Below are 256,485 nucleotides of genomic sequence, written 5' to 3'. Positions count from 1 at the left end.
ACAGGAGAAAAACAACATTCAAATTTCTGTTTTAGACCGCCTTTTTTGTGATGTAGGTGTGATGTATCTGGGGGTGGTCTTAGGTTACACCCCTTCTGTGATGTATGTATGATGTTTCTGGGGGTGGTCTTGACCTACAGGGTGGCAATTTCAAAAGTCTTTATAAGGACTTGCACGCCATTGTTCTGGGTTCCTCCTCCTTTCCTGCGGGTGAGGGGAGCACCCTGTTGCAACAGATCAATAAAGATGAGGCTTACTAGCTGCTTTGCTTCTCAATATTCTCTGGTTGGCCTCTGTTATTTTCTCCTACCAATAGGGAACCTATGTAAGGACTCTATATGGGCTCTTGGATACCCCATAAGGGAAAAGGGCACGGGAGCAGCACAGACTCACACAAGATCACACCCTTCTTTTCCACGAGGAGAGAAATCGCCAGAAGCGACCCCTTTTTTTGGAGACTTTCCAGTTTCCCAGCTGGAGAGCCTCATTGGGTTCCACAAGGCTCCTCCTTGCATGCCAGCCTGTGATAATACCCTCCTATTTGAGGCCTAGGGAAGATGTACAACATTTCCAAGAACATGGAGTCCTCCTGTGGTCAGGAAGAGGCAGTAAATAATAGAACAGATCAGCTGCCTTTTGGGTCTCTTATCTGTAGCTCTGGCCCAATCACCACCAACGGCAAGGGCACAGAATGCAGCCTATAGATAGATTCTTGGAAGCCTGGATTTGCCAATGTTGTGAGAGGGGGAGGTATGGAAGAGACTGAAAAGGGGGTGGAAAAGGAGTGGGTGGTGGTATGAATTAATGAGAACAGAATACAGTCATACTTCAGGTTACACACACTGCAGCTTGTACGTTTTCAGGTTGTGGACCGTGCCGAACTCGGAAGTACCGGAATGGGTTACTTCTGGGTTTCGGTGCATGCGCAGAAGCACAAAGTGGTGGCCCGCGCATGCGCAGATGCGGCGCTTCAGTCTGCGAACGCTGCAGGTTGCAAACGTGCCTCCCACACGGATCACGTTCGCAACCCCAGGTACGACTGTATTACAAATATTTAGCACTTATAAAACAAAATTCCAGGGTTCAAAACACTTATGCAGTGCATGGTTTTGCTTTTAGCATTTGCCCTGAAAAACATGGACCCGTCTTACATATTTCTCTGCTTGGCAACTGAACTTGTCAGACTGGGCTCTGCTGAGAGTATTGCCTGCCCCAGATGTCTATTTAGTTTGTACTAGAAATCTGGCCTTTAGTGTTGCAGCTCCAGCCCTCTGGAATGAGATGCCAGTTTTTGTTCAAGTCTATCCCCGAAGTGTGACCCAGTCATTTATGGAATGTTAACTGAACAAATGTTCAGAAATGGTTGCATTGTTTTTATAGTCTCCATCTTTTATTAAATTTTATCTCTTGTCAACTTCTGGTACACCACTTCAGTGGCTTCTGGTTACAAAGCAGTTCATAAATCTGTTGTTGTTATTATTATTATTATTAATTATTTCTATCCCGCCCATCTGGCTGGGTTTCCGTAACCACTCTGGGTGGCTCCCAACAGAATTAAAAGCACAATAAAACACCAGACATTAAAAGCTTCCCTAAACATTACAAGAACCCTGAGAGACAGATATAATCCCCATGCTTTAAATGGGGCACTGGGGTTGACAGGATAGCTTTCATTTCTTTCCCCATCAAATAACCAAACCAAACAAAAAAAAAAAGAGCATGCATTATAGATTTTTTTTGGCTGCTATGATTGTGTACGGTAATCAATGTTACCAGACAACTGGAAGTATGACATTGTGAGATTCATGTCTCTGGGGGTGGAAGGGTGGGATCCTGCTGCATAATGTGTTTTTTAAATGCATCTTAAGGTCAAGTGGTGCGGGAGGTGACACAAGACTGCTGTTTTTGCTGCAAGGCACTGACAAGGCTTCCCCAATAGTGATTTAATGGCTGAGGTCACACAGCCATTATGCAACATTTTTGTTTACACAAGCCTATGTAGGATGCCGACATGTGTCTAAGTCTGGTTTCAAGCTTACCGTTGATTTCAATTATTATTTAGGAAAGTTTTAAACAGTTGCTTTTAATTGTATGGTATGCCTGTCTCCCTCATTATTGATTTTCAGGAGGAATTTTAAAACATTCCTGTTTACCTTTTTGAGTCCACGGCTCTCTTGACCAACTGCGGCACCCCTGTGGGGCTCAGGAGCCCAGTTATGTCACCCCTTGCCCGCAGAGGTGGCAGCCCCTCACCCTTTTTCGAACACCCTCCCTTGTGGAGTGTTCCCTCGAACCCAAAGGGTGCTCATCAATGGTTCCTCTTCATCCTGGAGAAGAGTGACTATTGGGGTGCCACAGGGTTCTGTCTTGGGCCTGGTCTTATTCAACATCTTTATCAACGACTTGGATGATGGACTCAAGGGCATCCTGATCAAATTTGCAGATGACACCAAACTGGGAGGGGTGGCTAACACCCCAGAGGACAGGATCACACTTCAAAACGACCTTGACAGATTAGAAAACTGGGCCAAAACAAACAAGATGAACTCTAACAGGGAGAAATGTAAAGTATTGCACTTGGGCAAAAAAAACGAGAGGCACAAATACAAGATGGGTGACACCTGGCTTGAGAGCAGTACATGTGAAAAGGATCTAGGAGTCTTGGTTGACCACAAACTTGACATGAGCCAACAGTGTGACGCGGCAGCTAAAAAAGCCAATGCAATTCTGGGCTGCATCAAAAAGGGACGCGGGTGGCGCTGTGGGTAAAAGCCTCAGCGCCTAGGGCTTGCCGATCGAAAGGTCGGCGGTTCGAATCCCCGCGGCGGGGTGCGCTCCCGCTGCTCGGTCCCAGCGCCTGCCAACCTAGCAGTTCGAAAGCACCCCTGGGTGCAAGTAGATAAATAGGTACCGCTTACCAGCGGGAAGGTAAACGGCGTTCCGTGTGCTGCGCTGGCTCGCCAGATGCAGCTTTGTCACGCTGGCCACGTGACCCGGAAGTGTCTCCGGACAGCGCTGGCCCACGGCCTATAGAGTGAGATGGGCGCACAAACCCCAGAGTCTGTCAAGACTGGCCCGTAACGGGCAGGGGTACCTTTACCTTTACCTTTAGCATCTAGATCAAGGGAAGTAATAGTGCCACTGTATTCTGCTCTGGTCTGACCTCACATGAAGTACTGTGTCCAGTTCTGGGCACCACAATTCAAGAAGGACACTGACAAACTGGAACGTGTCCAGTGGAGGGCAACCAAAATGGTCAAAGTCCTGGAAATAATGAGGAACGGCTAAGGGAGCTGGGCATGTTTAGCCTGGAGAAGAGGAGGTTAAGGGGTGAGATGATAGCCATGTTCAAATATATAAAAGGATGTCACATAGAGGAGGGAGAAAGGTTGTTTTCTGCTGCTCCAGAGAAGCGGACACGGAGCAATGGATCCAAACTACAAGAAAGAAGATTCCACCTAAACATTAGGAAGAACTTCCTGACAGTAAGAGCTGTTCGACAGTGGAATTGGCTGCCAAGGAGTGTGGTGGAGTCTCCTACTTTGGAGGTCTTTAAGCAGAGGCTTGACAACCATGTCAGGAGTGCTCTGATGGTGTTTCCTGCTTGGCAGGGGGTTGGACTCAATGGCCCTTGTGGTCTCTTCCAACTCTATGATTCTATGATTCCTCTCCTCTCTCCTCTCCTTGGGAATCCTCCGGGCAGCCACTGTTGCCGCTCCGGTTTCTGAGCTGCCCCCTGCCCCACAGAGAGGTGCTTCCTCACACTGCCCCACAGGTGCCTGGCAAGAGGATGTCTCCAGCCTTTGTGGCCCAAAGGAGACCGGCCAAAGGTGAGGCCAGCACCTTTCCTTAGGAAGCAGCGGTGGCAGCAGCAGGCACTGCCAGGCCTACATGGCAGAAAGGCTCTCTGTTAAATAGTGGGTGAACATATCAGACGACACAGTGATTCTTCAAAGCAGCTCTTTATTTGTAAGCTGGAACAGAACTGAACAGCAAACAGCTCAGCCGGCCTGCTTTTATAGGCAGCCGGCGGTCAACATTGTAGCAACAACAACCCAGAGTTTCCCGCCTAAACTAACTGACGTGGACCTGAGTGAAAACTATATACACAATACCCCTGGTGGCCAGGGTGAGAACTTCAATACATAACACCCCTCCCCACCGAGATAAGGCGTTAGTTACAATCATAGCGGTTCCATTACATATAGCAATACCCGTATTGGTTTCAGTAAGGCACATAAGCATATTAATTGACCCTATTCACCATACAGCTTTACATGTGCAGTTTGTCCAGTGAACATAGTCTCTTAAATACGCCGGGCGCTTGGAAACCCTGCTGGATTGCCAAGGGCCAGTACCAGAGTCCGAGTGGCCTTGCGGATTTCCTGGGCGGAGCGTTCTGCAGCTTCTGAGGCCGCGGCCTCCTCAATGGCTTTCTGCAGGTCTGGCTTGGCGAGGAGACACCATTGCAGACGGATGTCCCGGACCCCGCAGACAATTCGATCCATCAGGGCATCGTCTAAGTCTCGGAACTCACAGTGTATTGCAGCCTGTCGGAGGGCGGTGGTGTAGTTGTTAATTGACTCCCCCTCTGCCTGGTTCCGGTGGTAGAACGCATGGCGGGCAGCGATCTTGGACGGCTTTGGCGCCTAGTGGCTGAGAGACATTGTTCCTGGCAAAACCTTGAGATCCCTGGCTGGGAAAAGGGTTTAAAAAAATATTTTCAGAATATTTTAGCAGAAACTGAGTGATATTTGTAAAAAAAAGATAACAGGAATGTATACAAAGCAGAAAGAAATGATATTATCCAATGCAAACCTGTGTAAAAAAGAATGTTATATCAAACAGTATAATGAGAAGGATGGGAAAGATTGTGCGGATGAGTTCGTTTACTATGTTAATAACTGTCTTTTTTAAAAATTTGATTTCTTTGTTTCTTATTTTTGTTACTTCCTTATTTCTTTTTCCTTTGTAAATTTTCTGTTTTATATAATTTTCTCTTTTTTAAAAACCTGTTAAGAGATAGTACATAATGTTTGTATAGACATGCAAATCTTTTAATCAATAAAGAATTGATAGTAAATAAATTCAGAATGCTTTTTAAAAAGAAAAGTTTTATTATTGATGTGTTTGCCACACTGGGCTCCTTCGGGAGGAAGGGTGTGATATACCGTATTTTTCGCCCCATAGGACGCACCTAGTTTTTTTGGGGGGAAATAAAGGGGAAAAAATTCCCTTTATTTCCCCCCCCCCCCAAAGCAGGTCGGGGAAACAGAACCAGGTCGAGGAACAGCGGGATGGCGGCGCTGCGCCTCCCTGCTGTCCCCCGAGCTTGTGGGGCTGGCCGATGTCTGCCCCGCGCGAGGGGCGCTCTGCATCAGGGCGCCCCCCCTGCGGGGCCGGCAGGCTGCTATCCGCAGCGTGGGGAGCCTTGCCGGGAACTCCGGCAAGGCTCCCCATGCTGCGGATGTCTGCCTGGCGAGGGGGGCGCTCTGCTTCAGGGCGCCCCGCCCGCCGGGCGGCAGGCTGCTATCCGCAGCGTGGGGAGCCTTGCCGGGAAGTCCGGCAAGGCTCCCCACGTTGCAGATGTCTGCCCGGCGAGGGGGGCGCTCTGCTTCAGGGCGCCCTGCCCGCCGGGCGGCAGGCTGCTATCCGCAGCCTAGACATCCCTGCCGGACCTCCCGTAGGGCTGCCTAGGCTGCGGATGTGTTCCTGAAGCCTGGAGAGCGAGAGGGGTCGGTGCGCACCGACCCCTCTCGCTCTCCAAGCTTCAGCAAAAGCCTGCATTCGCCCCATAGGACGCACCCAGATTTCCCCTTCATTTTTGGAGGGGAAAAAGTGCGTCCTATAGGGCGAAAAATACGGTAAATCGAAAAGACGATCGCAATAATAATTCATACTTTGCTTGTTTGCACTGTATCCCACCAGACCGTTCACTAGGTGAGTTCTTAGTTGGTGGGTATGAAAGAGTATCACCCACATCTTGACAGCTGTGTGCTTTCCTGCTTACACAAGCAACCAGCTAGGCAGTGGCCCTGGATAAAGATGCCCTGAAAGAAGCAAACAAACCGGGTGTGTGGAAATTCTCCATACAATGATAAGCTTCCTTGTATAATCACAAGATAGTGCTGTGTAAGCTAGGAAGGGCTGATGACCTTTTTTTGTTTAATGCAAAATCTAGATTAAATGCTCTCGGGTTGACAACAAGTGGAAGGAAGCAATTCTCTCCCCTCATCCACAAAGCATGTGTCATCGTGATATCCTTTGCCAGCAGGTGATGTGATGTCCAGTAACATAAGCTGCGGAAGTCGCTTTCTCAAGAGGAACTCGCTTCCTGTCTTATTTCTAGGTATTTGCCCCTTCCATCCTGCCTATATCACCTCCCTCCCCATTTCCTCTTCTGCTTTTGAACGAGTCATATCTGCACATACTTTCTCCTCCTCAACTAGACTTCTCCTTTTCTTCCAGTGCCGGCCCACTCAGGAGGCAACGTGAGGCAACTGCCTCAGGTGGCAGGATACACAGGGGTAGCAGATCCAGCCTCCACTGCTATGGCCACTACTGCAGTGTGCTCCTTCAAGGCCAGATATGCAACCTCCTTGGCAGCCCCCCATGCCACCTTGCTGCTGGTCTCCCCCCACCCTTGTTACTGATGTTGATCTTTATTCCCCCTCCCTTATTCCTGATGGAGATCTTCACTCGTCCATTCTTCCATGGCAGACGGGAGGTGCCATTTTGTGGTTTGCCTCAGGTGCTAGAATATCTTGCGCTGGCCTACTAGTCCTTGGTAGTTGGACGATATATTATACAGTTGCCTAGGGAACTGCAATGCCCCCCTGTTGAAGCCTGGCCTACGAAGAGTGCAGAGAGTGCAGAGCTACAGTTCCCAGCACCTTGAATTTATTGCAGTCCCCAGGATTGTTCAGGGGGATGACATAGCTGCATACACACCATGGCGTGCCTCTGAGTCTTGTTCTACCCCCTAGGACAGTGTTTCCCAACCTTTTTTGGGCAAAGGCACACTTGTTTGATGAAAAAAATCTCGAGGCACACCACCATTACAGCCCCGTGACGTCAGCGCGCAGCGTCACGCCGGGAGGGACGCACGAAAGTGTAAGTTTCACCATTTTTTTCCCTCCCCCTTGCCGGGGAACCTCCAAGCTTTGGGGTGGGGGGGGGGAGGAGGCAGCAAAGTGAGGCAGGAAGGAGAGCGCGGCTTGGCTGGGTGAGCTTTGGCAGGGGCAGGGAATGAGAGCCGCGAGGCGGGCGCTGCGGACGGAGGCGCTGCCCGCCGAGCTCGCAGGCAGCCAGGCAGGCAGACGGCGAGAGCCCCGCGCTGGGCGGCCTCTCCTCGCCGCCGCCGCCCCGCCTCTCGCCGCCCGACTCGCCCGCCTCCCTCCAGGCAACATCTCGCGGCACACCAGGCAACATCTCGCGGCACACTAGTGTGCCGCGGAACAGTGGTTGGGAAACACTGCCCTAGGACCCTCGTACCTTCGGGACCCCCTCTCCTGGTATGCCCCATGGAGGATCTTAAGGTCCATAAAACCTAGAGGTCCTGGGCCCTAAGGAAGTCAGATTAGCCTCAACTAGAGCCAGGGCCTTCTCAGCACTGGCTCTGGCCTGGTGGAACGCTCTGCCTCATGAGACCAGGGCCCTGCGGGATCTGATTTCTTTCCGCAGGGCCTGTAAGACAGAGTTGTTCCACCTGGCCTTTGGCTTGGAATCAACTTGATCCCCTCCCACTCTTTTCTTTCTCCTTTTTTCTTTTTGTGATGAAACTCCTAGTTGGGGACTTCCCTGGCTTTTTTCTGGCCCACGTAGGACCAGTCTGGATAGTTGGCCTTGGGGAAGATTTGACGTTTTCACCCCCAAAAAGTTTTTGATTTGAGTTTCTATTGAAACGAGGCTGCATTTTAATGTTGTATTTTAACCTTGTTTTTAAGTTGTATCTTAATCAACTTCTGGTGTTCTGGCGTTCTACCAAGATCTTAATCAATATCTGGTGTTAGCCGCCCTGAGCCCGGTCTTGGCTGGGGAGGGTGGCGTATAAATATTTCTTATTATTATTATTATTATTATTATTATTATTATTATTATTATTATTTAGACCTGCTGAAATTAATGGACATGACTAGGTTTATTCATTTTGGTGAGTCTACTTACAGCTCAACACACTTGAAGCGCCATGGCCTTCTTCCAGATTGTGGGAACTGCAGCTTGTTATTTATTTTGGGAATTGTAGCACTGGGAGGGATAAACCACAGACGCCAGGATTCAGCTGGGGGTGTGCTTTAAATGTATGGGGTTGTTTCCAATGTGAGTCCTGTTCAGAGTAGACCTATTAAGGTTAGTAGACCTGACCAACTTAGGCTAATTAATTTCCTCAGTTCGACTCTTGGTACAACTTGGTTGAAAACAGCCGATGGTGTGCTTTGCCCGTGGCTGTTAAAAGTGGTATAACAGTGCTTTAAAGTGGTATCATAGTGTGGATATGACATCATCCGATGTTCAAAACGTCGCCCATTTCCCTTCTACTTTTGCACCCTTTTTTCATTTCCTCTGTTCTGCACAGACTCATCTCCTAGCGTCCCCTTTGGCTTCCTTCTCTGGTTCCTTCCTTCCTGTTTTGCACCATGTGGTTTCTCTTAAGGGTTTACTGGGCGGTAAGGGTGCCCTGGGACAAAAAAATGTGACAGTATTAACAAATAGAGAGTAAGAGAAGGGGCAGAACCGTGTACATAAACCATCACAGGCAGACAGCTCACAGTTAACAAGCCTTTCACGAATCATAATTTCCCATGACTTTCCTTTCATTGAACATATTTTACAGGAGGGCTGCTTAAGAACATAAGCACATAAGAACCCTCCAAGTGTCCCTATTTTCCAGGGACAGTCCCAGATTTACAGAAGCCATCCTGGTTTCTGATTTGATCCCAGAATGTCCCACTTTTCCATAGGACGTCCCTATATTCGCCTGATAAATATTGGAGGGCATGGAAGGACGTCCCTATTTTCATCGGAGAAATGTTGGAGGGTATGGAGTTATGCACACACACACCCCGAGTCAAGGAGATGAGTAACTAACTATACAACCTTTGGAAAATGTCTTAAGGCAGCCCTGTATAGGGAAGTGTTTTTTTAAAAAATGTTTAATGTTTTATTATGTTTTTATATATCTTAGAAATCGCCCCGAGTGGCTGGGACAGCCCAGTCAGATGGCAAAATAATAATAATAATAATAATAATAATAATAATAATAATAGAGCAGGACATCCCTATTTTCATCAGAGAAATGTAGCTGGTAGCCATTGATAACATTGCCAATTTCCCATATTGATACTTGCACGTCTCTAATCTGAGAGAGATGCAACATTCTCACCAAACGTCCCATGGGAAGAAATAAATCACCACTTTCTCACAACCTTCAAGTAGAAACCGCATATGCATTCCATAAAAGAGGTGTCTTAAGAGTTTCAGTGGGTTGGATGACTTAATTTGATGTCTCTTGTGCAAGCGTCCCTAATGAGATTATTTTGGTGGGAATCTTGTTGTTTCTTTGGAAGAAGCTCCAAGGTGTTTAGTAAAATAAGGCTGTGAGTGCAAGGCCAAAAGCACCCAGCTCACGCTTAGAAATATCTGTTCCACAGGTATTGCCCCCCCCCCCACCTCCTGTTACCTCATCAGATTCAGAAAACAACAAAGATGGCCGAATGGCGAACAGGGAATGGCTGGCCAAGGTGAGGGAACATTTACCTCAGGGGTGCGATACCTGAGTTCTCAAGAAGTGATATGAAATGTTTACGAAGGCAACTGGAAGACGTCCAACAAGTTCAGCTTGCAATCAAGCAGAGTTTAGGGCTTGGCGTTGGGAAATCAAAAGCTTCCTTGGCTGCCTGTCACAATTCCGTGAGAGTGATTTAGTCACATTAGGTTTATGCAACAAAGGCAGGTTAAATGTGATGTAACAAACCCACTCTTCAAAAAAAAAAGGATCAGACTTTTTGCAGCAAGGAAAGTACAGCACCCCTTTACCTAAAGTTCAGGGTGATTATCGATTGACGGGAAGTCGTGCAACCTCCCTGCAAACAGATCCGGATGACTGCTGTCAATTTACAGATTTGAAAATAAGGGACCAGCAGCCTTGAAAATAAGGGATCAGCAGCCAAAATAAGGGATCAACAATTACTTTGATAAAATACATATTTTGTTGCATGCAAATAGCTTTAGATCCCTATTAGGTCCATAAATTACCATATAGCATATATTCAGCACCAAAAAAACCAGCAACAATTTGTTGTTGACAAAGCACAGCTGGACATAGAAAGGGCCCCATTACCTTCAGTAGCTTATTTAAGGGACATCATCAATAAGGGACAGCAGCGGGACATGGCGCTGGGATAAGGGGCTGTCCCGCCAAATCAGGGACGCTTGACAGCTATGTGACTGCTCAGTGAATAGTGGGTGTTGTACGACGTCCACATGAGCTTTGTGAAAACAAATCTGGATGGATGCTCAACAAACAGGCCATCTGGAAGCTGCTAGGCACAACGGTTATGCTCTCTGCTTCTACAGTCAAATAGGCAGCAACGCTTCTGAATGCCAGACCCTGGAAATGGCAGGAGAGGAATTGTGTTCAATATTTGATACTGCTTTAAATGTATGGTGGCGATGGGGCTTGTGTGTTGCAAGAGAGAGGAGCCCATAATATCTGGTGTGGCAACATGCTTTCCTTTCACCCACACGTTTGCCACAGAAATGTGGTGAGGAAATCCAAGGCTGAGGACAGCTTTTGAAATCCAAATTAAACGCATGTCACAGGGCAGCTTCACGCTTGGTTTTGTTGCAGGTTCGCCACAATAACACGCTGGTCTCAGGTCACTGCACACACACAAAAGGCAGGGTGATCGCACATCGTGTCACTTTGTCGGTCCCAGGCGAGAAATGGGCCGACGTTTGTCAAAGGGCTTTGAATGGGGCTGCCATTGTGAGACAACTGGAAACCTCATCACAAATTAGAATGAAGTACAAAATGAACTGTCATTTTTGTTTCCAGATTGCATATCTGCTCCTGATTATTATTATTTGCCGCTACCACCAAACCTCAAATATGCCTTTTCCTTCCCTTCCTTTGCCTCCCACCGAAGCCTCAAGGAGGAACTTAACATTCTTCCTCTTTTCCCCTCAAAATGGTGGGGCTATGACGTGTCCCTTGCATCTGACAGGATTTGCAAAGCCTGATAACTCCTCATCTTTTTTTTTTAAAGGGAATTTCCGCACTGCAGTTCATTTGTGCTCTTGGTGCTTCTCCTGCCTGCACTTCCCCCCGTAACATCTACACAGCGTCATCCTCACCAAAATATCACCCTATTTTGTTTCCTCGTTTAATCCAGATGATTAATCACCAAGGGGGGATTAGGATTTGTTTGGCTTGCCTTTTCAAGTTCAGGTGGAGTACCAATGGGGCTGTCAACCACCAAGGCTTCTTTCCTGCTGGTTTCATATATATTTTACCTTGGGGAGGGGGTCAGCGTCAAATAAAACCATAAGAAGAGGCTAAAGATCCATCCAGTCTGGTGTCTTGTTGTCATAGTGGCCTCTTTCAAAACCATCCTAGTTGTCTTGGAAGATGTTTAGTAGGGCCAATTCTGGGGTGATATCTAATACTTGCTTAGTTATTTTACATATTTCTCGTATGGCTGTTGTCCAGAATAGTTGGATTTAAGAACTCATAACCCACCTACTTTCAGCAGCCAGAAACACCATAACCAGACGCTGGAGAGACCTGTCAGGAGTAAGCATGGACCAATGGTACCAAATAGTATGGGAAACAGCCCTACTAGAAAAATTAACTAATAAACTGAAACTGACACGGGGACAAACAGAAGAAGACGCCTTCACCCCGGTATGGCTCCCCTTTATCACATACACAGCCCAACAAGACAATGACAATAATCCACCAACAGCATACAAATCAATATGGCTAACCTGATCCAAAACACCCACCCACCTCACTCACACACAAAAACAAAGATCACCACAGCCAATCGCGCCCTAGGCCAACCCCAACCTCTCTCACCACCAAAGGAACACAAGTAACGCTGACACCAAACTCTACATACATTAAGCATAATAGAAACATCGCCACCCGACCCCACCCCCACCCATCTTCCCTCCCCCCACTCCCCCTTTCTTTTTCCTTCCTTCCTTTCTTTTTTTTTCTTTCTTCTCCCCCTAATGCCTCAACAAATGAAATAGATTTGTAAAAATGTTACATGGAAAAACAACAGCGAGTCATTACACTTACTTCTGTAAAACAAGAAAATCCTTAATAAAATATAAGGAAAAAAACAAAAACCATCCTAGTTGCAAAAGGTGTAGTCAAGACACGAAAGGGTTAATGCCATAGAGTGAGCTGTCCTGCCGGGTTTAGCTAGGTCACGCCTCCACGCTCTTTGAAACTTTCACCACTGTGACTAAGACAGTTTTACTGAATGATGTATGGAAAATCACACGAACCTGACCTTTGAAGGGTTTGTGAGTAAACCAATGGTTAATTTACCAAACGTGTGGTCTTTTCCTATGCTGGAGGAAGAGGGAAGCTGTATAACTCACAAGGGCATCATTTTAATGGTCTGATAGCCTTTATTTCCATGTTATACTTTGCTACATGTTTGTGTGCTGAAGTTGGGACTTCAGGGCACCACACACAACAGCTGTGCTAAACTGCTTGGCTGTGCTAAGGTGTTCACCACAGGAAACTCCTTTCTATGCTCAGTTCGGCATGCTCACCAGGTGTGCGAGGGAGTTGCTTGCAGGGAACTCTCTTGCACACCTGATTCAGCAGGTTTTGGCTCTACCACCCATCAGCTGAAACCTGCTTCCACTCGCCAGCTGGGTGTGCACTTTAATGCTGATGGTGCTTTGGCAGCTGCGTCTCAACACCCACATATCTGATGTCACACACCAGGCGGCTGTAGTTTGGAGGAAACAGTCTCACAGGCCAACTTTGACCCCCTGACAAGCCAAGATTAAAAGATTTAAACCACGTGATTTCCCCCCAGATAATCCTGTAGTTTATTAAGGGTGTTGGGAACTGTAGCGCTGTGATGGGTAAAAAAACTACTGTTCCCAGGCTTTATTTTTTTTTGGGGGGGGGGAGCTGTGTGCTTTAAATGTGTGTTACATGTGTTTTTGATGCATGGTATGGGTGTGATCTTAGAGGCTTTAACCTTCCTTTGCCCTGAGATAACAATCAGCTCTCAAGTCACCAGAAATATGAATCAAGTATTATTTCCCCATAGTTTTTGCTCAACTGATAAAAAAACACAAAACGGGCTGGATGAGACAGCAGGGTGTCATGGTTAAATGTCAGATTAGGACCAGGGACACCCTGGTAAAAATAAAAAAATAAAATCCCCACCCACTCATGAAGCTTACGGAATGACCTTCAGCCAGTCAGTGAGCTTTTTCTGCCTCACAAGATGGATGAGAGGATAAAACAGGCTGTTGGGTCATTACCTCCCCGAAGGAAGAGCAGGGTAGATATGACCTTTTTGAAATGGGTGCTTCACCACTCAGTCATCTTGGTTCCCCCACAAGAGTATACGAGTGACACTGAAGCTGTGGGCAGCTCAGGGGAACTCTGAGCGACAGCCTAAATCCACATATATCCATATACTGACAGGCCTGCCAGTTTAGACAATAGTTTATGGGAAGTGGGAGTCCCCAAAAGCCTAGTCTGGCACGAGTTTCCACGATAAACTAGATGTTCTTAGACTATTCTAGGAATTGTGGCTCTCTAAAGGGAACAGCTCCTGCCAACCTAGCAGTTCGAAAGCACGTCAAAGTGCAAGTAGATAAATAGGTACGGCTCCGGTGGGAAGGTAAACGGCGTTTCCGTGTGCTGCTCTGGTTCGACAGAAGCAGCTTAGTCATGCTGGCCACATGACTCGGAAGCTGTACACCAGTTCCCTCAGCCAATAAAGCGCCGCAACCCCAGAGTCGGTCATGACTGGACCTAATGGTCAGGGGTCCCTTTACCTTTACCTAAAGGGAACAGGGGTCTTCTAAACAACAGTCAACACCATTAACAAACTACAGCTCCTAGAATTCTCTGGGGGGGAACCCACAATTGTTTATAGCGGTATTATAGTGCTTTAAATGCATGGTGCAAATTTGATCTATATTTGGCCTTTATTGAGCATTCATCCTGATTGGTTATGGGGAAGTTATATGGCAAGGAGCGGTCCTGATGATTTTCTCGCAGGATGTTAGCATGTCTTCCTGTTAATCGTTCATTCACACCCACCCCACACTTTTCAACACGTTTCTTTGTAACTTTCCAACCTGCAAACAGACACCCCACCCTCTGGCAAGTGGAATTCCCCCCCACCCCCACTAGACTGACAGAGCATTTTAACCCGCGTTAACAGTGCAAACCTAAAGTTATGGCATGTGCTTGAATTCTTCCTGCAAAATGGCGCCAGCCTGGAGGTACACCCTAAGTACATCCATGGTCGGATTGGTAACAAACTCCCCGGATTTTGCTTCTCCTTGAAGGATACGGCATGACTTTGTTGCGTACGTCACCAGAGCCCTCTACTCTGCACACAACTTGACCACAGCCTCTCGTTTGCTCCTGATAGAGTTGATACAGTATGTAAGAGCTAGTTGGCCATGAGCCTTATGTTAATTGAGTTTGTTATTGGAGCCTTTCTTGGCCTTTTCTTATGAGAGGCAGTGTGGTGTAGTGGTTAAGAGCGGTGGACTCATAATCTGGTGAACCGGGTGCGCCTTCCCTGCTCCTCCACATGCAGCTGCTGGGTGACCTTGGGCCAGTCACACTTCTCTGAAGTCTCTCAGCCTCACTCACCTCACAGTGTGTTTGTTGTGAGGGAGGAAGGGAAAGGAGACTGCTAGCCACTTTGAGACTCCTTAGGGTAGTGATAAAGAAGGATATCAAATCCAAACTCTTCTTTTTCTTCTTGGGTTCATTCAGCTACTCCTAAAAATAAGAAATGTACCTAGCACAATTCTTGGTAGTATTACCGATGTTACTGCCTACGGAAGCAGAGGGTGGAATTCAACACACCCTCTTGATCAGCACAATAACCTTTAACTGTGCAATTGAATGTTCCCTCTCTGACTTCTTCCTGTGCCCCTCCCAAATCAGTTAATGATTTCCCTACCTCCCAACCCTCTGGAGCAGGCATAGGCAAACTCGGCCCTCCAGATGTTTTGGGACTACGACTCCCATGCTCCCTAGCTAACAGGACCAATGGTCAGGGATGATGGGAATTGTAGTCCCAAAACATCTGGAGGGCGAGTTTGCCTATGCCTGCTCTGGAGCAATTTGGGGGAAAGGAGTGGGGGAGTCCCACTGAGCAGCTAAAGGTCTTTGCAGTGACAGAATGAGTGCATTGGATACCACCCAAAATCTCCCATCTTGGTGCTTATCACTCACACCTGTGTAGTAACAGGGAAGTACTGCTAGGCTATAGCGCTTGACCAGGGTCTTGAAGACTTTTAAATCCCTTCTGAACCAAGGAAATTGCAATATGCTGAGCTGGTCCATTTAGCTCAGTGTTGTCCACATACTGGCAGCAGTTATCTGGGGTTTCAGACAGGGATGTCTCCCAACACTACCCAGAGATGTTGAGGATTGAAACTGGAACTGCCAGCAAATGTTCTTCGCCCAGAAGCCCCTCTTTGCAGTCATCTGTTTTATTTTTCTATTATATCTCCCAGCCCACTGGGCTATCCTCAACACTTTGACAAAAGTGTCAGTCAGACAAAAAAAAAAAAAGTGTCTCATGTAAAACATTTATTCACTTTTGTTCACAGAACATACAGAGTTCAGACAGTTCATCTGCAATAGCGTGGACACGCACAAGTACAATTCACTGCAATTCACTGAAATCTACTGCAATTTCGGAAATGTTGGTGTGGAAGTGGTTGCTGCTTTTGAGAGCATGCTTACACAGTAAGCAAACACTGCTGGCTAATATCCGGAGCAGAATAAATTTTAAGTCAAGTCTCCTATGATGCCTTTGCTTTTCCTTTTCACTGTGTCCTTCTCTGTCCGTGAGCCAGAATTGCTGTGGCTTGTTTTTCCCCCCATCAGCCTCAGAAAATGTCAGAGCTTGTGGGAGGGTTGTTACCTATCTGATTTTCTGTAATCTCAGAGCTGTCACACTAATAACTTCCCCACCAAACCAGCTAAGAACATCATAGCACCATCCCCCAATGTTCCTAACCCTAATTTAATCTTCATATTTTTTAAAAAATATTTCCCCACTTATGCTCTAATTCGATTATGTCCGGCCACGACAGAGAAAGACGTACATGACAAGTTGTGTGTGTTTTTATTTCAGCCCAACGGTGTAAGCCCGCATTTTCACTTGCAAACTCCCAGTTTCACGCAGATTTAAATTAAGTCAGTTTAAATTAAACACATTAAATTATACATATTATCATTAATAATTATTATTAATTAAATAAATATTAAATTAACATCCTTCACTCTGCCTGCCAGATGTCTGATCTGCTGCAGAAATAAAATAACATTCAAAAAAGCACACAAAACCTTCCCCTTTCCGTTCAAAATGTAGTGCTGGTTCAAGTTTCTTTTGACGTCAGTCTTGCTGGGTTTGGAGCAAAATTGCTCCGGAATGCCAGAAGGAGCTGGCTGTGTTTCAAACGGCATTTAACTCATTCATGGCTTGAATTCTGCTTTTTCTCAAGCCAGATGTGAGCACTCCAGCCTGGGCTCCCGCCTCACAGTTCTCTCCCCTTGGGGGTCTTCAGAAAGCAGCCGGCCTCTGCTCCAAAAACTGAGTGATGTCGATGGCAGATTCGGCTGCCTCCCAGTCTCCCCAGTCCCAACCAGTGCTGTTGGCTGCCTCTTCAATTTCAAAGGAGGCTACGATGAGCTGTTCAAAGAGGTTCTCCTCCTGGGATCCCCTCATCTCTGTGGAGCAGACAGAGACGTTTTCCTCCGCATTCTGGGAGGCGTCCACGACAGCAAATTCTTCCTCAGCGCTGTAGACTTGGAAGAAGATGATAGTGAGAAGGATAACGAAAAGGTGTTTGACGTAGCTGCGCTCTTCGGCGGGATAGTAGCGCTTTACCTGTAAAGAGAGGAAGAGCAGGCAATTAGAAACACAAGAATGATCCCAGATTCGCATTCGCAGTTATGCGTGTTTCCCAGAATCCCTTTCAGCTGGCCTAGAAATCCAGATGCAGGGCGGCCCTTTTCCCAGAATGCAATGCTGTTTCCCACTGTCCTTGCACCAAACTCACCAGTGATTTCCCTCTGCTGTCAGCATGCTGCAACGCATTTCTCAAAATACACCCCTCCTAATCTCACCTACCCAGTTACTTAGCTCCATCCCCCAATTCACAACCACCCTTCCTCAGATCAAAATTCAAGGGGGGGGGGAAACCCCAAAACAAATCTTGGCTCTGCTCCACTAGGGAGAGTCCTTGCTCCCAAACCCTAAGGAGGAGAGGGAACTCTCTCCCCATTGATTCAGTGGGGAGGGGAGGATCCTGCAACATACTGAAGCAGGTAACATGGGGTGCTTATCTGTGAACAGATCCTGCCTCTGTACCTGTTTTAGCATGCTGACTGGATTGCAGTCTTCCCTGCTGGCAAAGCTCTTGGGTTTTTCCCCTTCATCCACTCCCCGCCCCCTTTTTTGGGCAAAGCTCATGCGTTCCTGGCAGATGCATGACGCAAATCCAAGAGCTTGCATCCTCACCTTGCAGATAGATGCAGGGATAAGGAAAGTTTTGCCCGTGGGGTTTTAGTCAGCCGTGCAACTTTTGGCAAAGCTCAGGAGGCCTGCCAAAGGTGGGAACTACGACTAGGTATTATGAAACACGCACCATACACAGAAAACACATTCTGCTTCTACACAAAGAATCCTGGGAACTGTGTTGTTGTTTTTAAAAAGTGTGCTGGGAATTGCAGCTCTGTGAGGGGCAAACTAAAGTTCCCAGAATTCTCAGGGGTGTTCTTTTAAATGTAGGGTGCTTGCAAAACCTCATTTAGCGCCTCTTCCTTCCCTCCTTCCTTCTTATTAGAAACCTGGACTGACAGAATCTGCTGATCTCCCCCAAAGCTGCCACCCTGCGCCCTCTTACTTAGGAGAAAAGGTTCCACTGAACTCAGTGGGCTTACTTCTTGAGTAAATGTGCACAGGATGGCGCTGTTCAGGGGAGTCCCGCTTCTCTGCCCCTCAGGAAAACCCCCTCCCCCTTCCAGATGAACCCAGGAGTCCGAGCTCCCCTGCTGGGCGTCAGTGAGTTCACTTACCACTCGGGGATAAAGCACCCTCCGGGATCGCTTCTTGATCCTGTTCGTTTTGGAGAGGTTCCTGGGAGCCGGGCTTTCGCCGGCTTCCGGGAGAGGATCGAAAGTGAAGTATTGGGGCCCGGTGGGCTCAGGCCTGCCGGGGCCGGGGACCATCTTAAGGGCGGGCAGAGCTGGCGTGCAAGCGTAGCACATCGTCGCAGTCGCGCCGTACAAGGTATTCATGCAGCGAGAGCGGGCGCAGAGCGAAGCGACTTTTTGTCAGATTGACTTAGGCGCCCGCCGGGCAGGAGCTTTTATGAATGGCAGAGGCCACGCCCCCGCCGCCACCCGATTGGCCGAGCCAGCCTGATGCTCAGCCGACAGCTCAGCCTGGAAAATCCAGACCTTCCAAAGTGCAGAGCTGGCTGAGCGCCCGGGAGGAAATGTGAGGCAATGGCACGCAAAGAGAGAGAGAGAGTGAAAACGGAGGGAGGAAGGGCAGGATTGCGTAATTTGCAGTGGCGTAGCGTGGGGGGTGCAGGGGGGGCCCGGCCGCACCGGGCGCAACATCTGGGGGTTAGGGTTAGGGGGCGCAAATTACCGGTACTTGCCTTGCCCCGGGTGCTGACAACCCACGCTACGCCACTGGTAATTTGCAAAGAGCAGAGCGATATATGCTGAAAACAAACAAGCGCGCCAGTGCCCTTTCCTCATTTAATAGCTCGCTGCCTATATGGATGCACACATCCATGGCTGGATTGAGGTTGGATGAGGCCCTAAGCTACTGAAGGTAATGGGGCCCTTTATATGTCCAGCTGTCCTTTGTCAACAACGAATTGTCGCTGGTTTTTTGGGTTGAATATATGCTATATGGTAATTTATAGACCTAATAGATATCTAAAGCCATTTGCACATAACGAAATATGTATTTTATCAAAGTGGTTGTTGAACTGAAATACGATTAAGAAGAAGTGTATGAATAGGTAAAGGTAAAGGGACCCCTGACCGTTAGGTCCACGTGCGCATGACTCTGGGGTTGCGGCGCTCATCTTGCTTTATTGGCCGAGGGAGCCGGCGTACAGCTTCAGGGTCATGTGGCCAGCATGACTAAGCCGCTTCTGGCAAAACAGAGCAGCGCACGGAAACACCGTTTACCTTCCCGCCGATGCGGTACCTAGTTACAGTGGTATCTCTGGTTACATACGCTTCAGGTTACATATGCTTTAGGTTACAGACTCTGCTAACCCAGAAATAGTGCTTCAGGTTAAGAACCTTGCTTCAGGATGAGAAATCACGCTGCGGCAGCAGGAGGCCCCATTAGCTAAAGTGGTGCTTCAGGTTAAGAACAGTTTCAGGTTAAGAACAGACCTCCGGAACGAATTAAGTACTTAACCCAAGGTATCTACTTGCACTTTGAGGTGCAGGGACCGAGCAACAGGAGTTCACCGTGTCGTGGGGATTCGGACCGCCGACCTTCTGATCAGCAAGCCCTAGGCTCATTGGTTTAACTCACAGTGCCACCTGTGTCCCTCAAGTATATTAATAGTGAAATACAATTAAGAAGAAGTATATTAATAGTGATAGTGACATTTTAGGTAGCAGGCAGGGCCCATTACTTGCATCATAGAAGCCTACACAATACAAAATACAGTTGCTGTAAGTAGGTTTTATTTTATTTGTTTTTTATCTTATATTTTGGAAATGTACATCCAGTTTTTTTCCCTTTAAATTTTTTTGGGCCCCCAAGAGATTGGGGCCCTAAGCTATAGCTTGTTTAGCTTATATGTAAATCTGGCATTGTACACATCCAGCCCTGGTCTTTGAAGTACACAAAAAGGCGAGTGCAGAAGGCGAATAAAGAATGGATAGTATTTAAAGAATATTTGAAAACCTATTATGATAGCAAAAAGCTCCTGGCGGACCTTAAATGATTCTTGTAATGTACAGACAACAAACTAAAAAATAGTTCTCTGAAGGAAATTAAGGAAACAAAGTATAATAATATGATACTGTGTAAAAAATAACAAATGAGACTTAGTTTTTTGAGAACAATCCTTCTTACTTTCATTTTTTAATTTCCTTTTCCTTTTAATTTATTTTTTGTTGTATTTTTCTTTTTCTTGTGCAGTGTTCGTGCATAAAGTGTAATATGGCAAATTGTTGTGTAAATATATGTTGAATGTTTCATCAAGATTTTTTTAAAAAAACAGAAAGGGAAAAATAAGAAATACACAAAGAGGCCAGTGACTTTTATAATCTATGCAGTACAACATCTGCACACATGCACACACGGACAGGCGGTGTTGTTGTTCGTGCTCTGGGGTCCACTTGAACAGACAGAAATGGACAGGGGTTCTGTCATGAATGCTTTTGAATTCTGGTGCTGGAGGAGACTCTTGAGAGTCCCGTGGACTGCAAGAAGATCAAACCTATCCATTTTGAAGGAAATCAGCCCTGAGTGCTCACTGGAAGGACAGATCGTGAAGCAGATTTGTGACCCCCTGGACCAGAGCACGCCAGGCACTCCTGTCTTCCACTGCCTCCCACAGTTTGGTCAAACTCATGCTGGTAGCTTTGAGAAGACTATCCAACCATCTCGTCCTCTGCCGTCCCCTTCTCCTTGTGCCCTCCCTCTTTCCCAACATCAGGCTCTTTTCCAGGGAGCCTTCTCTTCTCATGAGGTGGCCAAAGTATTGGAGCCTCAGCTTCACGATCTGTCCTTCCAGTGAGCATTCAGGGCTGATTTCCTTCAGAATGGATAGAATCATAGATCCAAATTTTAATAAGGAATGGTGAAAATTTATAACTTATCTTAAAAACCATTGTAAACAGTTAAAATTGTTGGTAGGATTGGAATATCACTTGTAGTTTAATGGTGAATTTTGGACACAATGGAGGGTAAAAGATTTTGGATTATCATAAAGCAGGGGTCAGCAACCTTTTTCAGCAGGGGGCTGGTCCACCGTCCCTCAGACCATGTGGTGGGCTGAACTATATTTTGAAAAAAATATATGAATGAATTCCTATGCCCCACAAATAACCCAGAGATGTATTTTAAATAAAAGGAGACATTCTACTCATGTAAACACACGCTGAGTCCTGGACCGTCCGGGGGCCGAATTGAGAAGGCGATTGGGCCGCATCCGGCCCCCAGGCCTTAGGTTGCCTACTCCTGTCATAAAGGATGCAGGAGGAAATGATTAACAATAGGACCCACAAAGGGGAGGAGGGAAGTCCAAGCGATTCCTTGGAATCTTGTTTATATGTTGTATGATATATGTAACTGTAAAATTTGAGTTCGAATAACCAAATAAATAAACACATTTCTAAAAAAGAGAAAAGAATAAGCAGCTGTCCCAAACGGGGATTGAACCCACAAACTTGACATTATCAGCACCACACTCTAACCAACGGAGCTTATCCAGCTGACATATTTAGCTGAGATTCCTGCACCGCAGGGAGTTGGACAAGATGATCCACCGGGTCCCTTCCAACTCTACAGTTCTATAATTCTATGAAAGCTTAAAGGTCAAGGTAAAGGGACCCCTGACCATTAGGTCCAGTCATGGCCGACTCTGGGGTTGCGGCGCTCATCTCGCTTTATTGGCTGAGGGAGCTGGCGTACAGCTTCCGGGTCATGTGGCCAGCATGACTTAAGCCACTTCTGGCGAACCAGAGCCACGGAAATGCCGTTTACCTTCCCGCCGGAGCGGTACCTATTTATCTACTTGCACTGTTGTGCTTTCGAACTGCTAGGTGGGCAGGAGCAGGGACCGAGCAACGGGAGCTCACCCCGTCACAGGGATTCGAACCGCTGACCTTCTGATTGGCAAGTCCTAGGCTCTGTGGTTTAACCCACAGCACCACAATAAATGACTGTGTTGGTATTCAGGGTGCCACAAGACTGCTGTCCCACCTCCCACTGAATGGACAATGAAAGATTCCAGCATCGCCGGGGGTTGGACTGGATGACCCCTGGAGGCCCCATCCAACTCTGCACTTCTATGATTCTATGGCTACGAAGGCAGGAGAAGACCTCACAAAGATGTTCCAAGAGGCAGTTCCAGGTATGGAAAAGAGCAGGAAAGAGCAGAAGACCTTTGGATGACGGAGGGGATTGGAGGTGGAGGTGCTGAAGGTCACAGACAGCAGAGAGTTGAGGACAGAGAGAAATAAGGGCAGGGGAGAGGCAAGGAAGGCTTCGAAGGTCAAGATGGGGATCCTGCACAGGGCCTGGGTGCAGGTTGAAAGCCTGTGTAGGGACTGAAGGAGAGCACACTTCTTACACGCTCTTAAAATATTGTCCTGAGTTTGGGGAGGGGAGGCTAGGCTGTATGCCAGGATCCTTCTAATCCTTCTAAGGAACCAACTGTTGTATAATACTGTTTTATAATAATTTAGAATTTAAATGTATTTTCATGTAATGTTTGATACTTCCAGCTGATGAAGGTGAATACAGTGGTACCTCGGGTTAAGTACTTCATTCGTTCCGGAGGTCCGTTCTTAACCTGAAACTGTTCTTAACCTGAAGCACCACTTTAGCTGATGGGGCCTCCTGCTGCTGCTGCGCGATTTCTGTTCTCATCCTGAAGCAAAGTTCTTAACCCGAGGTAATATTTCTGGGTTAGCGGAGTCTGTAACCTGAAGCGTATGTAACCTGAAGCGTATGTAATCCGAGGTACCACTGTACATCGAAACAGGGCCCTGTCCTGGTTTCTGATCCATAATTGACTTCTGACTTCTGCTCAATGATTGAAACTAAGACCTTCACGTCAAATCTTACTATGGACTAACATGAACTTATCTCTACTCATAAACTCTTATCTTTAATACTGTAACGAATTATTGTGTTTTATTGTGTGTCCTTATGAGTTTGAGTTTGTAATCTCTGTTTGAGTTTGTAATCTCTATTTGACTTTGTAATCCTTGTCAGAATACATACTTTTGAATGGATTAGTTTTTGTTACAATTGACTATTGATTTGCGAGTACCGACCACTCCCACTATTGAAACTTATATTGGCCAGAGTTCTTGGTGTGCTTTTTTCTTGGTAAGATCATTCTAATGCCTAGGTGCTTTGAACAGCCAGGCTAGCTTCCTGGTGAGGTGATAGCTCGGTACTGGGCTATTAAGGGAACAAAGGAACAATGTGCGCTAGAAGCGAGAAGCAACAGGCTGGGAAGCCAGGGAATCAGAGGGATGCTTGATTTCTGTCTGAATCCAAGGCTGTGGCTACGGATGAAGCAAGACTCTCTTACGGTGTTAATGCTGTGAACCCCTCTGTCATAGGCTCAGGTTGTATGTAGGTACAGTGGTACCTCAGTTTAAGAACAGTCCTGTTTATGAACGATTCAGTTTACGAACACCGCAAAACCAGACGTAGTGTCCCGGTTTGCGAACTTTACCTCAGTCTAAGAACGGAATCTGAACGGTGGAAGGGCACTGGCGGCAGAAGGCCTCATTAGGGAAAGTGCTCCTCGGTTTAAGAATGGTTTTGGTTTAAGAATGGACTTCTGGAACGGATTAGGTTCGTAAACCAAGGTACCACTGTACAGTGGTACCTTGGGTTACAGATGCTTCAGGTTACATACGCTTCAGGTTACAGACTCCGCTAACCCAGAAATAGTACCTCAGGTTAAGAACTTTGCTCCAGGATGAGAACAGAAATCGTGCAGCGGTGGCGCAGCAGCAGCAGGAGGCCCCATTAGCTAAAGTAGTGCTTCAGGTTAAGAACAGTTTCAGGTTGAGAACGGACCTCCGGAACGAATTAAGTTCTTAACCCGAGGTACCACTGTATATGTAAATAAACCATACATTATAAAGACACAGCAGTCTACTGTACCTCATTCCAAAGGAAACATGAATCTTTGGTAAGCGACTGGAACCCCTGGAATCTTGCACAATCAGAGATTGGGGTCATCATAACAATATGTTTGTTGTCTTTTAAGGTAAAAGGTAAAGGTAAAGGACCTCTGGATGGTTAAGTCCAGTCAAAGGCAACTATGGGGTGCTGTGCTCATCTTGCTTTCAGGTGAAACGGGTCCTGTGACCAGCATGACTAAACCGCTTCTTGCGCAACAGGACACCATGACAGAAACCAGAGTGCACAGGAATGCCGTTTACCTTCCCACCGCAGTGGTACCTATTTATCTACCCATGCTGGTGTGCTTTTGAACTGCTAGGTTGGCAGGAGCTGGGACAGAGCAACGGGAGCTCACCCCGTCGCAGGGATTCGAACTGCCGACCTTCTGACCGGCAAGCCCAAGAGGCTCAGTGGTTTAGACCACAGTGCCACCCGAGGACCTTGAGGTGAAGAATGAGTAAATAACAACAATCCTCAAAGTAGGTAAAATTGGTGATGTTTTCCAAAGACCATCACAGGAAGGTATGAGGAAGCAACAGGGGGTGGATTTGGCCGTGCTCCCCCCATAATATGTCATTTCGGTCTCCCCCACATAAAGATTCTTTTGCCAAATGTAGCTTCTCTCTGACACACACCCTCCGAGAGCATGAAATAAACAAGCAACTGCGGCAACACAAATATGCCCTCGTCTCGGCATAAACATCCTGCGCACGGAACACCCCCACAGCATCCCGCTGCTGCCTTTAACACGCTCTCTGGCCCCATGAAATTTCGCAAACACACAAACAGTCGGGCCACATATTGGACATGTGCACTTGTTGAAATAGAGGTCTAACACACGAAAAGGAGAAGCCAGGGAGGCGTAAACAGGCCAAGAAGAAGCGTAAAGTTCAGTTATTGGTGAAAAACAAAAAAGAACTGTGCACACGAGAAAAAAGTTTAAAGATTACAGTCTCATTCACTATTCCCATTCATGTTTGATAGCTATCAGCTGCCACACAACCTGATGGGGGCTCAGGGCAGCTGAGACCGGACCATTAACTGCAAACAAAAAGCATGGAAAACCCCCCACCATACCTTCAAAGCTTAATTAATACTTACAACAAGCTTACAAAGTGTTGGCGGGAAACTAAAGCGGCTTATAAAATATATATTGCAGTGGAGAAGCAGTGATGAGGTGTGTGTGCTTAACCCTTTCTCTGATATGTTTTCCCACTGAAAATAACCCTCTAGCCACCATCATGTACACACACACACAGAGAGAGAGAGAGAGAGAGAGAGAGAGTGGTGTGTTCAAGTCATTTTAGACTTGGGCGTAACGGTCTTACGGAGGGGCTCTTTAGATCAAGGGTCAGCAAACTTTTTCAGCAGGGGGCTAGTCCACTGTCCCTCAGACCTTGTGGGGGGCCGGACTATATTTTGAAGAAAAAAATCATGAACGAGTTCCTATGCCCCACAAATAACCCAGAGATGTATTTTAAATAAAAGCACACATTCTACTCATGTAAAAACATGCTGATTCCCAGACCGTCTGCCGGCCAGATTTAGAAGGCGATTGGGCCGGATCCGGCCCCCGGGCCTTAGTTTGCCTACCCATGCTTTAGATGGTAACACACATTATTTCAGTTACTTTGAAAAAAGTGATAAGCCGGCTGTGCTGAGTTAGGGGGGGTCCTGCTCCTTCTGCCAATCAGTGGCGCCCATTGGGACTGGTAGGGTGACAAGCAGGGAGGCCACCAGTAGGTGGAGCCATAGCCAACGACAGGCAGCACCACCTGATTCTTGTTCTGCCCCCCTCTTCCTCCCTGTTGAGTTCTGCAAAGGCAAAACTGAAACTAAAGAGGAGGAAGTGGGCAGGTTTGCTAAGAAGGCAGGCAGGCAGGCTTGTGGTGGTGGCGGCTGGCTGAGGTTGGTGTGCCGATGTGTCCGTCATCCTGATAGACTAGCCTCTGCTGCTTCTGAGTGCAGACTGCCCAGAAACCTAATATTCAGGGCAGTTATCCATGTCAAAGGATGGGCCAAATTGGCAGTAGAACCAGCCTCTCATTGAACCATCATGGTCTCAGCCACCCTGGTGTTCCCTGTAGATTTTGTTGTTGTTTAGTCGTTTAGTCGTGTCCACCTCTTCGTGACCCCATGGACCAGAGCACGCAAGGCACTCCTGTCTTCCACTGTCTCCCGCAGTTTGGTCAAACTCATGTTTGTAGCTTCGAGAACACTGTCCCACCCTCTCGCCCTCTGTCGTCCCCTTCTCCTTGTGCCCTCCATCTTTCCCAACATCAGGGTCTTTTCCAGGGAGTCTTCTCTTCTCATGAGGTGGCCAAATTCTTGGAGCCTCAGCTTCAGGATCTGTCCTTCCCGTGAGCCCTCAGGGCTGATTTCCTTCCGAATGGATAGGTTTGATCTTCTTGCAGTCCATGGGACTCTCAAGAGTCTCCTCCAGCACCATAATTCAAATTTCCTGTAGATTAGAAGCTCCTCATATCTCAATTAATTGGCTCCGTCCAGTTAAGGACCCCTCTAACTTCTTTTCAGCAGTAAATTTGGATTTCCCGTATCCAGGGACGATCTTGACAATCCGGCGCCAAACTGTCGTCATTTTGTTACTGGACGCATTGCAGTGGGGTTTCCCTCCCATCATGTGCCTGAGTCAGAACATTTCCCCCTCCCCACGCTTCACATAGATGCTACTTCCTCTGTGTTTTTCATTGGTTTCTCAAGCATGGATTGCCATAATGCGCTCCGCCTAGGGCTTCCCTTGGGCTTGACCTGGAAACTGGAGCTAGTCCAGAAAGCTGCAGCACGGTTGCTGACAACACCATGATCCTGTCAGCATATTACACTTCTGCTCAGAGATCTGCATGGGTTGATTTGTTACTGACCCAAGCTCGAGGTTTTACTATTGGTATACAGTGGTACCTCGGGTTAAGTACTTAATTCGTTGCAGAGGCCATTCTTAACCTGAAACTATTCTTAACCTGAAGCACCACTTTAGCTAATGGGGCCTCTTGCTGCCACTGCGCCACCGGAGCACGGTTTTTGTTCTCATCCTGAAGCAAAGTTCTTAACCTGAAGCATTATTTCTGGTTACAGATAGGTAGCTGTGTTGGTCTGCCATAGTCAAAATAAAAAAATTCCTTCCAGTAGCACCTTAAAGACCAACTAAGTTAGTTCTTGGTATGAGCTTTCGTGTGCATGCACACTTCTTCGTATCTGAAGAAGTGTGCATGCACACGAAAGCTCATACCAAGAACTAACTTAGTTGGTCTTTAAGGTGCTACTGGAAGGAATTTTTTTATTTTCATTATTTCTGGGTTAGCAGAGTCTGTAACCTGAAGCGTATGTAACCTGAGGTACCACTGTGTAAAGCTATTAACGGCTTGAGACCAGTTTATTTAGGGGGGAGCCACATTATCCCATAGGAGAAGGCAGACAATGTGGATACCAGAGGCTAGTTCAGGGGTCAGCAAACTTTTTCAGCAGCGGGCCGGTCCACTGTCCCTCAGACCTTGTGGGGGGCCAGACTGTGTTTTGGGGGAAAATATGAATGAATTCCTATGCCCCACAAATAACTCAGAGATGCATTTTAAATAAAAGCACACATTCTACTCATGTAAAAACACGCTGATTCCTAGACCATCTGCGGGCCAGATTTAGAAGGCGATTGGGCCAGATCCGGCCCCCGGGCCTTAGTTTGCCTACCCATGGGCTAGTTCACACAGACTACAGGTATGGACAGGAAGTAGCAGTTTGGTGTGAAGAGCGTCAACATCAAAGGGGGGGGGGATATACCCTGAATGTGGTATATCCTGCTTGCGTCTAGACAGACCTTATATTTTATGAAAGTATTTCTAACGGAGTGTCAACTGTATTCCTGAGAAGACCAAATGTGAACTGGAACTTGTTCAGTTTGCGTCATCTCACGTTCATCGTAAGTCAACCCCACTAACATAAAAGTTATAAATATCTCACAGCCCCTTACTCATCGTTCTTGCCAAGAAGTGTGAGGAAGTGCAGGAACTCAGCGGGCAGTAGAGGTGGCAGGAGGAACATTATTTTTCTCATCAAGTAAAGAATTGAAAGTTAGAACACACACACACACACACACAGAGAGAGAGAGAGAGAGAGAGAGAGAGAGAGAGAGAGAGAAGGGGGACTGCGGAACTGTTCTATAGAATACACCAGTTCAAAATGAACTAGTTCTATTTAACAAAGTTCATTGAATTAGTTCAAAATATCTCTGAACTAAACCTTAAGGTGGTTCCCACAATTTCTGGGTGAACCAAACGTGAATTAAGTTCATTTGGGGGCAGAGCTTTGAGTGTGTTCCCTCACATTTGCTTTTTTTTTACTCTTTTAAACTCTTCTAAACTCTTTGCTGAAGGATAGCAATTGCAGGGCAAAATAAATTAAACAATTCACATTCCATTGTATGTGTGTGTGTTTTAATATTTTCTTAGTGTTCTTAAGCATATTTAATCCCTAAGCACAGTATTTTGTAACACTCCCGAATGCTGAAAATAAATTGCCAAATATCATTTGGGTCAACTTGAATTTAACAATGAACTGAAGTAGTTCGTTCTGTAAAGGGAGAAAGGTGCACAGAAATTTTTATTTTCTACATGTTGAACTAGTATTATTTGTTCCTTTTTAAAATGAACTTTCCAAATTCTGCCTGTATCACATTTCATTTGGCCCTAAGTGAAGGTCTCTTTTAAAAATGGAAATTTTACGTGATTTGTTACTAATGTAGGTATATCTGACACGCTGCATATTCTACATTCCTCCCTGTCAGTGGGTGTTTGCAGTACACAATCCTAAGTTTCCTCTTTCCTCCCACCACATGACCCAAGAAACTGTGTTGTTGATTTTTAAGCAGTGGGTGAATTTGATTTTTATAGGGAACTCTGGCAAGAGATATGCTTTGTCTTCAAGCAGCAGTTACTCTTCAAGCCATGTTTACATCTGGACCCAATTCATGGTTATACAACAAAGAATAGGAATTTGGGGAAAGTGTTATCCTGTTTCTTCCCAGTCACATAAATAGCTCGTGTGTCTAAGGGCAATTTGGGTAGATGAATGGAAAGGAAAAAACACTGTACAGTGGTACCTCGGGTTAAGTACTTAATTTGTTCCGGAGGTCCGTTCTTAACCTGAAACTGTTCTTAACCTGAAGCACCACTTTAGCTAATGGGGCCTCCTGCTGCCACAGCGCCGCCGAAGCACGATTTCTGTTCTCATCCTGAAGCAAAGTTCTTAACCTGAAGCACTATTTATGGGTTAGCGGAGTCTGTAACCTGAAGCATATGTAACCTGAAGCGTATGTAACCTGAGGTACCACTGTATTGGCAATCTTGCAGGCAGTTTTTCCCCAGTGCAGAGGAACTCTGCCATTCTAGAGGGAGAGCCAGCTCTGGGTTCCTTTCTCTCCCTCTCTCAAAAACTATATAAAACTTTTTTTTAACCAGCTTTACAGTCCAAGCAATTCAGGTTCCCTTCATTGCAAGCCAGGGATGAAACATTTCTAAATTTTGCATCAGATTTCTAGGAACCTCCATCAGATGATGCCATAACTCTGTTTCCTGGCCCCACGGAAGCCTCTGAATCTGCTTTTGATTCTTTATTTTAAAAAAACCCGACTGAAACATGAGCAGAATCACGTATGTGTCGTTTGAGCTTCTGGGAGTGGATGTGGTTGCAGCAGCCACAAAGCCAGCGCTGAACGCCTTGCAAAGGCGTCATCTGCTGCCAAGCGCTATTTCGGGCTGGATGTTTCCTGGAAAGAAAGTGGAAGTAAGCTAACACGCTCCATATCATCTCGCACAATTCAACCGGTTCAGCTGGGTCCGATGAACAGGAAAAGAAAAATGTGGGGGGGGGGGGTCGTGGGAATGTTTCCTTGCTGACCCTGGGCTATCCGTCACGTTGCTCCGAGGAAACCCATTCCACAAGCGCCAGGGTGCACAAATGCAGTGGGCAGCGTTGGGCAGAAGTGACACTAGACGAAATTCAAGTGAAAATATAGGGCAGTTTCAAGAGAAACGTTGCACTCTGAAAGTGATAAAGGCCACGAATGCCAGAGGCTATAGAGTACAAACCCATGTCTTGTTGGACATTTTCCATATCTGCTATTGAGTCCTCGGAGCACACATTCACACCAAGCGGCAACCAACCTTGCAGGATTTAACAGGATTTATTTGAAATGCATATGCAGGACAAAGGTACAGAACGATAAATCCGCAATCTGCACACCCCAGTCTGGGTGCGCCCACTTTTAAACCCCTTAGAATGCATAGACACGTGTTCACATGTAAAACGTGATTTACACTAATCGCAATAAGATACAGCTTTGTTTCTTGTTACCCTCCTCCTTTTCAGTTCCCCCCTTCCCATCTGGGGTTACAATACCACCCATTCAGCCTTGCTTTTATCTCTACCCGCCTAAGCCAGACATTCCAGAGAGAGAAGCCCATTTTCACTGTAACATTTAAGCAAGAAGAAGGGGGGGGGGGAAACCTTGCTCTTCTGGCTGGTGTAAAAACCTCCCTCCCCCCTTTAAGGAAGGGGTTTGGGGATAACAGTTGAGAGAGGAGAAACAGTTTTTGGGATCATATAGAGCAGTGTTTCCCAACCTTTTTTGGGCAAAGGCACACTTGTTTCATGAAAAAAATCTCGAGGTACACCACCATAACAGCCCCGTGAAGTCAGCACGCAGCGTCACGCCGGGAGGGACATGAATTGCTAGCAAATTACACAATCACCTCCTTGAGGGCTGGCTCATCTTCTCCGAACCCCATTAATTAACAGGACAGACTCACACCATAGCCAAGACGAGGGGGGAAAACCTCAGTCATGCACAGTCATGCACATGTGGGGGCTAAATGAGGACGAAGACCGGGCAGAGAGCAGGGTTCAATTCACCCCACCTGGCCAGGACAATCCCTGGGTGCTCCCTTGGGCCACTCGCCTGACCCACCTCGCAGGGCTGTTGTTGCGAGGATAACACGGGGAGAACCACACGCGCCCCCGGGAGCTCCTTGGAGGAGAAAGCGGGCGATGAATGCAATGCACGAAATATATGAGAGGCGACCAGGTTTTGCAGGTGAGGGGCCCCCGCCAGCCTCCGCTTCCAACACCCGGCACAACGACGCCGAAGTTTCCTCCCGGGCTTGGCTCGGGGAGCAGCGCTGCTCCCCCCCGGCTCCCCTTCGCCCTCCCGGCTCTCTCTGCCGCCCACCGGGGACCCCCCTCACCTGCCAAGTCCGGAGCGCCGGTGGAAGTTGCATGCATGCATGCAGGGCGCCGCGTTGCCATTGCATTGCACTGCACTCCATGCAACGCCTGCACGCATGCATTGCCTTGCACGCCTGCCAAGGGGTCTCCCCGCGGTCCGATGCGTCCCCTCCGGCGCGGATGCAGCATTGCAAAAATAAAAAAACCCCGACGCAGCCCTACCTGGGGTGCAGCCTCCGCCTCCACAGCTCCGCCTCCGCGGGGATCCCCAGCTCCATCCTGCCGCCCAATCTCCGCGGGGGCGCAGGCAGGCTGTGCGGGGTCTGCGCGGAAGAGCCCCTGCCCACCCAGCCGCCGCCGCCGCCGCGCTCATTCCATGGCCGGGAGAAGAGCGCTTCAAACAAAACGCCCGGCCCGCCAGGCCACGCTGGGAAACGTAGTTCGCGCACCCCGCGCGGGCGCGGAACCCAAGGGCGAGGGGACTACGGATCCCGGCAGCCCCCGCGCCAGGGACGGAGGGGGAGAGGCCGGGTGCAGGGATGGAGGGACGGGTGGGCGAGCGAGTGAGTGAGTGGCAGCCGCCAAGCCTTGGCGAGAGCCAGGAAGGGCCTCCCCGGAGGAGGAGCAGGAGGGAGGCGCAGAGCGGGAGGGAGGGAGGGAACCCCAGGGGTCATCTAGTGACGGCGCCCCAATCGAAAATTTGACTTAAAAAAAAAAATCTTTCGAATTTTTTAATTTCCCCCGCGGCACACCAGGCAACATCTCGCGGCACACTAGTGTGCCGCGGAACAGTGGTTGGGAAACACTGATATAGAGAACAATATTCTAATGGCCCTTCAGTCTCATTTAGCAGGATTTCTGCCTATACTGTCAAACCTCTGTTCCCGAATGCCGCCATCACTGTACGTTTTGGCTCCCGAACGCCGAAAACCCAGAAGTGTTCCGGTTTTCAAACATTTTTTGGAAGCCGGACATCCGACGTGGCTTCCCCTTGAGAGCAAGAAGCTCCTGCAGCCAATCAGAAGCCGCGCCTCAGTTGTGGAACATTTCGGAATCTGAACGGGCTTCCGGAACAGATTAACTTTGACAACCGAGGTTTGACTGTATTACCAAAGTTACCTACGGTATATTTCCAAAATATGCACATTTGCATATAGTGGTACCTCGCTTCAGGTTACATACGCTTCAGGTTACAGACTCCGCTAACCCAGAAATAGTGCTTCAGGTTAAGAACTTTGCTTCAGGTTGAGAACAGAAATCGTGCTCCGGCGGCGCGGCGGCAGCAGGAGGCCACATTAGCTAAAGTGGTGCTTCAGGTTAAGAACAGTTTCAGGTTAAGAACAGACCTCCGGAACAAATTAAGTACTTAACCCAAGGTACCACTGTATTGCTCTTTTTTTTTATTTGGTAAATGAAATATTCTGCTTCTCCTGTTCATGGTGAAGCTAATTGGTGGGCTGTGACATCCCTAAGACCACTGTCCCTAATCCTGTTCCTGCTTTGGAGGCAATGTTTGCAATCTTATGGTATAGAAACCTGCTTTGCCTTTTTAAAAAAGAAGCTGCTGAGAGTCTCAGGAGGCTGGATTTGGCCTGCAAAACCAGTGTCCATGCTTGAGTGGTGGGTAGGGATGGGGAAGAAGTTTGATTCAGTTTTCACTTAATGCTGAATCAACCCAATTTGCGCTTCCTGAAACAATATGGGCGTTGAAACACAGCCATCCTTTGACCTTTGCATTTCTTCAAATTTTGCGGTGCAGTTCTCTAACCAAGTAAAATGTACAAAATAAAATAAATGTACTAGGGAAAAGTAGGCATATTAATGTATGTACAGTGGTACCTTGGGTTACAGACACTTCAGGTTACAGACTCCGCTAACCCAGAAATAGTACCTCGGGTTAAGAACTTTACCTCAGGATGAGAACAGAAATCGTGTGGCGGTGGTGGAAGGCCCCATTAGCTAAAGTGGTACCTCAGGTTAAGATCAGTTTCAGGTTAAGAACGGACCTCCGGAACAAATTAAGTTCTTAACCCGAGGTACCACTGTATTAGTGAAAATAAGATACAAAATTGTATCATACTGGGGGAAATTACTTGCAGTTATCAAAACTGTATGGGAAATGTGTTTATTGGGAGAAATTTGCACTAAAATATTGATGAATTTTCCATTTTGGTGTCCTCCTCCCCAGCCTGCTAGAATCGGCCAGAGCCTGTGCCCTACCATTAGGCAGCAGGGTGAACTGGCCACACCTCGGTCCTGACAAGAAAAAGGCTGCAAATTGTCAAGATGGACGCGGTGTAGGTTTCCATTCTGATTCATTCTCTGACTCAGCAAAGTATCTTAGGCCATCCCAGCCCAGAGCAGTTTTGGAAGTGTTCTTAAGGATTTAATTGCTTTTTAATTAACTGAAATGATGAGCACCTCCTTACACAAACATATCCACCTGCCTGAACATGTACGCAATCCTTTGAAACAAAGGAGAAGGCAAGGTGAACCCTTGTGATATTTCGGCAATGTTTGAGATCTTCCTCCTTCCTTCCTTTCCTCTTTCCACTTGGGAATGGACTTGTCCACATGGGCAGCACCAGAGCGGGTGGGGAGCAAGGGGCAAGCACCCCCCAGGCAACCCACTTTCCCCAACCCCATTGATGGATTTTGTCAGTAACATATACAGTCGTACCTTGGAAGTCAAACGGAATCCATTCCGGAAACAAAACATTCGGAAACCAAAGCAGCTATGTTTAGGGAAGTTTTTAATGTTTGAAGTTTTATTCTGCTTTTAGTGTTCTTTTGGGAGCCGCCCAGAGTGGCTGGGGAAACCCAGCCAGAGAGGTGGGGTATAAATAAAATAATAATAATAATAATAATAATAATAATAATAATAATAATAATAATAATAATAATAATTATTATTATTATTATTATTATTATTATTATTATTATTATTATTATTATTATTATTTCCGTGGGGAAAAATCAAGACTGGTGCTGTTTGAGGGGAACATCATGCGGACTGCACAAATTAAATGGGAAAATAAGCAGCTGCAGCCACACAGTAGACTCTGGTGTTGACAGGCCCAAGGCCTGTAATTTATCCACAGAAAGAGGTAGACAGACGCTTTTGGAGGCAGAGGCCCTTTGCGTGAGAAGAGACAGCATGAATGTCCACTTTGGCATTTTGCCTCTTTGAGGTTCATCTGGAATGCTTGCATGACTGGGCTGGATTTGGAAAAATTTAGATGCGGGTCCGCCACTTATTTTTAGCTCCAAGCAAGCGGAAATGCTGCGTGCCCGGGCAGCAACCTGGGCATTTCCCCTGAAAACTATTCCATCTTCCCTTTCGCTCTTCTCACCCTGAGGCACATCCTCCTTGGCTAAGGACCAGGAAACCTGGCGGGTGATGCTATTATGTTTTAATCTTTGGTGGGAGTGGAGTGATTGATGACAATTAGGGAGAGGGATGAAGACAAGCTATAAGGAAGGGATTATCAGCTCTAGCCCATGTGAGTCTCTACTCAGAAGTAAATCTCTACACATTGGAGTAGCAGTAGGGTAGGAGTGGTGCAGGCTTCGGGAGAGATGCTGTGCTAGTCTTCCTACAACCTCCAGATGTGCTTGGACTACAGCTCCCTTCACCCTGGACCATTCAGCCATGCTGGCGGTGGTTGATGGGAGCTCCAGGCAGCTGTTTTGAACAGGATGTAAGCTTGCTTCCCATCTGTGGTGTCCACTCACCATCTTCTTTTACCCAGAATGCAATGCCCTGGCACCCACCCTGTGGAATGTCTTCCCACCAGATGTCAAAGAGAACAACAACTACCAGACTTTTGGAAGACATCTGAAGGCAGCCCTGTTTAGGGAAGCTTTTAATGTTTGATGCATTACTGTATTTTAATATTTTGTTGGAAGCTGCCCAGAGTGGCTGGGGAAGCCCAGCCAGATGGGCGGGGTATAAATAATAAATTATTATTATTATTATTATTATTATTATTATTATTATTATTATTATTGATCTAGGCCAGGGGTCAGCAAACCTTTTTGGAGGGGGCTGGTTCACTGTCCCCCAGACCTTGTGGTGGGCCGGACTGCGCATGCACGTGGCGAAGGGAACTTCTCTCTCTCTCCCCCTCTCCCCCAGTCCCTCCCCTCCCCCTGTCTACCTATGGTGCTGCCAGCACAAGGGCAGAGTGGCTCCAGAGAGGCGTTGCACTCTGCGTGGCTCCTGTGCCTGCCCATGCGAGCGGCAGAGGCTGGCGGTGGCAGTGGCGGAGGGACGAGCGGCTCAAAAGGTCTGGCTGGCTCCGGAGAGGTGCTGCCCAAAATGGCACTCAGCCAGCTCAGCCCAGCCCCCTTCCTCCACTATGCGGGGTGGGGAGAAGCCAGGAGGAGGGAGGGAGGAGGTGTCGACATGCAGAGGGCTAGGAGGCCCGTGCTCTGACGTAAATCAGCGACCCGGGCTTCTCAGCCAGGGCATGCTATCAGCAGAGAGAACTGCGCACACAGAATAGGCGTGAGGCTTGTGGAAGCATACTACAACTACAGATTTATTCATCATAAACCAGGACAAAGAAACATGTCGTCTCTCATGTCGTCTGAGAGAGAACGGAAAAGCAAAAGCTATACACAACGGAAGTTCCCAGCATACTGTGCTGGAATGTAAACAGACATGTGACACGCAACAGTTCCACATGCCTGCTCTTTAAGGTGGAATGGAAATGTCAACATCAGGCACTGCTGTGTGTGTGTGTGGGGGGGAATGGAGTCCAAAAGAAATGGCGGCGCAGAAAAAAAAATTTAATGAGCGAAAAAAACAACGAACAGAATCCACACAATCCATGGACCATCCGCTGGCCGGATCCTGAGGGCAATTGGGCTGGATCCAGCCCGTGGGCTGTAGTTTGCCAACCCCTGATCTAGTCAGATGCCTAGATTCCAATGCCGCTCAGTGAATGGAGAGAAAAGGGGCCCATTGGGCAAATGGGTGGGCATGGGGTTAAAAAGTGAGACCCTTACTCCAAAACACCCCATAGGCTGGTTTCCCATTGGGCTGATCCATCCAAGTGGCTGTGGAGTTGTGTGGCCAAACCCTCCGACATTTCTCTGATGAAAATAGGGATGTCCTATTCAATCATCATCAGTGCTTTTTTGGGGGGGGGAGTATGCAGGGGTACACACACCCCTAAACATTTTGTGAATCTTTGTACTTTTGTCCATTTACTGTATTTATTATTCCCAATTTGAACTATAAATTGGTGATTTTCTTGAGTCAAAATGAGAGTACACTTAAACATTATTTTTTTTAGAAAAAAGCACTAATAATAATACCTCACCTATTGGGTTGCCCCAGCCACTCTGGGCAACTTCCAACAAATATAACAGCACAATATTTTATTTTATTCCATTTATTTATTGAATTTATATACCGCCCTATACCTGAAGGTCTCAGGGTGGTTCACAGAACAAAATCAGAATATATATATGCGTGTGTGTGTGTGTGCGCGCGCGCACACACACACACACACACACACACACACATTGAACATTGAGATTTTCCTTATGCAGGGCTGCCTTCAGAGGTTTTCTAAAGTTTGTATAGTTACTGATCTTCTTGTTTCTGGAGTCGCATAACTCCACACCCTCCAACATTTCTCCAGTGAAAAGAGGGACGTCCTAAGGGAAAGCGGGACATTCTGGGATCAAATCAGAAACTGTAAATCCAGGACTGTCATTGGAAAACAGGGACACTTGGAGGGTCTGTGTGACTAGGGACTTAGTGGGCTAATGAGCTGCCTAACACTTAGTCAGATCAATGGTCCATGTATTTGGTCGGCCTTGTCAATTCTGACCAGCAGTGGTTCTCCAGGGTTTTAGACAGGATCTCTCCCAGTCCTACCTGGAGAACCCTGGGCCTGAACCTGGGACCTTCTGCATGCCAAGCAGGGGTTCTGTTACTCAGCTGCGCCTTTCCCCCAAGCCTTCAAGCGATTGTTACTCAGCCATCTGTTATTCAGAAAAGTTTCCACTGGAGGTGGGTTCTTGACCTCCAGGGAACACAATCATGGAAATCGGTTTGTTTTTATTTTGACCAGAAACCAGTGGGCAGCAGCAGGGGTGGTTCCCCTAGCCAGGGACGCAACCCAAACTTTCCTTCCCATCTGCTTTGTTTAAAGTGAGGATGTCCTCACACAGCAGCTGCAATCTCTCTCTCTGGCTCGGAAGATGCCTCACTTAGAACCCAAAGTAAACACACCACATCAAGGCACAGGAGTTGGGAAAGACCCGGTCGGCCTCGTTTCTGGTTTCCGTCAACTCGGTTTGACTCTGTAGTCAACCTGGATTCCAGATGCAAACTCCCACTCTGTTATTTCGGTCACACGCGGGGCCAGAGAAAGCCCAAGCCCAAGCCTTCGCTCTTCAGCCTTTGTCTGAAGCCACTGACTCATACTTTGGAATTCAGAGAACGCTACTGTAAGATTTTCTGTCCACCCTTCCCTCCCCCCTTTTCCTGCTCCATTAGAGCCTCTTTGCCCCTACGTCACTCGCTTGCTGAGTCATGCTACACTAGCCGAGAAGCCGCTCTGAGGTCATGCATGTGCAATTAAAGAGAGAGAGAGAGAGAGGGATGAAGAGAGAAGAAAGCAGTTCCTTGGGGTCATGGAGGAAAGATACTAGTGTAGGATTGAGCAGTTTTGTTATGCCGAAATGCCCTCTCCCTAAGCTGTGTGTGTCCGGCTTCACAGAGGAGCCATTTGTTTCAAGTTCTGTCCTGTCCAAATCTAGTTTAAGGTCTATTTAAAGAATCAGAGGAAGATAAGGCTGGATCCCTGAAGCTGCCCATCAACAGCATCTAGGCAGCAAACAGAGCAGGCACACTTGGCCACTGCCTTCCCCACTGTTCTCTTTTGTCATAGTGATTATTTCTACTTCTGCATCTGTACATATAAATTATCACATATGCATCTTATGCAAATCTCTGTCCTCTTTTGCCCACCCCTCAACTCCCTCAGACATCCCGTTTCTTCTCAGGAGAGCACGGCAGCCATTTTGGGTGCTGTGATCTCATGTGATTCTGCGCCGTGATTCTCCCCTGAAAACGATCTCAGTTTTGGGCGTCATGCCCGAAAAAGCACTTTTTCAGGCCCACGATTTTGTGTGGGTGATTTAACTCGCATAGGAGTTTGGCCCCGGAAGATGGCACCCCAGTTTTTCACTGTGATGTGTTGGAGGGTATGTTTATGGTGATGCGTATTTGGCCAATTGGTGGCCTGGCTCGCATATCATGCCAAGCCAAACCATGGTAGCTAAACCACAAGTTTCCCAAACCAGGCTTATGATTTATTTCCCCTGGACAAACCACGAACCATGAACCACTGGACAAACATTGGTTACCACTCATGTTGTTGTTTAGTTGTTTCGTCATGTCCGTCTCTTCATGACCCCATGGACTAGAGCACGCCAGGCACTCCTGTCTTCCACTGCCTCCCGCAGTTTGGTCAAACTCATGCTGGTAGCTTCGAGAACACTGTCCAACCATCTCGTCCTCTGTCGTCCCCTTAAGGGGCTGATTTCCTTAAGAATGGAGAGGTTTGGAACTGTTAGAACCAAAGACTAAGGTACTTTCGAGAATGTATAACTTGCTGCTTAAATGGAACACTCAGGATGAGACAGTCAAATCAGCCATGATAAAATGGGCTCAAGACATTGGGTACAACATTATGTTTGAAGACTGGGAAAGGTTATGGACCACTGGTATGAAATTCACGGCATGTAGTGCCTTGAAAGAAAATATTATGAAAATGATATACAGGTGGTACATGACCCCAGTCAAGCTTGCTAAAATATACCATTTGTCTGATAATAAATGTTGAAAATGTAAGGAGGCTGAAGGGACATTCTTTCACCTCTGGTGGACCTGTCCAAAAGTGAAGGCCTTCTGGGAAATGATCTACAATGAATTAAAAAAGGTATTTAAGTATACCCTTCCCAAGAAACCAGAGGCCTTCCTTCTGGGCATTGTCGGCCAGAAAGTGTTAAAGAAGGACAGAACGTTTTTTATGTACGCAACAACAGCAACAAGAATACTTATCGCAAAGCACTGGAAGACACAAGATTTGCCAACACTGGAAGAATGGCATACGCAATTGATGGATTATATGGAATTGGCCGAAATGACTGGCAGAATCCGAGATTTGGGAGAAGAGACGATGGAGGAGGACTGGAAAAAATTTAAGGACTACTTACAAAAATATTATAAGTTATATGAATGTTAAGAATTTGCATGATTTAGAAAATCTAGCTCCAGCAATAAGATTTGGTATATTGGAAATTAAGATATAACTATGAAAGGATTAAAGTTTAAAATAACATTGTATTTATTTTAGGGCAAAAGTAAATTGATAATAAGTATTTTGAACCCAAAAGAGAATTATTTGAAAGCACTAATAACACATGAAACAAGGTATCAATTTGCTGACATTTTTATTGTAAAGAAAGCAGGGTGAGGGAGACATGGGGAAGTCCAGTTGGTTATGAAAAAATGTATTGGAAAGTTGGATTTCTTTTATTCTTCTTTTCTTCTTTCTTCTTTTGTTATTTCGTCGTATATCTGACTTTATATCTGTATCTGGAAAAAAGCAATAAAAATATTTTTTTAAAAAAAGAATGGAGAGGTTTGATCTTCTTGCTGTCCATGGGACTCTCCAGAGTCTCCTCCAGCACCATAATTCAAAAGCATCAATTCTTTGGTGATCAGCCTTCTTTATGGTCCAGCTCTCACTTCCATACATCACTACAGGGAAAACCATAGCTTTAACTAGACGGACCTTTGTTGGCAAGGTGATGTCTCTGCTCATGTAGAGAGAGCTAAACCACAAGTCCAGGTTCAGAGCACGTGCTAAGCCAAACTATGGCTTAGCTCAGTGTGGTACAGCTTGCAAATTCACACAAAGCCATGCCTTGGCTTAGGATGACATGTATCTGCTATTGTGCCGCCTAACATATATTACTATTTGCCCGCTGTGAAAAAGCCCCCCTTGTAAAAGGGGATGAGTCAAAAAGTTGTACTGCAGAAAACAGTAAAAAAAGTAAAGATAAAGGTGCCCCTGCGCGTACGGGCCAGTCGTGACCGACTCTGAGGTTGCGCGCCCATCTCACTTAAGAGGCCGGGAGCCAGCGCTGTCCGCAGACACTTCTGGGTCACGTGGCCAGCGTGACGAAGCTGCTCTGGCGAGCCAGCACCAGCGCCGCACACGGAAACGGCGTTTACCTTCCCGCTATAAAGCAGTACCTATTTATCTACTTGCACTTGAGGGTGCTTTCGAACTGCTAGGTGGGCAGGAGCTGGGACCGAACGATGGGAGCTCACCCCGCCGCGAGGATTTGAACCGCCGACCATATGATCGGCAAGTCCTAGGCACTGAGGTTTTACCCACAGCGCCACCCGCGTCCCTGCAGAAAACAGTACATTTCCATAAAACCATTCTGATAGCTCTTAAACAAACCCACCCGGAAAACAACAAGAACATTCAAGCCAGCTTCTCATAATCTATCAGATGCTTGGTGGCAGAGGTGAGTCTTAATCTGGTGCCGAAAGGATGCAAATGATGGTGCCAGGCAGACCTCGGTGGGGAGAGTGTTCCACAGTTGTGGAGCCACAACCAAAAGGACCCTGTTCCATGCTGCTACTGAATCTCCCTCAAGGGAGATGGCCGTCTGTCATGGATGCTTGAAGCTGAGATTCCTGCATTGTCCCTTGGGGTCCAACTCTACAATTCTACAATTCTAAGTAAATATATTTATACTGAGAGCTGCTGGTGAAGGGCTGGTAATAAATGTATTTATTTGCTACTGCTACTGCTACTAATAGTAATAAGTCATTTTAAATGAGGTGTGGAGGTCCAGATAGATAGATAGACAGACAGACAGACAGACAGACAGATATGGCCTGATTCGGTACAGGACACCTTCAGAAAGCAGAAAAGATTGCACTTGCTGACATCTCTTCTGCTGCGCAGCCATGAAAGTGACAGGGAGACCTGTCTTTTTTTGGCACCTCCAAGGAATGCTAATGGTCAGGAACCTCCTCTTGCTGAAACCCAGGAATTGCCCTTCCGTGGCAGTCTCTGTTGCCTGCTGCCACCGCAACCTTTGCTAAATAATTAGTCAGGGGATAATTTAGGGTTTTGGTATGTGGCTTCGCCCTGGGCAGGTCAGTTGCATTGCGTAACAAGGGTGTTATTTAATGCGCAGGACAGAGATGGAAAAAGACTGATTGCCTCTCAGAGCACAAAACAACAAAGCTCGTATATACGTGCAGATCTATTAAAATGTTGGCGCTGGAAGGCAGTAGCATGAAAAGGTCTGCGGCCCCTCAGCGGGTGCTTACATGAATACAAAAGGACTGTTCGCCACAGCACTAATTGGCAAATGCATAATCATCTTGGTATTGCAGAGTGAAGTGACAATACAATCAGAGCTGGAACCATAGCTGTCAACTGTCCCTTATTTGGCGGGAAACTCCCTTATCCCAGGGCCGTTTCCCACTGCTGTCCCGGATTGATGATGTCCCTTAAATTTCCTGGGTTTCATGCTCATCTGGCTCAGGAGGGAAGCAACGGCTCGGGGTCCTCCGCCTCAAGAGAGAGAGAGAGAGAGTGCGCACGAGCTGCCGGGTCTCCGTCTCTCCCTTTTCCCCCTCAGGGGCGCGTCATGAGGAGATGGGTGGCGGCGGGCAGGCAGGCAGCCCCTCTCTTGCGAGACTTCCGCTGTGCTGCCAGGGGAAGTCGGAGGCCGCCGCAGTAGCGGCAGCTGAGGAGGCATCCTGAGGGAGGAGGAAAAGGAGGGGATGGGGAGGGATGCAGAAAGGCGGCGCTTCAGTGGCCGCGGTGGCACTGCAACCGCCTCATGCTGGGCTCGCGGGCGGCGTGGGCGAGAGTTTCTATCCCTCCGTCTCTCTCGGGCGGGGAAGGGCCAATGGAACTCCTCGCCCCAGGACGACGGCAGCCCCGACGTGCTGCTTAGCATCCCCTCCAACCAGTGCAGCATCTTAATGTAGTGATTTCCCCCTCTGCATCCCTTCATGGTCCTCTTCATGGTTTCTAATTCTGCCTGTCAGCTTTGCCATCTCAACGTCGTTCATCAGTTTTGTCTGCCCCTCTTCTTTGGTGGGAGTTGTAGACCCTTAGGATCATGTAGTCCACCCCCCTGCAAAACAGTCAGTGGCAGCAAAAGCAGCATGGCTCCATCAGTGCCGGATTTTTGTATAAGCCAAGCAAAATCCCTTATTTTGGCTGCTGGTCCCTTATTTTCAAATCTGTAAGTTGGCAGCTATGGCTGGAACATATGAGAAATTAGCACAGTGACATTTCAGAGCTGGGTCTAGGGGCATCACCAGCCCCCACCAACCTCAGCCGGCATGGCCCATAATAGTCAGTGATGGTGGGAGTTCAAGTTCTGAGAGCGAAAGGCTCCCCACCCTTGGTTTTTAGAGAGACAGGCACAGGGGCTGCTAAAAGAGTGAGAAAACCTAGCGTCCACAGACTGCTGTCCTTCTACTGAGTTTCACTGAACTTCCAATTGGACAGCGTTGTAAGCTTATGGAAGCTTTTCTCATCCCTGATCTACACTGCTGCTGGGGGGTTGGAATACAGTGGATTTTCCCTTCTCCTGCCCTCTGCCAGCCTCTGCCAGCTGGGAGCGCCTCTGCCACTATGCAGCCTCAAGAAAGGGTGCAGTTGGTGGAAGGCCCTGAAAAGGCAGACCCTCCAAGTACCCCTATTTTTCAGGGACGGCCCCAGATTTACAGAAGCCATCCCGGTTTCTGATTCGATCCTGGAATGTCCTGCTTTTCCTTTGGACATGGGTAGGCAAACTAAGGCCTGGGGGCCAGATCAGGCCCAATTGCCTTCTCAATCTGGCCTGCGGACGGTCCAGGAATCAGCATGTTTTTACATGAGTAGAATGTGTCCTTTTATTTAAAATGCATCTCTGGGTTATTTGTGGGGCATAGAAATTCATTCATTTTTTTCACCCAAATTATAGTCCGGCCCCCCACAAGGTCTGAGGGACAGTGGACAGACCCCCTGCCAAAAACGTTTTCTGACTCCTGCCTTAGGATGTCCCTTTTTTCGCCGGAGAAACTTTGGAGGCTATGGAGTCATGCGACCTCTGAGCCAAGGAGATAAGTAACTCTACAACCTTTAGAAGACATCTGAAGGCAACCTTGTATAGGGAAGCTTTTTATCGTTTAATGTTTTATTAGTTAGATATATATGCTGGAAGCCACCCAGAGTGGCTGAGACATCACTGTCAGGTGGGGCAGGGTGTAAAGATGATGATGGAACAGGATGTCCATATTTTCATTGGAGAAATGTTGGAGGGTACGAAATAGGGAACCGGGGAGGTGGAGCTGAGCTGGCCAAAGATCCACCAGATCCTAATTCAGCCCAGGGCTAAGAGAAGGACCTAATTTTGACTTCTCTGCTGCATCGGTGTGGAGTACCCTGTTCTCACAGGACACGGGTGGCACTGTGGTGTAAACCACTGAGCCTTGGCCCTGCCAATTGGAAGGTTGGCGGTTCAAATCCCCACGATGGGATGAGCCCCCGTTGCTCGGTCCCTGCTCCTGCCAACCTAGCAGTTCGAAAGCACGTCAAAGTGCAAGTAGATAAATAGGTACCACTCTGGCGGGAAGGGAAACGGTGTTTCCATGCGCTGCTCTGGTTCGCCAGAAGTGTCTTAGTAATGCTGGCCATGTGACCTGGAAGCTGTATGCCGGCTCCCTCGGCCAATAAAGTGAGATGAGGGCCGCAACCCCAGAGTCGGTCACGACTGGACCTAATGGTCAGGGGTCCTTTACCTTTTTTATCCTGTTCTCACAATGGCCAACCAGATGGATGCCTAAAAGCAGGGCCTGAGTGCAGGAAGCCCTCTTCCCCATTTTGTGATTCCTGCAGCTGGTATTCAGAGGCAGGCCCCCTCAGGCTGTAGAGGGGGAACATCAGGTCTAGAAGCCAGTGCTGGCTTTATCCTCCGTCTGGCCTGGCTGGCAGGAGAAGCTGGGTTTTGCATGCAATGGTTGTTAAGTTGTGGGTAGACATAGTAGATGACACAGTGATTTCTCCAAAGCAGCTCTTTATTTGTAAGCTGGAACAGAACTCAACTGAGGAGCTCAGTCAGCCTGCTTATGTAGAGCTCCATTAGAATGCAACAGTAACCATTTTCTGTAACTAGCCAATCACTGAACGTCACTTTCAATCCTTCATTTGCATACAAACTATCCAATCACTGAACGTCACTTTCGATCCTCCATTTGCATAACTATCTACAGTATCCCCCTGCTGGCCCAGGGTGAGAACTTCAGTACATAACAATGGTGCCTCCCGCTTCTCTGTTCCACTCTGTTGTTCACCAGGCAGAGTTAGGATTGCTCTGTAAACATGGGATTTCAATGGGCCCCGCAGGCTCTGTTGTGTTGCATCCCCAGCAAGTTGCACAGCTCCAACTCCACCATGAAACTTTTTCCACTTTTGGGGGCGGGGATCAGATGCACCCCACAAGGTTTGTGAGCCCTATGGGTCCCAGTTTCTGTGTAAATGGGAGAGCTGCAAGCAACTCAGTTTCGCCCACGAAGTTCATCCGGCTAGTGAAAACCAGCTCTCCCTAAGGTGCGAGACTGTCCAAGTCACTTCCAAGAATTCATGCTCCAGCAAGCTTTGCATAAATATCTTGCAGCCCATTAACAACCAAAAAGAGCCCCCCTGGCATGTTTACCAAACACAACACCTTAATAGCTCTTATTTCTTCCTTCCTGGCATTCTTTAGGCTTCTGGTATCCAGAGAGACTGTTCACAACACTGTGGAGGGGGGGGCGGGGGGGGCGGGGAGAGTTCAGGTTAATGGGCTGCAGCTAGGTGGCCAGAGGCAAATTGCAAGGTGGGGGGGCAACTCCTGTAATGATGTACTTGGCAGTTTCGAAAAACTTTTGCAAACATTCTTCCCTTGCAACAATCCAGAAAGGTCTGCCAGCTTTCCCTGCACTGAAGACGAGATTGGCACTGCGTTCCTATGCACGCCTATTCAGAAGTACATCAATGAATGCAAGGTGGTGTATAGTAGTACCTCGGGTTACATATGCTTCAGGTTACAGACTCCGCTAACCCAGAAATAGTGCTTCAGGTTAAGAACTTTGCTTCAGGATGAGAACAGAAATCGTGCTGCAGCGACACGGCGGCAGCAGGAGGCCCCATTAGCTAAAGTGGTGCTTCAGGTTAAGAACAGTTTCAGGTTAAGAACGGACCTCCGGAACGAATTAAGTACTTAACCTGAGGTACCAATGTACACAATTCTCCCCACCAGGTTAGGCTAAGAGGCCGTGACTGGCCCAGGGTCCCTCAGTAAGGTTCATGGCCAAGTGAAGATTCGAACCCTGGTCTCCTGGTTCCTAGTCCATCACTCTAACCGCTGCACCAACACTTGAGGAATATGTTGAAGCACGAGCAGCAGGGGTGTAGAGAGTGGCCGTGAATAAGTGAAGGACAATGTTTCTCTGTGAGGCTGGCGCTGCTATTTTCTCCACGAGAAACATCATAGACGATCGCATCGTTTCTTATTCCCAACCCATCCCCATCGCTAAATTAGGAGCGCTGTAAGCCGAGGGTTGTAAACTGCTCCCGCTGGCCCCGCTCAGGGGAGGAAGGCTGTGATCTGGCTATGAGACAGTGGACCTTATACGTGAATAACGGGACCTGCGACGACTCAGAAAGTTGTCTTTGCTGATGTCAGGCCTGCTTGGCGTCTGGGCCGTGATCCCGGCGTCTGACCTGCCCCTCCCCTCGTGGTCTAGACATGTCAAGAGAGGACATGTTGCACAATCCCTGAATTAGGGATGGCCGGCCAAAACCAGTCAGCAGCAGCAGCGGCCGAGGAATTCCTAATTCTGATTCTGGTCTGTGAACGTAATAAAGTTCATTCCTTCAGTCATTCCTAATTCTGCTTTCCTGTTTCTCTCCCTCCAGACAACTGCTCACAACAGACAGACAGCAGCCCCCCCCCCCAGCAAATTAATACTGTAATTGCATTGCAGGAGGTGAGAGTTATTGGGCTTTCTGGAATCCTGATATCACCAGCTTCCTGGATTAATTGCTGGGCCTCCACTCAGCTTCAAACAGAGCACATTTTGGTTAGGGTAGGAACTTTATTATTATTATTTTTAAAAAAGCAAACAGTAAGGGATGGGGTAGGAATAGCGAAGCCATCCATATCAGTTTGCCAAGTTTTCTCATTTTGCAATCTTAAATTGAGTTCCACATCAGTTTGAGATACTTTGTTTTTTTAAGTGAAAATTCAACGGTTGATTGTGAATTTTTCCAACAAGCACTTTCCTTTTGGAATGCAGTTTTTGCCTAATATCGAGAATGGTGCAAAGGACTTTCCCCATTATAATGCATTTCTGTATGTGATTTTCACTCGTAAGCACATCTCACCCCAGTGAATGCGTTTCAACACTGGTGAGCTTTGCTTCTTCCAGTACACTGGCATTAGTTCGCCTGTCTTCCCAAGTGATGTGTAAAAATTTCCGGAGACACTGTTGGTGGAATCTTTCAAGGAGTTGGAGATGGCGTTTATAAGTGGTCCATGTTTCACAAGCATACATGCATACATACCATAGATAGATAGATGATAGATAGATAGATAGATAGATAGATAGATAGATATAGATAGATGATAGATAGATGACTCTTATTGTTACAGAGGCCAGTCCAACACCACACCCAGAGCAGCAAGCTAGCTAATTGGGAGACGGGCTAAGCATACCCAACTCTGTACTCCAACAGAAGGAAAAGAGGGGGGTTGGTGGCTTGAGGCAGCCATGCCACTCTGCCCAATGGTAGGGCCAGCCCTGCCTGGTCCAGTTCTGCATCCATTTCATAGCATCCAAGTCTCGTTTCATAATGTGTTTGAGGTCTGCATTACACTTTTCCATTCCTGTTACCTTCATCATCACAACTGCGTTGTGAACCAGGTTGTCACTTTCCCACCCACCCCCTACCTGGCCTTCTCTTGAGCTTCCCAACAGCTGCCTTCATTACAAGAAATGGAGCCGAGGTAACATTTTAAATCACTCCATTTCCAGGAAAGGCATTGCATTCCAAATCCCTGTGGGTCAAACTGGTGTTTAAAGGCACTCCAAGTATGGTCAGGGGGAAAGTGCGTGACAACCCTACTTGTAAGATAGGTCAGTGATTTCCCCATTTAACAACCGAGATTCTGGGGCTGAGTCAGAGAAGTCATCTTCTGTCTTTCATTGAAGATAAAAATAAAGCATTGTGGGTCCTTCTTGCCAACTTCCCGGAGACAAAGGGTTGCCACTGTGAGAACTTATTGTCTAGAAGCATTTCAGGTGGGGTTTAGGCCTGGTTTTGGCACAGAGACTGATTCGGTTGCCCTCTGGTTTGGTTGCCTTATGGTTACCTCTGTGTTGGAATTTGTTTTTGGTCAAAAGAAAAATACAGTCTCTAAAAGGAGAATTACCTGGGTGCCAATATCCAGGTTCGGGGCAAGTTTGGTGAGAGAACCCCCAGCAGAGATTTAAAATCGCGAAACATGAAACAAAGTAAAGTGTGGAAACATAGGCTGTTAGACCTTCAAAATACCCCCTTCTAAGTTGCTTCCAAAGTTCCCCTCTTCCTTTAGCATAGAAAGACACCACATGTTTGTTAACAATGGTTTCCTCACAAACTCTTCAAAGGTCAGATTCATGTGCTTTTCGATACAGCAGTCAGAATGCACAGGCAGTGAAGCTGAGGTGCCAAATGTTTCTAAACACAAAGATGGCTTGATGAAGCCACGTAGTCTGAGCTTGACGCATCCAGCTTGTGGGCTTCTCATAGGCATCTGATGGGCTACTATGGAAAAGGAGATGATAGACTAGAGCAGTGTTTCCCAACCTTTTTTGGGCAAAGGCACACTTGTTTCATGAAAAAAATCTCGAGGCACACCACCATTACAGCCCCGTGACGTCAGCGCGCAGCGTCACGCCGGGAGGGACATGAATTGCTAGCAAATTACATAATCACCTCCTTGAGGGCTGGCTCATCTTCTCCGAAGGCAGAACCCCATTAATTAACAGGACAGACTCACACCATAGCCAAGACGAGGGGGGGAAACCTCAGTCATGCACAGTCATGCACATGTGGGGGCTAAATGAGGACGAAGACCGGGCAGAGAGCAGGGTTCAAATCACCCCACCTGGCCAAGACAATCCCTGGGTGCTCCCTTGGGCCACTCGCCTGACCCACCTCGCAGGGCTGTTGTTGCGAGGATAACACGGGGAGAACCACACGCGCCCCCGGGAGCTCCTTGGAGGAGAAAGCGGGCGATGAATGCAATGCACGAAATATATGAGAGGCGACCAGGTTTTGCAGGTGAGGGGCCCCCGCCAGCCTCCGCTTCCAACACCCGGCGCAACGACGCCGAAGTTTCCCCCCGGGCTCGGCTCGGGGAGCAGCGCTGCTCCCCCCCGGCTCCCCTTCGCCCTCCCGGCTCTCCCTGCCGCCCACTGGGGACCCCCCTCACCTGCCAAGTCCGGAGCGTCGGTGGAAGTTGCATGCATGCATGCAGGGCGCCGCGTTGCCATTGCATTGCACTGCACTCCATGCAACGCCTGCACGCATGCATTGCCTTGCACGCCCGCCAAGGGGTCTCCCCGCGGTCCGATGCGTCCCCTCTGGCGCGGATGCAGCATTGCAAAAATAACCCCCCCGACGCAGCCCTACCTGGGGGGCAGCCTCCGCCGCTCCGCCTCTACGGGGATCCCCGGGCTCCATCCTGCCGCCCGATCTCCGCGGGGGCGCAGGCAGGCTGCGCGGGGTCTGCGCGGAAGAGCCCCTGCCCGCCCAGCCGCCGCCGCCGCTGCGCTCATTCCATGGCCGGGAGAAGAGCGCTTCAAACAAAACGCCCGACCCGCCAGGCCACGCTGGGAAACGTAGTTCGCGCACCCCGCACGGGCGCGGAGCCCAAGGGCGAGGGGACTACGGATCCCGGCAGCCCCCGCGCCGGGGACGGAGGGGGAGAGGCCGGGTGCAGGGATGGAGGGACAGGTGGGCGAGCGAGTGAGTGAGTGGCAGCCGCCAAGCCTTGGCCGAGAGCCAGGAAGGGCCTCCCCGGAGGAGGAGGAGGAGGAGGGAGGCACAGAGCGGGAGGGAGGGAGGGAACCCCAGGGGTCATCTAGTGACGGCGCCCCAATCGAAAATTTGACTTTTTTTTAAAAAAAAATCTTTCGAATTTTTTAATTTTTCCCGCGGCACACCAGGCAACATCTCGCGGCACACTAGTGTGCCGCGGAACAGTGGTTGGGAAACACTGGACTAGAGTGGCCTTTGGTTCTGAGTCAACAAGGCTTTTCTTTATGTCCGAATGTCTGCACAACAGCTGCATCTTATTGTATGTTAGGAACATAGGAAGCTACTTTATACTGAGTAGGACCATTGGTTCAACTAGTTCAGTCTACACTGACTGGCAGTGGCTCCCTGGGGTTTCAAGCTGGGGTCTTTCCTGCCCCTATGTGGAGATCCTTCTGGCGGTTCCCTTGCTGCGAGAAGCTAAGTTACAGGGAACCAGACAAGAGGGCCTTCTTGGTAGTGGCACCCGCCCTGTGGAACACCCTCCCACCAGATGTCGAAGAGAGCAACAACTACCAAATTTTTAGAAGACATCTGAAGGCAGCCCTGTTTAGGGAAGCTTTTAATGTTTAATAGGTTATTGTATTTTAGTGTTCTGTTGAAAGCCGCCCAGAGTGGCTGGGGAAACCCAGCCAGATGGGCGGGGTATAAATAAATTATTATTATTATTATTATTATTATTATTATTATTATTATTATTATTACTCTGCCACTGAGCTACTGCTATTCCACTGAAAGAAAATGTCCCTCTGGCAGTTTCACGCTTCCCCTTTCCTCTGCATTTTTGGTATTGGTGGAGAAGTTCTGGGTTTCTATGTGATCTTCCCAAAGGGAAAGAAAGGGGACGGGACTTGCTCATAACACACACACACACACACACACACACACACACACACACACACACACACATACACACTTGACCCGCTTCTGTTTCCTTTGTTGTCTGCAGCCCTGCTGGGGGTTTCTCACATTTCCTCCCCACCATCTGCCTTCTTGCAAATGCTAAACAGGCTTCCCCCTGACCTTTTCAGGAAGTTTAAACAGGGCCTCAGGGCAGCTCTGTGCATGCAGAATGTGGCAGCGAGTTTAAAAGCCTGGGAATGGAGGAGAGACCGGGGAGAAGAATAAGTCATAAAGAAGCGGTTGAGTTCTCTCTCTCTTTTTTCTCTCCAGCTACATCTATTTAATATACATTAGTTCTATTTTTTCACCTTTGCATTCTATGCACAAGTTTCTGGAGAGCCCAGAGGTGCCGTTTAAAAGTTGCTCTTGTTATTGGAGTGGGGGGGGGAAAGAGATTTAGAGCACACAGTCTTATGCAAGCCTATTTAGGGGCGCCTCCTGATGACCTGTTTGTTGAGGGTTCGTCCCAAACTACTTGTGCAAAGTACACTTTGCATTTAGATTGTATCTGGTCTTTAATGAGCATTCCATCTGATTCAAGGAAGAGCATTCATCCTGCAATCCTAATTTGCTTTTGGGGCATCACTCTGTCACTTTCCAAAGTCCTCAAAAAAACGGATTTGTTGTGTGAGGGCAACGGAGACCTTCAATCCACTTTAAAGGGGGAAACCTACATTTCCTGGTGTGCGGGTGAATCCCTCCTGCAAAATATTGACAAGTTGCATCGCTCTCTAGGAGAGGAAGGGGAACCTGGGTCTACCAAAACCAGTTCATCATCATCATCATCATCATCATCATCATCATCATCATCATCTATTTATTTATATCCTGCCCATCTGGCTGGGTTTCCCCAGCCACTCTCAGCGGCTCCCAACAGAATATTAAAAACACAATAAAACATCAAACATTAAAGACTTCCCTAAACAGGGCTGCCTTCAGATGTCTTCTAAAAGCCAGATAGTTGCTTATTTCCTTGACATCTGCTGGGAGAGCGTTCCACAGGGTGGGTGCCACAACCGAGAAGGCCTTCTGCCTGCTTCCCTGTAACCTCGCAGTGAGGGAACCGCCAGAAGGCCCTTGGATCTGGACCTCGGTGTCCGGGCAGAACGATGGGGGTGGAGACGCTCCTTCAGGTATACTGGACAGAGGCCGTTTAGGGCTTTAAAGGTCAGCACCAACACTTTGAATTGTGCCCGGAAACGTACTGTGAGCCAATGCAGGTCTTTCAGGACCGGTGTTATATGGTCTCCATGGCCACTCCCTGTTCCAATGGGTCTTCCCCATCCAATACCTGATGGATTGGGCTACAGCAGAGGATGAGAAGAGAAGCAGAGTCACACCACCAGCTCTGCTGTGAAGCTGGTTCTATTTATCAGGTTCGCCCTTCAGAATAGTCACCTAGCAGAAGCCATTCCATCAGGTTGCAGTTGAGGGAGACTAAAAGTTAAGCCGGGCCACTCTATCTTCTCAGCTGAGATCCACAACTTTTGGATCTCCTCCAATGTTTCCATTCCAGCTGGCCATCTTAAGAGCGTCCTTAGTTTCTCACTTGCCCTGAATGTTAGAATAAACATTTTTCCAAAATGCCTGATCCTTCAAAGTCTTTACTGGCTCTGGAATTCTTGTGTTAGGAATAATACCTCCCTGCCAAAAGAACCTTATCACAGGCTACTTTTTAAGGGTCCGGCAAAAACGCTTCTTTTCAGCCAGGCTTTTGACCTTTAACCTGGATAGTTTTAGATATTGTGGACTCCTTTAGCAGGTGGGATGTGTTAGATCGCCTTTTATGTTTGCGAATGTTTTCAGCTCTTATCTAGTTTTATATTGGTTTTCATGTTTTGATTATATTGCAAGTTGCTTTGAGTTTACTTTTTTAAAAGAAGGTGATTAATAAGAGCTAATAATAATAAGAATAATAAGAATAATAATAGGATAGATCAGGGATTTCCAACCGGTCTACCGCGATCGACAGGTCGATCCCCGGTTGATAGCAGTTGATCACGGGCTCATTTTCCTCCGTGGGGGAAAGGAGTATCTGCCCCCGCCCCCTTGCTTTGTCCTTTATTCGCGCACAATTTCAATAACGGAAGACGCAGTCACCGCTGGCGGGATTAATATTTGTGTAGCAATTTAGGGCATGTGCCCCAAAAGCGGCAGAACTATTTGTCTTGCCCCCCTAAGAAAAGCTCAGCAACTTTGCCTTGCCCCCCACCCCCTCAAAAGGGTAGATCACTGCTAGTTCCCCCCACCCACCCCCCGGAGTAGATCACAGTCTCTTGGGAGCTGGACGTCCCTGGGATAGATCATTCCAACTCCACCCAACCGTCTTCCTGCCCCCATTGTAATCTGCACCATCACTGCCTGTGCTTTTCTATCTGCTTGGTTAATCTGTTAGGAATGTTTTCAAGTGCATACAATCTTACATCTCTCCCTGATTGCTTTACAAATTGCCACATCCGAGATTTTGTCACCCTATTTGGCCATGTGATTTGCCTATGACCAGCCAAGGCCTCCTTTATCTCTCTATCTCTGTATTGCGTGACAGCTGTCCAGCTGATTCCCCGACAGAGCTGACTCTCAGTCAGTTCCTTGCTTGCCCCTCACGAGAGATGGGTGAGCTGCTTTTGCTTAATCATTTTTGTTCCTTAAAGCACTCGTAGCCCCCTGTGAATTAGAAGCCTCCAAGGTGACAAAATAAAATAATAAAACAAACCACTCAATATAAATTTTAGCAGAATCAAAGAATTAGAAAGTTGGAAGGGACCATCATCATCATCAACTTTTATTGTGCTAGCCATAGGCCATGGCATCATTCAGAAAAATAACAAAAGGGAAAAACAGCAATAACCATAAAAATCATCAGGCACCACACACGCAATATAAACCACGGTCAAAACTACTAAGATTGTTTGTTGCACAAAATAGAATAGCAGAAGGTTCTCTAGTAAAATGTGCCCAATTAAATATCCGAATCCCCTTTGCAGTTGACCGCTATTTTATCTAGTTCTTTCCTCCTGATCTTCTTGGCTGCCAGCGCATAGATAGTGCTCACCCTGGAAATTGTCTCTTTCAGTTTCTGCCTTCTGGAAGACGGTACAGGGTTATAAAGACTAGGACTAGCCGTCTGAGAAACAGTTTCTATCCAAATGTGATTTTGGTTTTAAACGCGGTGTAAGGTAGTCTCTATGGGAGTATATTGTATTTAATTATGGGGTATCAGAGTTTTTAGGGGGCTAACCAGGGTGGGATAGTTGGGATAGCAGGCTTGTTGGTTTTTGAATGTCTGATGTAGATTTTCTTAATTTTGTTGTTCTGTATGGGACAATGGGGACGTGGGTGGCACTGTGGGTTAAACCACAGAGCCTAGGACTTGCTGATCAGAAGGTCGGCGATTTGAATCCCCGCGACAGGGTGAGCTCCTGTTGCTCGGTCCCTGCTCCTGCCAAGCTAGCAGTTTGAAAGCATGTCACAGTGCAAGTAGATAAATAGGTACCGGCAGGAAGGTAAATGGCATTTCCGTGCGCTGCTTTGGTTTGCCAGAAGCGGCTTAGTCATGCTGGCCACATGACTCAGAAGCTGTCTGCGGACAAACGCCGGCTCCCTTGGCCAGTAAAGCGAGATGAGTGCCACAACCCCATAGTCGGTCACGACTGGACCTAATGGTCAGGGGTCCCTTTACCTTTATGGGACAATGACAATAAAGATAATCGTATCGTTTCATAGAGTGCTACTTTATAAGTTACAAAGTCATCAGTATCGCTCAGCAGCCATTTCACCCTTTCCACCCTATTTGAGTGAGTTCCATTCGGAAACAGGGGTTCTATGAATCGGTCTCTTGGGTCTATATATAACGGGCATTGCAATAAATCGTGGCACAGGTCCTTCACACAGGGTTGCCCACACAGACAAAGTCTCTCTTCATAATGTACCGTATTTTTCGCTCCATAAGGCACACCGGACTATAGGGCACACCTAGTTTTTAGAGGGGGAAATCAAGAAAATATCTTATTTTCCCCCCAGCCCCAAAGGGCAGCGTACAGTCTGCGCGCAACCTCTCCCTGCTGGAGGGGTTGCACATGGCTATGGCACAAGCCAAGACAGCGAGTGGGATCCATCCCGCTCGCTGTCTTGGCTTGTGCCATAGCCACGGGCAAAGCCTCTGGCAGGGAGAGGCTGCGCGGGGCTAAAGAAGCCATAGCCGCGTGCAGCCTCTCCCTGCCGGAGGGGCTGCGCGCAGCTATCCCTGAAGCCTGGAGAGCGCAGTGCAAGTTCCTGCTGTGCTCCTCAGGCTATGGGTTCCCTTTGCTGAAGCCGGGAGAGCAAGACTCTCCTGGCTTCAGTGAAAGGAACCTGAAGCCTCCAGAACGCAGCGGGAACTCGCGGTGTGCACCGACGCCTCTCGCTCTCCAGGCTTCAGTGAAAGCAACGCCAAGCCTCCGGAGCGCGGAGGGAGCACTCCCTCTGCGCTTCGGAGGTTTCGCGTTGCTATCGCTGAAGCCAAGGAGCCTGCATTCGCTCCATAAGACACACACACACATTTCCCCTTAATTTTTGGAGGGGGAAAAGTACGTCCTATAGAGCAAAAAATACGGTACTTTGCTGCTGCGTCCGTCCAACACCGCCGAGGGCATCGATTGGAATCGTAATTCTGTGAAAGCGATTCTAAGCACAGCAAGTGGGAGCTTTGACAGGTAACTGGCCCAGGTATGCTCTGTTTTAATAAGTGGGAACCATTGCGAACTCTTGGTAGAAGCCATCATGGTTAGATCCTTTCTGCATAATTTAAGCACAGGTGATCAATTTAGGAGGGTCATCTAGTCCAACCCCCTGCAACTGTGATAGGAATTTTGAGGTCTTAGATATATGTTAAATGTTCATAAGTGTACCCACCAAGCACGTACATAGATCAGCCCAGGAAGACCGACCTGAAACCATTTTGATTCCCAAACTGAGCAAATGTTTTCTTTGCAAGGTCAAAGGAAAATGGAAAAGACTCCCCATTGTCTTTTCCTTCACAAATCCTGCCTTAAAGGCACATTTAAGATATGAATAGAGTGTGAGCTGTGACCTGGCTCAGGAACTAAGTCTTTATCATTACAAAAGACTGGTCAGGCTCCCCAAACAATCCAATCAAGAGACCATTAAACAGGTAACCTGGCAGTCAGGTAAACAAACCACTCAGATTTCTGCTGTAAACCACACTTTCTGTGATGTAGGTATGATGTATCTGGGGTAGTGGTCTTGGGTTACACCCCTTCTGTGATGTAGGTATGATGTATGGAGGGGTGGTTTTGAGCTCCAGGGCAGGGAATTAAAAATGTCTATATAAGGCCTTGCACACCATTGTTCTGGGTTCCTCCTCTCTGCTGCGTGTGGTGAGCGAGGACCCTGTTGCAACAGATCAATAAAGATCAGGCTTACTAGCTGCTTTGCTTCTCAATATTCTCTGGTTGGCCTCTGTTATTTTCTCCTACCAATAGGGAACCTACATAAGGTCTCTATATGGGCTCTTGGATACCACATAAGGGGAAAGGGGGCAGATTTTGTTTACAACAGAACACAATAATCTTTTGCCCAGTGTTGGGCTCGAACCCATGACCCTGAGATTAAGATGGATACCTTAGCTGAGATCCCTGCATTGCAGGGGGGTTGGACTAGATGACCATGGGTTCCCTTCCAACTCTACAGTTCTCGGATTCTATGCTCTACTGACTGAGCTATGAGCAGCCACATTAATCAACATGGCAGAAACAATGGGGGGGAGAGGGGGCCTACTCAAAATATTTCAGGATACTACGAAGAAACTGGCAAAGTTTTAGGTTGCACAGTGAAACGAAAGTATTTCGTTCTGGTTATGCAGCATCTTCACAAGTGGTTGTTGTTTTCATTAGGGATAAGAAGTTGCCTTATACTGATCCACCAAGCTCAGCGTGGCCTGCACTGGCCAGGAAGGCTTCAGGCAGGGGTATTCCCCGGCTGTTCCTTCTAGGTCAGGCATTGACCCTGGTGACATTTGCGTGACCAGGCGCATTGGTTTTATGTAAGCCATTCTAGGAACCTTATTGGCTGAAAATCAGTGTAAAAATGTCTTAGATACTTGAGGAAGACACGGAGCTCAGAGGCAGGGCACATTCAGTACAGTGGTACCTTGGGTTACAGACGCTTTAGGTTACAGACACTTCAGGTTACAGACTCCGCTAACCCAGAAATATTACCTCAGGTTAAGAACTTTACCTCAGGATGAGAACGGAAATCGCACGGCGGCAGTGGGAGGCCCCATTAGCTAAAGTGGTACCTCAGGTTAAGAACAGTTTCAGGTTAAGAACGGACCTCCAGAATGAATTAAGTTCTTAACCTGAGGTACCACTGTACTGTGTCTGCAAAAGGTTCCAAATTTGACCCCTGGCATCTCCACCCAGGTCTTGCTCAAAACCCTGGAGAGCAACGACCACACGGCTTGGGCTGGTGGGAGCTGTAGCCCCCAAAATAGAGAGGGAAGCAGGTTGGTGAGGCTGGTATATACAATACTGACCCAGATGGAGCAATGGCCTGGCGTAAGGCGTCTCTCTTTGCTCCTAGAAAATCTGTGACCCTGCTTAAACCCTAGAAAATAAATGGTGGGATTTTGCTTACTAGGGATACAGATGAAAGTACAAGCGGCAGAACTGTGCCAGACAAGCAAATCTGTTAACATGACAAAAGGGGTTGACTGGCCATCGGAGAGGAATCCTTTGGCCTGGGGAGACAGATGTTGCCAAGGTGATGGGGGGGGGTGTATTTGAAGTGACAGGAAAAGAGAGGGGATTTTTAAGCAAGGTGTTCCGGGAAGAAGAAGAAGAAAGACTGGGAGCCATCTTGGGCAGGATGGCTGAAGGCAGGCTGGGAGCTGCACTGCTGTGGGAGGCAAGCCCCTCTTGAAAGGACCATGCTGTAAGATCTGGACTTCCTCCATGGTGCTGACCGTTAAAGCCCTAAACGGCCTCGGCCCAGTAGACCTGAAGGAGTGTCTCCACTCCCATCGTTCTACCCGGACACTGAGGTCCAGCACCGAGGGCCTTCTGGCGGTTCCCTCCCTGCAAGAAGCCAAGTTACAGGGAAGCAGGCAGAGGGCCTTATTGGTAGTGGTGCCCGCCCTGTGGAATGCCCTCCCACCAGATGTCAAAGAGAAAAACAACTACCAAACTTTTAGAAGACATCTGAAGGCAGCCCTGTTTAGGGAAGCTTTTGATGTTTGATGTTTTATTGTGTTTTTAATATTCTGTTGGAAGCCACCCAGCCAGAAGGGTGGGGTATAAATAAAATTATTATTATTATTATTATTATTATTATTATTATTATTATTATTATTACAGGAGTATTGGTGGCCTCTCTCTGGTTCTGGAGGTATATGGGGTGCAAATGTAGAGATCTGTTCAGCCTACTGAGATACTTTGGCTGAGAATCTAGTTGATTGTACTCTTAATTATTCTTATGTAGACGGAAGCCCACTTCCTCTACTGCAGACGGAAGGTGTAAATAGGTGAATAAAGTATATTTCTTAAACCTATGTTTCCCAAAGGACCACAGACCCTGGGTGAGTGCCTGGACCTCCTCGGCAGAGCGAGGGGGAACACACTCCACTTTTGTAACAATACGATTCTTGCCCGTGGGTGATTGTGCCCAAATATAGACCTCTCCTGTCCTTCACTGCAAGATTCCTTAATGATCACCATAATGGTGAGGGAATGAATCACCAGGCTATATAGGATGAGAGCTAGTCACCATGTAGGGAGAGAATTACACAAGGGGGGGTGTCTGAACAGAGTCACCCCCCTTCCGATGCAGGTAGGTGGGGTCCAACCAGTCACATGAGATGAAGGTGACTCAGGAGGACATAAGAAAAGCTCTTCCACCAGAGGCGTGGAAGTGCTGGAACCACCTCAGAAGCAAAACACCAAGTTATTTTTATTGTGTGTCATGCCTCAAGGGCCAAGCATCCCTTTTTGTCTAAGCATGCTCTTCCCCCACCCCGACAGAGACCAATTTCAAAGCTTTGGCCTCTCAATCACCACCCAGATGAACTCACCCCTCCTTCACCATCACAGACAGGGCCCTATAGCCAGACTTTCTCACTAGGTGGGGCTTCAAAGGAAGAAACGAGTGGAAAACCAGCCATCTCCTCCCTGCCAATGCAAACCTCTAGGCGCCGGCCCCCAAGTACCTATATAATTTTAGCCTGTGATTCATTTGCGCCAGAAATGTGTATGTTGCGCAGCGGCAATTCCTTTGAGGGCCTCTCTTTTAGTGTGTGTGGGAAGAGGGGATATTTCGTGTCACGCCTATTCGGCGTTACTAATTTTTTCTGCGATAGTTCCCCGTTGCTACCATGTTGTTGCTGCAGCGCAATGAAAACAGGAGAAAAATGAACCACTTGTGAAAAGGTTTTCGTTCCTGAGAATGAAGCAGGGCGATTGCCTCCAGAGTCCATAGCTGTCAACTTTTCCCTTTTCTTGTGAGGAATCCTATTCGGAATAAGGGAATTTCCCTTTAAAAGAAGGGAAACGTTGACAGCTATGCTCCAGAAATCTGCGGGTGCAAAGGGTATTTAACGTGGAATCCTGTATCACTGTCCCAATAGCGTCGTGAGCACAATAAAAAGGACATCTCAGTGGGTCCTAAGTCCAGAAGGTTTCTTCTCCTCCTAAGCTGGAACGTGTTCAAAGGAGGGCAACTAAGATGATCAAGGGTCTGGAAACAAAGCCTTAAGAGAAATGGTTGAGGGAGTTGGGTATGTTTAGTCTGGGAAAGAGAAGACATGCCATGTTCAAATATCTTGAGGGCCATCTTCAAATACAGGTGAAACTCAAAAAATTAGAATATTGTGGAAAAGTTCCTTTATTTCAGTCATTCAACTTGAAAGGTGAAACTAATACAGTGGTACCTTGGGTTACATACGCTTCAGGTTACATACGCTTCAGGTTACAGACTCCGCTAACCCAGAAATATTACCTCAGGTTAAGAACTTTGCTTCAGGATAAGAACAGAAATTGGGCGGCGGGGCGGCGCAGCAGCAGGAGGCCCCATTAGCCAAAGTGGTGCTTCAGGTTAAGAACAGTTTCAGGTTAAGAACAGACCTCCGGAATGAATTAAATACTTAACTCGAGGTACCACTGTATATGAGATCGACTCATGACATGCAAAGCGAGATCTGCTTCTACTTCTCAGAGGTCCAATCTTGCTCCATTTGCAATCCTTGTTTTGCTGATTTTATTGAATATTCTCATTTTCTAAGATGGTTCATTTGGGGTTTTCATCAGCTGTACACCATGATCATCACAATGGTAACAAAGAAAGGCTCGACATATCTCGCTTGGCATGTCATGGTATCTCATATATTTGAAGTTGAATGACTGAAATCAATGAACTTTTCCACAATATTCTAATTTTTCAAGTTTCACCTGTATAAGAAATAAAGGCTTGACATATCTCGCTTTGCATGTCATGAGTCTATCTCATATATTAGTTCCACCTTTGAAGTTGAATTACTCTCCTGTCTCCCAAACGCCTGATTTCCTCAGCCTATCCTGCAACAAACTTTCCCATGTCCTGTCTGTGTGCCCTGTGTGAGATTTGCTACCTAGCCAAACCAAACCAAACCAAACCAAACCAAACCAAACCAAACCAAACCAAACCAAACCAAACCAAACCAAACCAAACCTTCCATTTCCCTTGCAGCAGCCGTGCTGAAAGCTAACTTTCCACAACTGATTCATCCACACCAAGAGTCAGAATTCACACGAACCTTCTGTGACATCACAGCTGCTCAGCCAATGGCTAATGGGGCTTCGTAGAAATATATATTTTTAGTTCTGTCAGTCATTCCCTTCATGTTGCAAGGGAAGTAGCATGCTGTGTGTGTGTGTGTGTGTGTGTGTGTGTGTGTGATAAACAGAAATAGTTATTAGCACGTTTGATACACAGAACAATGGGAATACCACACTACCAATGGCCCAACAAGATCTCTCAACCTTCAGGTCTTCTGGCGTCTCCTTCCACTCTCCTGCCTCCCCCTTGTATGAATCAGTAACACTCCATTAGTCTGCAAAGAGGATTTTGAATCAAGTTACTTATTATCAGTCCCTGGGTTCCAATTTCCTTTTTCCGCAGCCGCGTGGGGGGTGTCTGAACATTAAGAGTCCTGCTGGGTGACTGCTAATTCTGAGCTCCATTTGAAGCCAGAGGGAGCGAGACTGGGACCTCTTAAAACTAATATACTTCATAATGACGCATTGTTTTTTCAGATTGAGGCCCTGGGAAAAACAGTGCCAAAGGCAGAGAAAGATTACCGTTATTGCGACTCCCAAGTGATAAGTACCGGATGCAAGAATTTCTTATTTAGGGACACACTGCTCCTATCCAAAATGCCTTCATACCTGACTGAGTCTTCTTGAGGGGAATAATTCTTTTTCAGGAAGCGTAATTCCGCCTCTGGTCCTCACCACCGTAGACGGGAAGTTCTCACGGTGAAGTTACGGCAAACTATCTTACAAAGGCTTGGTGGGATGGCGGGATTGTTCAAGCAGTCCTCACAGAACAGTCTAGAGAGCAGGATGGCCCCTTAGGACAACAACAACTTATTATTTATACCCCCACCCATCTGGCTGGGTTTCCCCAGCCACTCTGGGCGGCTTCCAACAAAGATTAAAAATACATTAAAATGTCACATATTAAAAACTTCCCTGAACAAGGCTGCCTTCAGATGTCTTCTAAATGTTAGGTAGTTGTTTATCTCTTTGACATCTGGTGGGAAGGCGTTCCACAGGGCGGGTGCCACTACCAAGAAGGCCCTCTGCCTGGTTCCCTGTAGCTTAGCTTCTCGCAATGAGGGAACTGCCAGAAGGCCCTCGGCGCTGGACCTCAGTGTCTGGGCAGAATGATGGGGGTGGAGACGCTCCTTCAGGTATACTGGGCTGACGCTGTTTAGGGATTTAAAGGTCAACACCAACACTTTGAATTGTGCTCGGAAATGTACTGGGAGCCAATGTAGGTCTTTCAAGACCAGTGTTATGTGGTCTCATCAGCTGCTCCCAGTCACCAGTCCAGCTGCCACATTCTGGATTAGTTGTAGTTTCCGCGTCACCTTCAAAGGTAGCCCCACGTAGAGCGCATTGCAGTAGTCCAAGCGAGAGATAACCAGAGCATGCACCACTCTGGCGAGACAGTCCATGGGCAGGTAGAGTCTCAGCCTGCGTACCAGGTGGAGCTGGTAGACAGCTGCACTGGATACAGAATTGACCTGCACCTCCTTGGACAGCTGTGAGTCCAAAATGACTCCCAGGCATGCACCTGGTCCTTCAGGGGCACAGTTACCCCATTGAGGACCAGGGAGTCCTCCACACCAGCCCGCCCCCTGTCCCCCAAGAACAGTACTTCTGTCTTGTCAGGATTCAGCCTCAATCCATTAGCCGCCATCCATCCTCCAACTGCCTCCAGACACTCACACAGGACCTTCACTGCCTTCACTGGTTCCGATTTGAAAGAGAGGTAGAGCTGGGTATCATCTGCATATTGATGAACATAGGCTAGCCTCCCCCCAAACTACTGCCCTCCAGATGGGAGCCAGTGTGGCACAGTGGTTAGAGTGTCGGACTAGGACTTGGAAGACCAGGGTTCAAATCCCCACTTGGTGATGGTGCTCACTGGGTGACCTTGGGCCAGTTGCTGCCCCTCAGCCAAACCTACCTTCACAAGGTTGTTGTGCAGATTAAATAAGGCAGAGGAGGACCTTTTAAGCTCCTTTAGGGGAAAATATGTGGGATATGAACACAAAGTAGGCCAGGCTGAGAGAGATTAGCCCAAGGTCGCCCAGTGAGCTTCACAGCTGTTCAGAATTTGCATTCGGCTCTTAGTCCGACATTCTAACCGCTAGACCACACTGCTCATCTCTGATCCACAGCAGAGAAGCTTGCATGTCTCTTAAGATGCTTTTGAAAACAGCAGCATCCCCCCTCCACGCCAATACCCACCCACCAATGCACAGTTGAACAATACTTTTATAAGGCGCAGGCAAATTGTTGCAAAATACTGCACAAGCTTTCAGGTTCCACAGAATTCTTCATCAGGCAAGATGTTAGAAAAAGGAGGGGTTGGTAGGAGAAACCACACGCACACTCTCTTTAAAATTATGTTGGCTCTTCATGTGAAACTTTTTCTCTGGCTTTGCGTAATGTTATTGAGTTCAGTACAGTGGTACCTTGGTTCTCAAACACCTTGTTTAACTTGGAACCCAAACACTGGAAACCCGGAAGTAAGTGTTCCAGTTTGCGAACTATTTTCGGAAGCCAAACATGCTCCGTTTGGAGTGTTATGCTTCCGATTTGAGTGTTACGCTAAGGTCTCTTTGTCTTTGCTATTTATTTTGCATTTTTGTTTTTGTGGCTCTTTTTGTTTTGCTTTTGTGACTGTGTGGAACCCAGTTCAGCTACCGACTGACTGATTGATTGTGTGACTGCAGTACATTATTGCTTTCATTTTATGGATTTATTTAGTAAAATTCATGTTAAATTGCTGTTTTAAGGGTTGTTTTTAAAAGTCTGGAACGGATTAATCCATTTTGTATTACTTTCTATGGGAAAGCGCACCTAGGTTTTGGAATGCTTTAGTTTTGGAACGGACTTCTTCCGGAATGGATTAAGTCTGAGAACCAAGGGACCACTGCACTGTGTTTGCAAGAGATCTCCCCCTGGTGGAATAAATCTGTATGCATCTCTCGGAATAATAGGATTCTCTCTAGGAATGTGGACGGTTTTTAACAGAAGGCCTCCGCTTCTGTCCTTATTACTCCTTCTGATCTTAATGGAACTGGTTTCTAACTGATATGCCCAGTGAAGAGGACTTATCACCACAGTGGTGCAGAAATGGAGAGGTGCTGCTCCATTCGTCCACAGAGAACCACGGCCAACAGCAGCTTTTAATTCTATACCAGCAGCACAGACTGTGTGTTATACTCTAATATTTTCTTACCAGGGTGGTTTTCTAGGTATAGCACTCTTTAGGCAGTTTCCCACAGGCTGTGAAGCTGGATGGAGTCATTGTAACAGGTTTTTTTGTTTTTGTTTTTTTAGGAGGAGGGATTTTGGCAGGTATAGGTTTTGTCATGCAAAGACAGGGGAACCATTTTTCCCTAGCTGAAAATGACTGAAAATTCATTTCCCACTCAGGTATTATACGTACTCAGTGCTTTTTTTCCTTTAAAAAACGTCTAGGGGTACAGTCATTTTCCTACTCATATTGAAATACTGCCCTTCAATGAGGCCAAACTTAGATTCACAAAATGTTTAGGGGTATGCGTACCCCCAGGGGAAAAAAGCACTGTATGTTCTTGAGCATGGCCCTTCTTTGCATAGAATGATCCACAGAAACATTATCCGCATTAAAATTGGTATCCTTTTCTCCTTAGCTGGGCTCCTGTGACTTTAATGGCGACACGGCAGGCAGAAATTCAACAGGCAAAGCTTCCTCTTCATTGCATCTTCATGCTGTGTGTTTGTGCAAGTGTGTGTACTTGTCTTATTTATATTTGCATTGGGAACAAATGACACAAAAAAGTGGGGCAGGCCTGCTTTCTGTTCAGTCTTTTTTAAACCTTGCTATTGATGCTTCTAGTACTGGTTTTCTTAAAAGTAAATTAGCCCAAGCTGAAACAACCCAGTGAGCTGCAGTGTGAGTAGGTGCTGCCACCTGCTGACCAAACTTGGTTATTGCACAGTACCCTTTGGGCTTAATACAATTAGACGCGGCTCTCAAATGATTGAGGCATTCATGATGGCACTGGGGCAGATGTGCATGATCTCACTTTCAATAAAGTGTGTGCCTGCAAAAGCTTCCAGGCAGGGTGGTTGGGACAGTGCGTGTCCCATAGCTTCCTGCTGAAATCCTGTAATGTTTCTACAACAAATGTTCCAGGGTTTGTTTTTGTTTCTGCTTTTGTTCCATCACAGTGCAAGAGTACCCCCCATGGTAATCCTGGGTGGTTAAGTCCAGTCAAAGGTGACTATGGGGTTGCGGCACTCATCTTGCTTTTAGGTCGAGGGAGCCGGCGTTCGTCCACAGACAGCTTTCCAGGTCGTGCGGCCAGCATGACTAAACTGCTTCTGACGCATAGAAGACCGTGACGGAAACCAGAGCGCACAGAAACACCATTTACCTTCCCGCCGGAGTGGTACCTATCTATCTACTTGCACTGGTGTGCTTTCGAACTACTAGGTTGGCAGGAGCTGGGACAGAGCAACGGGAGCTCACCCCGTCGCGGGGATTCAAACCGCCAACCTTCCGATCGGCAAGACCAAGAGCCTAAGTGGTTTAGACCACAGCGCCATATAATGCAGCAACATTGGTGGAGCGTTGCAGGACAACAAATAAAGTGGCATGGTTTGTGGAGAATCCAGTGTGGAGTGGAAACACCCCCCCAAAAAAGCACTATTATTGCATCTATGATATGTTGCCAACCACAAACACACTCACCAACAAACACACACCTCAAGTCTGGAGAGATTCTTACTTCCCTGTATGTCCCTCAAGCTCTGAACTCACCATCTCTCTTGCATGAGGGTTTGCGTTTGCACTGTGGGTTAAACCACTGTGCTGCTTGGGCTTGCCAATCGGAAGGTTGGCGCTTCAAATCCCCGCGATGGGGTGAGCTCCCGTTGCTCAGTCCCTGCTCCTGCCAACCTAGCAGTTTGAAAGCACGTCAAAGTGCAAGTAGATAAATAGGTATCGCTCCGGCGGGAAGGTAAACGGCATTTCCGTGCGCTGCTCTGGTTCGCCAGAAGCAGCTTAGTCATGCTGGCCACATGACCCGGAAGCTGTACGCCGGCTCCCTTGGCCAGTAAAGCGAGATGAGCGCCGCAACCCCAGAGTCGGTCACGACTGGACCTAATGGTCAGGGGTCCCTTTACCCTTTACCTAGCGCAGAATCATGTGTGTGGACTGGGGCACTAATCCAGCAGTAGAAAAGACGCAAGGCAACCTCGCCACCTCCTCAGCCCATGCACATTCAGACTTTATTAGAACAAAGCAGTCTCTTTGTGGGTGTCATGGACTGGTTTGGTGCTGAGGAACGGTGGGAAGAACGAGCTGGGGAACCAGCAAGGAAGGAAGGCTCAGAGTACAGGGAGTGGGACGAAGATTACTGGTCAGAGGGCAGGTGTCAGAAGCTGAAGAGGTAACAGGTCTTAGTGAGCTGGGAGAGTCTATGGCAGAGAGAAGTTCAGAATCAGAGGCAGAAGCTGAAGTAGGACGGAGGCCAAGAGGCAGAGAAGAGTCCGGCTGGTGAAGAGCCACAAGTGTCTCCCTCTCTTGCTGCGACCAGCTCCCCTCCCCGCTGGTCTCCCAGAACCAGGAGAGGCATGAAAAGGATGGAGGAGGGGTTGGCTTCACACAGGCGCAGTCTCTGATTACTTGGGGGAGAAAACCCAGGAGAGGAGGGGACTTAAGACAGCTGTGGGGAGAGGGTGACTTTCAGTCTTGGCAACTGATCCATGGGGCAAAGACCTACCGGGGATGATCTGCTGCGTTCATTACGCCCGACACTCCGCCAAGTCTGTGCAGGTCGTAACTCTTTATTGCTAATAAAGAGTTAACTCCAACTTGAACAGTGTGATTTACTGAGGGCTCCCTCCTGACAGTGGGTCTCCTTCTTCCCAAATCAGTAGGGACTGATGGAGCAGTGGGAGGGGAGCACCTTTCCCTTCACAAACGTAGTGTGGATCTATGAGGATCCTCTCCTAGAGGGCATTTAGCGTACCCAGTTGCTGGCTGGTAAGAGAAAGCCTCCATCGGCCTCAGGAGCACTTCCCTAAAGCTTCTCACACACCCTCTCCAAGTGCCCTGTGCTCCCTTGACGGTAACATGTACAAGATGAGCAAACATGTCGCCAGTGGAAGCGGGTCCATTACGGGGACTGGGGCACTGCCCAACCAACCTGGTTCTGCTCTCATCCAGCTTCCGCCTGCCTGCCTGCTTGCATACATCCAGTCCAGGAGGTGGCGCTAGCTCTCAGCCACCGTTAACAGCCACATTCACTAGGAAGTGACCCATCTATGAAAACAACACATAGGTGGCACACACACACACACACACACACACACACACACACACCCTGCATGGTCCAGAACTGAACTGGAGCATCCAGACACAGTCAGCTCAACATGTTTTGCCGCCTGAGGCAAAGGACAAGATTGCATCTTCCTCCCATTCCATGTAAAGAAATTGACCAGGTTGGGGATAAGACAGTGTCCTGCCCCAACCTGAGGGCAGCAAACAAGCTTCTTGGGGGTGGGTGCATAGCAGTTTGAGCATCATATACACCAACATCTTGCTCTGCTTCCCTGGCCTCCAGCACCTGCCTCCTGAATTGACTGACTCACATTGTCAAATGGTAGGGCCGGCCCTGCAACGACATAAGGGGGCCCAGAGGCCTCCTTTCACAGTGATACAAAAGGAGGAATTTCAAGAACCGAGGCCCCGAAGAACAGCATAATTTCCTTGTCAACACACAGACCACAAATGCACACACACACACACACGCGTACGTGCATGCACAGAGGGAGAAAGATTGGTGCTGACATTTGGTAGTGCTGCGTTTATTAGCTCCGCCCCCCCGGGCTGAGTCTGCAAACAGCTTTGCAGAGGGCTGTGTTGTCATGCTAGCCTCCGTAATGGATACTGGATCTACGTGCAGTATTCCAGCTATGCGCCACATGCGTAAATATGATAGCGAACATGGGCCGCCAGCATGGCCCATGCAGGGATTGCTTCTCGGAAACGCTCCCTCTTTCAGAGCAAAGGTTACGAAGCAATAAAACTGTCGCAGAAATATGTCACTGGTTGTCCCGCACCAACCAACAGCAGATTGTGTCTTCTTCTATGCTCTTACTATATAGGTCACACTGATTTCCCTTCCAACAGTGATATAAATATCTTACTTGCAGCGCTAAATAGTAGTTTCCTAACCAGCGTTTCCGTACGAGCGAGGGCAGAAACATTCCCTGCTTGGAAAACTTTGACTACGCAACGTTCTGTCTCACGACAGAACTGTAAAACTGTTAATTCTAACCTGGGCATTCAGCAACTGAGTGTCAGGTCCGAAATATATCCGGACAGATCTCAGAATCGCATGGTTTTAGAACTGGTGGGGCTCGACGCTTGTATCACTGTTTAAGCCTTTCAGTGGCTGAGATTTGAGTTGCACTATGCTGAAGAATTTCACCTGTCCTGGGAACCACAAACCTGCCCATGTTTTCATCTAAAAGGAAAGCTGAGGCGGTCATCTTCATCACAGGCCATTCTTAAAACTGATTAGAGAATGCCTGAACTAGAACAGAGACACAATCCTCTGCCTAGTTACCCAGAAGTAAACCCCACTGTGTTCAATGGGACCGACTCTCAAGAAAGTTATGCTTGAGATTGCAACTGCAAGAACGAAACAAGAAGATTTCTAAAAACAGAACGCGTTGGGATGTTTTCTTGCATCACCTGGTTTTTCAGCCTACTGACTCTCGTAGCAGCAACGCCACGAGAAAGCATTGATCGAGTGCTCAAATCCCGAAAGGGAAGCTACCCTCTAGGATGCGAGCTTGGTCACTTGGGTTGGTGACTGATTTATCACTGCACACACACGCAGAGGGAGTGGCAGCTAGGAACACGGTAAAAGCGTGGAAAGGTCCTTTGGCACGGGGTCAGCTCTTAAAGTTTCACGTCCCCCAGCCGGGCTGTGGAATCCGCCTCTTGTTTGTGCTTTCCAGCTGCACAGCCACTTCTTCTCAGCTGAGCAGTCTCCACTGTTCAGGACCCCCTGGCTTAGGAAAGCGCAGTCTCCATCTCCTTCCACCTCAAAACTGCAAAGGGAGAGGAAACAGACACGTAAACAATACAGCTGTTTGCCTGCAAAATTTCAGACGTGCTTTCCCAACCGATAGGCCCAAAGCGACATGCACTATTAGTTTACTTATATATAGCTCAGTTGGTAGAGCGTGAGACTCTGAATCTCAGGGTTGTGTGTTTGAGACCCATGTTGGGCAAAACATCCCTGCCTTGCTTGCTTTGTGCTGTACTCAAAGCTGTCGCTTGCGGCTTCTCTGGAGACCCGATGGAGAAGTAAGATCTGCTAAGAGCAGGGGTCAGCAACCTTTATCAGCCGTTGGCCGGTCCACCGTCCCTCAGACCATGTGGTGGGCTGGACTATATTTTTTGGGGGGAAATGAACGAATTCCTATGCCCCACAAATAACCCAGAGATGTATTTTAAATAAAAGGACACATTCTGCTCATGTAAAACCACACTGATTCCTGGACTGTCCTTGGGCTGGATTGAGAAGGCGGCTGGGCCGCATCTGGCCCCTGGGCCTTAGGTTGCCCACCCCTGGCTAAGAGTGTTAATGCTGTGAACCCCTCCAGCATGTGCTCAGGCTGTATATATGGGTCGATAAAACCATATAAGGTGAAAAGGTAAAGGTAAAGGAATGAAATGCAGGAATGTGAGCAGTTGCCCAGTTGTGGGTGCTCAGGCATGAAGAACTCACAGGTTGTTGAAATCCGTCCCATCGGTCCATTTCCAGCTCCCTCCCGATTCTCTGAGGAGGCCAACCCAGTGGTCAAAGGGGCCTTTGTCTTGCATGGCGACTTTCTGGTTCCGAAAGAGAGAGAACGTGGGGTTCAGTATATTTCAGGGCTGGATTTTGTACATTTAGGATAGCCAAGGGACCTGACTTAAGAATAACTTGTTTGTTTCTAAATGCTGGGCCAGCTACCAAATTTATGCATATTATGTGTTTATATGAAAACCAGAGGAGAGGTGAGAGATAATAGCTAGGTTTCATCTCAGGAGCACTGAGCACCAAGCTCACATATTTGTTTGTTTGTTGGACTGGTCAAAATACTTAAATGCCACGATTTCGTACTATCTAAGTGGTATAGGAGTGTCTGTGCATGTGTGCCTACACACACACGATAAAAAACCCTCATAAAGATAAAAATCATAGATTACTGTGCTTGGTGACATAGAGAAGCTTTCAGCCAATGTTGTGTGTTCAGGGAGGCAGGAGAGGATACAGTGGTGCCCCGCAAGACGAATGCCTCGCAAGACGGAAAACCCACTAGACGAAAGGGTTTTCCATTTTGGAGGTGCTTTGCAAAACGAATTTCCTATGGGCTTGCTTCGCAAGACGAAAATGTCTTGCGAGTTCCTGCGGGGGTTTTTTCCTCCCCCCCCCTTTCCCAAGCCGCTAAGCCGCTTATCAGCTGATCCCAAGCCGCTAAGCCGCTTAACAGCTGATCCGCTAAGCCGCTTATCAGCTGATCCTAAGCCGCTAAGCCGCTTAACAGCTGATCCGCTAAGCCGCTTATCAGCTGATCCGCTAAGCCGCTTAACAGCTGATCCGCTAAGCCGCTTATCAGCTGATCCGCTAAGCCCGCTAAGCCGCTAATAGCGCTAAGCCGCTAATGGGCTTGCTTCGCAAGACGAAAAAACCGCAAGACGAAGAGACTCGTGGAACGGATTCTTTTCGTCTTGCGAGGCACCACTGTATATGGTTTATTAATATTCTTATATTAATATCCTTATATCAATAGTAATATCCTTATTAATATTGTTTATATAATATACTTAGCAGAGTTTCACATTCCCCTTTTAATGCACAGCAGGTAGCTGGTTGCAGGCTTGTTTAAGTCTCTCAATATCATACAATTCAGTATTGAATTGTATGTTCCTGGTAAGTCCCCTTTGTATCCCTCCTAAACGAATAAATATGTCACAATCTTGTGTGAAGTACTAAAAGAAGTTTACTCACATCATCATCAGTTCACAGTTGGATCCCTGAAGGCAGACTTAGTTACAAAGTAAAATACATTTGGAACTATCCCATATGGGGATAGTCCCAGCGTCTTCTGTTGGCTGGAAGTCAACAGAGCATCTTTGGCTAAAAAGCTGCTCCAACGATGGAGGAAGTAAAAAAGAGTCGAAGAGAGAGGGGGTGCTGTGTGCCCTGTCCTTTTGTTCCCTGGACAGGTAAGGTCACGCCCACCTCTAGTCACATGCAAAGGAAGTATGTCCCAGCCCAGGAGGAAACAGGAAGTTCCGACTGGCTGGACCAAACATTCCCTCGCTTGTCCACTCTAGGAAAACAAGGAATGTTGCACTTGACTGCTACTTATGTATCACATCCCACTTGTTGAAACATTAAAACTGAAGACACATCTTCCAGTTTGGATACAGCAATGCAGGAACTGCTGTCACGATGCCTTCCAAACATTGCTGGACTTCAACTCCCATCAGTTCCAGCCAGTGGGAGTTGTAATCAGACAACACCTGGAGCGAACCACATTGGCTACCGCTGCATATTAACAGGACGCATGCTCTGAAAAGAAGCCTTCAAAAAAGTATAAAGCATGCAATCTGAGCAGGCCCCTTCTCTTACCAGTTTCTCCAAGTCCCCAACCACAGCCAGGGAGGCACCGAGCGAGGAACAGTGGCGCTGGCCAGCATCCCAGGACCCTTCCAGTTGCAAGACGTGATAGCAGCTCCCTTGGTTCACAATCCAGCCAGATGGGCAACAAGGGGCTGGTAGCTCAGCTTTAGCCTCTGACGACGAGAACCAGCATTGTTTCATTTGTTATAGAAACCTGTCCGCTTCCCGAGGGACTCAGGGGGCATGGCAGGAGACACAAAGATTCCCCACCTCCCACAATGCAACTGGCCAGTTGTCATGTAACTCCACCCCTCACGGTACTCGCTCCCACCTGTTGCTATTCTACCTGATCATTATATAAATGCATTATATGACTGTCCTGAACCGCAGTCCGAAAGGTGGGATCCTGGCAGCAGTAGGGTGCAGGGATACCAAAGAAGGATGTCCACAACACCAGAGTGATCAGCTCTAGTGCTTTATTAAAGAAAGGCACATAATTACCTCACACTGGTGCAAGGTGAGGATATATATAGCAAGAGTAATAAAGAAAAATTTGTTATTTAGGAGATCTGAATTTAATTCTAAATTATATACCAGAAACGTGGGAGATTACAAGGGGTCAAAAAAAATGGATGTACCGTGCTATATTAGAAGCAAAAAAACTTGTTCTGATGAATGGGAAGAGCTGCAAAAAGATTCCATTGAGCACACGGATTGATAATATGGACAGACTAGTTACATACGAATGAATTGCATATCGACGCAAATTAAGAATGGATAAATATGAAGAAATCTGGAAGGATTACTTAAGAGATAAGGCGGAAAGTGGTGGGAAGTAGGGGGGAGGAGAGGTGGGGAAATATTGTTAACAAGGTGTAGTTATAGTATATCAGTACTCAAATCTGAATTGTTAAATTGTGTTATTGTGGTTTTTGTTGTATGTGGTTTTTGTGGTTGCTGTCTGTATTGAAAAAATGATTAAATAATTTTTTTAAAAAGAAAAGAAAGGTGCATAATTACAGCAAATCAGCCTGCTTTACAGATGCAGGATGGGCACCGCAGCAAGGAGATGGCATGTCTGCACCCAAGCAAACATTCATACATTCTGTATACACAAAGCAGCACACGTCACTCTGGCCAGGGCTTCCCTTCATTTCATCTGCTGTCAGGCTTTGGGGAAATGGCTTCCTCCCTCCCTTTGGCCGTGGATAAGCAGAACATAGCAAAAATAGTCTCTTACCAGTTAAAGAGATGTTTAATGTTCATAGAGAAAAACAAAGATTCCATTCTCGGAGGAAAGATGCCCCCAATTAAGGTTTTCACCCACTTCCCTCTTAGCTACCCCCATCACTTCCTCATCTGGCAACCTGATCTTGCAACCATTTGGCCTTCTGCATAGCTACCTTATCTGCTCTCCTTGACCTTAGAATGAGCGCTGGGACACTTTCCAGCAAAAAGGGAGTCTGTTAATTCTCTCCCTGTTCTTCTTCTCCTAGCTCTTCCCCACTCAGTTCTGCCCAGCTGTTGTCTTCCGAACTATGCCCCTCTGCAAACCACTGCTCCAAATCTATACTGCTCCACTGCTCCTGGGCAGCCTCAGGATCCTGGTCAGGAACAGGAAGAGGGGGAGGCTCCCACCATTCCTCATCAGAGCAGGACTCCTCAGCCTGGTCTCTAACATCTGCCCAGGTGAGGTCATAGGTGGCAAATACCCAAATCTTACAGATAGCTCCCCTTTTCTGGGCTTTTTGGAGCCCAGCACCCCAGTCCCACAGATAAGGGTAACATCAAAGCAAGCCAACTAGCTTATAGTGAAGCAAGCGAATATAATAATTTATGAGCTTGTTGCTGCAACAACTACCAATCTTTTGACGGTACCCGGCTGATTCCTACTCACTTGTGAAAACGAAGATGGTTGTCACCAAGCCCACAATCTGGATGATGAACAGTATCAGGACGATCCATGTTATGGAATTTTGGACCCTGGAGTTTGATGGAGTGTCTGTGAAGAAAGGGAACACACTCTGCTTATTTATTTAGGGGTTTGGGTTTGTTTGTTTGTTTGTTTGCTTGCTTGCTTGCTTTTGCTGCGTGCCTGAATTTCTGCTCCGTATATGCTCCCAAGGTGATGTATGACTAAAGCAACAACAAACACAGATTCTAAACCAATACGACTTTAAAAATACAATAAAATCAATATAATACCAAAACCCCGGGAACCCCACCACCAGGCAGAGTATAAGACAGCCATGCCACATAAATCCAATCATAATAAGTGCCAAAACAATCTCGTGAGCCCCATATCCAATTGCCACACCAGCAGAGTCAATAATAAAATATCAAGCTGTTCAATGCCATGATTGATGGTTAAAACTATCACAATATTATATTGTTTAAGAGGCCCAGGGAGAATAATCTTATTTCACTGATTTCTCTCTTTTTTTGGGGGGGGGGGGGAATTATACAAAACAACAACAACACAGAGTTTTTGTTGTTAGGAAAGCAATGGGACAATGCACTGAAAAGTGTGGAACGAACGAAGATGTGTAAATATCCCGCAAGCAAATCAGGATTGCTCATTGTTGAGATATGTGGCTCTTACGTTCTTAGCAAAGGCTTTTTACCTTCTTCCTTGTTTTCCTCCAAGTTGAAGTCAACCTGTGGCTCGATCAGCATGAGCTTATCTGCGCTGTCCTTCTCATTCCCACCAAGGACCTCTCCTTTGAAGGGTAAACACAAACCAACACTGGTAAGAGGCAAGATGGCGGCTAGAAACCAACAATGATTTCTGACCATATCTTCCACAGCCGTTGGAAACATTTTGTCCAGATATGTACAGTGGTACCTCGGGTTACATATGCTTCAGGTTACAGACTCCGCTAACCCAGAAATATTACCTCGGGTTAAGAACTTTGCTTCAGGATGAGAACAGAAAATGTGCACAGCACAGCACAGCAGCAGCAGGAGTGGTGCTTCAGGTTAAGAACAGTTTCAGGTTAAGAACAGACCCCCGGAACGAATTAAGTTCTTAACCCGAGGTACCACGGTATTCATATCCAGAAACATTTTATCTGGATACGTATTTTCTTCTGTATCCAGGTTTCACTGGTAAGCAGTGAGATCAGGTACGGGGCAACGTTTAAACTTTTGGTGGTGACTGAGAGAGCTTGGAGACTGTGCTTTGCAACTAATACTGCTTTTGTATCTGCTCACCCTGTCTGTTGGGGAACAAAAAAATGCTCACACTGATCCAGCTAGGGACCATATGCCAGAAAGGAGGTTTTTTCTGTGCATGGAACCTAAGCTGGCTATCGGACTCCATGCCCAAACAGATGTCACATGCAAGATTTCCTATTCTGATCCAACCAGTGGTGTAGCATTGGAGGCCACAGGGGCGGCTGACCCAGGCACAAAATTATTAGGGGTGCGAAATTTCAACACCCAGTACTGCCTCAGTACAGCTGCTTGCTTCCATTGCTGGGCTCTGTTGAAAACAGCTTCTCCATGCGAACCAGGAAGTGACCTCTCCAGACATTGGAACTACTCTTATTTTCTTATCTCTGCAGCAGCGGTCTCCTGGGTGATGCCGATGCCGCTAGGCAGTTGAATGTGCATGCGTACTCTGTCTGCTTCCCTTCCTCACACCCCTCTACATGGCCCCGGGCACCGGCAACCCATGCTATACCACTGGATCCAACACTCAGGGATACACAAGTATAGTTCACTTTCAAAAGGCATGAAATCATAGGGGGATGTATTCAGTATCCTTTCCTCCCTCTCCACCCCCAATAAGTTGATTAGTGCAATGGCTCCCAGTGTTTCCCCCCATCGGCCACTTGAAAATTGCTGAGGGTCTTAGTGGCTCACATCAACCTGTTGCAGCAATTGCAATGCACTGTGCTAGGTACTAGATTCACTATTTAATTGCATCGAGATTAAGCTTCTTAATAGTGTAGTGGCACCCTCCCTGTGGAACGCCCTCCCACCAGATGTCAAAGAGAACAACAACTACCAGACTTTTAGAAGACATCTGAAGGCAGCCCTGTTTAGGGAAGCTTTTCATGTTTGATGTATTACAGTATTTTAATTTTTTTTTGGAAGCCACCCAGAGTGGCTGGGGAAGCCCAGCCAGATGGGCGGGTATAAATAATAAATTATTATTATTATTATCTTAATTCTGGCCTCCCATCAGCTTCACTGCTAATCCTCTCCACCCCTTTTAAGTGACTTCTACCCTGTTGCTTCTGGTCTGTCCTGCTCACCTTCTGGGTGGTCTGCCAGGTCCTAAGAACGATGGAGCTACTGTACCCCACTGTTCTTCACAGACATGCCACAGAACGCCCTGAATTAAACTCAGTGGTCCGTGGGCCATAGTTTGGGAATCCCTGGATTAGTGCAATTTTTCTTTCTTATTTTTTTGGGGGGGGGGAGAGCACCACCATAATTATACTATACTTAGCATTTTACTACATAGGAAAAACTACCACATTCATGCATATTTATGTTCTAAAACAGGCATAGGCAAACTCGGCCCTCCAGATGTTTTGGGACTACAACTCCCATGATCCCTAGCTAACAGGCCCAGTGGTCAGGGATGATGGGAACTGCAGTCTCAAAACATCTGAAGGGCCGAGTTTCCCTATGTCTGTTCTAAATCCAATGCATGGTTTCCGTTTATCTTTAAAATGTTCTCTTTCTTGTCTGCCTTCACTCGCTCTAACCAATTCTGGAAGCCTGTACATTGTTGCTACCTTCCAGATTTTTGTGAGCTATTCTTTCACTGTCGACTTATTTTTCCCGTTTTTGTGCTGCAAGCCTTTGAAGAGCTATGCATGCGACTTCCGGTCGGTGCCAGCGCTTAATGGCGGTCCTACCTCCGAGCTCCGGAGAAGGACTGCTTCGCAAGTTCGGGTCTTACCCGCTACGGCAAGCGGGGGACCCCTAAAATCCCAGGCGCTGAAGCCTGAGAACAAGGAGACTCGGTGGGCACCTTCGCGCCCCCCGGTACCGTGAAAGAGCCTTTTTAAAGGCTACGGATCGACATCGGGAGTGAGCGCGGTGCTGAGAGTCGCTACCCAGCCTGCGAAGTGAAGCCGCGTCGCCATAAGCGGAGAGCGCCGATTCCTTCCTGAAAAGAAATTCGGACTGATTCCCCGTGAGTAAGAACTGAAAAATAACTGGGACTTTTTCAATTTTAAAAATTGGGCTAAAAACGGGGGAGATTTAAACAAAGGAAGTCTGCCTCCCCCCGACCGCATGAAAGTGAAAGCAATGGAGCTTTAAACCTGCATCCGCTTAAATCCGTCCTTTGATCAGCTAAACCGGACATTTAAACCTTTGATCTCCCCTCTAGCAAGCAGGGCAGAGGGGAGGCGAATCTGACCATTAACTGCATGACTTATTTGAAGGAAAAAACCTCTGCTATCTCATCTATTTGAAAGTCTGAAACGGTCTGCCTTTTTAGTACATTGAGCTGACTTTTCCCTGTGAAGTGACACCTTGATACAAAGTTTCCACAGTGCCTGACTTTTGTACATTTTAAGAAGAAACAGTATAAACAGTATACTGGGCAACTGTGGCAATTGGAAGCTATAAGACTTTAGTAACATTGATTTTGACTGGGTTAATCTCCTTTCTTTCTACATCTTGGATGGTCTCCTTTGTTCATGTATTTGGAAATTTCCTTCTATGGCCATTTTGATTTGTTCCCTCTAGAGGATAAAGTGAAGTCCAGCACGGCCTAAGACAGCGGAATTTTCCAAGGGAGAATAAATCCCGTGGGAATTGACCTTGACATGAGTGGGCCACAAGAAGAGATAACTACAAGAGCCAAGACCAAGCAACAACAACAGCAACAGCTGCAGCTGCAACAAGCAAAGAAAAGAGGTTCAATCTCAGGCGTAACAGCCGGACTAGCTGGAACAACAGGACAGGACAAAGGAGCAGCCGTTTCTATGGAAGCTGTGACAGAAGCTTTGCTTAAGATAAACCAGACTCTGGAGTCTTTGACAAAACAGACTTCAGAGAACACACAAAAATTAACAGAAATATCAACAAGATTAAACCAGAATACAGAATCTATAAACAAATTGGTCGAGGAAAACGCCACCACGCGTCAAATTGCCGAAGAGGCCAAAGCCACAGCTGGAGAGACGCAGGAGAAATTAGAGCCACTTGCCAAGAAGGTCTATGAGCATGATGCAACCTTGGCCTTGTGGGAGTTACAGAGGAAAGAGAGAAACTTAAAATTAAGACTGATTCCGGAGAATGAAAGTGACAACCTTGTGGAATATTTGACACGGGAGTTTGCGGATTGTTGGGACCTGGAGGAAGACGATTTCAAAATTACAACTGCCTTTAGACTGGGCAAAAAGCAAGATAGAAAGACACCAAGAGATTGCTTGATCACACTCAGATCTAAGGAGGAAAGAGATAAAATTTTAGGACTACACTTTGGAAAAGCCCTGCAAATTGGAAATTCAGCTGTACAGATCTTTAAAGACATACCAAAATACATCTTGGACTTAAGAAACTTCTACAAGGATTTGGTTCTTTTGTTAAAGAAAAATCTTATCCGCTTCAGGTGGGAGTTCCCACAAGGACTGTCATTCGACTACAAGGCAAAGAAAGTGAAAATAAAGACAATTCAAGATAAAGACAAATTTTTGGCAAGATATCAAGAGGACTTACAGAAGGGGACTGTGGACGCACTTGCAGAACAGAGGAGAGCACTGGATATCCTGAATCTCTCGTTTGGACAAAAACCACCACCGTCAGAAGAAGAGCAACAACTTGGAGCTGTTGGAGGAGCCTTAAGAAAATAACAAGATGGCTCTGCAATTCCTTAGTTGGAATTGTAATGGACTGAATGGGCCTTTGAAGAGAAGACAAGTATTTCATATTTTGAACAGAGAACAATTGGATTTGATATGTTTACAAGAAACTCACATAACTAGAGCCCACAGGAGATTACTCACAAATAAAAGGTTAGGACAAGAATTTATTTCATCAGACAAAGTTAAGAAGAGAGGAGTGGTAATATATGTGAAGGAGAAATGGGCTCCAAAAATGATATTCAAAGATGAACAAGGGAGATATCTGGCTGTGGAGATACAAGTACAAGGAGAAAAACTTTTAGTTGTTGGAATTTATGCACCAAATGAAGGCAAATCTGACTTCTTTAAGAGACTTCATGAAACTTTGACGGACTATCTGGATTACAACATGATAATCATGGGAGACATGAATGGCGTGGTCTCCACTAATATGGACAAGGCACAAAGACTAACAGTCACTAAAGAAGGGAGACTCCCTAAGACTTTTTTCGAAATGACAGAAAACATGGACTTGATAGACATTTGGAGAACAAGGAACCCTCTGGAGAGAGAGGGAACCTTCTTCTCCCAAGCAATGATGACCTGGACCAGAATTGACCAAATCTGGGTTACTAGTGGATTGGCTCCAAAGATTAAGAAAGTGGAAATCTGCCCAAAAACCTGCTCCGACCATAACGCCGTGAAGATGGAGATGAAACTCACAATAACCGGTCAATTTAGATGGAGAATGAATGACACCCTCTTTCGAGATAAGGAGATTCTCACGAAGGCCCGAAAGACCCTAAAAGACTATTTTGAAATAAATTTGAGGACTGACGTGGAGAAAAGAGTGATCTGGGACGCAAGTAAAGCTGTTATGAGAGGATTTTTGATCCAACAAAATTCAATAAAGAGGAAAAAACAAAATGAGAAAAAAGAGAAGATCTTGGAAATGATAAAGGAAGGAGAGAGGAAACTAAGAACAAAACCAAAGTCTCAGGACATTTTAAGAGAGATTAAGTTATATCAAACTCAATATATGGAATTGATGAACCAAGAGATTGAATGGAAGATAAAGCAAATGAAACAAAAGACTTTTGAATCAGCAAATAAATGTGGTAAACTTTTGGCATGGCAATTGAAGAAAAGGCAGAAACTAAATACAGTTACAAGCCTAGAGGTCGATGGAAAGAACATATCTAAACCTAATGAAATTAGAAATTGCTTTTTAAGTTATTTCAAAAAACTTTACACCCAAGGCCCGCAAAATGAAGAAGATATAGACAAATTCCTTGGAAGATATGGATTACAAAACATCTCTCAGCAAAGTAAGATGGACTTGAACCAGAGAATCTCAGAACAAGAGATAGAGGCTGCCATTCAGAATATGCAACTGGGCAAATCTCCGGGACCAGATGGACTGACTTCTAGATACTACAAATCGCTGAAGGAATGGTTGATTCAACCACTAAGAGAAGTTTGTAATGAGATTCTTGAGGGAAAAAGGGCACCTGAATCGTGGAAAGAGGCATATATTTCACTCATACCAAAGTCAGAGACTGAAAAGACTCAACTCAAGAACTACCGCCCGATATCACTCCTCAATGTGGATTACAAAATTTTTGCAGACATTTTGGCAAAAAGATTTAAAAGAGTTTTGATGGAGAAGATTCATAAAGACCAAGCAGGCTTTCTCCCTAAAAGACACCTAGCAGACAATGTAAGGAATGTAATAGACATTTTGGAAAAGCTGGAGGTGAATATAAACACTAAAGCAGTATTGATTTTTGTGGACGCGGAGAAAGCCTTTGATAATATCTCTTGGAGTTTTATGAGGAAGAATCTTCATGGGATGGGGGTAGGCCAGGGTTTTGAGAATGGTATGGCTGCAATATATTCCGAACAAAAAGCTAAGCTGATTGTAAATAATGTTGTGACTGAGGAACTTAAGATAGAAAAAGGAACTCGGCAGGGGTGCCCAATTTCCCCATTACTTTTCATTTCGGTTCTGGAGGTGTTGCTGAATATGATAAGAAATGACCAGCAGGTCAAAGGTGTGCAGGTCGGAGCTAAACATTACAAGTTAAGAGCGTATGCAGATGACCTAGTATTGACTTTGCAAGAGCCAAACACTAGTACGAAAAGGGTTTTAGAAATAATTCAACAATTTGGCCAGGTGGCTGGATTTAAGTTGAATAAGCAAAAAACTAAAGTCTTAGGGAAAAACCTAACAGATATGGAAAAGGAGAAATTTCAGGAGGAAACAGGTTTGACAGTGGTTAAGAAAGTCAAATACCTAGGGGTTTATTTAACACCTAAGAATGTCAATTTGTATAAGGACAATTATGAAAAATGTTGGTCAGAGATTAAAAAAGATTTAGAAATATGGTCAAATCTGAAACTGTCAATGTTAGGCCGAATTGCAGTAATTAAAATGAATGTATTGCCTAGAATGTTATTTTTGTTTCAGACCTTGCAGATTCTTGACAAGATGGAATGTTTTAAGAGGTGGCACAAAGACATTTCGAAATTTGTCTGGCAGGGCAAAAAGCCCCGAATTAAATTCAAAATACTGACTGACGCTAAAGAAAGAGGGGGTTTTGCCCTGCCGGACCTAAAATTGTACTATGAGGCAGCAGCGTTTTGCTGGCTGAAAGAATGGATGCTCCTCGAGAACACGGACATCTTGGATCTGGAAGGCTTCAATAATGCTTTTGGTTGGCATGCATATCTTTGGTATGACAAGGTTAACAGTACCTTTAAAAATCACATTGTTAGAAAAGCATTATTTAATGTTTGGATAAGATACAAAGACTTATTGGAAAATAAAACCCCTAGATGGGTGTCACCAGTGGAGGCTAAAGCAGTGAAGAAACTCAATATGGAGGTCGGATGGCCGAAGTATTGGGAAATTTTAGAACAGGATGGAGACAAGTTTAAACTACAAAGTCAGGAGAAATTGAAGCACAAAGTAGAAAATTGGTTTCAATATCGCCAAATAATGGAATTTTTTAAACAGGATAGGAAAATCGGTTTCCAAGTGGAGAAATCAAAACTAGAGACCGAATTGCTAGAACCCAATACTAAGAATTTATCTAGAATGTATAACTTGCTGTTGAAATGGAACACACAGGATGAAACAGTTAAATCTGCTATGATTAAGTGGGCGCAGGATGTTGGACACAACATTATGTCAGATGACTGGGAATGGTTATGGAACACCGGTATCAAATTTACGGCATGTAATGCCTTAAAGGAAAACATTATGAAAATGGTATACAGGTGGTACATGACCCCAGTCAAGCTGGCAAAAATCTACCATTTGCCCGATAATAAATGTTGGAAATGTAAAGAGACTGAAGGTACTTTTTATCACCTTTGGTGGACATGCCCGAAGATAAAGGCCTTCTGGGAAATGATCTATAATGAAATGAAAAAGGTACTTAAATGTACATTTTCTAAAAAACCAGAGGCCTTCCTCTTGGGCATTGTCGGCCAATTGGTGACAAAGAAAGATAGAAATTTCTTTATGTATGCCACAACAGCAGCAAGAATACTCATCGCAAAGTATTGGAAGACACAAGATTTACCTACTCTGGAAGAATGGCAGATGAAAGTGATGGACTATATGACACTGGCTGAGATGACAGGCAGAATCCGTGACCAACGCAAAGAGATGGTGGAAGAAGAATGGAAAAAATTTAAAAGCTATCTTAAGGTCTACTATAAACTTAACGAATGTTAAAATGTTGTGGTTGCTAGAAGTAACAGGGTACAGGGATACAAGGTTAGACAATAAAGGAGGACTAAGACGACAGAGATTAGAAAGTAACAACTGGGAGTTGCTAGTTCAAAGATGGACACTGGGATGCAGAGAGGGGGGGTATGGGGAAGTCCAAGAAAAGAGGTTTATGAAAATATCTTTGAAATTATTTTGTATGTTTGTTTTGTTTTGTGTTTGTTTGTTTTTCTTAAAAATGCTGTAAAACCAATAAAAATTTATTAAAAAAAAAAAAAATGAAGAGCTATGCATGCAGAGTTGAATCCCCACCTCCACCTCAAAAGATACCAGTTCTGCAAAGCTGCCCTGGTATATCTCCCTCCCCTTGACAGGACATGGAACCATTAAACGGCGTGAGGATAAACCTGTGGTTTTACTTCAAGACATTTATCTAATTATTCCCATAACGTTTGCTTCAGGATATCACAAGCCATGCACTTATCATCACAAAATGCTACATTTCTTTACCGTTTCCTTTGATGCAAGTTGCTGTGTTTGAGTATCCTATAATGCCAGAATCGGAAGGCTTTGATCTTGGAAAACTGTCCTCCCATCTGGGAATCACAGTGTGTGATGAATGATCCCAGGATTTTCTGCAGACTGAACAGAGTGGGGCTTGATCCTCAACACAGAAAAGATTTAATATTTCCTTGTGTATCTCACAGATACTCTGAGCTGACTGTTTTGTTTCATCCACTGTGGTCAGCCGGGTGGCTTCTTCCGTTTCCCCAAGAGGTTCGTAAGAGCCTGGATTCTTTCTCAGAAAGATTTCTCTGCATCCAGGGCAGGCGACTTTCTCCTTTAGTTCATCCACCCAGGATTGGTTGGAGCACGACTGGCAAAAGCTGTGCCCGCAGGGTTGCATGGCTGGGCCTTGGCAAGGCTTCAAGCAGATCGAACAAGCCCTTTCCCCACTTTGACATGTTAGAGAGTGCGCATCCATCACTCTGGCTAGAAAGAAGAGAAGAAGAAAATTCTTACATGTCTAGTAAGGAGCATAACTGTAAACTGGTTGTGTTGCAGCATGAGTAGCCAAGATGTTTTTGGACTACAGCTTGCATTAAGGTAAAAGGTCAAGGGCCCCTGGACAGTTAAGTCCAGTCAAAGGCGACTATGGGGTTGTGGCGCTCATCTCGCTTTCAGGCTGAGGGAGCCGGCGTTTGTTCACAGGCAGCTTTCCGGATCATGTGGCCAGCATGCCTAAACTTCTGGCACAACAGAACACGGAAACCAGAGCACACGGAAATGCCATTTACCTTCCCGCCACAGTGGTCCTATTTATCTACTTGCACTGGCGTGCTTTCGAACTGCTAGGTTGGCAGGAGCTGGGACAGAGCAACGGGAGCTCACCCCATAATGGGGATTCGAACCACCGACTTTCCAATCGGCAAGCCCAAGAGGCTCAGTGGTTTAGACCACAGCGCCACCCGTGTCCAGCTTGCATTAGCCACAGCAGTACCTATTTATCTACTTGCACTGGCGTGCTTTCGAACTGCTAGGTTGGCAGGAGCTGGGACAGAGCAACGGGAGCTCACTCCATAATGGGGATTCGAACCACCGACTTTCTGATCAGCAAGCCCAAGAGGCTCGGTGGTTTAGACCACAGCGCCACCCGCGTCCAGCTTGCATTAGCCGCAGCCAGAATGACCAATGGACAAGGAATCTGGAAGGTACCACTCTGGCTGCTCCTGCATCAAGAGCCTTTTCAGTCGAGGGTGAGCAGTAGGAACAGAAACTGGTCAGTTCAAGCTTTGGTGGAAGAGGAGTTCAGGGGAGAGAACATGCAGTTTTCAGGTGTGGGAACCACAGCTCTGGGGTAGATCACTTGCTTTGCAATCTTCGCCTTACGTTAAAAGGGATCTGAGAGCAAGTGAAGTGAAAGATTTCTACTAGAGACCCACAACACTAGGCTAGATGGAGAAATCTCTGGCCTGGTATATGGCACATTGTGTTCTTAAGTCCCAACCCATTTGCATAAACACCCCAAAGCGTCCCCATCACAGATACTCACACAGAGAGCAGAAATGACCCAGTTAGACTATACAGTACTAGTCCAACCCACCGTGATGCAGGAATCTCAGCTAAAGCATCCCTCATAGAAGGCCATCCAACCTCTGCTTAAAAAACTCTAAGGAAGGAGAACCCACAACCTCCACTGTCCTCCACACACCAAGCCTTTAGAAATTCTTGGTGACGTACCTGGAATGTCACCGTCTCGAGTTCCTCTCAAACCAGTTTAGGGGGGAAAGTTGAGCTCCTGGCTGAATCCTAGTTTTCCACCCTAACCTCAGGCCTTCTCTTGGCTCTTTCTCAGGGGCAAGGAGGTTTGGTCAGTTCTGACAGCTCCCAAGGAAACCGGCAACTAACTGAAAGGGGAGCTCAGCTCAGCACTGGACCTGGGAGGGAGCTTGGGGCGTAAGATGGGTCATTCTGCCTAGCTGAGCAGGCTAAATCGGGCCCGGCTTGGTTTTGCCAAGGCCAGCAGACATTAAATAACAGAGGGATGTCAACACGAAGGAGGCCGAGGGGTTTTTTGGAGCGACAGGCACAAGTGCGACCCACAGTGACCCATGTGGAAGGAAGGAACATTTTAAGGGAACCATTTCAAACCCTGGGCAGTAAACAGGTCATGTCCGCCAGCTCCAAAGGTTCTGAAATTACAAACCTGAATCCCCTGAGTCAGTACGCAAGAGGGCTCCTCAAAATAACGGTAGTATGAAAACCGGAATGCATTTTTATTCACCGCCGTTCTGGTTCCTGGGTCAAACGAGGACTTGGATTTTTTGGCATGTATGCGTGCTCCAGTTCCCTTCTGGGTAGTTGGGGCCTCCAGACTGTGACAGATATTTGGCATTAGAGCGCTTATGCCTTGCGTTTCATGAAACTGCAAGCGTAATTCCCTCTGCCGAAGAAGAGGGAATGCTGAATTGCAGAATAATCTCCCTTGCAGAAGAGAGCTTAAGTTTCTTGCAGAATTTGGCCAATTTGCAGAACTATCCAAAGTTGTTTGCTGGTATTTGACACACACACTCTGGATTTCGAAGGTCCACAAAATCATTTTGCTGCTGCCAGTATTCGCTCAGTGACCTGGCTCGTATGTCACGGTAAACTAAACTGTAGCTTATTGGCACTACACAAACATTACAGGCCTATAGCTTGTACTTCCCTGGTCTATTTTACTCCTGCACTGTGCTGAGCTCAGCTTAATGTGTTGACCAAAGATGGGATCATGGTTAATCTCTCCTCACCAGCCACGAGCTGTAGCCAGTTTTATTCATGGCCACTGTTGCAACAGTTATGAACTAATAAAGGCAAGACTTACAACGGTTTCATACATTAAAACTTGGAAGAGGAAGAATCTAACCACTGCAGTTAAAGGTTATGTGTTTATTTAAAGGTGTTTTCGCCCTGCTCACTGGTCGAAGAGGTTCCAAGAGCAGCTAGCATAAGAGGGCCAGTTGAAAAGTTGCAGCACAAAAGGAAAAACAACCAGGGAGGGAAGAGGAAAGTAAGCAAGCTCTGGCACCGGTTCTTACAAGTAATCACATTCTTAATAATGATGGGATGGAGAATTCGGCAAGAGGAGGAACTAAATGGAGCCACTCTCTCAGAACAGCCAAGAGAGAAGCCTTGCTTTGGCCTGATGGAAAGACTGCTGTCAAGTTAGTCCAGGCTTTCCCAAACTTGGGTCTCCAGATGTTGTTAGACTACAACTCCCATCATCCCTAGCTGGTGTGAACAGCGGTCAGGGGTGATGGGCGTTGTAGTTCAACAATATCCGAGGACTCAAGATAGAGAAAGGCTGGGTTAGTCAGCACTGGGTTAGTGTGGAAGGTTCTAGAAAGACTACTGCTAACAGGGTTGGCTTATGTCACACAACACAGGCTCGCAGATCACAGCTTGATTATTATCTACACTTATTTTAAAATATGAGCTCTCATTATTTCCAACAGCTTCTGTTTACCACAAAAATTCCTGAGGCAATATGGGATGCAACCTCTTTTTTCTTTTTTTTCATGCCCTGGCTCATGTACTCCTAGGAAAGAAGGTAAGCAGGCAAATTATTTTTCTGGCATGGTGATAAATTACAACAGAGTCCCTGTAAGCATGCCTTATTTCTCAATGGGCAAAATGAGGCTTTAGCTTTTGTTGTTGTTAAAAAAAGGGAGAAATATTAATTTCCATTTTTAACAAATATTTTAAAAACTGAAGTTTTGCACAAGATTTTTTATAGTTGCCAAGGAGTGAAGAGATCTTGTGAAAGACCTCTCTCTCTCTCTCTCTCTCTCTCTCTCTCTCTCTCTCTCTCTCTCTCTCTCTCTCTCTCTCTGTCTGTCTCTGTCTCTCTCTGTCTCTTTAAATATCCTGAGGTATGTATTGTTATTCTCTGAGAAGTAATCACTATGAGGATTTTTTTAAAAACTATCAATCGTTATAGAAATGAAATAATTAAAATCCCCCCCCCCACACACACATTATCCACCCTGCCTGCCTGCCTTCTTCTTTGGCGATCACTCGTAGCCGAGTAAGATTGTCTTCCATGAACACGGTTTTAACAATGAGTCCGTAAGTGACTGTGGAGGCCAATTCTGGATCCACACATCCTTCCACAGTGGGGACATTGGTTTCCAGGCGGGAATTGATCACGATGTGGATTTGCCAAGCGTGCCTTCCTCCTAGCACGTTTCTCCCTTGCGTCCTGAGTTCGAGTGTCTTCAAAGCCCATGACACCTTTGGTAAAGGCTGTTCTCCAACTGGAGCGCTTGCAGGCCAGTTTTTCCCAGGTGTCCGTGTTTATACTACTTTTTTTAGATTTGCCTTGAGAGAGTCTTTAAATCTCTTTTGTTGGCCACCAGCATTATGCTTTCGATTTTTAAGTTCGGAATAGAGTAGTTGCTTTGGAAAACGATCATCAGGCATCCGCCCAACATGACCAGTCCAACGAAGTCGATGTTGAAGAATCATTGCTTCGGCACTGGTGATCTTTGCTTCTTCTAGCCTGCTCCTCGCCCCCAGCCTGGGCACAATTTCGCTGCTGCTTCTTCTTCATACATGTTTTCAAAAGAGGGCACCCTTCACCCCTGCCAAGAGGGTGATGGCGAGAGTTGGGTGTGCTCTGCTTTTGAGGTGCGCTCAGTCCCAGCGGGGTGTGAGCAGCAGAAGGGTGCAAACTGGTGACATGCTCCCTTTTTTAGAGGGAGGGGAAGACGTCTGTGCAGGGAAGAAACCGAAAACAAACAGCTCGCCATTGCTGCAACAGAGGAAGCTTCCTAGCCCTTAGCCCAGGAATCCGCCTTCTCGGTCAAGATCCCTGGGGCAGGAAGAATTGGCGCAGAGCACAACTTGCTCATCCATGCTTCCGCTTGTCGCATGCCTAGGAATCATGGGTCTGTCGCAAGAAAATAGGGGTTCGTCATAGATGATCACTACTAAGCAGGGGCAATTAAAATAAGATCTGTGACAGTATTTGATTATTGATGTAAACCCCCAAAATGTATTTTCTATAGTTAAGTTTTTACCTCTATCGTCAGTACCTTTCATTTCATTGCTATGGCTAGTGGCTGATGTAAATAAAGATTCTTCTGATTCTGATTCTACTAAGCTCCTTTTTTGCATGTAAAAAAAAATAAAAGGACTTTCGGAAATGGGCAACTCATCGTTTCAACCTGCGCAACAGCACCCCCTGCAGGAGTCAGCAAAAGGCCAGGAGGCATCTGCCAAACCGGAAACATTTCATTTTAGGGCTCTCGCTTCATATTTGCAAGTGAAAAAACACAAAGTTGAACTTCAAGTAAAACCAGAAAGCAATGCCTGACCGATGGTCGGGCTACTGCGGTCACGTAGACAAGAGATTGGTAAACAGGGTCTCTTCCCATAGCTGTCAACCGTCCCTTATTTGGCGGGAAACTCCCTTATCCCAGTGCCGTTTCCCGCTGCTGTCCCTTATTGATGATGTCCCTTAAATTTCCCAGGTTTCATGCTCGCCCGGCTCGGGAGGGAAGCAGCGGCTTGGGGTCCTCCACCTCGAGAGAGTGAGAGAGCATGCGCGCACGAGCTGCCGCATCTCTGTCTCTCTCTTTTCCCCCTCAGGGGCGCGTCGTGAGGAGACGGGTGGCGACAGGCGGGCAGGCAGCCCCTCTCTTGCAAAACTTCGACTGCGCTGCTAGGGGAAGCCAGAGGCAGCGGCAGCGGCAGCGGCGGCTGAGGAGGCGGCCTGAGGGAGGAGGAAGAGGAGGGGCTGGGGAGGGACGCAGAAGGGTGGCGCTTCAGCGACCACCACGGCGCTGCAACCGCCTCATGCCAGGCTTACGGGTGTCGTGAGTGAGAGTCTCTCTCGGGCGGGGAAGGGCCGATGGAACTCCTCGCCCCAGAACGACGGCAGCCCCGACGTGCTGCTTAGCATCCCCTCCAACCAGTGCAGCATCTTAATGTAGTGATTTCCCCCTCTGCATCCCTTTCATAACTCTATTTTTATAAATAATTTGTCCATCCGTAGTTCAAATTTTTATTGCAAGTTTTCTGTCAAGCCTACCAATGTATGTAACTCTTGACAATAGCTTTTCAACTAAATTATAAACTTTCCCCATTCTTTATTAAAGAGGTCCTCTTCCTGGTTTCTAATTCTGCCTATAAGCTTTGCCATCTCGACGTTGTTCATCAGTTTTGTCTGCCCCTCTTCTTTGGTGGGAGTTGTAGACCCTTAGGATCATCTAGTCCAATCCCCTGAAAAACACAGTCAGTGGCAGCCAAAGCAGCATGGCTCCATGAGTGGCGGATTTCTGTATAAGCTAAGCAAAATCCCTTATTTTGGCTGCTGATCCCTTATTTTTGAGGCTGCTGGTCTCTTATTTTCAAATCTGTAAATTGACAGCTATGTCTCCTCCCCATGAGCTGTCGGTGATCGGGCTCTGTGTCTCAATGCCCAAGGAAAAGGGTTTTGTGGTTTTTTTAATGTAGCAATAGAGGAGAATTGTGCAAGTACAAGCCCATGGAGCAGCTTGGGAGAGGAGACAGGTCCGAGTAGCTGTGCGTAATAAAGGCGCCTGAATAAGAATGGCAGAGTCAGTAATTCACAAAGCATCATGATTGACAGGTTGGAAAATATATTGAAAAACGTGTTTTCCACACATGTCCTAGTTTCACTGGGCAACAGCTAAAATGTGTATGTACCAAAGGATGAGTGTGTCAGGGGAATACAGTTTAAAGGATGAATAAATTTCTGACTGTAAGAGCTGTTCAACAGTATCCATCCGGGGGTTGTGGGTTCTCCTTCTTAAAGCAGAGCTTGCATAGCCATCTGTCATCGATGCTTTAGTTGAGATTCCTGCCTTGCAGGGGGTTGGACTAGATGACCCTTGGGGTTCCTTCCAACTCTACGATTCCAAGTACGCTCTGGCATTTTGATGGTGATGTCATGTGGACGGTGCAAAAGGGTTTCAACCATGAGCAGCGCTGACTCTGCAGTAAACTTGTGTTTGGAAGCACCCAGGAACTTGCACCCTTGAAAGTTATTTTTCAAAGCCCAAATATAGGGATAGACCAAATGGCCTCAAAGGAACGTGGACTCAAAAAGTATTTATATACAGTGGTACCCCAGGTTAAGTACTTAATTGGTTCCAGAAGTCCATTCTTAACCTGAAGCGGACTTTCCCATTGAAAGTACAGTGGTACCTCAGGTTAAGAACTTAATTCGTTCCGGAGGTCCGTTCTTAACCTGAAACTGTTCTTAACCTGAGGTACCACTTTAGGTAATGGGGCCTCCCGCTGCTGTCGCATGATTTCTGTTCTGATCCTGAAGCAAAGTTCTTAACCTAAGGTACTATTTCTGGGTTAGCGGAGTCTGTAACCTGAAGCGCATGTAACCCAAGGTGCCACTGTAATGGACAGTGGATTGATGTTGGGGCTTGGCTCCCGGCATCCGCAGAGGCCTTCAAGAGCTCCATAGGCCCCACGGATGTCTGGCTTGGCTCCAGGCAGCGGCGAGGCCTCTGAGAGCTCAGAAAACTCACTTCCGGGTTGCAATCGTTCATAACCCCCAAAAATGTAACTTAAAATTTACAGCTTGCTATACGTTGAAAGAAAATTATATGAAAATCATGTACCGCTGGTGTCAGGGCTGCCTCAGGTCTCAGCTCACAAAAGACCAACGCCAAGTTCTTCTTATATACAAGGATGTTTATTGCAGTTCATAGTAAGTTCCACAACCGAGGCGTGCAGCCCCACGTCTGTTAGCCTTAGACCGCTGAAGTCCCCTCTGAATCCGTCCCTCCCCTACACCAGTTTAAGAGGCTTACGCTGCTCCACCTCTTTCTCTCTTTCCTTTTCCGCAGGGTCTTTCTGCCCGCTGGGGTTCCGCTCCTCCTGGATTCCCCTGACGCTGAATCCTCAGACTGCTCTTCCCCCCTCCTGCGTGCTTTGGGCCCTGGCTCCTCCCCCGGGCTTCCTGTACTTCCGTGCGCCTCCACATTTGAACTTGGCGCGCGCGCCCAACCTCTAACCTTCCTTTTGACAATTATGCTACTCCCCTCACTGCCCTCCTCCCCTCCCGGGAGAATGGCTTCCTCTGACCCCTCCTCCTTCTCTGCTGCCGGAGCTGTTTCCCCTGACACACTGGAACCTTCCCCCCCTACGCTGCGCTCTGGTGGGGAAGCCGGCCCTGATTCCCAGCTGCCGCTTTGGGGTCCCCTGCTGGCCCCCCGCTCCTGACACTCTCCCCCTGGGGCTCCCCTTGCCCTAACCACGGGCGCCCCCTTCTGGGAATCCTCTGATTCGCTGGAGAGACTCATGGAATCCCTTGCGTCATTGTCATCCTCTTCCTCGCTGTCCTGGGATTCCTCTCCATCGCTCTCCATCTCCTGCCTTCCCTGTGCCTCTGTCCCTGTACCCCTGACAGCTGGTATCTGTTACACCTAGTAATCAGCAAGAATGTATAGAAGTGCTTCAAATACGTGTTGGAAATGTAAAAAGAAAGAAGCTACCTTTTATCATATGTGGTGGACATGTGGGGTGGTAAAAGCGTTCTGGGAAATGATATATAATGAACTGAAAAAAATGTTTAAGATGACTTTTGTTAAAAAACCAGCAGCTTTTTTTATTAGGAATTATAGTTAGGGAATTACCAAAAGAGAAGAAAACACTGTTTATGCACGCAACGACAGCTGCAAGGATGCTTTTAGCCCAGAGATGGAAAGAAGACAAAGTCCCGACCAGAGAAGAATGGCAGACCAAGTTGATGAACTATGCCGAAATGGCAAAATGAAAGGGACGATCAAAAAACAGGAAGACCAAATTTTTATTAAGGACTGGAATAATTTTATAACATATCTTAGAGACCAATGTAAACAGGAATACAGAGGACGCTCGGGTTGTGAACGTGATCCGTGCGGGATGCACGTTCGCAACCCGCAGCATTCACAACCCACGTCTGCGCATGCGCAGGTTGCAATTCAGTGCTTCTGCGCATGTGCAAAGCGCAATTTAGCACTTCTGCACATGCGCGACCACAAAAACCCGGATGTAGCCCGTTCTGGTACTTCCTGGTGTTGGCAGTCCGCAACCCGAAAAAACGCAACCTGAAGCGGCTGTAACCCGAGGTACAATAACACTTGTAAAGTAACATGAACTCTGGACACTATGGATATATAATAGATATAGTACAGTAAGAGATGCAGGAATAAAATTTAGAAATGGAACTGAGGGAGGGATGTCCGAAGTTTCGAGAGAAGCTTTTGTTTTTTGTTTCGTTTTCCTTTGGAATTGTTGTTTGTTGGGTATAATCATCATGTAAAACTAAATTTAAAAATTTGCAAAACAAAAAAACAAACAAAAAACATTTACACACTACGCTGCAGTAACGTGTTTTCCGTCAATGCTAAGAAGGATCAGACAACAGAAGATGGGCAGAGACCCTGGGGGCCTGCTGCCAATCAGGGTTGGAAATTCTGGGCTAGATCATAGAATCATAGAATTGCAGAGTTTGAAGGAACCCTGAGGATCATCTAGTCCAACCCCTCTGCAGTGCAGGAATTTGCAGCTGTCCCATACGGGGATCAAACCTGCAACCTTGGCATTATCAGCACTAGGCAAAGGTAAAGGGACCCCTGACCATTAGGTCCAGTCAGTGGCGTAGTGTGGGTTGTCAGCACCCGGGGCAAGGCAAGTAATTTGTGCCCCCTAACCCGTGGATTTGCGCCCCCTAACCAGTGGATTTGCGCCCCCTAACCCAGTGGCGTAGCGTGGGGGGTGCAGGGGGGCCCGGCCGCACCGGGCGCAACATCTGGGGGTTAGGGTTAGGGGGCGCAAATCCACGGGTTAGGGGGCGCAAATTACTTGCCTTGCCCCGGGTGCTGACAACCCACCCTACGCCACTGCCCTAACCCTAACCCCCAGATGTTGCGCCCGGTGCGGCCGGCCCCCCCTGCACCCCCCACGCTACGCCACTGGGTCCAGTCATGGCCGACTCTGGGGTTGCGGCGCTCATCTCGCTTTACTGGCTGAGGGAGCCAGCGTACAGCTTCCGGGTCATGTGGCCAGCATGACTAAGCCGCTTCTGGTGAACCAGAGCAGTGCACGGAAACGCCGTTTACCTTCCCGCTTACCTTACCTTACCTTACCTTGCACTGGTGTGCTTTCGAACTGCTAGGTGGGCAGGAGCAGGGACCGAGCAACGGGAGCTCACCCCGTCGCAGGGATTCAAACTGCCGACCTTCTGATCGGCAAGCCCTAGCCTCTGTGGTTTAACCCACAGCGCCACCCTTATCAGCACTACGCTTCCTATATTCCTAAAGGTACCAGTCTAAGCTAAACATAAACAAATATAAGGTTGTCTCACCAGGCTCTCACTGCCAAAACTGTTGGGATAATCAGACCTAAGAGAGGAGGCAGATGTTCAGTGGCTGGAGGTCTGAGTTGCCTCGTCTTGGGAGGTATTTGAAAAGCCTTCCTTCGTAGTGTTCGGGTTCTTACCACGGGGCATAGACCCTTTCAGTCCAAGATAACAGAAACATGGATGGGTCATGTGATGTTTATCACTTCGGATGCCGAGTGGAACTAGACCAAACCGAAGCAATCTAGTTCCAGCGTCCCAGAAGTTCGCCTGGTGGGGTTGTGTGCATGGGAAGCTGGGTGATTTTGCTCCACCCAAGGGTGGACGGCGTGACCTCACCAGCGGTGTGCTTATCTGTTCCCAACAGCTGAGAAATTAGGTTCTGGCTTCATACCCTGTATGCAAACATCTACCCTGATCTAGCCTCATTCACTTAATTCTAAAACAATTTAAGGTTTGTAAATCCATTCGGACTAAACATCAGGTAGTAGAGCTTTCTCACAGCAAGAGCTGTTCGATGGTGGCACGGATTCCCTTGGGAGGTTGTGGACTCTCCTTCACTAGAAGTTTTTTAAGCAGAAGTTAAGTGACCATCAGGGACGCGGGTGGTGCTGTGGGTTAAACAACAGAGCCTAGGGCTTGTTGATCAGAAGGTTGGCGGTTCGAATCCCCGCAACGGGGTGAGCTCCCGTTGCTCAGTCCCTGCTCCTGCCAACCTAGCAGTTCGAAAGCACCTCAAAGTGCAAGTAGATAAATAGGTACCGCTCTGGCAGGAAGGTAAATGGCATTTCCGTGCGCTGCTCTGGTTCGCCAGAAGTGGCTTAGTCATGCTGGTCACATGACCCAGAAGCTGTATGCTGGCTCCCTCGGCCAATAAAGCGAGATGACCACCACAACCCCAGAGTCGGTCACGACTGGACCTAATGGTCAGGGGTCCCTTTACCTTTACGTGACCATCAGTCACGGATGGTTTATTGCAGAAAGTTTGGGGTCCCTTCTAACTCTACCATTCTCTGATTCCATTATCCTTTATTTTCTGATATGCTTATCAGGGGAGTCGCCTTGCCACTGGTGCTCTGAACATTATATAATATTTATACAGTAGCTGACACATAAGAAACTTGCAAATCACTTTATCAAATATGCTGGAAAATTGCAAGAGGATTTCAACAAGTTACTAAAACCGGCTATAAAATCCTTTTAAAATCAGCTTGTTTAGCGGCTATCTTAGCATCTGTGGTGATTGCTCATGTGGTTAGAACAGGATATGAACCAAGCAAACAGCACCTTCACCCCCCAACCTTTGGTACCTACACATTTTAACAGTTGATCAGAGCAAAGCTCATTTGTGTTAATCAAAATTCGAGGCCCTACTGATTTTTCTAAGAGTCTAAAAGCAGGACTTGCCTATTAGGAGTTTTATAAGTTTTATCTTAACTATATTTGCTTCATTTCTATGGTTTATTTTAGTGGCAGGACACTGGATTTCCATTGGAGTGGGGAGTGAAACCAAGTTAAACACACACAAAACTTTCAGTGTGAGCATCTCACTTTTATTAGAATACAGCCAAATAGATACAGGAACTTTCCGAACAGCAAAAAAGGTACCAACAACATCAGTTTAAAAAAAAGAACTATGCAAATCCCTGGGTACAATATGTAAAAGAACAACCTAAGAAAAGGCAACAAAAAAAAGAGTATTATGGCACCCTAAATAACAAATTTATTATGGCATAAGCTTTTGTGGACTACAGCCTACTTTGTTAGATGCAGAAAAGGAAATCATAGTTGGCAAGTATATATGAGAAAATGATTAGGTGGGAGCTGGATGGCAATGAGGTGTGAAAATTACAATCAGTGATAACAGGCAGTTTAAATGTATGTTCAGCTGGCACAGTGAGAAAGTTACATTAACACCAAAAGTGGGAAATAGAACAGAGAACCTCCACCGCTTAGTCAGCCCGATGCACTTTCTTTTCTAATTTTGTCAGGGGCGCTGCAAAACAAAGCAACACAGTATTTTTGCATGCTCTGTCACAAAGGGGTTTTGCATAGAACACAGCACATACAAAACCAGAGAGTATTGTGTTCTTTGACAGTGCCTCAAGGGAGATTCGTGTGGGGCTGAATTTATTTATTTTGATGTTGGTGCCTTCCCTCCACTTCAGTGCCAAACTGCTGTGCCACCAATGGAGTGTGTGTGTGTTTGTGTGCGCATGTGCCATTGCCAACCTGACGCCGTCCAGATGTTCTAAACTCCATATGGCCATGCTGCCTGAGGACGATGAGAGTTGTAGTCTAAAACATCTGGAAGCTACCAGGTTGCCAACAGTATTGATAGAGACATGCCAACAAAGCAATGCACGTTGCATTCCACACCACTCCACCCCCCAAAAAAAACAATGCATGCACCGAAAACATGTCCTGATTAATTCCACACCCAGCATTGCATCGATAGGCATGGAAGCTGAGGGAAGTGTTCAACTAATGCATCCCGCCAGCACCAGGATTTCTACTTGCACAATGAGACGTTGGTTGGGGGGAGCAGGGGAGCAGAGGGAGAGAATATTCTATCATGCAAGGAGAAATCCCAGTGCGTCACTAGGTTGGCTACAGCCCCATACATACAACTGCTGCAATCGTTTGTGCGCCTTTCCCTAAAAAGAAACAGGGTCACATGCTTAACCACCTGACCGGTACTTAAGATTTCCATACAGGAAGATGCCCTGAGGCCGTTCCCACCCAAGTGATTTAAGTAGAGGAAGCAAGGAGGGAGCTGGCCACAGACCCCAACTTACAAAGGGGAATGTATTACAATAGGAAGTAAGAGTGCTTAGGAATTGCAAATCCAGGGAATGCCTACAAAGAGGAGATTCCTCAGAAATCATAGTACAGTGGTACCTCAGGTTACATACGCTTCAGGTTACAGAATCTGCTAACCCAGAAATAGTACCTTGGGTTAAGAACTTTGCTTCAGGTTGAGAACAGAAATAATGCAGCGGCAGCAGGAGGCCCCATTAGCTAAAGTGGTGCTTCAGGTTAAGAACGGTTTCAGGTTAAGAATGGACCTCTGGAACGAATTAAGTACTTAACCCGGGGTACCACTGTATCTTTTATCAAAAACCAGAGATACCACTGTAATCCCGAGGTTTAATAAGCCCAGCCTCTACCAGTTTGAGCTGGATATCTTCTGGTTTTAACTGGCATATTTTGATAGCCCCCTTCCCAACCCAAAACCAGGGATAGATTTCTTCTCCGTTGAATGCGGCCGGAGGGAAGGTAAAGATGAAGGTTTCAGCATCGGTGGCATTGCAAAATGACACCTCCCCTTTGTCGTAATCTAGATACACCTGGATCTTCTTGAGGGGTTTTGGCACGGTCAAGGGAATAGGACCTTGAAGGGTGAAAGCCCAGTACCCCTTGTCTAACCCAACTCTGTCTAGGCCTACTCCCCAGATTCCGGCATCAGGGTTAAAGTCCAGAGGGCCCTTCCTCTCCACAGATTTTCTGGCCACCCCAGCACCCCATTCTTTCGCCTTTTCCACATCAACTTCCCAGTAGACTCTCCCCGAGGTGTATCCGTTTAAGCCCAGCACACACTGACGGTTCTCAAATCTCTCAGGGTGATAAGGCATCTCCTCAGGCGACTCGTGCGACTCCCAGGCACTCCCCTGGTCCTCTGAAAGGACCAGCGAGGTGTGTGCTGTGTCACGATCCAAGTACACAAATTCTGCAAGAGGAAGGGGAGGTTATATTTATATATATATATATATATATATATGCAGGTTTTGGTGTTTTCGGGTATCTTCCCGTGTAAGAGTTGGGGTGTCTAGGCGACGTTTCGACGAGGTCTCACTCGTCATCTTCAGGCTGGTGCTTTCGGCTTCTTGTTACTAGAACAGAGCAGGATCTCAGTGTTTGAGTTCCTATAAATACTGTTGAGGGGGTGTGGTGTATAGCCTCCAACGTTCTGGGCAGAGAGGAAGTTCCCAGGTTATTGTGCCTTTTCTTCTTTTGTTCATTAATTACTTGAGGGATATCTTGAGTGATTTCTTGAGTGATATTCTGAGTACCACTTAGGAGGGTCATTAGGTGTGGATTAGTTGCTAAAGCTTTCGTGTCTTGACCTCTTGAGCTTGTGAAGAGTTTTTCTGAGTTTTTCTGAGAAGAGTTTTTCTGAGAAGATGGCTGTACTGCACTTAGTTGTGCTCTGGCTTGGCTTCGTGTATAGGGGCGAGCTGTGGTTTTGTGCCCTGTGCCAGCCAGATCTGTGTAGGGATTGCAGGGGGGTGCAGCATCCGGAGGTGCCACTATGGTTTGGCTACTGGATGGTATCTGTAATTTATCTGTGGAGAGGGTCTGGGTTTGGGTCTGGTGTGGTTGATTGGAGATGGCGTTCTGTGTGCCTCTGGTTCTGGTGTCGGTTTTTGTGGGGAGGGCTAATTTCCAGATGTCTGGCAGGCGGGACGTGTCGTCACGCTTGTTCATGTTGTGAGGGTGTTTCTCTATCTCGATGAAAAGGCACAATAACCTGGGAACTTCCTCTCTGCCCAGAACGTTGGAGGCTATACACCACATCGAGATAGAGAAACACCCTCACAACATGAACAAGCGTGACGACACGTCCCGCCTGCCAGACATCTGGAAATTAGCCCTCCCCACAAAAACCGACACCAGAACCACAGGCACACAGAACGCCATCTCCAATCAACCACACCAGACCCAAACCCAGACCCTCTCCACAGATAAATTACAGATACCATCCAGTAGCCAAACCATAGTGGCACCTCCGGATGCTGCACCCCCCTGCAATCCCTACACAGATCTGGCTGGCACAGGGCACAAAACCACAGCTCGCCCCTATACACGAAGCCAAGCCAGAGCACAACTAAGTGCAGTACAGCCATCTTCTCAGAAAAACTCTTCTCAGAAAAACTCAGAAAAACTCTTCACAAGCTCAAGAGGTCAAGACACGAAAGCTTTAGCAACTAATCCACACCTAATGACCCTCCTAAGTGGTACTCAGAATATCACTCAAGAAATCACTCAAGATATCCCTCAAGTAATTAATGAACAAAAGAAGAAAAGGCACAATAACCTGGGAACTTCCTCTCTGCCCAGAACGTTGGAGGCTATACACCACACCCCCTCAACAGTATTTATAGGAACTCAAACACTGAGATCCTGCTCTGTTCTAGTAACAAGAAGCCGAAAGCACCAGCCTGAAGATGACGAGTGAGACCTCGTCGAAACGTCGCCTAGACACCCCAACTCTTACACGGGAAGATACCCGAAAACACCAAAACCTGCATTCCTGTACCCGTGAAAATCTACGAAAGCATATATATATATATATATATATATATATATATATATATATATATATATATATAAATTTTTATTGATTTTACAAAAATTTTTAAGCAATACAAACATGTAAAAAGACATACAAACACATATAATTTCATGACCTTTTTTTCATAAACCTTGTGGAAGGGGAGGTTATAGGATGGCTAAGCTGCTCTGCTGAAAAAAGAATTACTGTATTTATTTCTAAATATATACTACTTGATATAATAAAAAATCTATGCTGTTTACTTTTTAAAAATTGTAATAAAAATGTACTGTTTTTATTGTAATTATTTGTATGATGTATAATAGATGGAGATAAAATACTATCAATGTTTAGTTGTTTTTTAATTATTGGTTTTCCTATGTTTTTAGTGTTTCTTATTTTTATCGGTAAGCTGCCTTGATGTAACGATCTCAAGCAAGCCTCGCTAAGAATTAATGACTCCCTGGCAGTTTTATGGTGCGTTCATTTACAAGTTACACTCAGAGAGTGGCTCCCAGCCTGCCGCTCTTGAAAGGAGTTGCTCATTCTGAAACTCCGCCTTGGTCACAACAGAAAATATGCCAACGTCCAGCCTTTCCCCTGTTGCACTTCCACTGCATTCTGACCTTTACAGCTCTCCTGGAATGAGGAGGAGGAGGGGGGAATTCCCACACCCCTCTCTCAAAGGAGGAACTCTGACCTCTGACTCTCTGCTGGTTGCCTAGCAACTTCCCTACTGCCATCTATTTCTCCCCCTTCTTGTGAGCTGTCCACGTCTGCTCTAGCTGAGTCAGAGAACTCTTGGTGAAGGGGGAGAGTCGAGCCCACTTCCTCCTGCTCTGTCTGCCATCTTTCGTCTTCAGAGTCAGAATCTGTCTCTCCTTGTACTAGCAATCTTTCATCTCCCAAGTCCGACTCTTCCTCCTCCGATTCAGCCATGTCCCTGACACTTGAGGCTGTCAGGGGGAAAGGCAGAATATAAATAAATACATAAGAGGAAGAAGAATTTCCTTCACCTTTAGCCATGATTGCAAGGGATGCTGGGTTCAGCAGCATCTGGAGGGGAAAGGTTGCCCACATCCTTTGAGTACCATGACCATTTCTGGGCTCCATCACCATAGTACAGCATCCCAATAAGGGCCATGGTGTACAACTGCCATCACAAGGGATCCTGTTCGTGGATCTGCCACACCAAGTCCAGTTTGACTCTCAGTTATCCCCCAGTGAACTCACCTTTTTCATATTTCTTCTGGACTTCGTTTCTGGCTTTCCACAGCTCAGTTGCCATCTGATCTAGAAAGGGCAGGGAGGATAACAGAAAGCATTAGAATAGGGGTCCCTAAACCCTTTTATGGATGAACTTCAGTGATGTTTTCTGCAGCTTGTCTGAGGATTGGTGACTGAAGATGAGGGACTGCACATCCATCACACCAAATATTTCTACTGATTTTTAATTGCATGTTTGTGGTTGTAATTTAGTGTGCTGTATCGCAATTTAAATTCTGCTCTGCTGCAAGTGAATGGGCACTGAAGAGAGCTGTGAGGAGGAAGGGGCCTTCTCAAGAGTAGGGGTCCACCAAGGGCATCACACCCAAAGGCGCTCCAGGACTGTGAGCCAGGACTGAAGCCGATAGCCTTGTTCCACTCTATCACAGGAAGTGAACCATCCATTTCTCTCCTGCTTACTGATACCTTTGAATTTTTGAAACGTCTTCTTCAAAGTTTTATTTAGCTCAGTGATTTCGAAACATTTGTTTTCCAGATCCCCAGAACTGTTTTCCTTATAATGTTCTTCACCAAACCTGGAGAGGGGAAAACAATAGCATGCTGTTCACTTGTCTTCTGTTGATTTGCTTCTGCAAAAATGAACTTTTGAGGAACACAAAATTACACACACACACACACACACACACACACACACACAAACAAACGTGTCACTGAAGGTATTGAACCATCAGGAAAACAGCCCAAGTGTATCTCCCACCACACTTATGTTAAGATGGTGATAATGGACAGATCTAAAGGAAGGAGGCCATGATTAGTGCAAAAGATCCTCTGGAGAGAGACTTAAAAATTCTACTTGTGGAAGGTGGAGGGAGGAGGCAAAAGGATGAGATACATACCAGTTGATTCTTGACCTCCTCTGCAAAATGAATGAGCCGTGTGTTTTCATAGCTATGTTATTTTGTCTGACACCGAGGAAAAGATAAGAGGGTGCATTTGATTTATCAGATGTCTGGAAGCTGTGGCTGGATGGTTACGTGGGAGCCGGTTGAAGTTAAATCCTTCGAAGACAGAGGTCCTTTGGCTGGGTCGGGACGATATGGGATTGGGGGGCAACTCCCATCTCTTGTGGGGGCGCAATTAGTGCCAGCACCATCCGTTAAGAGTTTGGGTGTAATCTTCGACACCTCCCTTTCCATGGAGGCGCAGATTGCAGCTATAACAAAGGTAGCATTTTTTCATCTCCGCCAAGCTAAGCAGTTGGCTCCTTACCTCTCTCGCCCTGACCTAGCCACTGTGATCCACGCGACGGTCACCTCCAGACTGGATTATTGTAACTCGCTCTACGTGGGGCTGCCCTTGAGACTGACCCAGATACTCCAGCGGGTGCAGAATGCCGCGGCGAGACTCCTTACGGGGTCCTCGCTGCGAGATCGCATTCACCCGGTGCTATACCAGCTGCACTGGCTCCCGGTGGAGTACAGGATCAGATTTAAGATGCTGGTTTTAACCTTCAAAGCCCTATACGGCCTATGACCTTCGTACCTACGGGACCGCCTCTCCTGGTATGTCCCACAGAGGAACTTACAGTTTTCAAACAAAAACATCTTGAAGGTCCCAGGCCACAGAGAGATTAGGCTGGCCTCAACTAGAGCCAGGGCTTTCTCGGCTGTGGCTCCGATCTGGTGGAATGCTCTGTCACAAGAGACCAGGGCCCTGCGGGACTTAACATCTTTCTGCAGGGCCTGCAAGACAGAGCTGTTCCACCAGGCCTTTGGCCAGGGCACAGCCTGACTCCCTCCTTTGGTAATCCTCACAGAACTCTAGCCCAATGGTTGCCATTAATCTGATTGGAATTATTTTATAATGAAATGATTTTAGAATGTTTTATCATTTTACTGTTGTTAGCCGCTCTGAGCCCGGCTTCAGCTGGGGAGGGCAGGATATAAATTATTATTATTATTATTATTATTATTATTATTATTATTATTATTATGCTCAGCAAAGGATTTAACAACATTTTATTATGTCCTCCCCCCTTGACCAAGGTTGAATGGACTTTATTTAAATTATCTTTGGACTGGAACAGGAGTTTAAGGGAGCAATTAAAAGAAGATGAATGGCTGCTAACTAAATCTGGCAAGAGCCTGCGTTTGTGAAAAGGCTGGGTTTTTTTAACTGCGTGCTGAGGAAGAACTCCAGAGTGAAATTTTAATGGCAGAGATTGGTCATCATGATGGAGAGTTATTTATAGCCGCAGCCTGTTGGTGAACAGAGGAAGGAATGATCTCCAAGGAATGGAATGTGACCGAACAAAGGAGGATGGGAATTAACTATCTCAACACACCAGGTCTGGGAACAACGTTTATGCAGGACCACAAATGTGAAATGGATTTTATATTTATGAAAAGTAACAGAGGTGCTGAATGTGAGGAAACTAGCAAGGTCGGCTGTGAGAATGGACTAACATCAAGAGAAGGATGAAGAGGAGTTTAAACAAGAATGAAGTGGCTACATCAGGAAGTAATGAACATATGTTTGCAACAGGAGTGGGAAAACATTTTGTATTAAATTTAAATAATTTGGACTGGTTTGTAATAATTTGGAAAACCAATAAAAATAATACATATAAGATACATACCAGTTGGTGAACGTTTCATCTTCCTAGAAGAAGGAGAAACAGAGAAAACAAGTAGTCAAGTTTGTAGGGAGATGAAAAAAGGATATCTATAAAGTTGTAAAAAGTCAACTCCCATTAAAATCCATCGGGATCCCTGTTTGGTGTGTCTTACTATTTTGCAGGGCTCTGTGGTGACGTGAGAGAATTTCCACCCCGCAAGTGCACCGGTGCCGCTGTTTTTAAGGAATTATTCCGCCAGCCTCATGTTTAATTGTAGCACAGAGATTGGCACAGCTAGGAACTGCAGTTGCCACACAGTGAGCAGATTTAATCCATCAGGAGCTGTAATGGATTGTGCTGCACAGGGTTCAGTTCCCCACAACAGGACAGTGATTACGACTGCAAATGAACCATGTCTGCAATTTGCACTTTGAAAACCGCTCATGCTGCTGCATGAGCAGTGCAAAATCCCATGTTGATTTCTGAAACCTGGGCTTCGCAATCCTCACTGCAGGAGCTTGCATTTTTTTACAATGTTCTCACCTTGCAAAATTCAGCCCGTCGGTGATGATGTATCTTCTCTGCCTCACTGATCAAGACACTGACTTGGGACGGTCCTTTCAGGAGCTCAACCCCTAGCTGAGCACACATCTTCTCTACAGCACTGGTCAAGACATTGAGCTGAGTCACATCCCTGGTATATTTGCTGTCGTCTTCCTCCTTCTTCTTTAAGATTGCGCTTTTCAGCTCTTCCAAGTAGAGCACCAGGAACTGCGCCTGATCCTTCAAAGACTGGCAGAAGTTTTCGACCTCAGTCACGAACACCTGGTGTGCAAGGCTTGCCTGATCCTGTGGTGGGACAGAAACAAAGAACAAGCCAAACAAGAAAATTATTCCTCGCAGCAGAACTGTAGGGGCAAACTATAGATGCTAAAACTACGATGACTGGATCATAGGCCTGCAAGCATCTTACCCACTGCCTTTCCCAACAGATTTCATGTTATTATTTGGCTGCCTACACACAATGCATTTAAAACACATGACTTAGCCCCACAGAATCCTGGGAAGTGTAGCTTGTTAAGGGTGTTGAGAAGCGTAGCACTGAGGGCTACAGTTCTCAGGATTCTTTGAATGAAGCTGTATGTTTTAAATGTATGGTATGTCCCCGGCAAATCAAGTTGATGGAATATGCCAAAATGGCGAAATTAATTGGAAAGCTCAGAAGCCAAGACAAGAAATTCAGAAAAGAATGGGAAACGTTTATTGTATACAGTGGTACCTCGGGTTAAGTACTTATTTCGTTCCGGAGGTCCGTACTTAACCTGAAACTGTTCTTAACCTGAAGCACCACTTTAGCTAATGGGGCCTCCTGCTGCTGCCGCTGTGCTGCCAGAGCACGATTTCTGTTCTCATCCTGAAGCAAAGTTCTTACCCTGAAACACTTTCTGGGTTAGCGGAGTCTGTAACCTGAAGCGTATGTAACCTGAAGCATATGTAACCTGAGGTACCACTGTATACACAAAAGTATTGTAAACAAGTTAACACACTGGCAGGATTTTAAGAACACCTGTAATTTTAGAAATATAATAGGAAAAACTGGTTGAAATTTTTTTGGAGTAGTAATGATAGGCAGTTGAAAAGAAAAAATAAGGAACTGGGGGGGAGAGTCCTGGGATTTAGAGAATCCCTGTTTTTGGATTTGAAATTGTTTTGACCTACAGTTTTGTGTGTGTGTGTGTGACTATTGTTTCTGTTATGGTGATTTTTACTTTTGTATAGTTGGAAGAAAATCTAATAAAATATATTTTAAAATAAAATGAAATAAATGTATGGTATGCCCGCAGCCTTTCTTTGATTTATTTCACACATACGTGAGTATTGCTCTGTTTTCCTTCGAACCACACCAGCGAGGCCGGGGGGGGGGGGTGTCTTGTTGTCTGGGCAGCCCAGTACCTCCATACACACCACCCGAGCTTGCACCCTGGGGAGGTCACTTCATTGCTGCTAATGTTTGACTTCACCCTCAGAGGCGCACTCCAATGTCTCTTGTGACGGGCGAGTGCCAACAACATGAGTAGAGAGATACAACAGCTTGTACTTTCATTCAGTGCAACGTATAAACAAGCCTCAAACTAGTGGGCAGTTCATACTGTCAGGAAGCTCTTTCTAATGCTCAGGCAAGAACTTTTTGTTCTTACGTGAGGACTGAAATAAAAAACGATGAGGCACTTTTTAATGGACTGGAAAGTGTGCAAGCAACGTGGTAGCTTAGGTAGCACTCTCATAAGACGGGCAGAGTGTGGTGGTTTGGACAGGACTTCTGCCCTGAGTACTCACAGCTTGGTTGTTCTGATGGTTTTATTATGCTGTTTTACTGCATAATGAAAACACACACACACACACACACACACACAGAGAGAGAGAGAGAGTGAGAGAGAGAGAGAGAGAGAGAGAGAGAGAGAGAGAGTAACTTGAACCCATTGGTTTGGGTCTTACCATCCAGAGCAACAGAAAATAAAATTTGGTCTCTTGAGTAAGTGCCTGACATTCAGTTACTTGAAAATGACTATCAAATAGCTTCTTAATTCTCTCTCTCTCCTCCTGGGGAATGAGATAAGGCATAGCAGTGGGGCAGGGACTTCTCCCAGTCCGCAGCAGGCCTCATATGCTGTCTGGTGCAAACCAAGCATCCATCTGTAGGTGCTGAGCGCTTATGCAAGACTTACCAGCAGTTCTTGGGCACCACGTGCAACAGCTTCTTTTAACTCTTCAACCAAAGCTTGTTGTTGCTTCAGCTTGCTCAGAATTTGCTCCTAAGAGGAAGTTGTGAAGGGGAAGAGAGAATTGGATTTTAGTTTGTTCCTGCCTTCAGACACATTACAGTTAGACACATTACAGGTGTAAGAACTTGGAGAAAAGGTCCTAGCATTCAGGAGTCAAAGGTAGCTGCAGTTTCTTTGCAGTTTCCTCCCCCACCAGAAGCAGTAAGCCAGAATATAGCTCAGTCCCCCTGCCCACATTCAGGCTGCATTCATAGGACAGTTGGTTCTGTTTCTCTAACGGTTGAGTTCTGCATTGAAATGACTGGCAGAATCCGAGACCTGGGAGAAGAGATAGTGGAAGAGGACTGGAAGAAATTTAAAGACTATTTGCAAAAGTATTGTAAACTGTATGAATGTTAGAATGATGCAGGATATGAGGATAACATGGCATTAGTGACATATTTGAGAGGAATATGCAAAATTGGTTTATAAGAACAAAGGTGAAATTTGAACAATATTATGTCAAGCTCAAATAATTGATAAATAAAGGGGGGGAAATTGGAGACATAATAGTTGAAATGTATAATACAAAATAAGATTTGAAAGAAGGTGAAGTTTTGCTGAATAAGATCTTGTAAATGAGAACACAGAAAAGGGAGATGTGAGGGAGTCAAGAAAGAGGGTTATGGAAATAATACTTAAGAAATTGAATCTTTTTCTTTTTTTCATGTTTTTTTATGCTTTTTATCTTTTTTTTGTATGCTTCGTATGTTTTCTTGTATTTTTTGGTTTCTTTTTGATTGACTGCGATGGTGTTTTTCTCTCTTTGGTTGTGAATGTGAAGTTGGTTATATTGTTTAAAACCTTTAATAAATATTTTATAAAAAATAATAATAATAACGGTTGAGTTCTGCATTATGTCTGAGTTTCTACACGGAATAAAAGCCACTTCCAGACATATAGCAGAATATAGTGCAAATTTTATTGGCAAGCATTTTTTTCTCTGGATGCATATAGCATGGAAAATTGGCTATATTCTGCTATGCTACTGGAAGTGGTTGGTTGGTGCCTTGTACTCCTCCTTTCGGCAACTCCTGCAGCCAAACTGGTGCCAAATGTATTGCTCTACTTTCTGTTATGGAAAAATCTAGGTGTGAGGCTGCTCAGTCACCCAAGGCCGCAGGTCCATGCGGAATAAAGGAAGGAGTCCAGCCACCAACCGGAACAAATAGCTGTAGACCAAAGTTTATTGCACAACAGGTTAAAAGAGGAATTTTGAACCCCGAGGATGGGGTGACAAGGACTTTTAAAACTTTCCCACCATATCCCAGAATACAGCTCGTACAGCATCATTGCTACATCACTGGCATGTCACAAAAGAGGAGGGGTAGACAGGGATTACACTAGTTTAACCTTGGCAAACATGCCCGGACAAGTCCTTGGTACAAGATTACCATAAGCAGACATGGCAGGGCAAGACCCAGGTACAGTGGTACTTCAGGTTAAGTACTTAATTCGTTCCGGAGGTCCGTTCTTAACCTGAAACTGTTCTTAACCTGAAGCACCACTTTAGCTAATGGGGCCTCCTGCTGCTGCCGTGCCGCTGGAGCACAATTTCTGTTCTCATCCTGAAGCAAAGTTCTTAACCTGAGGTAATATTTCTGGGTTAGTGAGTCTGTAGCCTGAAACGCATGTAACCTGAAGCGTATGTAACCTGCGGTACCACTGTATAAGATTAGCATAGGCAAACACCTCTGAAGTCCCACAACCCAAAGTACAATAGAACTTCCTTTGCATGTTTGGAGCCTGAGGCAAGTCTGGTAATGAGCTCTGGCTTGGAGAACAATGATCCCAGCAATTATCACCTCTAGGCATTTCCTGGAGTGTATACATGTCTTCAAGTTTGGGGAGGTGGCAGCGGAAAAAGTCCTTTTTTCCAAGGGCAAAATGGTGTTGGAATGGAGGAACTTGGCAAAGGTGTTGATTTTATACAATTCATAGGTAAAGTACCTGACCGTTAGGTCCAGTCGCGGACAACTCTGGGGTTGTGGCGTTCATCTTGCTTTATTGGCCGAGGGAGCCGACGTTTGTCCGCAGACAGCTTCTGGGTCATGTGGCCAGCATGACTAAGCTGCTTCTGGTGAACCAGAGCAGCACACGGAAACGCTGTTTACCATCCCGCCAGAGCAGTACCTATTGATCTACGGTACTTGCACTTTCTTTCAAACTGCTATGTTGGCAGGAGGAGGGAACGAGCAACGGGAGCTCACCCCGTCGCGGGGATTCGAACCGCTGACCTTCCAATCGGTAAGCCCAAGAGGCTCAGTGGTTTAGACCACAGCGCCACCCGTGTCCCTATATATTTCATAAAGCTAGGTATATTCCCTGAGCTGTCAAGTCGAAAGAATACATTCAGGTATAATATGTTTAACTGTTAACAACTTTAAAGATGTGCCCCCCCCCGTAATTTCCATAACACTTTCCTTTGGACCACATCAGTGAGGCCGAGGGGGGGGGGTGTAGTGAGTGGGACTATCCAACCCCCCTGATCATTCCTCCTAGACACCGGCAGGACTTGGCCAGGAAGGGGGAGAGATCTTTAGTTGTTGCAAATCGAAGGCCAAACGGTAAAGCTGCCAAACACCTCCTTTCCTGGACCACCCTCAAATGGGGTTCAAGGAGGAGAACCCCCCTTCGATATTTACCGGGTTGGCCCAGCCCTGAGTCACTTTACCGAGACGCAGACAGAAATTCAACAGGTAGGTGTCCAAACGGTCAGGCACCAGTTTAGCTTCCCCGAGCAAAGGCGCAGAGTACAAAAGACAAAAAGTCCTTTTCCAAGTTTATCGAACAAGCCACTCAAAAAGTTGCGCGTTTCTTAGAAGGTTACAAACAAAAAATAAAAACATTGTGTCGCCGGAAAACCCCCCCTTCCATTTAACACTTGTATCGCACAAGCACCACATTCACACATACACGCATCTCCCCTCCCTGACCCTAGAGATGTCCCTTTAGAGGGCCATCTCTTAAAAGCCTTCCGTAAATAAGGAAGCGCTGCATTGATAACACTCTGTTTAGCGCTCCGCGCCGCCCTATCTTTATTGAGAGTAGACCGGACGACCGAACTCTAGGCCAAACAGCGGCCGCCTCGACCAATCAGCATTATCGGACAGCGCCCCTTGCGGCGGCCACGCTGGTACTGCAGGCTGCGAGCGTCTGTTCCCTCACCTCTTGACAGCTCCCGATTCATTGTTTCCGAGTTCAATGGACCATGACTGATCTAATCAAAATGTTGCAAGTTGTTTCCGAAAGAGGAAAGTACTTTGAACTTCAGTGACTATATTCTTTATAAATTCACCAAAAATCAGCCGTACAATGGATTTTCACCGGATCACTTTTATTTCACTGCATATTACAAGAACTATCAAAGGGGGGTGAGCTGGGATTGATCGGCCATAAGCCTTGAACCGTGCAGTCACGTACACAACGGCCCTTCTCCGGATGGCGGGGCTGCCTTGATAACCATCGGGGAGGGCTCAGACGAAAACCTATCAGGAACACAATAAACTGCATACGGTAGTGTATTCAATACGGACTCCGACAAAGGACCCCGACCGGATTCCCCTCAGGGGGCAGGGAAACTTCGCCCATTCCTTTGTTTATGGAAATGACTCATGTGGGGAGGGGGAGAGGTGGTCTCCGCCAGGTGTCATGATACTCGGATTACCTGGGAAACTCCTCCTTGACGCCTCCTGTCCTTTAATAAAATCATGATGTATATATGATGTAATTCTGGGGGTGTAGTCAAGGGGATTAGTGGTTAATAAAAGTTGGGGTCTCCCATTGTTCGGGGCTTCCATCTTGCTTCACCTCGTGGACGGTGGGAGCCCTGTCGCGACAGTTTTCTTACCAAAAATAAAGACCAAGCCTACTGGCTGCTGTTTTGCTCTGACTTGCCCTGGTCGGTGTCTTCCTTTGTCCAAGAGAGCCCTCGGATTTTCCGGTAACAATTGTAAAATACAACTAGCTAAAACCATATTCACACAGCAACAATAGTTCAAAAGGCTCTTCCTTCGTTCCCAGGCTCCGAAACTGTAAATTACTTTATAGCCTCCTGTGCCTTATTTACAACCCAATCTACACCTAGCTGTGCAAGGGTCTGCAAATCAGATAAGCTCTCATCCTGCCTAGAGTCAAGATGGAATTGACTCACACTTCTAGAGAAAGGGAGTTTTAAGTTTAAAGAGACCAAACAACTGTTGCAGGAATTTATGTATAGGTTGGGGGGGGGGTTGCCCCTCCAGCAGATATCCGGCACATGCAGCCCATTACCAAAATCAGCACAATCGCTTTTGTGACTTTTGTGATTTGTCCCCACAAAACACTTCAATACAGCTTCTTCCTGTCTATTCAAAGGGCATTTGCTGCACGATACCAAATGTAACATTTCACTGATAAATGTATCTATGTACTGGCTCACTGGGAAAACTTCAGAAATTCATATAGACACGTGAGCTCAGCTACTCAGCAGCCCCTCTGCCTGAGTGATAATCCCTGACATCCTGATACCTGAGTGCCAGACAGGTAGCCATTCCAGAAATAACAAACCCAGATGATGACAAAAGGGTGTGATTAACTTGGCTGGGAAACAGGGAAATGTAAATATCTTTTTTGTTACACTTGATGGGTGTTTGGTGGAGGGCAAGGAGAACCATGGGGCAGGGTCCAGGATGCTCAGATTACTGCCACCAGACCTCCCCTTTCATGATGTAACCGTGATGTATGAGTGATGTAGTTTGGGGGGGGTAACATGGGGATTAGCAGCTAATAAAAGTTTGGGGGCGCTTTTGTTCAGGGCTTCCATCTTGTTCCACCTTGTGGCAGGTGGGAGTCCTGTCACGATAGTCTTCAATAAAGACCAAGCCTACTGGCTGCTGTTTTGCTCTGGTATTCCTGACTAGTGTCCTTGTTTTTTTGTCCAAGGGAGCCCTCAGATTTCTCCGTTAACACAACCATTCCCCAGAAGGCCACAATTTTATCTCTCCCACAATGCCTCACTCCTGCGTGAACCAGCGTTTGGCATATTGAGATTTCCCAACTTCACTACAGGGGGTCTTGTAGCCTGGGCAGCCCAAGACCTCCGTAGACACTGCCCAGACTGGCACGCCAGGGAGGTCACTTTGATGTTGCTAATGCAGTGGTTTGACTTCAAAACAACCACATAATCTAAAAAGGGAGAGGGAGGAACCCTTATACAGTGGTACCTCTGGTTACATACTTAATTCGTTCCGGAGATCCATTCTTAACCTGAAACTGTTCTTAACCTGAAGACCACTTTAGCTAATGGGGCCTCTCGCTGCTGCCACGCCGCTGCCATGCAATTTCTGTTCTTATCCTGAAGCAAAGTTCTTAATCCGAGGTACTATTTCTGGGTTAGCGGAGTCTGTAACCTGAAGCGTTAGCGGAGTCTGTAACCTGAAGTATGTAACCCGAGGTACCACTGTACTTTCCCAGCTTAGTTCGCTTCTCATGCAACTGGTTTACCGCACAGGCACCACGTAAAGGAATAATAATAATAATAATAATAATAATAATAATAATAATAATAATAATAATTTCTCCTGCCACTCTGGGCGGCTCCCAACAGAATATTAAAAATATGATAAAACATTAAACATTAAAAACTTCCCTAAACAGGAAACTTTGGCCACAGTGCACCCAAGCGCTTCTTGCTTTGCCATGGCACACCTAATCCCCACACATTCTAAAAAGAGGATAGGGGCCGCAGCAGACAGTGCTGAGGGAAATACACATTCACAAGTGACAAGGACAAAACTTGGGGCAGGATACTTAAATTTCTCAACTTCGCTAGCTCTGCTAGTTCAGAATTAGTCAAGTTCAAGCAAGACCACAGCCAGGCCAATTCAAGCAAAACAGCGGCTTGGAAGCCTGATATTTTATTGTTGCAACAAGGTTCCAACTCCCAAGCAAAAAAACAAGGAAGAAGAAACCCAGAACAAAGGACCCATGAGTAAATCTCATAGGAATGTGTGCAGCTGGTGTTACCTGGTTTCAAAACTTTCAGCACAGCTCAACCTAGTCAGAATACTTGGATGCTTGACTGATAACACCCAAGGTTCTGAGTAGAAGGCAGGCATGAAGGGGCTGAAATAAAAAATAAAAATGAAAGAAGGTTCACACACATTTGTGTTCTGGCTTGCCTGCTCCAAGGTGGATATTGAGGTTTACAACTCATGCAGATAGCCTTTTAGTTGGACCAGAGGAAATTAGAAAGGAAATTAGAAGGGGGCGGGAAAGAGAGAGATTAAAAATTAATATTCTGGAATATTGCACTTTGCGTTTAGTGTAAAAATCTGCCAGAAGCAATTTAATTACAGTATACATGCAAGTTGGGTCACTCAAAGCACCAGGAGGTTTTCCCCAGGAAGTTCCAAGCATATCAGACGCCTTATATAAAGGCTTTTCAAAGTTTCGCTAACAGCAGGCAGAAAAGTACAGAGTAGGTTGAAGGGCGCAGACTCTTGCTGTGAAGACAGCATAAGGGCTGCTTTTTTCAGTTTCGTTTTCTGAAAACTCATGACTTACCTGTCCTCCTAACCTCACCCAGACTTTTGTTAGAACTTGAGAAGTGATGAGGCCCAGGCAGCTTTCCCCCAACAACGTATTGATTAAATAAATAAATGAAACAGGGATAGAAAGCAAGGGAATAGGAATGGTAAGCTCTTATAGGAGGCAGAAGTGAATGTGAAATGACCAGGGCAGGGGGAGGGATGAAAGAAAACTAACAGTTTGGGGATGAGGAATAAGGTACAAGTTGAATGCAAAAGGGGATTGGGAGAAGAAATTACAGGAGATGGGTAAAAATAATTTGAGAGAAAGGTGGGGATGGGAAGGGATCACTAAATTCTGCCTAACATGGGGAGGCTGAGTCACAATACCTCCAGAGCAGATGGAGGAAAACTGAGCTATGGAACTGCTTGCCACAAGGAAGATATTGTGGGAAAGATTTCAGCTATTTCCAAAGATGGATCAGAGAGCAGTAAAAAGTGATGTTAGTAATTGCCAGCTGATTATGCCAACCTCGGCCTCCATTTTGTGTCTGGCTCTGCCTTTACACCGCCATGTGTTTTTTTTGGCATTTAATAAGTCTGGCAACTTGTTTTTCAATTTAGGGCTACAGATTTAAACAAATGAGAGATGTGATTTGGCAAAAGACGTATTTCTTTTTGTTAACTGATACAGATTCTGCCACATTAAAAAGTTTAAAATATTGATAAATAAAATAATATATGTTCTGAAGGCATAAGGTTAGACCATCACGAACACATCCTTTCAGGTCTGCTGATTATATTAAAAAAAACCACTCATCCCCCCTTTTTTTGGTGCCTTAATTTAATTTTGCGTGTTGTCATTTTTCTTTTTTATGGCTAGCGGCCTCAAAAGTTGAATGGGTCTCTCTGGACATCTTAAAGGGCACTGAGGCAGAGTCCTAGCTGAAATTTGACTTTGGGCAAGACGCAACCTATTCTAAAGAGACATTAATAACAATTACAGTGGTACCTCGGGTTATGAACTTAATTCGTTCTGGAGGTCCGTTCTTAACCTGAAACCGTTCTTAACCCGAGGTACCACTTTAGCTAATGGGGCTTCCTGCTGCCGCCACACGATTTCTGTTCTCATCCTGAAGTAAAGTTCTTAATGCGAGGTACTATTTCTGGGTTAGTGGAGTCTGTAACCTGAAGCGTATGTAACCTGAAGTGACTATAACCTGAGGTACCACTGTACATAGTTTTGCCACCACCACCCCTCTATCTGAAAGCTCCGTCTACTATTACCTTTCGCTCGTCAATAGCCTTCTGTATGGGCAGGATGGTGTGGTCCTGATGCTGAACCTCACACTTTGCACAGATCAGGATGCTGTCCTCTTGGCAGAAAAGTGTCAGAGGCTCCTTGTGCGAAGGGCATGTGCTCTCGGACGTGGCTGACTCTTTCAGGCTTCCCCAGGTGATCTGCCGACTTGCCTCCACCATGTTCTTCAGCGGCCCGTTTTGCTGCAGCTTGGCCTTCAAGAAACCCTTCTGGCACTGAGGGCAGCAGACGTTCTTAAGGGAGCCTTTCCAGTGCTTGGTGATGCAAGCGTTGCAGAAGTTATGCCCGCATCCGATGAGCATCACTGGGTCCATGAAGTCCTTCAGGCAGAGGGAGCAAGCGAGCTCATTGAGAAGGGACTGGACTGGGTTTGCAGAAGCCATGGCTTTGCTTGTAGAGAGAAAGGGAAAAGAAAACTGAAGCTGCCAACAGTTTCCCGCTTCAAAGAGTGAGAAGGAGGAGAAGAGGGGAGTGTCAGGTCTTGTACTGGGATTCTGTATTGTGATGACTTGCAACCCGCCCACTCCAAAAAGAGAGAGAGAGACACCTACCTACCCCCCCTCTTTTGGTGGGCACAAGTCTGACTCCGGCCATATTTACACAGGGAACTACTTCAGTTTGATTAAGAACTATAATTCAGTGATACCTCGGGTTGCATACGCTTCAGGTTACAGACTCTGCTAACCCAGAAATAGTGCTTCAGGTTAAGAACTTTGCTTCAGGATGAGAACAGAAATCGTGCTCTGGCGGCATGGCGGCAGCAGGAGGCCCCATTAGCTAAAGTGGTGCTTCAGGTTAAGAACAGTTTCAGGTTAAGTACGGACCTCCGGAACGAATTAAGTACTTAACCTGAGGTACCACTGTACATGGTTTAACACATTTTAAAATTCGTTTTTAAGTTTGCCAAACTGCAGGGAAATGCAGAAGCTGTCCAAGTCATTAATTATTTGGGAAGATACATTCAAGCAGTTGTTGAAATCCCAGTATCAGCTATATGGTTACATAACATGCGTTATCCTCAACCGCACTGTTTACATCGAACATAGGAAAATATCTGGCTCATATGTCTCAGTCAACTTTAAAAAATACTTATTGCATTTATATCCAGCTTTTCTCCTCCAAGGAGCTCAAAGTGAAAACATGGAATTTAATATGCTCCCATACATTATTATATTGAATTTGATGTTATTATGCTACATTTTCTTTTTCCTGTATTGTATACAGTGCTCTTTTTCTGGGGGGACGCAGGGGTTCGCATACCCTAAACATTTTTTAATCTAAGTCTGGCCTCATTGAGGGGCAGTATTTCAATATGAGTAGGAAAATGAGAGTACCCCTAAACATTTTTTAGGAAAAAAGCACTGGTTGTATATATTTGTATATTGCTTCTTTCTACACATTTCTGTACCTTTTAATGTTTCTTTTATTTTCCTCTTTATCTTTGTATCACTTTATAATTGAAACCTTTTCAAAAAAAAGATTAAATATGAAAATATGAAACCCTGCCTAAGAGTTAAAATTTAGGAGATTAATCTTGACACCACCAGAAATGTAGAAACAAATTTCTCTGTGTTAAGATGTTTCCCAACATTTACATACTTTCCTGTTTTCCTATTTAGGCGCCCTCATCTAAAACCCATTTTCCCTCAGGCATTCCGATGAATCTCAGACTGGCAGATTCACCACAGACAAATGTATCAAAAGAATCGCTACTCAAGATAGATGGTTTTATTTTCCATTTTATTGAAACAAAACTAAGAGGCTCACATAGTCAAACAGAAACAATAGCTATGCAAAACATCTCCACCTCAGAGCAGTGGAAAGGGTTTAGTAAGCAGTCAGGAAAATCTGTCTTCAAGGGGGAAAGGCATAGACAGAATCAGAATCAGAATGCTAGCATTTCATGAAGATTATACAGGAAGATTATCATTCAGAAGAACCGCCCAAGATCTCCCTGACGGCTCCCACCTTTAGGGTATCAGGAAACTCAAAGTGTATTTCGAATCCTTCTTTTGTAAATGGAGAACAACAAGATGGATGACGTAGAAATCATAGCAAACACTGACATTCCAGAATGGAAGAAATGATTGTGTTAAATTGACAAGAGATTGAATCAATCAGCCAAAAAGCCACTCCACCCACCCTTTTAAAATACCGGGAAATTCAAATGCTTCTAAAAACATTATTTTTGTGAACAGAAGTACCGTATATCCAAGTACTGACTAGATGATCGGTCCTGTTTTTGAATTAATCCCAGAAATACTCTTAGCTGTGTTCCTTTGCAAGTAGATGTAAATTAATTGTTTTAAGACATTTACCTGTAATTAAGAGACAGGGGTGAAATGACTGTATTTGTGTGCCTGTAACACCTTTCTTTCCTGTAATATTGGTCCTGGTAGCAGTTGAATAAATATCTCCTTAATCAAAAGGTTTTTGCTGTTAGCCTGGTCTCTGTCCCCATCTCCTCTTTCACCCTCATTAAAACTATGTAAAAACTTGCTGGAACTATGTAAAACTTGCTAAATCCTCAGGAATATCACACCTTGGCCAACCTGAGCCACAGTAACCCCAACCTTATGTGTGATATAATTTTGGACTGTTTGTAGAGGGGATGCCATTCTTCTCCAGCCAAAATGCAAACCCTTAAAAGAGATGTTTCTTTTTGGTTCGGGGGTTTCTCTTGCCTACTTGCCAGCAGGGGAGGGAACTCTCTTGCAACAGAAAAATAAAGATCTGCCTTGCTTTCACTGCCTCCTGCCTCCATCCATTCATCTCTGACCGATCATGGACTTAGGGGACTCAGTCCCTTGGGGAGTTGGGCAGCAAAAGCCACCCACCCCTATTTTTTCTATCTTCTTCTTCTTCTTTGGCGATCACTCGCAGCTGAGTAAGATTGTCTTCCATAAACACAATCATCATCAGACCTTTTATTGGCATCACATACAAACTTCCAAAACAAATCAATACAGAATTACCACTTCCCCAGTGGCACAAAACATTTGCTAAAAGAAAGGAGGCAGAGCAGTCTATTGTCACATCTCTTGGTCTCCAGGGAGATCAGACGTCTGCAGTGTATTTCGACGACAAAAAACCAAGTAGAGATATTTAGCCACTAACTTGGTGAGCTCCTGATCATTCCCCAGTAATAGAAAATGAATGACCTCCAACTCTGGTTTCCATTTGGGGATGCAGAGTTGATCTAGAAATTGCTGACAGAGATCAGCATAAAGTTTACAATTAAGAACCATATATGTAACGATTTTAACAATGAACAGTTCCACCTTTTCTCTGTCCTCCAACAGCATTTCTCTGTCTTCTCCGTGCAAGGGACATACTACTGTACAGTGGTACCTCGGGTTAAGTACTTAATTTGTTCCGGAGGTCCGTACTTAACCTGAAACTGTTCTTAACCTGAAGCACTACTTTAGCTAATGGGGCTTCCTGCTGCTGCCGTGCCGCCAGAGCACGATTTCTGTTCTCATCCTGAAGCAAAGCTCTTAACCTGAAGCACTATTTCTGGGTTAGCGGAGTCTGTAACCTGAAGCGTCTGTAACCTGAAGCATATGTGTAGTAAAGTTAGTGTTTGTGTAGAAACCATTCTTTGGTCAAGCAACGAGAGTGAGGCCTTGTGGGTAACCAGCAAGCCACAAGGACCAAGGGAAATAAGTTCTGTCCCTTTAACCCCAGACTAACAGGCTCCCAGGGTGTGAAAGGTTTATTATGGGAAAGGAAAACCCTTGATTTAATGGAAGGTTTAGCACCTGGGTCCGAAGTTATCTGCATTCCCTTAGTGATCTTATCTGGCCTGATTGCTTAGGAATGTACATCTGTAGACACCCCTCGGAAGGGAGGAACCCTTTGATTTAGGCTCTGGGTTTTTAATTGACCCAGCTGCTAGAAGTTAGATTGATTGGCTTGCAAGCCGGTCATTGGAGAATTTGAAAAATAAAGAGTTATGATTGGCTTTGGGGGTTCCGACCCACGTGGAAACTGGGGATAAGAGATCTTGGGAATGGCTGGCAAAGCGTGTTCTGCAATCCGCAAGTCGCCTGGCTGCTGAAATTCCATCTAAGTGGCTGTCCTTACATCCTTTGTGATGGAGAACTGCGAAAGCTTTTGAATGCGGACTTGAAAGGACTCTAACTATTCTCTCTTTGTTTCGATGTGAGTATGTAAGTTAGTTAGACTTTGCAATGTTCTTATTTTCTTGCCTGTAACAAATAAGAGAAGTGCCTGCTATTTTAGCATGTTTTCTTATGTTCTTTTAAAACAAATTTTAAAGAAAGAAACTGTTTTTGGTTTGTGTGCCTTTCCGGGGGAATAGCTAATTCCTAGCCTTACGCTTAGTTACGCTCTACCGTAGAATTTCTGTCTGCAGGTCTGTGGATACAGCCTGTGGAGGGGGGATAACCAGCAATACCAGGGCACAGCCTTCTCCCTGGGTTGTGGCTCTGGGTTCCCCGGAACAAAGGGAGTGGTGGCAGCTCTACCGGTGTTATTTTGTCCTGTTTTGTAAAAAGTAAGCACGCCTGCCAGTCCTGCTCAAGAAACCTAGTCTGGCCAGGGAGCAGAGACCGGTGAGGGAGGAGCAAGCGACTGGGGGCGAAGCTTTACCACATGGTGGCAGCGGTGGGATCGGACTTCCCTGCGGAAAGGCACTTTGATTTTTTAAAATTGGCACGTATCTCTTGTGGGTTACAAGTGGTTTATTATTTTTGGATAGAGATAGTTAGGAGATGGAGCAGGCCGCAACTTCGCAAGATTGTACCATGAACACAGTAGACCAGTGGGGATTGGTGGGAGGAGGCAATTCCCTTCCTGTGGAGACCAATCCCCCCCAAGCTTTAAGCCCCAGTGCGGAATCCGCTTCCTGGTTTTCGGAAGACCCTGATTCAGGGGGAGAGCTGGTGGATACCAGTGAGTTAAGTACTGTCCGGAAGGGCCAGCGACAGTCCTGTATTGTGGAAAACACAAGGGGCACGCCAGTTATTCAACCTCGTGAGGAAGGAGCCGAGATGGCCTCTACATATCCGAGGGGGAATTGTCTTGTTTACACAGAGCCTAAAGAGATGGATTTCTCAGAGGGTCTTGATGTGGAGTGGATACGAGATCCGGTGGGTGGTGGATTCCGTTGCCGAGAGAAGTATCCAAAGATGGGTCTATCCCGATGGGTCCGAGAGTCAGCCAGATGGCGTATGACTACCAAGATCTGCTGCAACAGCTACAAGAGGTGATGGTGGGAGACTGCAGCCGAGAGGCGTGTGCGCCGGACGTCCGCCGGATGGTAAGACAGCATTCGTTCAGTCCGGGGAAGGTCTACTCGCCTGTCAGAGCTCAAGGGGCGCGCGTGCCAGTGCGACGGTACGGGGCAGAGGAGGAGGAGGAGTTTTTTCAGAGACCCAAGCGTGGATACGCGACGGCAGCTGAACAGCTACGCCCCGAGGGGCAGATGCCTCAAAACCTTGCACCGAGGTATGAACTTGTTCCCATGAGGGGGGGAAACCAACGTCAACAGTCCCCTCCAGGACTGACTTTGAGTACTCTTAATTGGAGGGTGTTCCCGAAATATCAGCCCCCCACTGACGTTCTGAGTTATCTGACTCTTTTTGAAGTAACTTGCAAAGACATGGGAGTTACCCCAGATTTGTACATGGCTGTCTTGCGTCCCCTAGTTTGTGGAGACCTGGCAGAACTTATGGGTCATCTTCCCACACACGAACTTAATGACTATGAACGTTTCAAAAAGTTAGTCATGCAGAGGCATGGGCTGCACCCCGAAAATTATCGAAAGGCTTTTCGAAAAGTGGAGAAGTTGGGGCTCAGTGACAATATTGCGGTTTTCTCAGCAAAAATGGCTCAAAACTTTGAACTGTGGCTTGCAGCCGAGGGGGTGAGGGACTTTGAAGGGATTAAACAGCTTTTCCTAATTGAGCAACTGATGCGTTCCCTGCCCTCAGAAATTGCTAGTCTGGTTGCGGACCAAAAGCCACGAACCCTAACGGAAGCCACCACCTTTGCTGAGTCGTTTAGGCTTAACCGCGCCCATCTGACAAACAAGGGGCCAAGTAGTGCGTACAAACCAGCAGCTTCGATGGGACGGTCGGCTCCCCCCATTAAAGAACAGAGCAAAGGTTTCCCTCCGCCTGAAAAAGACTCTGCTACGGCAGGTGGGGAATGCCAACAAAGGTCCGTATAGTTAAAGCCATGGTTTTCCCAGTAGTGATGTATGGAAGTGAGAGCTGGACCATAAAGAAGGCTGATCGCCGAAGAATTGATGCTTTTGAATTATGGTGCTGGAGGAGACTCTTGAGAGTCCCATGGACTGCAAGAAGATCAAACGCATCCATTCTTAAGGAAATTAGCCCTGAGTGCTCACTGGAAGGACAGATCATGAAGCTGAGGCTCCAATACTTTGGCCACCTCATGAGAAGAGAAGACTCCCTGGAAAAGACCCTGATGTTGGGAAAGATGGAGGGCACAAGGAGAAGGGGACGACAGAGGACAAGATGGTTGGACAGTGTTCTAGAAGCTACAAACATGAGTCTGACCAAACTGCGGGAAGACAGGAGTGCCTGGCGTGCTCTGGTCCATGGGGTTCACGAAGAATCGGACATGACTAAATGACTAAACAACAACAACCCCTTTAGAAATAGCTTGCCTCATTTCCTTATACAGTGGTACCTCAGGTTAAGTACTTAATTCATTCTGGAGGTCTGTTCTTAACCTGAAGCTGTTCTTAATCTGAAGCACCACTTTAGCTAATGGGGCCTCCTCCTGCTGCTGCGCCGCCGGAGCACGATTTCTGTTCTCATCCTGAAGCAAAGTTCTTAACCTGAAGCACTATTTCTGGGTTAGCGGAGTCTGTAACCTGAAGCGTCTGTAACCTGAAGCATATGTAACCCGAGGTACCACTGTAGACCAGAGTTCTCCAAACCTGGGTCTCCAGCTGTTTTTGGACTACAACTCCCATCATCCCCAGCTAGCAGGACTGGCAATCAGGGATGGGAATTGTAGTCCAAAATCAGCTGGAGACCCAAGTTTGGGGAACTCTGGTCTATAAGGAAATGAGGCAAGCTATTTCTAAATGGGTTAAAGTGACTTAATTCTAAACATGATCATAATCAGGCACGTTGATGAACTTTTGCGAACATATTGTTTAGGATTTGCATAGGATTCCGCTGAATTTGCTCTATCGCCTTTTCTAATGCTGCTGGCTGACTTTTTAATTTTTTTATTATTATTAAAGATTTATTGGTTTACAAATGTCTCTTCTTTCAATTTACATCTTCTACAGATCAGTTTCATTTGTTGAGATATCAGTGTTACATTAGGAAGAAAAGGGGGAAAGAGGTGGAGGGGGGAATGGTGAGTGGGGTGGGGTGGGGTGGGGTGGCAACACTCATATTCTTCTACTTAGTGTATGTGTGGGGTTTTGTGTCAGTGTCACTTGTGTGGGTTCTCTTTACTATTCACTTATATTCCTTTGGTGGTGAGAGAGGTTGGGGGTGGCCTAGGGGGTGGGTGGTTGTCTTTGATTGGCTGTAATGAAATTTGTTTTCTTGTGTGAGTGGTGTGTGAGTGTTTGGATCAGGTTAGACAGATTGATTCATATCCTGTTGGTGGGTTGCCGGCTGACATTATGAGATTGTTTGTGAGACTTTGGTATTGCAGGAGAGCATAAGAAATGGCCTCCATCTGTGTACACTTGCTGTCTTGAAGAAAGCAGTGCTTTGAATGGACATCGAATTCCGAACTGAATCAGACTTATTCCAAAGAGGGGCAAAGCAACTCTGGACCAGTTTGAAGTGGGTCAGATTGATCCAGGGTGGTTTGGACTGATCTGCATCTCAAAACAAGCTAGAGCAGGCATAGGGAAACTCCGGCCCGCCAGATGTTTTGGAACTACAATTCCCATCATCCCCAGCTAACCGGACCAGTGGTCAGGGATGCTGGGAATTGTTGTCTCAAAACACCTGGAGGGCCGGAGTTTGCCTATGCCTGAGCTAGAGGCAGGGACTGATGGAGGAGTGGGGAGACAGCCCTACCCTTCCCGTGAGTGGCACTCACAGCATCAGTACATGTCCCCGTCCCAATATTATCATCATTATTATTAGAAAATAAAATAGAAAAGTTCTGGGGAAATGGTTGTCCCTCAACAAATATCAAATAAACACCAAGCACTTATTCCACCAGATGGCAGCAGGTTGCCACATATACACACACACGTCTCTTTTCTTTCTTTATATAATTTTTATTAATTTTTACATATTAGTTATCATTCATACAACAGAACTTCACATCATACAATCTATGGTCTTCCATCAGCCCCTCTGATGGTCTTCCGTTCTTATCACTTATTCTGCATTTCTTAAATTCCTATTGCCTTTAATTATCTTAACTAACAGACCCCCTCGTTACCTGTTTTTTTTGCAATATTTCAAGTAGTCCATCTTACAAAACTTCTCGCAAACCTACAAGTGTAATATGATCATCACAATTACTCTCCAAATAGTCCGTAAATTTATGCCAGTCTTCTGTGAAACTCTGGTCCCGCAGCTTTCGAATTCTTCCTGTTAATTTATATAATTCTGCATAGTCCATCAGTTTCATCCTCCATTCTTCTTTTGTCGGTAATTCTTCTTGTTTCCAATTTTGTGCCAATAATATTCTTGCTGCCACGCACAAGTCTCTTTTCATGTTTATTGTTGCTTTAATGAACATACAGAATGAAGGTACTTCTGTTTCGTGTTTGCAGCAGTGGTGAAGTGGGACCTTTGACCTGCGAGTTAATCACCAGCATTCTCTTGGTTCCATCCCTGCCTCCTAAAGCTTTCTCAGACAACACCCACCCACGGTTTGGAGACCTTGCTTCGGGACTTACAGAAACTTGCCTTCCTCCTCCAGGCTGAGCTCTCTCAGGTGTGGCTCAGTATCCCCATTTGCAGGCAGCACGGCTCTGATCTCCCTTTCAATGGCCTGCGCTCTGGCCTCCAGCCCTCTCTCAAACTCTGCCTTCTTCTCCAGCACCAGCTCCTTCACCGCTTTCCGTGCCGCGTCGCAGCCTTCAGCTAACGCGGCTCGCTCGGCAGCCAGGCTTGGTTGGTCAGCTTCCATGGCCAGGAGGCGGCCTAAACTGCTCACACGCTCCATAAGGTACTTCTCTGACACCAGGGTGTAAGTCTCGGAAATCATGCCTACCAGCTGGGCCATGCTGGAGGCATTAAAAACATGCCCGTAAACCAGGTCAGCTGTGAAGGCTTTGGATGAGTAGCTGGAGATCTTCTGGGCTCCATCCACAGTGTCGGAAAATTCTTTCACGCTCCAGACCAAGCAGGAATCAATTAAGTTGGAGATCATTTGGAAAAACCTCACCATCTTCTCCCATTGCTCCTTCACCCGCCCCAGGGCTTCCAGGCCCTTGATGAGCATTTTTCTGGCCGTGTCAAAGTCCACCTCCTTAACTTGATAGCCTCTCATGGTGCAGAGAATCTCCGCCAATTCCTCGTTCTGCTTCTTGAAGTTTTCAAAGCTCCTCTGATACTCCTCCCTCGTGGCCTTCAGAGTCTCTCGGCTCTGCTGTACTTTCAGACGGGCATTTTCCACCCCTGAGCTTGCTGCTTCCCCCATCTTGGACACGTTGGGTGGTTTGGGGGAAAAGGCCGGAGACCGAGTGTAGGCCTTGCTATAGGAGTCGAACTCCAAGGCCTTCTTGTGGAGTTGGTGTATCCCATCCAGCAAACTCTTCCCCACAGAACCAATGCCACCCACCGCCAAAGCCACCTTCTCCAACTGTTGGCAAATATCCAACCCACCTTGGCAAATCTCCTGGGCTTTGACTTTGGGGTCGCACCCTTCCTCTTTCTCAATGGAGTCTCTCAGCCTCTGTAGGTTCTTCTTCACCCACTCCGTTTTGACCTCCCCACTCTTCTCATCAACAATCATAGATGCCTTAAGGCCTCCATGTTCATCCAAGACGTTCTTCAAGCTGGTAGCAAACGTTAACAGCTCAGCAGACTTGGAGCAGATGACACTAGCTGATATAAATGGAAACATCCTGGCCAGTCCCTCCCCACTGCCCATGCCAGCTACTTCTCCCAGACTCCCCTGCCTCCCTGCTGCCATCCGTGTAAACTCAACCGAAAAAGCACTAAGGGTCTGAGTGAGGGTGGTGACCAGCTCCATTCCCACTGCATCCCAGCCTGTTGGGATGGATTCCATGGCTTTCTTGTACTGTTGGAAGGACTCTTCCACATGCTCCCTCATCTGGTGGTGGTACCTTTCAGCCATCTCCTTGGCCACCTTGGCTGACTTTTCTCTGATCTTGGCTTGTTCCAGAGCTGTCTGCACTTCCTCCAGCTCCTTCTCGTAGCCCTGCTTGGCGTTGAGACAAGCCTCGAGGAGTTCCTGGATGAGGTTGATCACATCGGTGAACTTGGCCCTCACCGCCTTGGCCAGCCCACCACACTGCTCTGTCGCCGCCTGGAGGTTCCTCAACTGGTTAGGAAGCAAGGCGGTGACCACCTCGGCCTCCTGGATGAGAGTCCGCACAATCGTTTTCATCTGTTCCGGAATGCCGTTTGCCAGCAGCCTGATTTGGTCCATGTTGACGTGAGCCTCGTTGAAGGCGGTCCAGCCTCGGTTGCTGACTTGGCACAAAGAAGCCTTGAAGGATTCTGGGTACTTGAGGTGCTGGAAGCCTCCCTCTGGGGGAAGCAGGTTGATGGAGAAATCTCCCTGCCCTGTGGAGATGAAGATCAGCTCCCCCAAGATAGCAATGGAGATGGGCGCTGGCATGAGAAACTCTTCCCAGTTGGCGTACGGTTTCATGAGAAGCTCGGTTTCTTTGTGTACGTCATGTCCTTTGCTGAGGGTCTCCACAGCCTTGACCAAACCATGTGGTTTTCCTTCTGGTGATGCCATTGTGCGGAGCCTGGGGGACAAAAGTGACATGTCATTCGGGAAAGAGGACCTTGAGAACAAGCCCACCACATTTAATTTTTTCACTCACTCACTCACAAACATTACTCTTTTAACCAAACAGATCCACCTAAAAACTGGAGCCTGAGTCACAAGGGGCAGTCACCTGACTAGTGATAGGTCTCATAAAACCAACAAATTCCTCACCAAGTGTAGGTTGTTGAGACAAGCAAAATCTTGATACTATAGGGAACCAGAAGTTGTAAGTCTCTGAGCATATTCTTGTCAACGTGTACCTGAAGCTGCAAGATTGTAACTCTATCCATTTGCCAGAAATAATGCTTAGGGGTTGTATGAGCCAGAAAACTGGTACCATGAATTGGTTTCGTGAACAAACACAAGGGGCCATGATTCTAAGATTGGTAGGCCATTTCCCTTCCCCTTGAGAGACGGCCAGCAGATGGCTTCTTCTGCCTAGACTCCCAACAGCTGCAATTCTACAGATCTGATTTGTGGTAGGTCATCTGATACCATCTGCATCCATGGGCAATACTGATTATATATAAACCATCCTCCCCCAACTTGGTGTCCTTCACATATTTTGGACTACAACTCCCATCATGCCTCATCACTGGCCATGCTGGCAGGGCTGACAGGAGCTGGAATCCAACAACATCTGGAAGGTACCAGTTTGTCATAGGCTACACATACTTGAGCCTTGGAGACTCCCAAGTCAGATCAGAGCATAGTGAGAGTTGGGTTCTTTAGAACAAAGGTGGGGAGAAAGTAGATTGGTATCTACTAGTAGATCTCTGGGAGATTTCCAGCGGGTAAGCAACTCCTGTTTAACAAGAGCAGCATCAAAATGATTCTTCTCCTTGCCACCACAATTAGACTGCTGAAAGGAAGAAAACTTAGGTGTGGATTTTTATGTGGAAAGTTTGTGAGCATAGCTCAGTTCTGGCACTCAAAACAAGTCAATGTGCTCAGCAGCAGCAGCTCACAGCTAGGGATGGATAGATTTGCAAATTGCAATTCTCTCATTTGTCCAACCTTAGATTTGGTCCTCCAATTTCTGCAGCAAATTTGCAACTTTGGAAAAGTCTCCTGAAAATCCACAGCATTTTAGTGGCAATTTCTCCTAATACAGTGGTACGTCGGGTTAAGAGCTTAATTCGTTCTGGAGGTCTGTTCTTAACCTGAAACTGTTCTTAACCTGAGATACCACTTTAGCTAATGGGGCCTCCCACTGCTGCTACGCCACCAGCGCACAATTTCTATTCTCATCCTGAGGTAAAGTTCTTAACCTGAGGTACTATTTCTGGGTTAGCGGAGTCTGTAACCTAAAGTGTCTGTAACCTGAGGTACCACTGTACGCTATAATGCGATCACGAATGTAATCTTCACAAATATATGCATTTTCATGTCCACTTGATATTAAAACATAAATTCCTGTACACAATTCCTGCTTGGGTGGAGAAGGGCACTGCAAAATTCAGAGAAGTGCATACAGTGGTACCTCAGATTACATACGCTTCAGGTTACAGACTCCGCTAACCCAGAAATAGTGCTTCAGGTTAAGAACTTTGCTTCAGGATAAGAACAGAAATCGGACTCCGGTGGCACAGCAGCAGCAGGAAGCCCCATTAGCTAAAGTGGTGCTTCAGGTTAAGAACAGTTTCAGGTTAAGAACGGACCTCTAGAACGAATTAAGTACTTAACCTGAGGTATCACTGTATTTTGAATGGTGGCGTGTTTTGGAAAGTGCCAATTTGGTAGGTTTGCCTTCAAAAGCCAATGTAATCTCTCACATCCCTAATCACAGGGGAACACGTTCTTTAGTTCTAAGCATATGTTGTTTTGCATCTTGGTCTGTTTTGTGGCTCTTTGAGTTCCAGTAAAAAACAAGCAAGGTCCTGCAAAGTTGATGCCTGCCCTCCCTTGCTATGGATGGTACTTGCTCTCTAAAGGCAGCATAGGAGGCCAGAATGTCAGGATTTTCTTAAAACCTAGCGGCGTCTGTGAGTTACAGCTGGGGGTGGAAGAGGCCACTGGCCGCAGTCTCTGGATTCTCTTGGAAGGTAGCAGATGTTGAAGCTACAGCCAAATAACTTAGAATCAGGAGGATTCTAGAAGAGAGAGTTATAGGAAAGAGACCAGGCAGGAAAGTCTTGGGGCGGCCTAATGGGTTAGCTAGATGGAAGAAATGATACTGAAAGTCAGGGTTTCCGTGTTCTCTGAAATGGCAAGAAGATGTAGCAATTCATGGAAATGAATGGATTTCACAGCTTCGTGCAAGGAATCTGAAATGCGCCTACTTTTAGCTTACTGAGTCAATTTGCCATTTGACTGACTGGTTTATGGGCTCAAACAACTCTGTTGAAACATAATTTGCCGCCCTCAGTTTTTGTTATCCTTCTTCAAGGACTGACAGCCTTGGATTGCCTTTGGGTTTACAAAAACACACAAGCTGTTAATCAATCAATCACTCCTGGTAACAACAAACCGGGTCTGAGTTGGGAAAGGGCAGGGGGAACGGATGGAAAAAGCAGATAGCCATAAAAGTGGATAGGTTTATTAGCCCTTGCTTAACATTCCCTCGTAAAAGGCTCGGAAAGCCTTCCTCTCTTTTGAGGCTATAAAACATTATCTTGCAGATAGGAATAGTTCCAAACATGTAGCCTATTAGTTAAGAGTGATGTGTCCTCAATCAAACAATTAGTTTGGATTCATAATATTGAAGAAGAAAAAAGAACTACGAAATTCGCAAGTTCATGTAACACAATTTAAAACTACAAAACTTAAAAAAATTAAATTGCATTGGCACTTTAATATAGGTCAATATCAGTCCCTTCATATGATGCAAACACCAGCTGATAACCATTTGCCCTGAGTGCATTCCTGTGCATATCTCTCTCAGGGTTTACACACTTTTCTTCTCGTCCCACTGCTTTTACCTGGGGAAAACTGCTTTTTTACACCGAATTGGAGCAAACGGCAATGGGTTTTTCCGCAGATTGAGGTTTGTTCTGATTAAAAGCTAAAGAGCAGTTCAAGTGGGAAACTTCCCAGACCTGTGCTTTGCAGGGAGAAAGGTCAAGCAAAGGACAAGCAGAGCGGTCGGTGGGCTGTTTGTCCTTTTCATTTTTTCCGTTACAAAACATGTTGCACAAATGTGTGAACTTTCAAATTGTCTACTTCAAAAAAAATACAGTACACCCCACCAGGTGCGGGTGGGGGCAAGCTACTTGTCACCTCCCTAGCTCTGCTGCTTACAGAATTCCTACTCTGCGTATACACCAGACATTCAAAGCACATTTTCCCCACACACATTCTGAGAATTGTAGCTTACCCCTCACCAGTGGCGTAGCGTGGGTTGTCAGCACCCGGGGCAAGGCAAGTAATTTGCGCCCCCTAACCCGTGGATTTGCGCCCCCTAACCCTAACCCCCAGATGTTGCGCCCGGTGCGGCCGGCCCCCCCTGCACCCCCCACGCTACGCCACTGCCCCTCACAGAACTACAACTCCCAGTGCCATTAACAAACTACAGTTTGCGGGATTCTTGGGAGGGGCAAATGTGCCCTGAACGTGCCTTAAAGGTCTGGTGTGGATGCAGCCCTGATTCCTAGCATTCAGCCCCTTACCCTGATTCATTGGAATCTACTTCCTTTCCCCCAATAAAACTAGGAATCTGTTGTTCTGTTGAGGCAGCCAATGCTCTCAGTGCTGCCCTTGTGGAACTCAGCAGAGAGAAGGATGTGAGCAAAACCGCCTGTCAATACTGTGGCTCCACCTACTGTTGTTTTCCTCTTTTTGTCTTCTGCAGATAGGCATCAGTCACTACTGTGTTGACCCCTTATTCCGCTACTGAAGGGTGTCTAATGATGGCTAATTTTTTCCATGATCTTCCCCATACGCTATTCCTTTTCTTACCCTCCCTTTCGTAAGCTTACTTATTAGTGCTGTTCTCTTTTTTAATAATAATAATAATAATAATAATAATAATAATAATAATAATAATATAATTTTTATTGGTTTTACAAATTCGTTCACATAAATAAAATGGTTGCAAATATCAAAATTAAAACAAGATTCTTCCGAATCTCAGGACTTCCCTCCTCCCCTCAGTGGGTTCTTAAAATACCTTTGTCAACTGCATACAGTGGTACCTCGGGTTACAGACGCTTCGGGTTACTTTGCTTCAGGATGAGAACAGAAATTGCGCCGCGGCGCCGCGGCAGCAGCAGCGGGAGGCCCCATTAGCTAAAGTGGTGCTTCAGGTTAAGAACAGTTTCAGGTTAAGAACGGACCTCCTGAACGAATTAAGTTCTTAACCCGAGGTACCACTGTATTATAAGTTCATCGAAATTACAGTCCTCCGTTATGTCCAAAGTCTCTGTTACATTGCAAGAGTTATTAAAAGCCTGCCAAAAAGTCCAAGTTTTTACAGTGTTCTTTTAGACATAATCTACATTTCTCCCAATCTCTATTGAGGTTTTCTGCTTTTTAGTAATGTTCTCCATCCAGCCCCCACGCTGCTCCATTAAAATCCCAAGGCCCACAATTTTGTAGCGCCTCAATAGTCCTCCTCGCCACCCTGTTCCACTAATTTTTACAGTAAAATGAGCCGCCAGTGCTAAAATCTCCAGGGATCCCCTATTGCATCAAAGCTCACTCACCTTTCGTCGAGCCAAAAGGCAATGGTGCGGTGTGCTCAGGTCTCAACTTAGGGCCCCATAAATAGGCTGCGGGTATGTTAAGCCACATACCCCAAGTATTTCGAAAGACCGGGCTTCACATGGACATAAATCCTAGTTCCTCCCAAGTTGATGTTTAAACCCTTGGGCTGGGTGCTGAGGAATGGGGAGAGCCGCCGCGTCTGCATTCTACATTCCGATTGGCTTACCATCCCTGTTATTTGCAGGTGGTCCTGGAAAGCAAAGTGTAGATTTGGAAGCACGGACGAGATCCAGAGCAAACGAAGGTTACGCAAGTGGCAGCTTCCAACAAGGTAAGTCTCTACAGCAAAGGAAAAGTTGGATGGCTGTCAGTGGCAAAGCTGCAGGCTCCGGCACGGGGGGGGGGGGAGAACAGGCGGGGGCATGGCTGGCGCGTCCTGGGGGTGTGGCACACCGCCTGCGGGGGCATGGCATGCGTCCTGTGGGCATGGTGCCCGGCGCGGTGGGGGGTTGCGCAGCGCATGTCGGGGGCGGCCACGATAGCACCCCCCTCCCTGGTGGTGCCAGAGGCGATGCGCTCTCCCCACCCCCCGGTTCCTCCGCCAGGGTGGGCAGTAACATTGAGTTTCTGGCAGCAAATGAAAAACATATACAGTGGTGCCTCAGGTTACATATGCTTCAGGTTACAGACTCCGCGAACCCAGAAATAGTGCTTCAGGTTAAGAACTTTATGTCAGGATGAGAACAGAAATTGTGCGGCGGCAGCGGGAGGCCCCATTAGCTAAAGTGGTACCTCAGGTTAAGAACAGTTTCAGGTTAAGAACGGACCTCCAGAACGAATTAAGTTTGTAACCCGAGGTACCACTGTACAGTGGTACCTCTGGTTGCGAATGGGATCCCTTCCGGAGGCCCATTCGCAACATGAAAGAAACGCAACCCGCAGCGGCGCGTCTGCGCATACGTGGGTTGTGATTCGCCGCTTCTGCGCATGCGCGTGGCATCATTTTGTGCGTCTGCACATGCGCGAGCGGTGAAACCCGGAAGTAACCCTTTCCGGTACTTCCGGGTCGCCGCGGGACACAACCTGAAAAAACGTAACATGAAGCAAATGTAACATGAGGTATGACTGTACAGTGGTACCTCGAGTTAAGTACTTAATTCGTTCTGGAGATCCATTCTTAACCTGAAACTGTTCTTAACCTGAAGCACCACTTTAGCTAATGGGGCCTCCTGCTGCTGCCGCGCCGTCAGAGCACGATTTCTGTTCTCATTCTGAAGCAAAGTTCTTAACCCGAGGTAATATTTCTGGGTTAGCGGAGTCTGTAACCTGAAGGGTATGTAACCCGAGGCACCACTGTATGTTTCATGCCAGATGACTTCTATTTGTCGGTAGCAAATATAATGGGGCAGGGACCACAGGTCACTGATTTTGAAAGGAGGAATTGAGTTTGAATGCAGAAATTCCAAGATTCAATCCTTGGCATCTTTGCTTGAAGATGAAAGGGAGTGGAATTGATCGGGGCAGCCGCTGGCTACCAGTCAGAGTAGACAATACTGAAGTGAATGAACAAATAGTCTGAGCTGGTATATGCAAGTTTCCAAATAATGCAGAATGTTTTTTTCAGGCAGGACAGATCTAACAAAAAAATAATGGGTATGTTCAGCCTTACAAGACTTGCCAATAATGTTACAGTGGTACCTCGGGTCAAGAACTTAATTCGTTCTGGAGGTCCATTCTTAACCTGAAACTGTTCTTAACCTGAGGTACCACTTTAGCTAATGGGGCCTCCCGCTGCCACTGTGCTGCTGCCACACAATTTCTGTTCTCATCCTGAGGTAAAGTTCTTAACCTGAGATATTATTTCTGGGTTAGCAGAGTCTGTAACCTGAAGCATCTGTAACCTGAAGTGTCTGTAACCCGAAGTGTCTGTAACTCGAGGTACCACTGTACATGAAGTCAGAATGTATTTTAGAGCAAACTGGGGAAGGGGAGAGATAAACAAGCTCGTGGCTAAACTGGTGACTGGTAGCGAAGAGGGCGTAATTTGCTCAGTTCCGCCTAATATGTACACAAACCAAAACAGAGCTAGCTAGCCTTTTAAATTCATATTTCTCCAAATACTGCCATGCAGTTCCTTGACCCAAAAATGGGTACCAAAAACAAACAAAAAAGCATGTGTTAGGGGAAAGTGCACATGAAAATGACTATATTGCTCAATGTAATGTACAAAAATGCATTGTTTTAGAGGGAATTCCTTGTAAGGTGTTACATCAGGCAATGTTATTCTGCTCAGAAATGCACAAAATTATGTACAATGGTGTACATAAATTAGGTGAAATGCGCATGAGGAGGTGAACAAATTTTAATGCACTGTTGTTGTTTTTTTAAAAAATGGAAACAAATGCAGTAACTAAGGCATTTCAGTGCTAAATAAAAGATTGATTTTAGAAAGCATGGTGAAAGAAGAAAAAACAATTACAGTGGTACCTTGGGTTAAGTACTTAATTCGTTCCGGAGGTCTGTTCTTAACCTGAAACTGTTCTTAACCTGAAGCACCACTTTAGCTAATGGGGCCTCCCGCTGTCGCTGCACGATTTCTATTCTCATCCTGAAGCTAAGTTCTTAACCTGAGGTACTATTTCTGAGTTAGCGGAGTCTGTAACCTGAAGTGTTTGTAACCTGAAGCGTATGCAACCCGAGGTACCACTGTATAGTAAAACATGTAGAAGAGGATAGGTTCCGCTGCCTGATATATCACTTTACTCGTCAAAACCACACCGTAGAAAGGTAGTGCAATCTTGTCTGTTCTTTCAGCACAAAAAAGGCCGGTTTTCTGCAGACTGAGAAGGATGTGGAACCACAGTAAGTCCATGATTTGATCACAGGGGTCGGCAAAGTTTTTGTGGCTTGGGCCAGTTCACGGTCTCGCAGATGCCGTGGCGGGCCGGAGTGCGTGCGCACACATGCGCAAACGCTATTTCCGGGGCTCCTTCCGGCGTGGAGAGGTGCGCAGCTTCCCATTGGCTGCTGGAGTTTCCTGCAACCAATGGGAAGCCGGCCAGCGTCGTGAAAGGCAGTCTCCTCTCTGCTCTGCACCGGTTTAGCGCGGCGCACGGGAGCCAACTTAAGCAGGTGGCGGGGGTCCCTGAGCGGGCGGTAGGGGTCCATGGGCCAGTTAAACGACCCCCACAGGCTGCTTATGGCCTATGGGCCTTAGGTTGCTGACGTCTGATTGATGGCATCATGCAGAGGCCCAGTAAAATGTGAGTGTGTGAAGCATGCCAGTGATGGGGTCCAGGACACCAAAGAGCTACTTTGGCCGGTTACAAACAGATGATTAACTTGCCACTCCAGTTCCCCTTTCGGACCACATTTCATAAAGACAGCTATGGTCCTCAGGTGGGTCTTGTCTTGACTTCTGACCTGATATCCTTGGACAATGGGCTTGCATTCCTGCGTGGGGTGGTAAGAGAGGACCCTCTGCCTTAATCTGAGCAAACACAAGCCTTTGTGCCATATAAATGGTCTCCTCTCAATTCTAGTCAGGGTTCCTCTGTAGCTGTTGGACTACATTATCCCCATAATTCCTGGCCATTGTTTATGTTTGAGGGTAAAGGGCCTTCTCGGCAGCGGCACCTGCCATGTGGAACGCCCTCCCGTCAGATGTCATATACAGTGGTACCTCGGGTTAAGTGCATAATTCGTTCTGGAGGTCCGTTCTTATCCTGAAACTTTTCTTAACCTGAAGCACCACTTTAGCTAATGGGGCCTCCCGCTACTGCCGCGCCGCCGGAGCACGATTTCTGTTCTCATCCTGAAGCAAAGTTCTTAACCCGAGGTACTATTTCTGGGTTAGCAGAGTCTGTAACCTGAAGCATATGTAACTCGAGGTACCACTGTGTGTGTGTGTGTGTGTGTGTGTGTGTGTGTGTGTATACACACACACACACACACACACACACATATATATATATATATATACATACACCGGTATATATAATTTTAACATATCAGTTCCAGCAGGCATACAACATATCTTCTCATCTTATACAATATTTTAGACTTCCGTCAACACCTCTGATGATATTCCATTCTTTATCACTTATTCTGCATTTCTTAATAATAATTCTCTTCGTAGTCTTTCTTGCAGTATTTCACATAATCCACCTTACAAAACTTCTTGCAGTCCCCTCCCGTCAGATGTCAAGGAAATAAACAACAACTATTATTATTATTATTTATAGAATTTATATATTTATGTATATCACAGAACAAAATCAAAATATAAAACCACAAAATATATAATCAAAATAAAATAAAACATCCCAATAATGCCCCCCCCCAAAACCCACATTTTAAAAGGGCATATCTGATTTTAGAAGACACCTGAAGGCAAGGCAAGTTTTTAATGTTTGATGTCTTACTGTGCTTAATGTTTTCATTTGTTGGAAGCCGCCCAGAGTGGCTGGGGCAACCCAGTCAGATAGGTGGCTTTATTATTATTATTATTATTATTATTATTATTATTATTATTATTAGTGCTGATGGGAATCATAGTCCAATTTTGGGAATGAACCACACTTGCATTTGACATCTCCCTCCCAATGAACCCCCCACAGTCCAGGCATATGATGCAACTTTTATTTTAACCCACCAAGTTGACCCACCTGCCTGGTTCTACACCTCTACATTTTATTGCCCCTCAGGGCCTTTTTTAGTTTATTCCTTATCGGTAGGATGGCCATTTGTCTCTATTACTTGACTAAAAGGAATGTGGAGGCCACTGCCTCAGGGCGGTTGGTGCATCTTTGCTGATCTCAGGAGAAATTTTCTTGCGTACAGAAACCAAGCCCTCCTTCCAGCACAGTGAGGAGGGAATTCCCCCTGCCAAGGGTGAGAATTAAGGCGGTTCATGAGAGAGGAAGAGGATTCCTTGGCTATGAGAGTTGATATTATCTTAGGGTCATTTTTTTACGGGCCCATGTTGCAATTCAGGATGAACTGAGGCTTACGATGAGTTCCTCCAAGCACGTTCCAAGTTATTGTGTTTGGGCCAATGGGTTTCACTGACCCAAGCCAAGAAGAAAACTAGTGAATGAGCCATGTCCTGTTGCTGCATCCACACTGGGTCGTTTCTGCTTTGATCAGTGACGCTCAAGGACGTACAACATAATGCACCAATAACTCGATCCTATGCATGTTTATTTTAATGTTAATCCAATTTGTATACAATCGTACCTCAGACGTCGAGCAGAATCCGTTCCGGAAATCTGTTTGACTTCCAAAACGTTTGGAAACCAAGGCGTGGCTTCTGATTGGCTGCAGGAAGCTCCTGCAGCCAATCAGAAGCCTCGTCGGACGTTCGGGTTCCAAAGAACATTCGCAAACCGGAACACTCTGTGTGGCGTCTGTGGCGTTCGGGAGCCAAAACGTTCAACTCGCAAGGCATTCAGGATCCAAGGTACGACTGTACTGCCTTTCTTTATAACTTATAATTATACTCAAGCAATGACTAAATATCCAACAACAGCAAAAATCACATTATTCTCCTATAACAGAGAAATCCTAACTCTGACCAGAAAGCAGCAGCTTCCTATGTTTGTTCCTGGGACAATAAAAATGCAAGTACTGTAATAAAACTTTTGGGAGACGAGCTAGGGAGTGGCATCTCTCTGGGTGGTGGTCATTTCGGGATTAGGGATGCGCATTTTTCTTTCACAGTTAATGTGAAGAACTGGTGTGATCTAGAATAAGGGGTCAGCAAACTTTTTCAGCAGGGGGCTGGTCCACTGTCCCTCAGACCTTGTGGGGGGCCGGACTATATTTTTTTTGGGGGGGAGAACAAATTCCTATGCCCCACAAATAACCCAGAGATGCATTTTAAATAAAAGGACACATTCTACTCATGTAAAAACACGCTGATTCCCGGACTGTCTGCGGGCTGGATTTAGAAGGTGATTGGGCTGGATCTGGCCCCCAGGCCTTAGTTTGCCTACCCCTGATCTAGAATAGGTAAAGATAAAGGGATCCCTGACTATTAGGTCCAGTCGTGACCGACTCTGGGGTTGCGGCGCTCATCTCGCTTTATTGGCCGAGGGAGCCAGTGTACAGCTTCCGGGTCATGTGGCCAGCATGACTAAGCCGCTTCTGGCGAACCAGAGCAGCGCACGGAAATGCCGTTTACCTTCCCGCCGGAGCGGTACCTATTTATCTACTTGCACTTTAACGTGCTTTCGAACTGCCAGGTTGGCAGGAGCTGGGGCCAAACAACGGGAGCTCACCCCGTCACGGGGATTCGAACCGCCAAGCTTCTGATTGGCAAGTCCTAGGCTCAGTGGTTTAACCCACAGCGCCACCCTCGTCCCATTGATCTAGAATAGGTGCTGCCTTATGTGTGGAGTAAAGCGAGGACATTTTCATAAATTGACAACGGTGTCCCAAATTGGCCTCCTTTCACTAAGTAATGAATCTGGCTTTCTGCATGAAGCTTGCTACACGAGTGTCCTTAATACGCTCTCCATTCCTGTTTCCCCTTCTAGCTCCCATCCAGCATGGCTCTTGTGCACGATACGACCTATAACTCCTCCATCAAGGAACACCTGGAGGCGGGAATGCAAGAGCTTGTTCTCCTCACTGGGCTTCTGCTCCTCCCGTGGTCAAATAAGGAGATGTGTGCTAAAACCCACAGCCAGGTCACCAAAGCATCGCATCGTTTTTCCGAGGCCGAACAGAGTCTCGAGTCTCGCCTGCAGCTACTCGATTCCCAGTCGGAGGCCCTGATAGCCATGAAGAAACTCATGCAAGATGACCTGCAGGAGAAGAAGGGGGACTTGGCGGACCTCGGAACCCAGATCGTTGCCCTCAAGGAAGCTGAGAAGAAGTCCCAGGAAATGCTGGAAACTGCGGAGTTGCATCTGGAACATACAGAGGAGCAGCTGAGACTGGCTCGTGAGGGAGTGGCAAGGAACCGTGTGGGCCGGGAAATCGGCCTCCGGATGATGGCCCTGCCAGGGCTTGGGTCGTTCATTGGTAGGTTATCCCCTGAGCCAGCAAGTCTTGAACCAGAAGTGGTACCTTCAAGATACCAGAACATCTCACCCCAACCCATTCCCTCAATACCCCCATGAAATATACTCGGAGTCGAGTGTGGATTTCATGCTCTTTATTCAGCTCATAGTAGTGAGGAATGAAAGTTCCCCCAAAATATCTGCTTTATATACATTATTTACACAATTGGCCGCACGTGATTGGCTAATTCCGGGATTCATAGAATCATAGAATCATAGAATCATAGAATCCTAGAGTTGGAAGAGACCACAAGGGCCATCGAGTCCAACCCCCTGCCAAGCAGGAAACACCATCAGAGCACTCCTGACATATGGTTGTCAAGCCTCTGCTTAAAGACCTCCAAAGTAGGAGACTCCACCACACTCCTTGGCAGCAAATTCCACTGTCAAACAGCTCTTACTGTCAGGAAGTTCTTCCTAATGTTTAGGTGGAATCTTCTTTCTTGTAGTTTGGATCCATTGCTCCGTGTCCGCTTCTCTGGAGCAGCAGAAAACAACCTTTCTCCCTCCTCTATGTGACATCCTTTTATATATTTGAACATGGCTATCATATCACCCCTTAACCTCCTCTTCTCCAGGCTAAACATGCCCAGCTCCCTTAGCCGTTCCTCATAAGGCATCGTTTCCAGGCCTTTGACCATTTTGGTTGCGCTCCTCTGGACACGTTCCAGTTTGTCAGTGTCCTTCTTGAACTGTGGTGCCCAGAACTGGACACAGTACTCCAGGTGAGGTCTGACCACAGCAGAATACAGTGGCACTATTACTTCCCTTGATCTAGATGCTATACTCCTATTGATGCAGCCCAGAATTGCATTGGCTTTTTTAGCTGCTGCGTCACACTGTTGGCTCATGTCAAGTTTGTGGTCAACCAAGACTCCTAGATCCTTTTCACATGTACTGCTCTCAAGCCAGGTGTCCCCCATCTTGTATTTGTGCCTCTCATTTTTTTTGCCCAAGTGCAATACTTTACATTTCTCCCTGTTAAAATTCATCTTGTTTGTTTTTGCCCAGTTCTCTAATCTGTCAAGGTCGTTTTGAAGTGTGATCCTGTCCTCTGGGGTGTTAGCCACCCCTCCCAGTTTGGTGTCATCTGCAAATTTGATCAGGATGCCCTTGAGTCCATCATCCAAGTCGTTGATAAAGATGTTGAATAAGACCGGGCCCAAGACAGAACCCTGTGGCACCCCACTAGTCACTCTTCTCCAGGATGAAGAGGAACCATTGATGAGCACTCTTTGGGTTCGGTCAGTCATCCAGTTACAAATCCACTGAGTAGTAGCATAGTCAAGACCACATTTTACCAGTTTCTTTACAAGAATATCATGGGGCACCTTGTCAAATGCCTTGCTGAAATCAAGGTAGGCTACATCCACTGCGTTCCCTTCATCTACCAGGCTTGTAATTCTGTCAAAAAACGAGATCAGGTTAGTCTGACATGACTTATTTTTCAGAAATCCATGCTGACTATTGGTGATCACAGCATTCCTTTCTAGGTGCACACAGACTGTTTGCTTAATGATCTGCTCCAGAATCTTCCCTGCTATTGATGTCAGACTGACTGGGCGGTAATTATTTGGGTCCTCTCTTTTCCCCTTTTTGAAAATAGGGACAACATTTGCCCTCCTCCAGTCTGCCGGGACTTCGCCTGTTCTCCAGGAATTCTCAAAGATGACTGTCAGTGGTTCTGAGATCACATCTGCCAGTTCTTTTAATACTCTTGGATGCAGTTCATCTGGCCCTGGAGACTTGAATACATCTAAACTGGCCAAGTATTCTTGTACTATCTCCTTAGTTATTCTGGGCTGTGTTTCCTTTGCTGAATCATTTGCTCCAAATTCTTCAGGTCGGGCATTGTTTTCCTTATCGGAGAAGACTGAGGCAAAGAAGGCATTGAGGAGTTCAGCCCTTTCTGTGTCCCCTGTTTGCATTTCACCATCTTCTCCTCTGAGTGACCCCACTGTTTCTTTGCTCTTCCTTTTGCTACGAACATACCCATAGAAGCCTTTTTTGTTGCTTTTAACCTCTCTAGCAAGCCTGAGTTCATTCTGTGCTTTAGCTTTTCTGACTTTGTGTCTACACGTGCTGGCTATTTGTTTGAATTCCTCTTTGGTGGTTTCCCCCCTTTTCCATTTTTTGTACACATCCTTTTTTAATCTTAACTCAGTTAAAAGTTCTTTAGATAGCCACCCTGGCTTCTTTAGGCACCTTCCATGTTTCCCTCTCATTGGTATTGCCTGACGTTGTACTTTTAGTATCTCCCTCTTAACAAACTCCCAGCCATCATGAACTCCCTTTCCTTTTAGTATTACTGTCCATGGGATCTCACCCAGCACTTCCCTAAGTTTTATGAAGTTGGCTTTCTTAAAGTCAAGAAATTGAGTCCTAGTATGCTTGGCTGCTCCTTTCCGCTGTATAGTAAACTTCAGAAGAGCATGATCACTCGCGCCTAATGATGCTTCCACTTCTACCCCACTAACCAGGTCATCAACATTGGTTAGGACCAGATCTAAAATGGCTGTTCCTCTTGTTGCTTCTCCCACTTTCTGGACAATGAAGTTGTCTGCAAGGCCAGTGAGGAATCTGTTTGACCTTATGCTCTTGGCTGAGTTTGACATCCAACAAATATCCGGGTAATTGAAGTCCCCCATTACTACTATCTCCCTTCCTTTTGCATGCTTGGCCATCTGTTCCAGGAAGGCATCATCTATGTCCTCCGTTTGGCTTGGGGATCTATAGTAAACTCCCACAATGAGGTCCCTGTTATTCTTCTCTCCCTTAATTTTGACCCAAATGCTCTCACTTTGGCTTTGATGTTCTAAATCTTGGATCTCTTCACAGGTATACACATCCCTGACATATAACGCCACTCCTCCTCCTTTCTTGTCTGGTCTGTTTCTCTGAAATAGATTGTATCCCCCCATTATTACATTCCAATCGTGGGACTTATCCCACCAGGTTTCAGTGATGCCTATTATGTCATATTTAGTTTGCTGTACCAAGAGCTCAAGCTTATCTTGTTTATTTCCCATGCTTTGCGCATTAGTGTACAGACATTGAAGTCCATTAATCATTCCCCCGTGTCTCTTATTTAAGGATTTTTTCCTCCCACCACTAGGTCTGCGTGCTGTTTGCTCCATTTGGTCTATGACATTTGGATGATCATCTTCATCAATTGATAGGCTCCTACCTTCAGGAGCACTGTCTCCCTCCCCCACATTAGTCAGTTTAAAGCCCTCCTGATGAGGTTTCTGAGATTTTTGGCAAAAACATTTCTCCCAACTGTTGTGAGGTGCAGCCCATCGCTTGCCAGAAGTCCATCTTCAAGAAACTGCAGTCCGTGATCTAAGAATCCAAACCGTTCCTGTTTACACCATCTGCGAAGCCAGCTGTTCACTTCCACTATTTTCCCCTCTCTCCCTGGGCCACGTCGTTCAACTGGGAGGAGAGATGAGATGACAATTTGTGCATTTAGTTGCTTCAATTTCCTGCCGAGAGCCTCGTAGTCTCTTTTGATCTTCTGGAGGCTATTGCTTGCAGTGTCATTGGTTCCCACATGAACCAAGAGGAAGGGGTATTTGTCAGTGGGTTTTATGATTCCTTGCAGTCGTTCAGTCGTTCAGTCGTTCAGATTCTCCTGTAGGCCAATCAGGTTGCAGATTCACTTCCACCTGGAGTTGGATTGGGTGGCTCCTGCGGACCAGTCATACTGCTGCATTGTTCTAGGACCAATCAGACTGCTGCATTTTGGATCCCATTGTTCTAGGACCAATCAGACTGCTGCATTTTGGATCCTATTCAACTCAGTACATAACACCCCAGATGAAATTATCACTGATTTGTCTTTTCTTTTAGGGGCTGGCATGGCTATTGGTTACCAGGCAGCCTTGGACTCAGCGGAGAAACTAGTAATTGAGGCACAACAGGCTGTGGACCTCTGCACAGCAGAAGTGGCTGGCTGCAGTGACAAGATTGCACGCCTCTCCCAAAAGGAGCAGAAGGTGCAAACTGGAATCAACTCCGCAAATCAAAGGATCCCCCAGATTGAAGCCCAGTGTGGTGAGCTGCTTGCTCTCCAGAGGGAGGTGACAGTGCAGCAGTCCTGGATCAGAAACTGTCTTTCCCTGTTGGATCTATTGGCAGGCAAGATTCACGCAGCTGAAGTCATGTCCAGCTACGCCTGCGTCCCTGAGTTGCTGGTGGATGTCTTGGAGGAAATCGCAGTCGTGGTGGGAGGGAAGGATGGAGCAGCATTCCAGGCTGATAAGGAACTCCAGGCCTCCGTTCTGGAAATCAACAAAGCTGTGAATTCTCTGAGAGCCAGGGCGGGAAAGAATGTGCCCACTGATGATTAACCTCTCCGTGGACTCTCCGATCAAAATGATTTTAAACAGTACTGCTCTGTACCTGTTTTCGCATTCCATTTCTCCATTTCTGTACTAGACCCGTACCTAAATGCTGCTTACCTACACAATTTGTAAGGGTTTTGGTGGCAGGATTTTGTATTGGAGTAAACAAAGTCCAATAACTTTACTAGGTCATGCTGTATTTTAAAAGTATGCAAATGCTGATGTCCCGAAAAAATTCTGGATACTGTATTGAGTGTGAAAAGCAACTGTCTTTTGTGTATTGATCCTATATATTTCGGCTCACAGCAGTTCTCAGGACGAGTATTTTACTGCCCTTTTGTGAGGGTGATGTAAAAAGGTAAAGGTACCCCTGCCCGTATGGGCCAGTCTTGACGGACTCTAGGGTTGTGCGCTCATCTCACTCTAGAGGCCGGGAGCCAGCGCTGTCCGCAGACACTTCCAGGTCACGTGGCCAGCGTGATGAAGCTACTCTGGCGAACCAGAGCCGCACATGGAAACGCCGTTTACCTTCCCCCTAGTAAGCGGTCCCTATTTATCTACTTGCACCCGGGGGTGCTTTCGAACTGCTAGGTTGGCAGGTGCTGGGACCGAGCAACGGGAGCGCACCCCGCCGCGGGGATTCGAACCGCCGACCATGCAATTGGCAAGTCCTAGGCGCTGAGATTTAACCCACAGTGCCACCCGCGTCCCTGAGGGTGATGACTGAGAGCCTTTGTATCTGACTTGGATGTAGGGAGTGAGGTGGGGTGGCTATTTGCAGTGCTTTTGTCAGCCAGCACCAGAAACAAGACCCAGCCTTTCCCTCCTGCCTATGAAGACCTATGTACAGTAATCGACCTGTTGTGTTAAATCCAGGCTATGTTTCCTGCCCTTTATGAAATCAGTGGGAGTTTAGTTAGTCATAGGTGACTATCTTTTTTGCACTGGTTTTCAATGAGACCTGATTTAGTGTGGATCCAACCCCCTCTCAAAATAAGCTTTCTCCACAAAAGTGATGCCATTCCTCCCTGCTTGCTATGGAGAGAATATTGGATGCAATACACTTTGAGAGGCCTTCTTTAGCTCTGTATATGATGACAACAGTGCAGTATGTCCCACTGTATTTATTGGGGCTTACTCCCTAATACAGGGAGGCGGGTGGTGCTGTGGTATAAACCACTGAACCTAGGGCTTGCCGATCGGAAGGTCGGAGGTTCAAATCCCTGCGACGGAGTGAGCTCCTGTTGTTCGGTCCCAGCTCCTGCCCACCTAGCAGTTTGAAAGCACGTCAAAGTGCAAGTAGATAAATAGGTACCGCTCCAGCGGGAAGGTAAACGGCGTTTCTGTGCGCTGCTCTGGGTCGCCAGAAGCGGCTTAGTCATGCTGGCCACATGACCCGGAAGCCGTACGCCGGCTCCCTCGGCCAATAAAGCGAGATGAGCGCCGCAACCCCAGAGTCGGTCAGGGGTACCTTTACCTTACTCCCTAATATAAGTGTTTATATTGTAGCCTCACATAACTATGATTCTGTAATCTTTAAGTAAGAAACCTGACTCACACATTTTCTAGGGGTCAGAGGAGCGGTTAGATTAGAAATGCCATTTTGTCCTTATTTTGATATGTCTCAAATGATTATGGTTTTGCTAAGAAACATTTTACTTTTAGTTAATGGTTCAAAATTCTTGCCATCCAAAATTCTTGCGGCAGGCTATATACTGCATACAAAGGAGCAGGAAATAGGCAGTGGGTCAGAGAACCTCTGCAATTGTTAAGCTGATAGAAAAGGTGTGCATAAAGACTCAGATCAACAAATCCCGGATTGTGTTTGGTGTGGATGCTCAAGAGAAACTTCCATCTGCCTGAGTAGAAATTCAAGGTGCTGTGTACAAAACCTGTTTTATATACATTATTAAACCAAATAATAATAAAAAACTTTACCAAAAAAAGGGAGCAGTTTAGACATATTTGCAAGATGGGCAAATCCTGCAGCCAATGGTCAATGAAAGGGACGGGGAGAAAGAGAGAAAGAATCCCATTTAAAAAAATAAAAAATAAAATTTGAGATACAGATAACAAGCTGTGGAACTGTCAGAGCCATTGACGTCCGATCGCGGAGCTTCCTGATTGGGTAGTTCAGAAATGGGGCGTGTCCACACCCTTCAGCCCCTCCTTCCTCGCTATTGGGCCGGCCGTTCTCTCCTTATCCAGGGTATTAGCAGCGGTTGCCGAGATACCGTTAGCAGCATCTCCAACGCTCAGCAAGGCGATCTGTCACTTAACGCCACGCCGTCCTCTGATTGGCTGATTTCACGAGGGGCGGGCCGCGGCGGCTCGCTTTCCCTTCAGGCCCTCGCCCCGCCGATTCGGCGCTGACTTCATTCACGGGCCCGCCCGCCTGCCCATCACGCCTCGCTCCGTTCCGATTGGCTTTGCGCTGAAGGGTGGGGCGTCCCTTTTGCGTTCGTTTCCTCGGAGCGGGCTCGCGGCTCGCGCATGAGCAGTCCGGGCTCCGGGTCGGTTGGTGGAGCGTTAGTCGGCGTCGGCGGAGGTTTGAGAGGAAAAGGGCCGCCTCCCCTCAGTGGTGGCGGGTTAGGGCGCAGCGGCTGCCAGAAGCAGCGTAGCCCTTGTGCGGGGATGTGGGAAGCAGCTGACGAAGGGGAGAAATGGGGTTCCAGGCGAGGGTTTTCCAAACTGGGGGGGGGGGTCTCCAGCTGTTTTAGGACTACAATTCCCATCATCCCCCACCACTGTTCCTGCTAGCTAGGGATGATGGGAGTTGTAGTCCAAAAAAAGCAGATGGAGACCCCCCAGTTTGGGGCTGTTCTAGATGAAGTGAAGCGGTGCTTTTTATGCTCAACTCGAAATAGAAAGCTTAGTCAGCGATGGGAGACTCGACCAAATCTTCCTTCCAGTAGCACCTTAAAGACCAACTAAGTTAGTTCTTGGTATGAGCTTTCGTGTGCATGCACACTTCTTCAGATACACTGAAACAGAAGTTGCCAGATCCTTCTATATAGTGAGAAGGTGGGGAGGGGTGTTAACTCAGAAGGGTGGTGGGAATGGGGGATAGGCAGATAGCTGAGATGAGCCTGTTGACGACTCTTAACGACTGCAATAGGTCTTACAGGAAAAAGGCAAGGGGTGAGAAGGTGAAAAATGGCTTAGTCATGTATAATGGGATAAGAATCCAATGTCTTTGTTCAGACCAGGTCTCTCCATGGTTTTAAGTTTGGTAATGAGTTGCAATTCAGCAGCTTCTCTTTCCAGTCCACCTTCTCACTATATAGAAGGATCTGACAACTTCTGTTTCAGTGTATCTGAAGAAGTGTGCATGCACACGAAAGCTCATACGAAGAACTAACTTAGTTGGTCTTTAAGGTGCTACTGGAAGGAATTTTTTTATTTTGACTATGGCAGACCAACACGGCTACCTATCTGTAACTCGACCAAATCTTGACAAGGAAGTGTGTGAATCCCATTATTTTCCTCCAAGGGTTTGCAAACTGCCTGCATAAAAGTCAAAAAAGCCTCCCGGGTTTTTGTCTGCTTTATGGACCAGAATGAGAGTGACCAAGTCATCTTATCTGTCTTTTTATTTATATACTACTTTATGCCAAAATATGCTACCTTGGTGGCAATAAGGTGTGAATGGGTTCTAGAGAGAGGCTCCTGTGATCTCTTGAAGAACAGTGCATTATTTTATATTATTATATTTATAAAAATTGCATTCTTTTATATTACTTCCGTAAGATGTGAGTAGTATATAGCCTCATTGAGTGCTATTATAGTGGGGTTGTTTCATATGAGTTAGACCAGGCATTTCTAAAGTCCGTTTCAGGGGCCTAATCTGGTCAGTTTAATCTGGCCGCTGTGGCAGTTTATTCCCTGGGGTAAAATCCTAAAAAAACCAATCCTAAAAGAAGCTCAACAACTCCAACCCTAAAAGAGTTCAACAACTTCAATGTTAAAGAAAGGTCAACAACGTTGGTCGGCCCCCACGGCCCTTCACTTCATCAAATCTGGCCCTCTTTGAAAAAAATTTGGACACCACTGAGTTATGCCTTCTGTTCTAGAGCTTTGGGTTCAAGCCTGAAAATATTAAGTTAGATTAGGTAAACATTTCTGTATCTTTTGAAGGACAGTGACTTGGGACCATGGACAGAAGAAATGATCCAGACAGACGGCTGAACCCACCAGCTGCATTCAGAGGTTCAAAGCCCACTGGTAAAGCAAGAGCAAATTTATTATCTCAATTCCCCACACACTGATTTTTAAAATATTTGCTGCCTGCTTACGATGCAAAGAGAGCCCAGCCACAGTTACCTATATGTTGCTGGACTCTAGATAAAATATCTGTAAAGTACATGAAGCCTCTGTTAGTAAAAAGTGCAGCTACTAGGTTACCAAAACCAGCCATAGAAGACTCATCTTGCCAGTTCTTAAGCAGTGAAGCTGGTTTCTAGTCACAACTGAACATGATAGTTGTTGCCTATATAGTCCAAATGGCTTCTTACTTGGCTATTTGAAAGGCTGCCTTTATTGTATGAATTTGCCGAACTGTCATCTGAAATGACTCCTGCCATGATTTGAAGTTAGGCAATGCATGACTGAAGTGAAGGTTGTTCCAGCATTGTCAAACTGATCTTCCCCCATATTCTTTCTATATTTCTTGTGCATCATATTCATTTATATACAGTAGCTGCCAACAGCACTGTTTCAACATTTGGACTGATACAAACTGCTTTAGGAAGCATTATTGTCTGGCAAGTGTGATTTAAAAAACCCAGCAAGTCATAGGTAAAGGTAAAGTGACCCCTGACCATTAGGTCCAGTCGTGACCGACTCTGGGGTTGCGACGCTCATCTCGCTTTATTGGCCGAGGGAGCTGGTGTACAGCTTCCGGGTCACGTAGCCAGCATGACTAAGCCGCTTCTGGCGAACCAGAGCAGCGCACAGAAACGCTGTTTACCTTCCTACCTATTTATCTACTTACACTTTGACATGCTTTCAAACTGCTAGGTTGGCAGGAGCAGGGATGCGTCCCTATAAAACTGTTTCTGCCTGGTTTCGAACCAGGGACCTTTCGCGTGTGAGGTGAACGTGATAACCACTACATTACAGAAACTGTGGGCCTTAAATGTAGATTGTGCACAGTTATTCACATTTCAGCATAAGGAAGGGTTTTTCAACTAGTTTCTGGAGCAGCACCTCTTAAGAGCAGCAAATATTGACAGGAGATAATGTTTACATGGTAGTGCAAAGCTTCACCTGTTGGTTTTTGCAAATCAAGATATTGTTAAAAGCACAAGGCAAGCCAGGCTATCCCTCCTCCTCCTTTTCTAGTCAGTTCTCACCCCTCCTTTGCAGTTGCTAACTATGTTTGGTGAGAATTTGTGTTAGCTTTGCACAACTTCTGCTAGTATGAAGACCAGTTATGTGGATCTGTTTTCTGCATCTCGATTATGAATGGTTTCCTTTCAATGAAAGTTTTCCAGATCACCCTATTTCCTGCACTTAAACTCTTTCTAACAGGGCTATGTGGCAATCTAATGTCATAGCAATCTGCTGTCATTTCTTCCTTAGGGCCAAAGGAGTTGATCCCACCTTCACATTTCCAGAGCCGGTCAGCACCACCTCTAGCTGTCTCTACTACAGTGCCCTGGGATGTCCCTTGCCTTCCTAACTATGAGGCAGTTGAACTCAAGCGAGAAAACCAGAGATTGAAGGATGAACTCCACAGATGGGCCACAAAGGGAGATAAGGCAGAAGAACCAGGAACCAGAACCAGGTGAAATGACCCCTACAATTTCTCCCCTTCCTCTGATCCATTTCACCCTATACCACCCAATTATGAACATTATTTTACTTATTTAACAGCATTTATAGACCAGGTAATCAAAAAACAAAAATCTCTAAGCAGTTTACATAAAATAGTGCAAAAACATTAATCAAAACACAGGTGAAATAAACAGAATGTAAAAACAAGCATGCTTAATAAAAATACAGTGGTACCTTGGTTCTCAAACTTAATCTGTTCCGGAAGTCCGTTCCAAAACCAAAGTGTTCCAAAACCAAGGCGCGCTTTCCCATAGAAAGTAATGCAAAATGGATTAATCCGTTCCAGACTTTAAAAAACAGCCCCTAAAACAGCAATTTAACATGAATTTTACTATCTAACGAGACCACTGATCCATAAAATGAAAGCAATAATCAATGTACTGTACTATAAAATAAGTAAGACAGTATTGTAGATGATAAAAATTAAAATTATTTTTTTTTCTTACTAGCACTGATGATAGTCATTGTTTGGACTGGGGGGCTTTTATCCATTTCCGCAGTCACACAATCAGTAGCTGAACTGGGTTCCACACAGTCACAAAAACAAATTAACCGAAAAAGCCTCAAAAACAAAAATGCAGAATAAACAGCAAAAGCATCAAACTTAATCCGTTCCAAAACATTCAAAAACTAAGATGCGGCTTCTGATTGGAGTAGGTGCCCTGGAAACAATAGCTGACAGCCGCATCAGACATTCAGCTTCTGAAAAACGTTCAAAAACCGGAACACTTCTGGGTTTTTGGCATTTGGGAACCAAGGTGTTTGAGAACCAAGGTACCACTGTACATGTTTTCGTAGGTTTGCAGAAATAAAAATAGATTTTATGAGACACTTCCCTTAACTTGTGGCTCTCCACTGAAGAACTGAGTACAATGAGAACTGAGAGCATCTCCTGCTAGGCACATTGTACCCCAGCTTTGCTCTATTTGCTGTATCTCTCTGGTGGTCTTCTCCCCTTTTCCCCGGGAATCATTCCATATACTGGAGTTCAGCTTGTGACCAGCTCACTCCTTGAACAGCAGCCCTTAGAATGGAAACACCCTGAACTTTTGAGCTAACTAGCAAGACATAAAATAGTGCCCCCTGGAGGTGGGAGGACGTTATGACAAATTCTTTATCTTACAGGTCATTGGATAGAGGAGCTGAGCCCTCAAGCATATGTCACACCTTGGCCATGTCCCAACAGGCCGAGATCATCTCCCACCAGCTCCACGAGATCCAGCGACTGGAGGCGGAGCTTGCTGCCTTCCGAGTTGCCTCAGCCCAGCAAGAAGCAGCAGTGGCCAGTCGAGAAAACACCCTCTCTGACCTTCAGAGTGAGCTTGCAACACTAAAAAGCCGGAGCAAGGCAGAGGCTGCTGGCTTGAAGGCAGAATTGGAGGAAGTCAGGAGCAGCAGCAGACTGGAAATTGAGGCTCTCAAGGTAGAGCTGGAGGAGCTTAGGAGGCAGAGGCGCTTGGAGGCCGATTCCCTGAAAGAGGAGCTGGAGTTGACCAAGGAAAGAGCCAGACATGAAGTTGGGCTGGCGCGAGGAGAGCTGCAGGAGGCCCTTGAAAAAGCAGATGCTGAGCAGAGGAGGCAAGAGGAAAGGGTGCGAGAGTGCCTAGAGACAGTGCTCAGGGAGCACCAGGCGGAGGTGAGTGCTCAAAGGAAAGCAATCTGGGAGAAAAAGTTGTTTTGAGTGGGTGCAGAATAAAAACTTGGATTGGCATCTCTGCTAGATAAGTCTCTGCAAGCCGTGGAGAATGGCGGTCCTCCAAATGCTATTGTACTCCAGTTCCCACCAGCCTTAGACAGCATAGCCAGCTGTCGCAGATAATGGGAATTACAGTGCATCAGCTATTGGTGGGCTGCAGGTTCTCCATCCCTTGCTCTAGGTTTTCTGGGAGAGTAGTGTGAATAGCAGGAGGTTGCTGCTCACCAGGATGTTAGCCTCTTCCTCTCTTTCCACAGTTGTCCAGGCTTTCTGAAGTCCACGGGGCTGAAGTTGCGTCCCTGAAGCAGCAGCTGTGGGCACTCCAACAGGATTTGGGGGCTCAGCAGAAGGAGGCTGTCCAGCTAAGGGAGAAGAGAGACGTTCTCCAGAACCAACTCAGGTGTGATCACTGCTCCAGGTTCTTTTCCTCCAAGGGCCCATTGGGGTTGTCTCCAGGCTGTGCCAAAGGCAACCCCTTGTATTTCTCTCCTTCAGTGCAGCCGAGGCAGAGCTGGCTTCCCAGAATGCTTCGCTCCTGCAGCTGAAGACCTATGTTGGGGAACAGGAGTCAAAGCAGCCTAGTGCTGAACGGGAGCAACTTATGAGCAGAGTGCAGGTGAGACCCAGGGGCTTTTCAGACATGGACAGTTAGCAGCATCTAAGTGATGATTATGATGATATTTTATTATTTATACCCCACCTATCTGACTGGTTTGTCCCAACCGCTCTTAAGTGTTGCTGTTGTGCTTTAAGCTACAAGTGGAATACCAACTTTGCTTCCATCCTTCTGGAATCCAAATAACCATCCTGTTGCCCTTTCTCCAGCTTCAGGTGGGGGTGGGTGGAGCTTGAGCCATAGTGGGTCAGAGAGCACTTTAAGACCTCTGATTGTTCCTAGCCATGCCTTTACCTGTCCCACACCTGGCATTACATATCACATCAGGAGAGGGGCTGATGGTCACCGTTTTGGGAAAACGGACTTCCCAGGCCAAGTTAGGAACCCTACCAGGCCTAATTTCCCCTGCACGCCTGAGGGTTAACCCCCAGCCTCAGAAATGGCTGGAGCAGTACATACAATCTACTGTAAGGTTACCAGATTTTTTTCAAAGAATCCGGGAACACTTTTTTTTTGAAAAGAGGAAAAAAAGTTATTTTTAAAAAAGTAAAAAAAGAAGAAGAAGAAGCAATGTCTTCTCTTTTGTGGTCTCCTCTGTCTCACGGCCTTCCTCTGGGCCCTGGCCTGCTCTCTTGGAGTGGAGTAGGCTCAGGTCGGGCCTGGGCTCGGCCACGTGTCCTTGCCCTCCCGGTGCTTTCCTACCTCCTCAGTGGCGGCAGTGGTGTGGCAAGGGCGGGGCTCCCCTCTTTTTTCTCCTTCCTCTCTCTCTCTCTCTCTCTCTCTCTCTCTCTCTCTCTCCCTTCTCCTCTCCTCCTTCTCCCTGCGTCTGCTCTGGGGTTTTCCTGGCACTGGAGCGCTGCTGGGCAGTTGGCCGGGTGGCTGGGCACTTTCAGTCTCGGCTCAATTTGGGTTGTGGGGGGGGGGTCAGCGGTTCCCCCAGTTAACGCGCCGGGCGTCCCCGGTTCCCCCTCAGCAGCGGCAGTCTCAGCAGCCCGGAGCCAGCCTGGTAGCGCAGTTGGCTCTGGCTGGCTTCAGGAGCTGCCATGACGCCTGCCATTTTGCCTCGCCGGAAGTCCTCATATGATGTGTCTTGTGGTGTTGAACCAATCATGCAACTTTCATTCCCTACTAATAAATCTACAACACTTAACATATAAATCCGGGGACAGATTTGTAAATCCGGGGACTGTCCCCGGGAAACGAGGACGTCTGGTAACCATAATCTACTGCAGAGTTGCTTGATGAATTACCAATACCTGGAGGAATTGTGCAAACTGTTCTACTGTGCTTTTTAAAAAGTCAGATTTTCAGAGTTCAGGGGAGTGGAGGAAGGAATGTTGAGCACAGAAAACAGGAACGGAATACTTTGTTCATGACAGCATGCAGATGCCCCATAAAAAGTGAGAGAACAAAGTGTGGCTGTTCCACATGAAATGCCCAGTATGGAAGCAGCCCAGGATAGGAAAGGTAACACAAGGCACTTCAAATAGCAGAGCTCCTTTTCTTCTGCATGGATTTATGAGTATGCAGTATGACTGCAACATTATTTTGCTCCTATTTCAGCAACTGGAAGAAGAGAAGGATGCCCTGAAAATTACAGCTGAGCTGCTGCAGGTTCGCCTAACTTCCCTCAGCGATATTCTGACACTACAGGAGACGGAGCTCAGCAAGAAGGTAAATACATTTGAGGACAGTGGGTATGATAGTGAAGAATAGTAGCTTTGTGGGTCCCAAATAGTAGATGACAGAACTGCAAACTATTCAAAATAACTCTTTTGATTGATTGGGTATTGGGTACACATACACCCTTCTTAAAAACTGTTTTATTTCATATTTGATCATTTCAGGTGCATCTTGAGGATCCTCTCCGGCCTGAATCATCTCAGAAATGGCAGTACCTGCTGACTCGGTGGCGGGAGAAAGTATTTTGTCTCCTGGTGCAGCTGAAATCTCAGGAGCTCAGTCACAGGGATACTACCAAAGTGCTAGAAAGGAAGGTATGTGCTTGATTTGAGGGAGGGGGGCTGTGTTGGAGTGGAGCAGGGTGAACCTGAAAGCCCAAGCTCCTAGGTAGGTTTTTTGAAAATGGAGTGTGGAAGAGCATGAGAATTGTGAGTCAGGACTCCTGGGATCTCCAGGAAGGGAATCTGAGGTTTCTGTGAGGATTACAGAGATATCTGAATTCATGCTAGTTGTGGAGGAGCCTGGCAACTGTTACCAGGCTAGTAAAAAAATAAAAGTTGCCTGCTACCAACTGGACTATCAGAAGAGGGAGAAGTCCTTGAAGATACCTGCTATCTTTCTACTTTGGTTGGAGATGAAATTATTATTTTTTGAATTTATATACCACCCTATACCTGGGGGTCTCGGGGCGTCTCTTGAAAGCAAGCAGGTTGGCAGAAGATGGGTGGAGCAATCTGCCGCAAGCAATGTTGTTAGCAGTCAAATTGTTAAATGCAAAGCTTACTTGATAATAAGCCAGGTCTTAATTTTCTGCCTACAGGTCAAAGAGCTAGAAGGTGAAGTGGAGTCCAGAGACCAGAAGGTGGCACTGTTGCTCCACAGCCTAGAAGACAAATCTGCTGAAGCAGATATGGAAAGAGTGAGAAACAAAGTAAGTTGTTCTCATATGCCCCTTGCCCAAGAAGGCAAGATTGGAAAGGGGCACATCCTTTTCCCCATTAAAACAGGGTTAAGAGCTGAAAGGTGATGCTAAAGGGCGGAGGCGTTCTTGACAAGTGAATTTAGGACCTCTCTCTTTAAGGGGGAGAGTATTGCTTAGAGCTTTCTCATTCCTTCCAGACTCTGCAGGCAGAGGCATTGCGCTCGAATGATTTGGCACAGGATCTTCAACGGAGGGCAGAGACCGCTGAAAATGCCCTTCGGGGCCTGGGGGATTTTGTCAGCAGGTAACTAGGAAAGACAAAGCAATAACACCGCATAACACCGGTCTTGAAACGTTTCCGAGCACAATTCAAAGTGTTGGTGCTGACCTTTAAAGCCCTAAACGGCCTTGGTCCAGTATATCTGAAGGAGCGTCTCCACCCCCATCGTTCTACCCGGACACTGAGGTCCAGCACCAAGGGCCTTCTGGCAGTTCCCTCACTGCGAGAAGCCAAGTTACAGGGAACCAGGCAGAGGGCCTTCTCGGTAGTGGCGCCCTCCCTGTGGAACGCCCTCCCACCAGATGTCAAAGAGAACAACAACTACCAGGCTTTTAGAAGACATCTGAAGGCAGCCCTGTTTCGGGAAGCTTTTAATGTTTTATGTATTATAGTATTTTAATATTCTTTTGGAAGCCGCCCAGAGTGGCTGGGGAAGCCCAGCCAGATGGGCGGGGTATAAATAATAAATTACTATTATTATTATTATTATTATTATTATTATTATTATTATTATGGTTGGGTTCCCCCAGCTCTGTGGTCCTCCAGGTATTGAGGACTGCAGAGAGCCTGAGAAAGCCCAAAGGCCATTTATTTGACACCTCCAATTTACAGAAGTCTTCCTGCTCCTTCCTTGCTCTTGGCTAACTTTCATTTAATGGTCCAGGCTAAGATGCTGTGTCTTCTTCCGCTCCACAGGCTAAGCCAGCAGCTGACTGGACAGGAAGAATCATGGAGAGCAGCCTTGTCACGCCTCATGGGACTGGGAAACAGAGTTGCTTTTGCAGCCAAGAGAGTGGACACTGTCCAAGGTAATGGTGGCAAGCCATTTTGCAATCTAGACATACAATCTTCCATCGCCAAACACAAATCTTGATATTCTTGCTGGGCATATCTTGACCCACAAGAGTCTCAGTTACTTCCATATACCTAGTGAAGCTACGTTAACCATAATATTATAATCTCTTTACTTTGTTTGCATTGTTTTTATTTATGAGTTAGGATCCTACCCTCATGGTGGTGGATACACCCTTGAAAAAAACAGTGGTACCTTAGGTTACATACACTTCAGGTTACAGACTCCGCTAACCCAGAAATACTACCTCGGGTTAAGAACTTTGCTTCAGGATGAGAACAGAAATTGTGCTTTGACGGTGCGGCAGCAGCAGGAGGCCCCATTAACTAAAGTGGTGCTTCAGGTTAAGAACAGTTTCAGGTTAAGAACAGACCTCCGGAACGAATTAAGTACTTAACCCGAGGTACCACTGTAATCAAATTCGAAATTCTTCCATTTGTAACAATCCGGGATGTTGGGTTTTTATAAATCATTTTAATCCAATTACAGTAATCTAGTGGAAGACATGAGTGCCTGGCGTGCTCTGGTCCATGGGGTCACGAAGAGTCGGACACGACTAAACGACTAAACAACAACAACAAATAGGGAAGCCAAATTTACGTAACACAAACCCTATTAATTCTTTATATATTCTGTTAAAAGCCTTTTCTGCATCTAATGACAATCTTATAAACTCCTCTTCATCTTTATTTAAATTTATCAAATCTATTGTTAATCTGATATTATCTGTAGCTTGCCTTGTTTTTATAAAACCTGTTTGATTATTAGGTATCAAGTCTTGAATAACTTTTTGTAATTTTGCTGCCAATATTGCATTCAAAATCTTTGCATCAACATTCATTAATGATATTGGTCTATAATTTGCACATTTAGTAGGGTCTTTGTTAGGTTTTGGTATAATTAGTATTAAAGCTTCATTGAATGTTGTAGCAGATATACCTTTATGAGCTATTTCCTCATAGACTTTTAGAAGTCTGGGGACTAGTAGATTTTTGAATATTTTATACCATTCTATAGGAAGGTGGTCTGGTCCAGGTGATTTCCCATTTCCCATTGTATCTATGACATTCTCAATATCTAATATATTTAGGGGTGCTGATAGCATATCCTTTTGATATTCTTCAATAGTTGGTATTTTAATATCTTGAAAGAAGTTTTTCCACCTCATTCTCTGATATATTTTCTGGCCCTTCATATAATTTTTTGTAGAATTAAAAAAATTCATTATTGATATCTACTGATGAGGTTGCTGTGATGTTATTTTCATTTCTTATTAAGGGTATTATTTGGTTCACTTTCTTTTGTTTTAGACGATTAGCTAGAATTTTTGTTGGTCTTTCTCCCTGTTCCCAATATGTTTGTCTTAGACTTAGTAGGCTGAACTCAATTTTTTGAGCTAGTCTATTATTCAGTTCTAATGTTAGTTGTTGTATTCTTTCATATGTAATCTTAGATGGGTTATTTGCCATATCGCCCCACAGTGTTTTTAAAGAATTTTTAAAATTATTTTCTTTTAATCTTTGCAGCTTGGCTTTATGGGCAGAGAAAGATATTATCTTCCCTCTGATGTAAGCTTTGACTGGACTTAACCGTCCAGGGGTCCTTGACCTTATTTACATAATACACTTTCCACACTTGTAAGAAACTATTTTTTTAGTGGGGTGGCACTAAAGTTTTGAAACTTCCTGCCTATTGACATCAGGCAGGTGCCTTCACTGTAATCTTTCCAGTGCCTGCTTAAAACATGTTTTGTTTCTACACAAGCCCATCTAGTTTCACTTTTTCTCAGCTGTTGATTTCAATCATGGTTTGAATATTTTGAATAATTTTATTGCTTTATTTTGCAATGTGAACTGCTTAAAGTGTTTTAGAGCAATCAAGTGATATATAAATCTTGTTAAACAAATACTTTTTTAAGGCAGCTACCTCATGTAGTAGATTGCAAGGGAGGGGTAGGCTCAAGTTCCCCTGTCAGTCTTTGTATGGCTTGCCTTAGGTGCTGAAGAAGGCATTGTCCTAGCACCAGAGGTGTTAAATGGTGTTAAGATATGACTGCCAGTCTTTCCATACACAGAAAGGAATGGGAGTGCACTCTTGTTCTTTCCCTGAGGCAGAAAAATACATTGGGTCAGCCGTGTCTAAGGGATTTCCTATACCTTTCTTCTGGCTACATTATTTTAAGCTCATTGACATTTATAACTACAGTCAAAACACTAATTTAGATGGTTGCAGACAAACCCTTTATTCTTTATTATCTATATGTTAATGAATTTCACAACAGTTAAAGTGCTTTCCTTTTTGCCATCCCTAGATGTTGCTCTGTTCACATAATGTTCCCTCCCAACATACCAGACATACTTCAGATTATTTTCAGAGACTCCACAGACAACCTTTCCCCTCCCCTCAAATCTCTCAGGTGCCTTATCTTAATCCACAGACTTGACAATCCAATATTGTGCTATGCATATTTTAACTTTTAAGTAGAAGGTCATACTGAGTTCAGTTGAGATAATTTCCATATAAGTGTGACTAGGATTCTGTTCTCTCTCTCTCTCTCTCTCTGCCCTTTTTTGAATGGGACTGACTGAAGCTTTAGCCCCAAGCTATAACTCTATTCACACTTTGGCGCAAGCCTCACTGAATTTGTCCCTGAACAGGCACACGCTTAGGCTGTCAAAGGAATTGTCATTCTGTTAGCAATTGTAGAGGTTTCCAATAGAGATCACTGCATCTTCGCTAAGCTACAGTTCCCACAATTATTTTTGGGAAATCATGATAGTTAAAGCAGCATAAAACTGGTAAGTCTACAGTGTGCTGCAAATCCCTCTCAGTTTGAAATCCCTGCAGCAGGACTGGGGAACCTTTTGTCAGACCAAGGGTCACATTTCCACCTGGGGGCCCTATGCCTGTGGCGGGTGTGACCAAAAAGAAAAATAAGCGGAGCCATAAGTGTAAATTTTGCCTTTGCACAGTAGGCTGATTTCTTCACTCAGTCCTCTAGCCTGCATCTAGGAAGCAAGAGGCATGATTAAAACTCAAGGATGCAATCTAGCCAAGCAAAGGCTCTCAAGGGCTGTTTGAAGCAGAGCCTGGGAGGGATGAGGTGTCTCGAGGACCAGATAGAGGCTTAGAGGGTCATCTTTGGCCCCGAGGCCTGAGGTTTCCCACCCCTGCCCAGCAGCTTTTCACCTCTTTGCCTGTTCCTCTTATTTCTGCAACAACTGTTCATTGCTATAGTTTTCTAGGCTTCAGAGACAGGGGGGTTCAGCATGAAGTATGCATGTTTTGAATGAGTCTGCAAAAAACAACAACAACCCAGAACCCAAACTCAACAATTATTTCCATACCTTAATATGCATACTTTGTTTTCAGCACTGTACTTGGGATTTCTGTTGCCGGCCCCAAACATATATCTGTTTTGGCAGGTAAAGCCTCAAGGGCCTATGATAGTCTGCACTATTAAAAAAGAATTCTCAATTTGTGGAGTCCACATGCACGTCTCTCCCCCGCCCCTGCATTCTAAATGGAAATTGTGGTCAGCATACATATTTTCTTTTTGCAACATGTTTTCATAGGATCTTCATTTTTACTTACCAGTGGGATGACCACCTGGGCTGTTTTTGTGCTGTGTTTTTCCTCCTGTATATTATAACAACTAATACGTTTGCTTCTCTTTAGCACTAAAGTCTAGAATAGGAGCGGCTAAACTGTGACCCTCTAGACATGAATGGATTACAATTCCCATGAGCCCCAGCCAGCATGACCAATGGTCCGGGATGATGAGAGCTGCAGTTTTGCAACATCTGGAAGGCCACAGGTTCCCTGCTCCTAGTATATAAGTGGCCAAGGTCCCAAAATGAGCTTTTTGCCTAGATTTATTGCTTTTTTAAAAAGCTGATAAACTTCTGTCAATGAATAACTGAATAATTATGGCTTCCAGGGTTGGTATGCCAGAAGATAGCACTAGCCAGACTTCAGCAAGAGGAGAAATCTTGCACCACAAGATCAGACGATGAGAAGTAAGTTCAAAACTCTAATCTCAGTGCAGGCTGTGAAGAGTTGGTGACTGTGCATACTTCTTCCTTGAAAGGACAGAATGCTTTGCGGAATGGTCTTCACCGCAAAGTTGCTGTGCTTAAGCTTTCTGCTTCGTATACAGAAACTAAGACAGAAATAAGAGACATTGCCTGTGCCATTTCAGTTCCAGTCCATTCAAGACTTTACCCTTTGAATAGCTCAGTCTCCAGTTAAGAGAATTTAGTATCTTCTGTGTTAGAGCAGAGATAGCAAAAGTTGGGGATTAAAGTCCCTGAGTTTCTAGGAATAGTATTTGGCTTTTGCTGGGTAGAGCTGGAAGCCAAGGTCTAGCCTAACAGCAAAATATCTAACTGAAGCAAAGGCAGAGTTGAATGACTTGGCCCAGCCTTGTGGAGGAGTGGGATTCTGGCAACAACAACTTTTTGGTTAACTAGTGCAGTCAGCCAAAATTTTACCCCTGTGCAATTGAAACACTTGAGTGTCCAGGGTTACGACTGAACTTCTGATCTCTCTACTTCCTCCCCAGGATTCAGCCATCTTATGAAGACCTTCAAGCTGAACTACAGATGTTGCACAAAGAACGGGATCAACTCTCACTGGAGCTTAAACGTGGGGCTCAACTCATAGAGAAGAAAGTGGCTGAAGCAAAAGAGCAAGGTGACCAACTCTGAGCCCTCTTCTCACTAAGGTGACATAGCTGTATCTGTACAGTTTAAGACCACAGGTGAGGGTTCACCTGAATGAATTCTCCATACAGAACAAATTCCCTGCACTCAGAAGACCTAATGTCAGGTAGTACAGGTTGAACCTATTATTCTCCTGCTAGTTTATTATGTGCAGGGAATTTGTGCGAGGAATAATTTTCAGTGAGTCACCACCTAGAATCATAGAATCATAGAGTTGGAAGAGACCACAAGGGCCATCGAGTCCAACCCCCTGCCAAGCAGGAAACACCATCAGAGCACTCCTGACATATGGTTGTCAAGCCTCTGCTTAAAGACCTCCAAAGGAGGAGACTCCACCACACTCCTTGGCAGCAAATTCCACTGTCAAACAGCTCTTACTGTCAGGAAGTTCTTCCTAAAGTTTAGGTGGAATCTTCTTTCTGGTAGTTTGGATCCATTGCTCCGTGTCCGCTTCTCTGGAGCAGCAGAAAACAACCTTTCTCCCTCCTCTATGTGACATCCTTTTATATATTTGAACATGGCTATCATATCACCCCTTAACCTCCTCTTCTCCAGGCTAAACATGCCCAGCTCCCTTAGCCGTTCCTCATAAGGCATCGTTTCCAGGCCTTTGACCATTTTGGTTGCCCTCCTCTGGACACGTTCCAGTTTGTCAGTGTCCTTCTTGAACTGTGGTGCCCAGAACTGGACACAGTACTCCAGGTGTGGTCTGACCAGAGCAGAATACAGTGGCACTATTACTTCCCTTGATCTAGATGCTATACTCCTATTGATGCAGCCCAGAATTGCATTGGCTTTTTTAGCTGCCGCGTCACACTGTTGGCTCATGTCAAGTTTGTGGTCAACCAAGACTCCTACATCCTTTTCACATGTACTGCTCTCAAGCCAGGTGTCCCCCATCTTGTATTTGTGCCTCTCATTTTTTTTGCCCAAGTGCAATACTTTACATTTCTCCCTGTTATAAAGTTCATCTTGTTTGTTTTGGCCCAGTTCTCTAATCTGTCAAGGTCGTTTTGAAGTGTGATCTTGTCCTCTGGGGTGTTAGCCACCCCTCCCAGTTTGGTGTCATCTGCAAATTTGATCAGGATGCCCTTGAGTCCATCATCCAAGTCGTTGATAAAGATGTTGAATAAGACCGGGCCCAAGACAGAACCTGTAATAAGATGGTTCGGGCACAGAACTAGGCCCTACTGTCAGTGACAGCACCCAGAAACTAGGTGTAGAAAAGCAGTGGGGAGGTGATTTGGGTATATTGGATTGCTGGGCACTGCCCTCAACTGACTGTCTCCCCCCTGTCCTACAGCGGAGCTTGAGCTCAGGAAAACGAGGGAGTCATTGCAGAGCCTGCAGGAGGCACTGGAGGCAAAGGCACTGGTGGAACAGACACTGAGGCAGCAACAGGAGGCCACAGAGAAGCAGCTGGAGGCAAGCTGCAGCAACCTGCAGAGGAGTGAAGAGGCTGCAGAGAGTTTGAGGCAGGAGCTGGGACAGTTAAGAGCGGAGTATGAAACAGGTATCTTAGGGACATGCTGCATTTTTTCTGGGGAAGGAATGATTAACTTCAGAGGTGAGGCATGATGAGCTTTTAAATTGGCTTTTGCTTATGCCTCCCCTTCTCTTGTACATGGCTACCAGAAAACAAGCAAACACAAAGTGAAGTACACTCCCTGAGCACAGTTGCAGCACACAAACATATACATAGGATGAACATCTGGGTTGGAATGAGACAAGAGCTCTGCCACTGAAACACCTGATGCACACAAGGTCTCGGGTCGAATACCTGTCAATGAGGCTTGTTTGTTTGAGGTATATGTTTCTTGCTGCTCCTGTGAAAGGTCCCTGGTTTGACAACTAGGCCAATCCCTTTTTTCCTTGTAGCACACCAAAAGATGACAGGCCTGCACCTTAGAAAAATCTTTCTTAGACTGTTGAGGAAAGGTTGCACTGCAGGGCCAAAAGGACCTGAGCTAAATCAGCCATCACTTGACGCAAGAACCTCAAAGTATTCTATGCATCCGTGTACTTGCCTTCTTCAAGTACTTTTGCTTCACTGGAGTGTAGTATTGAACTAGGATGATGCCTCTCACTTGCCTGGATGGAGAGAGGTGGGTGTGAACAGAAACCCTTGAGTCCGGTATATCTGACTTCCGTTGCATGTTTTTTCACCCACTTTTGCCTCTAACCACATCCCGTTTTTTTCACCTGGCGCTGCCCACCGCCATGTGGCACTTGAGCTGAAAAGGGTTCCCCACCTCTCATCTAGCTCCTGGTAGGCCACCATTTGTGGCTGTAGGGCTGCTTTTGGCTTGGTGAGTCTGGGCCTGCATTTAGAAAAGCATAGAGAGCTGTCAGTGATCAAATGTGCAAAAGGTAAGGGCTGTCCACCAAGGGCAGAAGCCACTGGATACTGAAAACGTGAGAACGCTTGTAAATACAGTTAAGAGTCAGAGAAGGCTCTGCCACCTGAGAGATTTGATGCATGACTTCCTGATACAGTACTGTAATGAGCAAGGCATCGTGGGATGGGGGGCAAAACCCCTGCCTATTGTCATTTTCATGCCCTTTCTACATAGCCCTGCAGGAGAAGGTAACTGAAATTGAAACACAGATGCGCAAGGATCTGTCAGAAATGGAGAGAGGGCTCAATGAAGCACGGAGGGAACACACAAAGGCAGGTGAGCAGCACAACAGCTGTACAGGCAACAACCAATATACACGTGTCCAATTGATGCACACATCGCAGTGACTTTGGAGTGGCTGGGAAAGGGGGCCGGGCATAACGGCCATACGCATGCTCTGCCGCCGCACACAATGACCTGTTCAAATTGTGGATTGCCTGTAAATGGAAAGAGGCTACTGGGGTGTGTTTTGGTGCCTGAGGCAGAAAATCCAAAAGGAGTCTTCTTGTGAAAACTTATGTATTAAATAGCAGGCACTTTTGTTGACAAAGATTGGGCATCTGATTCACTGTGCGTAATGTAGAGTCAGTACTGAGGGCCACAGCTCAGGGATAGATTATATACTTTTATGCAGAAGGTCTCAAGTTCAGCCACTTGTATTTCCATTTGGGGGGAAAGTCACCTGCAGCAGCAGGACTGGGAAAAATCCCTGCCTGAAGCCTGATAGTTGTTGTCATAGCCCAGTGGTAGAGCATCTGTTTTACATGCAATTGGTCCTAGGTTGAATCCCTGACATTTCTAAGTAGGGCTGAGAAAGATCCCTGCCTGAAGCCCTGGAAAGCCGCTGTCAGCCTTTGTGGATAATACTGAGGCAGATGAACCAAGGGGACTACCTTAGTGTATAGCTGCTTCCTGTGTTCCTAGGGCAGTTGCAGTAGATGACACTGATAGCTGGATCAGTGGTTTGACTCTGCATAAAGTAGCTTTTGGTCTGCTGCACTGCAGGCGGAGCCAAACCTTCTTTACTCCCCTCTCTGCTTCTCATCCCTCTTTTGATCCTCCCTCCTGCTTTGTGTGTCTGCAGTGGTTGCCCTACGCCAGGCTGAGCGACAGGCAGCAAGAGACAAAGCTCGCAGCGACGAACTTGCCAAGCTGCAAGAGTCTGCCACGCAGCAGGAAATGGCACAACTTGAAGGACGTCTGCAGGAGCTTGAGAGGGACAAGAATCTGCTGATGGTACGTTCAAGGAGTGAAGGCACATGGCTGCCCCATATTGGTGCCTGTGGCATCCGTCAACATCTGGCTCTTTCCATGCACAGGCTACCTTGAGGGAGGAAGGGCTGTTGGTCCAGCATCGACAGAATCGGCTCGCAGCAGTCCAGGGCCCAGCAGAATCAATTGAGAAGACCGGATCTAAGCCTCCATCTAAAGGTATAGGGTGGGATCCAGTGAGTTGCATCAGCAGAACCCTGGGCAAGGACTTCGGCTTGCACAACAGGGCTCCCCTCCCCCCCGCACTTGCTCCCACCAAAATTGACCCCAGAACAGCTGAAATGCTTGTGCTGACAGAAGATTCAACATACTATTCCACCACACTTTACAGCAGCAGGCAGGCTTCAGAAGCGGCTATGTTCAGTTCTGTTCCCCAACATGTTGCTGCTACTGTCTGTGCCCTCCCCACAAGCATCTGTCTGAGGCAACTGCTTCACTCTGACTAATGATAGGGCTGGCCCTGATAATAGGGCAGCTTGGTATGTCTTGCTACATCCTACAGTTGGCAGGTGTGCCGTTTCCCTTCCCACAATCCCTTGCAATTCTTTTAACTGCCAGATATAGAAGCCTTCCTGTTTCTGTTCTTCCCTATTCTTCTCAACACTCATCCCAGTGGTCACCAGGTTAAGAGCATCTACCTCACTGGCATTCTCCACTGATCTCCATCACTCCATGATCTTACGGGCTTTTCTCCCTCTTCCTACAGAGTCTCTGTTTGCTGTGCTGGATGACCTACAGGTATTGGGTGCTGCTATACTGGGAGAAGAAGAAGCAGCAGACAAAGAGAGAGACACCAACAAGGGCACTTAAGTATAAATCCCTCCAGGGGAAGAAAAATCTGCTTGGAGACACCAGGCCATGGAAATGGATAGAAAGATGTCTGTAAATAAAAATTATTTTTATAGGCACATAGGCATTTATATTGGAAGTGTTTTTTTAAAAAACCTAGTCTCTAAAACACGTCATTACCTCCCACATCTCATTTCCTCCCTACCAATCTTGGTTGAGGGCTTCTTATATACACTGTTGATGCAAACCACCCACTAACTGCGTAAGATACATATATTCTTGTGTTCAGCCTAAAAAATGTTCAGGGGAGTTTACAATGCCTTATACAATTAATACAATATGGGTGATTGGGTAGCTAAGCTGGATGAACACAATTACTCAGCAAGGGTATATAATGTACAAAGGATGTGAAATGGAGGGGCAGGGCTTAGCTAGTCTGAGACATGTACAAACATCACTTAAGTACAGAGCTTAAGACACATCTCTCTGCTGACTAACTGCCAGTTTCATTTGTCTGTTTTCAATATGACCCTTTGGGTGTCCCTTTCAACTGCTCTTTTCTGATTCTGTGAATACAAAATGACACTTCATTCTTCTTGTGAAGTCTAGCTATCAAACAGCAACTGAGTTAGAAGACCACCTCCTCTTTCAAGCTGGGTATGAATGTTGTTGAAAAACACTCCCTGAGCCAGATCTGCTCTATAAATAAATCAGGATGTATTCATAGAATCATAGAGTTGGAATAGACCACAAGGGCCATCAAGTCCAACCCCCTGCCAAGCAGGAAACACCATCAGAGCACTCCTGACATATGGTTGTCAAGCCTCTGCTTAAAGACCTCCAAAGAAGGAGACTCCACCACACTCCTTGGCAGCAAATTCCACTGTCAAACAGCTCTTACTGTCAGGAAGTTCTTCCTAATGTTTAGGTGGAATCTTCTTTCTTGTAGTTTGGATCCATTGCTCCGTGTCCGCTTCTCTGGAGCAGCAGAAAACAACTTTTCTCCCTCCTCTATATGACATCCTTTTATATATTTGAACATGGCTATCATATCACCCCTTAACCTCCTCTTCTCCAGGCTAAACATGCCCAGCTCCCTTAGCCGTTCCTCATAAGGCATCGTTTCCAGGCCTTTGACCATTTTGGTTGCCCTCCTCTGGACACGTTCCAGTTTGTCACTGTCCTTCTTGAACTGTGGTGCCCAGAACTGGACACAGTACTCCAGGTGAGGTCTGACCAGAGCAGAATACAGTGGCACTATTACTTCCCTTGATCTAGATGCTATACTCCTATTGATGCAGCCCAGAATTGCATTGGCTTTTTTAGCTGCCGCGTCACACTGTTGGCTCATGTCAAGTTTGTGGTCAACCAAGACTCCTAGATCCTTTTCACATGTACTGCTCTCAAGCCAGGTGTCCCCCATCTTGTATTTGTGCCTCTCATTTTTTTTGCCCAAGTGCAATACTTTACATTTCTCCCTGTTAAAATTCATCTTGTTTGTTTTGGCCCAGTTCTCTAATCTGTCAAGGTCATTTTGAAGTGTGATCCTGTCCTCTGGGGTGTTAGCCACCCCTCCCAGTTTGGTGTCATCTGCAAATTTGATCAGGATGCCCTTGAGTACATCATCCAAGTTGTTGATAAAGATGTTGAATAAGACCGGGCCCAAGACAGAACCCTGTGGCACCCCACTAGTCACTCTTCTCCAGGATGAAGAGGAACCATTGATGAGACCCTTTGGGTTCGGTCAGTCAGCCAGTTACAAATCCACTGAGTGGTAGCATAGTCAAGACCGCATTTTACTAGCTTCTTTACAAGAATATCATGGGGCACCTTGTCGAATGCCTTGCTGAAATCAAGGTAGGCTACATCCACTGCGTTCCCTTCATCTACCAGGCTTGTAATTCTGTCAAAAAACGAGATCAGGTTAGTCTGGCATGACTTATTTTTCAGAAATCCATGCTGACTATTGGTGATCACAGCATTCCTTTCTAGGTGCTCTCACAGACTGTTTGCTACCTGACATTCAGAAGACATCTTAAGGCAGCCCTGTTCAGGGAAGTTTTTAATGTGTGATATTTTACTGTATTTTTGGTTTTTATGGAAGCCGCCCAGAGTGGCTGGGGAGGCCCAGCCAGATGGACGGGGTATAATTAATTATTATTATTATTATTAATGATCTGCTCCACTTCCACCCCCACCCTGCTTAGGTGGCGAGCCAATTTGGGCTCGCCCGCGGAGGCTGATGGACCCTGATAGATTCCGTCAGGCCTTGCGGGACCTTGCTCCCCCTGGCGACTCATTGACTGAGCTTGTTGAGGGCTGGAATATCCAGCTCCTAGCAGCCATCGATGAGATCGCACCTAGGCGCCCTCTGCGACCCCGCAGAAACCGGGCTCCCTGGTTTACCGAGGAGCTTCGGAAAATGAAGCGGGACCTCAGACGGCTAGAGCGAGTATGCCGGGGTGCCCGTGACGGAGCTTCAAGAACATCTTATAGGGTTTTTATGAAAACCTATGAGATGGCAGTGAAGGCCGCTAAGAAGTCCTACTTCTCAGCCTCCATTGCCTCCGCTAGCTCTCGCCCGGCGCAATTATTTAGTATAATTAGGTCTTTAACGTCCCTCGAAGGACAGCCAAATTTAAATAACAATTCGACACACAGCTGCGAGACATTTGCGAGCTTTTTTGCGGAGAAGGTCCTGTTGCTCCGCCATGACCTCCCTGCCAATTTGGATACAATGAAGGAACTGGAGGCCCCTCGACTGTCCTCGGGTCCAGTATTGGACCACTTTGACCGGATATCCCCAGCCGATGTGGACAGACTCCTCCAAGCTGGAAAGCCCACCACGTGTCCTCTTGACCAGTGCCCGTCCTGGCTGATTAGAGCGTGTCCAGACGAGGTGCGGGCCCCCCTGGGTGATATCATCAATTTGTCCCTTGGCACTGGGATATTCCCAGGGGAACTGAAGGAGGCAGTGGTGCGTCCGCTCTTAAAGAAAACATCATTAGATCCTTTAGATCTATCCAATTACCGCCCGGTTTCGAATCTTCCGTTCCTGGGTAAGGTGATTGAGAGAGCGGTTGCTGAACAGCTTGGTAGGTTTCTGGATGAAACATCTGCTCTCGATCCATTCCAGTCCGGCTTCCGCGCTGGTCATGGGACCGAGACGGCTCTGGTCGCCCTAACAGATGATCTCCGCAGGCAGCTGGATCGAGGCGGGTCGGGGCTGCTGAGTCTTCTAGACCTGTCAGCAGCCTTCGACATGGTCGATCACGAACTCCTGGACCGCCGCCTTGCCGACGTGGGGATCCAGGGCACAGTCCTTCAATGGCTGCGCTCGTTTCTCTCGGGTCGGGGACAGAGGGTGGCGCTTGGGGGGGAATTGTCATTGTGCCACTCCTTGGTGTGTGGAGTGCCTCAGGGTGCGATTCTCTCCCCGATGCTTTTTAACATCTTTATGCGCCCCCTCGCCCAGCTTGTCCGGAGTTTTGGGCTGGGTTGCCATCAGTATGCCGATGACACCCAACTCTATCTGTTGATGGATGGCCATCCTGACTCGGCCCCAGATACACTGACCAGATGTCTAGAAGCTATGGCTGGATGGTTACGTGGGAGCCGGTTGAAGTTAAACCCTTCGAAGACAGAGGTCCTCTGGCTGGGACGGAGTGATATGGGATTGAGGGGGCAACTCCCGTCTCTTGCGGGGGTGCAATTAGTGCCAGCATCGTCCGTGAAGAGTTTGGGTGTAATCTTCGATACCTCCCTCTCTATGGAGGCGCAGATTACAGCTATAACAAAGGCGGCATTTTTTCATCTCCGCCAAGCTAAGCAGTTGGCTCCTTATCTCTCTCGCCCTGACCTAGCCACTGTGATCCATGCGACGGTCACCTCCAGACTGGATTATTGTAACTCACTCTACGTGGGGCTGCCCTTGAGACTGACCCAGAAACTCCAGCGGGTGCAGAATGCCGCGGCGAGACTCCTTACGGGGTCTTCGCTGCGAGATCATATCCATCCGGTGCTGTACCAGCTGCACTGGCTCCCGGTGGAGTACAGGATCAGGTTTAAGGTGCTGGTTTTAACCTTTAAAGCCCTATACGGCCTAGGACCCTCGTACCTACGGGACCGCCTCTCCTGGTATGTCCCACAGAGAAATTTACGGTCTGCAAATAAAAGCACCCTAAAGATCCCAGGCCTCAGAGAGGTTAGGCTGGCCTCAACTAGAGCCAGGGCCTTTTCGGCCGCGGCTCCAATCTGGTGGAACGCTCTGTCACAAGAGACTAGGGCCCTGCAGGACCTGACATCCTTCCGCAGGGCCTGCAAGACAGAGCTGTTCCACCAGGCCTTTTGTCAGGGCGCAGCCTGACCCCCTCCTCTGGCAATCTGCACAAAATTTTGCTTGATGGTTGCCATTAATTCGATTTTAATTTGATTTAATTAATTTTATAATGAATGTTTTAGAATGTTGAACTATTTTGATTGTTGTTAGCCGCCCTGAGCCCAGCTTCGGCTGGGGAGGGCGGGATATAAATAAAATTTATTATTATTATTATTATTATTAGAATCTTCCCTGGTATTGATGTCAGACTGACTGGGCGATAATTATTTGGGTCCTATGGGCCCACAGTGATGCCATGCCCCAGAGAGAGGACTCCTGTGGCATAGTTGTAGCAGATGTAATGCAAAGGCAGGCCTGGCCACAAGGGGGAATGTATAAACTGGGATTCATTTAATTATTATTTTATTTATTAAAATTGTTGGTTGCTTTATCTTGCCCAGGGCAACCCAAAGCAAGTTAAATCCAAGTAAGTAGACAACAAACCCCCACAGATTCCTTTAAACCAAGAGGAAAGAGAAATTCATTAAAAACATCCCCCCAGAGCATTCTGCAAAGGTGGAGCTACCACAGAAAAGGCCTGTTGCCACCCTCTGGACTACTCCTAGAGGGGGCACATGAAGCCCATTCCCCGCTATGGTGCCCCTCAGTGGTTATAGCGGTAGACATCGTCGACTCCAATCCAGTACTGTGCAGCAGACAGGCTGCTCCTTCATCCTGGCTGATGATTGTGCTCACCTGCGCTCCTAGAAGGAATAACGGGGGATTGGGGTGGGCGTGTTTTGTGCACGTGTGAATGGGGCAATTACTTCCGTGTCTACCAGGAGGCGCGCAGAAGCAGCTCGCATTCTCGGTGGGAGGCGGAAGGCGCCCCTTCGCGGCCTCTTTTCCCTCACGCGAGGTGCTGCTTCTTCCACGGAGACAGCCTGGCGGGGCGGGGCGGAGACCCCTGGGCCGCCTGAGTTCCCGCGCGGGCGACAGCGCAATGACAAGCGAGTCAGCTGGGGCCTCGCCGTCCCGCACATGCGCGGTGCCATCGCCGGCCCAGCCGCCCGCCGGCCCAGCCAATCTCCTTTCCCCGCTGGAAACGCGCCACGAGCGCGTCGCCCACCCCAGACGCCGGTTCTGTGAGGTACCGGCCAATCAGCACCTTCCTCCGCCCGAGCCCGGACTCCTTACCTCGCGCGCTCATGCACGCTCGCCGCCCCCCTCGCCGCTCTCGGCCAATGAGGACAGAGACTTTCCCTCCAGCCGGCCAATAGGACCCGGCGGCGCCGCCCTCCCCCCTTTCTCCTCCCTAATCTGGACCAATCGCGAGGCAGCGCGCGCCGCTCGGAGCCCCGGGTAAGGCTCCTCGGTAGCGGCCGCCGCAGAAACTCCCGGCTCCAGCTGTGGCTGCCGCCGCTGGCTCCTGCGGGAAGGGAGGCGAGAGGGCCCCGAGGAAGCGCGTTGCCAAGGGGACCGAGGCCTCTGCTTGCGTTGTCAAGGAGACGGGGGTTCTAGAGCCCGCCCCCTGTCAGGAGCCCGGCCGGATTCCGGAGTCGCAGAGCCACACCTGCAGGCGCAGCAGCGGCTGCGAGAGGATCGCGGGGAGACCAGGTGGTCGTCTCCTTGCAGGGGCCTTCCGGAGCGTCCTTGCACTAGTGCCAGCGGAAAAGGGGTTTCCAGGCACCCAAAGGCAACTTGCACCTTCCAGGGCGGGGGGAATAGATCTGCGCCCATTCAGGGTTCTGGGCCCCTTTGTCTTGAGCAAATTGCACTCGGAGAACGTCTGAAGTGGCGCTCGTGGCCAAGAAGCGGGCATAGGAGTGGTTTGGTCACGGGGCGGAGAGAAGGCTTTGCTTTCCTGTGCAATACGGCCCATCAAGGTAGCAGTTAAGGTGTGTTTTCCTGGCAAAACACCCCCAAATCTGTGCTCCACAGTTTAACTTGTCGCTGCAGAGCTTGTGTCCTGTGGTACCCAGTTCATCCTTCGCGTTGGCTGCCCCCCCGTTTTGCACTTCTGACTTTTTTCTTTGCACTCAATGCTGCTATGTTTCCAGTCTGCACACTGAAGAACTTGCCGCCCTTTCAGAAGCTCCCTGCTCATCCTAGCTGAAGGAGGATTGTGTGGAGTGGATGCAACCGCTAAGCCCTGCTGCCACCTCCGCTGCCTGATTCACATTCCCACCTATCAGAAGCATCTTTTTCCTCCTGGGTGAAGCCAAGAGCCCTGTCCTTCGCCCCTTCTGTGCTTGAAGGAGACACCTGGAGCAAGCCATGCTCTCTGAAGCCCTCCCCTGCTTCCAGTTACTCCGGATGGGCCCGGCTTCACCTGGGGATTCCCCCAACCGGGATCTCTACACCTTCCGGCCTGCTAGGCCCAGCTGCACTTATCGGCTGGGCCGCCGAGCTGAGGTCTGCGATGTCGTCCTGGTGTCGGAGGAGAACCCAGCCTTGGTGTCGCGGATCCATGCAGAGATCCATGCTGAGAGGGATTCTGACAGCACCGCCGGGGAGTGGCGAGTTGGCCTGGTGGACTACAGCACCCACGGTGAGTCCTTGGAACTGTTCATGCCACTAAGGGTGGGGTTGCATTCAGACCTGACCATTGCAAATATATTTGCTTTATACTCTGCTCCTGATCCTCAGTGTGGTAAAACAGGTGGAACTAGACATGTTGACCAAAGCTTCAATTTGCATAAATTTATCCACAAGAGAGGGATGCGGGTGGCGCTGTGGGTTAAACCACAGAGCCTAGGACTTGCCAATCAGAAGGTCGGCGGTTTGAATCCCCGCAATGGGGTGAGCTCCCGTTTCTTGGTCCCAGCTCCTGCCCACCTAGCAGTTTGAAAGCATGTCAAAGTGCAAGTAGATAAATAGGTACCACTCCAGCGGGAAGGTAAACAGCGTTTCCGTGCGCTGCTCTGGTTCACCAGAAGCGGCTTTGTCATGCTGGCAACATGACCCAGAAGCTGTACGCCGGCTCCCTCGGCCAATAAAGTGAGATGAGCGCCGCAACCCCAGAGTCGGTCACGACTGGACCTAATGGTCAGGGGTCCCTTTACCTTTACTTTATCCACAAGAGGGTGTGTGTGTGTGTGTGTGTGTGTGTGTAAGAGAGAGACAGACAGACATAACAGCAGATACAAATGGCCATGAATTGTAGTCTGTCATTCCTGTGGGGAACTATAATGGTCTTTTGTCCCCACATTTTTCTGTTTCCACCCATGTGTGTGTGGTTGGCACCTGCCTGTCTTGAGAGACAATGGCACGCATCTCCAGGGGTGAAGCCAAACTGCTGCCTTTGCAGCGCCAAAGTGACCTCCCCAGGATGCAAGCCTGGGCAGCGTGTATGGAGGTCTTGGGCTGCCCAAACTACAAGACCCCTCTCTCACCTCACTGATGGAATGCAGAGCAATACCTTTGGCCCCAGCTTGGCTGCAGGAGTTGCCGGAAGGAGGCGTACAAGGCGCCATCCAACTGCCTTAGGACCTCCATTCTGGTTTTGTGTAGGGTTTACTCCTTAAAGGTCTTTTCTTCTCCCAATGACCTCCCGCAAGGCAGCAGAGGTTTAGGATCAGAGCTTTCCTTCTCCTAGATGAACCCCCTTTCCGGCTTGCCGAACCCCATCCGCCTCTCACTCTACAGCCTTCTTGAATGTTGGACTATTGGTCTCGTCCACTTAATGTGATGGAACCTGTCTTTGCATGCAGAGGTAGTCCCTAACTCACCAAGGGTTTGAGACCCATTGGCTACCTTCACCTGGAGCTTGTTCAGTTCGACCAACAAACAGATTGGACTCTGCAGACTTAATGGGTGGGATCACATGGGACAAGGTAGCAGAGTCAGCCTCCATGCCAAAGGTTCCCCCCCAAACACACATTTGTTTTGTCCCGCAGAAGCGAGAGGGTGCCATCCATGCCTATGGGGAAAAGTTAATGACTGTATTTGGGGGTGGGGGTGTGGTGTTGCACTTCCTGGCCTCACTGCCAGGAGCCCCACAGAAGGCTATGACGTGTCCTGCGCTTAGCATGGAGTCCTGGGCCGAAGAAGAGTTTGGATTTGATATCCCGCTTTATCACTACCTGAAGGAGTCTCAAAGCAGCTAACGTTCTCCTTTCCCTTCCTCCCCCACAACAAACACTCTGTGAGGTGAGTGGGGCGGAGAGACTTCAGAGAAGTGTGACTGGCCCAAGGTCACCCAGCAGCTGCATGTGGAGGAGCGGAGACGTGAACCCGGTTCACCAGATTACGAGACTACCGCTCTTAACCACTACACCACACTGGCTGCCTTCAAAACCTCCACAAACACACCTATAGGCATTGCACTGGTTGATATATAGAAAGTGAGCTTCCTCTCTTGCCCCATTGTCCCTTCAGGTACTTACGTCAACGCCGTCCGAGTACCCCATGGCCAGCGAGTGGACCTGAACGACGGAGACCTTCTGACCTTTGGCCACCCCAGCCCAGTCCCTGAGGGCTGTGCCCTGCCACTCCCGCACGGCAACTCCGAGTTCTACTTCCTCTTCCAGAAAGTCCATGTCCGGCCGCAGGACTTCGCTGCCATCACGGAGCCCAAAGCCCCCTGGGCCTCCTCCTGCGGCTTCCGGCCGGTGCTGCCCTCAGGCAACCACCGCATCCGCCCTCTGTCCCGCCACTCGCCCACCGCCCTCTCCTGCCGCTCCAAAGCCACCCTCATCCTCAGCTCCATCGGCAGCCTCAGCAAGCTCAAGCCGCAACCCTTCACCTTCTCCCTGGGCCGCGGCCGGTGCACAGACCCCCCCGCTCAGCCGAAAACCTCCCGGAACCGGCGCAAGTCGGCTCACACGCTGCTGCCCGAGCTGGAGGACGAGATCACGCGGCTGGAGGAGGAGCAGCCCACCCCGGGCAAGGAGCAGCGGCTGGGCGGTTATGCTCATTGCCATAGCGCCTTGCGGCTTCAGCAGAGAGTGCCGGAGGAGAGCCAGAATTTGCAGGAAGACGAAGGTCCTCCAAAGCTCCACGTCACACCCAGCGGGTGAGTCCCTTTTCGAGTCCGCGTTATGGTCGGTACAGCTTGCGCCAGGGGGCGCCGTCATGATTTTCAAGTTTCTGGTGTAACAGAAAGATTTCCATAGCGTTGATGAGTTAAGCCGGAGTGTTTCTCAAGGTTGCGTCCCTGTCTGTTGTGGGACTACAACTCCCATCATCCAGTGGTCAGGGATGATGGGAGTTGTAGTCCAGCAACAGCTTGGGGACCCACGCTTGAGAAACAGTGAGCTAAGAACTTCCCTTCTCTCTGTCTCTCTTTTCCTTCCTTCCTTCCTTTCTTCCTTGAAGTATATCAAGTATATATATCAAAGTGAAAGGTACCTTCTCTGCCTCGAGTTCAGGGGGCGAACTGGATCCTTCCTTACTTCCCCACTAGCATGTGCCAAGTTTCAAAGTTAGTTAGAGCCACCTGTCTGTCAATCACCTGTTATAATGACATCAGGCAACACTTTCTCCTTTGCCCATGCAGTTCCACTGCTGCTGTAGCCACTCCAGCCAGTTTCTAACTCAGCACCTTCTTATAATATACTTTACTGGACAGCTGAACAGTTAAAAGAAATTCTCAGCGATTGGAATAGTGAACTGGAGGCCATACAGTGGTACCTCTGATTACGTACTTAATTCGTTCCGGAGGTCCGTTCTTAACCTGAAACCGTTCTTAACCTGAGGTACCACTTTAACTAATGGGGCCTTGCACTGCTGGTGTGCAATTACTGTTCTCATCCTGAGGTAAAGTTCTTAACCCGAGGTACTATAGTGGTACCTCGGGTTAAGAACTTAATTCGTTCTGGAGGTCCGTTATTAACCTGAAAACGTTCTTAACCTGAGGTACCACTTTAGCTAATGGGGCCTCCAGCTGCTGCCATGCGATTTCTGTTCTCATCCTGAGGTAAAGTTTTTAACCCGAGGTACTACTTCTAGGTTAGCGGAGTCTGTAACCCGAAGTGTTTGTAACCCGAGGTACAGTGGTGCCCCGCAAGACGAATGCCTCGCAAGACGGAAAACCCGCTAGACGAAAGGGTTTTCCGTTTTTGAGCTGCTTCGCAAGACGATTTCCCCTATGGGCTTGCTTTGCAAGACGAAAACGTTTTGCGAGTGTTCCGATTTTTCCCCGCTCCCCCCCCCTTTTTCTAAGCCGCTAATAGCCTTTTAGCAGCTAATCCGCTAAGCCTTTTATAGCCGCTAAGCCTTTAATAGCCGCTAAAGCGCTAATAGCGCTAATCCGCTAAGCCGCTAATAGGGTTGCTTTGCAAGACGAAAAAAACGCTAGATGAAGAGACTCGCGGAACGGATTAATTTCGTCTTGCGAGGCACCACTGTACCACTGTATTCTGTAGAAGTCCAATTGCACGCCTGGTAAATTCTGACCCCCCTGCTGCAGCCCAACAATTGACACACAGGGACAGGGAACCTGTGGCCCTCCAGTTGTTGCAAACCCAAACTCCCATCATCCCTGACTGGGGCCGATGGGAGTTGGAGTCCAACAAATTCCGGAGTTCCTTAGCTCTGCTTTAGTGGCTCTGGACAGGCATGTAAAGCGGGGCGAAGTAACAGGTTAAAACTTGCTAGTTGTACATCCGGTCAGGGCAGTGTAACGAGTCCTTGTGCAACTCACTTTTTCATCTGCCAAAGAGGCCCTGGGGCTTTCGGGAACAGCCAGATTATGCGACTCACGGGCTTTGGATGGGCAGGAAGAGGCTGGGAATAGCAGCTTTCTCTGGGTTTGCTGGAGAGGGCAGCTTAGAAATGAACCACATGACTATAAACTTGCTCCCGAAGGCCTGTTAATGCCTTTCTATCCCCACGCTGGAAGTGGTTTACAAGGAAGGCACCACTTGGGTAACTCAGGTGGTGGAGCATGTGACTCTTAATCTCAGGGTTCTGCGTTCAAGCCCTATGTTGAGTGGGAGATTCCTGCCTTGCAGGGGGTTGGACTAAATGACCCTCGTGGTCCCTTCCAACTCTACAGTTCTAAGATTCTGTCCCCTCCCCCCATACTAATCCAGAATCTGTAGGCATGGTGTCCTGCAGAACATACGGCAATAAAAAGGTCATTTTTAATAAACCTTTTATGTATCTGCAGCTTGTTCTGTCGGCGTTGGGCTTTTTCTCTTCTCATCATTTTTTCTTAACTTTGCTTCTCATCCACTAAACGCTCATTTTAATATCTGCTTGTAAGCCACCAATGGAAAGGCGTTGGCCTTTGGCTTTTCTGCGGGTGGCGCTGTGGGTTAACCACAGAGCCTAGGGCTTGCCGATCAGAAGGTCGTTGGTTCGAATCCCCGCGATGGGGTGAGCTCCCATTACTCGGTCCCTGCTCCTGCCAACCTAGCAGTTCGAAAGCATGTCAGAGTGCAAGTAGATAAATAGGTACCGCTCCGGCGGGAAGGTAAACGGCGTTTCCGTGCGCTGCTCTGGTTCGCCAGAAGCGGCTTAGTCATGCTGGCCACATGACCCGGAAGCTGTACGCCGGCTCCCTTGGCCAGTAAAGCGAGATGAGCACCGCAACCCCAGAGTCGGCCACGACTGGACCCAATGGTCAGGGGTCCCTTTACCTTTACCTAACAACATAGGAAGCTCTTTTGGACCAAGTCAGACTATTATTAGCCCACCCAGCTCATTATTCTACACTGACTGGCACAGGCCTCCCAGATTTTTGGCCTGGAGTCTTTTCGCAGCTGTACCCAAAGAGGCCAGGGATTGATCCTGGTAACTTCTGCGCACAGTGCAGATGGTCCGCCGTCCGCACTCTGGAAATGTTGCTGCAGTGCTCATGGGGGTGGGGAATACAGGTGCCAGTTTTTGGATTTATCCCTCCCTGTTCCTTTGCAGGAAACGTCGCGGCCGGCCACGGAAGAACCCCCTGGGGAGCACTTGCCAAGTCTTCTCCCAGACTCTGTCCACGTCGGAGCCGTGCGCTGCCCCGAGGTGCCACCTTCCTCAGGATGAGATGGTGGAGTGGGTCCAGTGCGACGGCTGCGACGCCTGGTTCCACGTGGCTTGCGTGGGCTGCAGCTACAGCGCTGTGAAGGAGGCGGAGTTCTGCTGCTCCGCCTGCCGCTCGTAACGAGGGGGGCCGCGGCCGGAGAGGCGCCCTCGCCCCTGCCCCCAAATGGACTCCAGCAGGACACGCAAGGACTTTTCCCCATCTTTAAAGTGGGCTGGTAAAAAATTGCACAAGGAGCGGGTTTTCAGGGACAAGCGAAAGAACATGGCAGTCTCACTCAGAGGGAGGCTGAGAGAAAACATACCAGACTTTAGCTTCCTTGTGTCAAGGAGTCAAGTCCATCTCCGAAAACCAAGAGGCCACATTGCACTGGGGAAGACATGGATATTATTACATGGGGAAGTTTCCGGCTAACTCCAGTGCTAGAAGCTGCGGAGGGACGGGACCTCTGGATGTTGTGAGACTTCGGCTTCCATCTTCCCCGGCCACGGACCCTTCTGGCTGGGGGCTGATGGGAGCTGGAAACACCAGGAAGGTCACTGGTTCTCCTCCCCTGATTTGTGCTGCCGAAGGCCGGCCTTCAGCTGGAAGGGGCAAGCGATTGCTTGAGAGGGACAATCGGGGCAGATGCACAACGCCACCGTTTACCTTCCGAGGTCTTCATCCTCTAAACGTACAGGCTGCACTCGGAAGAAACCGCTTACGAACACCTAGCATGCCAGTTTTCCCGTTGCACAGCGGTGTGTACAGAACAGCCACCCTCGCAGCAATAGCCCTGCAGCCTGGGAAGCCGCAGTAGGTGCAGTCTGAGGGTGCAGTAGAGCGGCTGCCTCACCTCAGTGCTCCGGGAAGTTGCCAGTTTATTGGGTTCACATGAAGTAGCGAGACATTGGAACAGCTGCCGAAGAGCAATGCCTGCTGTTAACTTAGCTGGGAAGAGAGTCCCGCCCTCTCAAAGCTTTTTACGGAGAGACAAGTAGGGGGTCAAGTGTTTTGATGAACTAGGTGGGAATCTTAGGATGCTATATTCCAGAGTAGCAGCTATAACTAGGCCTTAACTGGAGGTGATGGGGCAGTCAGAGTGGCAGTCGCCCATCTGCCCTATTCACTTATGAAGTGCATGTGTTGAGTTTGGCACCCAAAGGAGTGTGCAAGTGAGAGGGACTTGCACCTCCCGCCATTTTACCTCAAATCTGCTTTTGCTTTTTTGTTCCTCCTTTGCACCAACACTGGCCTAGAAGGTCACAACTCTTCTTGCAAATGTGCTCTTTTCATGTAAAGGGAAAAACAAGCAAACCCCAGCCTTTCCCCCTTTAGACATAAACACGACAAATGCACAATCACTGTAGCGATCCTTGATGCATCTAACTTGGCACTTAAGTAGTTTTGCAGTGAAAGCAAGAGTCTTATGGCACCTTAAAGACTAATGACAAGATTTATGGTGGCGGCGGCAGCTTTAACAGGCCAGGTCCCATTTCGTCAGCTGCACAAAGTGCTATCCTCAGTGCATGCACATAACACTAAACCATGGTTTAGCAAGCAATAGTTATTAAACCATGGTTCAGCATTATATGTGTGAACCAGCAGTTTATGGTTTGGTCCGAAGTCCTAGTTTGTTGCTGGCTTACAAGCCATGGCTTGCTTTAACTACGGTGTAGGACCTTTCATGAGCGCAGCAGATGCTCGCCAAATTACAAAGGAACGAGGTAATAGCAGCAGGGAGACAAAACAAACTGGAGAAACAAGCAATGTTTGTTAAACAAACCACAGTTTAGTGTTACGTGAGAACTCGGCCACTGTACGCATACACACGAACATGGTGCGCATGTATAATGTTTGACAAATAGCAGGACCAAAAGCTTTGAGGCACAAAGAGCGAGCGGTGGCTCTGTGTCACTCCGATAAGCAGCCCTGCATATAGTCACAGCAAGAACAGTGTGACTCATACTGCAGTCCCTGAACTCTTATTTTTCTAACAGAGCATCTCTAGTCCGGAGCAGCTTACGCCGCAATAAATTTGTTAGGCGTTGTGGGTTTTCCTAAGGGACGAGACTGAGCAGATGTTTTTATACAATTCAATAATATTCGGTCATTCCAGTTTCTAGTGTAGGGACAGAATCCGGTGATTCACGTGCAAGCAACAGGGGCACAAGCGTTTGCACACTTTCATAGGCACACACAAATAATGCATGCCGAAGTGTTATGTGCCTGAATTTCCCTTTAACGGGCAGCAAAAAGCCAGAGCTGTAGCAGAGCTCTTGGTTTCCCCAAGCACCACTGAGAATGGTGAAAGCCCAACATCCAGAACAGCCCATCTTGTGCCCTTTGGGAGGGTGTGGGCTCCATCTCTTTAGAGCCATTACTCCACGTTCTGAGCTAGAAGCAAGCCCCCTTCTTTAGCAAGCCAAGGATGGAATGGGGCACAGCATTGTGCCAGAAGCAGAGCAATGGGATCCAGGGAAGTTGCAAAGGCTCTGTAAAAACAGGGGCGGTGCCCCTTCTTCAACGATTGCATCATGTTGCTAGTCAGCCACAGAGACCGCACACTTGCTTCTGCCACTGCTAGTGGGACCAAAGGCTAGCAATGTACCTGCCAAGGGATCTGCCTTCTGAAACGCTGAATCAGAAATAAGCTAACGCAGTGAACTTTCTGCAACATAACCAAAGACTCCTGTAGTTTTTTTAGGGAGGGGGGTTTATTCCTGCAAGTGTGTTCTGCCAGTTTGCTTTATTCACTGTAGATGGAAGGACTTGTCCTTTTCCTCCGCTAGGGCACCCCTCCTTTTTTGAACCAGGCGTGATCACAGTAATTGAAATAAACCCAAACTGCAAAAGTTGGTGTCTCCCATTTTATAACAGTTGATGTTTACCCTGGGGGATTTCTAGCTAATAAATGTATTTCTGTAAGGCCACCCTCTTCCTGTTCAGATGAGAAAATTAGATGGCAGGTCGTGTAGGAAGAAAAGTCGGAGAATGCAATGGGGGTACAAGGATGACTAAACTGGTTTGTGTACCAACCTGGTAGGAGTCAGTGTGCTCCTGGTTTAGAAAACGAGACACACAATATGATTGGCAATTTTTTTTTAATAGGGGTCTGTTATGAGAAATGGCATGCATACAGTTCAGAGTGCCAAGAGTACATTACAAAACTTAAAAATAAATGATCCGTAATAATTTGGCCTCTTTTAAGAACACCACCACTACAACAACAACAACCGTGCTTCTCCCATACTAGAGGCAATAGTAAATACTGAATAGCAAATAAATGGGAAAGGAAGTGAAGAGGAAATCAAATGCCTCTCACTGTTTTCTCTTTTAAAGGAATTGTTTCAGACGTTTGCCGCAATTTGTGAACAAGGCAAGGTATTTCTAAAAAAGGGACAAATGCCCTTGGGGGGAAAGGCGCTGATTTTTTAAATTATTATTATTATGCACCAACCGTTCTAGAGCAATGTAGACATTCTAGAGTGGTTTTTCCAACCTTGGGCCTGCACAAGATGTTGGAGTGCAACCGCCGTCATGAACAATAGTCAGGGATGGTGGGAGTGCCCCAGGGTTGGGGAAAACTCTGCTAGAGCACCAAAAGGACCGTCCTAAATTTTCAGGGAAAGATATGCATTCACGTATCCCAATCTCTTCCAATCAGTCTCTCTCACACACAAATTTCTAAACTAACTTCGGTTTCAAAACTAACTTTGCATTCTTTGCTCAAGAGAGGAAGTCAGTGCCTAGAACAAAATCTACTTTGAGGTTTGACAGTCAGGAGGCCTAAAAGACAATCCATTTCGGGAGACATTCCAGATTAAAAGGTTTCCTGGGGACCTGCTAACCTAGGTTTTCTAGAAAGGTGGCCACAACCTAAGCACCGGCCCTAGTTAACACAGAAGAGGACACTACATTCTAAAAGCGATCTGGACTGTACACTTCTGTATAGCTCTTCTGTAGAAGGAAGTATTATCCTCCCCGGGAATTTCCGTTGCATGGAGGAAAACTGAACCACCCAGTTGTCAACTGCAGAATCAAAGTGTTAAGTTTTGCATCTCAACTGCTGTTTGTCTACCAGGCCATTGTTAAAGCACTTCTAAGCCTCACCAATCTCAACAGGAGAATGCTTCTTTAAAATGCTGAACTTAAAAGCATGATTCTTCTCCGGCTGCTAAAGTCCGTAGATCAGCCTTTCCCCAACCCAGTGCCGTCCAGCTGTTTTGGACTACGAGTCCCATCAGACCAAGACAGAGCAGCTGTGCTGACTGGGACGGATGGTAGTCCAAACATCTGGACGGCAGCAGATTGGCAAAGGCTGCTGTCAATTCTTTCAGTCTTGGAGGGGGAGATAGAGAGAGAAAGAGAGCTTATGTCCAGATTACAATTGTAGTGATACAATGGAGATTAAAAAGATGGCTCCAGCAAACTAGAACTCTTTTTGTTAAAAGTCCCCATTGATGCTTCTAGGGCAGGCATAGGCAACCTTCGCGCTCCAGATGTTTTGGCTTACAGCTCCCATTATCCCTAGCTAACAGGACCAGTGGTCAGGGATGATGGGAATTGTAGTCTCAAGGGCCGAAGGTTGCCTATGCGTGTTCTAGGGGCACCATTTTCTCGCCTTGGGAGTGTGATGAGCAGCAATTTAAAACCACGATTACAATAAAAAAAACTAGATGCCTCGCCCGTTTCCCCTCAAAATTGCAATACCGCCAAGAAGTCCTGCATGCCTGATTTTAAAAAGCAAAAAATAAAAGACAAAAATTAGACAACCCCTTTCTTAAAGGCTCCTTAGTTAGAAAGCAAGGAAGTAGCCTGAGGGGCTTCTTCCCGACTAATGCTTAGGAGGAAGAAACTTGTTTAAAAGTGGGGGGGGGGGTTTCTTCAGCTTGAATGCATTGGGTGGCCCATGACAGCAGAGCCAGAGGGGGAAGGAACGAAGGCGTCCCCTTCGTGGAACGGGGGCAGGTACAGGGCAGCAAAGGCAGCGCCATTGTAGCCCTGGTGGGGTGGGCCCAGCTGGTGGTGGGCGGGGCCGAGCCCGGGGGGCGGAGCCTGGCGCGCGCCATGAGGGAAGGGAGGCGGGAGGGCCGGCCCATCGTAATCATCCCGCGAGCCAGCCCCTAAGTTGCGCCTGCCCTTCTGGCGGCGGTTGCAGAACCAGACGCGGACAACCTACAAGGTGCGGGCAAAGGGGGAGAAAAGAAGAAGACATATATAGGTTACTGCCAAGGCAACTTCCTCTGTCTTGACCCACACCCCCTTCCTGCCATTTCTCGTCTCCCCAGAGGGTTCTGCAAGACCTTCTCTCTTGCGCATTGCAGAACAGGAACACAAAGTCTCTTGGAATCACCCCCCACACTCCATGGCCTCAGTCCCCAACTCTAAAGTCGGGAGTGCTGGGACTTGTGTTGCTTGCATGTTTCGCTTGTTGAATAATAAACGTCAGAAGCGATTTTTTTTTTTTTTTAAAGGCATTATTTTAACAAACAATAAACAATAATTTAATCTGCATGTTCAGATCTGGCCCCAGGTGGTAGAACCCCAAGATTTGCAGAAAGCATTTGCTGGACAAGCCTAAACGCTGCAGCGATTTGGGTGCGAATTTTGCTCGTTTATCATCCAGTCCTTTTTTCTTTTGAGTTAGGTCTTTTTGGACACTGTAAGCCTGAGGAGTGGCTGCTGTTTTTTTAATTGATTTGTAAGCTGCTCTGAGGGCTTTCACAGCTGAAAGGTGGGGAAAAAATGCTATGAATGAATGAATGATTGAGCACTCATGGGGGTAGGCTAGAGACGGATATATTATAAATGGCAACAAATCAGTAGATAAATATTATACCCCACCCACCAAATACTGTCAGGAGCTTGAGCCCGTCATGTTGGACTGGGCTCATTTTGATGGCAAAATATTTTTTTTTATTATTTTTTTTTTTGCCAGGAGTAGTGAAGTAGCAGGCGCTTGGGAGGGTGAAGAAAGATGGGTGTCACTCACATCCTTCTCCAGGCTGAGGTTATCAGCAATCTGCTCGATCTCGTCCACGTTGGGCTTGGGGCAGCGCAGGAAGTAAGACTCGAGGGTGCCCCGCACGCTGTTCTCAATGCTGGTACGTTTACGTTTCCGGGCTTGGATCATGGCAGACTCCATGGAGCACAGCTGCTGCACAAGGGATAGCCATGTTTGGTGACGCTGCCAAACCCACAACCCAGACCCACAACAACCCACCCTTCCCATCAGTGACGCTCCTCCTGTGTGCGCTCACTGGCATAGCCACAAGGAGGCGCTGGGAGCCTCGATAACTCCCTCCCAATGTAAGCCACGGTCAAATAATTCTGAAGTATATTCACCCTGTGGGCTGGCCAGCCAGCCAACCAACCAACATTGCTACGCCACCCTGATCGATAGCCGTTTTGGCAAATCCTAGAGCCTCTTTTAGGACGCGGGTGGTGCTGTGGGTTAAACCACAGAGCCTAGGACTTGCCGATCAGAAGGTCGGCGGTTCGAATCCCCGCGACGGGGTGAACTCCCATTGCTTGGTCCCAGCTCCTGCCAACCTAGCAGTTCGAAAGCACATCAAAGTGCAAGTATATAAATAGGTACTGCTCCAGTGAGAAGGTAAATGGCGTTTCCGTGCGCTGCTCTGGTTCGCCAGAAGCGGCTTAGTCTTGCTGGCCACATGACCCGGAAGCTGTATGCCGGCTCCCTCGGCCAATAAAATGAGATGAACGCCGCAACCCCAGAGTCGGCCACGACTGGACCTAAGGGTCAGGGGTCCCTCTACCTTTACCTTAGAGCCTCTTTTACCTTTGATGTTCTACTCTAGTCTATTCTCCCCCTCTCCAATATCAGAATTGTCCACTGTGCTTCAATCTGTTCTAAGCCCTTCATATACCACCATTTCCCCAGATGCCCCCCCCCCAGCTTTCCTCGCTCTTTAAATTCTGAAGTGCTTCCTCTCTCTTCCTCTCATATACAGTAGTACCTCGGGTTAAGAACTTAATTCATTCTGGAGGTCTGTTCTTAACCTGAAGCACCTCTTTAGCTAATGGGGCCTCCTGCTCCCGCTGCATCGCCACTGCACGATTTCTGTTCTCATCCTGAAGCAAGTTCTTAACCCGAGGTACTATTTCTGGGTTAGCGGAGTCTGTAACCTGAAGCGTCTGTAACCCGAGGTACCACTGTACACCCTACATACCTGGCCTAACCCAGCATGGGCGCAACTTATGTTCTCAGCCCCCACTGGGCTGTTTCAGTTGTTGCCGTCCTCCTCAGGCTTAAGGTGTTCTTTGCTTTCTTTAAAAGGATTGTACTTCTGCAAATATTGAGGCTGCCCCCAAAGCCCATGCCACTTCTCTTTTGGGGATGGATGGTGGCATTTCTGCACTGCGTGTACGATACAGAATCTTAAGTTAAGATTTCCTAGTTCGAATGATTTTCTCCCAAGTGATCGCCTCTGAGCTTTCTCCTCTTGGCGTTTAATGTTTGATGCATTACTGTATTTTAATATTGTGTTGGAAGCTGCCCAGAGTGGCTGGGGAAGCCCAGCCAGATGGGTGGGGCATACATAATAAATCATAATTATTATCATTATTATTATTATCATCATCATCAAGACCTGCCTTGGATTCATTTCCTCTCCCCTTACACACCACAAACTCACATTTGCCAAATTGTTGCCCTTCTTCTCCCACAGTATTGTGAACTCCACACGCACATCCTTCCTCTGTTCTTATAAGCTAAAGTTCTGGTTAATAGTCTGTTCATCCTCCATCTCCCTGGCCTGGCACACTCGCATCTCGGTCTCTAACTCCACTGCCAAGATAATTTAGCTCTCCTATCACTCTGCCCGCAACACTGGGTTGTTGTTGTTTTGGCTTTTATATTTTGTAAAAAAAATTAAAAAAAACCCAAACCCTCAAATCAAGCGGCGTATAAATTTCATGAAATAAATAATAATAAGCAGATAGTCTTTTTCTTGTCAGTTACTGGATTCCCTTCTTTAGCATGGACTCCTTGCCTTACTTTCCAAAGCCTATCCTTGCTTCTTGTATCTCTGCCAGTGCCGGATTTACGTATAAGCTAAACAAGCTATAGCTTAGGGCCCCCCAAAAAATAATTTCACTATTAATATACTTTTTCTTAATTGTATTTCAGCTCAGCAATTACTTTGATAAAATACATATTTTGTTCTATGCAAATGGCTTTAGATCCCTATTAGGTCCATAAATTAGTGGGACACGGGTGGCGCTGTGGGTTAAACCACAGAGCCTCGGATATGCCAATCAGAAGGTCGGCGGGAAGGTAAATGGAGTTTCCGTGTGCTGCTCTGGTTCGCCAGAAGCGGCTTAGTCATGCTGGCCACATGACCCGGAAGCTGTACGCCGGCTCCCTTGGCCAATAAAGCGAGATGAGCACCGCAACCCCAGAGTCGGTCACGACTGGACCTAATGGTCAGGGTTCCCTTAGGTCCATAAATTACCATACAAAAAACAGTGACAATTTGTTGTTGACAAAGGACAGCTGGACATATATAGGGCCCCATTACCTTCAGTAGCTTAGGGCCTCATCAAACCTACATCCGGCCCTGATCTCTGCCCATGACCTTCACCCCCTCAAAAAAACTATCCAGGCCCCTTAAACAACTTCGCCCAGTCTCCTTATCCCTGAACATTAAACTGCCCGCCTTGAGATGTGCAAATGGTATCCCCTTCACCTCCTTCAAATCCACTTTTCCTTCGTTGGCTTTGTTATTTTCTCTTCAGCCTCACTCCCAAATGCGATGATGAAGCCTTAAGACAGTATTTGTCCACATTGCCCCCTAGATAACCCCATCTTTCCCTCCACTTAGAAGTTACTGGCCCCGTATTTTTATTGCTGTAGCAGCCATCTGTAATTAGTTTTGCGGCATTTATTTTTTTATGCTGCATACCACCTTGATATTCCCATAATAATCATTTATTATTACCCCACCTATCTGCCTGGGTTTCCCCAGACACTCTGGGCGGCCCCCAACAGAATTAAAAGCACAATAAAACATCAAATATTAAAAACTTCCCTGAACAGGGCTGCCTTCAGATGTCTTCTAAAAGTCGGATAGTTGTTTATTTCCTTGACATCTGACGAGAGGGCGTTCCACAGGGCAGGCACCACCACCGAAAAGGCCCTCTGCCTGCTTCCCTGTAACTTCTATTATTGAAGGGTGGCTTATAAATTTAACACATTTTTATCACTGTTTTGGACTGTAATCTCTTTGGGGCAACATAGTTTAGAATGGCATCAGACCAAATCATTGCATGTGGAAAACAACTTCCGTGAGTGCATAGAAACTATTCCTCCTTTTCCTTCCTCCTGGTGCTGCTGCACCCCTTAGATTTGCTCTAGGGCTTCTCCCCCTACTCTCTGGTATAATTTTCAAGAAGTGCAGGGAGATAAGAGGGAAATGAATTCTGCTGCACTCGTGGAACTGTGTGTGCAATGACTTAGCTCAGGAGTAGGCAACCTAAGGCCCATGGGCTACAAGCAGCCCACGGGGGTTGTTTAACTGGCCCACGAGCTGCCCCCAAACCGAGCCACCTTCTCGGCGAGTCCCCGTGCGCTGTGCTAAACTGGCGCAGCACAGTGCAGGGACTCGCTTACGCGGTGCCGGAAATCGCGACTGCGCAGATGCAGATAATTGCAGGCGTGCGCACGCTCACATGCGCACGCAATCCGGTCCACAGAGGGATCTCTGCTGGAATGAACCAGCCCAGGCAAGGTAAACCTTGCTGACCCCTGATTTAGCTGGATATAATATAATAATAATAATTTATTATTTATTATTTATACCCCGCCCATCTGGCTGAGTTTCCCCAGCCACTCTGGGTGGCTTCCAATCAAGTGTTAAAAACAATACAGCATTAAATATTAAAAACTTCCCTAAACAAGGCTGCATTCAGATGTCTTTTAAAGAGAAGATAGCTGCTTATTTCCTTCACATCTGGGGAGGGCATTCCACAGGGAGGGCGCCACTACCGAGAAGGCCCTCTGTCTGGTTCCCTGTAACCTCACTTCTCGCAGGGAGGGAACTGCCAGAAGGCCCTCGGCTCTAGATCTCAGTGTCCGGGCTGAACGATGGGGGTATACAGCCTTCAGGTATACAGAAGCCCATCAATATTGCCAAAGAAACTCTGCGCAGCCCCAGGCAGGGTGGCAAGCAATGGTTTGATGATAATAATTTAGCAACCCAGATGATGACTTCTCCCCGGCCCCAGGTTCATGCCACTCAACTCCCTCTCTCCAGAAGGCTCACCTCCTGCAAATTCTCGTTGGAATCAGCCTCTTCCAGCCAGCGCTGGAGGAGGGGCTTCAGTTTGCACATGTTCTTGAAGCTGAGCTGCAAGGCTTCGAAGCGGCATATCGTGGTCTGGCTGAACATCTTCCCTGCAGGAGGGAGAAAAGAAGAAGACAGGCAAAAACCAGATTTGGGGACAGGAATGCAGGGAGTGCGCTAGAAGCAGAGGTAGGCAGGCAACGCAACAGGATAACTCTGCATGATAATTGGGGACTTCCCGGGCTTTTTCCTGGCCCACGTAGGACCAGTCTGGATAGTTGGCCTTGGTGAAGACTTGACGTTTTCATCCCAAAAAATGTTTTTGATTTGAGTTCCTACTGAAATGAGGCGGCGTTTTAATGTTGTTTTTTAATCTTGTTTTTAAGTTGTATTTCAATCAATTGTTTTTATACCGGTGTTAGCTGCCCTGAGCCTGGTCTTGGCTGGGGAGGGTAGGATACAAATAAAAATTAATAAATAATAATAATAATAATAATAATAATAATAATAATGAAAAACACAGCCTAGACTCAGATTGGAGGCAGCCCAAGATTGGAGGCAGCCATTCCTGGTTCAGTTGCCTCCAAAGGAGGGATCTGTGATAACTCTTGTGAGTTTTCACCACTAGCCACAGGCTTATTTTTCCACCCAGGCCTTCCCCGGGGGTAGGGGGAAGCCTGGGAAGTGTGTCTAAAGGTCCTGGGCTGCCCAGATACACCCCTCTTGGCCTCGCTGACGTGGTCCAAAGGAAAGCAGAGCAATACGTTTGGCACCAGCTTGGCTGCAGGAGTTTTTAGAAAGAGCCACCCCACCATCTGTTGCAGGCATAGGCAAACTTGGCCCTTCAGAAGTTTTGGGACTACAATTCCCATTGCTCCCTGACCAATGGTCCTGTTAGCTAGGGATCATGGGAATTGTAGTCCCAAAACATCTGGAGGCCAGAGTTTGCCTATGCCTGATCTGTTGCATGCTGACAGCTTCTGGGAGCCACAGGTGAGAGACAAATGCAGGGGGGGACCAACAGAGGAAAAACTACCCGAGGAGGAGCACAATGTTTCCCCGACCAGAGGCACAACCCCTCCACCACTAGTATATATGCACCTTGGCTTCAGGCAGAGGAAATATGCAACTTGCTGCTCTGCCTCAGCCAGCAAAATGTGTTGATCCAGCCCAGGCATAGGCAAACTCAGCCCTCCAGATGTTTTGGGACTACAACTCCCATCATCCCTAGCTAAGAGGACCGGTGGTCAGGGATGATGGGAACTGTAGTCCCAAAACATCTGGAGGGCCGAGTTTGCCTATGCCTGGTCCAGCCCAATAAGCATTTCCACCTGCTTACCCCCATATCTGGAGGAGGGGAATAAGTTCATTGTGTTCGACTTGTTTCTGGATTCCCACACTGAACACCTGAAAGGTCTCCTTTGTGGTATTATTAATTAATTAATTAATTAATTAATTAACACTGAAAAATACCCACCATACAGCAGACCCAAGGCCAGTCCCACGTCTGCCTGAGTAAAGCCCAGCGAGATTCTTTTGTGCTTGAGCAACTTGGCAAACTCTTCCAGATCCTCTGAGGTAGTAATAGGAACCTAGGGAGAAAGGAGGGAGAAAAGGTGGGCTTGGGTAAACAGAACAGGGACGGCTTGTTTATGGGAAAAACACATCAAATCAACACCACGGCCATCTCACCTCCACAGCTAGAGGTTGTAGCTGTCTTTCCCACTCAGGCCCCCAGGCCTCAAAGCCTAAACCATTGGTCACCAGTTAACCACCAACATTCCCCCAGTTTGCCAGTAAGACTTAAGATTCTGACCCGTTAAGCCAGGGGTAGAGAACGTGTGGCCGTGCTATTGAACTACAATTCTCATGAGGCCCACCGAGCGTCGCCAGTGGTCAGGGACGACAAAAGCTGCAGCAAGCGCCACAGCTTTCCTGCCACTGGGCTAAGCCATCAGCTCATGAGAAGTTTCTCATCAACTCCGTTCAACAGACCGGTCGTATATAGTTGCATATATAGTGGAGAAGCCAGTATCCTAAGTTGTAATTTGGGGGGGAAGCACTAGAAGCATCCATGGTAGCTATTTCAATTGCTTTTGTTCAATTTGCCCCTTGCAAACAGCTGAAAGTCAGCAATTTTGGTAATAAACCTGATTTGCAATGGGGGTCAAATAATTTTGATTGCATCTCTCTCTCCCGTGTGTGTGTGTGTGTGTGTGTGTGTGTGTGTGTGTGTGACAGACTTTTTGTGAATTAGAAGTGTACATTGCATTATCAGAAGTTGATCACCAAAACAGTCTAGGCTCTCAGCCCCAAAGCTAATTTAGCTCTTAATGGCGGAATATTCCTGCCTTGTGTGTGTGTGTTTTTAAGAGCATCTGGATACAAACATATTACTCATGTGCAGAGGGAATGACACTGATCAGCTACCAGGCCCTATTAGCCTGAAAAGCCTTGGGACAAAGTTACGTGTATGAATAAACCTATTTCTCAGTGATGATACTGGAATCCACATGGCAGTCAGTTTCTTGGCAGTCAGACCAGTTTTTTCACAGGGACAGATCAAGTAACTGAACTGAGTGTGTGTCTGAGGATACTTCCCAGACTGGTCTGCCAATGAGCAGGTGCTGGGACTATGTGGGGGAAAGTCCCCCCAGGGAAGAATTTTTCTTTGTATATACTGCTGCCTCAGAGGATGACTAATCACTTAAAACTTGCAGGACTAGTCTTTAGCATATGTTATCTTTCTTCAGACACCGAATAGATCTTTCTCCCAGTCTAGTCAAGCAAATAGCTTCTCTGATAAACTCATATCCTTCACAAATACCAGGGGAATCCAAACACATTGATGTTTTGTTTTTGAACTAAAGGAGCTGATCGCCTTAGCCTTGGGCCAGAATGAAATGGTTGTCTGAATGTGTCCCTGTCTGATGGCCCATCAGAGCTGATCACGACCCTTCCCAGAAAAAAAGGGTAGGACAGAATGAGGAACCCCATTTTCCAACTTCATATTTTATCTTATTTTTTAAAAAATGTTTTCTAAAGTGCATTATTTGAGTGATTCTGTTACTTCGATCAACTAAAAACAGAACAAAATAGGGACAAGGTTTTTTGGGGGGGGATGAAGTACAAAAATTAGACTGTAGTAAGTTAAGCTTCTAGGTTCTATTCCAAGATGAAGAATCAGAAAATGTAAAACTATCAGATAGACCCTGACATGAGAGATTTTCTCCGCTGGGTGCGCAAATAATTTGGCCAGCTTTGGATATTAGTCTGTTTCTCCCCACACATCAAGGTGAAATTTGTTGTAACACCTCAGGCAACCAATGTCTTGAAGCAGCCCTAGGAGCCACAGAACCACCTGAGATGCTTCAACGCTTATCTAAGAACTGGAAAATTCAGGGAAATCTAACATCCGTTAAGACAGGGGCTCCCAAACTTTCTTCCTCACAGACCACTTGAAAACTGCTGAGGGTCTTGGTGAAGATTTGTCTGCTTGTTGTTATCAACTGCAATGCACTGCCACCGTATGTAACAGTTGCTGCCATAATTCTAATCGCAAAAGGCTGGAAGGGAGAGGATATTCCATCTAAATAAGAATGGCAAAACAAAATAAGAGAGTACACTGAGCTGGTGAGATTATCAGCAAGGTTAAGAGACGTTACAGACTGCAAGAAGAGCAAACCTCTCCATTCTTAAGGAAATCAGCCCTGAGTGCTCACTGGAAGGACAGATCCTGAAGCTGAGGCTCCAATACTTTGGCCACCTCATGAGAAGAGAAGACTCCCTGGAAAAGACCCTGATGTTGGGAAAGATGGAGGGCACAAGGAGAAGGGGACGACAGAGGACGAGATGGTTGGACAGAGTTCTCGAAGCTACCAGCATGAGTTTGACCAAGCTACGGGAGGCAGTGGAAGACAGGAGTGCCTGGTGTGCTCTGGTCCATGGGGTCACGAAGAGGCGGACACGACTAAGCAACAACATGTGCCAAGAGCCTTTTATCCATCACCAGCTACTTGGGTTTGTCCTCACACACTTTAGCATTAAAGAGAAAGGATTCTAGGGCAGGCGGAACATCTGATTTTTAAATCGGATCTCTCTCTCTCTCTCTCTCTCTCTCTCTCTCTCTCTCTCTCTCTCTGTGTGTGTGTGTGTGTGTGTCTCAAAGCAAGCACTGCCAGAATTCTCATTGCCGGTACCTCTTTTTAGCCTGAACTTGAAGCACCACCCCAAAATAAGGACTGAGGTTCACAAGAGCATACACAAAGCGCTGCGCAAGGAAGTAGACAGGGTTCCTACTCTGCTATCTTTCACCCCTCACCAGCCCAGAGAGAGATTACAAGAAGCAAAGGAGATTAACAAGACCTCAAAGACATGTAACAGGCTATGCACCATTCTTTGACTCAAGTTTTGCTCTGGGTGTTGTTCCCAGCCTTCTGCTATTCAACAGTGTACTTTCCCCATCTTGCCACAGACGGTCATGCTGCAGTCCCTAGGCCAGGGATAGCCAACATGGTACACTCCCATGTGTTGTGGACTCAGATCCCATCAACCCAGCCAGATTACAACCAGGGATGATGGGAGCTGTAGTCTATCTGGAGGGTCCCACATTGGCTACCCCAGATTGGTTGAAGTAGCCCTCTTTCTTGGTGCCAATCTCCCACACAATTAAGGGTTGGGAGTTCTTCCATTGTCAAAAGACCTGGAGTGTCTAAGACAGGCATAGGCAAACTCAGCCCTCCAGATGTTTTGCGACTACAGCTCCCATCATCCCTAGCTAACAGGACCAGTGGTCAGGGGTGATGGGAATTGTAGTCTCAAAACATCTGGAGGGCTGAGTTTGCCTACGCCTGCTCTAAGACCACTACATTCAGAAGTGCTATGATACCACTTTAAACAGCTATGGCTTCCCTCCAAGAATTATGGCAGCTGTAAAGATGTTGTTAAGGATGCTGAGAGTTGTTAGGCGAGACACACACACACACACACAAATTCCCCTCACAGAGCTTCAATTCCCAGAGTGGTTTAACAATCAGTCCCTCTTTCCAGGGAAAGCTGGGAAATGTAGTTCTGTGAGGGGGAATAGGGGGTCTCCTGACACAACTCTCAGCACCCATAACAAATGATCCCAGGATCCTTTGCGGGAAACCATCACTCTTTATTAAAGCACTGTCGTAGCGTTTTAAATGTGTGAGGCAAATGTGGCCAAAGCCAGATTTTTTTACGCAAAGATGGATCAAGAAAGGCTGGAGAGATACAGGAAAAGTCCAGTGCAGTAACAGTAAATCAGATCGGTAGTTGGGTTCCTATTGAGGGTATTTGTCGAGTCAACAGGACAGTGATGAGGAACTGAGGATTGGCGCGATCGTTCTGTGATATTATGGCAGCAGACAAAGATGTAGTGTAACTTTGGAATGAATGTGTATTAAGAACAAGAAGTAATAGTAATTGTGGTTGGAGGCAAGGAACACCATTTCTCACCCACCCAACTTTCTCATTTTTAAAGAAATACATGACAGGATTTTGCAACCTGAGAAGTACCAGCAGAGCCATTCCCCTGCGCTCCCCCCTCAAAAAACACCCCCCCCAAAAAAACTAGGGTAGGGGGGAAAGAGTGAAAAAACAGCTTAAAAGCTGTAGCTTGATCAGCACAGCAGGGTAAACAGCCTGAAAGATGAGCTGGGGCCCTTCTCGTGCCCCCCCATACCCCACCCTGGCAACATCATCAGTGAAAACTTTTGCCTTCTGACAATTTTGCCTTCTTCTAGAAAAGGCGGTGTTGTCCTTCCCCCCTTCAGAAAGAGCAAAAGTAGATTAAAAGGGTCTTTTGTGTTCCCCCGCCCATCCCACTTCCATTGATCTTTGGGCAAGGGGACTGGACCCAAGTGCAGATACCTCTGGGCAGGGTTCGGCTGGCATTGCAGATAAGATATTTTGCACCCAATAAAGAATGCCTGTTCCGCAACGCAACACTTCTACAATCGCCCCCTTTAGCATTTTAAAAATATTTATTTGGTGCAGGTATGAACTCACTTCTGGAGCAGGCTGGCCAAACAACAGCCCCAAAGCTGCAAAGGCCCTCAGATCTCCTGGAGATCACAGGAGACGATTTTAGCATAACAAGTCAACTGTGCCTCCAATACAGTTATTTGAACTGCGTCAACATAAGGTTGCCACCACTATTTCTGGCCTTAAGACTGTTCCTCTTTTGAAAGCCGGTTGGGGTTCAAAGCTTCTCTGAATTTCAGAAGTGTGAAAAAGTTCGGAGAGAAACAGCTATTGGTGGCATTTATACAGCTGCCAAACAACCTTGTTCTCTATGTGGATATATAATCCATTTATGAAAATGCAGTAAAAATGGTCAGCAGAGAGATAAACTCAGTTTCACAGCATGACATAACATGTAAACAGTGGGTTACAATTCAAAGAAGGTGTTGGCAGGCCTTTTTGGGGTGGGTTTTCCACAAACGGGGTGCCACTACCAGGAAAGTCCTCACTCAAAGCCAAGTTTCCCTTTATTCCATACTTGTTTCAGGATTTAAAGCCAAATATCCTGCACAGCCAGCCAGGACCTCTCCCAAGATAGGAAAATTTAGGTATAGGCCTACCCAGTAATGTCAGTAAAACACCTCTGAGCACATACAGAGTGCATTTTCTCACCACTAGGCAACCACTGCCAGTTCCCACACATAACTGGGCTCCCAGGAAGCCTGTAGCCTCACATGGCAATAGCATCCTTTCTTATACAGTGCTACCTCGAGTTACAAACGCCTCAGGTTACAAATGCTTCAGGTTACAAACTCTGCTAACCTGGAAGAGTTACCTCGAGTTGAGAACTTTGCCCCAGGATGAGAACAGAAATAGTGTGCTGGCAGCGCAGCAACAGCAAGAGGCCCCATTAGCGAAAGCACGCCTCTAGTTAAGAACAGTTTCAGGTTAAGAACGGACCTCCGAAATGAATGAAGTTCATAACTAGAGTTACCACTGTAGTCTGGAGGCAAGCACATGATTATGGGTGTCATTTTTATAATTTTTACTTTAAAAACGTTGTTGTCATTTTCTACGAGGTAGAACAATGTTTATTCCCAAGCAATAGGGTAGGAGAAAACTGCCTTTGAATTCAAAGCACCGCTGAATGAATGAAGAGAATTTCAAATGCAACATGGAACGTGCCTAGAGCCCTTTGGAAAGAAAAAATCAGGATTGAGAACCTTTTTTTGCTTGGTTTTTGCTCTTAATGTTTCTGGAACGTAGAAGCAGATGCAAAGCACAGAATGGGGAGGAAGAGAAATTGTGTGCCGCCGCCCCCCCCCCCATTAATGCATAAAGGTAAAGGACCCCTGACAGTTAAGTCCAGTCGTGAACGACTCTGGGGTTGTGGCGCTCATCTCGTTTTACTGGCCGAGGGAGCCAGAATTTGTCTGCAGACAGTTTTTCCGGGTCATGTGGCCAGCAGGACTAAGGAATCAAAACAGGGAAGAACCCTGATAGCACAGGGCACAGAACGACTTTGCATCCCTTCCTCTACTTTGCGTGCCGTGGGAGATGTTGAGAAGGGCAAGAAAATCAGTGTTCAGAAAATCAGTGTTCACAGTGCCACACAACTGGAAAGGAAGGCAAGCACAAAACTGGCCCTAATCTGCATGGTCTTTTTGGCCAAAAGACCGGTCAAGCCGAAGGTTCCTCTTGCATGGAAGCCAACAAAAGCAAAGGTATAACCTGGGAAGAAAATACACTGCTGGTTTATTTGGAAAACCCCAGGAAGTACGGTATATTCCAGGAACTAAGATGACATTTGTTGGCATTAAGAAGAATGGGGAGAGGATGGATTTAATAGCATGCCTTAAGGAGGCCACTTCTAATTAATGGCTTCTAATGCCTTATTTCACCTTACAAATGGAAATGACTCTCTGATGAGATTGGTTTTTAAACTTTCCATTTTTGCATGCATTATATTGCAACGACTTCAAAAATCCTTCAGCCAGAGAGCTTTGACGACGTATGATTCTTAACGTATGCACTTGTCCTTGCATTATAATTTATAGAATTGAATGAGTACAGTCAGGGTGACTCTAGTGTTTCCTGATCGTGTAATTAAAAAAAGACAACCCCTCTCTGTCAAAAAACAAAAAGCAGGACAAATACCTTTATTGGGATCAACCAAAAGTTAATGATCAAACTAGACATCAAATTTTGCAGGACTCCTCTTTGGACTGGATGTTATGTTCAACAAAACTGATAAAAGGAGGGAAAGACTTAAGGGAATGACTGAAAAGGCTCATTGTAAGCCATGGTGCGATTTATGAAGAAAACGCAATTTCAGAACTCAAAACAGAAATTTACTTTTGCGAATCACGAGATGATATGGGATTGTGGTGTCATGTGAGGGGAAGAGAGAGACAGAGAGAGAGAGAGAGAGTGCAACCATTTGTACTAGACCCTCAAAAATGATTCTTTGACCTTGATTCAAGTAAAAAGCAACTTCAGAAACTGTAAACCTTATGGGTGTCAGAAATAGCACTGCACACACATGCAGAGGATAAGTTAAGGGGACATATTGGGAGAGCCCTGATCCCATCTGACAGGACATTTAAAGTGGAAAGCATTTGCAGGACACATATCCAGCATTGATCTTTATAAGTTTTAACCCCACTGCCAATCAGTTGTGCTGGGTGACTAGAATTATGGTATGGAGGGGGGGGGGAATGCCCCTGCCTTTCACCATGCTCGGAATTATAAACTTCTACAATCCACTTCTGCTTAGTCCTTAGCTTGGAGACTTAGAAAAGCCACCCCAACACCACAGATATGAGATACGGGGCAGACGAGATGAGGAGAAGAAAAACCACTTGCACTAAAACAAACACAGTTCCTCCCACCTACAGTGTCTCATTTATAGAAACAGGACGCGTTCCAGAGAGAATATATAGGAATGGCCATGCAGTCACCTGCAAAAGAAGAAGATATGTGCCATCTGGCTGTGGGCTGTAAGGTTTTCAAGAGGCAAGATCTTGAGCTTGGAGAGTTTATCAGTGATCAATGAATGCCCGTGGGCCACAGCAACTTTCCATTTTAAACACAAGCGGAAATAAGCAACACTGATTACTTTTGCACAAGGAGAGGCTTGCAGAGATGACGGGATAGAACGAACTATCTAGATATCCCAAATCTTCAGTGGACTCTGGCACTAGGTTTTCAGACGTGTCCTTGGAATAAATAAATAAAATCCTAAGGAATTCTTCCCGGCAACTCTGAGGCCACCAGTAAGTATCTCTATAAGCCACATAATGAGGGGAGGTTCCTATAACTAAAGGGGGCCTCATAAGTCATCTTGTTTAACACCCTGCTACATACTGGAAATTGAGAATATAACGTCACAATAAGGGCTGTCTCTGCTTGGAGACCACCACTGAGGGAGAGCTCATTACTCCTCTAGGTAATTGCTGAACTGCTCCATTAACACTCAAGGAAAATCTCCCTCCTATAAAAGCCCTCTGGGGCAGCAGAGAACAAGTTTTTGCTCTTCAGATATCTGATGCATGTCCCACCCAGAGATAGTTTTGTTACTACTGTCAAACCAGGTACACACCCTGTCCTCAGCTCAATCACTTTGTCCGTGATAAAGATTCCCTCTATCCCTTCTTCTAAGTACTGTAGCCACTGATAAGAACATAAAAGTATATCAGGTCCAGGCCTTATCACCCCAAACGAAACCTCTCCCCCCCCCCCATTTTGCTCTTGTTCTTCAACAATCTTTGAGGACAGTTTCCCAGTCATTTGTGAATCCAGTGAACAGTAATATACTCCAGCTCACGCTTAACAAAAACTTTTTGTCAGCTGTTTTGGTGAAAACAAGATACATGGCATCAAGCAATTGCCACAATCTGCTAAGTTAATAACTCAATCAAAAAAGTGATTAACCTAGCAGGAGCCAGCATGGATTTGTCAAGAATAAATCATGTCGTACTAATCACTGCGTTGTTATCAAGATGCTTCTAATCTCTCCTAGCGGTTTTAGTGCGTTGGCCTGCGAACACCTGGGGAAAAGGAGAGTTCAAGCCAGTGCCTCTCAGCCTAACCTACTTCACAGGGTTGTTGTGAAGATTAAATGAGAAGGGAGAGAACCACACACCACCATCAGCCTCTTGGAGATGAAGGTGGGATATAAACAGCTATTAGCCATGAGAGCTAGGCAGAACCTCCAGATACAGGGGAAGCCTACCAGTGGATACCAGTTATTGGCAACTAACAAGGAAGGCTGCTGGATTCATGCCCTACTTATGAGCTTTTGCTGCTGGCAAAAGAGGCTAACTAGATGGACCTGATCCAGCAGGGCTCTAGTATGTAATCAAATCAAGTAGTAGTTGGAGAACCCAGAGCTTACATTCTGAAGAGAAAGTCCTGGGGTTCAAACCTGCCCAGAAACACCATCATCTAACCTTGCAACCCTATGGGGGTTACATGCAGAACATGTCACCATCCTGCCTCATGCATGCAATTAAGTATAGCCCAACCACAACACCGCTTGAAGTAGAAAACAGTCAACCAGAGGCTAGAGGTTTTTTAGACTTGAATCATAACAGTTCAGATCCTTGCACAAACCCTGGGCCACTGAAATCTCATTTCCAAGTTTATTCCTGGTAGTTACCACCAATCCCTTTGCGTTTTAAGACTGATACGAATGCAGACTCTGTGGCTTTAACCATGTCCTGGTTTTCCTCTCCCCCAGACAGACCACCCTTTGCTTTAAGACCTGCGGCATGCTGAAAACAGACATAGATATTCACTCCCTACTTCATACAACAATTATGGGGTACCCAATTAAGTTGACAAGACAGGACAATCCTAGCTAGAGCAATGTGGAAAGTAGGCGAGTCCATTGCACCATTTACTTGTTGAACACTCTCCATATTTCCCTTTCCGTAATTCTTATCCTCTCTCACCATCCATCTGTAGGGCTGGGAATCCAAAATCCTGTAGAAAGCGGCTGCCAACCTGTGTAGGTAATACTGAACTAGATGGGCTCGACTCTTCAGAAGGCCGTTTCTTATGTCCCTCACTCTTCCCCCTGGGGTTCCCAGACTCACAACAGCATCCTTACCTCATCTCCGCTGCCGCCGCCACCACCATCCTCCTTGACTTCTCCAGAGGCTGCCTGCCCACCTGGGCTGCTGCTACCATTACTCGGGGGACTGGTCTCCTCGCTGCCAGTCAGGCTGCCCAGATCATCATCCTGGCTAGCGGGGCTGCTGGAGCGCTGGGGCTCCTCGCCGGGTGAAGCAGCTCCACCACTATCTCCAGGCGCAATGCAAGCCGAGGGGTTCGGCACAAGGCAGCCACCTGCCCAGGTGTGCACATAGGAGGGGCCCGGCTGCTCAAAGTCAGGCTCCACCTTGATGTCAGGCTTTGGGCCTTGGCAAGCAGCTTCCCCGGGCTGAGGGACCCCGTAAGCCCCCATCATCACCCCGGGATGGTGGCTCCAGGGATCTCCAGCAGAGAAGGGGTACCAAGTCCGGGGAGCTTCTCCTCCGCCAGGGTGGGACTCGAGCATCCCTCCCGGAGGCCCGTAGTCGGGCCTGAACCCAAATCCCTGCCCAGGGGCTGCCCCACTGAAGGCTTCAGGCAAGAAGCCTCCACCAGCTTCATGGTGAGGAACAGCAGGGATGTTGCCAAGGTGAAGCCCTTGGACAGGGAAAGGATAGGGGCGGTCTAACTCTCTGCCCAAGTGCCCAGCCATGGCAAACTTGGTTGTTTTCTTTTTCCAAAAGGCTGGTGCTTATTAAACTCAAAAGTGTCCAGGAAGCAGAGTTATTGCTTTTAATCCGAAGGTGGGAACCCAGGTGTGGATAAACTGATGCTCGCAGAAGTTCAGACAGTCCAAAGAAACGCAGCCCCAAAAAACCTCCCTAGGTCCTTCTTCCCCAAATCAGATTTCTCTCTTTTCTTCTGCTCTTGCAGCCACTCAAAGGATGTTGCCACCACCACAGAGAGACCCCTAAATGGAAGCCAACTTTAGTAGCACTCACAGTTCGCTCAGTCAGGCCCAGGGGTGAAGAGAGAAAAAATAGAGAAAGCTGGAAGCAAAAAAAAAAAAGCTGAAAAGATCTGATCAACCAGCTGACCAGCAGCTAATTCTTTTTAAAAAGTTAGCAGACTTGGTGCCTCCAAGTCTGGGTCCAAGAATCCCGGTGCAAAGTGAGATGTGAGGAAAGGATGCAGAATAGATCCGCTCTGTCTATAAGTTGAAGTCAAGGTGTGCAGCTGGCTGAAGAAGAGACCAGCCGAATATGCAAGGTCCCAAAGACCCCGAAGTGGCGAGAAGTGTCCCCAGACGCCCAGCCCAGGCAGAAGCTTGCAGAGCTTCTCCGACCTCCACCGGTGGGGCGGATTTGAAAGCCTTTGGGGCCATCCTGAAAGCTGCCCCGCCCCTCCGGCTTAAAGAGATCCTGCGCGCCCACCCCTCCTTGCTGCCAGGTATTGGTCAAAGGGGAGTAGATCGGGAGTGAAGATCCCCATTGCCCTCCCCCTCCCCAGCTTCAAAGGGCCAGCAGCCCCCCAACCACCGCCAATGCCATGGACCCAACAATGCTCAGCAGGGCCCGGCCATTCTGCAGCCCCATATGGCCCATTCAGACCTAGACAATAGAGCTCGGGCCTCTACCCCTGGAGGGGGTGTGTGGGGGGGGGAGAGATGGCCCTGTGAGAGGGGCAAAGGATCTGGGGGGCTTCAAAGCCAAAGGGAGGAGGAGTTGAGAAGGCTCAAAAGAGGGCGCCCTGTTGGATGGGGAGGAGGTGGGTGGGCGCTTTTGGGGTTCCTGGGAGGGTTGGTGGGGAGCTTGGGCCATGGAGGGCTGGTTCAGGAGGGAAGGGGTTAATATTAATTAATGGGTTATGAACAGGGATACTCTCGTTTTCCTACTCATATTGAAATACTGCCCCTCAGTGAGGCCAAACCAGTGCCGGATTTACGTACAGTATAAGCTAAGCAAGCTGTAGCTTAGGGGTCCACTCTCTGAGGGCCCCCAAAAAAATTTAAAGGAAAAAACCCTGGATGTACATTTCCAAAAATATTACATATTTTGTTATGTGCAAATGGCTTTAGATACCTTATTAGGTCCATAAATTACCATATAGCATATATTCAACACAAAAAAACAGGGACAATTTGTTGTTGACAAAGGACAGCTGGTCATATAAAGGGCCAGTAGCTTAGGGCCTCATCAAACCCAAATCCGGCCCTGGGCCCAACCTAGATTCACAAAATGTTTAGGGTTATGCATACACCAGAAAAAAAGAGCATTGCTTATGAACAATGGCCAGCAGAAATACCATAATTTCTTTGCTTATAGGGGGAACAGTGGTTAACGTTTTTTCTTTCTGGCAGAGCTCTGTCAATGGCAGGCAGAGGTTCAACAGGTAAAGATTTCCATCTCAGGAGTAGAGGGGCCTGTGGCCCTCCAGAATGTTTTTTTCTATAATCCCCATCCACCTGTGACCATTGGGCCTGCTGGCTGGCAGTAGTTGGGGGTCAGACACCACCCGGAGGGCCACAGGTTGCCTATCCCTGATTTGGCTGCCCCTCCAGTCTGGGGGAATGGGTGTGTTGGAAGTGTTGCCTAGTGGCCGAAGGTGGGAGTGTCAGGACAAAACAAGCTTGTTTAGTAAGGCATCCATTTATTGCATTCATATCTCACTTTTTCTCTAAGGAGCTCAAGGTATTTTGCGTGGGTCTCCCTGTGTTATTCTCACAACAACCTTGTGGGGTGGGGAAAGTGATTGGATCTGGGTCAGCCAGCAAGTTTCATGTGTAAGTGGGGATTGGAACCCTCCTCAAGTCCTACACCAGCGCTCTTAACCACTGCACAGATGGGAGCTGGCTGGAATTTTATATAAAATTTAAGCACTTTTAATTTTTATTTGGTACAGAATAAAATAGACAATTAGAAGAAAAACCATTTCCCATCCTCTGCAACCATGCAATAAATAAAAGGATAAAAATAATTGCCGTTTTAATAATAATAATAATAATAATAATAATAATAATAATAATAATGTGCCAGGTTGTCTGAGAAAACAGATAAATTCTGCAGCTAGGATGTAAACAAAATCCATTTCCGAGTTATTGCCAGGCTGTTTATTTTTTGCTAATGCTTTAGGTCTCTATTGATCCCAATTTGGATGAATGAAAACAATTGGTCTCTTCTGAACTGCGTCTTCCTTCCCATGAATCTCAATAGCTGGGTAAGCTTAAAAAGGTAAAGGGTAAACGGACCCCAAGAGCAATTTCTTTCATGGTTTGTGTAGGCGAATTTGCTGTTCTCCATGCCTTTGCAAACAACTGTAATGGCAGCAACTACAGCCTAACAGCACAATCCTATACTGTACATGTGTTCTCATAATTTCTAATTGAGTTAAAAGAGGTGGATAGATTTGGAGCCTTGCTCTTCAGTATATCTATCTGAGACTGCAAAGACAAGTTAAGCAGGGAGTGGGGGGAATATAACAAAAATGAAACTGACTCAATAAAATTTCAATTTGCTACCTAATTTTGGGGGGGGGGGAATTCCATTCAACAATTAAAAAACATGAGTATATAAGTCATGAACATTAAATCAGTACATTCCCACAGTACAAACATTTCAGCTGCAGGTGTGAAGCCCAGTCCTGTGCGTGTTTACTCAGAAGTAAAACTTACTGAGGCTGCAATTCTAGTCCTGCTTACCTGGGAGTAAGTCCCATTGAATTCAGTGGGGCTTACCTTTGAGTAGTCATGGTTAGGTTTGCAGCCTGAGTTCCTGTCAGTGAACAGAGAGGAAATTTAAGAAAAAGGTGACCAGGGGTGGGTGCAGCCATGATAGAGGTATATCAAATTATGTATGAGTGTGAAGAATTTGGACAGAAATAATTTTCTGTCTCCCATAATATTGGAGCTTAGAGTCTTGTTTCCAAACAATAGTATGCAATCCTAGGCATATCTGTTACCTCTACTTCTTGGGTTTACTCCCAAGTAATGGGTATCAATTGCACTGTGTTCTTCTTCTTCAAGATTTTCTTGGTTTACAAAAGAACATGCATTGTCTCTTTTTTAAGGTTGTAAAGTCTTTTCTACAAATCAGTTACATTCAATATGAGACCTTAGTGTTGAGTCTGTTATTCCCGTGTCCGCAACACAATGCGTATCTAAGATGTGCCATGAAATCCAAACTGGGCAGAGTTTTTGAGTTGCTGCCTTCCCAAATTCATCTCTTTCCTCACAGGTTTATCATAGACTACAATCATAAAGTTGGAAGAGACCATAGCTGTCAACTTTTACCTTTTTTAAGGGAAATTCCCTTATTCCAAATAGGATTCCTCGCAGGAAAAGGGAAAAGTTGACAGCTATGGAAGAGACCCACAAGGATCATCTAGGCCAAACTTCTGCAATGCAGGAATCTTTTGCCCAAGTGGGACTTGAACCCAAGACCCTCAGATTAAGTTTATTGTGCTCTACCAAGTGAGCTGTGTGCAGTTTCTCCCCATTTCCCACCCACCCAAAAAACCTTCTTTTTTAATCTGTAGCACGGCGGGATGTGGGTGGTGCTGTGGTCTAAACCACTGAGCCTAGGGCTTGCCGATCGGAAGGTCGGTGGTTCGAATCCCTGTGACGGGGTGAGCTCCCATTGCTTGGTCCCTGCTCCTGCCAACCTAGCAGTTCCAAAGCACGTCAAAGTGCAAGTAGATAAATAGGTACCGCTCCGGCGGGAAGGTAAACGGCGTTTCTGTGCGCTGCTCTGGTTCGCAAGAAGCGGCTTAGTCATGCTGGCCGCATGACCCAGAAAAACTATCTGCAGACAAACGCCGGCTCCCCTTGGCCAGTAAAGCGAGATGAGCGCCGCAACCCCAGAGTCATTTGCGACTGGACTTAACTGTCAGGGGTCCTTTACCTTTTTAATCTGTAGCACAATCCTACACCTCTCCAGTGTGTCGTACTGCATTTGGTGGGGTTTACTCCTAAGTAAGTATGCATGGGATCATGGCCTTAGAGATGATTCACAGAACTGAACCTAGCTCCAGCTGTATCTTGAGTTAAGTTACATTAAGGATTACATTTAAAATATATATAATGAGTTGGGTGGGGGGGAGTTTAAGATAACTTTTCTTAAGAAAACCAGAAGCTTTCCTTTTGGGAATAATGGGATTAGAGATACCTAAACAACATAAAAGTTTCAGTTACAGATGGGTAGCCGTGTTGGTCTGCCATAGTCAAAATAAAAAAATTCCTTCCTGTAGCACCTTAAAGACCAACTAAGTTAGTTCTTGGTGTAAGCTTTCGTGTGCATGCAGTGTATCTTCAGTGTATCTGAAGAAGTGTGCATGCACACGAAAGCTTATACCAAGAACTAACTTAGTTGGTCTTTAAGGTGCTACAGGAAGGAATTTTTTTATTTTGACATAAAAGTTTATTTATGTATGCAACTACAGCAGCTCATACGATATTTGCCCAAAGGTGGAAAGAAAACAAAAGTCCTGACCAAAGAAGAATGGCAACAAAAACTATTGGAATATGCAGAAATAGCGAAACTTACTGGAAGAATAAGAAATCAAGACAAAGTATTTTATAGATAGTGGAAATCATTTAGAATATATTTTCAGAATCCTTGTAAACAGATTAAATCATTAGCAGGATTGATGTAAAGACATGCAGTGATGTAACAATTATTGAATGAAATGAAATAAATAATAATTAGGTTTAACTTGGAAATGCAGTAAAAGTATTATAAATATAAGCATTAAAAAATTGTCCAGTATCACCTTATACACCAACTAAGTTTGTTCTGGTATAAGCTTTCGTGTGCATGCACACTTCTTCAGATACAACTTAGTTGGTCTATAAGGTGCTACTGGACAATTTTTAATTTTTTTCATTTGTGCACAAATGAATACAAGCTTAAAGTATTTGCAGACAATGTGGTCTTAACATTAGAAGAACCTCAGACCAGTGTAATTGGATCACTGGAAGTAATTGGAGGGTTCGGGCAATTGGCAGGTTTCAAATTAAATAAAGCCAAAAACAAAATGTTGGTCAGAAATATGGATTAAAAACAAATTGAAGATCTACAAAATAAAATAGAAATTATGGCAGTGAAAAAGATCAAATATCTTGGCATATGGTTGACCTCTAAAAATATCAATTCATTTAAGGATAACTGTGTCAGACCAACACGGCTATCTACCTGAATCTATAAATATAAGCAGCTGCAGAAAGAGGGGGAAGGAGGTCGAAATGAGATATTGAAAATAGATGCGGAAAATGTTATGTTTGTTGTAAAATGGAAAATGATACATAAAATGTTAAAAGAAGGAAAGAATTAAATTAAAAACTGAGAAGACGCCTGCACATAGAATCAGCCTTTGAAACAGTGCTTCTTAACGCTTCCAGTTGAGTAGCAACACCTTTCCCCACATGTCAGTGATTAGGTGATATCTAAGTTACAGGATGCGACCTCTAAGTTTCCTAAACCCAGGCACCTCCAAGAAAATGGGTTCCCCCCCCCTTTTATACCTTGTGTGATAGGATAGGCCAGGGGTCAGCAAACTTTTTCAGCAGGGGGCCGGTCCACTGTCCCTCAGACCTTGTGGAGGGCCAGACTATATTATTGGGGGGGGGGGATGAACTAATTCCTATGCCCCACAAATAACCCAAAGATGCATTAATTTTTTTCAAAAGCACACATTCTACTCATGTAAAAACACGCTGATTCCCAGACCGTCCGCAGGCTGGATTTAGAAGGTGATTGGGCCGGATCTGGCCCTCGGGCCTTAGTTTGCCTACCCATGGTAGGCTGAGACAGAATGCCTAGGCCTGGAACTTTTGCAGAAGGGCAGGCAAAATAAAGAGAGTAAAAAAAAAAAAAAGGTAGAAATGAGTATTAGGCGCATTGCTGTATATCTTCCTGTGCTGCAGTGTGACTATTGATTTCTCACTTTTAAGTCTCTCCCTGTGGAGCGTAGAGCAATATTTATGGAGGTAATCCTTGTTTTAGACTTGCAAGAGTGTGTGTGTGTTGGACTAGCCAAAGGTGCCGCCAGGAACCTTCACAGGCTGAGGAGAGATTTTGAATCCTGTTCTCACTAGTTGATACTGTAACCACAACTACACTACCCTACCCCAGATTACACCCTTGTTTAGCCAGATCTGTTGGCTTAAAATTGCATGGCAAGGTGACGTTTTGCAGCAGCAGCCGCAAGCTGTATGGTTGGTCTAAATCGGATCCATTTTGTCCTGGTGCAATGAACTCGGTGCCTGCTTATCACTGGATTTTGGACGCATTAACTCGCCCCTGATTCTGGCAGAAACCAAGAATCTCTCTCTCTTTCCTGGCTTTCTGGCATGAACTATTACACAATGCATTGTTGTTGATCTCCATTATCTTGTAGAACAGGGATGAGCAACCGTCTCGCCCAGGTGTAGTCCAGGTGTAGTCCTTCAGGTCTTTGTATCAGCCCTTGGACTCTTCTGTTGGAACTAAGCCACACCCTTCTTGAACCACATTCCTCACCAGCCCTGCTTTGTACTCTTCTGAAATGCATTGTCCTCATGGGACTTTCCCTGTGATAATGCTTCTTCAAAATCTGAATAGTGGATAGAATGGTATGAGTGAATGCATAGAAACCAGAAGTTAATGTGGCCCTCTGGTTGGAAAAAGTCCCTCCCCCCACTCCTTGAAAGATTCCATCAACGGCATCTCCGAAATTTTTTACACATCACTTAGGAAGACAGGCAAACTAATACCAGTGTACTGGAAGAAGTAAAGATCACCAGTGTTGAAGTAAGGATTCTTCAACATCAACTTCGTTGGACTGGTCATGTTGTTCGGATGCCTGATGATTGTCTTCCAAAGCAACTACAGTGGTACCTCAGGTTACATACGCTTCAGGTTACATACGCTTCAGGTTACAGGCTCCGCTAACCCAGAAATAGTACCTTAGGTTAAGAACTTTGCTTCAGGATGAGAACAGAAATTGTGCTCTGGTGGCGCGGTGGCAGCAGGAGGCCCCATTAGCTAAAGTGATGCTTCAGGTTAAGAACAGTTTCAGGTTAAGAACAGACCTCCAGAACGAATTAAGTACTTAATCCAAGGTACCACTGTATTCTATTCCGAACTTAATAATGGAAAGCGTAATGCTGGTGGTCAACAAAAGAGGTTTAAAGACTGTCTCAAAGCAAATCTAAAAAAATGTAATATAAACACTGACAACTGGGAAACACTGGCCTGCGAGTGCTCCAGTTGGAGAACAGCCTTTACCAAAGGTGTCATGGGCTTTGAAGACACTCGAACTCAGGACGCAAGGGAGAAACATGCTAAGAGGAAGGCACACTTGGCAAACCCTCACCATGTACAACTCCCACCCGGAAACTTGTGAACCCACTGTGGAAGGTTGTGTGGAATTTGCCTCAGCAGTGACTTGTGGACACACTGTTAAGATCGTGCTCATGGAAGACAATCTTACTTGGCTACGAGTGATCGCCAAAGAAGAGAATGTATAATATTGGCAAAGACCCTGTTCAGTATTTCAAGAGAAGAAAGAATCATTGTGAGTGGGTGGAGTAAGATTCACAGCACTGCTCATCGGCCTGCGTTATTATATATTTTATTTTATTTTAAATATTTCTACAAATCAGTTTACAAAAACAACAACCCTGCTTTGGCTATATTTAAGATGCTCAGAGCAATGCTACCTAAAGCAGGTCTACTCAGAAAGCAATCCCATTTAATTCAATGGTTTCAAGTAAGCAAGCATGGACTTGATCCTCTTCAGGAGAATGTTTCCCAAAACAATGATTGCAGCTGCACTTACATGGGAGTAAGCCCTGCTGAACCCAGAGGGACTTACTTCCGAGTAGACATGCCTGGGATTGTGTTGTAAAAATCTTCTTCAGCTTTCCTGTGGCTGCTATGGTTGTTTTTCTTAACGGAAGGTATTTAGAATGAATTCTTTTAATGGTATAATGTGTTCATTTTTAAAAATTTGTTGCTAGCTGCTTGGAGACCTATGGGTAACAAGTTACTATAATAATAATAATAATAATAATAATAATAAATAATAATAATAATAATAATAATAATAATAATAATCAGTTTTTGTTTTTATTTTTTGTTCAGTTGGCTAAGAATCCGCTTGGAATACAGATATATCGGATTTCTTACTTCAGGGCTGTGAGGGTGGGCAAGCTGTGACCCACCAGAAGCTGTTGGAGCTAATGGGACTTCATCATCGCTCACCATTGAACCTGCTGGCTGGAGATGATGGGAGCCAGGATTCCAAAAGTCCTTATTCCCTTTCTTCCACCAGTACCCCTGGAAATGGCTAGATCCTTCCCAGAGGGCTCGGGAATCCTTCCTTCTCCCTCCCCAGACTTCCAGTACTACCCTGGATTGACATTTAGTGCTCATCAAGGCCTATAAAAGGAACAAAACCCAACTGATGGGCAAGAGATAAAACCGCAGGAGTCAAGTTCTCTCCCTTCTCTCTCAGCATCTCCCTCCCCTTGGCCCTAGAGGTGTCAATGTTCTGGGACCAGGACAATGTATCAAAGGGCCTTCGGTCTCCATTATCTTGCAGAGTGAGTTGTCACCTTATCAATGGCTCTTGCCAAAGCCTTGATAGCTCTCCTGTTGGGTTGGTTTCCTGGACTCCTTATCCTCTCTCTGGCCTATTGGGAGGGTTGCACGCCCCTCCCCACTGCCCACCTCCAAAAGGACCCATCAGCTCTCCTCCAACAATGGGGCATTCACACCTCCCTACTCTTTGACAGTGCCCCCTCCCCAAATTTACCCTGCTCCTGTTGTAAACAACCTCGGCCTGGTGGAAATCAAGGTCATCTGACCCCCCCCCAAATAACCTGATCACTCACCCACCCACCTGCTAACCACAGCCTAGTGTACCTTGCTGTCTATTCAGTGGTTTATTCACTCTCTCTTTTTTTATGTCAGGATCCGAATTCAAATCTCACTTCTGCCACAAAGTCTCATCCCATCTTCAAGATAAGGGATAATAATAATAATAATAATAATAGTTACAGGTAGGTAGCCACGTTGGTCTGCCGTAGTCAAAACAAAACAAAACAAAATTCCTTCCAGTAGCACCTTAGAGACCAACAAAGTTTGTTATTGGTATGAGCTTTCGTGTGCATGCACACTTCTTCAGATACACATCATAATAATAGTCTTCCTACTATTTTATGATTGCATTTTTATCCCACCTTTTCCTGCAAGGAGCTGAAGGTGGCATGCATGATTCATGTCTCTCTCATTCACACACACACACAATTAAATTTTCTGTTTTACAATTTTGAATACACATTTAAACATCCATAACATATCAGTGACTTCCCTTCTTCTCTTTCCATGGTTCATTTTGCATGCCATAAATCCCTGCATATTTTACATAAACTAAACCATTCAGTATTCCATTATTACATCCATCAAAACTTATTTACACTCTTGGATTTATCTTAATGCGGCCAGCATTTTCAAGTGTACACAATCGCCCCCCCATATATTCAATAAACATTTACCTTTCTTCTTTAAACATATGTTCTTCTCCTCCTCTTATTCTGTATGTTGAACCTGCAAGCTGCGCATATTCCATCGGCTTAAGTGACCATTCTTCTTTAGCTGGGACCTCGCTCATTTTTACATTTGGGGGCTAACAAACCACTGGACGTTAGAGTCCCTTCCTGATTCTATCCTCACAACAACACTGTGGGGTCTGGCAGAGAGACAGTGGCTTGGCCCAAGATCACCCAGTGGGCTTCATGGCTGAGCAGGGTTTGAACCCTTGGAAAAATCCCTGTCAATGAAGAAACAGACACCAGCCTGTTTATGAACTTTTAAAAAGCAACAAGAAATTTGGGAGTTGACCTGTGTCATGGTCCTGAATTTATAACATTTTACCCCATGTACAGAATTAGCTTCCTTATACATTTCTGTAGGGTTTTTCATTTTGGGGTGTTTGTGGGGAGGTTTATATGCAGGGGCGCCGACTTATTAAAAATATTGGGGGAGCCCGCGAAAGCTCATGAATAATTAATAAGCTCATGAATATGCAGATAAAGTGGCGCCGCCTCCTCGTGAGCGAATAGGGGAGAGCGTGCTGCGCCTATTAATCAGCTCCGAAGGAAATTGGGTGGAGCTTTTGCTCGGGAGGGAGGGCAGGAGGCATGCAGCCCGACCCTGTGCATTTTGGGCTGGGGGAGGGGCGGCGGTGGCGCTCTGCTGGAGGGGCGCCCGAGATTATTGGGGGGCGGAGCCCCCCAAACAAATTTATGAGGGGGCTCGGGCCCCCTCAGGCCCCATGGAGTCGGTGCCTATGTTTATATGATGTTCGCTGTTTCTTGAGCACTCATTCCACCCTGTTTGTGGGGAGGTCAAGCCATGTGTGCAGAGTCCAAGATGGTCAAGGGTCTGGAAACCAAGCCTTATGTGGAACGGTTGAGGGAGCTGGGCATGTTTAGCCTGGGAAAGAAGAGACGGAGAGTAGATACGATAGCCACTTCAAATATGAAGATGGAGCAGGTTTGTTTTCTCTTGCTCTGGAGAGGGGCATGGAGTTACAAGAAAGGAGATTAAAACTAAACAGCAGAAAGGATTTCTGAGCAGTTTGACAGTGGAGCCCTAACACTTTTAACAAGGCATTTAAAGGCCATAGCTCAATACTTGAATTCATGTTTTCCATGCAAAAGACTCCCATTGAGGCACACCCAAGGTAAAGGACCCCTGGACGGTTAAGTCCAGTCAAAGGCGAATATGGAGTTGCAGCGCTCATCTTGCTATAAGGCCGAGGGAGCCGGTGTTTGTCCACAGACAGCTTTCTGGGTCATATGGCCAGCAGGACTAAACTGCTTCTGGCGCAACAGGACACTGTGACGGAAACCAGAGCGCACAGAAATGCTGTTTACCTTCCTGCCGCAGTGGTACCTATTTATCTACTTGCACTGGTGTGCTTTCAAACTGCTAGGTTGGCAGGAGCTCACCCCGTCACAGGGATTCAAACTGCTAACCTTCTGATCGGCAAGCCCAAGAGGCTCAGTGGTTTAGACCATAGTGCCACCCGTGTCCCTTACACCCAAGTAGGTCTTGCGCCAAACCCCAGGAAGCCGCTGCCAATCAATGTAACGAGAATGCTGAGCTTGGTAGAACTGTGACCCAGCTCAGTCTAAAACACCTTCCTCAAGATACCAGTAACAAGGAGAGACCAAGATGGGTTTCCTTTTAGTCCATTCCTTAAAAGGTAAGACTGTGGTGGTACAAATAACTTTTCCTCTCCTGCATCCAAGAAATTTGCAAAATGGGGAAAACACACCGACCCCTCATTTATTCAAAGTTTGTGGTCAATCAAATGAACAGAGTCAAGTTTTGCGCCACTGTAACAGACTGGGAAGGAGCCATGGAAAGGGAAGGACATGAGTGGGGCTGTAGGTTAAACCACAGAGCCTAGGGCTTGCCGATCAGAAGGTTGGCGGTTCGAATCCCCGCGACGGGGTGAATTCCCAGTGCTCAGTCCCTGCTCCTGCCAACCTAGCAGTTCAAAAGCACAAAGTGCAAGTACCGCTCCGGCGGGAAGGTAGACAGCGTTTCCGTGCGCTACTCTGGTTCGCCAGAAACGGCTTAGTCATGCTGGCCACATGACCCGGAAGCTGTACGCCGGCTCCCTCGGCCAATAAAGCAAGATGAGCGCCGCAACCCCAGAGTCGTCCGCGACTGGACCTAATGGTCAGGGGTCCCTTTACCTTTACCTAACAGACTGGGAAGGAGCCATGGAAAGGGAAAGGAGTGGCTGGAGCAATGGTGGGAAGATGGCTTGCAGATACAACCCCCCCTCCTCTTTCCCCCCTGGCAAGTGTTTCAAGGCTTTATTAGCTGCAGGAACAATCAGAAATCTGCCGGATGCCTGGAAGGCCATGGACGGGAGGAACTGTGGCAGGTGACCCATAAAAGGGGGCTCTTCCTGTTGCTGTTTTTGCCTGTCGCCCTTCTGCACCCTACAGGAGGATGTGAGAAATGTCAAGGGCAAACCCAAGGTTACCCAATCTGATTTGCCGGCAGGTGCAGTTGGGAACGTTGCCTTGAAGACACAGCGTGTTTTGATGCACACTCAAATTCACCAAACTCGGCTGGTGCATCTCAGATGCAGGAAACACCACAGGTGTGTGGTCAGAGGTAGGGGGAAGTGTGTGTGTGTGTGTGTGTGTTGTTCCTACTGAAGAAAGTATATACCATCAACATTTCACATCTGAAGAGAGACCTGCTTGTACAAGACCTCCATCTCAAGGGATGTTATCCAAGCCTGTTTCCTATTGCATATTGCTGAAGTCTTATATTCTGCATTTTGCAACCACATGCTTCCAATTGATAATGTTTCTGCCCATTTCCAGCCAAACCATGGTTTCACACCAACAAGCAAACATGCAGGTTCTCAGAGAGACAGTTGCGGCGACTGCACTCCTATCTCTGCTCTAGAAATCCGCCTGTTTGTGCTAAGCTTTGCTTTAGTGTAACGTTATGGGCAAACCAAGTACATCATCATCAACGACTTGGATGATGGACTCAAGGGCATCCTGATCAAATTTGCAGATGACACCAAACTGGGAGGGGTGGCTAACACCCCAGAGGACAGGATCACACTTCAAAACGACCTTGACAGATTAGAGAACTGGGCAAAAACAAACAAAATGAATTTTAACAGGGAGAAATGTAAAGTATTGCACTTGGGCAAAAAAAATGAGAGGCACAAATACAAGATGGGTGACACCTGGCTTGAGAGCAGTACATGTGAAAAGGATCTAGGAGTCTTGGTTGACCACAAACTTGACATGAGCCAACAGTGTGACGCGGCAGCTAAAAAAGCCAATGCAATTCTGGGCTGCATCAATAGGAGTATAGCATCTAGATCAAGGGAAGTAATAGTGCCACTGTATTCTGCTCTGGTCAGACCACACCTGGAGTACTGTGTCCAGTTCTGGGCACCACAATTCAAGAAGGACACTGACAAACTGGAACGTGTCCAGAGGAGGGCAACCAAAATGGTCAAAGGCCTGGAAACGATGCCTTATGAGGAACGGCTAAGGGAGCTGGGCATGTTTAGCCTGGAGAAGAGGAGGTTAAGGGGTGATATGATAGCCATGTTCAAATATATAAAAGGATGTCACATAGAGGAGGGAGAAAGGTTGTTTTCTGCTGCTCCAGAGAAGCGGACACGGAGCAATGGATCCAAACTACAAGAAAGAAGATTCCACCTAAACATTAGGAAGAACTTCCTGACAGTAAGAGCTGTTTGACAGTGGAATTTGCTGCCAAGGAGTGTGGTGGAGTCTCCTACTTTGGAGGTCTTTAAGCAGAGGCTTGACAACCATATGTCAGGAGTGCTCTGATGGTGTTTCCTGCTTGGCAGGGGGTTGGACTCGATGGCCCTTGTGGTCTCTTCCAACTCTATGATTCTATGATCATCATCATCATCATCATTTGTTATTTCGGCAGATGCAGTACGCACAATGGCAGTCTGCTCATGGCACAGTGCCAAGATGTTTACCCTCATATTACTGAGGCGGAACAACTCAAATCTGTACAATGTTGACCTTAACAACATTTTAGCCCCTACTAGCCGGGGTAGCGGGGAAGAGCTTGCGTTTGTACCAGAAATAACAAAGAGTCTTGTGGCACACTGAAGACGTAACAAATTTATTACGGTAAAAGCCTTTGTGGACCAGGGAGTCCATGAGGTACCAGAAAATAAGAGCAGATGAGCATATGAGAAGTTGGTACCCTGAGGCTGAGCTTTCTCCTTTATAGAGAGTTCTTAACCTGAAGCACTATTTCTGGGTTAGTGTAGTCTGTAACCTGAATTGTGAGACATATAAACTCCTCTGGGACCTTTTTTATTTGGCTGAAGAGCCAAACAGACATGCTGTGGGTGTTTGAGAATTTGGAGAGGCTTCTGTACTACAGATTAGCCATTTTGACGTGGTGTCTTAGGGTTGCTTAAGGCCTGATTGACAGATCATGGGAAGCCAAATTATGGCTTACTGTGAAGGAGCAAACTTGCTGGTAAACTAGGAGGGGAAGACCATAACTGCTTCGTTCTTCCCCCAGCCCTGCTGCTGCCATACTATCGAGAGTTAACCATAGTTTGGCTTAGTGTTACAGTCAAACCTCGGTTCCCAAACACCTCCGTTTTGGCTCCCGAATGCTGAAAACCTGGAACTAACTGCTTTGGTTTTCGAATGAATTTCGAACGACTTCTGAGCCGTGTTTTTCATTTTTTCCCATTGACTTTGCAGCCAGCCCATTGATCCTCGGTTTTCAAACTTTTCGGAAGCTGAATAGTCTTCCGGAAAGGATTAAGTTTGAAAACCACGGTTCCACTGTACCAGGCTTTTCAGTTTTCTCACCCCAGACGATCCACAAGATATAACCAAGGTTTATTCTTTGACCTACCATGGGGGGTAGAGGAAGAGCCATACCCTCCCAACATTTCTCTGATGAAAATAGGGACACCCCATTCCATAATAATAATAATTTTATTATTTAAACTCCGCCCACCTGACTGGTTTGCCCCAGCCACTCAGGCCAGCTCCCAACATATATAAAAATGATAATAAAACATTAAGCACTTAAAAACTTCTATCTCCTTGGCTCCTGGATCGCACAACTCCATACCTTCCGACATTTCTCCGGTGAAAATAGGGGCACCCTCAGGAAAAACGGGACATTCCAGGATCGAATCAGAAACCAGGACGGCTTCTGTAAACCCAGGACTGTCCCTGGAAAATAGGGACACGGTTGGATCATGAACCTGGATTCAAATGCAACACTAAACCATAGTTTATCTCCTGGTAGCTCAGGAGCAGCAGGAGCAAAGCAGCTGTGACACCCCCCCCCCCAGTGCACTAGCACGCTTGCTCGTGAATGGTAGGCCATAGTTTGGGCTCAACCAAGGCCTAACTCAGCTCTCACTTTCCATTCTGTTTGTTAGTAATCATTAGCTATTGCCAGGCAGAAATCAGGAGAAGGGATGCTTTGGAAGTCAGAGAAAGGTGATGTGACTACACATATGATTCAGCCAATGTGTTTAAAATGTACCCATCCCCTGTTGAAGTTTGCCTGACATTACTGTTTAGTTTCCAAAGCTGGGATTCCCCTGGAGACTGATTGAGAACCACCAGTATGGTGTACAGTGGTACCTCAGGTTAAGTACTTAATTCGTTCCGGAGGTCCGTTCTTAACCTGAAACTGTTCTTAACCTGAAGCACCACTTTAGCAAATGGGGCCTTCCACTACCACCGCGCCGACAGAGCACGATTTCTGTTCTCATCCTGAAGCAAAGTTCTTAACCTGAAGCACTATTTATGGGTTAGTGGAGTCTGTAACCTGAAGCATATGTAACCTGAAGCGTATGTAACCTGAGGTACCACTGTACATTGGTACCTCTAGTTACAAACGCCTCAGGTTACAAACGCTTCAGGTTACAAACTCCGCTAACCTGGAAGAATTACCTCAAGTTGAGAACTTTGCCTCAGGATGAGAACGGAAATCGTGTGCCAGCAGCGCAACGGCAGCAAGAGGCCCCATTAGCGAAAGCCTGCCTCTGGTTAAGAACAGTTTCAGGTTAAGAACGGAGCTCCGGAATGAATTAAGTTCGTAACTAGAGGTACCACTGTATTTTGCAGGACTCAATTATTGTCATGCAGTAAGACTGAATTTGCTGGTTGAATTCCAGGAGGTCCTCATCCATTGGGGGCTTGTACTGTGGCTGCCAGCTGGTTAGAAGCCACTGTGCAAAGCCACATACCTGTGTGGCTCTAGACTAGGCTTTTCCAACGTGGTGGCCTCCAGATGTTTTGGGCTACAACTTCCATCAGACCCAGCCAGCACAGATGGGAGTTGTAGTCCAAAACAGCTGGAAATCACCAGGTCTAGGATAGGGTTAAATCCAGACAGAAAAGTTGCTGAGCTTTTCTTGGCCAAAGTTGTTGAGGATATTTGAGCTATTTTAATGGGAAATTGGCAAAAACGACACTGCAGACATGGGTTGCCATACGTCCAGATTATCCCAGACATTTGCCAGTTTCCAACTGGACACTGCTGCTAACTGCAGTATTCTGGATAGGTCCATGCAATTCCGGACGTATGGCAACCATATAGAGCACAGGTGAGCTGGAAGCCTTTTGCTCAGATCTCAGTGCTGCCATGAAATCAATGAGTGTTCTCAGGCAAGCTCACCTCTCTCTCTACCTTTGAGAGCCCAGATCTGTAAAATGGGGATAGTAATGGTGGACTCCACGGGAGGGTTGTGGTTAAGGCTACCAACAGGGTGCATAAAGCTGAAGTCTTTTCAGCACACTGGGGAAAGCGCTGTACAAAGATGCTATGTGTTGTGGTTATTTGTCAACACAATACCCTGCCTGTCCGTTCTCCCCCAACCCACATAACTCACAAGCAGAGAGCAGTTGCGAACGAGCACCGTTGCGGCTACAAGCGACTCGAGCAAGTGAGCCAGGTCACTTGCTGCGGAGGAAGTAAATAGAACAACACATTTGACTGAGACACAGGTACAGCGCTATTACGTACAGTGCACGGATCCCAACCCATGTTCGGCTTCTGGAGCGTAGGCAGCCACAAGACCAGAAGGCAGGAAAGGCATAATTAGCAAGAGGCGATTCCTAGTTGGGCAGAGAAGGTCGTGCAAGCTTCTTACATGTGCAGATTCCACATCGTTGAGAGACACGGAATTAGGTAGTCATATCAACATGGTGACACGCATGCACATCTGGGGAAAGGAGCTTGAGTCCAGGATTCTATAGTCCACGCAGAGATGAGATCTAAGGATATGGAGCAGGGCCTTTTCAGCAGTGGCACCGCAAGAAGGGAACAGTCTCTCCATGAAGACCCACTGGGTGTCTTCTCTGTATACCTTTTCTCTTACTTTTCCTGTAATGTTTGCCACTGTTACGTTGGGCAGAGAGAACGATTCCGATGCTGTTGCTTCAGGTTCCGCTGAGTGTGACCTGTTAACACTGTACATCACTTGGGGTTGGGTAAAGGCAAAAAAAGCAATTGGTACGCTCTATAAAGAAATGAAGTGACGTCCATGGCCTCTACTCAAATGAGGGTATGTGTTACACAGCCATAGCTACAGGAGGGCTAGCCAGGTTTTTTTGCCCAGGGCGAAGCCTCCAGAGGGGAGCTTTTCAGGCTCTCAGTCTCTGTGTGCGCACAAATGTGTGGGTGTGCCAAACTGGCTCTTTGACCCGGGTGAAATAAAGCCTCGTTTCGCCCCTGGCTTGCACAGCTTGTAGGCTAAATGCTTCCAGGTAGATAGGAGAGCTTGAAAAAAGGCTTTTCTAGCAAAGACAGAAATACCAGAGACTCTAGATGTGGATTTGAAGATGATCTATATTTTCTAAAAATATAGATCCTAATGCCAGTTTCCCCCCTTTTGAACCATTCCCAGAAGATGAAGATGGTGTGGTGTGGTGTGTGTGTGACTGATGGGTGAGTCATACCAAAGCTGCCTTTCTTTAAAGAGGAAAGGTGGACAATCTAATGGGAGTGGGTTGTTTTTGTTTTTTTATGACTCTGAAGCTGCATCATCCCTCTATTAATCCAGGAGTTGGAGATGTGGATGAGAAGAGAAAGGAGAGAGAGAGAGAGAGAGAGAGAGAGAGAGAGAGAGAGAGAGAGGATATGTACTTAGGGAGGGCATCGGTTTAGTGTGGAGGTATCAAAGAGTGGGTTGTGGATCTCCATCTCTCCACTCTGCAGAAAGAGAAGAGGAGTTGTTGTTAATCAAAGCATTCTTGGAAAAGGAAAGGAACCCAATTCCCAGCGGCCAAACCACACGTGCAACAGAATCATATCCCCTCTGACCTCCGCGCCTGTCCTGGTATAATTCCTGTGCAGGTATGTAATATGAAGTCTAGTCTGAGTTTACGGCATCGGTTTCAGTCGGTGCGGACATGGTGCGTTTGGCTGGCAACTTGACCCTTCCTGACCCTTGCCCACCTTGGCTAATTGCAGCTAGCCTAAAGCGATTGGCTGAGTAGTTCCCGGAGATAATAAATGCCACATCTCAAGAGGGTGAGGTTCTGGCCTACTTGAAAGAGGCAGCTGTGTGGCCACTTCTTAAGAAACCCACCCTGAATTCAGAAGATTTTTGTTTTGTTTTGTTTTTTGCAGGTGAGGTGTTCAAGAAGATTGCAAGCGTCTGGCTCCAGGCACAATTGGAAGATAGATTATCTCTAGACATTTAAATTCAGGTTCAGGTCAAGGGGTGGCACCAGAACTGCCCTGTGCGTGACCTTTTGCACAAGAGAGATAGGCAGTGCAAGCATGATTGCTTTATCTTTGATCTCCTCTCTGAGGCCCAACCACGATCTCCTACTGGATCTGCTGTGTGGGTTGGAGCAGGGGGCGCAGTGGTCCCACTCCCATCTACAGTGGTACCCCGATTTACGAACCTAATCCGTTCCGGAAGTCCGTTCTTAAAACAAAACCGTTCTTAAACCAAGACACACTTTCCCTAATGAGGCCTCCCACCGCCGGTGCCCTTCCACTGTTCGGATTCTGTTCTTAGACCAAGGTAAAGTTCTCAAACCAAGACACTATTTCCGGTTTTGCAGAGTTTGTAAACCAAATTGTTCTTAAACCAGACTGTTCTTAAACCGAGGTACCACTGTACAGGATTGGTTTCAGAAAGTAACATTGGGAGTTTGCTGCTCAACCCTATTTAGCCTATTCTATAGGTAAAGGTAAAGGAACCCCTGACCATTAGGTCCAGTCATGGACGACTCTGGAGTTGCGGCGCTCATCTCGCTTTACTGGCCGAGGGAGCCGGCATACAACTTCTGGGTCACGTGGCCAGCATGACTAAGCTGTTTCTGGCAAACCAGAGCAGCACACAGAAACACTGTTTACCTTCCCGCCGGAGAGGTACCTATTTATCTACTTGCACTTTGAGGTGCTTTTGAACTGCTAGGTTGGCAGGAGCAGGGATCGAGCAATGGGAGCTCACCCCGTTGCGGGGATTCGAACCGCCGACCTTCTGATAGGCAAGCCCTAGGCTTTGTGGTTTAACCCATAGCGCCACCCGCGGCCCAGCCTATGCTATAGAGCTCTGCAAAGTTTCGTCTTGCCCTTCACACTCTTTAACTGGGTGGGGAACCTGTGGCTCTGCAGATGTTCTTGGACTCCTGTCCCCCTCAGCCCCACTTACCACAGCCAGTTCTCAGGGATGAGGATATCTGGAGAGCCACAGTCTCCCCACTGCTGTGGGGTGCCCTCAATATGCCACTGTTCTGTTTCTCTTTGTCACCTGAGGCAGGTGTTAAAATTTATGCCTGGACGCGGCAATGTGAGGGCCAATCAACCAAAACTGAATTCTGACAAAATGGAGGCACTGGGAGTAGGTAGTTCTCTTGTCTGGGAAATTGACATTTGACTAGTTGTAGGTAAGAGGGACGCGGATGGCGCTGTGGGTTAAACCACAGAGCCTAGGACTTGCTGATCAGAAGGTCGGTGGTTCAAATCCCCGCAACGGGGTGAGCTCCCTTTGCTCGGTCCCTGCTCCTGCCAACCTAGCAGTTCGAAAGCACATCAAAGTGCAAGTAGAGAAATAGGTACCGCTCCGGCCGGAAGGTAAACGGCGTTTCCGTGCGCTGCTCTGGTTCGCCAGAAGCGGCTTAGTCATGCTGGCCACATGACCCGGAAGCTGTAGGCCGGCTCCCTTGGCCAATAAAGCAAGATGAGCGCCTCAACCCCAGAGTCGGTCACGACTGGACCTAATGGTCAGGGGTCCCTTTACCTTTAGGTAAGAGTATGCACACCCTGAAAGAGCAGGTATCGAACCAGCATTGCTGAAGTGCCTTTCACCACCTTCAGTAAATGAATCTCACCTTGTTGATGTGATTCATGCCTCTGGTAACGTCCGGGCTAGATTACTGTAATGCGTTATACATGGGGCTGCCCTCAGAGATGACATGGAAGCTTCAGCTGGGGCAAAACTCCACTGCCTTAATTTTGACCACTGCAGCCAAGGTAAACCATTTCACATCCACACTATACTAGATCGTTCCTTTCTCTTCTATGCTGGATTATTTCTTTTTTTCCTCGGTGAAAAGGCGTAAGGGTATTCTGAGGACAGATTCATGCACCAATACAAAACACCCGCCCACGGCCAGCCCATCCGTGAAGCAGCCTGAAGCCAGCTGCTTCAGGGTGTCACCCTGAGAGGAAGAGGGGAAGCCATAGCCCAAAGAGGAGAGAAGTGGAAGAGCTTGGTTTGGGGTGGGGGCAGGAGCTGCACCTCCCCCTGCCTTGCCACCGGCAGCAGCAACACCACACCCTGTACCCCTCAAGCAGAGCTGGTACCCCCACTGCCACTTCCTCTCCTCACTGCTGCACGACTGGTGCCCAGAGCCCAGCGTTCACCTCTGCCAGGTACTTGCTGCCTCCTGCTCCTCAACCCCAGCAGCTGCAACAGCTTGCTCCTCTACTTGCCCTATGGCGGCCATCTTCCTCCCGCTTGCCTTCTTCTGGGCATCTCAGGGGTGAGCGTGTTTGGCGATGTGGTCTAAACCACTGAGCCTCTTGGGCTTGCTGATCAGAAGGTCAGCGGTTCGAATCTGTGCGACGGAGTGAGCTCCTGTCACTCTGTCCCAGCTCCTGCCAACCTAGCCATTCAAAAGCATGCCAGTGCAAGTAGATAAATAGGTACCGCTCCGGCGGGAAGGTAAACGGCGTTTCTGTGCGCTCTGGCTTCTGTCACGTTGCGCCAGAAGTGGTTTAGTCATGACACAGAAAGCTGTCTGTGGACAAATGCCAGCTCCCTCGGCCTGAAAGCAAGATGAGCGCCCCCAGCCCCATAGTTGCCTTTGACTAGACTTAACTGTCCAGGAGTCCTTTACCTTTACTTTTTTTTTGCCTTTTAAAGGACTGCCCCACTGCCACCAGGGTCCAGGAGCAGGCAGCAGCAAGCACCTGGCCGAGGTGAGTGCCCTGCAGAGGTGAATGTCAGGCGCCGTGTGGCAGCAAGGAGCAGGAGGGCAGGGGTGGCGACAGGGTTTCTGCCCCTGGCAGCAAAATTCCCTGGGTTGGCTCTTCACACACCACACACAGAAGCATTCCAAATCACACAGGAAGGTGCCTTATATGGAGGCAGATCATCGGGTCGTCTAGGCCAGGACTGCCAACACTGGCCTTACCTGGAGATGCCAAGAAACTGAACCCGGGCCCTTGCCATACATACCGGCGCCAGTCCCGGACACTCGTACACGGTGTAATCTCCATTCTCAGTCTCTGACTCTGTGGAGAGCTGCTCTACCGGTTTGGGGGCTTCTCTGCTGAAGGAAGGAGGCAACAGTGTGAGATGAGGTACCTCAGGAGATGGAAACCCCCAGGCAGGTGTGTCCCAAAATCCGTTTTAGGGGCCTAATCCAGCCTGCTGGTAGGTTTAATCCAGCCCCTGTGGCTGTTTATTTCTTGGGCTAAAATCCTAAAAAAAACAACAACACCTCAACAACTTCAATTCTAAAAGAAGCTCAAGAATTTCAACCCTAAAAAAAAGCTCCACAACTTCAATCCTGAAAAAAGGACAACAACTTTGGCTGGCCCTCACGGCCCTTCACTTCATCAAATCTGGCCCTCTTTGGAAAACGTTTGGACACCGACTATGCAGAATTAGATAAGATGACAGGAAGGATTCGAAACCTGCGGGACCAGAGATTCTCAGAAGACTGGAATAAATATGCGAACTGTTTGAAAAGCAACTGTAATCAGCAGATTACGCTTGTAGGGCTGCAAGAAGTTTTGTAAGGAGGAATATATGAAATATTGCAAGGGAGGTTATGATGAGAGAGTTAATAGATAATTAAAAGCAATAGTGAAATTAAGAAATGTAAATTAAGTGAAAAAAACTGGAAAATTTTCAGATGTGGTTGAAGTCCAAAAAATTGTATAAGATGTGACCTATGTTGAATGACTGTTGAAAATGATATATTAAAAATCTAACAAAAATATATATAAAAAAGAAAGAAAAAAGTTTGGACACCACTGCTAGAGGTTCCAGCCGCTTTCCAAAAATATATCCTCCCCACCCCCCCTGGCTCCTGGATTTACTCTTGTGGTGTGGCAGGAAAGGATGGGGTGGGAAGATTCAAGGACAATCAAAGAAACTTTTAAAGATTTTGGCGTAGTGTAGTCTAGTGTAGGATTAGGGTCAGAAAAAAGAAAGACTTCTTTGTGTTGATGAGATCAGAGAATGGTAGAGTTGGAAGAGACCCCAAAGATGAACTGGTTCCACCCCCTGAATTGCAGAAATATTTCGCCTAACGTGGGGTTCAAACCCACAACCTTGAGATTAAGAGTCTTGTTCTCTACTGACTGAGCTACCCCACAGGCTACAAAGAAGTTCTCTGAGCAGCTGACAACATAAAATATACAATATCCAGTGTGATAAAAAGGAAAAATGACATCAGTTAAGCCTGGGAACAAATTAGGGAAAATTTGTAACTTATTTTAAAGACCATTGCAAACAGTTAAAATCGTTAGCAGGATTGGAATATCACTTGTAGTTTAAGGGTGAATTCTGGATACAATGGAGAAGTAAAAGATTTGGACTACCATAAAAGAAGCAGAAGGAAATGATAAATAAGAGGACCCACAAAGGGGAGGATGGGAGAATCTTGTTTTTATGATCTATGTTTGGTATATTTCTGTAAAATTATAATTTGAATAACCAAATGAATACATTTAAGAAGAAGAAGAAGAAGAAGAAGAAGAAGAAGAAGAAGAAGATTGGGAACAAATCGAAGGAAACGGAGATTAAAGTGGGGGAAACCCAACAAAGTTAAAACAGTTAAATCACTTTTAAAAAGTGATTAAAAAGACAGGGGAGAATAATCAGGACTATGCCTTGAGCCTGAAAAGACATTCAGTGTGAAATTTATCCAGGCAGAAGTTTTGAATGGCAACTTTCACCCGCCCCACCCAGCAAAACATCTGCAATGGCCCCAGGCCGGGGGGGGGGCCTCTTCTGGCTGCTTTCAAGGGACTGAAAGTTTCACCAGAGAGCCTTTAAGCAGCCCCTTTCTGCTCTTAGTGCAGTGTTTCCCAACCGGTGTTCCGCGGCAGACTAGTGTGCCGCGAGACGTTGCCTGGTGTGCCGTGGGAGGGAGGCGGGCGAGTCGGGCGGCGAGAGGCGGGGCGGCGGCGGCGAGGAGAGGCCGCCCAGCGCGGGGCTCTCGCCGTCTGCCTGCCTGGCTGCCTGCGTGGCGCTGACGTCACGGGGCTGTAACGTGCCCCACATAGGCACACGCGGGGCGGCGAGCGAGCTCCCTCCCACATCCCATCGCCGCTCGCTTCGGCCGGCCTACTGGGCTGTCGCAGGCGGAAGGCCTGCGCATGCGCGAGGTTTTCGCGCCTTCGGGATTCCCTTCACACCTTCCTCCTCCCGGGTCCTTGAGAGCGCGGGAAGCGGCAGCGCGAGACCGGCGTTGAGCCTGGTAGGTATTGCGCTTGCCAAGGCAGTCATTTGGGAAATGAAAACTTGCAAAGCACGCAACCAGTTCAATCTGAAGTACGTGTATGCTTACTATCCTGTATCTGAAACCTGTTCTGCCCCCTCCCCCACACTTGGTGCCATTTTCATCTACACATGCAGCAGAGTAAGTTGACCCAGAATAGTACCAATTCAGATGGCAGATGGGAGAATGACAGTGCTGAATGCTTTCCCATGTAGAACAGTCCCTGCAAATAAAAACCTAGCATATTTGGAAGAGGGATGCTAGCCTAACCATTACCTTCTATGCTGTTACTATTTTTTTATTTTTTTTTACATAAGTAAAAAGTGACCTTTCCCCATCTGGCATGGTGGTGTGCCTCGAGATTGTTTTCATGAAACAAGTGTGCCTTTGCCCAAAAAAGGTTGGGAAACACTGTCTTAGTGATTGCTTGGCCCCCACCTTCCCACTCCCATGGAGAGATGTGGAAAAGAGCACACTTACTCCTGACTGGTTGTGGTGAGAAGCTTCTTCTGATGTTGATAGTGGTGAACTTGGCACGACTGAGCTAGTCGGGAGTCCATGTACTAGAGGGGAGTAGAAAGAATGTAAGACTAGCCCAGCCTGGACCAAAACAAAGGCTTATTTAGCACAGCTTCCCATTTCTGAGCACAATTCAAAGTGTTGGTGCTGAGCTTTAAAGCCCTAAACAGCCTTGGCCCAGTATACCTGAAGGAGTGTCTCCACTGCCATCGTTCTGCCCAGACACTCAGGTCCAGCACTGAGGGCCTTCTGGTGGTTCCCTCACTGTGGGAAGCAAAGCTACAGGGAACCAGGCAGAGGGCCTTCTTGGTAGTGGCGCCTGCCCTGTGGAACGCCCTCCCACCAGATGTCAAGGCAATAAACAACTATTTTACTTTTAAAAGACAACTGAAGGCGGCCCTGCTTAGGAAAGTTTTTAATGTCTGATGCTGTATTGTTTTTAATATTCAATGGAAGCCACCCAGAGTGTCTGGGGAAACCCAGCCAGATGGGCGGGGTATAAATAAATTATTATTATTATTATTATTATTATTATTATTATTATTATTATTTCCCACAGTAGCTGAACTGATGCTGGGAAGCTCACTGGCATATACTGCTCCCAATACGAGGAGTATTATATAGCTCTCAGGGTGGTGAGTTAGTTGGTGGCCGCTGCATCTTGTGGCAGCGAGTTCCAAAGTTTAACTGGGTTTAAAGAATTGCAGGCTTTCGCTTGCCCCTGAATCACCCCCCCCCCTGTTCAGGTTCTCTGGATGTCCCCCTTGGGTTCTAAAGTGATGATCTGAGGGCTGGCAGGGGGGCAGGGGGGTCCAGCAAATCCCACCCCAAGTGAGCATTCAACCAATGGCAAAGTCACATACTGCGCTGGGCTGATGATATCGGTATTGGGTTCCCCGGCTGCCTGCATATGCCATCTTCTGAGTCAAGTGTACTTCCTTCTGTAGCCTGGAAATGAATCATATGATGATTTATTTTAAGCATGGCAAGCAAACAACCCCACAGTCTGCAATTTGAGTTTTGGCACATGTTTACAGCATCACCACAAAAGCTCTCGTGAGAACAGCCTCCCTGCGTCGTTTTCATATTCCTGCTTTTTAAACCTGGGCAGGCCACATTTCCTTCTGTGTGGAATGGGGTGGTAGGGAGACATTTTGCTTTCAGCAAGAGTACAATTTTTTTAAAAAAGAGTGCACTGGGGCATGTACAGATTGAAAGAAATGGCCGATATCTTTTGCAAAAAGAAAAAAGACTTCTAGATATCGTGTGTGACCCCCCTGCCCCAAGGTGGAGTGATGGCTAAATCACTGCTCTTTGGCTAGGTAAAGGTAAAGGGACCCCTGACCATTAGGTCCAGTCGTGGGGTTGCGGCGCTCATCTCATTTTACTGGCCGAGGGAGCCGGCGTACAGCTTCCGGGTCATGTGGCCAGCATGACTAAGCCGCTTCTGGCGAACCAGAGCAGCGCACGGAAACGCCCTTTACCTTCCCGCCGGAGCGGTACCTATTTATCTACTTGCACTTTGATGTGCTTTTGAACTGCTAGGTTGGCAGGAGCAGGGACCGAGCAACGGGAGCTCACCCCGTCGCGGGGATTCAAACCGCCGACCTTCTTGATCGGCAAGTCCTAGGCTCTGTGGTTTAACCCACAGTGCCAGCCGCGTCCCTCGCTCTTTGGCTAGAAAGATGTAAATTCAAATCCCCACTCAGTCGTAGAATCATAGAATTGTAGAGTTGGAAGGGACTCCAGAGATCGTCTAGCCGAACCCCCTAAAATTGGCCAACCACATGAAGGCTATAATCTACCTCAAAGGGTCCTACTAGGATAATCTGGGGTAGGGTGGGGGAGGCAATGTATGCAACCCTGACAGGTAGGACAGTTAAAAACATAATAATTAAAAACATTTGAAGAAGCAAGCTCTGATAAGGCTACCTTCCTTCCTCTCTCTTCTGGCCTTCTGTTGCTGTACGCATTTTCTCTGTTGCTTCATCTCTTTCACAAAACCTTTTGTCTCAGAACTGTTTCATCATCCCCTATGGAAGCCAACCCTACGTAACTGTGTTTTCACCTATCTAATCTCATTCCCTTTATTTCAAACGCTCAGTGTTGTGAGTGCCGATGGCTATCTAGCAAAAAAACACCCCCAAAGCAACTGTATCTCAAGGTGCTGCAAAAAAAACACTGGAGAATTTGGTTTTCAAAACAGTCTAGCTTGTTTGGGTCAATTATTATTCAAAGGAGCTATAAAAAACAAAGGCAATTCCTCACATGAATGCTCAACATTTAAAAACTAATGCAATTAATTACGTACAAACTGCAAACTCGAGAAGCAAAGCTACAGGGAACCAGGCAGAGGGCCTTCTCAGTAGTGGCGCCCGCCCTGTGGAACGCCCTTCCAGCAGATGTCAAAGCGATAAATAACTACCTGACATTCAGAAGACATCTTAAGGCAGCCCTGTTCAGGGAAGTTTTTAACGTGTGATATTTTACTGTATTTTTGGTTTCTATGGAAGCCGCCCAGAGTGGCTGGGGAGGCCCAGCCAGATGGGCGGGGTATAAATAAATTATTATTATTATTATTATTATTATTATTATTATTATTATTATTATTATTTATTATTATTATTCTTATTATTATTATATAAACTTGTGTATACTAACTTAAATTGAAAAAAACACACACAGCCCGCAGAGATCTCAGTTAGACATTATCTCCCATTCACATTAATAGGCAAATGAAATTATGGTCTGAAGGCAACAAATTATAGATTTTCTACAGAATCATACTTGGCCATTGTTGATACGTGATAAGAAATCAAGGACTTGCATTATGTCCCAGCAAAAAATTGCATCACTCATGCACAATAGCAATGTATCAGCAGAGTTGGGGAGTCCCAAGATTTGGAAGAGTTCAAAGTACATTTGAAGGGAGGGGGGAATGTAATTGTGATGATGGGAACCTGACAACTCTAATGTATACAACACATGCTTCGTATTCACAGAATACTGGGTGCTGGGTTGCATACAAACCATAAATTTAAAGTTCATTGCTTCTCCCCAGAGAGAATCCTGGGAATTTCAGTTCACCCCTGGCAGGCTAAAAATTCCCCGCACCATTGAAAAACTGTGGTTCCCAAAATTCTTTGGGGGGAAATCATGTGCTTCCAATGTGTGGGGCAGGATTCGAGTAAGTTGCTGTGTGCATGGAACTAGTTTGGCTTGTGTAACAGGACTCCCCCACCTACCGCGCCCCCCAGTTGCGCTCTGGAGGGTTGGGGGAGATCCCAGAATAGGTTTAGGAGGTCCGGGGCGGGGGGAGAGAGAAAGGAGGGAACGTCCCATTGTGCAAGCCAGGCTGGCTGCTGGGGAAAAGAATGTGAACCAGGGGCGAGGGAGCAGCTGGAATCCTGAACAAAAGGCTCTCCGTGCTGCAACATTTTGTTGCAGGCCTCACTCCTTTCTCTTGTTTTTGCTTCTCTCTATCGCATGTTGACTTTGTCCCTGAATGAATTTAGATTTTAATCTCACTGGGGGCAACGACTAGTCTTTTGGCTTGCGGAACTTCGTAAAGTACCAATGACATTGTTGTGCTAACATCATCATTATCATCATCATCATCATAGCAAATATGGGGGAAGGACATTTCCTACCTGTACCAGCACATAGCAGCAACTACCAGTCCGGAAACCCCTGTCACTGTGCACATCACCACGAGAGCTGTAAGGACCACAGTTAACCCTCTGAGTGTCAGATATAAAGGAACACCTCTAGAAACAAACACATAAGGACTGAAGAGGAGCCTGCAGGATCAGACCAGTGGCCCATCTGATCCAGAGTCCTGTTCTCACAGTGGCCAGCTGCAAACAGGAGACCTAACCACAGCAGAACTCTCCCTTCCCGCGATTTCCAGCTACATCGGTACCTTGGTTCTCAAACGGCTTAGTTGTCGAGCAAATTGGCTCCCAAACGCCAAATCCCCGGCAGCAAGTGTTCCGGTTTGCGAACGTTTTTCGGAAGCCGAACGTCTGACGCAGCGTCTGCTTGAGTGCAGGAAGCTCTTGCAGCCAATCGGAAGCCGCGCCTTGGTTTTCGAACGGTTTCAGGAGTCAAATGGACTCCCGGAATGGATTAGGTTTGAGAACCAAGGCACCGCTGTACTGGTATTCAGAAGCATCCAACCTCCCAACAGTGGACTATAATGGACGTAGCCAGGATTTTTGTTGGGGGGGGGCAGAAGTGGCATGATTGGTAAGTTAGTTAAGTACTTTTATTGCTTTGCTTGATCTAGGGGGGCAGCTGCTATGCCCATGCTCTTTTCCCAGGTGGACGAGCCCCCTCTGCCCCCTCTAGTGTGGTGTAGTGGTTAAGAGCAGTAGACTCGTAATCTGGTGAACTGGGTTTGCGTCTCCGCTCCTCCACATGCAGCTGCTGGGTGACCTTGGGCCAGTCACACTTCTCTGAAGTCTCTCAGCCCCACTCACCTCACAGAGTGTTTGTTGTGGGGGAGGACGGGAAAGGAGATTGTTAGCCGCTTTGAGACTCCTTAGGGTAGTGATAAAGCGGGATATCAAATCCAAACTCCTCTTCTTCTTCTCTACAGCATGTGCAGAAACTGCCTTCTTGACTGGTTGACCCACAATTGGTCTCATCCACTCAGTCCATGCCTTTGCATGCAGGGGAGGACCCTAACTCACCAAGGCTTTGAGACCCGTCGGCTCCCCTCACCTGGTTTAGCCAGATTCAGGTAGGTAGCCATGTTGGTTTGATGCAGTTGAAATAAATTGTCCAGTAGCACCTTAGAGACCAACTAAGCATGTTCTTGGTATGAGCTTTCGTGTGCATGCACAATTCTTCAAAAACTGGTTTAGCCAGCCATTCAAAGCTGTTCCCAGATGTGGCTGCTGTTGCATGCTGGCAGCTTCTAGGAGCTGCAGGTGAGAGCTGAGTGCAAGGTGACAAACCATCCTAGAAGAAGCATGATGTACCCCCCCCAACAGAGGTGCAACCCCTCCTCTAACACCCCATGCACCCCAATGATATCGTCTAACCCTCTTTAAAAGCCATCCATTTGCCACACCCCACATTCCCCTCTTCAAGCAGCCCGGTCCCTGTGTCTCCCTTGCCCCCCCCCCAATCTTGGTAGAATAGCTCCTACTCACTAAGCGACACCGCTTTGTTCAGACTTGTAGCCGGAGGTCGGGACCTTTGCTTGAAATCCACTTTCACTCTTGTGGGGGGCGTGGTGGCTGAGACTGGGGTGTCTTCATACGACTCGGAAGAAGCTGGGCTGTCGCTCACGGAGTAGGAGGCATTTGGGGGAAAAGAAGTGGGGAAGGAAGTGGGGGAGCTGGGTGGTTCAAACCCCTCCATGCTGCCTGAAAAGCAAGGTGTCAATATAAATAAAGTCTTCTTATTGTCATTGTCCTGTTGGGCTGTGTATGTGATAAAGGGGAGCCATACCGCATACAAATCAATATGGCTAACCTGATCCAAAACACCCACCCACCTCACTCACACACGAAAACAAAGATCACCACAGCCAATCACAAGCAAACAATCACACCCTAGGCCAACCCCAACCTCTCTCACCACCAAAGGAACACAAGTGAACAACACGAGCAACGCTGACACCAAACTCTACATACATTAAACATAATAGAAACACCGCCACCCGACCCCACCCCTATCCATCTTCCCTCTCTCCACCCCCCCTTCTTTTTTCTTTTTTCTTTTCTTCTCCCCCAATGCCTCAACAAATGAAATGGATTTGTAAAAATGTTACATGGAAAAAAAAATATGAGGCACTACACTTCTGTAAAACAAGAAAATCCTTAATAATATATATATATATATATATATATATTTAAAAAATAAAGTCTTCTTATCTACGGAGCTCTTGTCCTGATTTGCTTGCACAAAGCTTATGTGGAGGTTAGACAGTGAGTTGCATTTATAGAATCATAAACCTGGAAGAGACCACAAGGTTCGTTCTAGTCCATCCGCCTGCAATGCAGGAATCTTTTGCCCAATGCGGAACTCGAACCCACAACCTTGAGATTAAGAGTCTCATGCTCTACCGACTGAGCTAGGAGAGTTTGTTTGCATCAGATTGGACCTAACAGGGGAGTTGAGCCTATGGGTTGCATTCAACCTGGTGCTCATTAGATTGTGCCAAGCATTTCTGCTCATCAGCAGAACAATCTCTCCTCTCCTCCACCCATATTCTGTTCTGGGGGTTCTCCTGACCTCCCCTCCAGGAGCAGATTTGAGGAGGGTGTGGAGATGCACAGATGAGGAGGGGAGGAAGTTCCTGTGCACTAAGTCTGGTCTTTATCAAATATTCATTCTGATTAGTTTGCAAGAGAGGTTATACAATATTGTGAGCAGTCATCCAGAATTCCTGTTTATTTACCTGCACCTTCCCGTTAATTACCTTATTTTTCGCTCTATAAGATGCACCAGACCACAAGACACACCTAGTTTTTGGAGGAGGAAAACAAGAAAAAAAAATATTCTGAATCTCAGAAGCCAGAACAGCAAGAGTGAAAGCAGCAATCCCTCTTGCTGTTCTGGCTTCTGTGATAGCTGCACAGCCTGCATTCGCTCCATAAGGCGCACACACATTTCCCCTTACTTTTTAGGAGGGAAAAAGTGAGTCTTATAGAGCAAAAAATACGGTATTTGCTCATCCCAGATTTTTCAGTGCGCCGTCCCTTTCCAAACCACTCAAAGTCTGATGTTGCTGTTTTAAGGGGCTACCTTTGAAGGTGACCCGGAAACTGCAATTAATCCAGAATGCGGCAGCTAGACTGGTGACAGGGAGCGGCTGCTGAGACCACATACCGTATTTTTTGCCCCATAAGACGCACTTTTTCCCCTCCAAAAATGAAGGGGAAATCGGGGTGCGTCTTATGGGGCGAATGCCTGCAAGCCTCGCGCGCCCGGCAGGAGGTCCCACCGGGTGCGCGAGGCTTGGGGCGGCAGCCTGTCGCCCGAAGCACGGGGAGCCCTCGGGAGGGCTCCCCCTGCTTCGGGCGAGTGTCTGCAAGCCTCGCGCACCCGGCAGGAGGTCCCACCGGGTGCGCGAGGCTTGGGGCGGCAGCCTGTCGCCCGAACCACGGGGAGCCCTCGGGAGGGCTCCCCCTGCTTCGGGCGAGTGTCTGCAAGCCTCGCGCACCCGGCAGGAGGTCCCACCGGGTGAGCGAGGCTTGGGGCGGCAGCGTACTGCTTGCGCGCACCTAGAAGCTTGGGGCGCGCTGAGCTCAGCACGCCCCAAGCTCCTGGTGTAGCGCAGCGATCTGCTAGCCCTGGGAGAGCCCCGCGGCTCTCCCAAGGCTAGCGGACTGCTTGCGCGCACCTAGAAGCTTGGGGCGCGCTGAGCTCAGCACGCCCCAAGCTCCTGGTGTAGCGCAGCGATCCGCTAGCCCTGGGAGAGCCCCGCGGCTCTCCCAAGGCTAGCGGACTGCTTGCGCGCACCTAGAAGCTTGGGGCGCGCTGAGCTCAGCACGCCCCAAGCTTCTAGGTGCGCGCAAGCAGTCCGCTGCCGCCCCAAGCCTCGCACACCCGGTGGGACCTCCTGCCGGGTGCGCGAGGCTTGGGGCGGCAGCGGACTGCTTGCGCGCACCTAGAAGCTTGGGGCGCGCTGAGCTCAGCACGCTCCAAGCTCCTGGTGTAGCGCAGCGATCCGCTAGCCCTGGGAGAGCCCCGCGGCTCTCCCAAGGCTAGCGGACTGCTTGCGCGCACGCAGAAGCTTGGGGCGCGCTGAGCTCAGCACGCCCCAAGCTCCTGGTGTAGCGCAGCGATCTGCTAGCCCTGGGAGAGCCCCGCGGCTCTCCCAAGGCTAGCGGACTGCTTGCGCGCACCTAGAAGCTTGGGGCGCGCTGAGCTCAGCACGCCCCAAGCTCCTGGTGTAGCGCAGCGATCCGCTAGCCCTGGGAGAGCCCCGCGGCTCTCCCAAGGCTAGCGGACTGCTTGCGCGCACCTAGAAGCTTGGGGCGCGCTGAGCTCAGCACGCTCCAAGCTCCTGGTGTAGCGCAGCGATCCGCTAGCCCTGGGAGAGCCCCGCGGCTCTCCCAAGGCTAGCGGACTGCTTGCGCGCACGCAGAAGCTTGGGGCGCGCTGAGCTCAGCACGCCCCAAGCTCCTGGTGTAGCGCAGCGATCTGCTAGCCCTGGGAGAGCCCCGCGGCTCTCCCAAGGCTAGCGGACTGCTTGCGCGCACCTAGAAGCTTGGGGCGCGCTGAGCTCAGCACGCCCCAAGCTCCTGGTGTAGCGCAGCGATCCGCTAGCCCTAGGAGAGCCCCGCGGCTCTCCCAAGGCTAGCGGACTGCTTGCGCGCACCTAGAAGCTTGGGGCGCGCTGAGCTCAGCACGCCCCAAGCTTCTAGGTGCGCGCAAGCAGTCCGCTGCCGCCCCAAGCCTCGCACACCCGGTGGGACCTCCTGCCGGGTGCGCGAGGCTTGGGGCGGCAGCGGACTGCTTGCGCGCACCTAGAAGCTTGGGGCGCGCTGACCTCAGCGCGCCCCAAGCTTCTGGATGAGCGCAGGGGACCGCTAGCCCTGGGAGAGGCGCCCAGCACTCCCACGCTAGTGGAGACCTTGCCGGCACGCAGAAGCTAGGGGCGCGCTGAGCTCCGCACGCCCCAAGCTCCTGGTGTAGCGCAGCGTACCTGGGGGGGAAATAATTTTTTTTCCCTTTATTTCCCCCCCAAAAATCTAGGTGCGTCTTATGGGCCGGTGCGTCTTATGGGGCGAAAAATACGGTAATACCGGTCCTGAGAGATCTGCATTGGCTCCCACTACGTTTCCGAGCACAATTCAAAGTGCTGGTGCTGACCTTTAAATCCCTAAACGGCCTCGGTCCAGTATACCTGAAGGAGCGTCTCCACCCCCATCGTTCAGCCCGGACACTGACATCCAGCTCCGAGGGCCTTCTGGCGGTTCCCTCATTGCGAGAAGTGAGGTTACAGGGAACCAGACACAGGGCCTTCTCGGTAGTGGCGCCTGCCCTGTGGACCGCCCTCCCATCAGATGTGAAGGAAATAAGCAGCTATCCTATCTTCAAAAGACATCTGAAGGCAGCCCTGTTCAGGGAAGGTTTTAATATTTAATGCTGTATTGTTTTTAACACTTGATTGGGAGCCGCCCAGAGTGGCTGGGGAAACTCAGCCAGATGGGTGGGGTATAAATAAATTATTATTATTATTATTATTATTATTATTATTATTATTATTAGGTTACAGTAGGACGACAGAAGCTCTTCAGCTGCATAAACCCAGACTTCTACTACGTACTTGCACGCGGCAAATAGTGACAGTCTGGAGGCACCTTAAATTAGTTGGAAATTATTTTGCCTTATTCCCAGCATTATATCACCCTCTAGTGGAACAGATGAAAAGGCTCCCTGAGACACTTCTGAAGAAGAGCATGGTCAACATGCTTTGAATAAATCAGCAAGAAACCAGTTGCTAGACCCAATATGTTCCAAATGAGGCTGTTCTTCAGGGAAACCCTTCAGAACAACCAGTCTGAATCTCCAGGAGAAACCCATCATCAAAGGCAAGGATATGTGGTCCAGGGAGCTATCAAAAAGGGACTGATGGGATAACCTAACAGTGGAATGACCACCTGGGCTGTTTTTGTGTTGTATTCTCAGCCCCTTAAGTTTAAATAAATATGATAGTCATAGTTTCTAGCCCTCAGGACAACACTAGCAGTAAGCTAAACAGTGACCTTCCCAGATGTCCATGGACTCCAGCTTCCATCAGCACAGCCAGTGGGTCTGGAATGCTGGGAGTGAGCTTGATGGACCAATCATCTAACTTGGTATAAGGCAGCTCCCTATGTATGCTGGGAAAAGAGGTGCGTTTGTTGGCTTTGCCTACCAGGCCAAGTAGTCTCCATGTCTGATGGCTTCAGCCCTTTCTCATGCTTGGCCAGGAGGGAAAGGATGAGAGCGAGCAGGTCTTTGGGCTTCTTCTGGCCTTTTGTTTTGCTTTCTGAAAAAAGAGAGAAGGTGTTGAGAGAGAAAATCAGGCCTTTAGTCACAGTCTGCATGACGGGGTGAGCTCCCATTGCTCCGTCCCAGCTCCTGCCAACCTAGCAGTTCAAAAGCACACCAGTGCAAGTAGATAAATAGGTACCGCTCCGGCGGGAAGGTAAATGGCGTTTCCGTGCGCTCTGGTTTCCGTCACGGTGTTCCATTGCACCAGAAGTGGTTTAATGGTGGCCACATAACCCGGAAAGCTGTCTGTGGACAAACGCCAGCTCCCTCAGCCTGAAAGCAAGATGAGCGCCGCACCCCATAGTCACCTTTGACTGGACTTAACCGTCCAGGGGTCCTTTACCTTTACCTTTTTTACAGATCACCTCTCTGCTCCCAGTCTTCTCAGCCATTCAGCTGTCCCTCTAAAGCCCTTGGACTCTTCCCCAGGTCCCTCCCCCCTCCCCACAGACCTCACCCTGCTTAGGAGCCTTCTTCTGCACGCAGTTTCCACTAGAGTCCTCCTCATAGTTGGGGAAGCAAGGGCCGCAGGTAGGTGCTCCTTCTGGCCCACAGCCCAGACGTTGACGGAGCAGACAGTTGACTTTGTACTTGGCAGGGCAGAGGGGGTCTGAAAAATAAATGAATGTTATGGCTTTCTGAAAAAAAGTTGCAACAGGGGCGCCCAGATGCAGCAACCAGCATTATTCATGCGTAGAGGTTTTATCACATCCCTGTGGACAAAGATCCTCTCTTGGTATTTTTTCATTTCAATGTGCAAAAGTGTAAGCGTAGTCAGAAAACAGGACTGCCACCTTCTTTTTCCTCACCCAGGGCTCCTACGGGCTTCACAGAAGCAGGGATCAAACAGGTAGAGAGCATTTACCATCTCAGTATCTCTATATGGGGAGGAACTGCACCTGTTGAACAGTTGCCTATCACAGAGCTGTTAATCTCTGAAGGAAACAAAGCAAGGAAAGAGTCAACTTTTTTTTCTTCTCTCCAAAGGGGTGGGTATACGAAGCTGGGATGGCTAGCAGTTTGGGGAAACTGTATACAGCTGGCAACCAGGACGTCTTTGTCCTTTAACAACATTTCAGTCTCCAGGGTCGTGCCAATAAAGGTGAAAAGCAAGATGTCCAAAGTTATCCAAAAAGGGCGGACGGGTCTAGTGCTTTAGACAAGAGAGCAGAATTCTGGGTGAAAAGTAGTCAGGAATTAATCTGAGCCAGGGCTTTGGTGCCAGGATTTGTTTTTGGAACGCGTGTGTAACAATCAGGGCAAGAGCATGTACAGAGTGCTGCCACGCTCATCTCACCTAGCCCCGGACCAATTTGGCATTTAGCTGAAAGGGGCTTCAGGTCCAATGGGATGGATGATAAACAGGCAGCACCAATAAGTTCGTAGAGCAAAGGGTCCAGAAAAGGCTGGTGCCGAGACTCCCGGGTTCCCTAGCACCAGAGCCGGGTCTGCGCTCTAGGGGACCTCGCGTATTATGCTTTTCCCATTCAACCTCTGGCCCCCTTTTATCTCCTTTATTGTTCTCCTGCCCCCCCGCCCCCATTTTTTCCTGTGCTCTAATGGGCTGGATATTTATCCCCCTTTTTTTGTTCCCCTCCTCCTTTCCCACATCTGCCCCTTTCTTCTCCTGTTTTCACCTGTCACTCACATCCATTTCTGATCCCAATCCCCCCGCCCCCCACTACCCCCCGATTCTGCATCCTCCCCCCCACCCCTCCAGCCAGGTGCCCCCCCTCACCTGCTTCCCAGTTGGCCCCCGTAGCTATCAGGGCGGCGAAGAACCCCAGCCATCGTATCGCTTTGCCCTGCATCTCCTTTCAAGATGAATCAGGGTGGGTGGGGTGAGCTAAGCCTTCCCCCCACCCCCAAACCAGTTATCGCAGGGGGCTGTCCCCCCTTTGCAGCTGCTGGCATAAAGTCGGATCCGTGAGAAGACCTGGCGCTGGCCGGGAGAGGGACTGCGGATCTTTATGAATGAACTAAGGATGGGAGGGTGTAAGGAGTGGGGTGCGTGGGGCGGGGGGGGGGCGGAAGAGAGAGAAAGGCAGGAATGGAGAATTAGATAGGTGGAAGGAAAATGCTGAGGGCTTGTCAAGGTGGGGGAGGAATGGGGGACAGACTTATTGAGAAATAGCTGGACGGATTGACAGGTTGATTGGAGACAGAGATGGAGCCTTGCATAGCAGATATAATGGCTATGAGTCAATGAAAGTACAGATGGGGATTTAGAGATTAGGTAAATCGCAAGCCCACAGCTGGGAGACGGAGGTGGTGTTTTGCTCCCCTTGTACATTTTGGCACACATACCATGAAAAATATATATGTATAATCGCTTTCAAGAATCCCGAGGCGGCTCTCCCAGCTTTTTAGTCTAATATTTTGGAAGAGTGGTAATGTTTACTTGTTTAATTTCTTGCAATTACATCCCACCTTTTGTCCAGGGAGCTCAAGGTGGGATACATGGCTTTCCCCCCTCCTCATTTATCCCCCACAACAACCCTGTGAGGTAGGTCAGGCTGAGAGGCTGTGGCTGACGCAAGGTCACCCATTGAGCTTCATGGCTGAGCAGCCATTTGAACCCAGGTCTCCCAGGTCCTAATCACTACGCCACACTGGGTCTAACATAAGGGATTTCTTAATCTAAAATTTTAGGGATAGGACTGTACACTTTTTTTGGCGTTTGTTCTTTAAGAAACATAAAGATTAATTCCTTTCCCCACCCTAAAAGCTTAAGATAATATTTGCAAAGCCTTTGCATATTGCTTTAAACAACAAAACATGAACTTAAAAGTGACAGCAGATGCACACACAGGCAGGCTTCCCTGTGTGATTCATCTAGTGATTTCTTAATGCAGTTTGATACAAAACGTATTTGCATTTCTGGAACTAAATGCTCAAACAATGACGTGTTTATGTTCCACGAGGTTGCTCCTCCCAAGAAAAGTGTCTACTGTATATGGTTCCAGCTTGGTGGTGGAATTTTATACATGCCTATTCAGAAGTAAGCCCCACTGAATTGTATGTAGAGTTGGAAAGGACTGCACTGGTCATCTATCCAACCCCCTGAAACACAAGAATCTTTTGCCCAACATGGGGCTTGAACCCAGTACCCTGAGATTAAGAGTCTCATGTTCCACCAACTGAGCTATCCAGGATTTACTTCCAGGTAGATGTTTGTCTAGGACTGTAGCTAAAGCATAGCAGCATGCGTTGACATTATTGCTTCTGATTCTGCGATGAATCACACAACATCCATTCATGCCTGCAGCAAGAATCCCAGATTTATGAAGGAGTAATTTCCTGGCGTTCAGATTTCCAAGACCACCCTCCATCTCTTCATTATCAGCAAGTCTCTAAAAAGAAACAAAAACACTTTACATACACAAAGTTATTTATAAGGTATAAGGAGGCAGAACTTGGAGCGAACACTCCAGGACACCTGGAAAACGAAAGTTGTTGAGCTTTCCTAAGGAAAACCCCAAAATTGTTGAGCTTTTTATTTTCAACACACCCACCCACCACCACCACCACAAGAAGGCAAGACCTTTTGGACCCCCCCCCCCCATAATGCCCAGGAAAATCTATGAGGCAGGTCAGGCTGAGAGGCAGTGATAGGCACATTGACACCCATTGACACCCTAAACCATGGGTAGTCTTGACACCCTAAACCATGGGTAGGCAAACTAAGGCCCGGGGGCCGGATCCGGCCCAATTGCTTTCTAAATCTGGCCCACGGACGGTCCAGCCCCCCACAAGGTCTGAGGGACAGTGGACTGGCCCCCTGCTGAAAAAGTTTGCTTGCCCCTGCCCTAACCACTACACCACATTGCCTCAAGTGAGCTAACCACTTCCCACCCATCAACAATTTAATATGGTGATGTTGTTTATTATGGCTTAATTTTTTTTTATGTAAGTCACTTAGAAACATTTGTATTCTGAAAGCTGGGATACAAATAAAAATTAAAAAATCAACTGTGGGGAGTAACAGGTTATGGCGCCAGTGATTTAAGAGCATTTGCTGTTTCACTGTCCGCTCAAGGGTAAAACCCAAGCCATGTCAACAAGGATACTTGGAGTCTCCATGGAGACACATCTATCCACAGCGAGCAGATGCAGGTAAATACATTTTCTAGAGATCACCTCGTTTTCCACAAAGTACCCAGGAATCCTGGCTCTCTTTTTTTGGAATATAGAAAACGCCTATGGAAGAACTCAAGAGTCCCCAGTTAGTCTGGCCACCTCTTTTCCAGCAAGTTGCCTATGTGTGACAGGTAGAAATCAAACAGGTGCATCTTATCCCAGCACAGAGTTGTGCCAATGGAAGGAAAGCTTCACCTGTTGAATTTCTGAATTGTAATGCAAATCTTCTGGCACAGGTCCCTGCAGGAAGGAGGAGGGAAACAGCTAGCAACTCCCCAAGCCCTTTCCTTGGTTAGTGAGGCCTAGCGCAGCCATCTCTTCTCTACTTTCCACGCCAGTGGTTGCCATAGTAACCGCCTCTCCTGGTTGCCATACTGTAAATTCCTCCAGCTTGGACTCTTGCGGTTGTCATGGCAATGGGATGGCAAGGTGGGGGGAGGGAGGGGAACAGGGCTTCCTTCTAAAAGGATGATGCAACCTATTGATGGATTAATGGGGATGAAAAACCACGAATAACAAAAGTTACAGTAGGGAATATTAGCAGGAACTGGAGGAGAGGAAATGCAAATTGCGGGATATTTTTTTGCTCGTTTGTTTGTTTCATTTATTAATCTCTTCCCAGGAAACGTTCCAAAGCAATTTAACAATAAATAAATGAAAACTTAAAAAAAAAGCATACAATGGAAACATTTTCAAATCTGATACAGATACAGACCGGAATAAAAATTGCCACTTATCAGGCTTGTTGGAAAAGGAATATCTGTTGAAACTAAAAAACACACACACCACACCAGTCAAAACAGTACAGTACTTGCCAGATATCTAACTGGAAGGGATGTTCATAGATGCTGCTTCACTTAAAGGCTTGATTGAACGGACCGCCTGAGCGCAGTGATTGTTTGGGATGAGACAATCTTTCAGGTATCCTGGCTCCAAACTGTATAGGGCTTTGTAACCAGTACCCAACGGTGTATTTAGAGTTGTGCAGGCAGTTCCCACACTTTATTCCATCTCCCCAATGATTCCTTCCTTACCTATTCATGTTCAAGCTTTATTTCACACAACATAAAAGCCACTTCAGAGAATCTAGTGGAAGTTTAGTGCCCTGCTCATTGTTTCCAGAATAAAATCAATTTGCAATCCTGTTAACCTGGAAAATGGTGGGGAATTAGCAGTGCAATTTTCCTGGCATTTTCGAGTGTAATCATGCAAAATATTGAACCTGAATAATACACACATACACACTCACACTCATACTAAGCTGCTGAAATCTCTTATATTATTTGTTGTTGTTTAGTCGTTTAGTCGTGTCCGACTCTTCGTGACCCCATGGACCAGAGCACGCCAGGCACTCCTGTCTTCCACTGCCTCCCGCAGTTTGGTCAAACTCATGCTGGTAGCTTCGAGAACACTGTCCAACCATCTCGTCCTCTGTCGTCCCCTTCTCCTTGTGCCCTCCATCCTTCCAGTGAGCACTCAGGGCTGATTTCCTTCAGAATGGATAGGTTTGATCTTCCTGCAGTCCATGGGACTCTCAAGAGTCTCCTCCAGCACCATAATTCAAAAGCATCAATTCTTCGGCAATCAGCCTTCTTTATGGTCCAGCTCTCACTTCCATACATCACTACTGGGAAAACTATAGCTTTAACTATACGGACCTTTGTCGGCAAGGTGATGTCTCTGCTTTTTAAGATGCTGTCTAGGTTTGTCATTGCTTTTCTCCCAAGAAGCAGGCGTCTTTTAATTTCGTGACTGCTGTCACCATTTGCACTGATCATGGAGCCCAAGAAAGTAAAATCTCTCACTGCCTCCATTCCTTCCCCTTCTATTTGCCAGGAGGTGATGGGACCAGTGGCCATGATCTTCGTTTTTTTGATGTTGAGCTTCAAACCATATTTTGCACTCTCCTCTCTCACCCTCATTAAAACGTTCTTTAATTCCTCCTCACTTTACATTTAAGTAAATGTAAATGCTGGGATTCTGAATAGAACTCTTTAAGCTAGATGCACAACAGTTTGGCTTCAAAATAAAAAAAAACACCAATGAGTTCCAACCTCTGTGTACAGATATATTTTTGAACTACGATAGCTGTTATGGCTTTGAAAGAATTCCTTTACACGTGGCCTGGGAAAAATTCTTTACAAAGCCTTTCACGTAGAGCTATATGAGTGAAGGTCTTCCGACTGGGACAAGATTTTAATGGCATAAATGAATAAAGCTGTTCTTCTGAATAAAAGATAATCTAACCCTGTTGATGTTTTGTGAATTGCTACAGCGGGTTGCTCTAATATATCCCAGACCTATATACTCCATTAAGTTCTGCAATGCACACAGTGAGTCACATGTACTTTGTCCTAGAAGGAGATCTGTGACTAAAGTTCCTTTTCTCCGTCCTCAAGGAGGAAAGCAGAGGGATGCGTGTGGCGCTGTGGGTTAAACCACAGAGCCTAGGACTTGCCTATCAGAAGGTCGGCGGTTCGAATCCCCGTGACAGGGTGAGCTCCCGTTCCTTGGTCCCAGCTCCTGCCAACCTAGCAGCATTTTGAATTTACCTTTAACTTTAAGGAGGAAAGCAACTGAGTGGGGCTGTATTTGAATTTGGGTTGTGAGGTTTGAGTCTTTCTGCTAAACGGCCTCGGTCCAGTATACCTGAAGGAGCGTCTCCAACTCCATCGTTCTACCCACGCTATGAGAAGCCAAGTTACAGGGAACCAGGCAGAGGGCCTTCTCGGCGGCACCCACCCTGTGGAACATCCTCCCACCAGATGTCAAAGAGAAAAATAACTACCAAACTTTTAGAAGACATCTGAAGGCAGCCCTGTTTAGGGAAGCTTTTAATGTTTAATAGGTTACTGTATTTTAGTGTTTTGTTGGAAGCCGCTGGGGAAACCAAGCCAGATGGGCAGGGTATAAATAATAAAAATAATAAAAATTATTATTATTATTATTATTATTATTATTATTATTATTATTATTATTACAGCTGATCTTTACCCCCAGCCTGAAAACTGTTCCTTTGGACCTGTTTGCCCCATAGAACAACACCTTTTGGTCTTAACCCACAGGGCAAATAGCTCTGTGGGGAGTGACAGCGCTAGAATCCAGTCTAGAAAATTAGGACATGGAAAGGGTTGACTCCCTCCTTTCTATTGTCACAGTTACAACACAAGCTGCACTTCCCCTTTGAATTATCCCAGTTGGGTCTCAGGCCACCATGTCTAGTTTGGCTGTGTTGTTTAAAGAAGAGAATTAAAATCCAGCACACCAAAAGCCCACTAGCCCACAGAGTGGCGCAGAGAGACCTTCCTAGCAATATGCGAATGCAAATAAATAAAAAATGCGTTTTTCCAATGCCTCTTAGACATCATTCGCTTGAAAATAAAATCCTTAAACTCAGATGTTCGGCTCCAAACAAGCTTTATTGCATTAACAAAATAACATGGCGTGCCTTGACAATCAGAGGGATGTTACTGCCAGTGTTGGAGAAGACAGGACTGTGGAGTTCCATCATTCCCTCTTCAGTCTTGCTTTTCAGTTGCTGGCTTGGGTGGTTTTCCAGTCTCTGGCTTGGGTGGTTTTCCAGTCTCTGGCTTGGGTGGTTTCCCAGTCTCTGGCTTGGGTGGTTTCCCAGTCTCTGGCTTGGGTGGTTTTTCAGTCTCTGCCTTGGGTGGTTTTTCAATCGCCGGCTTGTGTGGCTTCATCCGTTCTGAAAAAGAAACACACATGAACACTATGGGAAAGCATAAAAGGCCAGAAGTCAGGAAGGGAACCTGGCCTACTGGGGCAAATCCTTAACCAAGTTCCTAGGCAGGAAGTCCCACTGAATTCAGAGGGACTTACTTGTGAGTAAACGTCTTCAGGCTTGCGCTGCTCATTTCCAGAAAATCTCATTGGAGAAACCTTGATCCATGCATCTACAGTGGTACCTTGGTTCTCAAATGCCTTGGTTTCCAAACACTGAAAACCCAGAAGTAAATGTTCTGTTTTTCAAATGTTTTTCAGAAGCTGAACGTCCGATGCAACGGTCGGCTATTGTTTCTGGGGCGCCTGCACCAATCAGAAGCTGCACCTTGCGTTTTCGAACATTCCAGAAGTCAAACGGACTTCTGGAACGGATTAAGTTTGGTGCTTTTGTTTTTGCTATTTATTTTATGTTTTTGTTTTTGAGGCTTCTTCAGTTAATTGGGTTTTGTAACTGTGTGGAACCCAGTTCAGCTACTGATTGATTGATTGATTGAGTGAGTGAGTGAGTGAGTGACTGCGGAAATGGATAGAAGCCCCCCCCCCATCCAAACAATGACTATCATCAGTGCAGGTAAGAAAAAAGATTAATTTTAATTTTTATCAATCAACAATACTGTCTTATTGATTTTATAGTACAGCACATTGATTATTGCTTGCATTTTATGGATCAGTGGTCTCATTAGATTGTAAAATTCAGGTTAAATTGATGGATTTTTTTTGGGGGGGTTGTTTTTAAAAGTCTGGGACGGATTAATCCGTTTTGCATTACTTTCTATGGGAAAGCGCGCCTTGGTTTTGGAACGCTTTGGTTTTGGAACAGACTTCCGGAACGGATTGAGTTTGAGAACCAAGGTACCACTGTAGCCTGTTTGCCCTCAAGGGCAGTGGAAGATGGGAGCAGGAGGCATCTTGTCCTCAGGCAGCAAAATGTGGAGAGACGATACTGTGGCTCAGGGCTAGAGTATCTGCTTTGTATGCAGTTCAGTCCCCAGCATCGGCGGGTAGAGCTGGGAATGGTCCCTGCCTGATACCCTGGACAGCTACTGCCAGTCCTTGTGGGCAATACTGTGAGCTCCCTATGTTTCTAATGACATTGTCCCTTCTCCTGTGCCAGGGCCACCCAGTCACCAAGATCTTTATCTGAGCCTCTGCTTTGGGTGCCCTTATCAGATTGGTGTTTAATTTAAATGTCTTAGCTCAGAGTATCATGTTTGTCTCCATTATATTTAATTGGCAAAGATCTGCCCCACCCCTTCAATAAAAAGTGTTGGGAAATAACTTATCGAAGCCCAGTGTGCTTGTAGGTAAAATGCCCACTGAAACAAGCTCTTTCTTTTTTTATTTATTTCTAAGTTAATTCCCCCCCCCCATCCTCCCTGACTTCTGTGCAGTGGTACCTCGGGTTAAGAACTTAATTTGTTCTGGAGGTCTGTTCTTAACCTGAAACTGTTCTTAACCTGAGGTACCACTTTAACTAATGGGGCCTCCCACCACCACCGCTCGATTTCTGTTCTCATCCTGAGGTAAAGTTCTTAACCCAAGGTACTATTTCTGGGTTAGTGGAGTCTGTAACCTGAAGCGTCTGTAACCCGAGGTACCACTGTATAATTTTATTTATTTATCCAAAATGTTTCTATCCTGTCTGCTAGGACCAGGTCCCCGCGAGGCAGTTTCCAGAAATAGGTAAAAATAATACTGTATACTTTTTTTTAAAGTAATGTAAAACTAAGCACCAGGTAAAATATGAGGTTTTTGAGAGAAGGTTAAACAACAGAATCAGGGAAGTCTTAAGCATGGCAAATAAGCATTCAGAGAAGGTATTCTGTATGTTTTTAAGAGAAGTGTGTCAGGATCAGACTCTGAATGCGCTGGAACCTTACCCTTCAGCTGTTACATACTACAACTTCCACCAGCCCCAGCTCTCATGGCCGTGCTGGCTGCAGCTGATGGGTTTTGTAGTACAGAAAAGGATACAACCTTGGGGAAGGTGGGTGAATGATAAGACCCCCTGCACCAGCCCACTCCTCTTACCTTTGGCCTTGTTACAAATCCACTTTATGATCTTAAACATAAATTTCACTATGGTCCAAACAAAATTCAAGTTGCACATCTTGGCAGTTTGCTGGGTTCACCTTTACCTGCAGGTAGACATTGGGAAGAAATAAGTCACAGATCAGCTCCAAGATATAACCAGGGTAAGCACCCTCCTTTCTGCATAGGATTGCCCACAGTTTTTACTGGCCTTGCTCTTTTACATTTATAACAGTAGGCCAACATGCAGAAATTAAACCGACAAACAGTTCCTCCATCTCTTTGTCTCCATGCCAGAAAAAGGCTTCACTCGTTATCTTTCATAGTCTGCATCTGAAACAGAATTGCCTTTTCCTTTGGGGTTTTTAAAATTTTGCTTCTAAGATGTATTTGCTGTTTTGTCACTCGTTGTTTGCCATGCCCATTGGCCTCCATTGGGAGGAAGGGCAGGATATAAATTTAGTACATTTAGTGTGGATCTACACACAGGATAAAACCCTGCTATAAATAAGTCAGAAATTAAATCATTATGACAAAAGGGAAAAAAGCGCTATGTAAAATCACAAAGATATTTTTTTTGCTCTCCAGCACCATCTGGTGTTGCATGTTTATAACGCATTCAAAGTTTTGTTTTTTTCACTAATGTAGCTGAGTTCAGTAGACTGCCATTCTTGTTCACCTTACAGTCACCATCTCCTTTGCATGCTGTATTGACTTGCCTTCCAGCACAGATGTCTACCTGATCAAAGTAACTTGCTTTTGAGGTTTTTCTCCCCTAACTTCAGTGATAGTAAAATATCCCCTAAAAATACAAGAACATTTTGTGCACAGAGACCATACAGGAGCGCTTGACAAAGGACAGACAAGCACATGGGGCTTCTAGTTTGCTCACAACCGTGGCAGGATTGTGCAGAGCTAAGGCAGGGGCTTGTTGAAAGCAAGTTCACACACCTATTTGGGAAATACTCTGGAATTGCATGTCACTCAGATCAAGCCTTGCCCTGCTCCACCTAGCTACTGATGCAGCTTTTAATGGGTGAATGCAGGGACACCTGAGCACAGAGTTTGTCGCTTCACAAGCCACCCACCGTATCTCTTCCCAATTTAATTCACAAAAATAAATGCAAAATTATTCAGAAAAAACTATAAATATTTATTACAGAAGGACACACACACACACACACACACTGTCCATGCTCTCTCTCTCTCTCTCTCTCTCTCTCTCTCTCACACACACACACACACACACACACACAAGACCACAAACAAATACCGTATTGGCCCGAATATAAGCCGCACCCGAATATAAGCCGCACCTTTAAAATTCAAGGGGGAAAAAGAAAAAAATACAATACCCGAATATAAGCCGCTGCCTTAAAATTCCACAGGCACTCACACCTGTTCCGTTTTACTGTATGTCTGTTCCAGCAGCGATATCGTAAAAGCCAGTTTTTGTAAGGTCGCGAATTTAAGCCACACTTTAACTTTTCACGGTTGGAATTTGGGGGGGGGGGTAGTGAGGCTTATATTCAGGTCAATACAGTATTAAACAAAACAAAAAGTTCCTCAAAGTAGGAAACATCCCCGCCCCCCCCTTGCTTCTCTGGTTACTAGTACAAACAAAAAATTATGAGGAGCTGTGGCCTTCAAGGAAACAGCTCTGAACATCTTCATGGTGTTGGGCTTTCAAGGCTTTCCTCCATTATCTGATATAAGTAAAGGTAAAGGGACCCCTGACCATTAGGTCCAGTCGTGACGGACTCTGGGGTTGCGACGCTCATCTCACTTTATTGGCCGAGGGAGCCGGCGTCCAGCCTCTGGGTCATGTGGCCAGCATGACTAAGTCGCTTCTGGCAAACCAGAGCAGTGCACGGAAACACCGTTTACCTTCCCGATGGACTGGTACCTATTCATCTACTTGCACTTTGACGTGCTTTCGAACTGCTAGGTTGGCAGGAGCAGGGACTGAGCAATGGGAGCTCACCCCGTTGCGGGGATTCGAACCGCCAACCTTCTGATCAGCAAGTCCTAGGCTCTGTGGTTTAACCCACAGCGCCACCCGCGTTCAATATCTGATATAGTGGCTACGAAATAGTCCTCAAAAAAATAATAGTGAGAGCAGCAGTATGGTCATCACTGGGTAAAAAGCCAGCAATCCTTTTAATACTCAATAATCCTAATATTCAAATGTCAGTCACATGTTTTTTTCTGCAAGATCCTGCAGGAGCCCAGGGTGATCCAGCCGCCTCTCCTTGCTTCTCCAGCGTTGGCCACACATGCAGAGACACCCCTTGGATTCTGCCGCCTGAGGCAGCTTCCTCCATCTGCCTTATGGACAGGCCGGCCCTGGCTATATTTCAGGGTTAGGGTTGGCTGAGTGGTGCTAGACAGCTGATTGGCCAGGAAACAGAAGACTGACAAAAATGCCTCCACAAGCCCCTGCAGATTCATAGAAGTATAAAATGTGTGCTGGGTGGGGAAGTGTGGCTTTGAGATTTCTTTCTTTTTGCAGCATTAAAAACATTTCTCGATATTCTGATTGACAGAGATGTGCCCCAGAAGCCGTAATGGAAGTGTCTCCAGTGTTTACAACATCCGACTGTTGTTTTATGAAGGCAAATTAAGGTAAAGATAAAGGAACCCCTGACCATTAGGTCCAGTCGTGGCCGACTCTGCGGTTGCGGAGCCCATCTCGCTTTATTGGTCGAGGGAGCCGGCATACAGCTTCCGGGTCATGTGGCCAGCAAGACTAAGCCACTTCTGGCGAACCAGAGCAGCTCACGGAAACGCCGTTTACCTTCCCGCCGGAGCGGTACCTATTTATCTACTTGCACTTTGACGTGCTTTCGAACTGCTAGGTTGGCAGGAGCAGGGACCGAGCAACAGGAGCTCACCCCGTCGTGGGGATTCGAACTGCTGACCTTCTAATTGGCAAGTCCTAGGCTCTGTGGTTTAACCCACAGTGCCACCCGCGTCCCTATGAAGGCCAATTACTTCAGTCTAATTAAGCTGAGGCTCCACTAAGCACCCCAATTTCACAAGTCCGCATTGATGTTATTTATTAATCGAGGTTAAAGAGGAGCTAAGAAGCATTGCATTGTATTCAATGTAGCACTAAGGTGAGACTTGCACAAGGATTTCTCTTTGCACAATGAAATGCTCTCCTCATATCCAGTTCCCGCAACCCTCTGGGGAAGATTTGGGGTAGGGGAGGGTCAAAATCTCATTGCACTAGTGATAATTCTAGAGCAAAAATAATAAAAGTAGTTGAATGCTGCCCATGATAACTGAACAAATTTAATACATTTAACGATGACTTTCATATTTATTTTGTTGTAAAAAAAATAATCAGAATTACCCACATGGGATTAATAAAACTACTGTTCACCAGTAATAGTGGTTTTATTAATTGCATTACAGCAAAGGTAGTTTGCATTTCAGCCACCAGAATGGAAGCGCTAGAGGCCAGAAATGGATGACTCTGGCAAGCGAGCCAATCCAACTTCCCTAAGTGGAAGGCAAAATCACCTGTGTTCCTAGACCAGCTGATTTGGGAAGAACCTCTTCCTTTACTCTGTTTCTCATTCCAAATAAATTTAACTTGTCTCCCTATCCTCTTTAATTAATTAAAACCCAGTTTTATGTTGCTTGCTTGGTTAGCTATTTATTTACAGTGGTACCTCGGGTTAAGAACTTAGTTCGTTCTGGAGGTCCATTCTTAACCTGAAACTGTTCTTAACCTGAGGTACCACTTTAGCTAATGGGGCCTCCCGCTACCGCCACGTTGCCAGCGCGCGATTTGTGTTCTCATCCTGAGGTAAAGTTCTTAACCTGAGGTACTATTTCTGGGTTAGCAGAGTCTGTTACCTGAAGCATCTATAACCCGAGGTACCACTGTACTACTTAATTCCTAAACAGGCTTCTAAGCGGCTAGGAAAGTATCGAAGACAGTTACACAAAGATTAAAGCATGAGCATCCATAATTAGACATTAAAACAACCCCATCAGTCTAGCAGTCCGTTTTCCTCCTGCTCGAGGAACAAGGTAGGCTTCCACCATCCTGCACCACCAATCGGTGCAGCCCTGTAATAATTTCCCCCCATTTCCCTTTCTCTCTCCAGGCAACCATCATCCTATTGGACCTGCAGGATTCCTAATGCTTCCAGAGCAAATCACGTTCAGCTCTGAAGTCTTCTTCCCCTCTTTTCAACCGGCGAACAAAGAAGTTCTAACTTACAAGGTGGCGATGTTTATTCTGTCTTGGATGCCTTCTCCTGGTGAAGTTCCAGTGGTCTAAGAATCTCAGGTGCCTTTATGTACGCAGCTTCTCCTTTCCTTCCCAGAACTGGTAGGTGGCTGCTAATTCAGTTTGGGGTGGAGTGATTGATTGATCTTTTGCAATAATCCACAGGGAGGTTTGTGCCGGTTCAACTGGTCTCCGTCTACTGTCACCTGCTCCTGACTTGTGTGGGTTGTCTAATTCAACCATCGGTACTTAACGCACCTCAGAATGTATTCCAGCCCTTGGTGCTCCATGAATCTAATGTGCAATTGGAAATTGTTCAGGGATTAAAGCAGGAAATGCGGAAGTTCAGTGCACAGCAGTTCTTAAGAAGGCTTCTCTATCCTGGGTGAGTCACTAATTGGACAGATTTGAGAAGATTAGCCGCACATTAATATGAAGTTCACACTCGGCTTGGTCCAATAAATCAAATGCATTCCTGGGCAGCAAACAGACTGTGTCACAATTGCGATGCTTCAAAAGAACCCAAAGCAATTACTGCCCAAGTCTCTGGAGATAGTTACCTAAAGAAAACCCAAAAGGTACCAAAGCTAAGTCCATCAGCCTTGGACTGAAGGAATGGGTTTCCCAAATCTAAAGCCTGACTGTGCAGTCAGTCTGAAACGGGCCCCAAAACCCCCATTTTTCCTTCTCCAAGGGTCCATTAGCTAAAAAGCATTAACTTGAGCACTTGAGCCAATGTATAACAGGAACCCAGCTGTATAAACAAAGCCCTCTCCTTTATCAGTCCGTGACGCTTAATGGATGGTCTTGTCAGTTCAACTTACGTGTATGAATGTACGAGGCTGGATTCCTGGGGAAGGGGGGAGAAGGTGCCTGGAGGATATATATACTGTGTGAAATTTCTCTTTCTTCGGACTTGCTGTGAACTTACCATGCAAGTGCCTTTCTGCTACTCCGGAGAGCAGAAATAAAGAACTCTTTCTCTGAATCAACCTCAGTGTCTTTTGACTCCTTCCTCCCTCTCTGGGAGCAACGCTCACCCTGCCAATCGGTAAAGTCTAAGAAGGCTACAGGACAGACCACACCTGGAGTACTGTGCACCACGATTTGAAAAGGATGTTGACAAGTTGGGAGGTGTGCAGAGGAGAGCAACTGGGATGATGAAGGGTCTGGAAGCTGAGCCTTATGAGGAACGCTTGAAGGAGCTGGGAATGTTTAGCCTGGAAAGGAGGAGACTGAGAGGAGATAGGATAGCTATCTTCAGATATTTGAAGGGCTGTGACATGGAGGGTGGGGCAAGCTCGTTTCGCCTGCTCTGGAGGGTAGGACTCGAACCAGCGGCTTCAAGTTGCAGGAAAGGAGATTCTGACTAGAAAGACGGAAAAGCTTTCTGACAGTAAGAGCCATTTGATAGTGTAATAGACTCCCTCAGGAGGTTGTGGACTCTCCTTCCCTGGAGGATTTTAGGCAGAGGTTGGATGGCCATCTGTCATGGATGCGTTAGATGAGATTCCTGCGTTGCAGGGGGTTGGAGTAGATCAGGGGTAGGCCTTCTCCATCTGGCCTGTGGACGGTCCAGGAATCAGTGTGATTTTACGTGAGTAGAATGTGTCCTTTTCTTTAAAATGCATCTCTGGGTTATTTGTGGGGCATAGGAATTCCTTCATTCCCCCCCCCCATATAGTCCGCCCCATCACATGGTCTGAGGGATGATGGACTGGCCCACGGCTGAAAAAGGTTGCTGACCCCTGGATTGGTGATTCTGTGCTTCTATACCCCTTCATGGATCGCTGCCTTGTCGTGGCGAAGGGGCTTGAATAACTCTGAGAAGCTATGAGCTGTGCAGTGCCGGGCCACCCAAGACAGACCGTTCCTAGCCGAAAGTTTAGACTAAATGTGATCCACCTGGAGAAGGAACTGGCAATCCACTCCAGTATTTTGCCAAGAAAACTCCATGGACATAAAAAAGGAGAAGCTTGAAGAAGAAAGTGAGAGCCAGTGTGGTATAATGGTTCATAGAATCATAGAATCATAGAGTTGGAATAGACCACAAGGGCCATCGAGTCCAACCCCCTGCCAAGCAGGAAACACCATCAGAGCACTCCTGACATATGGTTGTCAAGCCTCTGCTTAAAGACCTCCAAAGTAGGAGACTCCACCACACTCCTTGGCAGCAAATTCCACTGTCGAACAGCTCTTACTGTCAGGAAGTTCTTCCTAATGTTTAGGTGGAATCTTCTTTCTTGTAGTTTGGATCCATTGCTCCGTGTCCGCTTCTCTGGAGCAGCAGAAAACAACCTTTCTCCCTCCTCTATGTGACATCCTTTTATATATTTGAACATGGCTATCATATCACCTCTTAACCTCCTCTTCTCCAGGCTAAACATGCCCAGCTCCCTTAGCCGTTCCTCATAAGGCATCGTTTCCAGGCCTTTGACCATTTTGGTTGCCCTCCTCTGGACACGTTCCAGTTTGTCAGTGTCCTTCTTGAACTGTGGTGCCCAGAACTGGACACAGTACTCCAGGTGAGGTCTGACCAGAGCAGAATACAGTGGCACTATTACTTCCCTTGATCTAGATGCTATACTCCTATTGATGCAGCCCAGAATTGCATTGGCTTTTTTAGCTGCCGCGTCACACTGTTGGCTCATGTCAAGTTTGTGGTCAACCAAGACTCCTAGATCCTTTTCACATGTACTGCTCTCAAGCCAGGTGTCCCCCATCTTGTATTTGTGCCTCTCATTTTTTTGCCCAAGTGCAATACTTTACATTTCTCCCTGTTAAAATTCATCTTGTTTGTTTTTGCCCAGTTCTCTAATCTGTCAAGGTCGTTTTGAAGTGTGGTTAAGAGCAGTGGACTCGTAATCTGGTGAACCGGGTTCAAGTAGGCTGGGCTGAGAGGCAGTGCCAGGCCCAAGGTTTTAAGGCAGCTTCCTAGGCTCCCATGCGTCAGTGTAAGGCGCTGTCCCATCACCCGTGTTGGATTGAGATGGAATGGGGAGGGCCGCCATCTTGCCCTTTACCTCAGGCAACAGAATGTCTCCTCCCACACTGAGTCACTGAGATCTCAAGGCTCAATCTGAGCCTCTCCTTTGGGTGCGCTTAATGCTTTCACTGCTTGCTTTAAGCAGCTTAGCTTCGCAATATCATATTTGGCGTTTGGCTCTGTTCTTCGACAAGCTGGAACGTGCTCAGAGGTGGGCAGCCAAGATACGAAAGTGCCTTGGAGCCAAGCCTTATGAGGAACGGTTGAAGGAGTTGGGTGTGGTTAGCCTGCTAAAGAGGGGACTGTGAGGAGATAGGGTAGCCACCGTCAGATATCTGAAGGCCTGTGTCACATGGAAGAGGGAGCAAGCTTGTTTTCTCCTTCTCTGGAGGGTAGGATTCGAACTCATGGCTTCAATAAGAGCTGTTGCACAGTGAAGCTGTCTCCCTCGGGAGGTTGTGGGCTCTCCTTCCCTGCAGGTTTTTAAGCAGAGGTTGGATGGTCTTCTGCCATGGACGTTTCAGCTGAGATTCCTGCATTGCAGGGGGCTGGGCTAGATGACCCCTGGGGTTCCCTCCCAATTCTCTGCTTCTCTGATTATAAGCCCTTCTTCCAAAAAGTTCAAATGCGGATTGATGACCTGTGGCACTCTTATTACGAGCAGCTTGGTGCAGCCAGTGCCCCCCCCCCAATAGCTGTCACCGTTTCCCTTTTTAAATGGAAAATTCCCTTATTCCAAATAGGATTCCTCGCAAGAAAAGGGAAAGGTGACAGCTATGCCCCCCCTCCGCACCCAGAGGTACATGGGGCGGCTGGTGGTCTCACAACCCTGCCAGGATTGTCCTAAGGCACCAGTTTGCATAGATTGGACTCGCCAGGTTGGGTGACAAAAATGGGAGCTGTAATTTGTGCTGGCTATTCCGGTTGGGCAAATCATGGCAACTGTGTGTATATAACTCCAAAGGTGGTGCTGTGGTCTAAACCACAGAGCCTAGGGCTTGCCGATCAGAAGGTCGGTGGTTCGAATCCCCGCGACGGGGTGAGCTCCCGTTGTTCGGTCCCTGCTCCTGCCAACCTAATAGTACAAAAGCACGTCAAAGTGAAAGTAGATAAATAGGTACCGTATTTTTCGCTCTATAAGATGCACCAGACCATAAGACACACCTAGTTTTTGGAGGAGGAAAACAAGGGAAAAAAATATTCTGAATCTCAGAAGCCAGAACAGCAAGAGGGATCGCTGCGCAGTGAAAGCAGCAATCCCTCTTGCTGTTCTGGCTTCTGGGATAGCTGCGCAGCCTGAATTCGCTCCATAAGACGCACACACATTTCCACTTACTTTTTAGGAGGGAAAAAGTGAGTCTTATAGAGCAAAAAATACGGTACTTCTCTGGCAGGAAGGTAAACGGCGTTTCCGTGCGCTGCTCTGGTTCGCCAGAAGTGGCTTAGTCATGCTGGCCACATGACCTGGAAGCCAGTAAAACGAGATGAGGGCCGCAACCCCAGAGTCGTCCGCGACTGGACCTAATGGTCAGGGGTCCCTTTACCTTTACCTAACAGACTGGGTAGGAGCCATGGAAAGGGAAGGGAGTGGCTGGAGCAATGGTGGGAAGATGGCTTACAAATACAATTCCCCCCACCCTCTTCCCCCCCTGGCAAGTGTTTCAAGGCTTTATTAGCTGCAGGAACAATCAGAAATCTGCCGGATGCATGGAAGGCCGTGGACGGGAGGAACTGTGGCAGGTGACCCATAAAAGGTGGCTCTTCCTGTTGCTGTTTTTGCCTGTCGCCCTTCTGCACCCTACAGGAGGATGTGAGAAATGTCAAGGGCAAACCCAAGGTTACCCAATCTGATTTGCCGGCAGGTGCAGTTGGGAACGTTGCCTTGAAGAGACAGAGTGTTTTGATGCACACTCAAATTCACCAAACTCGGCTGATGCATCTCAGATGCAGGAAACACCACAGGTGTGTGCTCAGAGGTAGGGGGAAGTGTGTGTGTGTGTGTGTGTGTGTGTGTGTGTGTGTGTGTGTGTGTTGTTCCTACTGAAGAAAGTATACCATCAACATTTCACATCTGAAGAGAGACCTGCTTATACAAGACCTCCATCTCAAGGGCTGTTATCCAAGCATGTTTCCTATTGCATATTGCTGAAGTCTTATAGTCTGCATTTTGCAACTCCAAAGGGACATCAGTTCCTCCAGCCAGTCTATCAAACAACCCTGACAGGGTCACAAGCCCAGTGGCAGCCCCACAGAGTCCTAGAGAACATTGGCGGGGGGCAGTTATACAGTGGTACCTCGGGTTAAGTACTTAATTCGTTCCGGAGGTCCGTACTTAAGCTGAAACTGTTCTTAACCTGAAGCACCACTTTAGCTAATGGGGCCTCCCGCTGCTGCTGCTGCGCCGCCGGAGCACAATTTCTGTTCTCAACCTGAAGCAAAGTTCTTAACCTGAAGCGCTATTTCTGGGTTAGCGGAGTATGTAACCTGAAGCGTATGTAACCCGAGGTACCACTGTATAGCCAGATCTTGTCTGGGATACCTAAACAGTCCTTTGTAGAATCATGCCCCCTCTCACCCTCCCTCTCCCCCCTCCTCTCCCTTCCTCTCTCTTCTTCTCCCCCTCTTTTTCTACCCTCCTTGAAAACCATGCCACATATATGCATTCCAAAATTGCCATTTCTCAGCCAGGACATCCTGCTGACTCAGTTCCAGCTTTCGAGCATCTTCCAGGTATTCTGTGGGCATTCTCTCCGCTAGTTTACAGTCCTATTATCTGCATCGCGAGGCTCCGGTAAAGCTCATTAGCACCAGAGTGTGCTATTCATTCTCTGATTATCAAACCATGTTCTTCCCGTACAAACGTCCCACACGTAGTATTTAGGAGGCTCAGAGCTCTCAGTCTAGCGATGTAACAATCATCCTCTTTGGAGCTCAGGCAGCAACACAACATTGGGCCATGGGGGCTGTGTACACACATTCTCGTTTACGCTGCATCCGGTACACTTCCACTGCTGACTTGGAAAGCAGAGTACACACAATGGTAAAAGTAAAGGTAAAGGTAAAGGGAACCCTGACCATTAGGTCCAGTCGTGACCAACTCTGGGGTTGTGGCGCTTTACTGGCCAAGGGAGCCAGCGTACAGCTTCCGGGTCATGTGGCCAGCATGACTAAGCTACTTCTGGCGAACCAGAGCAGTACACGGAAACACCGTTTACCTTCCCACCGGAGCGGTACCTATTTATCTACTTGCACTTTGACGTGCTTTTGAACTGCTAGGTTGGCAGGAGCAGGGACCGAGCAACGGGAGCTCACCCACTCGCGGGGATTCGAACCGCTGACCTTCTGATCAGCAAGTCCTAGGCTCTGTGGTTTAACCCACAGCGCCACCTGCATCCCTACACACAATGTTAGTCTAGATCAATTCTGTCTCTCTCGTCCAACTATCCTGTATCTATCCTGCCATTTATTATGAAATGGCTGTGTGTGTTTCCCCTCAGACCAGCTTTGACCAAATTGAGAAAAGAACAACCTATTTCCCCCCCCCCCTTTGGAAATTATAGGGACAGAACTACCTGAAATACTGAAATAGTCCTGTAGTGATTTCATGCTCTTTATTGCAGCTTGTAAAACAGTGACTGAATTTCCCCCCAAACCTCAGGCTTTTATATACATTATTTACACAATGAGTCCCGTCTGATTGGCTGATTCTGCTTCCCTCCTAGAGCCTGATTGGTCTTTTCCTGCAGTCGTTGCATTCTACAATCCTACCAGCCTAATAGGCTGATTAACTTCTTCCTGGAGCCTGATTGGTCTTCTCCTGCAAGCCAATCAGTTGTTGCATTCTAGGATCCTACTTGCCTATTGTTCTAGGATCCAAGGTTAGTACACAACACTACCTAAACTGTATAGAAACTTATTCATGTATGCGACTACAGTGGCAAGAATGTTACTCGCCCCAAAATGGAAAGAAGCAGAAGTCCCAGCAAAGGAAGAATGGATACAAAAACTTATGGAATATGCAGAAATGGCAAGACTTACCAAAAGAATAAGAAATCAAGATAACAAACTTTTAATAAAAGAATGGAAATGGTTTATTGAATATTTACAGATAAATTGTAAACAGATAAGAAAATTGGCAGGATTAGTGTAATAACCTGCAGTTTTATAAGAGTATATATTTAAAGCTGATGAATAAATGAGCAAATTAAGTTAATTTGGATATGCAGAAGATAATAAAAATAAATTTAAGGTACCACAGAAAGAGGGGGAAGGAACATTTAACCAACTACAGGGCCCAGAATTTTTTGAGGGGAAAATTGTGCTTTGAATGTGTTTTATAGTATATATAAGCATAGGTCGTTCTTTTTCCCTCTCTCTTTTTTTTTAAAAAAAATTATGTATGCTTTCCAGGTTTATACATTTCGCTAATTTTACAATCATTTTAACATTTCAAAACTCAACTTCCTTCCCCTTCTTTCTGTGTTAAAATGAACAAAATTAACAAACCAACAACATGTGCACAACCAAAGTTAGTGGTGTAGGGTTTATTCCTTCTGGGGAGCCTACAGGCTCCCCCACCAGCCATGTGATATACAGTTACTGACTGCACACTTGTGTGCATGAAAGTGGTAACCTGAGCCCAAGTTGCAAATAGGTGCCTCCCTTCTTAGTCTTTTTCTCTTCCTGCTTCCTGGAACAAGTAAGGAGCCATGCGGCTTTGGCTCCCGACTCAGCAAAAGTGCAATCTCTCCAAAAAGGAAGGTCTTAAAGCCTGCATCTTTGCTAACTCAAAGATTGCACAATCCTTTTGTAAAGAAAGCAAGTCTGTTTTTTTAAAAGTCATTTGGAATCTTTATTCGTCTTTGTTTTACTGCCAGCAGATGGAAGATTTGTTTGATGTAACTTCTGGAAACTCTGTGAGTGAAATCTTTGCTTATTTGCAAAGCGAAGTATCTGTGATTTATTTTAGCCTAGGTATTTTGTAAAAAGGTGGATGAGGGCAGAAGTAAATCTAACAAAGTTTTAATGTGCCTGGTAACAATCGCGATTCTGCTTAACTCAACTACTGAAAAGCTTCCTTCACAGGCTGGTTTTTCTTTGTTACCTATTTTCTTAACAGCTTATGGACATTCTGAGACATACAATGAAATGCTTTAGGAGCTCAAGAGACAACAGCAACAGATGCCAGTCACTATGTTCCTCACAAAGAAAGGAAGAAGAAGCAGCAGCAGCAAATCTGCCCATACAACCCATCTCTGGATATGAACCACAGCTTAGCGCTTCTTCTGGCTTCCGGTCAACCTTCCTGGTACTCATATCATCATCCAATGAGGGAGAGGAAGACTTAGAACTGCATTTATCCTTCAGTGGTAAGTGTGGCAATTTTCAAAAGGTTCTCTATGGGTCGTTCCAGCTTCATGCTATTTTGGCTTATACATGCGATGACCAGGAACATAACCACCATGTAAGATGAATGGTACCTGTAGATAATAAAACAATCCCATCAATCTAGCTGGTTCTATAATACTTCCTATATCCCTTTCTATCTCCAGAAAACAATCCCATTTGGCTTTCAGACTTCCTAATACTTCTGGGACGCGGGTGGCGCTGTGAGTTAAACCACAGAGTCTAGGACTTGCTGATCAGAAGGTTGGCAGTTTGAATCCCCGCGATGGGGTGACCTCCCATCGCTCGGTCCCTGCTCCTGCCAACCTAGCAGTTCGAAAGCACGTCAAAATGCAAGTAGATAAATAGGTACGGCTCCGGCGGGAAGGTAAATGGCGTTTCCGTACACTGCTCTGGTTCGCCAGAAGCGATGTAGCCACATGACCCGGACGCGGCTGGCCACATGACCCGGAAGCTGTATGTTGGCTCCCTCGGCCAATAAAGCGAGATGAGCGCCGCAATCCCAGAGTTGGTCACGACTGGAACTAACGGTCAGGGGTCCCTTTACTTTTATCTTTAATACTTCTGGAGCAAATAGCGTTCGCCTCTCAAGTCTTCTCCCCATTACTCAACATGGGCAAAGTGGTTCTAACGTACAAGATTGTGATGTTTATCCTGTCCTGGATGTCTTCTCTTTGTGATGTCTTAATCCTCTAGGCGGCTTTATGTACCCAGACTCTTCTGTCCTGCCCAGATCATGTAGGCGGCCACTAATGAGGCTGTGGGCATCATCACTGGTTGGACTTTCGCAATCACCTTGAAGACAGCTTGCACTGATTTAGCTGGTCCCCATCTGCTGTAACCTGCCGTCTTGTGTAGGTGGGTAAATGTCTATTTCAGCTCAGTCCTGAGTTTTCCAGGTGGCCTTGGAATGCATCCTTGGCCCTCCAGCTGTTTTGGGACTACAATTCCCATCATCCCTGACCACTGGTCCTGTTAGCTAGGGATGATGGGAGTTGTAGTCCCAAAACAGCTGGAGGGCCAAGTTTGGCCATGCCTGCCCTAGGCAGTGCTCTCTATTCACTTCTTAATGTTGCTTATTTGAGAGTTGTTTAGAGAAGAAACAGGAAACATGTAAGAACAGTTCTGTGTCCAGGGCTTCGGCTTTTGGAAACAGCATCTGGGCGGACTCCAGACGTATGGTAACCAATGTTGGAAGTGTAGATTTTGGCGAAATTCCTTTAAAATAGCTAAAAAACTTTTTATATGGTATATATGTGATTTTGCAAAAAATAAATAAATAGAAAGCCAAACTAAAAAAAAAAAAAGCTCAACAGCTTTCGTGTCTGGATTTGCACTTTTTGAAATATGGTAACCCTATCCACAAATGTTTACGTAAGATTCTTATATATGCATACAGTGGTACCTCGGGTTACATACGCTTCAGGTTACATACACTTTAGGTTACACACTCCACTAACCCAGAAATACTGCTTCAGGTTAAGAACTTTGCTTCAGGATAAGAACAGAAATCGGGCTGCAGCGGCAGCAGGAGGCCCCATTAGCTAAAGCGGTGCTTCAGGTTAAGAACAGTTTCAGGTGAAGAACGGACCTCCGGAATGAATTAAGTACTTAACCTGAGGTACCAGTGTATAAGACTAACAGAGCAGGGTTAGCAGAGTCTGTAACCTGAAGCGTATGTAACCTGAAGCGTATGTAATCCAAGGTACCACTGTACTGTGATATGCTTAGGGCCTGGAAGCAAATGTCTTTCTAGGAACACCATGTGCCTGAAATATGAAATGTTTCCCTGTTCTCTTGTTTTTATTATATATTTTGTGTTCTCATTTTTTATTTTTATGTTGTGAACTGCCCTCTGATCTTTGGATGAAGGGTGGTATGCAAATTTTAAGAAGAAGAAGAAGAAGAAGAAGAAGAAGAAGAAGAAGAAGAAGAGGAAGGAGGAGGAGGAGGAGGAGGAGGAGGAGGAGCCCAGCTTCGGCTGGGGAGGGCGGGATACAAATAATAAAAAAATATTATTATTTTATTATGGGAGGATGTGCAATTATTTTGATTTTTTTAATTTAAAAAAGTCCTAGAGGTTGTATCCAACTAAGTTAAACTCAGAGGAGGCCCATTAACATTAATGAACATAAATTAGTCATGTCTAAAGTTCTGCGAGCCTATTTTGAGGAGGGCTAACCCCAGGAAGGCTCACCTGGCGCCTTAGAGATATATCTTTGGGCACCAGGCAAAAACATTCCTCTTCTCCCAGGCCTTTGGCTAATTAAACCATCTACAGCCTTTAAAACTGTGGAGGGGGTATTATTTTGTTTGCTATTATGTTATGTAGCTTTGTGTTTTTCTATTGCAAACCAAAATGTGAAGGGCAGTGTAGAAATTGAATAAATAACAAATACAGTGGTACCTCGGGTTACAGACACTTCAAGTTACAGACTCTGCTAACCCAGAAATAGTACCTTGGGTTAAGAACTTTACCTCAGGATGAGAACAGAAATCGTGCAGCGGCAGCGGGAGGCCCCATTAGCGGAAGTGGTACCTCAGGTTAAGAACAGTTTCAGGTTAAGAACGGACCTCCGGAACCTGAGGTACCACTGTAATAAAAATAACCACGCTGGATACAACTTGTGCTTCCCAAGTTGTGGCCGTCTGCTTTTAAAGAAAGGACAGGGGCAGTGAACACAACTTGTACCTTCCCTGTACCCAAACCACGTTGTTGTGTCTCTTAAAACCCACCCGCAGCTTCCCACCCAAGACAAATTCGCTCGGAAAAGAAACCGCCAGACACAAAGGTTCAGATCCAAAACGAGCTTTATTCTGCTTTGGAATTTGGGGCTAACATAATATCACGGAGCCCATTGACAGTCAGGGGGAGACCCATCCATGCTCTTCCAGCGTTGGAGGAGAAGAGGAAGCCGAGTCCATCATGGAAGGGAACCAGCAGATGTTCTGCCCCGCCTCACTTTGTCTTCTCAGCAACCTTGGGAAGCTTGGGAGCCTCGAAAGGACGCTCAGGCAGTTCTGGGGGGAAAAACACCACACACATGTGAGAAGCACAAAAGGCCAGAGAGCCAGAAAGGAAGCAGGTTCCTTGGGCAGCAAGGTGTCAGAGCAGCATTTGCCAACCTGGTACACTGCCGATGTTTTGGACTACAACTTCCATTGGCCTCTGCCAGCTTCTTGGTGAAGTCATGGGAGTATATAGAGTCTGCCTTGCCCTTCCTCCCTGCCTGCTTCTAGCTAGCCTGCTCCCCTGAGGTGCAGTGAAGGAAGCTGTCCTATTGTCAATGTTGAAGTAAGGCTCAGCTGCCAGCTTCCTCAGGACCCCAGGAGAGACTCTCTTCCAGGAGAACCAGGGCATTCTGCCACAATGTCCTTGCCCTAGGCTGTCTGAAGTCTGGGATTTCTGTGCCTTCCCACCATAGCACCAGGGGGCTATGTAAACCTAGCTTGCAGGAGCTGCCTCCATGGCGTTATCCAACAGAGCTTGAGGGGAACACCTAAGGATAGCCTCTGCCAGAGAGGCACGTACTCAAAACCTCCTCCATCTCTGCAGAGGAGCTTATTTAGATGACTTGCTTGCCCTGCCCAGCACATCCCCTGGGTCTTGACTGGACATCTCCCTCCCTCTCTGTGAGGCTCCCTGCCTCAACACCCTGAGGGACAACAACTCAGCTCCTTCCTTCCTCTCAGGCAGGTGAATGCCTCACCCCTTCTCCCACTGGTGGAGCCTCTAAGGGGTGTTCAGCTGCGGTCTCCCCAGGAGTCAAAGCTTGGTTGGTTTCTTGTGGCACAGATCAAGACCTGCTCAAAGGGCCAGGTGCCCGCAATGGACCAGAAGATTCCTAGCGCCTGGTGGTGTGTTTGTAGCCAGAGAGGTGCTTTTCAGTTCTTTCCGAGCTCTTTTGGTGTTCCACAAGTCTCAATTGAGAAAACTTTCCTTTGTTAATCATACAGCATACGTTTCCCCCCATCTTCTAGAGAGCATTCTTTTATTTACAACATTTCTATCCCATGTTTTGCAGCGCTACATCCTCGCAAGGCAGCTTCCAGGAATGGAGTGGAGAATAATACAATAAAAGTGGAAACGAAACGCTCAACACTCAACCCTGTGAGGCCAGCATAGGACATCAAACAAGAGAGGTTAATTGGGGAAGCCTAAGCAAGACAAATAGGCCTTAAATGAGCTCATTTAAAAGCAACCAGAGATGTTCTGTATGTTTTTGTTAGAAGTAAATTCCGTGTCTGTACAGCAGCTTTCTCTGATCTGCTGGGCCCCCCATATGTTTCGGACTACAACATCCATCATCCCCAGTTCTCAAGGATGATGGGATTTGTAGTCCAAGACAGCTGGAAGAAACCAGGCTGGGGAAAGCTGGTGTACGGTGATGCTGTTTTCATCAAACCACCGGTCTTACCTTTGAACCCGAAAAGCAAATGCTTCAAGGGCCTCAGGAAACTCTTCACTGTGTTCACAAAAGCGTCCCAGAGAGAACACTGACCCGAAAACGAACTAAAGCAGCAACTACACATCTTGGCAGCTTCCTGGATTCACCTGCTTTGGAGAAATGGGGGTGAAATGTATCATTGCGGCCTTAAGACAGACAAGGTGCAAAAAGGCCTGTGGCATTCTCCCTCCTCCCTAGAATTCCCTGCTATGTTAAGCCTTGTATCTTTGTGTTTAACAGAAGGCCGGCATGCTGAAATGGAGCCATCACTTCACCTGTCTGCTGGGGAAAGCTTCACTCGGTTTCTTTCTGCCTATGGGCTGCTGTTTGATGTACAGGGGCTGAGCTGTTAAAAAGTCGACCAGGCTCTTTTTCACCTTACCTCTTCCATAACACCCATGCGCTGGTGTATTGATTTGATAGAGATCAAGGGAGACAAGCTGACCCTGCTAAACTTTGCTCCGCTTCAGAAGTTTTTGCCCTCTAATTTTTGTGATTGGGAAATGCCTCTTAAAAGTGATCTTCAGCCCAAGTACACCGTTTACACGGGGACCATTTAAGGCGA

At 46.9% G+C, this 256,485-nt stretch overlaps 9 protein-coding genes, 4 long non-coding RNA genes and 1 pseudogene across 27 annotated transcripts in view; 6 read left to right on the top strand and 8 right to left on the bottom strand.

The window, feature by feature from the left end:
* Positions 1 to 15,808: 15,808 nt before the first annotated feature.
* On the bottom strand, positions 15,809 to 18,594 carry IER3 (immediate early response 3). Its single transcript, XM_081185755.1, has 2 exons — positions 18,323 to 18,594; positions 15,809 to 17,132 (listed from the first exon to the last, which is right to left on the bottom strand). Exons 1-2 carry the CDS (start codon positions 18,542 to 18,544, stop codon positions 16,806 to 16,808), a joined length of 549 nt encoding a protein of 182 aa, XP_081041881.1. The 5' UTR covers positions 18,545 to 18,594; the 3' UTR covers positions 15,809 to 16,805.
* Positions 18,595 to 67,080: 48,486 nt separating this feature from the next.
* On the bottom strand, positions 67,081 to 92,527 carry LOC308580950 (uncharacterized protein). Of its 3 annotated transcripts, none has more exons than XM_081183291.1 (7): positions 92,350 to 92,527; positions 81,987 to 82,469; positions 73,547 to 73,642; positions 72,820 to 72,924; positions 70,932 to 71,095; positions 69,039 to 69,142; positions 67,081 to 68,355 (listed from the first exon to the last, which is right to left on the bottom strand). In XM_081183291.1, the coding sequence occupies exons 2-7, from the start codon at positions 82,459 to 82,461 to the stop codon at positions 68,154 to 68,156; spliced, it is 1,146 nt and encodes a 381-aa protein (XP_081039417.1). In that variant the 5' UTR covers positions 82,462 to 82,469; positions 92,350 to 92,527; the 3' UTR covers positions 67,081 to 68,153. The 3 variants fall into 3 exon arrangements, with proteins under 3 accessions (XP_081039417.1, XP_081039415.1, XP_081039416.1); XM_081183289.1 differs by lacking the exon at positions 92,350 to 92,527 and adding an exon at positions 83,718 to 83,991; XM_081183290.1 differs by lacking the exon at positions 92,350 to 92,527 and adding an exon at positions 83,530 to 83,668.
* Positions 92,528 to 94,877: 2,350 nt separating this feature from the next.
* LOC308580724 (E3 ubiquitin-protein ligase TRIM39-like) lies at positions 94,878 to 112,660 on the bottom strand. The gene is made up of 7 exons (XM_081182805.1): positions 112,141 to 112,660; positions 104,249 to 104,335; positions 102,066 to 102,371; positions 101,544 to 101,566; positions 99,371 to 99,480; positions 98,912 to 98,971; positions 94,878 to 96,073 (listed from the first exon to the last, which is right to left on the bottom strand). The coding sequence occupies exons 1-7, from the start codon at positions 112,555 to 112,557 to the stop codon at positions 95,460 to 95,462; spliced, it is 1,617 nt and encodes a 538-aa protein (XP_081038931.1). The 5' UTR covers positions 112,558 to 112,660; the 3' UTR covers positions 94,878 to 95,459.
* A 7,744-nt stretch (positions 112,661 to 120,404) lies between these two features.
* LOC308580543 (uncharacterized protein) lies at positions 120,405 to 127,850 on the bottom strand. Its single transcript, XM_081182351.1, has 2 exons — positions 127,771 to 127,850; positions 120,405 to 123,104 (listed from the first exon to the last, which is right to left on the bottom strand). The coding sequence occupies exon 2, from the start codon at positions 123,092 to 123,094 to the stop codon at positions 121,052 to 121,054; it is 2,043 nt and encodes a 680-aa protein (XP_081038477.1). The 5' UTR covers positions 123,095 to 123,104; positions 127,771 to 127,850; the 3' UTR covers positions 120,405 to 121,051.
* A 112-nt stretch (positions 127,851 to 127,962) lies between these two features.
* LOC308581016 (uncharacterized protein) lies at positions 127,963 to 141,155 on the top strand. 3 transcript variants are annotated; one of them, XM_081183445.1, is made up of 3 exons: positions 127,963 to 128,102; positions 134,311 to 134,800; positions 138,691 to 141,155. In XM_081183445.1, exons 2-3 carry the CDS (start codon positions 134,323 to 134,325, stop codon positions 139,188 to 139,190), a joined length of 978 nt encoding a protein of 325 aa, XP_081039571.1. In that variant the 5' UTR covers positions 127,963 to 128,102; positions 134,311 to 134,322; the 3' UTR covers positions 139,191 to 141,155. The 3 variants fall into 3 exon arrangements, with proteins under 3 accessions (XP_081039571.1, XP_081039573.1, XP_081039572.1); XM_081183447.1 differs by lacking the exon at positions 127,963 to 128,102 and adding an exon at positions 129,385 to 129,424; XM_081183446.1 differs by lacking the exon at positions 127,963 to 128,102 and adding an exon at positions 131,533 to 131,609.
* A 481-nt stretch (positions 141,156 to 141,636) lies between these two features.
* On the top strand, positions 141,637 to 160,375 carry CCHCR1 (coiled-coil alpha-helical rod protein 1). 4 transcript variants are annotated; one of them, XM_081182016.1, is made up of 18 exons: positions 141,637 to 141,732; positions 143,322 to 143,408; positions 144,768 to 144,972; positions 146,148 to 146,658; positions 146,976 to 147,118; positions 147,214 to 147,334; positions 148,898 to 149,008; positions 149,182 to 149,331; positions 149,838 to 149,948; positions 150,137 to 150,243; positions 150,916 to 151,028; positions 155,013 to 155,091; positions 155,637 to 155,767; positions 157,100 to 157,309; positions 158,370 to 158,471; positions 159,280 to 159,431; positions 159,515 to 159,626; positions 160,174 to 160,375. In XM_081182016.1, exons 2-18 carry the CDS (start codon positions 143,339 to 143,341, stop codon positions 160,275 to 160,277), a joined length of 2,532 nt encoding a protein of 843 aa, XP_081038142.1. In that variant the 5' UTR covers positions 141,637 to 141,732; positions 143,322 to 143,338; the 3' UTR covers positions 160,278 to 160,375. The 4 variants fall into 4 exon arrangements, with proteins under 4 accessions (XP_081038142.1, XP_081038144.1, XP_081038145.1 ...); XM_081182018.1 differs by lacking the exon at positions 141,637 to 141,732 and adding an exon at positions 141,739 to 142,066; XM_081182019.1 differs by lacking the exon at positions 141,637 to 141,732 and adding an exon at positions 142,625 to 142,650.
* A 5,462-nt stretch (positions 160,376 to 165,837) lies between these two features.
* On the top strand, positions 165,838 to 173,340 carry TCF19 (transcription factor 19). Its single transcript, XM_081183292.1, has 3 exons — positions 165,838 to 167,125; positions 168,955 to 169,591; positions 172,438 to 173,340. Exons 1-3 carry the CDS (start codon positions 166,852 to 166,854, stop codon positions 172,670 to 172,672), a joined length of 1,146 nt encoding a protein of 381 aa, XP_081039418.1. The 5' UTR covers positions 165,838 to 166,851; the 3' UTR covers positions 172,673 to 173,340.
* A 2,632-nt stretch (positions 173,341 to 175,972) lies between these two features.
* Positions 175,973 to 194,666, bottom strand: POU5F1 (POU class 5 homeobox 1). Of its 2 annotated transcripts, none has more exons than XM_081183141.1 (5): positions 193,943 to 194,666; positions 184,319 to 184,433; positions 182,821 to 182,951; positions 178,527 to 178,691; positions 175,973 to 177,709 (listed from the first exon to the last, which is right to left on the bottom strand). In XM_081183141.1, the coding sequence occupies exons 1-5, from the start codon at positions 194,576 to 194,578 to the stop codon at positions 177,419 to 177,421; spliced, it is 1,338 nt and encodes a 445-aa protein (XP_081039267.1). In that variant the 5' UTR covers positions 194,579 to 194,666; the 3' UTR covers positions 175,973 to 177,418. The 2 variants fall into 2 exon arrangements, with proteins under 2 accessions (XP_081039267.1, XP_081039268.1); XM_081183142.1 differs by having other exon boundaries at positions 178,527 to 178,688.
* Positions 182,947 to 187,742, top strand: LOC308581394. The gene is made up of 3 exons (XR_014005048.1): positions 182,947 to 183,030; positions 185,712 to 186,825; positions 187,619 to 187,742. It is a non-coding gene; the product is annotated as an uncharacterized lncRNA (long non-coding RNA).
* Positions 189,977 to 190,707, top strand: LOC308579669 (cytochrome c, testis-specific pseudogene; annotated as a pseudogene). Its single transcript has 2 exons — positions 189,977 to 190,010; positions 190,387 to 190,707. The product of its transcript is annotated as a cytochrome c, testis-specific pseudogene (transcript).
* A 360-nt stretch (positions 194,667 to 195,026) lies between the features above and the next one.
* LOC308581411 lies at positions 195,027 to 199,580 on the top strand. Its single transcript, XR_014005065.1, has 3 exons — positions 195,027 to 195,315; positions 196,998 to 197,082; positions 199,328 to 199,580. It is a non-coding gene; the product is annotated as an uncharacterized lncRNA (long non-coding RNA).
* Positions 199,581 to 208,541: 8,961 nt separating this feature from the next.
* On the bottom strand, positions 208,542 to 230,920 carry LOC308581030 (neural proliferation differentiation and control protein 1-like). Of its 3 annotated transcripts, none has more exons than XM_081183470.1 (10): positions 230,658 to 230,918; positions 229,377 to 229,529; positions 228,801 to 228,914; positions 224,080 to 224,295; positions 222,571 to 222,637; positions 219,784 to 219,868; positions 218,882 to 218,964; positions 216,127 to 216,217; positions 208,722 to 212,639; positions 208,542 to 208,685 (listed from the first exon to the last, which is right to left on the bottom strand). In XM_081183470.1, the coding sequence occupies exons 1-9, from the start codon at positions 230,728 to 230,730 to the stop codon at positions 212,574 to 212,576; spliced, it is 948 nt and encodes a 315-aa protein (XP_081039596.1). In that variant the 5' UTR covers positions 230,731 to 230,918; the 3' UTR covers positions 208,542 to 208,685; positions 208,722 to 212,573. The 3 variants fall into 3 exon arrangements, with proteins under 3 accessions (XP_081039596.1, XP_081039595.1, XP_081039597.1); XM_081183469.1 differs by having other exon boundaries at positions 216,127 to 216,220; positions 230,658 to 230,915; XM_081183471.1 differs by lacking the exon at positions 216,127 to 216,217 and having other exon boundaries at positions 230,658 to 230,920.
* A 5,539-nt stretch (positions 230,921 to 236,459) lies between these two features.
* LOC308581254 lies at positions 236,460 to 246,118 on the bottom strand. 3 transcript variants are annotated; one of them, XR_014004889.1, is made up of 4 exons: positions 246,104 to 246,118; positions 243,072 to 243,640; positions 238,835 to 238,941; positions 236,460 to 236,765 (listed from the first exon to the last, which is right to left on the bottom strand). It is a non-coding gene; the product is annotated as an uncharacterized lncRNA (long non-coding RNA). The 3 variants fall into 3 exon arrangements; XR_014004890.1 differs by having other exon boundaries at positions 243,072 to 243,473; XR_014004891.1 differs by having other exon boundaries at positions 243,072 to 243,374.
* Positions 246,119 to 254,285: 8,167 nt separating this feature from the next.
* Positions 254,286 to 256,485, bottom strand: part of LOC308581330 — a 4,129-nt gene continuing 1,929 nt past the window's right edge. Inside the window, exons 1-3 of one of the 2 annotated variants that reach the window (XR_014004977.1) lie at positions 256,303 to 256,485; positions 255,891 to 256,027; positions 254,286 to 254,493 (exon numbers count right to left, since the gene is read on the bottom strand). The exon at positions 256,303 to 256,485 is cut by the window's right edge and continues 56 nt beyond it. This is a non-coding gene — a long non-coding RNA (uncharacterized lncRNA). Of the gene's footprint in view, positions 254,494 to 255,890; positions 256,031 to 256,302 lie in introns of both variants that reach the window. The other variant, XR_014004976.1, reaches the window with a different exon arrangement.

This window comes from Podarcis bocagei (genome assembly GCF_964188305.1).
Source record: "Podarcis bocagei genome assembly, chromosome: 2".
In the NCBI taxonomy this organism is placed as follows: Eukaryota; Metazoa; Chordata; class Lepidosauria; order Squamata; family Lacertidae; genus Podarcis; species Podarcis bocagei.
The sequence above is the reverse complement of the archived record's forward strand: the minus strand, read 5'-3'. Positions and strand labels throughout refer to the sequence as shown.

What these genes read in the sequence shown, in the direction of transcription:
- IER3 (XM_081185755.1), bottom strand. Translation starts at nt 18,544, where the DNA reads ATGAATACCTTGTACGGCGCGACTGCGACGATGTGCTACGCTTGCACG. An exon ending in GGGTGCTTTATCCCCGAGTG is followed by an intron (nt 17,133 to 18,322) that starts GTAAGTGAACTC and finishes CTCTCTTTACAG; the next exon opens with GTAAAGCGCTACTATCCCGC.
- LOC308580724 (XM_081182805.1), bottom strand. Translation starts at nt 112,557, where the DNA reads ATGGCTTCTGCAAACCCAGTCCAGTCCCTTCTCAATGAGCTCGCTTGC. An exon ending in GACGGGCTGAATTTTGCAAG is followed by an intron (nt 101,567 to 102,065) that starts GTGAGAACATTG and finishes TCCTTCTTCTAG; the next exon opens with GAAGATGAAACGTTCACCAA. An exon ending in GATGAAACGTTCACCAACTG is followed by an intron (nt 99,481 to 101,543) that starts GTATGTATCTTA and finishes TCCCCTCTCCAG; the next exon opens with GTTTGGTGAAGAACATTATA.
- LOC308580950 (XM_081183291.1), bottom strand. Translation starts at nt 82,461, where the DNA reads ATGGATGCGCACTCTCTAACATGTCAAAGTGGGGAAAGGGCTTGTTCG. An exon ending in TTGGGGACTTGGAGAAACTG is followed by an intron (nt 69,143 to 70,931) that starts GTAAGAGAAGGG and finishes TTTCGGAACCAG; the next exon opens with AAAGTCGCCATGCAAGACAA. An exon ending in GGGACGGATTTCAACAACCT is followed by an intron (nt 68,356 to 69,038) that starts GTGAGTTCTTCA and finishes CTCCCTTTGCAG; the next exon opens with TTTTGAGGTGGAAGGAGATG.
- CCHCR1 (XM_081182016.1), top strand. Translation starts at nt 143,339, where the DNA reads ATGGACAGAAGAAATGATCCAGACAGACGGCTGAACCCACCAGCTGCA. An exon ending in GTTCTCCAGAACCAACTCAG is followed by an intron (nt 147,119 to 147,213) that starts GTGTGATCACTG and finishes TCTCTCCTTCAG; the next exon opens with TGCAGCCGAGGCAGAGCTGG. An exon ending in ATCTAAGCCTCCATCTAAAG is followed by an intron (nt 159,627 to 160,173) that starts GTATAGGGTGGG and finishes CTCTTCCTACAG; the next exon opens with AGTCTCTGTTTGCTGTGCTG.
- LOC308581016 (XM_081183445.1), top strand. Translation starts at nt 134,323, where the DNA reads ATGGCTCTTGTGCACGATACGACCTATAACTCCTCCATCAAGGAACAC. An exon ending in AGGGCTTGGGTCGTTCATTG is followed by an intron (nt 134,801 to 138,690) that starts GTAGGTTATCCC and finishes CTTTTCTTTTAG; the next exon opens with GGGCTGGCATGGCTATTGGT.
- TCF19 (XM_081183292.1), top strand. Translation starts at nt 166,852, where the DNA reads ATGCTCTCTGAAGCCCTCCCCTGCTTCCAGTTACTCCGGATGGGCCCG. An exon ending in GGTGGACTACAGCACCCACG is followed by an intron (nt 167,126 to 168,954) that starts GTGAGTCCTTGG and finishes TTGTCCCTTCAG; the next exon opens with GTACTTACGTCAACGCCGTC. An exon ending in CTCCACGTCACACCCAGCGG is followed by an intron (nt 169,592 to 172,437) that starts GTGAGTCCCTTT and finishes GTTCCTTTGCAG; the next exon opens with GAAACGTCGCGGCCGGCCAC.
- POU5F1 (XM_081183141.1), bottom strand. Translation starts at nt 194,578, where the DNA reads ATGGCTGGGCACTTGGGCAGAGAGTTAGACCGCCCCTATCCTTTCCCT. An exon ending in GCGGCGGCAGCGGAGATGAG is followed by an intron (nt 184,434 to 193,942) that starts GTAAGGATGCTG and finishes CTTTCTCCCTAG; the next exon opens with GTTCCTATTACTACCTCAGA. An exon ending in CCAACGAGAATTTGCAGGAG is followed by an intron (nt 178,692 to 182,820) that starts GTGAGCCTTCTG and finishes TCCCTTGTGCAG; the next exon opens with CAGCTGTGCTCCATGGAGTC.
- LOC308581030 (XM_081183469.1), bottom strand. Translation starts at nt 230,730, where the DNA reads ATGCAGGGCAAAGCGATACGATGGCTGGGGTTCTTCGCCGCCCTGATA. An exon ending in GAACAAAGCGGTGTCGCTTA is followed by an intron (nt 222,638 to 224,079) that starts GTGAGTAGGAGC and finishes TGGTCCTTACAG; the next exon opens with CTCTCGTGGTGATGTGCACA. An exon ending in CTCACCACAACCAGTCAGGA is followed by an intron (nt 216,221 to 218,881) that starts GTAAGTGTGCTC and finishes TCCTTCCTTCAG; the next exon opens with CAGAGAAGCCCCCAAACCGG.
- LOC308580543 (XM_081182351.1), bottom strand. Translation starts at nt 123,094, where the DNA reads ATGGCATCACCAGAAGGAAAACCACATGGTTTGGTCAAGGCTGTGGAG.